Genomic DNA, 254,280 nt, shown 5'->3' on the forward strand with positions numbered 1-254,280 from the left:
CTACCGTGTGATTGTAATACAGTTGTTATTATTATAAACTCTCTCTGTTATAAATTGTATTAAACATATATCACCATAGGACATTTAATACAGTATAGCAAAATGGCAACATGTGCCAAAATGATAAGTCTCATAGAATAATTTCAGAATTATGGTGTTCCTGCCTGTATTATGCTTGTAATAAACTTTATGCAGAAAGACGACGCCAAACGCGCAGGGGTCTGGACACTGGGTCAGTTGTGTCCCTGTGCCTTTAAGGGTGTTGTCCATGCAAGGGAGAGGAGGAGTGTAGATGGCATTGCAGAGTGCCGGGGATACCTTGAACAAACAATTCACCCGGAGTCGACTGCAGGACCTGGTGTTGAACTGCTACTAGAGGCAGAAAGACCTTTTCGTGTATACAGAATGTTGTGAAGGAAACGCACGAAGGGTCGAAATGTTCAGAACCATGTAGGCCTATTTGGCGAAACTGACATAATTCGAAAATATCGACTGTATGAAGACTCAGAAAAATCCTGCGCGTTTCTAAAAATGCAGCACAATTTCCCAAAGACTCCTATCGGTCTCCATCTAAACAGGTACGTGACCAACTGGATGTAGCCTACTTCACCACAAGCCGTCGCATGACATGACGAGGACACGGCAGCAGTATTGTTCGTGTGAACTAGCATGCAATATCAGTGTGTTTCGAATACATTCTCTGTTTGTCGAAGGAAGAGCAGAATAAGGTACGATACAATGAAATTCTGCTTTAGGAACGAGATTGGGTTTGTGTCACCGACTGATGTGTCGGTAACGTAGCATTAGTTTCCATTTTGTTTCATTTGCGAACGATGTAGCCAGCATCATTAAGGGTTACGTTATGTCTACAGTGGATGCCGTCTGGTTAATGGATAGAGTTTCTTTCACTTGTCACATTCAGTTAATTAAACACGGTTGGAGTTTATTTGTAGGAAGCGATACCAAATGGCTGTAACGGCTATTCGTATGATTCTTCATTTTTGTCCTAGAAAGTATTTTGCATAACGGATATTGTGAAGAGTAAGATGGACTTATTTGATCATTTATTTAACGAGAATCCAATTTTCCATTATTATTATTATTATTAGTATTATTATTAGCGTATTATTATTATTATTATTATTATTATTATAGGCTATCTGTCTTACCCATTTAACTTTTTTCCCCCTTGCTTGAGAACTTTGTGTTTTTGATGTAATATCCTATCTACAAAACTGGTATGTTAACTGTTGAATGTGGGTTTTGCCTTTGGTCTGTTAGGAGATGAAGTCGTTTCTGTTGAAACTGTTCAAAATGCTGCTGTGGAGTAATAATTTGGTTTTCCTCCGTTGCTCATTCATCTGATGTGGTTCAGGGATGACTTGTAACTGTAAAAATGGCCTCACTGGCCATCCACTGTCTTTTAATGTGGTCTCAGACAGTAGAGTGATGAAGATATCTATGGCATTAGTGGCAAAGGTTAGTGGGTGGTGGAAGGAGTGAAAGGGACACTTTCTAGTCTTGGTTAGCCCAAGCGTTCTTTTGAATGCCTCTGCTTCAGCATTTCTTCTAAGCAAGCTAAGAAGCTTCTAAACTGCGTGGCTCATTGCAGGGATGGATTACTGCACGGGCCTACCGGGCCCAGGCCCAGGGGCCCAAGGGGTCAGGGGGCCCTGAAGCCCAAGCCTTTGCATGGAATCATTGCCTCAATATCAACAAATCAGGATGTAGGCTATGAATCTGATTGAATTTAGTATTGGCCATCCCCAAAATGCACCAGAATACAGGAAATCACATCAAACAAATTAAAAAAATTCTGGGGGAGGACCCCCAAACCCCCCCTCCCACATATATACGACAATAAGTAAGGGGGCCCTTAATACATCTGGGCCCAGGGGCCCGAAAGTTCATAATCCGCCCATGGCTCATTGAGATAGTCTTTCCTTGCTTGACACACCTCTGTAGGTCGTTGAACTCTGTATGCTGTATGTGTGAAGGTTTATCATATTTTTATACAACAGTAGAACTGAACTGAACTGAGCTTGTTATAACAGGTCCTTTGCCATTATAGTAGACTTCTGTTGTTCTGGTGTTCTATATAAGCTGGTTCTTCTTGTCACTATAGAAATAACATGGCACTGAAAACACAGTGGTTGTGGATAGAAGCCTGTTTAGATCCATGCTGAGTGTGTCCTACTCTGAAGAGTGTTTACTGAATACTTTTGAAACCTGGTCAACACTAGGTTGCGAGTAACCTCAGGTCAGGTCAGCCTCTGCAGTTCCGTGGCCTCTTTCTCCAAGGACTCCTGTTTATCTCCAGTCTACTTTTTGAGTCAGACAAGGGCAGATACTCAACAACAGGCCTTGCCTCTCAGTTATTACAGCCACAGTATGCTAAAGCATTGCTGTGAATGTATTTGTTGCTTGGTGTTTATCTAAGAGACAGCCTTGTAGACGTACAAGAAAATGTCAACAGGGAACAATACCCTAGATGGACTTTGTTCTGGAAAGGGCAACAGTAGCTATAAGGTCACATTGTTCCCAAAGCACCTAAACACAAGGCTAATGCCCAAGTGTATGACAACTGCAGGAGACATTTATTAAGCTGTGTTCGTGACCCAAAACACCTAATACAGCATGCCACTAATAAGCTCTGGTGACTCATTGAGCACTGAGAGACAACAGGCAGACATAAGCTTTGGCAGAGAGGACAGGGGTGTTTTGCTCTTTGTATTGGTCACTGCATGAGTATAGCCACAGCCAGATACAGTCTTCTATTTGTTCAGTGAAATTGTCTGTCCAGTTTATCACAAGTGGCAAGCCCCAGGCACTGGACTTTAACCCCGGTACCAACACACATCAACATGTAAAGGGATAAAATGGCACTGAGTGAGTGCCAGTGTGTCAGGGCAGGGCAAACATAACATGTTGGTGTGGAAAAGGATGACATGAAAAGATTGGAAGTGGAGGATGGGAGTTTTGGGGGTGTGGGTGGTGAGTGGGCGGAGAGTGTCTTTGTTCACGAGATAATTATAGGCTCATTTAACGTACAGCGGGTCACGAAACCTCCCAGCGTCCCTGGTTTAATCACTTGTGATTGAGTTTTAACTACATTATTCATACTTTGCTGAAAGACAGGAAGAAAAGAAGGCTGAAATATATAGAGACGGAAAGAAAGAATGAGGGTAAAGGGAGGAAGAAAGAGTACCAAGCAAACCCACACTGAGATCGAGGTCAGATAAATCAAGCGGAGGGCCCACGCCAACAGCCGTCTTGTTGAAAAGACAACTGGCTAGATGAAATCTTGTAAACACCACCAGATCAATGAGCACACGCCAACAGGAAAACTTAGCACTGCACCAGCTTGTGTGTGAGAGGGTGAGAGATAGAGAGAGAGAGAGAGAGAGAGAGAGAGAAGAGAGAGAGGGAGGGAGGGTAGAGACGTTTATTGTGCTGCTTAAATTGGCTTGGTTCGTGGTTTGTGAACACAAAGAAGAAAGGAAGAAGGAAAAAGACAAATGTAAGCAAAGGATCCAGTATTAAACTAATAGCGTAAGCAAAAGTGGAGGGCAAAAGGAAAGGGAGCATCTTAAATCATGTCTTACTGTGCCAGCTCATCTATCAGCAGTGCAGCGCAGAAATGATTTTTCCATCTGTAGAATAGAAATGTCACCCCGAGGCAGCCGAGGTGTATCAGTGACATTTTTATAGAGTGGGCCTATATTACGCCTGCGGATTTATGATGTGCATGCCCCCTCCATAACGCGCATGAATAAATATATGCATTGAATTTGAAAGGTAAAGACAGACCCCCCCCCCTAAAAATATCAATACTCTCAAGAATCCTGCTCAGTGTATGAATATATATACATAGGCCTTTAAAAATAATTGGAATATCTACATAATTGCACTTCACACTTGGATTGCTTTTATTTGCAGGGTTATGGAAGTGGGGGTCAGAAATCCCAGTTCAGAGATGTAGAGGGTGGCAGATGTAGATTATTGGCTGGCACATGCCATCTATCTCTTTTCGGGGAAGGACCAGAATCAGACCTACCTAGCACTTGTTCTGTGAGAGGCTGCTGCTAGTCACCTTAACCATTTACACTTAAGAGGCAGTCAGAGCACATAAGACACTGCTCATCCTATGCATGCAGGGCACTGACACTGAGTATTGAGCATTTCTCCAGTCAATTTGCTAAAAATGGGAAAGTACAAAACAGAAGCAACGGTATTTAAAAATGAACGAGCTGTCATTTAGTCTGTTATAATTTTCTGTTGGGTCGAGAGAGAAAGACTTCCACAAACACATATGTTGTATTACGTGTCATATATGTTGGTCATATAGCATTACCATTACCTAATATAGACATTTTCACACACAGTAACAATCTTGTGAAGCAAATACATTATTCACAACTCTGTCAGAGTGCCAACATTGTTCTGGGTCCGTCTGTATTTTGAGGTGTGTTTGTATTCTAACAGTAATATTATGAGGGTGGCCTGGTGTTGTGGAGCTGAAATAGTAAAGTTGGGTTATTTTGAATGCTCCTGATTAGTCTTGGCTGTGCCTTTGTTTGTACAGCCCTGCTAGATTTTTGTAGGCCATGCTAATGTAGGATAGGGAGAGGTTTGAGAGGCTCAAGATGAAACAAAGCTCTGGAAGGGCTCAGCATAATTGAAGGCATAAGAGGACGTGGCAGACTGATGGTTAAATTGGACTTAGGAGTGTTATTCAACTGTGTCTTAATTTAACAGTCAAGGGAGCCCCAGTGATAAGAGAGAAAAAAAGACCACAATGTTAGTCATTCTCAGCCAATCCTAAGACCTGTGTCTTTTTTCACCTCTCTGAAGGTTACGAGACCTTGTCTCTGGCTCGCTGACGGATTGATGCATGTTCCTGTCGAGAGAGAGAGAGAGGGGAAAAAAACGGATTCCAAGTCCAAGGCCGCCGCAGAGCCGCTGTCCTATTAGTAGAGGGGGATTGTCCTTCACAACTTCTTAGCCAGCTGCCCTTTCTAGAGTCTTCCGAGCTCAGCCAAGGGCATTGTGTCTCGCTCGGTATCGGGGAGCGGAGGAGCCTCATGCTTACATAATCATCTGATTCTAATGCAAGCATCTGACACTGCACACATGCACCCTCATTGACTTCAGCAGGTATGGGAGAAGAATGGAAGATAAAAAGAGAAAGGATAAAAGGACAAGAGTATGGTGTTAGAGGAGAGATAGGCACAGTACCGGAACTTGATTGTGTCTTTTGCTTTTGAAAGCTTTTCTAAGAAATTAAATTTGACCAGCAATTAACTAAAAGGGGAATTTGAGAATTTATGAATGACAGGTAAAGATTGATATACAGTTCAAGGGGACATGTGTGGCATGGAGGCGAAGGCAGGGCTGACAGAGTGTGGCTCTGTGGATTTACTGCTGAGTAGTTCTTTTCATCCAAGATGCAGAGGTCCAGGCCAGCCGCTTGCACCAGTCAGGTCCCTGCTGGATCCCATTGGTCCCCTTTTAATACACAGCAGCTGCTGACATCTTACATGTTGCATGATGTACCGAACTGCTGCCGTGTCATCACGGGCCAAAATTGGGTTATAAGGACATGAGCTATTTAGTCCTTGATGACAATTTTGCTATTGATACTAGTGTGGGGGCAATATTTTTATCAATAGAATTATTGTCAATAGAATTGTTTTTGTTTGTTTGTTGGTTTGGCCAGACCACCAGAAGTCAAGCCAAATGTATCTAAAAGAATCCTTTAAGCTACTCTATATTTATGACTAAGCCTAATAATTAAGCCGTATATTTCACCTCTGGGCCTTATATAAGTGGCGAGCCAATGGCATCTCCTTACCACGCTTAGTTAGTGTTGGTAATGGGAGACTGGATGCCTGGCCTGCAGCTTGTTTATATTTATGCTTCCCAGGTAGCGAGCAAGGCGCTCGAGCCCAGACTGGCTAAGGGGAAACCCAACGCTTGACAGTATGCACCTCTAATTAGGACAGAGCTCAGCCAAAGCCTGATGGCCTGAGGGCAAATCCATCGCTATGCCTGGAGAACTGGAGGAGGCTGCCGTGCTGCAGCTCACACATTCATGTCTGATGGCATTCTCAGCACTGGGGTGGATTTTTCCACACCGGTCAATTCTGTGCCTCCGAAAGGGCAGATGGGCTCACGACTGTGGCATCTGTCATGTCTGATGGGCTAGTCCCTAGTCAAAGACTGAGCTAGGAGCAGTGTAGGATTCTCTCTGGGAGCTCGATGTGTTGAAGGGAATGAGGCTTTATTTGTGAACACGTGTGAGCAGGTCTGCTTTTCAGGAGAGCTCATAGCAAGAGGGGTTTCGTCACGTCTGAATCAGTAGTACATATGCACAGAGTGGAATAAGCCAAAGGTATGTGTTCAGAGAGATGAGCAGGAGTGAGTGACAATTTGAGTGCCTTACAGTCAGGCGTCAAAAGTTCAGAGATGGTAAGTGAAGACAAAGAGAAAGAGAGACAGAAACAGACAGACAGACAGACAAACAGACTGAGATATTGTGTATGTCTGTGTGTGTGTGTGTGTGTGTGTGTGTGTGTGTGTGAGTGTCTGTGTCTGTGTGTGTTTTTTTTGTCGAGCTGAATCACTGAACTCAAGAGGTGGCGGTGATCTGTTGCTGGGCAACAGAGGACAACCCCCATCCCCCACACCAGCGTAGATGGATATGCAGTTTAGTCTTCCTGCCCAGGGGGTTTCAGTGTTTTTAAGTTCAGGTCATGGCACTCTATGGCCATGTATTCTCTGTTTGTCCTCCATGTTTGAATTGTTGAAGGAATTTGTGCAGGGCAGTGATGGGGATCCTGGGGACAGCTGGATAAACATTACACTCCTGTGTGTTTCACATGTCTCTTTGATATGCCAACACTTGTGTCTAGAGTGCTGCCCGCCTTCCTGCTGTTTGCTTTAGGTTGTAAATTCTTGATTTGATTTGTTTGTTTTTCCTCAGCATAATCACTGATGTTAATCACAGGATATTTCAATATGTTTTGGAAAAGGTATGTGTGTGTGTGTGTGTGTGTGTGTGTGTGTCTTGTATGAGTATATGAATGAATGAAAGAATCAGGAATAATCATAATCATCACACACATTCATCAGAACTCCCAGACATAGGTGATGCTGCTAGGTGATGGGTCTGCTTTATTAAAACAGGCTAAAGTGTATGTGTGTGTGTGTGTGTGTGTGTGTGTGTGTGTGTGTGTGTGTGTGTGTGTGTGTGTGTGTGTGTGTGGTGCGAGAGCATTGTGGCCCTGACGCCTTTCAGTGAGTGTGTAGAGTGACCATGGTGCGCAGGGCAGGCCATCTCCCCTTGACTTCATCACATAATTACAGCTGATGGGCTCATCCACTCTGGAACTGCTCTTGACTGTTGTATTTTTAGTGGGCATGTCCAGTAATGGGTCCCTGAAACCTGATGCCACTCCTACTGCTGAGTGCAGAAAGGGTGTCTTTTTTACCGAGTCTCACCCACAGTTCAAGGTTGTTATCCAATCTGAATGTCACACCAAGGTCAAACAGGATTTGATAAGCTGCTGTCAGGTCTGGAGACATGAGACCTTTTAAAGGGCAGTCATATGGGTTCATTTTGAGCCGTGGCGACAGCTGTGGCAGTAGTTGAATTTGCTATGCATCATTTCATAATGCAAACAAACTGAATTGCACAATGTCTGAAAAGAGCCTCAGTCTTGCTCCACATTGAAGTGTGGTTACATAACCTTTAGATTATGTTTGGAAGTTCAGTAAAGTGTGAGGATCGGTTGAGCTATTTGCTGACATTGTTTCTACTATTGCTTTGCAGTGTCTATTTTCTCTTTTCCCATATTGGAGTATAAGTCATTCTTCTCTTACTAGTTCAGAAAAAGAAAATCGAGAACTTGCAGACAGATGAAACGGCATTGTGTTTGTGTCTTGTGTAATCATATCAAAGGACAGGCTTGAATACTATTTTTGCAACAAAATTGCAGGACACAGAAGACAGTAGTCAACACTTTGAAAAATTAGATGGAAATTGTGTGATTAGTACCACTGTATGAGAGACCTGCCAAAATGTCAACATCTAACTCACATGCCTTTTCTTAATTCTGTAATGGAGACTTGTCAGGCGTTTGCCAGAGGCTAAATGGATTTTGGTCTCAGTGCTGGCAGAGCTGAGTCACTCGCTCTGACACAGAGGCAAACCTGGGTGGCTGGTCTGCACCATTCACAGCTGAAACAAGCCTGGTGATCTGCAGAGCTGAACCGGAAAACGGGGGAAAATGTCACTGCCCCTCCAACATGATATGGGCCAACCTGAAGCAAACACATAGCCGCTTGTTCAACTTGTATTCAGATCACTGGCTTAACATGGGACCTGTGAGATTGGGTAGCAGTGACTGTTTTTGAACAGAGACAGTTAGCAGTGACTGACCCTTGGGCTACTGTTTCAGTGCCAGAGCGCTCTTCTGAATCTACTTCAGTTGTAGTTTTAAGGAAGAGGAAGGCATCCTCTTAAATGTGTGAGCTGTGATGAAGTGGAGATACAAGTATATAATGCCGAATACTAATGTAATATCTTTTCACTCCTCTACATCTCTGTGCTTATTGTTGTCAGTTTCTGAAACACGCCAGCTTTAGATGCTTATTAATTCAGTCATCCCTTCTCACACTACAAAATACAAAAAAAAAATTCCCTTCTAATGCAACTGCCACCACTTCAGAGAGTTGTCAGAGAGCTGTTGGACGCATGGCACACATGTATCAGCGCCTAGCTTTGTGCTGATCAACAGAAAGCTTTTATGTGCCATTGCTCTGTTTATGTAACACGGTTCAGCAGTTTGAGGTTGACACAGAAGCCAGACAGCTCCGATTTAGCTGGCCCTTTTTCCTTTCTAAGCTATCTGCATGCACTTTTTTGTGGCTTGACCTTACTGATTAGGACGAGATTAGGGTTGACCTGAAAACATTCTGTAAATAAGGGCAATGATCTAATTGGACAGGGCTCTGCCGCTCTAGTCGCGCTCTGGCAGCGCGCTGCTGCTTGTGTGGGTGGGAGCAGGAGCAGGAGCAGGAGCCAGCAAGGAGAGGTGAAGGGGAGGAGAAGCAGCCATTCTGCCCATAAATGTGCTGAAGACGACACACGGCAGGACCAGGTTCAGCCATTAAAGAGACTTTATGGCAGCCATGATCAGTGTTCCCCTGGGGTGTAAACACACACAGATACCCACACATGCAGACAGACAGACAGACACACACACACACACACAACCACACACACAACCACACACACACACACACACACACACACACACACACAAACACACACACACACATACACGCACACACACACACACACACACACACACACACACACACACACACACACACACACACACACCTATATCTGTCAAAGGGAATTGACCCGGCCATGAGTGATAAGTTCATGGAAAAAGCTGCTATTGTGCAACCTTCTTTTGTTCTCCCTCCTCAAATGATTCCAGTCATTGTGAATGAGAGAGAAGAAAGCTAGTCTGTACAGTAGCGTTTGGAGAGATAAACTGCTGTTTGTCCAGCGTTGTCCACATGGCCCTACCTCTGTCTCCCCCCTACAGCAGCCGCTCTCTGATCCCCTGTGACTCTGACACAGAGCAGGAAATAAAAGTTGCTGGCTGCACTCTTGCTGCAGTGTGCGTGGCTTTTAAAATTCCCATCCACTTTCAGCTCGGAGCCTCCGCCGCCCACACCACCCCCAGCCCCCACCTCCCCCTGTCCAGCCCTCCGCCCCCGGTAACCTTCAGAGAGCACTGACTTCATCCTGGAACAATGTCAGATCCATGTAGATGAATATAATTAAACAAGTGCTTATCATCCAGTGGGGGAAAGTTTAGCGACGGGTCAACCTTGTTTGCCTCGCCGCTGAAGGTCAACTGGAGGTCAGGGCCACAGCTAGCAGGCAGGGGCAGTGTGCAGGGAGATGGAGAGCGGAGAGCAGCGGAGAGCCGAGCAGACCGTGGCTCAGAGCCCAAATGCAGGCCAGCATTTTTCCAGTTCACAAAAAGTGTTTTCACACAGAAGGGCTACGGCCATAAAGTTAGTGTTTACCCCGCTGCCTTTCTGCAACCACCGCTTCAGGTATTCCTCTTCATGATTAAGTGTGTGTGCTAGTCTGCTGTATGCAATGCCCCTCCTCCACACACACACACACACACACAAAATGAGAAAGATACAAAGGCAGCGCAGCAGGAGAAGAGAATAAGGGGAATCGATATTGGGCTATTTATTTGTTTATAGCAGTACAAAACAAATCATCACACGGGAGGAATTTGTACTGAGAGATAGTCGACAGCAGTAGCAGCAGCTGTTTATGGTTTGCACGTACATACCATGGAAGCAGGAAATGGCAGCAAGCACCTGCAGCCGGAAGCAGCCCCTGCTGTCAACACTGGCTGACGTGACCCAGGCACGTGCAAGGAACTCGGCTCGCTAGAGGATGGAATTTGCCATCGTAAGGTCATGGTTCAAAGAAAGGAAGCTGCTTTGGACAAAAGCATGCGGGCAATGACGAGACGGAAAACTAGTTTCATATGTTTTCAGAGTAGACAAACAAAACAAACAAAAGGCTCTTTCATCACGTGACAGTGAGCCCTACAGGACTGTTGATTACCACAAGAGTCTTCATTGCCAGTGGCAATATTGGGTTTATTTTTTTGAGGGAAAGGCCAAGCATATGGCATATGCAATCTTCACACGCAATGTGCATGCACCATCAGTAAATGTGTTGAACAGCCTGACCGACGCATGACCCGTGGCTCTGAATGGTATTTAATAAAGACGGCTGTGTGTCACATACATGACCCCTGATAAGGGTTGAATGCATATCTGACCATACGAGCATTTGCTCTCATGGCGCTAGAGGTTAATAATGGCTTGTCTCTGTGGACAGGCTCGGTGGAAGTCTGGAACTTTTCTTTGTAGGCCGTGTGTGCATGACCTATTTTTTGGGTCACAGAACCCAGCACTGTTTGGATGAGAAGCCACAGTAAATAAGAAAAAAAGTAATCTGGTATGAATTTCCTGGGGTTGCTTGTGCCTGTGGCTCGGCCCATATTTGGAATTAGGTTGGTCAAATATAATTCACATTTATTCTTACATTTACATCACATTTATTCATTTTGATGATGCTTTTGTTCAGAGTGACTTACAAAAATAGAGAATAATCAAAGAACAGGTACAATTCACCCATGAGTTTGAATGCTTTGAGTAAAGAGAGGCACCTGTATTTAACAGCAGTCAGCTGTATTCACAGCATACAGAGGCCGTATGTGTTTTTTATAGAGCTAGCCATCTTTAAGTGTGTGCTTATATTTAGACACAATCCAGGTTTTATCCAAAGCAATTCACACTGAGGGCATAGTGTTATCTGTGCTTACAGACAGAGAGATCTGAAATAGCACCTCAGTCCTCAAATGCCATCAACAGTGAATCAAGAATGGTTCCTATATACTTACTTTATACTATACACTATATTCGATATACTATGCACAAGAACAGTTTTTCCCCTTAAAGGGTTTATGTGTTCTAAGAGATTATATAACATATGCACTCATTGAATTACATCACATTTTCAGATAAGTATGTTTTTAGTTTTCCTTTCACAAGTTCCAAATATCTTGTTGTTGCCAGGCTGTGTTTGGTAATAGTCTGTGTCTAAAGGGTTTTTAGTGGCGTAATGTCATGAGTCTGCCCTGCCTGTCTCTGAGGATCCTGTTTCTGCAGTGTTATTGCCTTGACCTTGTGTAGTCTCTGTGTGCTGTCACTGCTGTGAAGGTTTTGCTCTTGCCCCTGGTCCTTCTCAAGGTCCCTGGCAGGTGTCCGTGGCATTGCCGTATGCAAATACCTCCCCCTAACTGGCATGACTTGGCACTAGGAGAGCTTCACCTATTTTGATTTCACTAAGCTAAATTAAGAGTGATGGCCATGGCAGAGAGTGTGCTGCTTTTTCTCAGATGTACCTGTGACGCAAAGCCCAGGACATTGGTCAGACCCCCAAGAAGAGGAGAGGCCGCTCTGAGAAATGACACACGTGCTTGCCATACAATTTGAGCATTCTCAGAGCTAAACGCTTCTGAGACCACAACACTTATGCGGCTGTGACCTCTTAGAATCATGTCAAATAGAAGAAATGCGGTCAAAAAAGTTGTTGGGTGATGGTGATGGGCATTTAAAAAAAAAAAAAAACATTTAAGAAACAAGCCAAAGGCATAGAGCATGTGTCACCAGTGTGTATGTACGAAAGGGCTGGTCGGAAAATTCAGTGCAGGTCTCCTTCTTCTTGATGGCTCTCCCGGGGCGGAACCTGAGATGGTTCTGCGGAGAGAGGAGCACACCCAAGTACAGGACAAGAACAGCTGGGTACAAGTGTGGCAGCACTCCGGCAGGAGATAAAGTTACATCCAATGAAGGGTAGGGCCCCACGCTTCCTCGGAACGGGGCCCGGGCCTCTGGGAAGCTGTCATCATTCACATCGTAAAAAAAAAACGTTGTTTACTCCAAGGCAGTTAGGTACCCTCCTAGTCTCCACCCTCTCCGCAACGTGTCCCTACCCCTGTGTGTTGATTTGCAGTATGTGTTTAGATTATTTAGTCCACCGGATGAAGGAAACTCAAGTCTGGATGGAGTGCTGGTCTCTGCTCCACTCTTTTCGACTCTTCCAAAGGTGTGATCTGAGGTGTTCACTCAATCTGAGATTTGTCTTTTATGGTGACCGGAACCTTTTTGCCACAGCGCTGTCCACCCCACATTTCATTCGTTAAGTTGCATAACCTCTAAAATACCATCCCGTAATGGGAAACATTCTCTCTCTCTCTCTGAAATGCTGCCAAATATAGCAGGTAAAACTCAATTCCAGATATATCATTTCACTCTCAATTGCAAGCAAGCAAATGGCAGCTTAATGACTACGTAGACGACCTGACCTTTTAGAGAACTGTTACGTTTCATCTTAAGCATCCACCCCTCACCAGGACATTTTTTTCCCCTCGCCCTCCATCGTGCAAGATAAAAGAAGCAGCTGGGGGAGAGAGGCTGCTGGAGATCTCTATCTGGGCGCAGGGGAAGCTTTTCTTTTCCCCCATTTCCTTTTTTGTCTTGCACATGCAGTTCAAGGACGGCTGCAGGCAGCTCAACCCTCGCTGAGGCACAGCAGCGCCTCAAGGTCGCGTACATTCACCCCGTGACATTCTGCAACAACTCGAAAGGGAGTGTGTGTGTGTGTGTGTGTGTGTTGATATGGGTGTGTGTGTGTGTGTGTGTGGAGTAGAGCGGAGGTAGGGTTGCAGTTGAAGTTATGTCTCCCCCTGAGAGTTGGGTAAACAGCCTCTCTGTTGCACTGTGTGCTCCTCTCCTGCTGGAGAACTTCTGCCGCGTGGCGGGGGCCGCTGGGCTGCTGCTTCTCCAGCCATCACGGGGCAGGACAGGGCAGGGCACGCTGGGGCTTCACCCATCGTCACTCCACAGGACACGCCGTGGCAGCAGATGACATGGTCATCTGTCAGTTAGGGCACACGGAGTTGGTGGCACTGAGTGAGCTTTGGAAACAGCTTTGTTGTTGACACATAGGCTGAGAGGGAGAGGGCAGCCGCCATGAAAACGACGAGAGAGGAGACACACACACACACACTCCCTTAAAGGGACAGGCCCTCTCTGAAGTCCACAGCAAGGCCTCCGCTCGATGGCTCATGCTGTTTTCATCCTCCCCATTAACTTTTTAATCCGGCTTCATTTCTGCTAATTAGCGACAGGGAAGACTGAGCCCTGCCACTGGTGACAGGCCCGCGCCCCTCCTGCCCATCCGTCTGTGGCAGGCGGCTCGACTGCTACCTTCCCCCAGAGTTGCTGTCATTACTTTTGTCTTTTTCAAGTCCTTCAAAAGTGCTTATTATTATTTCGGTTGAAGCGAAAGGGAAAGAGTGTCGTCAGCTCTTCCGAGACCACGCCACGGCGCAGTCCAGCCCAACCTGAGCTGGAAGAACAAGAGAAGAGACAGCCAGCAGGGAATGTGATGAGAGAGAGGAAACTGTCTTAACAGCCACTAGCCCTCGTTTTCAGCTAGCCCAGAAGAGCGCTAACCAGGAAGGATAAAGCAGAGGTGGACAGGAGTACAATAAGCCACGAAACAGATGAGCAGATATCATCCTTAAAACATCTGTAGCTTGACTAGGAGAGAATAGAGAACCATTGTTTTAACACCAAGGTCATTTGGTTCAGTTCCAAAGCAATACAAATAGCATTGCCTTGTCTGGCTTCACTGTACCGAGTTTCTTCTTGGATGAAACAGATGAACCATCTTGTAAATGGCTAAATGGGTGGCGGCGTTGACTATCTAAAGGTGCGCTCCAGTGATCATTTTTACTGCAGAGGACTCCAAAGATGCAGATGTAGCAGGGAGGGCCCCTTCCTGCTCGCCGGATGAGAAATAGGGCACACTCAGCCCTCAGAGGTTGGCATGGGGAAGTGTGAGAACATAATTGCAAATTAAGGGGGGCCTTATGAGATCCAATTGGGACGCGGCCCTTGTCAGAAGCGGAGAAAACACAAACAGCCATCTTATTTTAATATTATTTGTAAACAATAATGCATGGCTCATGGGGAAATAAAAGTTCTTGGTCTCTTTTTTGAGAGCACAGTCCAATTTAGGACAGCTGTGCCTTACAACTATTGTGCCATCCCAGTCTTACTTATGTTGTTTTATTAAGCTTAAGGCGCCACAGAGTTTCCTATGACATCCCACACTGTGGCACAATCCAGTGAGATCCCAGGGCTAGAGCACAGCAATTGGAATGGTACACATGGGGACCATTTACAAACTGAATGCCTGCCTGACTCTCTCATCTGGAAACAAGCATTATCTTTGTACACGCCACGTCAATAAAGAGGCGAGGCTGTGATTGGCCAGGAAAACAAGCCATTTGCGAGCGAATCGGCTTTTAAACTGGGCCGGCGGTTTTGGCTCTCGCCATGTATTATTCATGATGCTCCACTCAGCGTCTGAAGAGCAAAAACGGGCCGCAGAGAGAAGACGAACACGCAAGCCCTGCTCCCCTCCTCCGCGCGTTGTCAACACATCTATTTCAAGTTCTCAGCTCAACTTTCCGCTTGCAGAAGTTCTTGTGAAACAAAGGTCACCTCGACTCCCTCCGCTCTGTGACTTTGATTGACCTCCATCAGAATCTTATGCGTAAAATATTCAACACACCCTTTGTCTGCAGAGCACACTGACACATACATTCATGAGGTCATCAGTGTGATGAGGGGGGTTTGATTGAGTCCTAATGAGACTGATCTTAGACCAGTCCCCTTGAATTATTCTATCTTTTGAGTTAGTTCTTAGTGAACATGCATTGGACGTGAGTTATATTGTATACTGTTGGTAAATGTAAATATACATCCCAGTGAAAATAAAGTGAAATGAGTGTCTTGAGCAGTAATGCCTTGATTTTATATACAAACTTCCTAGCCAGGCCTCTCAGTGAAACAGTGAATTCTGCTGATGAGCTCACTTTGTAGTGAGTCTCCAAGATGTACACCATCAGCATTTAAGCATGAGCATGTACAGCTGTTCAAGCACGTAAACCGCAGAGCCCCTTGTTCTGTCAGAGCCCGCTTGTATCCTTGAGATAGTCCTCACATTCTCCCCGAGCTTGTGCTGTTGGCTTGGATGGCTGTTAGTGAGACTTCACTTTCTTCTGAACCCTCTCCCTCCCCCAACACCTACCTCTCCACCTGCCCCCTCTCTCCATCCGCCCCCATCCAGGGAAAAGGCAGAGGACCCAGGCGCACTCTTCCTTTTAATGTGCTGGCTTTTCTTCAATCATTTAATTAAGCAGAGGAGAGATTATTCAGCCCGGAGTCAGCTCCGTCTCCCTTCCAGCACCCTCATCTATCTCTGATTAAACTTGTAACATTCTGTAGCTGCGCTGCTCCTCTCTTTCTGGGGCATGTGGCGAGAGATGGATAGATAGAGACAGGGAATGTGCGAGAGGTGAGAGAGGGAGGGAGAGAGGGGGAGAATGGTATTGTGACATTAGTGGAGAGGTGGAGAGGGGAGCTGCTGGAGAGGTCCAGGGGCCAAGGTGAGATCAGCTCTCCAGTTGTCTCCCTCTTTCACACTCCGTGTGTGTCGCCGTCCTGGGTGCTGCGTCAGCTCCGTGGGTGTGAAGTTCCACGACTGGAACAGTCTGATACTGTTGGAGGGAATGTGTGTGTGTGTGTGTGTTTGTGTGTGTGAGAGAGAGAGAGAGTTTGGGGAGGGGTTTGTCAGAGATGGGTAGTTTCTAACACACCGTTTATTGTAACCTTTCATAACTGTGTAGCTTTTCCTTTCTTCTCTGCCAGATAAAATATTGTCTTGCATGCACACCAGTGCGCATACAACAGATTGAGATGAGAAATCTGCCATCAGCCAGCGAGAAGAATTATCTTTGAGCTGCTTCTAAAAATAGCTCCAGTCAAAGCCAAGTATTTTTTTAAGTCAAGACAGCTCTCCTCAGCGATCATGACTGCCTAGTGGTGTGAGGAAGAAGGGATGGGGGTGTGGGGGGTGGAGGGCGTAAACGCCTTGGCGTTGTGCCTCAGAGACCCCACAAAAGCGGCCCCTAGAGAGGCCAGAGCAGTCCCAGGCTTGGGGGGAGGAAGGAGGGAGACTCCTCCCTTACTGAAGGGAAATGGTTAACATGTCGCTGTAATTGGCACCCACAGCTGCGTGTCCCCTTTGACAGACAGTCAGCATCGGGGGTGCGGCGGGGGAGAGGGAGGGGTGTGTGTGTGTGTGTGTGTGTGTGTGTGTGTGTGTGTGTGATTTCTTCCCTTTTTTCAGTTGCAGCCTCTGCTTTGCTTTGTGTGACAGCTGCCTAATTGGGCATTCTCTGCTTGTAGCGAGGCTGGCTCCTCTGGCCCCGGCTGCTGACGAATGGCAGCGGATTACAGATGAGGACACAGTGACCTGTTCGACCTTCCCACAGTCAGAGCAGAGGGGGGGGGGGCACCCCCTCTGACTCCACCCCCCACCCCCACCCCCCCTCCGCCGCACCCAGACGAGCAGCGCTGCAGGTCACTGGAGGATGAGGTCGTGAGAAGGTGGAGGATCTGCCAGGTGGCCAATGACAAGAGTGTCACATGACAGCTTTGCCCCCCCCCTCCACCCTCTTCATGTCACTAAGTCAAGGGCATTGCTATTGGCACTGCCAGCCCTCCCGCCTGCTTTGCCCCCACCTTTGTGAAAAAGTGTTTTGCTGCTGTTTGTCTCCCCCTTGCTCCCTAATGCGACACAGCCAGTGCAGGCTCCAAGCAGCCGATTGTTATGAGGGCTTTGATTTTGCTCATTTTCCTCCACCTTTATTCTCTCCATTTCCTCATTTGAATTTATTTTCCTCTCTCTGTGTCACTCCTGCACCGCCTCCCTCCCATCATTCTCCCTCTTTTTCCTCGTTTTCGCCCGTTGCACACTCTCTTGCGGCTGGGGGAGACAGCCACGGGGAGGTTGAGTCCTCTCGTTTAAAACTGATAATCACGCTCGTTATGTACATGATGGAGCTCCTCTAGTTCTGCAAAGGCAAGCAGTCCTGGCATCCATCTCCCCCTTCTCCCGCCCCTGCCCTCCCACCCCCACAATCTCCTCCAGCACGGCATGATGGATAATACGCTATATTAACTCTCTCCCCACACAGCCTGACAGGCTCTCCCCTTCACTCACAGCCACCCAAAACGCCTCCTCGTGTGCACTTTCCCTCTCCTCTCAGCTCGGGGTAATTAAAGTGCTGATTCACCAGAAAGTGACTGACAAACTGACAAACAGATAAATGAATTTGGCATTCAATCAACATAATTTAGATGGAATTAGATTAGACCCAAACAGAGAGAAACTAATTATTTAGCAAGGTTGTGGATTTGCAGTTTGGTTGCGTTTGCCGTGCAGGCCCTGAAAACATGTTTATTTACCATGCGGAGAGATAGGAGAAAGGAAACTCTGCTGCCTGAATGCAATGACTTGTCATTCTCAATGCAATGACTTAACTTCTCAATGTCTTTGCTCTCGGTGCAGTTTTTGCTAAATATTGATCTGCTTAATTGCAACACTAATTATGTACATTAGTTAGTCAATGCTCAGCTTTTATAATCTTTAGTCAATAAATGTTTAAACATGTACAGAAACACATGGTTTAGATGACTCCGACCTGATGCCTGAAAGGCCTTTCATATATGAATCCCACATGTATTTGTTCAGCTGTAATGGTTTAAAAAAAGCTTTGCTGTCCAAATAATTAGTAGCACATGCTGTGATTTGTCAGGGAATGTCCTTATCTTCCCTGGCAAATTAAAAAAGACTTTAAATGCCATTCTCTGTGAGAGCTCAGAGCTGTGGGGCATGCTGAAGCAATCGAGGTCTTACCCATTCAAGCATTTCGGTCTGGCTTAGCTTTTTTCCTTGGCTTTTTTGTTTGTGTGTGTGTGTGTGTGTGTGAGAGAGAGAGAGAGAGAGAGAGAGAGAGAGAGAGAGAGAGAGAGAGAAAGAGAGAGAGAGAGAGAGGTGTGCCACAACGGGGGGGTGGGGGGGGCTAGGGGGCTGTGTTGGAGTGCATGTCAAGAAAGAAAGAACTGACCATGGCCGTGTCCACTCGTCTGGGGTTAAAACCCACCTCTGTGGAGTTGGAGCAGCTCTTGCAGCCACTGAGGCAGAGAGGGGAGGGGGGGGGGGGTGAGGGGGGAGACTGCAAGTGTCCTTAGGATGTAGGAGCCTGGCCATGTGTCTTGCTGTTGTCACTTCGCCAGGATGCAATATCGCTCAGCCGAGGTAAAAAGCCGTCAGTAGTAAAATATGATGAATTATCTCATGCCGATGGAGGCGTGTGTGTGTGTGTGTGTGTGTGTGTGTGTGTGTGTGTGTGTGTGTGTGTGTGTGTGTGTGTGTGTGAGTGTGAGTGTGAGTGTGAGTGTGTGTGTGTGTGTGTGTGTGTGTGTGTGTGTGTGAAGGATGCAAGTTCTCGTGACTGTGGGTGGCTGTGTGTATTGGTTTGAGGTGAATAGAAATGGCATCCTTGTGTGTGTGTGTTATTTTGTGTGTGTGTGTGTGTGAGAGAGAGAGAGGGATAGAGTGAATAAGAGAAAGTGAGAGAGAGAGTGTGTGTGTGTGTGTGTATGTAGGGAATAAGTGCAGATGAGATAAAAAAGTGAGCCTGGGGAGGGAGGGGGAAGAGAGAGGGAGATGGAGAGAGAGAGAGAGAGAGAGAGAGAGAGAGAGAGGTGGCCGGGTGACCACAGGTTTAATGTTGACCTTGTTGTGCGTGCATTTAGCTGCTTTTCACTGCTGAGTTGTGCTGACAGAGTCCTCTAATCCTGGTGCTCACACAGTTTATTAGTGCTGGTAGTTATCTGTGCACAGAGACAAGGCTGCTGCCCCCTACCCTGCTTAGGAGCGGAACACATAGGGGAAGTGTCAATGAGGGAGAGACAGAGGGGGTGTAGAGAGACAGAGGTGGTGGTGGTGGTGGTGGGGAGCAAAGGCACATTAGTATTCAGACACAGTCTCCCTGCCTGCAGTGCAAATTGATTACTACACTGTACCTGTGCTTGGCATCTCAGTCCCGGAAAAGAAAAAAAAGGCAGGACTATACACTGTGTGTCTGGGCTGGCATCGCCGAGTGAAGCCACGCCAGGCTCGCCTAACCTCTGGTTTGAGGGGAAACACAACACTCCCGTATCGCTGGGGCCTCGGCGTTCTAATGTGCTGGTCAAAGTTAGAGAACAAGCAGCGTCAGAAGCAAGTCTGAGTGGAGGTGGACGAGGCTCATTGAGAAGCAGAAGGATAAAGACCGTGTCTAATTTGATTGAACGATTAAAATGACTCATAACCTTATAACTCATCAAAAGACAGCGGGCTTAAATGACAAGTCAGCTTTTTTGATGCATATCATTTGCTAGCATCATGAGGTGCTCTTGTTTGACACACTGGCAAACTTTTGGCTTTTTTGTAGTTTTAGTTCACTGTACTACCCATGCGTTTGTCACTCTTACCTTGGTCATAATCCCTGGTCAAGAATCAATGTCATTGATTTTGCACATGAATTATTAACATCTGTGGAGCTCATCAAATATGTTGCAGCTGTTTCAGCACCCTGCTATCTTTGAGCATCAGACTCCCACTAACCCTCCATGGCTACTGAGTGTTTTGGTGAGGAGATCCTCTCATTTATGTCCTGAAGTCGACAAATCAGGGCCAGACACGGACAGGTCAGATGGCTTGACATGCATAAGACCCATTCTGGTGTGTAGGCATTGGAAGGAGTGAAGGGAGGACAGTAGGTGAAGGCACATGAATAGGAGAAGAACAGAACACAGATGTCTGGGTTGTTTTTCAGACCACACAAAGTATTAGCCGCCAATAGTGAGTCATAACACAGGGCAATCCACAGGGCTTTGACATCCCTTTAAGTGAATTTGAGGGGGGGGGGGGGGGGGGATCAAGACCTTGGAAGATAGAAAATAGACTTGGGTCATTGAAAGTGTTATATACATTTTGTGTAAGAAAAGCCAAGATACCACATAGTCTGTCATGAAGGTAACGCAAGAGCACAATTGAGTTGAGAAGTGCCCACACATTCAAGACTCTCTATTTTTAAGTACTGTTTGTGAGGTTTTGTAAAGCCTGCCAGTTCTTATTATAACAAATCTCAGTGTTGTAATAGTAATTAACTTTGATCTACCATGAGGTGTTGGTTCTTTGAACTTGAGGTAATTGGACCTAGAAAGTTCTTGAAATGTCCTTGAGTTTGATGTTGAAGAAGCTGTGGAAACCCTGAGTGCAGTATATTTACAAGTCTTTGACAAGATACTAAATGCTAAGGCACATAAGCTTAATGGTTTTGATCAAGTGGGATGAAGGAGGTTCAGTATGTGCCTGCAGAAGATATAGGCCACAGTGACCAGGCTAGTAAGGTTGAGTAGTGACCTGGCCACCTGCATGTCTGGATAACAAGCCAAGAAAGCTTGGTTACATCATCCCAGCCAACAGGAATGGCTGCTGATGCCACTAAGCCGTTCATGACTGGCACACGTAGACCTGAACTGCAGAGTGGTCATGTGATTTATCTCCTCAGAGGAATACTTACTGTAGCTTTCATGCATGAATTATGAAAAGAATTATCTAAGTTTTTAATTTTAGTTTTTATATTTAATATTGTTTTTCTTACTCAAAGTTGACCTTGACCATTTTCTTTTCTTTTTAGATAATTTATTTTATTTAAAAGTTATTTAACTACCCACACATGTAGACACTGTGCAACAAAGGTGTAAGATGGGATGAAAGGCCACATCTTGGATTGATGATGCTATCAAACAATTAATATTTGGAAGAGAGAAGAGAATTTAAAAGATAGCAACTATTCTAAAATATTGCTATGCATCTACTGACACCGCCCATTAGATGTTGGGAGACAATAATCATTATAAACTAAGCCCAAATGGAATTAAATTAACTGTCCACATAATATGTGGACACCATGCATGATGAACAGTGCAGTCACGTTGCTAATTTTTGATTATTTATCTGGTGGATCAATGGACTGCTTTGCAGCATAACAAAATATTGTGTGATTCTGGACATTGAGGCAATTATCAAATTTGTAAACAATCCAGCCTAAGGCTTTCCTATATGGCGTTCTATCTGATCTTTACAGTGGATTTGAGAAGGCGATGATCCAAGGAAGCTATGGGATGAAAGCAATGCAGTGTTCTATGCCACCACAAACTGGCCGCGTCCCTGATGTGGTCTCTGTTAAGGCTCTCACTCCCACCGTGTGTTGTGATGCCAGACCTAATGAAGCTACTAGTGCCTGTCTGACCCTCCTAAAGCTTGATGTGGACATGTAAAAGCATAGGTTTGCTCTTGTTTCAGCGCTACATCTTTGATTGCTGTAAGATATGGATAAACCCCTTAGGTTATTATGTAAGTCAAATGCCTTAATGAAGTTATTTGATGTACAGTGCATTGCCTTGAAGAGTGGTAAGATATTGCTGGGAAAATGTATATCTTTACGCATCCTGTTCAATCACGTAGACCTTAGTTAATTTAGGTCAGAATGGTCACTCTTTCCTGAGAGGGTGTGTCCTTCATAATGAGGCCCTCCAATGCTGTTGAGCACATGCAGCATGGCAGGCACCTCCATTAAGTTATGTGAAGGAACACGGAGTGCTATCGTGGGATATCACAGACAAACAGTTCCTGCACTATTTCCCATGCCCACCTACATTTTCCCCTCAGGAAACACAAGTGTTCCTCATCTAGGCTAGAAAACACACATATTTATTCTGCCTTCCTAACTGTCAGAGCTGGACACATTTCTCAGCCAAGGCACCGTGTGGTGAATTGGTCGCAAGGCTTCCTGTGGTGTGACTTTGGGGTTTATTCACTATCCATTCCATTCTCCCCCATTTACCCACATGGATGGGACAGAGCGGTCACATATGTGTGCAGTACAGTACAGTGCAATGAAGAGCTGTGGTTCCTGATGTTAAAAACACACACACACTCATGCTAAATCTGTCCGAGGGGTAAGTAACCTCTCTGGCTTCAATATTTAGATTCCAGTGAATAGAGTGTGTGCTTAGTTTTACTCCTCACAACTGACTTATGAGGGGGAGGGTAGTCCTTTTCAAAGGACCAGGAGACATGTTTAGGTTGTGTGTATGTAGGTCAAGCTCAGGCCTTTCTTCTTTTTCTTTTCAACACTGCCAACCCCCCCCCCCCTCCCACCCAACTTGCTCAAGTCTTGCTTTGTAATTGGTGAATCCACAAAGAGGGGCGTGCTCCATCAGTGAAAACATTGATGCGTGATGCCCGTCATGCTCCTTTGGAAGTAGGTCACAGTGACCTAGTTTGCGTGGTGCGTGGCCCTGATTGACTGAGTCACTGAACGCTATCTCAGGAATGCGCTTGTTGCAGTTACGCCAGTTGATTTTGCGTCTCGGTCTAACAAGCCAGTCTTATTGTTGGTTTTTACGGAGGCAGCTGTGGCTGTCTTCTCCGAGTCCTAGCTGGGGATCTGTCTGCTTTGTAAATCAAATCTAACCTTGAGACATCTCTAATACCCGGGCCACATATGCTAAGCAAGAGTTGTCAGGTATTAAATGTGATCCACACCAACAAGGGCAGGTTTGTCACTTTTTATTATAACCTAATGCCTTGTATGGGCGCCAGCTGTTGCATCAACTAGAGAGACTCAGCAGTGAGGAGGAATGACCTTGAATTGAAATGGGGGATCTTGCAGGTTTTTTTTGCTTCATCATGCATTTTAAATAGCACAAATGGATTACAATTTCTGGATGAGGGGGATGTCATTTATTATCTGCTACATTTTTGGGGCTCAATTCATCTTAACACCTCTGGCCTACAAAGTGCGACTTTCAAACCAGATATCAAAATAATTTTTACCATTTTGTTTAATCAGGTCACTCATCTAACAAAAAATCTCTGAGTTCTCTTTTAGAGTTGACTACAGTTAAGCACTCATCATGATGGCATACTGTAGTGATGACAGAAATATGAGCTGAATAGTAGGCATTGGCATATCTAACAGATATGGCATTTTTGATCACCATTAAAATATTATGAAATATATTACTATTATTATAAAGTAAAATTGATGGTTTAATGGTTACATTTAATTTAATGAAGAAATTGAGAGTATATGAGGGTGGTTTGAGACTATAATTCTATACAGAACACTGTATGACCAAGACAGTTCAGTGTGTATTTAAAACCCTCTAATCCCATTTAAACTGGCTAGGAGACAAGCTGATTTCTCGTAACTCTAAAAACACGACAACAACAGAAGGATGTGTGTTCATGATTGGCCTCAGTTGGTCTTTCTGCAGTGGGCAGGTTTGTTTTGGGACTTCTTTAGCCTTTTCGTTAAAGGGAATGGGGTTGTTGTCAAGTACCTCTGTCATGCAGGGCGGCAGCTTGACAAGGCCTTAAGGTCTCCCCTCCACTCAGATGCTCTCTGTCGAACCTGCAAGTTCAGGTGCAAATTAGTGGTAGAGCCCACCCAATGGGCTGCTCTGAAGATGGGCTGACCATTAAGCAGTGTCAGAGTTGGCCTAGTTTGTCACAGGGAGCCACAGGCTTATTATTCCACCTTAACAGATCACCCTTGGTTTCTGGCGAAGTCTCCCAAGCCTTTAATTACTGGCCGAAATGCTGTCATTTAACTCCCTCGTGAGTGGTTTTAATTGCTTACTTCTGTGATGTGTGGGTTAATTGCCAGGGTCAGTGGTAAAGGACAAAGATATCCAATTTACTGGGCTAAACCATGGGCTGCAAAATCAGTGTAATGATAGTTCAAATGGCTGCCGTTCCCCACAGAGTTGTCAGGAGGTTAGTTATTGCTATGAACTCAAATCAACTGCCACAGTCTTCTTCCTAATTTCAGGCTCACGTGCTTCCCTACCTCATTGTGTATCGCCTCCTCATTTGATTTTGAGGTAGATGCTAGATTCAGTGGCATGATCATCAACAACAACAACAAGGATTGTTACAGTTTGAAAATGTAGAGCATTTTTTGGAGTAAACAAAACCACTTTTAGGGCAGAGTACACCCACACACACACACACACACACACAGAGAGAGAGAGGGAGTACAATGCTGGTGTTTGCGTGTGGGCTACAGCTGGTGGTGGGTTATCAGGGAGGCAGCAGGTAGGCGCTGACACAGCTCTGGGGGGAGTGGAGGGGGTGGGGGTGACCGCAGAGGAGGGAATGGGAGCATGAGGGGGCGTGACCTCAAGCACACTGATCTGCTTCCTCTCCATAAACGTCCACACACATAGACCCAGGCATGCACACACAGCATCAACACAGGGTCACAGCACACAGGCTCACCCTCTAATAGCCTGGTCTGTGACTCAGACCTAAATGGTATTATAAGTGGCACACTGGCACTCGTACACAAGGGCCTCTGCTTGCTGTGGTTTCATGGTCTCTTTTTCGTAATAACTTTGAAACATTGAAAACTTGGACCTTCTCCAATCATGTTTGGTTCAATGAGTCGGACATCAGTCTTGGCCTATATGGGCTTTTTTTTCTGCTTTTAACGTGCATATGGAGGAGTAGTCTTATTCTTGGCATTCAAGTGGGTTATCTTGGCACCAGTTCTGTCAAAACATCTCATCTTTGCAAGGATTACACTGTCTTGTTGTTTCACTTAATACCTGGCCAATCAATCAAGTCTCTTTGTCTTTCACTGTTGTCTATATTTGTAGCCATTATGAGCCTCTAGTCTCTAAGTCTCTAATTCCTATACCTCATTGCCAGTGGTCACAATAAGCAGTGGGCTAATTGTAGGTTATGAACTTGCTCCTGTAGCCATGACCTTTTTTACCCTACCCTAGAGTCCTCGGCAGACCTTGGTCTCATGCGTGTGGCAGCTGGGGAAGGAAAGGGCGAGTGAGTGAGTGCAGTGACAGTGTGCACGTAAGTGCGTGCTCAGGACTAATCCCTGGCCAAGATCTTTCGCATGAGAGGGGAAACGAGCTCTTGGAAGGCCCAGCGCATGCATGCTAGAACAGACCCACATTTAATGTACTGCTTTAGGGCTAGATCCCAACTGCCTGCCTCTCTGTCCTCACTCACACATACCCTCCAGAGCAGTGAGGGGGAAAGGCATTTCTTATTTCTTTGGAAGAAAACCTGTTTATAAATCTGCATAGTATTATTTGTCAGTTTTATTTTTTAAATATCAATTTCAGTATTTTGTTCATTGTGGGAAAAGGTTTGAGACAGCCTAAAAGACCAAACATGATTAGCTAATGTGGGCACACAATTTATTTTGTTATCAAATTGAATTAATCAAATTGCAAGGGAGAAAAGAGTGCCTAGCAATAAAGTGAAATAATGCAATCGTTGCAGGAATGTTTGGCAGCTTGATCCTTTGTGCTACTCTGTCATTGCCCAGGGTTTCTCATGCTCAATTGTTTTTGTCTTGTAGGTTCTTCTGTGGGTGAGCCAGTGGTCAGGAGGTTAGGCTGTGGATGAGGATCTTCACAGGCATCCCTGAAGCCTTGGGGCAGACTGACCGCATGGCGGCTGCCATGGAATTTCACAGGGGAGGCTCTGACATGCCCCTGTTCAATCCTTTCCGGGGGCTGTAACAAATCCACATGAACTTCCCTCGTCAGTGGACAGTCATGACGCAAACAAGGTCATCTGGTTAATCTGTGAAAAAATCTGATGCATGCTCCTTTTGTTCTTCTTCAAGATTGGATCAAAAAACATCCCTATCATTACATTTTGTACCTTTTGTAACTTTTAAAATCACCGATTCCTAGCTTAAAAAGGACAAAGAAGAGGAAAATATTTTTATTTATTTTTTTATTTCTCTGTCGTGGTGGCGAACCATATTAGAGACTATAGTGTTGAACATGACTCATGGGGAGGAACCTGGCCCTGAGACGCACCAAGATTCTGCTGTTCTAACTTATCTCGAAGGCCTACTCATGCATCAGGTCACCGGAGGCCAGGCTGCCACAGCTACACAGAGATGCCAGGCTGGGCACGGCAACCAGGAGCAAGGCAACAGCAAAGCACCTGCACCAGGCCAAGGGCAGCCTAACCATGCCCCTCCACCACAAGGCACTGAGCCGGAGAGGACCGCACCCCACACTGGGGTCACCCAGCACCTTAAGAAGGCCCGGCTGCTGAGGTCCGAGGCCTGGATGGAGCACGAGAGCAGGAAGAGGCCGACGCCCCCGGCAGAGTTGAATGGCCAGAGACACAGAGAGTTGGAGGAGCACGCCGCTGCCCTTAACGGCTCGGCGAAGTGCAAAGGTGAGAGCACGCTGCTGGCGTCCCTGCTGCAGTCCTTCAGCTCAAGGCTCCAGAATGTGGCCCTGTCACAGCAGCTCGTGCAGAGTCTGAAGCATCAGCAGGTGCAGCAGCAGGAGGCCAGCGGCCACATAAACAAGGGCCCAGCAGAGGACGGGAAAGAGGCCGGACCGTGCCGTGAGTCGGCCTCCAGTCGCCTCAAGGGCCTGATGAAGAAGAACAAAGTCCAGAACCACAGCAACAGTGTGCCTTACCAGCGCAGGCGGGCCAGCCAAGAGAGGCAAAGTGAGTCGCCAAAGGTGCTGCAGAAAAACGCCCAGTCCTCCTCCACGGAGTCACTCTCCTGTGCAGAACGGCTGAAAGCGGTGGCGAACCTGGTGAACATTAGGTCCAGTCCGGCCCCATCCCCCAGACCCAGTGTGGCCTGCAGTCAGCTGGCTCTTCTGCTGTCCAGCGAAGCTCACTTGCAACAGTACTCTCGTGAGCAAGCCCTCAAAGCACAGCTCGCTGGGCGGTCAGCAAGCGAGAGGCTGGCAGCCATGGCCACGCATAAAACGCAGGACACAAAACAGACGACCACATCAGACACTGTAAGCTCCTTACAAGCCAAAAACGGATTGGCCCCCATGGCATCAGCGTCCAGCAGGCAGAGTACAAGTGTGACTCCTCCAGGGCCTGGCAGGACAGCGGGCTCCCCTCGGCCACTGCTTCCGTTCCGAGAGCGGCGGCCCTTTGAGAGACCTTTCGCCAGCAGGCCGTCTCAAAACTGCAGCAGTTTACTTTTGCAGCTGCTCAACAACCACAACACACAGCATCAGCTCAACAGCCAGGGCCACCTGCGCAGTGACTTGAGCGCCACATCTCACCGGGGCTCGCCTGTGCTCTCTGAAGGGGGGCACTCCAGTCCAGACAGCAGCTTCCTCAAAGACAGCAGTGACGCCGAGAGCAGCAGCTCCAGCTGCTCCCCAATAGACCTCTCTCTAAAGGGCAGGAGGGTCAGTGCCCCACCGGCCACCTCCTCGGCCTCCTCCTCCACCTCCTCCTCCCCAGCTTTAGACAGAATAACTGAGGGTCTGATAAACAAGTGGAAGCCTGAACCCCCTCCACCCTCTGCAGTTTGCAGCAAAGACAGAGAGCTTGAAAGTAACCCTGAAATGAAGCCCCATCACAAGGTTACACTTTTGCAGTTGCTGCTAGATCATAAAAATAACGGGAATGTAAACAAAAGTCTGGATAATCCAGATTTGCACCCAGTCATAATCCCCAAGGTTAGCAGGGCGCCAGTGGCCAGACAGACTGTAGTTAATAGGTGTGAGGAAATAAGGACTCTCAGTCCTCAATGTGGACTTGTTAGCAAAAGTCCCCTGATCTTACCCACTTTGTCATATGGCAAAGACACCAGCAGTACATCCTCCCCTTACAGTTTATACGACTCTTCTCATTCACAGTCCATTCCCTTAGATCTGTGTAAAAACAAATCCTTCCCAAGTGAGCCAAGTGTCACCGAGCCCGCTTTCAGTGCCAGTAAATTACTGCAGAATTTAGCCCAGTCTGGAAAACAAAGTGCAAGCTCATCCCCACCACTCAAAACCTCCATGCCCTCTGTCCAGAGGCACCCTCAGGAAATGAAGCTTGATCACAGTGTGACTTTACTGGATAGACTCACGGCACCAGTTCAGCAGAGCCCCTCACCTAGATCTGAAGGGGCCTACTTAATACCCCCACGACGGCCCGAGTCCTCGCAGTCCACTTCTGAAATTGAGAATCTTCTGGAAAGACGGACAGTACTCCAGCTTCTCCTGGGAAATGCCACCAACAAAGACAAAGTGGGAGGTAAGAGGAAACGAGAGGCAGGCCGGGGCAACTGCCAAGAGCTGCAGTCGAGCCTCTGCGAGAGCTTGGGTGCCTCCAAAAGCCCTGTGAGAGATGTTACAGTGAAGACTGAACCCAGAAGGGAGCATCACACCAGTGACCATGACAGGGAGGTCAAACAGAGCCAGAGTATGATGTCAGACTCCAGCAGAAGCAGTCCTCTTAGTCTTCCTCATGTGACAGTCATTAAGCAGGAACCCATATCCCCAGAGATGATCCCTAGAGATGGTCTTCTCAGCCATCTTTTAAAGCAGCCAAGGGCTGTCCTCTTCAGCACCCCAGACAACTCCCACAAGGTGTCCGTCAAGGAGGAACAGCAGGAGCACCAAGGGCCAACTATCCCTAAGAAGCGGAAATATTCCATGGAGCCAAAAGCACAACCCACAGGGAGTGAGACTTGTGCGCTTCCTGACAGCCTTGACACCCAAAAGGTCAACAACAATGGCTCTGCCTCTGGCTTGCCTGGCAGCCCGGAGGTCAGAGGTCCACGGAGCCCTCCCGTTGCAGACAGCCCACCAGTGAGGTGCCCTGTCAGTGAGTCTCCTCCAAGTGACAGCCGTGGATTTAATGTGCTGAAGCAGCTCCTGCTCTCTAACAACTGTCTGAGGGAGCTCTCTCAGCCGGGAGGACCCACAGGCTCTCCCAAGCACAGCTACACTTTCAATGGCAGCAGGGTCCATCAGCCCTCTGGGCACAGCACTGAAGCCGGTGTCCAGAGCCGTAGTCCTGTCCCACTGCATGGTCCAGCTGACCCGAGGTCTCTGCATGCTGGGCACATGAGCCATAGTGCTCCTGGATCACCTTGGGGGGTTCAGGGCACACCACAGTCTCCAAAACCAAAACCTACACCCACTGGTGGGGACGAGGACATCTCCCAACCAGACTCGCCTCGACTGATGAGGTCCAACCCCATTTTGTACTACATGCTACAGAAGGGCAATGCAGACTTGTTGAAAGAGCGTGAGCGGGGTCGGACAGCATGTCAGGTGCAGGTGAAGGTAAAAGAGGAACCACCTGCAGACATGCAGGGCTTTGAACACATCCTGACCCCTAGACACAGTGAGGAGGATCATACAGAGAGACCTCAGAGTGAAACTCAGAGGCTCAACGGTTCACTCAAGAAATGCCAGTGATAAAATCAACAGTCATGTCAATCTGTGGATGTATATTGACTAGACATTTCTTTGTGGCTGTTTGGCTTTCCTCCCCTTTTTTAATCTGCAATTATTTCTAATGGAGGAAACAATTCCCAGACATTTGCAAAACATTGCTTTTCCTTTTGCTTTGCTTTTTGTTTACATGTATAATGTAAAACTGTTTCACAGAAGAGATAAAATGTTGCTGAGTTGAGAAACAACCATCTCCATTTATCTATGACTGTGCTTCATCCACTTGATGACCTTGTTTGTTTTGTTCTTGTGTTCTATACATACTTAAAGCTGATTGTAGCATTTTAATCTATGTTACACTTTTTTACTTGCAGAATACATTTAATATGATCCCTTTCTGTGGGAAGTGCAACCAAACAGTACTTTTAAATATTTTCGACAATATTTCACTAAAAGTAATAAATAATAAGAAAAATAATTTGTTTATAATTGTGAGACTGTGTCTCACTCTCAGAAACTAGCATTTTTTATTTTGAAGAATGATCATTTAAAATTTGCAGCTGAGGTTTGTAATATTATAGATGCCCCTATTACTGAGCCAAATGGGAATCTATTATCAATTTCATTTAGTCAGGGATGGTGCAATGCCGATGGATTAATGTTCTGATGCTGTGACATTGTCTCCACATTTCATGGTACGTGATGTGGGCTGAATACAATTTGTATTTTTTTTTTTCTGAAGCCTCTTTAATTTATTCATTTAGTCAACTATTTGGTGAACTGCTTGGTGTAAGTTGTTGTAGCATTTGAACTGTGCCAACATGTCAATTTTTACTTTAAAAAACAAAAACAAAATCATTGGCTAAAAGGGGCATACTGTAACAACAACAGCTTCTTCAGTCAGCTTTGGCCAATAAACATACACTGGACAAGTGCAGTCTCTTTGGTGTAAACATTGGTTGAGTGAGTTAGATCCACGTGAGGTGGCCGGTCCAGGTGGACTATGAGGTATACCTAAAGTCGGCTCAAAGTCAAAGCTATTTTGTGGGTCATGGATGTCAAAGGGTGGTCAAAGATGCAAAAGGGTTTTTTGTGTCCCACAGAAAGTTTGCTGAAATGTTACATTTTGAAGTCTTACATTTTCCTAGGTATTAGTTTCATTGCTTTTCTTTTCCTTAAAAGACTTGTCATAGACTCATTACAATCTATATTTCTGTAAATAGCCAAAACTTTATGAAAGATGAGCTATTTTGTATGGATGAAAGAGAGCTGTTTTAAATTCCCAGAGGAAATATTAACACTGTTGTGTGACACTGTACATAACTTTAAAGAAAATGTTCTTTTTGTTTCCAGTCCCTCTTTTGCATGTGTCTCTACATGGTAATATTACAGTAATCTGTTCTGCAACATGTTGTGTTATGTCTGATATTGACTGCCTGTTGCATGATGATGCATGGGATGGTCCCTGTGTAACGCTGGACATGGGGATCTTCTGAGTCTTAAAGCATAGGTATTTTGTCATGAAGCCCATAGCATTAAACAATGTGATTTGTCTGTCAGTCATAAGAAGTAGACTGCTGAACAAAAGATAAAAGAAGAAAAAAGAGAAACCGTTTAAAATTTTGGAAACAGATGTGCATTATACTTGTTTTTTTGTTTGTTTTGTTTTTGTTTCTTTATGTTGTTCTTTTACAAGTAGAAAACCAACAATCAAGCTCTACACAGTACAAGTGCTAAAAATCATTTTTGGAGCTTCAGAATGAATGCTTGTTTAAAGAAGTATATAAATATATATAAATATATGTATTGTTTTCTTGCAGGTGAACTGCTATATTATGATTATGGTTATTAATATTATCATTTTTTTAATGTTTTCATTTTTGGTGTTTACTTGCACAGATTTTAAATAAAGTACTAAAATGCACAACTGGAATAAAATGGATTTATTCTTGGAAAATCCTGTTCCTGACATATGAAGTACTTATCCTGAGAAAATATGCTGTATATTGCTGAGCATGCGCTGCTGTTTATCAGTGCATTTTCAGGTCAGCACACATACCGGTACTAATGGTATACTGTACTGTATGTGCATAGAGTACATACATACAGAGAGATTGCTAATATACATATGCTGCATACTGTGTAGCCTATACAGGAGCAGAGTTGTAGCAAGCCAATTGGCTACAGGCAATGCACCTTGCAAACAGCACAGCAGGCACTAATAAAAGCTAGCTGGTCTGCTAAGGAGATTTTTTTTTTGCTAATATACTTGACACTGTTAAGATATGTTTACATCTTCTTGCGATTTGGGACCCAGAAATTCCTCATACACTGCAATTTAGTATGTACAGCCTATTATGCACAGCAGTTTGAATTGATAGATCCAATACACACTAAATAAATACTTATTTTATAGTAATATTATTTAAACCCCACTTTTCCTTGGTTGTTAATGTAGAGAGATACATTTGCAAATGAATATAGATATGTTTGAGGTACATCCATACATACAATTTACCATTCCATAAAATAAATAGCATGCACTGCTTCTGATGAATGACAGAGCAGAGAAGAAAGTTTTGACTATATTCAGACTCCCAACCTTGTAGCTGGCCTACATACTATGCTGAGCCCTCACTTGTGACCTTAATTCCTGTTGGTCACTGTGACATAAATGTGTAAGGAAGTGATCGAGTGGGTGTGACCCCGAGCTTCAGCTGGGTCACCATCAAGAGAGATCAGTGGCCTGTGAAGAGAATTATTCCAGAAAGAGACACTCTGTGAAGAAAAGCAGCCTCCCTCAGGCTCACGGTTTGCATCTCGAGAAATAGAAGAGAACTCATGCACACAGAGATCCATCGGCCTCAGAGAAAGAGACTCTCTCTCCCTTAGCTATACAAACACAATGCTAATGTCTCTCTCTCCCTTAGCCATACACACACAGTGCTAATGTCTCTCTCTCCCTTAGCCATACACACACAGTGCTAATGTCTCTTCTCCATCACTTTCTCTCACACACAGTAATTACCTCTCTTTCTGACAAACCCTTTCTTTAAAAACACAAACAATCATGTTGCAGTTTGAAGCAGAGTTCTTTGTGGTCTGTCAGACTAAAAAGCGTGTCTTTCGGGTTGCCTGGTAGGAGTTCTGGAAGCTGCCTTCCCTATCGGAGGGCCGTGCCATGCAGACAATGGCAGGAAAAGCGACGCAAGGTCAGAGGAGTGAATCAGCAGCATGCTGGAGGTGCGAGATAAATGACACCAACAAGCAGAGGGGAGTTACGGCTCTTGGCATCACAAGAAGCAAGGTCACCGGGCTGCACAGTCCTGATTCAATAGATTTTCCGTTGAACTGAAAGATATGACAAACGTCTACTGCTCACAGCAGTGCTGGAGAGACGCCTCACACCTGCAGCTGACAGACCATTGTTTTGTTTTCAGGCAAGACTGTGCACAAATGTCCAGTTCATGCCAGTTCAGGTCATTATGAGATGTGCACAATGCAAAATCTCCACGTTGATCACAAAATAAATCTGTGAAATACCTCAATACATCTTTGATGCCAACATAAGACGAAGGTGCCATTTTTAACATCCAGAGTGGGCTAACCATCTAAAAGCCTGAGCTTAGCTTTCAGGTCCCCTATTCAACTAATGCACTGAAATTTCCCTCCAAAAAAGTCTCCTGTCAGTGATCCATTCGGCCCTGAGCTTTGATGGATGGAGAGAGGGAGTAGAGCCGCGTTAGCACTCGGTATAAGTGGATGACACACTTCATGTCCCTGCTGAAGGTTTTACAGATCCTCGCCCGGGTAATTGGATGAGAGCTTGCGTGCATTTTTGTTGGGTTAAAGAAAGTTGCACAGTTGGCATGAATCTGCTGATGTGGAACAATACACATAAAGCATGCCCTGCTGCGCAGATGAGAGCTAATGACCCCTGTGCTTAAGTGGGAGAATGGAAATCTTATATTTGATTTATATTATTCAGAGGTCCACAGCTGCTGTATATGTTGGTATGTTACACACACACACACACACACACACACACATCTGTCATAGATGAACTCAATGTACAAGACATTACATGCACCTTGAAAAAGTCACCATAACCTCCACAGTCTTTCCTACCAAAGAGCAGACTAATCTGGAAGTGAAACATTTTGTTCTTGTTTTTTCTACTTCCCATCAACCTGCAAAGTCAGTCTGTACTGCCATGGGGAACTTCGAATGAAAAGGGGAGGGGAGGATGAATGAAGTGTCCTCCTCATATAGGCTACATATGTTTCAATATCAATTATATGTTTCAATTATTATTACTTTTCCTGAGAGATATATAACATTATGCCACTTTTAAAATCATGCTCTAATTATCTGACGTTTCAGTTTAATGTTCCTGTATTTATGTCTGGGAAATGAGTGAGTGTTGTAATGTCTCACTTTAACTGGAAAGGCTGAAAGTTCAAAGGCAGAGCAGAGGTTAAGTGAGATCTCAGTTTGTGCAAGACTATGACCCTGGATTTGTGTACAGTATGTCTGCATATGTGCCTGGGACATTGTGTGTGTGTGTGTGTGTGTGTGTGTGTGTGTGTGTGTGTGTGAGAGAGGGAGAGAAAGAGAACTTAGCTCAGCGGATGTGAACAGTAAGATTTTGTCTCCTGAGCAGAAGGGCGCCTGAGTCACACTGTACACATCCCCTGATGTTGACTTCCACTTTATTTGATCTTCCAATGATTACCCTTTGCTTAAACTTCATGTAACCTTTAGTCTAGCAGTGAACCTACCCTCTGCGGACATGTTTGTCAGGCTTGAACTAACAATAACCCCTCGCCTGCCTTGACAACAAAAAGGGAAAAGAAATTAAACAAATAAGAAAGCCATTCAAACAGAGGCCAGGTTATGGAGTTTGACAGCTATCTGTTTTTCAGAGACTTCTGTAAGAAGAGAAGACTGGGAGTCTTTTCTAAATGCTGGCTTTGATGTTCAAGGCTAAGTCAGTGGTCAGAGCTTTCTGGATGTGGTACAAAGGGTCAGAGAGGAGCAGAGGAGATTTGATTAAGGTCAGCTCTTTAACATCAAACCGAAATTGTATCTTTTTTCCATCACAAGAAAACAATTTTCCAAACAAAGCATTGGCTATCAAACTGATAACAAGCCCTTACATGAACATCCACTGGCCCATTCAAGCGCATGACACAGACAGCAGTACCATGTCTGATGATGAAACAATCTTATTGCTTAAAAATTGAATGGATAATTTTTGCATTTGCTTAACTTAATTGCACCCTACAGCTGGTAAGGTACAGTAGCCTACTTCAATTTCATTATGAATTTACCATCAAATGCAATACTGCAGATTCCTATAAAAGCCCAGTCATTTAACTCCCATTTTGTGTTTTTTTCCATCCTGCATACACCCTATTGTTGACAGCTGCCTCAGACATTAAACCTCTATCCTCTATAAGGGTTCAGAGTCATGCCCTTTTGACCTCTGCAGTTCAAGGATTTTATTTTAGTCCCTGACCTGTTTTTCACCTTTCCAGATAATTAACACAGTAAGATGAGTAAAATAGGCAGACTTAGAGAGTATCTCTAACAAATATTCCTTTAGGGAAAAATGTCTTTCAGCTTATCCCACAGATATTTGCTTACAACAAGGTAAAAACTGACATACTTAGCCTGCCCTTTGGAAGGCAGCCGTGCGCTCTTTTGTGAGAGACCCAGGACACAGAGGGCAAAAAGAGGTCACAGCTGACTGATTCTGCTTAATGTCAGACAGCGTGCTGTGGGAAGAGTTCTCGAGCATGGCGCAGGCATAGAAACAACAATGTCTGCATTCATTGTAGTACATCAGCCTTCTTCCTCCAGCAAGAAGCTTTATTTATCTGTTCTTATTGCTGCCAAGACTCCCTCCACCAACTGCCAACTGGTATGTCAAATGGTGGTCACTGAGGTGTAAAATGTTGAAGGTAGACTAGCATGCATAGGTCAAGACCTTCTAATCGGGCTAGCGCTAACCACAGATTTAAAACAAACTCTCCCTGTCCTCTAGCCAGGGAACACCCAGACACTCACAAGAGCAAATCCCAAATTTCCTGAATGTTTGTATGGGTATTCCCAGGCTACTTCTCCTCAGCTCCCTCTCCTTCTGTTTTACCCAGACCATCACCTGGGTTCTTCTGTTTGTCTAGAAGCCTCCCAGAGCTGCTGAAGGCTGAGGCAGTCACAACAGACAACATAAATACATATTTGTGTTATGGCCTAATTTACCAATTAAGTCAATAATATAGTATTTTTTTAATATCGGTTGTATTATTATTAATAATATTATTATTATTATATAACTTCCATACTACCATTTCTATGGAGTATTTATTTTTAGATCACTGAACTACGGCCTATCAGTAAAATGTATAGAATAAGGCGTTTGATTTGACTGATATGTCCTTCTTCATTTTCTGTATTGGCCTTGGTGCGCAACCAAAGCCTGCATCTTTGTTTAACATCCCTTGTCAAGATAATGTTGGAGAGGATGGGAATAAATGAATATTCAGTGCAATTTGGGATAGACCTATCAGTTTGACATAAAGGAACTCTGACTGCTATGTTTATGGTTTTGCATTGACTATTTAGATAAGAACGAGTCGTTCATCCTCAGACTACAGTGATAAGGATAGATATCAATGACTTTGAGAAAATAATACAAACAAGAAAGTCAACTGTGTCATTAATAACCAATGACTGGATCCTTTTAGAAATGTGGCGCGTCGTATTCCAAATATCTATCTTATACCCACTTTAGAGAATCTGACGGCCAGCCGCCTTGCTCTCTTGAATTGGCAGTGGCGCCAGGGTGTTTGGTGTTATTGCGCCACTGTGTGGTCAGTCAAGAAGGAAAATGCCGTTTGGAATTTATGAAAACGAGAAGAAGGCCTAGACTTCAATTAAAATATCATCAGGATCATTCAGGATTTAGATTCCGCATTTCACCGGCGATAAACAAGAATAAGCGATAGCCTAAATCAATTCCATGGGCCTATTTTACTGCTGTTATTACTACTACTCTTTTACTGATTTGTGATTGAGCAAAGCTCCTTTTAATTCGTTGGTGGATAAATTTAGTTATTCCTTGCGCAACGCAATAAAAAATGCATCTAGCTTATCATTGTAAATAGCGGAAAGTAGGCTAGACTAGGCTACAACAATGGGAGGAATTATTTAGAATCACTTTGAACGAACGAAGGTAATGAGGTAATGTGGCTGATGTATCCTATTTAAATACCCCTGCAGCAACAACAACAACAAGAAAACACATCATGGAAGGTAAACAATGAGATGAGAGTAGAGTAGGTTACCAGCCCTCACCAACAAAAAAAAAATGCAGTTATGAGACAAAAAACCCCTACAGGCCTAATGCTTTACAATAACATCTCCATGTGCAAAATATTGGATTTCTGCAGTTAAGTGCAGTTTTCACATAGATCTCCACTTCTCGAGGTCACCAAGTACTGTCAGTATGAAAAAAAACCCAAACCAATCCGTTTTACCTAGCTCAAGCAAAGTCCTTTTAGGCAAGTGCCTCCACTTGGTGGCCATATTGTAACGTTTTTTGGGCACTTATCGGCCATCTATTTCGGCAAAAATGCGCGTGCGCAAGGCTTCACTACACCAACTTTGCTCCAGCAGTGAGATCACAACACATGATTGGCACGATGTATTCACAACACACCACATGATTGGCACAATGTATTCACATGTTGACTTTTTTTGCTGTGGAAGGAGCGGGATATGTGTAGACAACTGCCATATTGGCATTACAAACTAACCCCATGCATTTCTATGGCGGATTTTTGAGTGTTGTGTCTCTTTATTAGAAAGTCTCTGGCTTGAGTTGCTACCGCCAGCAGCTAATGCAGTCAGGCAGCTACAGCACTACACTTTGTGGGCATGTAAATGGGAGCTCACGGGCATGCACTCTAGCTGCCTGGCTGTAGCAACTCGAGCTAGGTAAAACCGATTGTTTTTTGTTTTTCTACTGACTGAACTCGGTGACCTCGAGAAACGGAGATCTATGTGAAAACTTGCCAGATTTCTCCTTTAAAGTAGTATAATTTTCTGTAAGGGAGAGACATCAAGTCCTTTTATGCAAGTGCCTCCACTCTGCGGCCATATTGCAACGTATTTTGGGCACTTGTCGGGCATTTCGAGCAAAACAGTGCATGCCCAAGTCTTCACAACACCAACCTCCAGCAACGAGATCACAACACATAATTGGTACAATGTATTAACAACACATCACATGATTTGCACAATGTATTCACATGTTGACATTTGGCAGCCGAAGGGGCGGGATATGTGTAGTAACTAACCCCATGCATTTCTATAGAGGATTTTTGGAGTGCTGTGTCTCCTCATTATAAAGTCTCTCGAGACATCTACAGTACTAAACAAAATCCCTCACACTTTTATAAGCTAAAGGTTAAGTAAATGCATAAGAGAACATTCAGAGATGAGGGACGTGAGGCCCAGAGATAGGATACATCTTAATGTTGAGAAGCTGTTATACTCTACTAGTCTAGGCCCAAGCAGAGGTGGGCACAAATACATCAAAAACTATTTTGTTACAAATTACAAATACTGGCTCATGAAATGTAACTAAATAAAATACAAAATACTGATGTGAAAAATGTATTTAATTAAAATACAAGTAATCAGTAATTTGGAAATACAAAAGTACCCACACAATAATCATGGTACTAACAAGGCATATTATTGAAATGTACCCCAAGAGACAAGAAATACTATTTTTGATTGGCTGGCAGGGGTTATTAATTCTGTACACTGGGGCACCTATGAAGTAGATCTGGTAAAAAATGTAATCACCATCCCATATCAATGTAAACAATGATTGAACTGACAAGCAGGCTTCGCAACAGTGGAATCAACTGTAACAAAGCACCCACCATAATTTTCCGTAACCAATGTAAGTAGTACAACAAATTGAACAGGTTGGCCTCTTTTTAAACTGAACTACATTTCCCTTGTTGTGCTATTGTGCTATAAATGCATGCCTACTGGCAACATGGGGGATAAACAGAATAACAACCTATAAGGTGTCCCAATATACGGAATGAATTAACTTGGGAGATAATTCCACTCCGGGAGGTCTTTGTCTCCGTCTCCTCCATTATTATGACCGCCGCTAGCGAAGCTAGCGAAGTGGTCATAGCCTATAGGGATTGTCAAAGTTTTTTTTTTTTTTCCCTGTCATGTACTTCCTGAATTTTTGGTCAACGATACCCGGGACACCGAACCACCGGGACACATGAAATTTGGTGGGTATGTAGCCCCACTAGACTTTTACGGAAAAAATTTGTTTCGTCCCCGGGGTCCACTCCCCCCCCCCGTGCTGGGCACCCCCGAACCGCAAAAAAAACAGTTTTTCCTAAATAACTACCTGAACCGTGGCACCGAGGATGAAGAATCTTTTATGGTATGTTGGTCTCAAGGGCCCACATCAATCTGGCCCATAATCACTCATTTGTGATTTGCACCCCCCCGGTAAAAAATGAAAATGCAATATTATTCTGCTTTAATCGCCCCTATCTTCAGTTAAGATGTTCAGAACTGCACCAAACTGCACACACAGGCACCCATTTCTTCTTGAAGCCGAAATAAATCTGAGGATGTTTATCGGACATGCTTGGTTTTTACTGCAGGTACGTTAATCTTATAATATCAATAAGGACCTAGGTAATGTTACCGTTAGCGTTGGTTGAGTGATGGAGGCCAATTTGATTGATTGCATTTGTAGAAAACTATAAATGCGGTTATACCAAGCAAATTGATAGCAGCACTGTAATTGTATCTTTCGACTGTCATTTGTTGCATGTGCTACAAAAATCATTCTGTGCAATGGAAGATTTACCAACGTTACACCGGTCTGATACAGTTTTGCCTATACATGCGTGAGACTGAGACGCCTGTTTATTTTGTTTTAAGTGCGTGCAGGGTGTGAGAGGGGAATCGATGTGCTTTGATTCCAGCTTGGTAGTTGTAGTCTGTGAAATTAAAAAGCACGTGTGTGTGAATCCAAACAATGACACTTTCATTTCATTATGGCTGCTTTAGCAACACACCTTAAGCTACTGTGTAGTGGGTCCCATTTAGAAGTGGCTACTTCATTTGCGCTTTCCTTGACTCATGGAGCTGCGTGAATGTTATTACAACTTTTCGCCACGATATGGCAGTTTAAGTCCGCTTGATACTGTAAGGCGTAAGCCATTGGTTTCCAAAGGAGATTTTATTTGTGTCGCCAGCATAGCCTATTGACAATTTATGTTGTAAATAGGCCTATATAAGCCTACCTGTAGCTTAGGGAAGCTAACAGCTTTCTATTAGGATAGTGTGTTAGTTACAGTTTTGTCATAACTCCCTGATGCATTTTTGCATTTAGAATAGCCAGAGCGTGAACAATATCGGGTGCCTATGACTAGGCTTGGTGAACCCAGCCTGATCTGCCCGCTATTTATTTTTTGATTTCTTAAAAGATTGAGGTTGGTCTGGTGAAAGCCAGACTAGCCATGGACCTCAGTTACACAATGCAAGGGAACATGAATAAGCCTATATTTGCACGAACAATAACGGACAACAGCTCTTCAACTTTGGCCCGTTAAAATGTGTATGAACAGTCTAGCGACGCATTTCATCAAGGCACATTTGGACATGTCAGTTATTTGCACCACTAGATGTAAAACAGCATTTCGTTTCAGACTACTGTTACTTAATTTGTGCATTAACAATAACGTTTCAGACTACTGTTACTTAATTTGTGCAGACAATAAAGTATTACATGAACTAAAGATGACTAAAATCTTATGTAGAAGAAGAAACATTCACAAAAAATCCATCCATCCAAAAATGACCTTTGTTTTTGATAGCTGTTGAAAACAGCACGGAACTGACAGAGATGTTTTTGTTTATAAATAAATAAATAAATAACATTATGCTGATACCTTTTGCTTTTCCCAAATACAATGTAGCCTACAGGTGTAAGTGACCTTTCATCAATCCAGTTGCAATGGATGAACTGTGATGAACTGCCCTACTTGTGATTGTTTAGAGATGTTAAAGGTTTTATAACAATGCTACATCTTCTTTGGCTATTCTACAATCTATTCACCTTTTCAGCACCAGTAGGCTACTCTCTGTGCAGCCGCATACACACACTCAGGCATGCCAAACAAGCATACACAAACGTTTCAAGAGTGGGGGATGGAGTAAAATATGGAGACAAATTGAAGTGTGATTTATTTTCGCGGAACGGATGTACAGGACTGAGCGGCGGTCATATTTTGTACCACTATGCGGTACATCTAGTTTCTGCATATCAGGGCACCTTAGCGGATGTTACTCCTTACATAAATCCTTATGTCAAATCCAAGTTTTAATACTGTCCTGTAGTGAGAATGAACATCACCTATTAGGTACTCAAGGTCATGGGGTAAAAGGCCATGGTCCTAATATTCTTCCTCAGCATATTAGCTGTATCGTTTTCAAATTGTAGCCTTGTAGCACTTAACACACCTGACAATTCAAGCTCCTAGTTACTTTTTAGATTCTGTCAACTTCCTTACATGTTCTAAGCCTAAGAGGTTCTAAGGGGCTTTTAGGTTGTCTACAGGGTGACAAAAATTGACATAAACAAACAAATTGGGTTTACACCCCATGTTGTCCTTACAGAAGGGTGATAAAGTTGACCATTTTGGCTCCCACAATTGACTTTTCTTTTCATTTTTTCAACTTTACACATGTTCAAAGGGGATCGTAATAGAAGAAAGTTGGATCTAACACTTTTAAGTTGGTCACAATGTGGCATACCACAGCAAGAAAAATGAAAAATGGAAAATGGGTAAACATTTCATGCTTTTCTTCCAAAAAGGTAATGAAATGTTTAGGTCAACTTTACAGTTGAATATAGGGAATTGCCCAAATGATATCTCCAGGCACCCAGCCTATTCTTAAAACCAGATTCACCAATCATTGTCTATTGCATGGTTATAGCAGGTAGTATATTTAATCGAGGAACAGATCTTAAAAGAGAACATTTGCCAGCACATAGACAGCCCTCTGGTAAGAACAGGACATGGAATGTAATATCTATTTCAGTGATTGAGGAAATGAAGTTATAGGTCTAGCCTACATGTAAAAAAGTGAAAGTTTTGTCCACTGTGATATTTTTTTGTTCTGTATAGCTACGGTAATTGTGTACTTTAAAAGAGACATAAGCATTACACTAGTCACATAATTTGAATGATATGTTTGTTATGTTTCAATGACACACAAACAAAGGGAAACGGATCAATTTTGATTGATTCTTAGTTTAACCACAATTCAAGATCAAGATCAAACAAATATAGACTACCTACCCTTGGGCTACCTGTCCTACCTACTTGTTAAGTGCCCATTATAGGATTAAGTCCTGTTTGGACATCCATTATGAAGAACTTAAATTGCATAAATTGTATGACCATCTTCGTTATACATGCACGGTCATGCTAACTTGTCACTATCAGCGTGCTTTTTTTTTTTTTACTTATTATCATGAGTCACAGTGATTTGATCCTATCACTGCTGAAGTTCAGGGTTCAGGCCAGAGGCTAACATAAATTGTCTGCTTTTGGTGACCGAGTCATTTTGAGGAGGACTGATACTTTAAGGTGAGTATGGTGTTACCCTAAAACCTGACCAGGAATGCTCAACATTTGTAAGCATGTTATTTGCTTTATCTTTATTTGCTTTATAGTTATTTGTCAGCATTTGCACTATCAGGTACTCCCAGGCCAGTCCATAACAAAACAGGAACTTAGTGTCTTTGATATTTCATTGTCTCTTCAGGCTACATGAGACCCTGCAGTGCATTAATCATGTTTAGATAATAAATCCTGCATTTATTAGCGTTGGGTTTATATAAATTAATTGAAGAAAAAATCTATTGTTTGTTCATTATTGGTGATGAGTAGCCTAAATTCCCAGTCTTCCAAATGCGGTTCTGGGGCTATACTTTATCCGATCACCGATTATGTAGTCAGAAAATTAGAGGAAAAAAGTGAATAGCCTACTGAATCCTTGACTGGAGCATAACATACACAAGGAAATGTACTCCAAGATTGCTCCACAGCACCGGAAATGATCATGCCCGGCGTGAATCGAGTTTAGAGAACTAACTCAGAGCGCCTACCCCGGTAATTCTGTAAGGACTGGACTAATTATTGATTAGACTATAACACCTTTTTTTGATGGAAACTATATTGGTCGAATGTCACTGTGTTTGACCCTGTTGTTGTAAGATTACATGTTTGCAGTGTTGTTTTGCAGCGGCAGCAGTAACTAGCATAGCCCAATACAGTTACATAAAGGACGCAATGGCGTCGCAAGTTCACGAAAGTGTCAAGGTGCTACATTGCATGTTTTTACATTTTACAAATGTAGATATTTAACATTGCAGGCTAACTCATAGCGCCATACAAAGCAAAATACCGCAAAACTCTAAAGTTCACGTGAAGTTTATGCATGCAACCGACTTCCCACAGAATTACTATGGCTCGCGATTGGAAACTTCTGCAGATCTGCAGACGAGTGCTACGTCGTGCTCCAGGCCTCCACCTTTAATGCGGAAAAGCGCCCGGGATGCCTTAAAAGTAGTTCACCCTGATGTGTGCAAAAGGTAACCCTCACTCCTTGAGAGTTCTACTAGCCTACTAGTCCTGCTGCTTGTGTAAGATTGGTCAGATACCCGTAAATGTTACAATGGAGATTTGTAGCCCCTACATGCCTGTCATGTTTTTCCAGAATGGTCCTTAGAGATTTTAATATGAAGGTCTGTCCTTTAACTCTGGCATATAGGCCTAAACAGACGTTAATGAATATAATATGGGTGGATGGATGCTGATGTTGTTGCTGCAGGTTCTTTGGCTGTGGTCTTGTGATCCCAGAGAAACTGGAGGGATGTAAAGTGTTGGATCTGGGCAGTGGTTCGGGACGAGATTGCTACGTCATCGGCAAAATGGTTGGGGAGCATGGCCAAGTGACTGGCATCGACATGACAGAATCACTGGTGTGTATTTAGAATAAGCTTTTAATGAAGTACTTGCATGGGCCTTATGGTGTCTGTGACCTTCCTGTCTCTCTCATCTCATAGGTCTCTGCCGCGCAGAAGTTTGTTCAGTACCACCAGGAGACGTTTGGTTACAAAAAACCCAACACTGTGTTTGTGCAGGGTTATATGGAGAAGCTTGATGAAGCTGGGATACAAAGTAACTCTTTAGATGTGGTGGTGTAGGTTTGAACTATATTTCATTTTCCATTTATGTTTCAACAAAGTCAAAGCTGAGTGTGGTAGCTCACAAAAAGATAAGATGATATATGTCTGTGGCTTGCGGTAATGCAGACTCTGGCTTTGTGCAGGTCTAACTGTGTGATATGCTTGTGCCCTGACAAGCGGGCCGTGCTAATGGAAGCCTACAGAGTGCTCAAGGTGAGCCTCTCGTCTCCCTCGGCTATGTGTCAAGGGGAAATATGGAGACAGTGCTTCAGTTCCCACCTGAGGACACACAGTAAAGAGAAAAGTGTCCCTTTAAAATTTTACAGCCTTGCATATATTACCATTAGCCATGTTTGACCTTCAGCAAGACTGCCAAGCCATAAGTAAATCTAGCCATGTGTGCGGAATACCATATAAAGCATACATTTGGTCATGATTAAATACATAACAAATCAGACAATAAAAAAAACCTTAAAGGGGTATACACTGATGTCACATGGGTGGGACTGTGCTGTTGTGCATGTATCATATCAAATGTGCCAGCTGATGCAACCCTGGTGTGTGTGTGTGTGTGTGTGTGTGTGTAATCATGGAATTCTAAGGAAGGGAAGGTCAAGCACAACATCTGTTGTATTTCACCACGATAAATAAATAACAAAAGCTGAAGCACTAACCTTTTGCAGTACTGTAGAAGAGTGAAACCACAGCACCAATGCAGTCGCATATGTAGACATGCAATAGCCTACAGTGTGTCTATGACTATGCTGTGTCATTTTTATGTGACATAATTTATCTCGTAGGAAGGAGGGGAGCTCTACTTCAGCGATATGTATGCCAGTGAAGTTGTGCCAGAATCCTTCAAGGAAGATCCTGTCTTGTGGGGTAAATGTTTTTTTAGGCACTAATATTAGCACTGATGTACATTTACACTTCATTCTCTTTTCTAAACCTCAGGATGTCTTGCCAGAGTCCTTCAATTGTCATATAAATAGGTGTTTGATGTACCAAATCTTATCAGTATCACGTTAGAATGTCTTTATTTATTTTTTTGTTTTGAATGGATGGATGGATGGTAGGTGAAGGAATGGCTGGCTCCCTCTACTGGCAAGATTTAATTTCAATGGTGAAGGAGATTGGTTTCAGCATTCCCTACCTTGTGGCTGCAACTCATATTGTGGTCCACAACTGTGAACTCTTAAAAAAAACAGGTAATTATGTGTATATTTATAAAACAGGTGCTGCCATGTAATACGTCCCTTTTCCTACTCTTTGTTTTTGTAATTAGTTGTAGGTTATGGAAATGGTTTGCTCATATACTCTTATTGATTATGTAATACTTTTTGAAACTAATAAACTACTTTCTACAGAGAACTGTCTGAGTCTGTGACACAGGTTGTTTATTTAATTTCAGTTCTCATCAGTTGTTGCATCCTCGTCAGATGTATAATTTCAATTGAGTTGGCATAATCTTGCCATTTATTTGTTACTCTATTAGAGTAAAATGTTCAAACATTTCAGTTGTTTTCCTTAGGTGGTGTTAAATATGCCTCCGGAACATACCGTTTCTTTAAATTACCCAAGACCACTTTGGAGAAGAAGGCGCTGGTGACGTACAAAGGAACGGTGTTGGACTGCGCAGAACAGCTGGATTTTGATGCCTCACATTCCTTTAAAGTATAGTACCCTGAAGGTCCATCATCAGCAGGGCTCAAATTAGGGGGCAGCATCATACCATTCTTGACTACTGCTGATACCTGAGATTCTAGTCAAACAAATGTATCTTTTAATTTCAGGAAAAAGTGTGTCATAAAATAAGTCACAAAATAATAATACATGTGAAGGAACATAAAGAGTGAGGTTTTGTGTTCTCAACACCAGTGTCAACTAGGGATGTAACGATATTAAATTTAACCTCACGGTTATAGTGACCAAAATTATCACAGTTTTCGGTATTATCGCGATATTTTTAAAAGTGTGTTCGATATGTTCTGAAAGGTCTAATAGGCCTACACAAGCTGAAATAGTTTCAAAAAGTGTGACAGCATTTACAAAATATAGGCAAAACCTTGTCAAAAGTGCAACATTTAACCAGGGACGCTGGACCTCATTTTCATCTGGGGGTCCTCATAGAGGGGGTGCTGAGGGAGGGTAAAAAAATTGTTACTGAGTAGATGTGATTCTATTATTCTGGTGCATTTTAAGGTGGCCTATTGCTACTGGAGAAGGGCATATTTTCATTCACATTCATAGGTTGACTGCACAAACGAACCTGGCTGAGCTGAGCATTCTTAATTCATAGCATAACGTTACCGTATCATTGTGTGTTGTCCCATTCACTTTTTCCTTGGTCATGTTTAATTGACTTTGTGCCTCAATTAAATCCATCAAGTAGGTAACAGAATCAGTAGGGTACCAGTTTTGTTTCATTATACCAGGCCTACTGTATGTCAAAAGCAGGCTTGGATGAAGCTGGGAAGGATTAAACACACAGTTTCCACACCGTGGTAATCATCCGTGATAATCATGATATTTGAAATTAAAACGGTAATTGTTATCGTCAACATTTTTATCGCGGTTTACCATTATACCGGTAATCGTTACATCCCTAGTGTCAACACTCTTCTTGTGTCATGGCAGACGAACGTTGCTGTGGAGGTTGATGGTGAGATGGCCACTGTACTGCAGTGCACACGCTTTTCTGCAGACTTCAGCATCCAGATGTTGGACACCCCTCATCAGAAGCCATCAAAGGTGCTGAAAAATGTCTTCAACTGGAATATTCTGTCTGTGTATTTAAGAAATGTGAAATAGATTAAAGGTACACTATGCAGGTTTAGGTATTTTTGGCGACTGTAGAGCTCCCTCTAGTCACGATATATTTATATTTTACTCTGCTGTTGTAAATAGCAAACGTCTCGTGACTTATCCCCCTGTACACAATGAAAATGCTTTTGTTGTGGAGGTGAAGGATTAACAACAGGCAAAAACTATCTCCAAAGAGCTGTATCTACTGTCAAGGTAATGTTTCAGGAATCTCGCAAGATTTGTCGGGCCGCCGTTCTTTTAGTTGCATGGCTGGTTTCTCGGTAGCAACTCGCAATGTGTATGCTGTATAGCTATGCTAGGTGAACGATTCTCCTCCTACAAGTTTGTTCACTATCAATTTGGCTTTGTAAAGGTGAACATCTTGCATAGTGTTCCTTTAAAGTCTACAATCATGGTCTCACCAAGATATTCAGTTGTACTTTTCCTGTGATACTGATGGTTTAGTTAACTGTGTGTGTGTGTGTGTGTGTGTCGGTCTGTCTGCCTGGTGGTGTGTGTACGTGTGCAGTACTGCCACCTCAGCCCTTTCCTACTCGCCGATAAACTTGGAGCCTCTGTAAAGCAGTGCTCTAAAACAGAAGTCGGCGGAGGAGCAGATGGACTGTCCGACGGAGCATGTGGCGGAGGTGGGACCACTGGGGGCTGTGGTCAGTGAGGAAGATCACAGATGATGCTGTCAGTGCCACCTGAACCATAGATATCTATATCTATGACTTGAACGCTTATGATTAAGTGGTAGAACATGCCAGAGATCACATGGCCTTTAGATGGACTCAGATTACGAAGGTGTGTTTAACAGAAGAAACACCTCATGTATGATCATAAATAACAGTTTATGTGTTATGCTATTGAGTTATTACATTCAAGTGTATTCATTTGATAATGGTGAGGCGTTTTGAGTGGCTGACTTTCAGAGCTATTTAGTAAAGGAGCATGGTGATTTGGAAATAATCATGATCCAGTTAGGCATTCTGCTCATTATCAGTGACCCTTTCCAAGCCATCTTCCCTAAAGACCTGAATCTGTCCAGAATGTGTTTTGTAATGTTTAAAACTAAAGTATATCTCTTTGGTTAGCTGTCTCTCTAACCTAATTATTTTGTACGTTTTACAGAATGATTTTCTAGTATTCTCCTTTCATTGGAGCCTCTTAATGATGTGTCTATTTGTCTGACTGTCTGTAGAAACCACATAAAGAAGCATATTATCACAAAAAATGTCTAAAATGATTGCCATTAAACACAGCAATAATGATTTTACTGATTAAAGTGACAACAGGATGAAATCACTGAAATGTGAATTTTATTTTGTATTAACTTGAGGACCATGTGAAATTTCCTCTCCATACAGATGAGTTGACTCAGCTGTAGATTAGGGGTGATCCCAGAGACACAGAAAGCAGCTTAAGGCAGGTGAGCTTGACATTTAGGTTGGTGAGGTCATTGAGGCTTTGGTAACACTTTTACTTGGATAGTCTGCCCACAGATCATCTGTTAATAGATTCAGGATATAAAACTTGTTGAACAATTGCTGAACATCACCTTACCCAACGCTGAGCCCTAATAGTGTAGTTGACACAGTCTCAACAGTGTGTTGATAGTCTGTGCATGTGTAGATAGTCTGTGGGCAGACTACCCACTGTTGACATGATCATGTTGACATGATTGTTTTTTGTCTTGATAGTAGTAAATTGTTTTCATTCATGTCAGCAAACTGCATCGGCAAAATTCTCACTCAGGTGCAGCCTGTACATGGGTATGATTGTTTTGTTTTACTTTACCCATCCACCTCCATACCACACCGCAAACATGAAAATACTTTTCTGCATTTGTTTAAATCACATTGATATGAGACATGGACATCCACCATAAACTTTTGTTGATAATGAACACATTGGTTTTTATTACCAGAATTCACATTTTATGTGAACATCATGCTGTCTTTATATCACAAACACCAGCTACCCTTTGTCTGGTAAGCCAAGATTACACAGTACAGAGGGCTATAAGGACACTGGGAGATTTGAAAGTTGACTCTAAGCAGTTCTCATTATTTAATTCCCTATTACTTTAATTCCCTAATGCCCAAACAGAAGAGAATGATGTAAAATCACCTACAGGTAAGAAAGTGCAAGTCAACTAATATATGGTTCAAATTAGCTAAGTTACTGATACTTATTGCACTATTGTGCATTCAGACTCATTAACCCATCCCCTGGTCAGATACATCGCAAAGTTAAACTTTTTAACATATTTCCATTTTCACTGTCAAACTTCTGTCAGTCTGAGAAAATAAGATATTTAAAATATTGCCAGTCCAACCGTGTAAACAGTGTGGCTTTCACTGAATACATTCTACACTCATGTTTGTTGGATGGCCAAAAAAAGATCCACAAAAGTATCATTCATTCAGAACCAAGCCTGTGCTGCTCTCAGCAGTTTGCAAAGACTAAGACAGCAGCTAAAGAGGAACTACTTTGACAAGCTGGTGTTTTGCTTCTGGCTGGAGGGTGAGTGGGTGGGACACAGACCTTCCACAGGTCCTTGACCTGTCAGTCCCCATTATAGGGCCGTGGCTACTTTAATGCTGCTGGCAAGGACAACGCAAGCAGCTCTGCCAATGCTGACCCCCTGCCCCTTCTGCCAGAGACTGGGTTAAATACACACCACTTTGCAGGAGTTCCATAAAGCCCTGGAAAAATCTTGACAGCGCTGTGTTGGTGCCCATTAACTTTGATGGCATTCTCTCTGTCTTAGCAGCTTGACATGGGGAAATGACAGCATTTGTCAGATGTCCTCAGTGCCCTCCTCTGCTAGGTCATTTGGAATGCTCCACAGTACTCATGTCTAAAAGGTCAGTGACTATTTCTGAAATCTATTTGTTGAGGGAATGAGAAGTTTATATGAGATGATATAGAATTAGAATTTGAGTTATTAGATAGATTGTACTATTCACAATGTATGTTTGTGCTCTGAGCTTTTACAGCATGGCATTGCCATTCAACACTTTAGCTAGCTTTTATAACAGCTGTGTTGACTCTTGCTTTTGAAAAGGCAAGTCTGTCAGCTTTTAGCTTGTTAGCTTTAACAGGTTTGCGTGGTTTATGTGTTGGTGAGTCTGATCTCTTCTATAACTGTTGCTGACCTGATATAGGCTGTATACAGTATGCTTGTTACAGGTGTTTCTCATAGTAGGTAATTAGTGTTCTGGGTACATACTGGCCACATTTCAAAGCCATTTCTTAATGGTGATTTGTTTGCTCAACTTCATAATGAAGCATCCAGCTCAAGAAGTTTTTTCTTGGAGGCAAACATATTTTAAGGAACACAGGGCCTACACATAACTAGGTAGACAAATTATGGCCAAACTAACAAAGATGCCAAACATTATATATCACTTTTGCCACTAGATGGCAGCAAGACCAAACAATGGCCTACAAATGGCTTTGTTGGGTTTTGAAAAGAATGCCCTTATTAAAGAGTTGTTCCGTATGGTAATAGGTAATAAAAGAGTCTATGCAGACAGCATCAGTGCTGACAGAATCAATGCATGATACTGTGGTAGATTTATAAATTATAAAACTAGTTAAGACACTGGCTTACAGTAAACATGATACATATTTCATTGATTGAGTAATTAATATAATCATAATTGCTTACTGTTTATTTTTGAGGCCTTGCAAATTGTTGCATTATGGGCTTTTATAAATGAGCAGTAATCAATGTGATCTGACATTTGCTATAAGCTGGATAATGTTGATAATGTGAGTTTCGTAGAGGATCAATGCTGTGGTGTGTGAAGACATCATCCATTCGTGTCATGTCTTATCGCTCATGTTCATTACACTTGCTGAGTTTTTAAACACTGAAAAGTGTTGTGTTACAATGTAAAGCTGCTGCACTAATTTGCCAAGGGATGTTCTTTTCTCCGAGACATCTACAAAGGTTGAAGTTGGAAGCATGACAAGCCACTACAAAATAAGCCAGTACATACAGTACAGTGCACTGTTCAATCGGACACCCTTTTCATGATGTGCAGAAACTTCCTGTGTTTTTCCCTCCTTGTCTGGTGGCTGGTGTTGTGACATCTGATTGGCAGAGCTCGCACAGGAAGCAGGTGTGGTGGGGAAGCAAACAGTGCACAGGGGTACATGAATGGCTCAGCAATGTCCTCTCTTCACCCTCAGCAAGCCTGCCCAGAATGGATCCCATTTCCCCTTAAGCTGCTCCATTTGCTCTCTGTATCGTTTGGGCGAGCAGCGTGTAACATCAAGAAAAAGTACCCCCCCCCCCCCCTCCCACCCACATGCACACACACACACACACACACACACACAAACACACACACACACACACCCTATCCCCTTTTGCTATGCTTCAGGGTGCTGGCTTACAGCAGAAAGGCGGATTGGTTCCAATTAAGCGGGGAGTCTTTGTGAAAGTGGCTAGTTGTGTGTAGTTTCTCAAACACCCTCTGATGGTGCTGGTTTGTATTGGAGATAGAATCTGAGCTCTATGTTCTGACCTCTCCATACAGCTTCTCCACGCTGGATTCTGATTCTGTGTGTGATGGAGACAGGAGGAATGACTTGACAGCATAGCTTACAGACATACTGATGGGCTATATGAGGTGCCTAGACCATTCTATGCATTATTTTGCTTTCATCCAATAATTGTTGTTTACAGTTCAGAAAGCAGAATAAATATTTTGGCACATCTCATTTTTTTTTTTTAAACATCTCGGAATATGCTAGGATGGGTATAATGAGAGATAATGAGGCCAGCTGGAGAGGTTAGAGGGGTGAGGGGCTTGGCAGACCTGTGGAAAGACCTTTGCGGAGGCCCAGTGGTGCGCCTCCACCGTTAACAATGTAGCCAGACCCCATGTGTCCCAGAGGCAATCACAGACGGAGAGGGGGAGGAGGGAGGGCAGGGGGAAACTGGCCAGAGGAGTAAAATAAGCAGTGCTCTTGACCTGCCCTTTGACCTTCAGCGACCCCTTCCCCCTCCTCCTTTAAGCCTCCTCCCTCCTCTTTCCCTCTCCCACCCACTGGCCCAAGAGAGGCAGCAGAACGTGGGGAGGGCGGTCCCAGATAGCTGCTCCACAGTGAGCGCGCTTGGTTACCCGTGCAAGATCAAAAAGCCTCTCTGAGTGGCCAGCACCAGCAGCTTAGCCATGACTGGGCCGCTGCGCGACCCCTGTGTTGCCAGGTCATGGCTAATGAGAGATGAGCAGCTCGCCACGGTCTGCCCCCCTTCCTCCCCCACCAGCCAGGGGCCCATCACACAATACAAATGAATATATGGAGCTCGTCAGCGGCCAGACGCAGGTGCTTGTCTGGGCTGCACCGTCATTTGTCCTGTATGGCACTTTTAGACTCATGTCTAGAGGATGGCTCACAGATTGTCTCTTGTCTTCTTTCCAATCTTCTTTTTAGGTATTTTAAACCTTTATGTTTTTTGTTTAATACTAATGGCAGTCTGGATATCTGGGAGGGAAAATGTTGGTATTTATGGTATGATATATCTCTTTGGGATATGTATGGACTGTAGATTTGAGATGGGAAATTGTTGTGGTGTTTGTGAAAGAGTGTTTTTTTTTGTGTCACCGTCATGGTAAGACCCCCCACCCCCCTCCATACACACACACACACACACACACACACACACACATGCAAACATCTCCTATATTTAACACAGTTTTCTTTTGTTGTTTTCCCATATTTTGAAAGATGTACCAATTGTCAAGTTAATGGGTACAAAAAGTAAAGACTTAACCTGTGCAAGCACAGCCCAGAATTGCCCAGCAGGTCTTCATGTTGGTCAACATCAGAAAAAGCAATCACTCAAGCAAACTTTAGTCCATTAGAGCCCTGCAGTTGCCCCACTCTCATGTAGATAAGTGCTGCGTACATAGCATTGTGTACATTGGTGCAGTTATTACCTTAATGTATGCTATGGTCGTCTGGGGTAAGACTTGAGGTTTCATCCCTCCCTCATCACTGTGACTCTAGTTTCTTGGTAATGGCCTCTATTGATTCTGATGGTAGATCCTGGCGTGGACCAATTCAGCCTTTGTCCACAGTTGCTCTTGGTTTTAATTAAAAGGTCATTAATATGGTATCAGGCAAGAAGATTAGCTCCATGGCTGTTGAAAACGGGGAGGGGGTGGCTTTGTGGAATCACCATTCTCCTGAGTCTCACCATGTTTATCAGGTTCACAGTGAACAATAGGTATTAGAATATCAGCCAACGAATCCCTGAGACCTTTTGTTGGTGAAGGGGAGTGATCTGAATTGTTCAGAATAGCTGTTTGTCCAAAGGCTTATCCATGGTAAAGCAATGAAAAAATCCTCACTTTGATCTCTCAACGACAAATAGACAATATTGGTTGTTTTTTTGTCAAGCCCTCAGAATGAAGCCCATTTACTCCCCCTGGTCACCCCTGACAGATTTAGTGGAACGTTTTTCAGGAACAAAGATGGTAGTTCTGTTCAAGTGCAGACGCCAAATAAAATATAGCGAGGGAAGTGTTGACGTTTGCTCCATCATCAGGCCTGGGTAATGAAACGTTTAATAGCCGAACATATGAAAGACAGAAGCAATATTTTGGAGGATTACATTTCAAGTAACAATTAGTGAAAAGCAAGCTTGATATTTGAAATGTATTTGTTATTTATTGTTTTTGAGGTTCTCTGTGGCATTGCTCTGAACCCCGGCAGACAGAATATATTCTCAGAATCTTTGCTAGCAGACTGGGCACTATCCCACTGTCTAAGATTGGTCTTCATTTTTTTGGAATCACTGAACATTATCACTGGTAAATCAGTAGTACATGCACCAACAGCTATCGCAGGGAAAACGTTTGCATCCTTTGACTGGATGAAATATAACAAGACAGATTTTATTTTCACCTGTTCCATTGTATTTTGTTCACTGTCATGTGGACATCACAGATAGATATGGACAAATTTACCAGCCAGAGTCTTGATGTAATTGGTGAACCAGACATTCATTTTATTTATTTATTTATCTTTCATTTGTTTGAGGACAATTACACCCTAAATGAAGGGTGTAATTGTTCACAAATTAGCCCAAGAAAAATAGACCAATATCTGTACTGCTACTCAAGGTCCAAGTGCAGGTCCTCTGTATTGATGTTATAAATATTTAGAATAATTTCTAAATGGCATAGAACACTAGAGTTTAGGTAGCAAACGAAAAAATGTCTATGTTGTAAATAGGAATAAAAGAAGAGAGAGGATTCATATAACTCAACTCACAGAGCTACAACTACTAAACTGAATGTATGTCAATGTTAGTTCCATTGCCTGGTTGTGTTTTTACATTATACTCTCTAGTCCAAGGAGTATTCTCATCAATTTCCCTGATCTGGGCATATATTTATCTCAGATCTGACTGTCTTACTGACTGTTGTTTCGTTGTCATTCCCAGGGAATAGAGATAATGTGTAACAATTACATTTAGAACTAACTAGAATGTAATTTATTGCCTCTTAGCAGTTTAAGTTTAAAATACAAACCAATAGGGAAAAAAACAGAATCAGAGAGTGAATTATGTGTAGAAAATAATACAATTCATGCTAAAATTGTGTTTTTTAAAATTTGTTAAAATTTGTATTATTTTTATGTGATTTTGTATGATGTAGGCATGCATGAGTATTGTTTTGTATTTACTGCTTTATTGATGCTTTTGTAGCTTGATAGTGTTTTATGGTGAGATGGAAGTTGCACGGGTGGGTGTGGTGGTGGTGGGTGGATGGGGTTGTATGGGTTGAAGAGCTTTCTGGGCTCGCTGCCAACGTCTGGTGTTTCACAGCGGCTACTTCCTCACGCAAAGGCTGCTGGGAGATCAGGGGGAGACTCTCGTAAGGTGGCCATTCCATGGAGAGACTGCAGCTCAGCGGTGGGGTAGCAGATTCACTTTCAGTCACCAGACAAGGAGCAAGCACCAGTCTCTGCCTCTGTCTAGGCTGCTATGGTTACTGGAAGCCCAGGCAGCCAATCCAGCATTCCTACACTGTGCGTCCATTGGGCACAACTCCAGTTCCCAGCCAATCACAGACAACAATGGTGAGAAACTAATTTCAGTCCATGTGCCTAATGAAGTGTGTGTGTGTGTGTGTGTGTGTGTGTGTGTGTGTGTGAGAGAGAGAGAGAGAGAGAGAGAGAAAGAAAGAGCTTGCATGCTGTTACTGTTAGCTGCTGAAAAATGATTGCAGATGACTGCATATGTTCTTTGTCATTACCTAGTGCTTCATTTCAGTCTCTCTCCTTACCTTTGTTTTGGTTCCTCTCCCTCTTCCCCCTCTTGCTCACCCTGTGTCTCTCACTCAATGGCCATGTGATGATGGGAAATAATCACTTTTCTGCCTGGTTGTATGTAAATTTCTTCCAATATCAAGTCATCAGAAAAGCATCATTATAATACAAATTATAGAGCAAATTGCCTTCCCTCCCTCATACACTAAATTGGAGTTCCTTAGGGCTAGATGATATCCTTAAAGTATGCCTTAATGAAAATGATAATTAACTTTTGTAAACAGCAACCATTGTTTGGGTGAATTTGGCTCTAGTCATTAAAATATGCATTCCCATGTTTTTCCTCAATATTTCTTTCAAAATATAGTTTTGTCTTTTGAGTTCTTCTTAATGAATCTTGGGTCAGATGAGGAAATCAACCAACTCAGTTGAAGTTTTTGTCTATCCATTTTTTCAGTACCTCCTAAACTTAACCTTAACCAACATTGTTGACCTGCTCAGTCCAACTTTAAAGTTGTTAATGAAAATGAGATTGGAGAAGACAACTCAAACCCTGCCCATGTCACCTTACATCTCTCCTCAACTCTTCTGAAGGAAAGAGCCAAAAAGGCAAGAAAGCCTAATCTTAGTTTCATCATAGTATCGTCTCATATTTGTGAGACTCAGGGCTGATTTAGCACAGGGTTTACTCCTTTCTGCCGTTCAAATTGTAATTTGAATAATCTGTAATGATATATGAACCCTCAAGGGCAGCCTCACCAGTCTCAGGCTGCCTCTACCACTGAAAGTCCCAGCCCTTCCACTGGCACGCCGCCTGCTCAGGCTATCATTCACACAGGCAAACTGGCCAGCCGCCTTTCAACAATAACATCTGGGAGGCCAGATCGGGCCTCCCAGTGTCAGCAGCCGCTCCCCAACTCCCATAAATTAAGATAGAGGAGAACACAAACTTAGATAATAGCAATGACTCATCTGGAGAAAGATGCTAAAAAAATATATACTTTTTTAATCAAGGAAGAGGGTTTTTAGTTGTTATGGGTTTCTGAAGTCATCATAAAATTAACGGGACTGTTGAGGCGAATTGCTACCATGGATCAGTCCTGCAATCGGTAATAATTTGTAATAATTTGTAATAATTTTGCATGTCTTTTATGTGAACATGACAAAAAGCCATGGCTCATAAAAAAAAAAAAACACTCAGACAGATTCACCCAGTACGTTAATTATGTTCATTTGGAAGTCATCAGATCAAAATCACTTGGTCAAGATAAACCGTGGCAGCAAATTGCACAGTAAATTCAATTACAATTACTTTGTTAAAGTTGTTTAGTTCACCCTGTGTTGAATTTTGTCTTACCTAGGAGGTAGGTTTAGGAGACTGTAATGAAGGCTTAGATAGAAGAACCCACTCCTTAACTACCCTGGTGAATACAAGCATCTCTATTGCTATTTAATGACCACCTTATTATAGAGGTATTTCTCTGTAATTAGAGAACAACTATAAAGGAAAGTGCTAGCAGCCATGGCATGTTAGTTCCATTGGAGCCCAGTAATTGCAGGCACCAGAAGGGCTGAGACGCTATTTGGAGTGGGGTTTAATATAGGTATGCAGACTGAAGCACCGGCATTCTGACCCACTGGCCTGTGGGATCCATGGTGCTTCAACCCATGGACAAAACCAATGCTACTTCACCGAGAGGTGGATTGTAAGGGGCAGGAACAACCACTTGTCCTGCTGGCAATAATTCCCAGTGCTGTTGGCTGGCATAGACCCAAGTGAACATCTAATAGAGCCCCTATTCTAAGCCCACGGCTGCTGAGGTGCTTTTCCCCAGGGCGTGATTAGTCTCCAAAATAATTCTGGAAAAGGCCACGGTGAAGACAAGGTTGACGACTGCTTAACTGCCCTTGCATTTGAGACTTGTGTGGTCTTGGTGCTGATACCTTGCCTGAACAGCGAACAATGGATGATGCTGTTGGATAAAGTTGATGGTGTTCCAATCACATTGCAGAAAAAATCTTTTGCATTGTTTGTTTTAGAAAAAGGCAAGCACTTTATTTGTTTATTTTGCTTGACTCAAGTGTATGATGGCCCACCATGACTGTCAGAACTCTGAGGTCTTGTTTGAAGAGAGAGCAGAAGGAACGTAGAAGATGAGACTTGAAAGAGTCATGGAACTAGTGGAAACTTTGCAAGATTTTAGCGGTTGCTGATGACATCAGAGTATCTGGGAGAGAGAAAGATTGAGAGAGAAATCTTAAAGCAGCAGTAATTGATAATAATCAAATGCACATTTTCTCAAATTCAGGCAATTTCTCCTTATGATGCTTTAGTTGCTCTGTTGTGTTTGTGTATTCAAAAACGCTTGTGCTTGGTCCTGGCTACATGAATGGGAAACAAATATGGTGACTCAGACTGAGCAAACACTGATCCAGGCAATCAACAGTATTGCTACAGTGGTTCAGATACACGTATAAACCATCTTTCACCAGGGTTAGGGACTGGCGTTGCATTTTAACTCTTCAGAAGCAAAAACTAGCTAACAGTAAGGCAGCAGATATCTATATTACTGTGCCTGGAAATACAAGAGGACCACTCATTAGGCCATAACGAAAGGGAGCTTTACAACCATATAAAGGCTTTTATAAAAGGCCAATAAAAGCTGAGGTACATCAGACATGTTGAGAGAGAGGTGCGAGAAACAGTCAGTGATTAATGCTATGAAAGGATCAAGGGCTGTGTGCATGGTACTGACTGCAATTCACAAGGAGAGTAGTGTGTATTGCAGTGTCAGGGTTAGAGGCAAAACATAAGACTGAACATCATTATAAGGGACCATGACAAGAAGTCAGCATGAGGTCATGGTTGTCTCTGTATTAGAATTATTTTCTTTTCCCTCTCTGGAGTTTAATAGTTTGGTTTGGACATTTTTCATTCAGTGACGTCGTGGATATTTTAAAACATTGGAGCTCCCATTGAAATATAATGTGTTAATGGTCTCGCTTGACTTAAATGTAAATGATAGTATGTTTATTCTCAGCAAACAACATACTCAGATCTTCAAAACCTGAGGCTTTTGTATACATATCACACTGGATAATGCTTGAGCGTGCTTCTGATTTATCTCGGATGGGGTGATGTTTGCGCTTAGGGTCAAGTACTGGAGTGCTGGCCAGGGAGGCTAAAGGCTCGGTCTGCTGAGCCCCTCAGCCACAGCAGCAGCTTCATGTCTTGTGATGGTCTTAAGACAGGCTGTCAGCTTCATTATCGTTTGAGGAAGTGCACTCCAACTCATGTGGGCCATGCTGGTGCGGCCTCTCTGCTGCTTAACATTTGGATTAGTTTCATTCGCACACTTTCAGTTACTTCAAAGCCCATCTCAATGCCTGGTTGAATATTTATGGATATATAGCAACTTCACTTGAGGTCAAAACTAATACATCCTTTTCAGTTTGTCACTTAAACAGAAAAGTATGCACAACATGAGTGTTGAAATCAAAGTGTAGCGCTGTCCATATGGGTAGTTCCTCCCTGCAGAGTTCTGATCTGGCAGCTCTTTTCTTTCTCAGGTATATAGCTGCATTCTGAGTGCATGTGGGAAAGCGAACGAGAGAGCAAGAGAGAGCAGGTTTATGTCATTCAGCAGGATGACAGCTGTTATCTGATACTGCTGGCCCCACTGTAGTTAATAATGGAACTGTTTCTGTCTGTTTAAAACACAAGCCAGTCTTTATTTAGGGGCACAGACTAGGGGAGTCTGCTGTGTTTTCTTTATCTTTGATCAGAGCGCAAGGGACAGTGTTTGAGTTACATGGTGCGGTTCATTTATATTCAGATTTAGAAAACAGTTTAGTCACAGTGAGAGACTATGGTTGGATGAAGACATAGTGTGCAAGAAGATATTGGGTTCGTGTAGAAGATTAGAAAAGAGGGGAGGAAATATTTTCTGAACTCATTTCTTCCATTTACCTGTGAGTTCAGTTAAGTCCTGTAATGTAGTGGAACATGTGAATTAACAAGCATGCTCACCCACACACAAGTGCAAGCTCTCTCTGTCTCTCTCACACACTCTCTCTCTCTCTCTCACACACACACACACACACACACATAACACACACACACACACACACACATAACACACACACACACACACATACACACATACACACACACACACTTGCTCCGTCTGACCTCAGGACTATGGTGAAATGACTTAGAGGGTTTGTCTAGCTGGGCCCCTTGAAGCCCTGCCTCAACATTCCTGGCCAAGGGGGTAGCTGCACTTATTAGAAAATGAGAGGGAGGAAGTTTCTACAGGCAGGGATTATGCACTGTTTCCTTAGCCGCCAGCTCTCCTCCCCCTCAATAGCAGCCTTTTCAGTCCTCTGTGTCGCTGAGCCGATCCTCAGCCCCTCGGAGGAAGAGTAGCGAGCCTGTCCCTGGCCCAGGTGGCAGCTCCTCTCCCTCTGATCACCCAACTCAGGTTGCAGCTGTGCATACTTTTCTCTGCCCTCTTTTTCACTTTCTTTCTGTCTGTTTGCTTCAGGCCAGATCTTATGCACCCCCCCCCCCCCCTCTCTCTTTTTTTTCCTCCTTTTTTTTCTTCTTTGCTTTCGTGCTGCAAAGGATTAGGGGACCTTACTGGAGAGAAAGAAAACTGGACAAGGGTACAGCTGCACCATGCTAAAGCCGGCTCGCAGTCTGATGGGCACTCGAAAATGATTCCCTCGTGGATGGGGGGCGGGGGACAGCACGGCAGGGAGAGAGGGAGGGGGTTCGTTTTCAGCTTGGGCTGAAGAGAGAGAGAGAGAGAGAGGGAGGGAGAGAGGGAGGGAGAGAGGGAGGGGGTTCGCTTTCAGCTTGGGCTGGAGAGAGAGGGAGTTGTCTGAAACGCGCAAAACTGGAATGGCACAGGGGGTTCGCTGAAATGGATTCTGTGCTTCCTGCACATGGTTCAACTGTTGCTCAACTACGGTGAGTTTAACTCTATTCTTGCTCTCCCTTTTCCTCGTTCTCTCTCTCTTTCTTTCTCTCTCTCTGTGTCTGTGCGATCACAGTCCTTAACCCAGAAAGAAAGTGTCTCATAAGGTTTGGTTGTTCTCTTATGTTTGCATTTGGATATATGTGGCAGAGCAGATGCTGTGTGAATAGCCTCCGTGCTTGCTTCTTTACATTGGACCGCTTGACTGTGGCGCCTGGATTGTCTTTCTCCCTCTGTAAACAAAGTGTGGTTGCCTTATCTTTGTGACTGAGCTGTGTTCATGGTAAAAAGAAAGCTTTGTGTTAGAAATTCCAGACCAAGCTGAGGTTCACGGCCTATCACTAGACAGCCTCTATGTGAAGCATAATTGATAGAGGGAAAGATTCGTTCATACAGGCCATTTTGTCAGGATTTTTGTAAACTAACAAAGCTTATATATGTCCATTTCCTATCACTTGTCCTCATGTAGTGGAATAGGTAGAACTTTGGCAATGTGTTTGTCCAGTCCTCTAAGAAATGTGTGAATCTTTCGAACTTGACCCAAAATCCTGCATTGATTTTCAATATTTAGAGAATCACATTAGTTTTATTAAATTGTGATGAAATAGGCAAGACTGCCAAAACATAAATGGAAAAAGTAAGCATTAAATACGTTGCAACAATTACACAAATCTAAATCAGCAGTAGTGATCATTATATTTTATGAACAGGCTACTTAAGCTCTACTAAACCAGTGTTAAAAAAATATAGGATGAACATAACATCACAGGACCTATGTTGCCGATAGAGCATAAATATATATATATATATTTTGTTTGTTTTAAACAGAAAAAAATGTAGCTCTGCAGGTGGAAGTATATATGTGAAGAAAATCACAGACAGCTTAGAACCAGTATCAGTGAGTTACCTAACTATATTCAGATGTGGGAAGTGGCCATAAATAGTTAGCTATGTTTTCCTCTTAAAGTCTTTGCATTAATTATTTACCAGACTTTAGTTCCTGTACATTCATGTACGGGTGGCGAATTATGCATATTCTGACTTGTGACATATTCTGAACTTTGATACTTTTTCATAGTCAGAGGGACGTCCTGAGGTCCAAGCCTCAGGGGAATAAAATAAAACCATTGTTTTTATGTAAAATCAGTATGGCAGGTCTACAGCCCCCTTTTAGTTGTCAGATTAAATTTTTATCCACTGTCTCTTTTGATAACACATATTTCACCTGTGAGCAGTAGAGTTTTTCTCACAGTGGCAATAGATAGATAAATAAACAAACTAACTTAACTAATGAACTAACAAACAATTAGTAAAAAGATTTTGATCTTCAGAATATTTCTCTTTCTCCCCTCTTTTAAGTTCCCAGTAAAGATAAAAGAATACCAGGCTACTTTATTGTTCCACTGTAGAACTTTAGAGCCAGATTCCCGACCACCACCACCCAACTCCACCTCCCACCACCATCTTTGGTGAAAGAGTGTTCAGTGCAGGACCTGCTCTATTAAGATGGATGCCACACAGAAACCTCCCGCTTCACTTCCATTGTAGCAATATTACTCATGACCTCACTTCAGAATAATGATGCCACTGGCCCTCTCTCTCTTTTCTCCCATTAGTCCCTTCAGTCACGTCTCCCTTCTCTCTCCTATTGGACTTGCAGACAGATGAGGAGTGTGTGTCTCAACTCCCATTCATCCATGTTGTAGCTTTAGAAATTCAAAATTATTATGCATTTAGGGAGGGGGCTTATTGGAGCACTACAGTATTTGAGTTGTGTTGAATGTTTCAAGGTGATTTTGATAAGAATAACTTGATTTTTTATTAAATCTCAAGTCTATGTGGAAATCTTGAATTTAAAGGTGAACTTGAAAGTTGTGGTCCTTGATCCTGTGAAAGATTGTTGATATTTTAAATAGATTCAATCGAATCAAACACACCCATCCCTTCAATTCCTCTGAAGCAATAGCGTACAGTACAGCGGGACCCACGGGTCCCAAGCAGAAGAGTTCGGATGCAGGGCTAATTTGGAGTGCAGACTGCGGGTGTGACTGAGGAGAAACTGATTTGTGTGTGGGAGTAGACATGACTCGTGGGACTCTAAAATAGAATATAAAGGTATAAAATGAAAGAGTTGTTTTATTCTGGAGTGTTATTTGTGTTTGCACAAAAACAGCATGCATTGAAAGCACATAATGTTCTGAAACACCATGATCCGGTTGAAACAAAGAAAATGAGACAAACAGAGTGTTTCAGTTCAATTTAGATGTACAATTGCTAGTTATTATAGTGCCAGTAAGCCATCACCTGTATTAGCTCACCGCTTGCTTTAAGCACTGCTTGCTTTAATCCACGTGCCATAAAAGTTCAAGTACCCAGTAAACATACCCGGATTTATTTCAAAAGCGAAGCCATTTGGATCTGGCGCTCAAAATAAAACAGACGTCACCAAGATTGGTATTTTTTATAATCCATCCGTGTCCACCTGCAGGACTTCATGGATGGAGCAGGACAATGTGAACAACGTGAACAACGTGAACGATGCAAGTGGAACAGGACAGTATTTTTGTAGTTATGTGGGAGTGGGACAGGACAGGATCTGGTGGGTGCAGGTGAACTGAAAAATTCAGTGAGGTTGATTATAGCTGGAATAGTATGTTGCGCTGTCCTACAGGACTGAAAATGTAATCAGTTCAATTCAATTGAGAACTGTACCTTTGAAGCTAGTATTCGTTTTCTTCATTTCAAAAACCTTTGTGGGGTATCCCCTCTGTCTGACTGATAAGATCATTAATGCGATACCCAGGGCAACTTTTTTAGCAGTGTTGCTGGGCAACGGCCTGAGCGATATTGTTCAGGCACATTTTTATCTGGAGAATAAATCATTAGTAGGCAATTGGTTGTGATTGTCCAATCAGAACACTTGAAATGGATCATGTTATTCCCTTACATCACTGCTCAATAGGTTGCCCTGTGTATTATCAATTTTAGACTTTATGGTGCTTCGTCCATTGTAAGTGGAGAAATAACTATTTATCATTATCTGAAACATATACATTTGATATGTCTCATCTCGTTCAGTGTCTCTATGTTCTGAGGAATGGTGGCAGATTTCATACTCATCACAGTTCCCACCATGCAGTGTAAGTGGAAATTAGAAATCACTCTGTCCCTTAACCAATGTGGCCTGAGGCATCGTTCGTCACTAAGTTCTCAAGGAAAGTGACATTTCTATCAGAAAACATGGCCAACTTTGCCTTGGTCCTGAGAATTACAGGGCACCCGACACCAACATCGTAATGATCTTTGATGGGTAACAATCTAATGATATCCTCCCTCACCACAGATTGCAGCACTGTCCCTCTGTGAACCCTATGATTTGTTGAGGGTTTGGCCTGCTAGCCTCTCGCTTTTCATAAATTGTCTATGCTGCAGTTTAAGTCAAGACCAGTTACTGTACAGAGTATGTTGCCCAGTCATTTGGGGGAGGAACTTGCATGCCTAAATACTTTCACATCTCAACCTTGCAATTTTAACAAATCCTGCTGCATAAGGGTTATTTTCCACTGGACCAATTTGGTGGTGACCACCACCACCACTGCCTCTAACACCATTATAGGAATAGAGGCCGAGTTTGAGACTGCCACTGAGGTTGTGTGCCTTACCTCAACTTGTGTGGAGATATATCGAGAGGAGCATTGAAAAATGTAGATAGTTGCTAATATTAAGCCCAGATTGTCCTGAACTTAAACAGCATTTTAATAAGTCTGATGAGGCAGCAAAAATGCTGAACAAAGATAAAAAACAAACTGAAGAAAATATTGGCACAGTTGGATGTAATGTATTTAGATTTATTGTGCATTTTTCTAGTTCAGATATTGAAGCTTTGGAGGAGCAACATGTGGCACAAACTGTTTGAGTTGGTGGAATGGTAATTTTTCTCTGTGGTTAGCCGCACACAATCAAACTGCCTAAGCTTGGGTTTGCCTCAGGCAAATTCAAACTCATGCATACTCAAGCATGTTGGTCTCCTTGGTAAAGACTTGTGTTTCAAAATGCTTTGCAATGCTGATAAATCAGGGGTGATTGGCTTTAATGTCTGCCTTGAAACATCTCAGAACACTGCAGAGGACTGTGGTGCTGTTGCAGGCCTCAATAAAAATGTTAACTCACAGGATCTGGTCATATTTTGGAGAGAATTGAGGAAACAACTGAGGAGTCCAAAAGTATACTTAGTGAACTCAGCCTTTGTCCATTTTTTGCTACATTGAAGAGTAGTTATAGTAGTTGCCGTTAGTGCTATGCTGTTACTTTTACATTTATTGAAACGTGTGAAGACTCAAACCCGTGTGGTACTGAACCGTGAAGTTATACCATTAAACATGACATCATCATTTCCAGTATTCCATTTTATTGGTCGGTGGGTGCAGTGGTGATGTCATAATTTCAACCGGCAATACAGAGAAATCTCAGGAGATTCAATCTGTTTACTAACGAAATGTGTGTAACTGACTCATGCTGATCCTATGTACGTTATCAACCTAATTCACTTCCAATACCCCAGCATCAAGGACAAATTTGCCTTAGCTAACATTTACAGTTAGGCTGTTGTAGCCAGACTCGAATTCATCAGAATTCAATTTAATTTTGGGGCGTGTTTCAACCGATACAGGGGGGGGAAATGCCTTCTCGACAAATGCCTTAATTGCAGTTATCTGTTCTTCTTTTAGAATTATTGTGCTGTCAATATCTTGTATTACAGTAGAATTTATAGACCCCGTTCACACTGCAAGGTGCTGCAAGGACCCCGTTCACACTGCAAGGTGCTCTAAGCAATGCCACGCGTTTTTTAGGCTAAAACATTTCATGTCACTTACTGCAAACATCACCTAAACAACCGCTAGCTGTCTGTGTCCTGAATACACTGTAAAAAAATGCGATCTCTGTGGACAGCCCAGGCTCCAAAAACAGCAACAAAAACAACCTGGGCAAACCTAGCTCATAAAAACATAACAAACTGTTCCAGCAAATCACAGACAAGATGCGCGTTTAGGAGAGTTTCAATTGCACGGGAGCAGCACGGGATGGAGGGGGAAGAAGTAGCGAGCTGCTCTCTGTTTTGTTTGAAAGTCAACAGAAGTGACGTTACCCAGCATCGCTTAGAGCACCTTTCAGTGGTCTCTGTCCACACGGAATCTGTTAAACATGCTGTTCTATTGTCATATTTTTGGTTCTAAATAGCATAACAACGGGAGCGACAGAAATAACATAAAAAGGGGTTATTTGACAAAAGTTCTGCTGAAAGTGACATTCTGCACCACACTTGTGCCCAATTAGGACATTCCGATTGAAACCAATGTAGCCTACTCAAGTTTGACGCTAACGCTTGCTTGCAATGCATGCAGTTAAGACACAGTGTAGCTCTCATATGCTTATCTTGTTCCTTTTATTCATAATTACTCAAAGATTTCATATTTATTAGCTTTTTTCTCTCCCTATGCCATTGCAAAACTATTTCTATTAGAGCTATAGAAAGAGAGAGTTGCAACACTCTTTGATGTTGCCGCCACACAATCAGCAGTTCCATAAAACTGTTCCATAAAACTAAATGGCTGATGGCTGTATGGAGGGAGGTATGTATTTGATGATGGAGGGCGTAATATAGTAGCTCACTGGCTATTGACCAAGTGATCGGTAGTTTTCAGTTCCAAACTGTCTCCATAACCTGGAATCAGGCATAGAAAACCACTGCCAACTTTTTCCACAGTCTCTTATGTGAGTATCGCCATTCTGTTTTCTCTACCGCTCTGGGCCACATTTCCCAAAACCATAGTTGCTAACTAAGTTAGCAACTTTGTTGGTTGCAATGCAATTTCCCATTGCCAACCAACTAAGTTGCTAACAGGTTAGCGACTATGGTTTTGGGAAATGCACCCGTGGTTTCTATTCAATCCAAGCTGTCTGCTTTCCTCTGAAAGGGGGTAGGGACAAGGTATTTAGCATAATCACTCCCCTCTTAAGAGTTGAGTGAACAGGGACAAACCCCAAAAAGGTAAAGTGCCATAAAGTCCTTCTGCTTTTTCACTTAACATGATATCACTAATTAGCTGATTTACTGGCTCAAGACTCAAGAGTTACCTGAGAGTGTCCTGAGTATTTGCTATGTTTTTGCCATGTTTTCATATTTTAGATGTATCTTTTTTAGACAAAGGGGGGAGGGGGTTCTAAGCATTGTGGAAAATCTGCTTTCTGCAGTAGATTAACACAAGATGCATTTTGTGCACTTAACACAGGTGTTTTCACTGATTATGTCATCTATCTGACTGTAGAGTTGTGCTAATTAGAATCAGGTGGTTTAGAGTATGGTTGGAACTATGTGGTAGAGCAGTTGAGAGGGGCAGCTGCTTTTATCCGACTGGGTGTGGCTTCAGCATAGTCAGTGGACCTGCCCACACAGTTTGAGAGCAGAATATACCCCTCAAATTTTCATGATTGCAAAGCCTAACTTAACATATTGTTTTTATTTAATAATATTTTTTTTCTGAGTGGTTAATAACATCCTTTTCTGTAATGTGACAAAACACTTATTTATCTTTACAGGGACTTTAAGGTTTTTGTTACATTTTCATGGGGTGTTGCTAACCAAACAGCTACATAGCACATAACCTTGATGGCTAGTGTGGTAATGATACCGTCGTTTTGTTGATCTGTCCTATAGATGACAGATGTATTTTAAAATGTTGCTAAAAGCAGTTAAGGTGATAGCATAGTGTTGCAAAGTAAAACTGCATAGTGTTGCTTTAATATTTTTTATTTGCAGTTATTTTTCAATTCAGATAATAGTTAGTGACATACAATGAAACCAGATTTCCAACTCAATTAAGTTAATAATGTTCCATAGGAGTTTTGCATTTATTAACAATTACAAATTACAGTCCTCGTTGGATCCCAAATATATGAGAAATCTTTATTCTGACATTTGGTAGATGAGGTGGTATGGTTAAATGATGTGTATATGATATGTAGTTTGTAAGCATTGCTGACTAAGAATGGTTTTCTAGCTCATATTGTATTAGCTTCACTCTCCAGTCTCAGTGTTTACCTCAAAGGCCCACTGTTACTGTCTTTTAGCATCTCACTCAGTTAACCTCAACTATGTGAGGACTGCAGCTGGCATACGATTTACAGAGTTGGCAAAGTCTGGGAAGCTCTGCTAAATAAAAGTAATGTTTTAGTTAACAAAAAGACACTTATTTAGACTGCAGTGATGAATACTCTCTCAGACACACAGACATGCACACGTTCACAATCTTTTTAAAATATTCTGAAAGGAGGCTTCAAAATGCTGCTAGGGACCCTGGCTTGCTACGATAATTGTGTCTCTTTGGCACACAAAATGAAGCAAAAGAAGTGACAAAGTAGTTGGTGGGTGTTGAGAGATGTACATAGAACGAGACGTTAAATACAGGAACTTGGCCTTTTCAGATCAGACAAAGAGGAAACCCTGTAAAGTGTTGGGAGGGTGTCAAAGAGGCCTTTGGAAATAGGTTTAAAAGCAATAAAGAAAGCAGGGAAGAGGAAACTTAATATTGTCTTCTGCCATTGTGCTCATCAAGCCTAGCCTATAGCCGTGGGAGTTAGCCTCAGTGTGAAGTAATTCGTTGTCTGGTTTCATATTGACCAATCTGCTGCTGCTAAGAGTGTAAGACCCTATTAATCCTGCCAGTGCATAGACATGGGGCTTGCCTCATAGAGCGAATTCAAAATAAGTAAATGAAACAACAACATAACGCCTTGTCAATGTGGTCAGTTGGTGAAGTTTAATTAGCCTTCACTTTGTGAGAAAGACAACGCTTTCTGCCTTCACAAAAGAGGGAAGAAGAGAAATGCTGGACATGGCCCTGGCAGAGTAGCCCTTGCAGAGTAGCCCTTTCATGCTCTTTGCATGGGTGACTTTTGTTGGGAGTTTCATAATGTGTTGTTTGAGTGTTCAGGGACTTTCCAAAGACCAGAACACCAATATTTCATTGTACTGAAACGCAATGACAATAAAGGCATTCTATTCTATTTGACAAATCACAGTCTTATTTCTCTGATGTGTCAGGACAAACCTCAGCATTATCAAATGCGCTCCATGGTAATTCAGCATTTTCGTATGGTTAAGCCGTTGATCAGATAGGTCTGTAGGTCAGCGCTCTAGGGATGGAACATCACTCTCCATTTTGGATCAGGAGCCAAACTGAGATGACACACCCATCAAATGCTAGAGGGTATTGTGTGTGTAGTGTGTTTCTTAGGAGTAATAAAGTGGCATGCCTGTCTGTATAAGACTATAGTTATGGTAAATATATGGTATATTTTATGGTAGAGAATATGTGTGTGTGCGTGTGTGTGTGTGTGCATGTGCATGTACATGCATGTGTGCATGCGTGCGTGTGTGTGCAAGAGAGAAAGAGTGTGCACACACAGCTAGAGTTGCAGTGGAATAAGCCTGCTGGAGGCTGGAGCTCAGCCTCAGTCTGTAATCCTTGAATAGATCTTCCAAATGACAGAGTGCTGATGTCATGCTCTCCTTCTGTGTTTGTCTAGCTGACAGAAATGTCCACAGGCCAGTACCCCTCCTCAAGGCCAGGCACCCAGCTGCTCGCAATAACTTCAGATGTTAAGTCAAGTTGACTTGTGAAAATGAGAGTGTGCTGCTGGGAGTTGCTACTCTTATCATTGTACCATACCTTTTTTCTAGAATATACCTCCTATAATGTGTAAATGTATATCCCAAGTGTGGGTTTATATGAGGAGAGAGTTGCATTGACGTGTTGATGGATAAGGGATGTTTAAGAAGACTCTTGGCTATGAGTGTGGGTGTGGGTGCCTTCTGCTCTACGCAAGGCTCTGCCATGCGGATACTGTGCATTGAGTTTTAAGGAATTCATTTTCTTCCTCTCATGGAATAAACAGCTCTGTCTGCAGACGTCTGGATGAGATTTACTGTGGGCTCACAGTGGTCCAAATCCAGCCGCTGGCTTCGGCAGTGCTGTGTGACTCAGGGCGGGGGTCCAACTTGCTGAGGGGTGAGCAGATGAGGAGTGTTTCTGCTGGGGTTAGCGGAGGACTTGCACAGACTCTTAATGCAGCACAACTCTGTGTGGCATGAGGGCGGGAACAGTGTCAGAAAAATCAGCACATTTGAGATGCTATTCTAGCTTTGAAAAAGCTAAATATATATATATATATTTACTAGATTCCATTGCTACAGAGTAACCTTTGCACAGGAAAGCTTGTTGCTTTGGCACCCCAAGTCTTCCTATTCTGTAAAGCCAGCACAGACTTTCATTTAGGTGGGAGTGCTTTATGCTATACAGATCTGAAGTGACCGTTAGGGTTGGAAGAGTTTGGAAGAAGACTTTTATTTCAAAATGGTGCTCATCCCTCAAGTTACAGGACCAGATGACTTCTGTTAGAAAAAAAAACAACAACGTTAGAATACAGTCATAAGGGTCATGCAGTGCAGTCTCTTCTGGGAAGAAGCCTGTGTGTGTGTGTGTGTGTGTGTGTGTGTGTGTGTGTGTGTGTGTGTGTGTGTGTGTGTTGGATTAGAACATCACATGATGTGACATGATGGAACAGAGTGTGTCTTACGAAATCAAAGCAAGGAATTTAAATCTAACTTGGTTGGTAGTTAGCTAGTGAGCAACTGAACTGACTGACCTTTCATATGAAAGTTGCCTGTGTATGTATGCATGTATGTGTTGGGCCATGTGCAAAAAAGAGTTGAATGTACACAGTATGTTGCAAAATTGAAGCAAATCAAAGCAGTGATGATGAGGGAGACATTCTCACTTTACATATCTTTTAATCTCCCTCTCTGTCTGTCTGCAGTAATGAATATTTCCTCTCTGTCTCCACAAACATGCCTGAAGTGCTCTAAGCCCGCTGTAGCTACCGCCCATGCCACTTCACAAGGCATTCAGGCCAGTTCAGTGTGCCTGCAAATCATGGACTCCAAAAAATGCAGGCTGCAGCCAGATGACTTCAGTGTGTGCGGACCTTATTGCTGCTGAGGAGTGGGGCGGGCGAGCTTAGCTAGTTTAATTTACAGCAGGGGCAGATTTACACGTATGGTGATTAGACTGGAGCCTTGTTTGCAGTCTCCCCCTTGGTGGTGCAGTTCATTTGAAGCAGAATATTTATGTCCCTCACTCTTGTCAGAGATCGCCAGGGAGTCTGTCTCTCCTTTAACTTGTGTTTAGATTAGGTTTATGGTCTTGTGGCAGCAACTCAAAACAAATGCCCGTAGGTGCAGAATGTGGAAAATGGGGTGCAGCAAGGCAGGTATCATCTGAGATGGAGATGCCTTGTGAAAAAGTATGTGTGCATCAGCTCACGATATTTGCACTGCAACTGGCAGTTTGTATATGCCAGTAGCTTGTCAAGTTGCACATTTAGGTGGCATGGACATATACAGTATGTTCTGCTATATATGTTATATAGCATGTGTTATGAACACTGTCTATAAACTAGAAATATGTTACTAATGATAAAATAGCAACATTTCTTTATTTCCACAAAGCTTGTAATATGATCTGCTGTGTACGTGGGGTCGTGGGCACATATGATAAAGATTGCTCCTTTATGGATGGAGAGGAGCACAGAGGGGGCCATTTACTAAAACCTAGCAGTAGCCAGGTAGTCCTTTACTACGGATGACGACAAACTCCTACAAACACATCTGATTGGAGAATTGAGACAGTGAGAGGATTCTCTCCGTCCAATCCCATGTCCCCTTCTCCTCCACCAGCCCCTCCCTGTTCTCACCTCTGTGCTGATCAGCTGATGTCTTTGGGCTCGTTTGAAACGCTGCTGCTGCTGTGGCTGTTGTTATGGGTGTCAGGGAGAGACAGACGGTGTCAGGCGTCAGGTTAAGGCTGGAGGTTGGGGAGGGTGACGTAGAGAGAACCCGAGGGTGGGGGTTGGGATCAATGGTTGGCGGTCGGCAGAGCCCTGGGAAAGTGTGGCGGGGTCAGAAGACACGTGCGTGTGGGCCCGCTCAGGGTCAGCTCTCTGGCCTGTCCCAATCTGACAGGGTGAGTCGGCGGGGTGGGGGTCAGGGCGCTGGTAATTAGAGTCAAGGCGCTTGGCTTCCTCGCTCCGGGTCCCTCTGCTCTTTGTCGCTGTCTCTCTGTCGGGATCATTGTCTTCCTCCGCACTGTGTTTTTCCACTGCTCCTCTGTCTCCTCATTCTCCAGTGATTTTTATTTTTTTGCCATGGTCGTGTTTGGCAGAGGTGGGGGTGAGAAGGAAACATGACTGGAAAAGAAAGCAAAGCATCGCTCTGAGAGCGGCAGCTTCCAGCCTTTCCTCTTCCTCTCCTCTTCCTCTCCTCTTCCTCTCTTCTTCCTCAGATGGGGTGTGGGGCAGGAAGCGTTTTGTGAGTGAGGGCAGTTCTATTTGCATCCAATCATCCTCTCTCAACCATTACTTCAGAGGCACCACTACTTCTATTTGATTGATATTATGCATGGCTATGTGTGTTTATGTGTGTGTTTGGGGGAGGTTATGAGGCACAGCTTTGTGTGAGCCGATTCTGAATTGTATTCCCTGGGCATGTCTGCCTTCTCTGCAGCCAAAAGGAGAATTCATTTGACAATTTAGATTGGCGGTGAGAGTGCCAATGGAACAATTAGCGTTTTGCACATGTTTCACCGTGCCCTGCGCCATGTGGTCCATGGCGCCCCAACCCCCCCCCCCTCAACAGACCCACTGCCGTGTTTTGAGATCGGGCAGCTTTGCATAGTGCTCCTTTCAAAAGCAGAGCTGTCGGCGGGGGTTTAGGTGAGGGAGAGGTTACATGTCTGTGCCATGTAAAAGATGACAGTGGCTAGTCTGCTTGTGCTAGGGCTGCATGAGCTGCTGATCCTATTCAACCCAAGGATGAGCCCAATCCCACCCCCCCCCCCCCCCGCCCCTTTCTTTCTTTTTCTCTTTTATCATTTTTTTTTCTCAACCAAGGTTTCCTCTGCTTGACTTCACTCACTGATGGGAGAGCACACTTGTGGTGGTTTGCGATTTTATTAACAATTCATATGGAAATGAAGGGAGGGGGGAGCACAGGAGGAGTGGATTCTCCCATAAACTTGATCTGCTCATGAATGTGCTTCTGTGTTCCGCCTGACCCCGCAGTGGCTTAAGACTGTGCCAGCCAGGGCCTGAGTGCCAGACACAAAGGCAGAAATGAAAAGCAAGCACATTCCTGTGCTGCACACAAAGAGAGAGGGAGAGAAATTTGCTCTTCTCTTTCTGGGAGAAAGCGACAGATCGCTCTCTCCCTCTCGGTTTCTCTCGATATCCCTTAATTTCTCTCCATCTTTATATTTCTTTCTCTCTCCTCTCTCCATGCCATCTTTGAAGGTCTATCTTCACCCCTTCTACTTTAGCTTCTTTTTACTTTTGGGCTGTTGAGCCTAATCCACCTTCCACATCCTCCTCTTTCTCTCGTTAATGAAGACTGTTTAGAATTCTGGTGAAAAGGGTGGTTATTCAAATGGTTATTCAAAAAGGCTTACTTTTACCAGAAAATCTAATAAAATGCATCCTTGTCTGTCCAGCTAGTAGAAAAATGTTCTTAGCTCCTTAATGATATAGACATTATCCCTCAATTCTTCTTTTAATATTGCCCCAGGATAAGCTTATCTCAGGTTTTGATTTCATGTTGAATAAAGATAAAAATCAAATGTATTTGTTTATATTTTTAAATTGATCTGAGGCCAGTGAGAGATCTGAGCTGTCCAAAATGAATGTGTTGTTAGTGCTGCTCTCTTCTTTTCTCTCGGGAGATATTTTATTCTTAGTCCAAATCATTTGGCCATCAGAGTTCACATGTGAACATCATTGTGTTTTTATGAGGTATGTTAAGTTAGATGCACAATTTCATTGTGTATTTGTGTGTGCTGGCATTAAGACGTGTTCCATTCTTAACCCATCTTTGGCTGCTTCGTCACTGTTCAGCTGTTTGTCCTCTCATTTGAGAGCATGTGTGTTATTGGAAATGTTATTTCCCCCCACATTTGAACAATAGTAAGCCATTTATGGTCTTCTTAAATAACAAAGCAGATGGACTGATCTCCCATTTACGTGAGTTCTGTCTGGGTGTGTGTGTGTGTGTATGGGGAGATGGAGGAGAGGGGGGTGGCTCTATGGGTTGTTCGTGACGACACTCAGACTACAAGCCCATCAGCTTTTGTCTGATCTCTTGTCCATGCCACACTTCACAACAAGCGGCATCTTGTCATGTAAATGTTGGGCCTTTAACTGCTTTTCACACTGTTAAGCGAGTGGCTTAATGTAGCTTAATGTGAGACAATGATGAGGAAGACTCCCTGTGTGTAGGTTAAGCCCTCAGGATGGGCTCTGTCTGTCTGTGTGTGTGTGTGTGTGTGTGTGTGTGTGTGTGTGTGTGTGTGTGTGTGTGTGTGTGTGTGTGTGTGTGTGTGTGTCTGTGTGTGTGTGTGTGTGTGTGTGTTTGTGTATGTGTGTGTGTGTTTGTTTGTTGTTTGTTTGTCTCCTCCAGAGACCATGGTGGTGGAGGCATGATAAAAGAGAGCAAGCATGAAGGGTCCTTAATGTGAGATAATAAATCAGGAAACCCCCTTTAACTCAAATAAGGTTTACTTGCACACTGTATGTTATTGTAAAACAACAAACATAAACAGAATTGATGTGTTTTTTTAATTATTTAAATCGAGTGATTGGTCTAGGTTTTTGTTTTAAATTGTGATAACGTAGTGGACTTTAAAATGGCATTCTTAAGGGTGGCTATATTATTTTATACTTTACTGAAGATAACAAGAGCAGGGTTATGAAATAATGTTGTCAAACATTAAAGTTGAGTCATTAAAATATTATTGAAAATTAAAAATCATTTTAATTGAGAAATCTTGGGAGAAATTAATAATCTCAGAATTTCATTTTCTGTGTGTTTGTGTGTTTGTGAGTGCCGTATGGCTTTCGTGAATTGAGAAGCTTGTAGAGTGACCCATCACAGAGCTGTGTGTGTGTGTGTGTGTGTGTGTATCTATCTTTTTTTATGCCTGTGTCTGTGGGTGCATCAGTCCGTCCGTGTGTGTGTGTGAGAGAGAGAAAGAGAGTTGGCGCAGGACTTGTGGAGTCAGTGGCGGCTGTGGGCTTGCTTGGCAAACACTGGTGGGCCTGAGAGTGGGCAGGCTAGGGGAGAGTGGTGTTTGGCAGGGTCAGACTACGCTACTGATGGGGGCTATTAATAATGCATTGAGCAATCTCAACCCTGCACTCCAACAATAAAGACGAAAAGAGAAAGAAAATCACAGCTGGCCCTGGCTGTATCGGTCATGGTGAGTCACTCGGGGAAGCGGTAACTTATCTGTCTGGTGAAGAGGAAGGAAATATAAGTTAATCAGAATAATAGTTTGTAATGTATGGGTTGAAGTTGTTCTCAGCTGGTGTTTGTAAGTGGTATAAAGCAAGACACTTTGCAGCTGATTTTAATGTGGAGATTTTATTTTGTATTTCTTTTAGACAGAGATAACAAATAGACACACTTGAAGCAGTTTAGAAAGTGTCTCTGTAGTAATTCCTTCTTTATAAGTGATACTCAACTCAGGCAATCTATTCACATAATCCCTGATATTATAAAATGACAAACATAGCAACCAACACAAGGTACAGAGGCAGGTCATAACTTATTCCAAAACTTCAGTTCTATTTCTTCAAAGTAATTTTACAAATAAAAACAGGCCCCTTAAATTACCAATTTAAGTGTGTTTTTCAAATATGAATTTTGGAAGATATTAAGGGCTTTTTTGTGTACTTTTTTCTCTTCCCCAATCAGTGCCACAGTTTTCCCCCAAACAATTGATGCATTTTTTACCTTTAACAATTTCAGCACATTTTATTTGGATTACTATTTATTACAATTCATTTCTTATTAGTATTGGACTAAGTTAATAGCCCAATAGCTTTGTGTTAATTCTGATAAATCTGTTGTAAGGATTATTAGAAATGTATTGTTTTGTGATTTGAATAATTTACACTGTGAAGTTCAATAAGAATCCCATTTGTGATTTTTTTAAGAAATATGTAAATATATCCTGTGTCTTTTAATCCTAGTCCCACAAAATTGGTTGAAATCAGACATAAGCGTGCTGTATTATGGCCTGTGGGTAGTGGAACAATCGTGTGGACAGGCGCAGGCTCCGTGGCTGCAGGGCTGTCGGCTCCCGCTGCCCTGGCCGTGTCTCCCCTCCCGCTGCTCCTGGGTGGCACTCAGCGGTTGGTGGCTCTGTGGACCCCCATATCACCCCTCCACTCGCCTCACACACTCCACTGGCCCAGCTTCTCATCACACTAGCATAGCCACCTCTTCACATAAACAACATCTTTTTTGACATTTTTAACAGTTCTGGCTAACAAGGAGAAACTTCTCTGCCTGTCCTGTCTGTCATATTTAATCTATTGCAGTTTCTGCCTACCTGTTGCACATTTATTGGCAGCATGAGTAAAATATGCTATATATGGTAGTGCATCAACATAATACTAATTACTCAGATATTTTCAAATTCTCAGTGGCACATTAAACTGAATAGGAACATTTAGCTTAAATACTTGAGAGTCGGCCCCTCTTCATGTCAGGTTAGGACACACACACACACACACACACACACACACACACACACACACACAGAGAGAGAGAGGGAGACGATGCCATCGTCAAGCCATGGTGCTTGGAGCTCATTTTCATTTGTGTGAACAATGTACCAAGCCCTAAATAAGTTGACAAAAGTGGAACATAAAGTTTTATTATCCTATTGACCTTAGAGTCATGACAGCTTTGCCGTGGGCTCGTTGCTCTTTTGCGTCTCCTATTGAATTGTTTGTTTTTCTCTCTATGCTCGGGCAATTAGTGCCAATAGCCATTTTCAGGCTTCAAACGTTAGGGTTGTGCACATCTGTGGTTGGTGTTAATTACTGGACAATTAGTTCTTGGAGGATCATCATTTGTATTGTATTATACTGTTTGAAGTATCTCATTCATTCTAATTGAGAAGCCAATATAGCTACGCAAAGTCTAACAAGCTGTCTTTGAAATGTGTATTCAAACTGAGTTTAATACAATTGTACATTATGTTTCTCTAAGGTAATACTGAATTTAAATATTTTGCAGATTTTTTTAGATTTTGCAGAATATCCATCAACCATATGTAGAATTATTTTCTCTATGAAATAATTCAGCTCTTTTATAATTATTTAATCAAGGTATTTAGCCTTGTCTTATGTTTCTTAGTCCCTAATATGAAAAATAGATAACAGCAAAAACATTTATTTCTTTTTCATTTTCATTTTTCTTTCAATCTTTATGCCTTGAGTAGTGTAAACTCAGGCCAAGGACAGTCATCAAAAATGCTGCAGCTGATAGAGAAAATTTGTTCTAAAATTATTCAGTTTCATACCATCTATTTACTCTTTACTAAGTAAGGGGGAAAAAACAGTTTTTCTCTTCCATGAGTAATATGTGGCCAAAATCCACTTTTATTAAAGCCAGCTTTAGTGTCAAAATCTTGTAACTGTTGCTCCAAACACTTTAATATGGTTTATATAATTTATTTCATTACTACACTGTAATACTATATGAAGTTCAAGACATTGCATTTTTCTTCATGCAGTTGAATTGCATCACAGTTGTGAGGAAAAGAAAATGCTCATTTTCTGACTTAATTGTTTAAGGGAACTAATAGTGGGTTGGTTGTCTTTAAAATAGCACAACCCAATAACATTTTATATATTATGCCTATAACTAGCAATAACAGCACATGCAGCAATATGAGTGTGCTCTACAGAGTGACACAATGTCTGAAGTAACTCACCTTCTCTATGAATTCATTTGTAAAGTGTCTCAAAAAGGAAACAAATGTTATACACTCAGAAAATATAATTATATAGTAATGTTAATGTTTATCAAGACAAACCAGTCATCTTTCTCAGTCTTTAAATTCTGTAATTCAGGACTCTTTCATTGAACATTTATCTTGAATGAGGAAGTTCCCTCCAAAATCTCACGATGATTGCCACTATGAGAAGAAAAGGACTAAATCTAATTGTCATTAATTCAAAGAACAAAAAAGCACTGTGAAGGATCCCTGCTTTTCAACTTCAAACAAAAAAGAAGATTAAGAAGAGAAGTCAGCGTGAGAGCAAAGACAGAGCGTGAGACAGAGTCTGAGACAGAGGGAGAGAGAGGGAGCAAGAGAGGTTTGGCCCATAGCACAGGTTTGAACAGAAAAATGCTTGCTAAGCTATCAGTTTCACACACATGCACTGACAGAAGGTTCGATACTCATTCGATCGATGAGTTGAAAAGGCACAATGGCAAAATCGGATGGGAGCTCCTTTTCAAATCCACATCTCTGCTGCCCCCCCCCCCCCCTTCCATCGCTCCCCACCCCTCCCGTCCACCCCAGCCTCGTCCCCCTGTCCCCCCTAGTCCCTACCCCCCTGCAGTCTGCGCTAGTACGGCATGCAGAGAGCAAGGGTTACCTCAAGGCTGCTCCGCGGACCTTGCAAACAAGTCTAGACCAGTGACCCTGCAGAAGCGCTGCCTTTCAGTGCGAGGCAAGTTGGGTCAGGAGGAGGAGAAAGGCGAGGCGTGCCCTCTTCTTTTTTCAGCGCAGGGAGCAGCCCACTGCCACCGGGAGGTAAGGAGCTTCGGTGCGAGCAGGCATCTGCTTCCATGGTTACCAGCCAAGTATGAGGAGCTCACCATTTAAGAGGGTTGGTTCTCAGGCTCCGAAACAACGCTGTCAGACGAGCAATAATCTCGTGGGGTGCTTTAAAAAAATGTTTTCTGAAGTACGAAGGCAGCACGCTCTGGGGTTCGGATGTTCAGCGGTTCGGACGACAACATTCTTTGGGAGCGAAATGAAACCTTACAGCACATGGCTGTTCTCAAGAAGGGAAAGAAAAATGTGGGGGGGGAGATGATCGAGGAGAGTGTGTGTGTGTGTGTGCATGTGTGTGTGTGTGTGTGTCCATCCATGTGTCACATGATCACAAATCTCAACTCAGTTTTTTCAAAACTGCAAATATTCTTTTTGCCCCTCCTTGGGCAGGCGTAGCAGCTTTTGGTTGTGTTTTCCGATAAATCAGTCTGTATTCTCCTGTCCTTATTCAGATATTCATTTCAGTAGAAAGCTATTGTTGTCTATTATAGGCATTAGTGTATTTGTTTATTTGTGTATTTCTACTAAATCTCCAAATTTCACCACTGCACAGATACTTTAATCCATCCGTTCAATTTTCATCACATTTTACAATCCATAAAATGAAACTATTTTTAAAAAAAAAAATTGTTAGGTAAATTAGACTTACATAAAGATAAAAATATAGCCTACATTTGATATAGAACCAATCATTTCAAGTTTAATACAGCAAAAGTTCCTCAACAGTGATCATCATCAAACACATGTACAGCAGTATTATTCATATTGATTATATGGATTAAAAAAAGAGTTGGGAAAATAGAGGATTTTTGATTAGCACTGTTTAGGAATGTTAAGCTGGTGTGAGTGTGTGTGTGTCTGTGTGTGTGGCGCAGCTGACGCTGTCTCCTCCCAACACACATACACATTCCCCTCTGTCTCCTCCTCACACAGACAGATGGCCGTCACGCAGGAAGGGTCAGTGTTGGAGGTTTAGCTTAGGAGCGTGGGAAAGTCTTCAGCTCAGTTCACCTGCTACCAGAGAGGCCAGAATTGAAGCAGCGTTTGACAAGCAGTGACCCGTGCTGAATAGAGAAGTTTAGAATGACCAGAGCAAAGCAGAGGACTAAAAAAAAGAAATGAAAGAAAATGGGAACAAGTCTCACTCACAGTAGGAGCTCTTGCTTCTGAAGAAAAATTACCATCCCACAGCAGAGCTAACATTTTCACAACATTCATTAGAATTAGACCGCAAAGAACTTTAAATGTAGCTTTGTCTATAAATGTGCTAGTGTCTTTTTGCAGTGACAGTGAATCTGTGGTTATTATTAACTCAGTTATTTGTGTGTGTGTGTGTGTGGGGGGGGGGGTTCATACATTAAACCATCCTCTGTTTAGTTCCATTTGCATTTAGCTAGGACATCACATTTTCTTGATTTTATAACAATTCAGAGATTTTAGTGGCAGGGGACTATTATTTTTACTGTTTGACCACCACATAAGCCCCATATACATTTTATCTTGACCTGTGGAGCTTAAACAAATTGTCTTACCTATTTTTGTTGACATTAAGAATACAGAAATGCATGCACCCTGTTGTGTCATTTTTATTTTCCTCAGGTTTTATTTTCCTAATCACCTGTAGATTCAGTGCCTCCCTGCAAAGGTTCAAAGGAGAATAAGAAAACAATGCAGGAAGACTGAAGCAGGAAAATGTTATTATACATATATTATAGCGCTGTAAATATCATTTCAGGCTTCATTTAACAGCTTATTTTTTATTTCTAATTCTCCACCATATTTTGGCGTTTTCCTTTAACATTTCCTGCCTTTTTAGGGAGGAGGTTGCTTACAATTTAAAGTCGCTGAAGTTGCTTTCAGTGTTGGTGGAAACTTCCATTGATATGACTAAGCAGGCTAGATATAGAGAACGTCATTAAAAGAAACAACAGGGCGCTGCCTTGTCATGACAAGGTGAAATAACAGCAGATAGCCAGCTCTCTTGGACAATGGGCAACTCTCAAATACAGATGGGTGGTGGGCTGTGTGTCCAAACAAGTTCCTCTCATCTCCAGCATGAGGTCAGTACTGAAGGAAACTGAAGGACACAGCTGAACGTGCCTCACCTCCAAGTTCCATTCACTGTCCATGAGCCTCAGAGCTCTGATGAGCTTTCTAGGTTTATATTGCCTCCATGATGGACTCAGAGAGATGCTTCTGCAGCCGCTTCCAAGGTGGTGCAGAGCACCGAGCTCCACCTCTTTGTTAAAACCCGCATGGCCAAGAGTGGGGGAACCAAGAGGAAGCCTGGAGGTGCTGGGAAGTGCTATTGATGTCTAACCCCTTTAGGACTATTATTCCAAACAAAGCACAGTCACAATACCCCCTGGGGTAGATGACACTACACTGAATGGCCACTTAGGTGGGATTTAATGGGTTAACAGCACACAAAAGGAGCTCTGGGGATGCAGCCCAGCAGGAGCAGCCCACTGGAAACCCTGTCTGTCTGCACTCGCCCTCCACTCTCCTGCCCCACGCCTTCCACTGGGCCCCACCAACCAGTGCTCATTTGATACATTTGAAATATATAAGGATGTAGTAGTAGTGTGTGTGAGTGTTGTGTTGTGTTGTGTTAATTATATTAATTCCGTCAGGACCAACCAATTTATTTGTTACTTGTTTATTGTTAAATTGTTGTGTAGCTGTTTAAAGATAAATGTAGTTGAGGCCATCCTTTTGTTGTCATGCTGGGCGAGCTCTTAAATAGGCTGAATTGTCCTTGTTGTGTTATCACTGTTTGAAGTTGCCTTGACAGAGCTCTGGCCTTGAACTGTGGTGTGTTAAAACAAATAACACACTTGAAGTGTATACATTGCACTTATTGCCACCTAAAAAATATTGAGTAGGTCACTAGGATGTTACATTTTTGATTCCATCCACAAAACTATGTGGCTGATTTGCATGAAACTGGTGTAAGGACAGTGCATGAGCAAAGGAAGAACATGTTCTATTTTAGAACTGGTGTGCATCTAGGGGAGGATGGAGGATTTTCTTTTTTGTTTCACTTTTTAACATTGCGAGAGGACATATGGCAATGGCAGAGGTCTGCAGTCTGAGTGTCTCTCTAGTTTGATTTTCTCTCGGATAAAATTCAGGACAAAAAGGAATGCAATTTGAACAGCAACTTGTGCAGTTGGTTTGACAGAAGGGGATCCTGATCATTTTCAATACACACTGGAGAATTGCAGCTTTCAGTGTTGGTCTATATTTTGTATTCATGATGGAGATTTGCTTGCTTGCTCTCAGACGGAGCTGGATACGCAGGTTTAGTCCCCTGTCAAGTATGCCTATGCAAATAGTATACTTTCAAATGGCTGCTAGATGCAAAGTAAATCATTGATGGTAACTTTTTATGATCAAGATCCTTTGTCCTCAAATTAAAACCTCATTTTGATGTAGTTTACCCCAAAGTATTCCCCTGTATTAATACAATTGTTTTATTATTCAGATACTGCTCTTGGAAGGGTCTTTTGATGATATTTTGATGTTTGCTTTCATTCACTAATATAACTGCATTTTGAGTTATTAATGCCCTATCAGAGTGTTTTCAGTTGTGCAGACAACAGACAACCATAAACACATTATTAATGATCTCCTTTGACCTTTTGTGAATAATCTCAAGATGATGGAAATCTCTGCTATGATTTTATACAGCTCTGCATTTGCACCAATTGTGTAGCCAAGCTTATCACAGCAATTCACCAAAGAATAACAATAAGATTAGCTGCCTCTCTAATGAGGGGATAGTCCAGAATATAGGCAGAATAGATGGACTTTTTCAGTGCTTCCGAAATATAAATTGAATTACTTCTGCATTGCCTCATATATGAAATTACAGAGATAAATTAACAGTTTTATGCTAGATGCAAATGTTGCTTAGGATTCAAGTATGCTAGTTTCTATCAGACAATATCTGTCTGCCTGTCTTTATACATAACCACTTGAAATGGGCCATCAGACCCAAACATTAGCACTAAGATTTCATGATATTGTACTCGGGACATTTTTATGGGCAAAATAGGTCTTCTGTCAGTATATTTTTTATTATATAATTATGCTGTTGCTAGACCTTTATGTTGTCTGCAGAGCAAAAATTAATAAATCATATTAGATGAAGTATGTATTTACTTCAAGAAATGTTGAACTTTAGCCATAGACTGAGGTCTTTCTACGTTGTTTGTATTCTTATTGTCTGCCATGTCATCCTTATCTAAGCTATTCTTTCTTGTATTTATGATGATTAGTTTTATGGACAGTCTACTGTGAAAATGCCTCGTCACAGCAGTCTGCTCATTCTTTCGTCAGTTTATGAGTCTGTCCCCAGACTGTCTGCACTGTCAGACATTTCATAGTTGCTTTGTATTATTTAACTGCCACCGTGAGTGCCCCTCTGTGGGATTTATTTGCCAGAACATCTAGTTTTGGATCTCTCAGATTTATTCTGTGAGAGTCATTCAGTCTGGAGTCTGTGTCTTACACTCTGCATGACATGTTATGAATATTATATTATTGAATATAATAGTCAATATATTATTAATTGCAGTTATAATATTGTAGTTTATTGCAACACGTTTACATTTAATTTACACATAAATTTAATTTAAATAATTGTTAAATTTAGAATTGATTTCATTATGCAAAGGCCATTCTCATACAGCTCTGGAAAAAAATTGCACATTTTTCTGATGTCATCCTATGGTTGCTGAGTGACATTGGAATGAATTAACAGTCATATTCAAATTTGCAGTGGTCTCTTAATCTTGAATATGACTCATCGAAAGTCACTCAGCAACCGTAGGATGACATCAGAAAAATGTGCAGTGGTCTCTTAATTTTTCCCAGAGCTGTATTTCATGTCAATTCTATGTAAGACAACCTTGAGTTTGAATTACACTATATACGGTTTGTGCATATGAAATCAGATCCTGAAATAAATAGTAAATTAAGGATTCTTTAAATTAAAAAAGAGATCTTTAAATCTCTTGTAAAAGGTGGTAATGGCATTCACTTTCTCTTGCTTCCCCCATTTAAAAACACAAAATTGCCTTCACCAGTAATAGGACTTGTGGTAATGGCAGTGAATGGTGGCCTCAGCCATCCAGATTGGGTTATCAGTTTCATGCTGCCTTTTGTGTCGCTCTGTCCTCGGGGAGTCCGTCAACTCGTCTGGCATCTGCTGCTCCCGGGACTGGCTTTTCCTTTTCTTTCACTGTTTTTTGTTGTGTCGTTGGAGGACCGCCCCGTTTCTATTCTGTTTATTATCAGGCAATTCTTGGTAAAATTGTCCCATGACCTCTGTGCTTGGCTCTGTTGCCGTATAGCAGGGCTTGTAAGCCTAGCACCGTTTTAAATGACAGTCAGGTCAGGAAACAACTGTTACTTGGCAAACACTGTAGAGACTTGGGCTTGGTTTGGAAACAACCACAATGCAACATTTTAAATTTGTAATCATTCGCTAAATATATGACCTAAACCCAATATGTTCTAAACCCAACACCGCACCATTGTCCACTGTATAAAATGCAATCTGTTAGCAGTAAGTCATGCCTGCAATTCTATTTTTCAAAACGAATGACTTCTGTAGGAGGCATAATGATGTTTGATAGCAGCATTTATACACAGGTTGCTAATATATCTAGGACATTAAGAATTCATTAGTGTAATTTGAAGTGTTTCTCTGATTGTGCAACCATGTGAATAAGTATTGAATGAGAATAGTGACAAGCTTCTCAAACATACTGTTTTTCTTTTCTTTTTTTAATTCCCTCCAGTTTTCAGATGAATATAGGTTTAGATGACCCATTTTTTGTGTGTTCACAGAAGAGTCAATTTCAGTTCACAGGGCTCTTACCAACCATTCCTAGACATAGATCAACACACTGGGTAGATGATTAGAAATTGTAATGGACAGTTTTGACCATCTCCATGCTGTGACGAAACACCTAGCTCTAATTCATTACATACTGAAATGTTGAAGGACCTTTGTGAATGATTTGTCATTCTCTACGATATTGGCTGCATGGTCAGAAACAAGAAAAGTAATTAAGCTAAAATGTCATTTGAATTCATGTGAAATGCTTTCAGAAAGCCAATCAAGAGAATGTGTTCACTCGCCTTGTGAAATGCCATAAGCATCGATCCTGGCATAATGCCTTATTTAGTCACATGGAGGGTTATGTTTATTTTGTAGACTTGATCTTTTGAAATTCATAAAATATTGATTTTTTTTCTTTCTCTCTAAATCCAAACTAGCACACTAGGTAGCAGTCTCTCCTTTGGCGGTTATGGCAGTTCATCAATACATGCTCCTCAAAGATTACTGCATTGCTGGTAGACTTCAGTTTCCATTGAAATCTGCCATTATGAGTGTGCTGTCCCTTATTTGTGACTATACAAGTGTGACATGTAGTGTAGACAGAGGGTAATAGTCCGATGTTGTGAATCTCACTGAAGATTTAGTCATTTTCAAACCAACTTGTAAGTCTAAAGAAAGGGAATCACTCAAAAACCAACAATAGTGCACCTGTGTGCTTTGCAGGCATATTAAGAAAGAAGACAACATGGAGATATGACAAATATTTTAACCTACAGTATTTCATATTTTCTCACATTATTGCTTACATAGTGAGATTGGGGTAGACTCGTTCTTGGTTCTGACTCTTTCGTGTGTGTGTGTGTGTGTGTGTGTTTGTGAGAGTCAAAAAAGGAAAAATACCAGCCCATGCCTCAGCATTGCACATACTCTGTTGCCTGGGCCTGTTTCTGGATGGTCATTCTGCTATTTATTTTCACTTCAAAGCTGAAAAGAAGCCACATATACACAAGGTGAAAAAAAAGAAAAACTAAAAGAAATATACATTTGTTGGACACCAAAAGGGATTGTGTAAATGGGATTGTATTCTTCTGCTGTTCTCTATTTACTCATCGAAAAGCTACAATGTTGACAGGATAATTATGTTTTGTCTAGAATAATGTAGTCAAAGCTGTTGTCTTGTGGTAAACTGTGGTCCAAGTAAGTTTGGTCAGTAAATAGCCACCACACAGCTGATGGGAATTGCCGCAGTGCACCTGGAATTTCCACTTCACAAGAAATAACACACTTCAGTTTGTATATTGTATATTTACATTCTAGTTATGCATATGTGGAGTATCCAGGTCCTACACATACTATTTGCCACGCATTAACACAATCTATAGAGCTGATGGAGTCACACACAGGGTGGGGTTGTCTGACTCTCAGCTGTACTTTGTGAACTTGAAGTAGTTCAGTCCTCTGGGCAGTTCCTCCATCTAGAGGAGCGCAGTGCCTTTAAGCCACAGACCCAGTATACTGATCGCGTGAAGGTTTCTTCTCCACTATAGAAAAACTTGGTCTCAGCAGGCATGCCAGTCAAGAGCAATTACTATTTGCCTGGCTCTCATTTAGCTGCACATTTGTTTTAGTTCAATCTGTCAGAGGAGGTTTATCTTGGCAAATGGGACATATTTTTGTGCAATTTTCTTTTTCATCATCACAGTATTTTCTTTGTCACTTCTCAGATAGCAAATGTATCTGTATGTGGACTTGAAGGCTTCGATAAAAGAAGGGCCAGCACTAACTATTTATCCTGGAGACTCTTAACCTAAAACATGGAGTGGCTTGGATCCTTACTAAATATCCATCATATTGAGGTTTTTGGTGAGCATTTGCTTGTGCTGATTGACTTTTAGTGACCTCGGCGCCAACCATAATTTTCTCTGTTCTAGTCCACCAACAGAATGAGGAGATGTCTTTAGGGGAGAATCAGGAAACAATGATACAGTGTGTGTGTGTGTGTGTGTGTGTGTGTGTGTGTGTGTGTGTGTGTGTGTGTGTGTGTGTGTGTGCATGCGCTTTTGATTCAAATGCGATGTTTTTCAGGGTTTGTTTGAGATGGCTCTGAGTGAGTTAGCTTTTGTCTCCAGCAGTTCCCCTGGTCTTTGCTCTCCACCTTCCCGTTTGCGGCTGCAGATCCTGCAGCTGCCGCCAATAAGTCCCACTAAAATGGTGTCCGTGTTTAGTCTGGCACTGAGCGCTGCCAGTGATTGGCAGATGGGTCAAACAAAGTCATTTCATTGGCCCATTTCCCAGCAAATCTTCATGTGCATTTTACTGGTGGTATCAAGCAAAGCCCCCTTCCTCCACCGAAGCCCTGACTAGAACCAAAACAAAACAGAACTGAACCCTCCGCCCTCCACACAGACACACACACACACACACACACACACACACACACACACACACACAACCTTAGCTACAGGGTTTCCCCCCTGGAGTTCAGAGCCACATACATCAATGTAATAACTGCTAAAACTCAGCGCATGGGGATAAACTGAGAGAAGACAGAGAGACAGAAATATACAGCTATTGCGCTGAATTCTGAACTATGGAATATGAGTGTCCCTAAGAGTGGGGGAGTAGAAGCCTCCTGTTGCTGTGAGCATGACGTTAGCAGCAGAGATTTAGCTATTTATCAAGCGCCAGAGGGGCTTTGGCCTCTGACAGGTTTACATCTGGAAAAGTGAGGAGAAGCCAATTGGTTGTGTGTGTGCTCTGCATGGCACAGGATCCCACTCTCTCCAGCGCCTGCAACACACACAGAGGTGGCTTACACTCCTCAAACAGCTCCAAATGAAACCACCACTGTGTCCAAATGTCTCAAGACTTCCGCAGGCTAAAGGCTTGTGTGTGTTAGCAGTTAACTGTTACACTGATACAATTTTTGTGATACACTGTTTTTTGAAGACTTTTTGGCATACAGTACGTATGTGTTGTTGAAGGCATTCTGCAATGTGTTTGAAGTTATTGTCATTACCACGCAGATGGCTGATCCAGCAGCCCCATCAGTAAGCAACGCTCCCTTTCCATTTGTTCAGTCTCGGTCAAGCTCTTGTGAACTTTGACCTCAGTCTGCTGGCTCCTTAGATATGAAACCCATGGGGAAAAGGGGGCTGGGATTTGGTGGCTGGAAGGGCAAGTGTGATCGATCTAATAACTTCAGCCTTCTGATGCTGATTCTCAGCTCAGAGCATTTTGTATTGTGGTCTAGCTTATTAGATTGTGCTCTTAGTCTTCAATAACATTAGATAAAAGCATCAGAAATAAATAAATAAATAAATAAATAAATAAAATCCTCTATTATTCCATTATTCCTGTTAATACAAATGTTGCTATACCTTTTAGCTCATGATAAGGCATACTGTGAGTAAGGGATAATTCCTTCATGGCATTGTAGAATTCTGTTGAAAGCGATCAACGGCACAGTTGACTCAGTTCATTTTTTTCCTCCTACAAAAAGACAGTGAAATCTTGCAAATGTTTTGGAGACAGGATATGGTAGATGGAATAAATGTTGATGGCTGTGATCCGCACTGCTGTTTTTGTTATTATTGTTATTCTGATCTTGTTTTATTATTCTTGGAGGGGAAGGATCTGAGGCGAGGAATTTTGCAGGTTTGGTTACATAAACATGGCTCTGCAGAGCTGGGAGCAGAAAGCTGGGAGGAGGGGAAGCACATCTGTCAGAAGGAGTAGGGTTTTGTGTGTGTGTGTGTGTGTGTGTGTGTGTGTGTGTGTGTGTGTGTGTGTGTGTGTGTGTGTGTGTGTGTGTGTGTGTGTGTGTGTGTGTGTGTGTGTGTGTGTGCGCCTTTAATAGAATTCAGACTAGGAGTCTTATTTTGGCAGGGCAAAATGCAGCCCTGTGCGTGAGTCATGAGTTCTGTCATATGTTTGAGTAATTGCTATGAACCGACTGACTCCCCCATGCATGTAATGCTGCCTTGTGGCCAAGTGGCACGTGAGTACTGCTGCTCTCTCTCTCTCTCTCTCTCTCTCTCTCTCTCTTTCACATTGTCTCCCTCCCTCACCTATGTATTTGAGTGTCTTATTCTCACTCCCTTGTAAATACACACAAACACATATGCAGACAGACAAACACATTGAACACCCCCCCCCCCCCCCACCCCAACCTCTACTGTTTGTTCCTGTCCATTCAGCTTGAGTTATGGGAACTGTCCTGTCGGTGCTTTTTTACATGTAAACAATACACATCCATAGTCATGCTGTAATCTGATTTTCTCTATCCTCCGCTGGCTCTGTGTGTTGTGGTGTCTCAGCTCTGTGTACATTTACTGTATGATTGAGTTTCTGTTGACTATCACATGTGTGTGAAATGTGAGGAGACTGTTTACATGGTTCGCCTCAGCTTTGCAGTCTGTCAAAAGCCCCCTCATGTCAAATGGTGACGCAGCATGAAAAGTTTGGCTCTCTGCTGCTGATATGGTCGACTAGCTGGCACTGTCTGAATATCCCATAATTCAGTCTCGGTAAAGGCTTCAGAAAAAAAAATCCAGAACCAAAAATATGACGGAGGTTGTTTTCTTGACTGTTGACTAACACATACCAAGTCAAAGCCTGGCTTTCTTGATCGCAAAGTTGCAGGTGACTCTTGTTTAGAATTTACCTGGAAATTGCTGTGAACATGTTTAGACTACATCTGTTTTTTTATCAGATGAACTGAGGCAGACTTACATTTTAGAGAGTCAATAATATGACACCTTTTTACCAAGCTGTAGCATGACCTGTTTTAGTGCATTTGTTTTACAAGCCTTTACATTTGCAACTTGGGCAAATGGAATAATAGTGCCAAAAGCCATGATTCACAAATAATGCGGTTGCTGTGTAGTTGTAGAAAAAATTAGGTGCATTTGTAAAATCGACGAGACATGCAAATTATCTTTTAATTATTTCCATTTTTCTTTAATGTTCTGGGACCTGTCCTTTATTTATTTGCAAGTATAATTTTTATTTGAAATATTTTGTATTTGTAAAATTAAAAAATTAGGGTATTTCTAAAACAACTTTGTGGTGTTATGGCAGTCCTATAATTCCATATACTTGAACATTTGAGCTAGCTGACAGACTAGCCACTCCTGTTATCTGACACTACACTACACTAGTAACTACAGGATGGTGGTTTTCTGCAAAAACTGACTGTGAAAAACTGTAATTTTCTACAGTTTCTTTACATTCGCTGAGGTAAACAGACACAGGTATATCTGAACTTTTGTCAGACATTTAACATTTATGAGCCAAAACAAGCAGCTTACTTTGACGTGCACATTTTTGCTCTATTTTTTCTTAAAAATGGACCTATGAAGGTTCAAAAATGTAAACAATCCCTCCAAAACTGTCAGTTTGAACTGCAGCTGCTAAGAGTTTATGAAGCCCAGCATTAGTATTCTGAAGCTAAAGCACGTAATGTGTGGATGTATCTGTAATGATGAAGTCTGACTCATTCAGCCCAACCTGTAGATCTCAAGCTTCTACTGACACTTGTTTTGATTGACTGATATAGTGCACCCTTATTGCCACGACCGCTGTTTTCATTCCTTTATAAGCATGTTGATTTTTTTTCTCGTGTGTTTTTACTGGCAGTGTTTGTCATGATTACTGATGAGGATAATAAGTCATTTCTAGTTTGGTAATGAATACGTTGTATGACGTGACCACCCATTCACCTTCTTATGTATATGTGCGGCATGCACAAACATAAGCTGATATGTGGAGCTGAGATATGCTTTGTGGGTTTTGTAAGCAAAACCACTGATCCATCTCCTGATTTACCTCTGTACGCTGCCCAGTCCCTTCTGGAATGTCTGAGGCTCCCTCGGGCAAACATTTAACCTTAGCCTGGCTATGCTCTCAGAAATCTGGCATGACTTCAGTCACAATTTGCTGGTCATTAGAGTTAATGGAAGTGAGTACTCAGAGGGAGAGAGAGCCCAACAAATATGTCAGCAATGCCCAATGCCTCTCCATTCGGCCCTCACTGCAAGTGTTCAAATTTGTCCTCGCCCAAAGATCCTTGGTGCATTACTGGCATTGCTGCATTGTGTGAGGACAATTTTACTTTTACAATGCCCCCCTAAGGAGCACACCAATTCCAAAACAGAAAGAGATGGAGAGGGAGCGAGAGAGAGAGAGAGAGAAGAGAGAGAGAGAGAGAGAGAGAGAGAGAGAGAACAGTTTTGCTGATAGCCCTTGGTCTGGTTGAGACCCACGCTGGGTAAGGGTCAGCTGCTCTCGGAGTATGTGCTCAGCCTGCCCCTGATGACCCCTACATGAAAGGGAGCTCTGTCTCCGAGGCAAGTGGAGGCATGCAACATGAGCATCGTATTTACTTTGGATACAGTAGGCATTCCTGATCATCACCACATTAGCCAGTGCAATTTCATCTGTCCTGATGGCCAGGGGAAACAGGCGGCCGGCCAGATGGACGTTTCCATGGCTCCCATAACGTACGACCCCCAGCCACCTGAGGTGCTATGCTTGCTTGATTTAATTAATTATTTTACTTCTTTTCACCATGCCAAGCAAGCTGAAGGCAGGCCTGGGGTCTTCTGGAGAGCTCTTGTGGGGGCATGCATGTGACCTTGTGGCTGCATGTTGTATGATACTACTCATAGAGAGAAAGAAAGAGAAACTGAACTCTCTCGTTCAACTATGGACCTGTGCATCTGTTATCTATTGTAATTTATGTGCTTCATTTATCTATTGTGTATCTTTTTTACCTTTCAGTAGTGCTCAGTGAATGGTCTCCTTTGAACTTTCTTTACTTAAAACGATGGATGGGGTCTAATTGTACTTTTGGAAGCGTGACCAGATTGCATACATGTAACTATGGCACAACAAGCTATTGTGCCTTTTCAAAAAAGAAAAAGAAAAACAGAAAATATGACTTGTGCATGTTTTTGGCACTGTACTGTTTAACATTATTCACTTGATTGATTGTGCTGTTTGTTTTCTTTTTATCATTCCAGTTCTATCAAGTCCATACATGAAACCAAAAGCGACAAGACATTTCTAGGTAAGGTGTTTTCTCTTTACTTCTAAGACAATGCTTGGACCAGTAGAAGAGTGTGTTTCAACTGAAGCAGAAGCACTGCGGTGTAGTTTTTTTGCTAGTCCTGCCAACGTCATGGATGAGCCACTTGTCATAAACCCGTAGATCCGAACTTGTGGTAATTTCCACAGCACAAGCTCGTGTCTCTGGGTCTCTGTCTCTGTGGTGTGTCATACATCCTTGATGGCAATGAAAGCTCCTCTGATTCTGTCAGGCCACCGCTAATTCATTCAAACCTTTGCAGTTTTCCAGGTAATGTGATATCATCTAGGCAGAGTCATGAGTGAGTCTGTTTTTGGCATATTTGTAAGAGTATTAGGGAGGATTTTCCAGCATCTCTCAGGAACACTGTTTTAAGAGGCATTTAAATGAAGAGTATGGGTCAAGGAATTCTTCTGCTCGTAGAGCAGATACCATCTCAACCCATTGAGCCAGATGTTTTGTGGATGTGTTTGCTTTTGTCATTTCTCATTGATGCGATTCCAGTGGGACTGAGTGATGCAGGGTTTAGACTTTTGGCTGTATTTCTTTTGCAAAACCTCACATATTTGAAAACCCATTGAATGGAAATGTGGCCCGGTTGTTACTTCAAATGTAATGAGACAAGCAGAGTTCTAATGAAACCGTTTCATTTGTATTTATTATATTTCAACAGCAAGACAAACCACAATCTTAATGAGAAATTGTGTGTATCCGGGTTGAGGTAGTAGGTTGTATGGTTTAGAATTACACCCTGGGAGTTAACTGTACAACCTTCTAGCTTTCCCTGGAACTCACCTAACTCATCCAGCAACGGTCAAACCAGGATAAGATCTCAGCTAATCAATACAACTGGGAATTCAAAAGGATTTCGGCCTTGGGGTTCAGTTTAGTCAAGTTCACATTTTTTTCTTTTGTGTTCTTTTTACTGAAATGAACACTAACCCCTAAGTAATACAATTTGGTCCCAGGAATTACTGTTATGTAAACATGGGATGCAAATGAAGTGCATAAGTACAGCATATTCAAGGGTTGTTTCATTTGTCAGCTCCAGACATGATCACAACCAAACAGGATGCCTACAGAGGTCCTCTAGCTCTTTGTCAGGAGTCTGTGGGTCCAGTTTTCTCAAGGCACACACTGTCCACTGATTTACCACTTCCTTTGCATCTAATCAATTCATTAACGCTGTTAATTAGGACGAGGGGCATTCTCGTGTTCTGAGCCAGCTTCTGATTGAGGTGCTGTCCAATTACCATCTCATTCACACCACAAAACACACAACCCTCAACCCAAGTAATGGCTTAAATGAATCAACCCCAAGGATCAATTAAACACAGCATACACCCTACAGGCATTAGTCTCTCATTGGCCTTGACCACGATGCAGGGACGTGCCATCCGCAGGCAGAGCAGGCAATCATTGGCAAAGAAAAGGGCACTTGAAAAGTCCATTCCACGTGAATATACCTGGGCTCCTTCAGGGGAGACACTAGGAGTACCACTTCAGCAACTGAATCCATACATATGACTCTCTGTCTTCGTTTTAGTTTGTCGGAGTCAGTAGAGGATTGTATCAAAAGAATGCGAAGTAGTTGCTGACTCTAGAACAGATCTGTCCCTGAGCTGGATGTCCAGATTCACACACATTGGTCACAATAGACCAGGGAGAGAACTGATGCAGGGTCAGCTGCTGTGGAGAGATGTTGTGTAGCTTCTCTGGCTAATCTGGTAAGACCATGGTAGATTTAGTCTTTGAATTTAACATGAGCCTTTTTAAGAAATTGTTATGTGTTTGCATAGTTTTCCTCTTTGGCATAGGACTATGGATACTGGGGCTTAGCAGGAGGTGTTAGAACTGTGTCATGGTGTTGGATTCTTACAAGCAAGCTGAACGATTAAAGGCCCCCATTGAGTTCTCAGAGATAGTATGATGTAGCATGACTTGGATTTCCATCCCTTCTATAATCTCTGCTCTGGTATTGTTAACTTGGTCATGCAGTGTCAAGTTCATTCTCTTTGTAAGTTTGAACATTTTCAATGCTTCAATACTACAAGGTGCTTTGTGTTGTATTCATGGAGGCGGTTGCTATTTTAGCTCTCTGTTAGGATAAAAGTCTTTTTCAGACTTTTTCAATTGAATAAAGTTCAATACATTTTATTCATTTGGATACACTTCATATTTTATTGAATTATTCAATAACGATATTTTATTTAACTTCACTGCCCTGTCAGAATCGATCATAGAACCTCTACTTTATGTTACATCTAATCTGTGACACTATTCAAGTCTTATCCGTCAGTTTTGTGGATGTTGCTGGATTTGTCTGCAAGGTCCACCGCATTCAAACTGTGTCCAGTTCTTTATCAGCTCATTTATCTTCTCGAAGCTGTGTGGACGTCATTGACCTTCACCCCTCCCAGACACATCTCTCATGCAGCCTGACACATTCCCTGTGAGCTCGGGCCAGAGTGGACATAGAGGAAAGGGCACATGTAGACGACCTGCTAGTGGTGCATACCTTCAACTTCCTGCAGCTTTATCTTTGCTATGGGGAGAGAAAGTAACAAACTGCCTAACAGCATGCTGTTTTATACCCAATAAATAACGATAATATATACATGCTGGACTGAGGTGACATTGATTTGTCTGGATCTGGTCCTCCCTGCGCTGTGTCAAGCACTTTCTCCAATCAATGCAGCCATGACCTCTGACCCCCCTGGAGAAATCGATGACATTGAACGGCGGGCCAGCATCAACAAAATGGCCCTTGACCGTTGTCTGGTGTGACAAAACATGATGGTTATTAATACTCTCACACACAGACACCGTCTGGATGGTGCTTCTAATGACCTATAAAAGTGCTCCAGTGGTATTATATGTAGAGCTCTAATCATCTGCACTGCAGTTTCTACATTCAGAGCCTTTAGAAGCTCATTTTGGGGCTAGGCGAGACACTGGAACAAAATTATATTTTAATTCATTTTTTTTCTTAATTTCAGCTTTACCTACTCAGCTTTGTCCATTGTTTTTGTAGATTCGTTGTCAGTGCTGCCATAAGGGTAATAGGCACACTGGGTTTGACAAAATGTTCTTCTAACATGCGGACCATACTCTAGATGAGAAAATATGGTGAAATTCATACTGTCCCGTCCCTATCCAATTTCTTGTACTCACTCCAGCTGTGTACCTGAAGCACACTGATGACATATAAGGAGAACAAGGACAAATATTTACATATATATATATATATATATATATATAAAAGAAAAGAAAAAAGCAGCAGCATATAAATGTGTGGAGGTGAAAGGGGATCACAGTTGGAGCCTATACTCTGCGGTGGTGGTAATAGAGTTGATTGATTACAGCCGCCAGTTTAAGGCCTCTATTGATTTCATTTGCTTTAATATTCCTGTGCTCCCCGAGCCTCTCGCCGCACACATGGACTTGGACTTGAAACACAAGCTCATGCAGAAATGACTCCTCCTTATTTGGCTTCGCAAAATAAACGTCTCAGAAAGGGTTTCAGATATATTAAACTGCACAACACAACACAGCACAGAGCAGATGGACTTGAACATGCATTCACGAGTATTGTATGTATTGATTTACTGTGGGCTGAGCTTGTTTACATTATTTGGTAATGTTTAAAACTGAATTGCATTTGTGAAATAGTTAGTACGGCTCAACAATGAGTAATTACAAGTTTTGTTACAATGTAATTACACAGCTAAATAAATACAAATCAGCCTTCTGTCATACTGATATTACATTTTCATCATTGCTCCACATCCTTCCTTCTCTCTACTAAATCTTTTGCATTGTTTGTGTAGAATGTCGGGGATGGGAGTAAACAAAGGATATCCAGTCAAGCTGTGCTCCTGTGACATGTGACTATCCCTGCCTTCCGTCAAGTGAGGCAAAGGAGCTTTGTTCTCCTCGTGAGACGAAACCATTGATTGTTGAAGGGTCAGTGGGAGCTGTGTGGACACAAAAAGAGAGAGCTAAAGGAAAAGAGAGGTGCGGAGAGATTGAGAGAAGGACAGAGAGAGAGAGAGAGACAGAGAGAGAGAGAGAGCAGCAAAGTGAGGTGAGGTTAGGGAGGAGTGGAAAGTGGAGGGCTGGTGCCGCAGTGCCGTCTTCCACTGTCTGAAACTCCGCTCACTACAGCAGCATTGGGTCGCTCACAGCACCCAGTCTGGAAGTGGCTAGCCAGAACTACCCCCTTCCGCGGTAGGATCATTCTTTCTTCTCTTGCTTTCGGCAATTTGGTCTATTACACTCATTTATGTCTTACCGTCATTGTTTGTGTCAGTGGCAGCACTTCTGTCTCTGGCGCGACGCAGTGTCGCCAACTCCCTCCCCACCCCCAGACTCCCCTGTTTGGCTACCATGGAGATAAGATGATGGACGTGACCAGCAATCCAATCACGGGCGGAGAGCGAATGAGGGAGCACCTGCATTCACCCCACCTGCCCCCTCATTCCCTTAATTTGCCTCCGCCCCGCCCCATCCCTCCTCCTCCATCTCAGTCTCCCTCTGGTTCAGCGGCCGCCACTTCCTTCCCCTCTAAGATGGCTACTGATGGTGGTAAACGATGGCGGCGGCTGGGCTGATTGCAGAGTTGTAGGCTTTTGGAATAGTCGGAGGTAAATGACGAAGTCCTGATTATCATCTGATTATCATCTGATTATCATCTGGTCTGGGATTCTATCAAATCATTTGCATCCCTCTTTCCTCCCTTTCCTCAACCTCCGTCACCTTTCACCCCCTCAGTCCACCACCCTCATGGGAGCAGGGAGGGCCTGAGGAGGTCTGGACATGGTGATGTGGGGGGGGGAGGGGTGCGGAGGGGGAGAGGCTGATGGACCAATATCATTTATATTCTTGCCTGATGACAAGTGACTTGTTTTCCATCAGAGGGGGCTCAATAATACAAATATAATAGTAGGAGTACAAATAATCTGGTGAATTGTCAAGTGGTTGGTTGTAGGTGATTTCTCAGGGGGTTTTCACTCGTCTGATATGTGTATTAAGGAGACAAATAAAAGCAGATGGCATTCTCTATACTAGCAGTCTCATCCACCTAGAATTGACAACTCACTCTGTCCCACTGTGTGGGTGTTTGGCGTGTCGGCGTGTCTGTGTTGTCAGTAGGAGGGAGATGGGGAGTTTGGTGTGTAAGGGGTGGAGTCCTCATGGTAGTGCATTCCAGCAAAATTAAGTCAAAATGTGTCTGGTTGAATTATTGTCTAAGTAGTTTCTTTTTTCACCGTCAACCCTGTTTGCCTGCAGTACAACACAGGGAACTAACTGCTGTAGTGTAATATCATATACAAATTGCGTAGCGACATGGCTTTTCCAATCCTGTAGTGTGTAGACTGATCATTGTGTTAGGGTTGGAGGGACAGCACTGCCCTCTGCAATCCCAACATCAGCGTGCTGGGGGGTCCGATGGCGTTAGGGGGAGGTGTGGGTCAGCAAGTGTGTGAGAGATGTGGACTGATGACCTGCATTTTGCAGTGCGGACAAAGAGGAAGGAATGACTGTCTGGCTTGTGGGCGAGGGGGTGGTGGGGAGGGCTGGATTGTTCCTCCAGGCACACAAAGCCTTATTACAGTCGAGCAAGATGCCGTCTCTGCTCCAGACTCCATCCTCTCTAGCGCCATTTGAAAAGAAGAGAAGAGAAATCAAAAGTCGTGCGAGACTCCGCTATTAAGCCTTGTCATCACCATGCCGTCTCGTCTCCCTTCCTCTTCCCTCCCTCCTACCACGCTCTCTTTTTTTCTGGGGTTCCTTTCTCTTTTTTGCATCATTGTGCGCAGTGATTTGAAGCAGCGCTGCATCTCCGATGTGGGCTCTCTGGCTCTCTGTGACTGGCCACTGAGCCGCTCTGTCTGCCGGGACCAACATCAGCCACCTCACGCCGGACTCCGCACCGCGTCTGGCCCCAGCCTGGCACGGAATCAGTCGGGACGCTACCTTGGCCGTTTCTGAGTGAAAGGAGGGAAACGAAACCAGAGACTTGCTGCTCTTCTGTTTCTCTCTTTCTCTTGCGTTCGCTCTCTTTCCCCTCCCTACCTTTCTCCCTCCCTCCCTCCCTCCCTCCCTCCCTCGCTTGCTCTCTGCACAGGGTGAGAGGTAGGACAGGGACAGGGAGATGGAGCCGATGCGTGGCCCATGTGAAGCAGACAGGCATCCTGCTTCAGCATCCTCCTGTGCCAGGCAGACACAAGCGCAGGCTACTGGGCGAGCCGCACTGCTGTGGGTTCCAGGAGAAGGAGCACGAGCCGCTGATCTCCATTGTGCCGCTTCGACAGGGCAGGGCGAGTTAGTCTTGTCTCGAATGTGTCGCCGGTTCAGTTCTGCAGGAATTGGACCGTTTGTGTGAGTGTGTGTGTGTGTGTATGTGTGTGTGTGTGTGTGTGTGTGTGTGTGTGTGTGTGTGTGTGCGTGTGCATGTGTGTGTGTGTGTCTGGACGTCTGCCGGCAGCCGCACTCCTCCCGTTCCCTGAGACCCTAACTCGTGAGGTTGTTGGCTACAAAAGATCACGGGTCAGGCTCTTGGGACCTGGGTGGAGGGCACAAGCAGCTCTGGACACATCCAGCCCCCCTGAGCAGAGAGGAGTCGGCGGCTCAGCTCCTAAGATCAACAGCACGGGCGTGTGTGGCTTGGCTGATGTTGTTGAGAGACTTGTTTTGCGTTCCTTGTGTTTTGGCCCGGCAGATTGGCCCTATGTCCCACAGAAGTTTTTTTTTTATTCCACAAATGTGGAGTCCACTGAGTTACTCAGAGGAGACATTTACGATACATTCTACTCTTAGCTGGACTAAACATTTGGAAGACGAATAGTCTCTAGGCTCCAAAGGAAAATGAGAATTCTATTATAGTATTTGGAAGAACAAAGAAACAAAGTTCTGACTTTGAAAGATCAGTTAATCAGTCTATTAGATATTAAATGTGATTATACTGTAAGCTATACCCTTCTTAGAAGTCACACACACACACACACACACACACACACACACACACACACACACATACACACATGCACACACACAAACCTAATGAACATGTTTATAGAAAATACTATTCCTTTTTTCAATTCAAGTAGTGCCCTCTAGGCTTGTCACAAGCGTGGTGAATGCATTATAAAGTGTATCAACAGAAGAATTTATAGCAAATGTAATATGAATGTAATACATTGACTTTGCTAGCTGCCAAGGCATCTGGTTGCTATTAGTGTTGTATTGCCAGACTGTGAATGCAGAAGAGATACTTTTGTAGGAAATGTCAGCAGCATAGTAATTAAAGTAGCGTTGGACTCTTTTTCTTTTAGCACACAATTAGTGAATTATGAGCAGAACCTAATCAATATTTAAATGTTAACCTTTATGCAATCAGAATTTATTCTTTCAAATTCAAATCCAATTTTATTCCTGTCTGACGTTTCATGTGCGCCAAGAATGAGAAGTCATGGTCTGGCATATTAGTAAATATTTGTATATTTTACAAAGAGGTCTTATAGCCTCTCTGACGCTGCTTGAATGAAATTGATCTGATACCCCCACATTGTGTTAAAAGACTTTTTTTAAATAAAAACTCTTTCTACAGATCACATTAGGTCAAGTATATTATGTATTTTTCAAACAGAAATTCCTTAGCTGTGAGACCATTGCTAACTAATTAAAATAAATTGTTTTATTTTAAATATGTAAATCCTGTGTGGGAAACAAGTTAAGTTATTTTTTATATTATATTTAAACTGTACAACATACTTATAATGAAATGGAATAGACTGTGAAATGCTCTAAAATGAACAAGATTTTTAGATCATCGAGAACATCCAATATGAATCAGGTCTGTCAGCCAGATGTTTGCCTAAAGGTTTGTTAATCAAAAGAGTCCAAACATTTGAGACAGAGCTTTCTAAACTTCATATTGCTTTTGTGAAATTAAACAACTTTGAAGTCCATGCTCCATCTATTACAGTTGGAATATTTCCTGATTTCCTTTCCTGACATTTCTTTTTTTTTTCTCTTCAAGAGAGGGTATGTTCCCATGCATTTGTGCTTCTGGATTCATTCAGTAAACACAATTCATCTCAAGAATTGATGAGCTGACTGAAATATGATTGTTCTGGAGTCTTTTTTCTGTCCCAAACTGATTGTTTTTTTTAATCTGTGCTAAAAAAGGAACTGTGGCATAAAATGCAGCCTCAACAAAATACCCCCCCCCCCCCCCCCCCGCATTGGCTCACACTGTCTCACACTGTCTCATTATGCATTGCACGTAGATATTTATTTATTTTTAATCTTCACTCTCAGTGGTGGTTTTCAGCTAATAGTGGGTTGTTCCTCAAAGCCCCCAGCAACAGTAAAGCAATAGGCATCCTCCATGAATACCAAAGAGCCAGGCAGAGCAGAGTGAGTGAGTGAGTGATGAGACAATGGTGGGCTACGCATGCCATGTGAGCAACTTATCAGGTCTGCCTCCCAACGCTCGCCACTAAGCAAAGAATGACAGCTAATCCAGCACTGGGCTTGGATCTCACGTCCACCGACTCAGGGTGACCTGTGATTGCGGTTTACTGTTACAAACGGGACCAGGGTTTGAAGTACCTGTGGAAAGTGCTAAGCCAGTTGCAGACATGCCTGTACAATTACATGTGGCATCCCTCTTATTTTCTTCTCATCACAAAAAGAGCACTTTGTTTTATCAAGTAGTACAACAAAGAGAATTCCATATCTCTATTCATACCAATACATCAATGTAGAAATTGAACTTGTGGGCAATATTTCCACATCTTGTGCATCACCTGATGAATCATAGCATTGCATAGAAATGTGTATAATCCATGTAATATAATGCACCATTCTAAAACAGGCACACCGATGCTAACATGGTCCATAGCACAGCCGTTTCCATTTCCACATGTTTGGGTTTAATCTGTGGCAGCGTACTTTCATGTGTTTAACCATCAAGGCCAATGGAACAAAAGCTGCCTATCTGTTTAATATCTAGACAGATGACTCTGCCAGCATGCCTGGTGTAGTGCAAAAGAAAAGAACTCATTATCTCACATTTGTAATTGAATGTGCTGTCAATAAGGGATTTGGCAGCTTTCTTATTGAGAAAGATAAGGGAACAGAGGGAGCTTTGCTAATAGAAAATGTATGCACATGCACGTGAACACACACACACACACACACACACACACACACACAGAAAGAGAAGTGGCTGATGTCTGGGTTTTCAGACACTGCGGCAGGGGACCAGACAGTCACCTGAGCACTTTCTCCCCTTTGCCATTTGCATCAGTCTCTCACTCCCTCTTTCTCTCCCCTCTTTCTCCTCCAACTCAAATCAAATTGCTTTCTTTGGGGATTGCCAGAGCCTTGTAAATACATGGAACAGCAGACAAAACACTCTGTTAAGAACAGGCACAACACTCGGTTTGACCAATTCATTTTCTCTCCTTGTGATGAAATAGTATTAAATATTAAGTATTGAATAGTATTGAAATAGATTAAATCATTATGTAATTAATCGATACTCTGTATGTATTTATTTGCATGTATGTACTGTATTATTGTATGTCTGGATGTTTGTAAGTATGCACATGTATGCATGGGCTTTCACATGCTGGACAGCACCTAATGAGGAGATTGAGGAGATGTCTGTGCTAACGAAGCGGTGGTGGCAGGCTCTGACCCTGCTAGTGTGCTCACTGCTCTTCCTGGGTGGCAGCAGACACGCCCCCCTCTCACCCAGGTAGACCACTGCCTCCCCAGCGCCCTCTGCAGCATGGCTGCCAACCAATCTCCATGGCAACAGTTTCTTTTTTTCCTCCTTCATGACATTGAGCTACGTCTAGGATTTTTCCCCTCCCCAGAACCCAGTCTTAACAGATCATTTGAAGGAGTGTTGCAGATTTATTTTGATGGTAACTGGATAGGACTCTTATCTTACAACTTTGCCACCAAAAGGACCATATGTCCTGCCATTTAAGTGCACCTCTTTGTTGCTCTCACATTTGTTGAGTTACTTGAGCTATAAATGGTCTCATTCTGAAATTGTCCCAAAGCTTCTTGATGGTAACACCATTACTTATTCAATTGAAGAATGTCCAGGGTATGCTTTTGCTGGGGATCAGACTTGTTTTAAAGTTGTGTGTTTCCTTTACAGACTGGGGCGGTATCATCACTGCTTAACTGGTTTCCACCATGAACAGGGAGGAACATGCCGCCCTATTGGTTGTTAAAACTGAAACGTGCCAGGTACCATCCAATAGAAATGACTTGGACTGTCTGTTGCCATAGCCATTTTATAGAATCCACAGAAAGTGACGAATGTAAATCTCTGTTTGGAACTTAGTGTTAATATGTTTTCCTTCATTATCATGCTTAGAAAAAAAACATACAGTCACAGGTAATTGGATTGATTTTGTTCTCTTAATAAAGACAATGGATGCTGAATCTTAATTATTTCCAAGTGTTCTCTTTTCATTCACACACACACACACACACACACACACACACACACACACACACACACACACACACACACACACACAGGAGGCATACACGCACACACACCAGTCCAGTGTCTATTGTCAAAGGCTTGTGTGTTTTCTTGTTAGTTTTTATGAGCTAGTCAGTATATTCGGTGTATATGTGTTTTCTATGTCGGTCCATGCATATACGTTTATGTATTATGCGCAGACAGAGGTGTGTGTGTGTGTGTGTGCGTGTGTGTGTGTGTGTGTGTGTGTGTGTGTGTGTGTATAGGTGTGTGCTGTTGTGTGCTGTTGTGATCGTGCGTGCATGCTGCGACACATGCAGCAGTTAGAGCAGGAGGCCAACAGCATGCGGACAGTGTTTTGCCTCGCCGCTTCATCCTCCGGGGAGAAGATCATCCATCTCACTGTCACAGCCCCCCGCTCACACACACACACTCCCCTCCCCCCAACGCCTCTCTCTGTCCGGCCGTCCCTAACTCTCCTGAAGAGCCCCGCTCCAGAGCCAGGCAGCGCAAGGAGACGACACGAGCTGAATTATAATGTGCTGCAATGGGTCACTCCACTCTGCCACCATCACCCTACCCCCCCCCTACTCCCCCTCCTTCCCCAACACACACACAAACACACACACACACACAGCGGCACACACATGTACACACACTCCCTCACAAATCCCCATCAGCCACCCCATCTCCACCACCACCTCCCCCCACCCTTCCCTGAACCCAAGGGACTGACAGGAAGGAGGAGAGGGGAGGGGGAGGGGATCCAGACAGAACCCAGACACCATAACAAAAGCACCATTCTTACCTGCAGCGAAGATACCTATTAACCAGATTTATACCTTTCCCTGTGAGCAGCCCACAGCCTGCTCCCTTCCTCACCACCAGGCTGGATGGGGGGAGAGTAATGGGCACGCAATGTCTACCACATGGCATTTTTGACCTTGCCACGAGAGTGGATCTTCATTAGGGTGTAATGCATTTATTTACAATACACAGACCAACATTAAATCAAGTATATAATCATGGGCCACCAGATCCAAGAACAAAATGGCTTGGAATGCAGGCGAGGCGCTTTGCAGCTGGCAGCTGTGTGTGTGTGTGTGTGTGCATGCGTGCGTGTGTGTGTGTGCATGCGTGCGTGTGTGTGTGTGCGTGTGTGTGTGTGTGTGTGTGTGTGTGTGTGCGCGTGTGTGTGTGTGTGCGTGTGTGTGCGTGCATGTGTATGTGTGTGTTTCATTTCATTTGTTTTTGTGCTCCAGTTTCAGCGCGTCCCCTCTCAGCGCCAGGTCAGGTTTTGTGTTTGGATAGCCCTCCAAAATTCCCTTGGATTCAGAGCTGAGGACCAATGAACATGGCACCAGCCCCCCTGGCAGCCCACTTTAACAGGCATCTAATTCCCCCTTGTCCAGTGTTGTGCAATCAAGAGTTTCCATTCGGCTGCTTTGTTTTCTCAGAGACTTGTCTACGTAGATGTGACAGAGACAGCTGTCTGCTCCCAGGCTTGCACCACATGGAAGATTCGGAAGTCTGCAGAAGTTACAGAATGAGATCTCAATTAAACCCTCTCATAGAGTTCACAGCACAGCAGAGGTAGCCTATATTACACACAATAAATAAGTGAATAGCACACTATTTCCTAACACACTAAAGGCCATCAGGGGCCTCATTTATAAAAGTGTTGCGTAGAAACCATCCTTCATTTGATCTTAGATCATTTCTGAAATGATCGTACGTGTGATTCAGAGAAAACGAACGTACGCACAAAAAAACGTGCGTACGCCACCCTTCCAGATGTGCCCATTATAAATCACAAATGAATGTCAACTTGTGCGCAGCCGGATGGTTTTAGGTCCTTGTAAACACCCCCTCATCAATATCATTAGCATATGTTTTAATGAAATCACTGGCTTAAAAGCGGTAACCTATGTAAAATTATATATTGAAAACATTGTATAGGCCTAGCCTATGCCATCTGATGTTGACTATATGCGTCAGTTCGAATAGCTTAACTAATTATGTTTTTTCCAAGCAAGGCTTTCTGGAAAGAGATCGTATTCATCCATGTCCATTGTCCTCTACTCGCTTTCATTCCTTTTGCTTGCAGTAATGTGAATAATCAACATTTAGGCCTACAGTACTTTGTAGAAAAAAAATGGTAGGCCTACCTTATGTAGGAAAGACCTCTAGGCCTACAGCATAATAGCTAATATGCTGATTTAGCCTACAAAACAGAGGACTAAATTATAAGCGTGATATGTCATGTAGGCTTAACGTTTCTTTTAGGATAGGCTATCTTTTTGCTGAAAAAGTAGCCTAGTTCGCCGGTCATTATTCATTCATTCTGCATATCTTTGCGATCGTTTTCTTTCAATAATGTCCAATGGCTTAAACATTGTCCTTTATTGTTTGCTTTAGGCCTACCTTTATATTTTAGCCTACATTATTCAACTCACGTATTGTCATCTGATCTTGGGCGCTGCCAGTCAAAAAAAGCAAACAGGTGCGCGCTCTGCACCTCTTTACGCAGCTCCGCCGCAACACTAAATATGAAGATGCACTGCTTTCAAAGGATAACTTCGGTCCCTTGGTTGTGTAGGCTATTTATGATATAAAATACGGAGTGTCTATTTACACCCCTGGTACGAATAGCCTTGACCACACAGCTGAGCTATTCACACCCTGTGACATAACAACAAAAAGACGTTGCTCACGTGCACAAAAAACATGGCGGACATTCGTTTTTTCGTCAGCAGAAAGTGAAGAATTCTGAAAGGTTTCGGCACTAATATCTGTTCAGATTAAGTTTTAGATTAAAAAGTTGTGTTTTATTTTATGTTGCTTGTTTTTTTTTAAATATTATTATTACATTGTGTGATCAATATGCCAGAATAAATGCACAGGGGTGTAAATAGCATACACTGATATTTGTACCAGACGGGGTATTAATAGAACACATTGCTGTGTGCACCGGGGTACGAATAGCATACATTGATATTTGTACCAGACGGGGTACTAATAGGACACATTGCTGTGTGCACCGGGGTACGAATAAAATTCACTTCTTATTGCACCAGGGTACGAATAGCATACACTGCTAATTGTACCAGGGGTGCAAATAGCCTTACCCTATAAAATATCTATAGCCTACATGATATCTAGCTTACATTCAAATATTACCTTTGTGGAGGCTAAACGCGAGTAAACGCAGTTTCCACCTCTGAAATTTCAGATATAGAGTTTAGGCCTACCCACCTCTTATTAGAGTTTATCCACCTTTCAAAAGAGTTTATTCACTTTTAATATTCAAAACTGCATTATCCAATACTATCCTATAGGCCTATTCCTATGCATAATAACCTCCACCATTATCAAACATGTTCGAATGCCTTTTTAAAAAATCCGATACCGCATGGCGTAGTCCACCTCACCGAGATTGCAGAATTCATAGTTCACCCACCTCTTATTTTACCACTACATCCCTGGCACGAATGTACTTGTCCTCTCCTAAACGAAGGCAATTGGACATATTATGATCAATATTAGATTGGTGAGAACACTAAATATACTAGATCACCTGTAAGAATGTTTCAATCATTCTATCGTATGTCTTGGTGTTTTTTTTTATAGATATTATGAAATAAGAAAGCTATACGTTTTTTCACTTTCTTAAGTGCTATACTTCTCATTAGCAGTTTTATGCCAAACCATGAAACATTAAGCTGCGTCCAAAAACGTCTTTAAAAATCTTCTGATACTGATCATGCATAGGGCAAAGAAAGACATGAGATCGTTGGTCTTGGAATTTTGAAAATGCATTGCACTTAGAACCTCAGATTACTTGCAGTACCCCGGCATTACCACAAGGAAATGGTCGTACGTCAAGTTTGAACCTGACGTGGAGATAAGCACTTTTCCACGTCAAAGACGTTTTTTTATAAATCTGAGCGTTGGCATGGATTTGAGCGTACGCACGGTCTAAGATCAAATCTGTGCGTAAGAACGCTTTATAAATGAGGCCCCAGATCTGATGAAGTACTCTATGACTATATGTGTAGTTATCCCTCCAGCCAAACACTATTCATCTTGAGATCAAGAACATCATTCCAACACTAACTGATGCAAAAGAACACGTCTTCTAAAAAACACAAATCCGCTCGTTATTTGAAACCTGACGACCCTGAAAGGCGATAGGGCTCACAGCTGGATGGAGTGGGTGCGTCATGAGTTCCAGGTGTGTGAGGAGGGTCTCACCTACACAAGGGTCTGGACCAGTGGAGAAGACCACTGCACTGTGGGAGGGGACACAGGGGACACTCCGGTCAAATAGCACATAGCCATCAGGAGGGGCTCTGTGGCAGTGCGGCACGCTCCTTCTGCTGTGCCCTAGGAGGGGTGAAGAGCGTCTACCTGCCCCCTTGTGCCAGATCAGATCAGCGCTGGAGTAAGAGCATGGACACACGCCCTCTGAGCTACAGCTCCAAAAGAGGTCAAGAATTTAGTTGCTGCTGCTCTGTACTATGTATATCTAGGAAATAGTTTTAACTTTAAGGAGTGGTTGACTCCAGGAAAGATGGAATGTATTACAAACACACACACACACACACACACACACACACACACACACACACACACACACACACACACACACACACAAACAGAGGCCAATCTCTGAACTCAGTCAACCTGCTCCAAACCTGCAAATGGGGCCCCAAACTCCCAACCTGCCCAGCACAAAGAGCACTTTGATTTGCAGGCAGTAAAAGAACCGCCCTGTTCTTCCTGCCCTCTCCAACCTGCTGACGTCTAACCTGACATTTCTAGGCCTGCTGGATGTTTTGCACACAAAGCACATCGTTCTTTCTCTTCCATGAAAAAAAATGTTTATGATAACATTCTGAACTTCATTTTGAATGTGTACTAGGGTCATGAAAAGCATTGTAAACATCCTTCTTTCCTGCATTGTGTTACACTGCTGATGTCAAATTTCCTGAAGTTCAAAACATATGAATACAGACTTAGCTGATGACGAAATATTCCAAGAAATTCAGTGTGTCAGTTTCATCCTAAGTTGTGCGTGGGGGAAAAAGATGACAAAGATTTCTGGGAAGACCAGCCCTTGCTCCAACCTCTCATACAGGAGGCAGTGCGCAGAGGTGTCCTCTGTCCCGCACCCCGCCAAAGCCTTGTGAGTTGCCATGGCAGCATGTCCAGTCCAGCCTGCTTGACTGGAATACTGAGTGTGATCCTGACTGCAGTAACAGAGAACCATTTCTAGATGGCACTCATGAGTTATCTAGGTAACATCACACTAAGAATTTTAACTTATCATTAACAAATGTCATGGACAAATCTTCTTTATATCTGAGAATGAATTTCATTCAATAACAACTTTTGTTTTTGTGTGTATGAATTATTAGTAATAAAAAAGAACATTACACATGTTCACTGAAGTGCTTCCATATGTGTAGTCATGCTGCCCTCTAGCGGTGTCTTGAGTGAGCGCCCCTCGGCTGAGAACACTTGAACTGATCAATGGCTAACTCTTTGATGGGAAAGCCACTGAAACAACCACAAACAAATGAGAGCATTTAAACATTATTACCTCACACTCCACTATGAATTATTATAGTTTGCATCTTTGATTAAGAACCATATGAGCTAATTGTTCCTTTAACTTTTAGAAGAATTTAAATTAACTATTTGTAGGATTTTGAATTTAGTGGCCTAAATAATATCATACAAGCCACATATTTCTATATTGTAGTACATAGTTCAGTCAGACTAATGACTAAATTAAAACTGAACATTTCCAAATAATTTGGACTTTTTTAGAGGTGGCACCTGAGCTCTTATTATGCAGGTGCCCGAGGAACCTGAATTTGTCACATTGGGATAACACCTCACTAACAGTCAGACTGTTGCAGTATCCAGTGCATATGCAATTCCCATCCAATAATTATAATATTTAATATTCATAGTGCTGAAATAACAGGTGAAAATATATTTTAGGAAAGACAGGAAATGCAGAAAGAAATGTTGATATTTTGCTCCTTCTGCTTTATGTCATAAGCTCTACGCTTTGAACCCAAAATGGTGGTGAGTAAATATATATAACGAAATGTAAAACGTTTTTGACAAACACATTATATACATTGCTTTATTACCTATATGCATCTGAGCTTAAGAGAAATAATTTCTCACATCAGCAGATACAGAAGAGATGGGGTGTGAGTTGGACAGAATGCGCACTGTTAGCCTGGCTCCGGCCCGACCACCTAAATCTTCTTTCAGAGAGATTAAGTCTGGAACATCATAGTTCATAACCGTTCAAAGTTATTGTGGCCAGAACAAAGTCAAGGGGGCAGAGTCAGGCCGAAGTTAATAACAGTTTTTCACAATTGCTTCCACATATAAAACACAATGTGTAGACTCTTCTTGCAAAGCTCTAAACACATGCAATAAAACACATTTTGCATTGTAATGCACTTGTGATGCATAATGGTACCACACGTGGCAAAGGACAAAGAAATCACAAGTGCATGTCATACAACCACTCAAATATGATCACACTTGTATCAAATGATGTGACACAACCAATAAGCTAGTTCAGAGTGCAAACAGGTTGTTGAACAGTGCACAACATATCAACATCAACATCATCAGTAAGGCATTCAGAGTACATTGTAGCCATTTACAGTCCTGAAATGCCTGTCTCTTCAGGCAATTCACAGTTGTTCAGTTTTGAGAAAAGGGTGGAATGTTTCAAAAAATGTATTTTAGCGATTGTGGAAAAACTGTAATAAAGATAGATAGATCAGAATGTAACACTGGTTGCATGTGATTGGTTTATTCCATTTCACTTCACCGGAGAGGCCTCGCCCATTTCAGAATCCCCTCCTTGACGTAGCATCTCACTACCTGCATATCACCACCAAACTCGGGCCCATGGACTCCTGTGCATTGCTTCTTTCAGTGCAGGATGAAGGGGAACTGGACCTGTACTGCCATCTAGTGTCCAGGTGCTCAGCCTATCTGGGAGAGCACTTGCCCTTCTATGAGAACAGTAGTAAAGCAATGCTGCAATAATAATAATAATGCTGAATTCATATCATTTTATATTCCCAGAGACACTCATATTTGAAAGACATGGTTTGTATATGTGCAAAGCACATTGAGCTTGCGTTTTGTAATTCCTATACATGGTGTATATGTTTGCAAAAAGTGGGATGTTTGTTTGAAAATCATGGGCCAAATGTAAGATGTTCTGTCATTCTTCTAATCCCACAACTAAACTGGATATAGGCCTATAGCTAAAAGAAATATGTTTCTAGACTGGTTTGTGCTGATTTGCAGTGTAGGTTACAGCCACAGGATGGCAGTAGACACTCAAAATTGCACCAGAGAAAAAAAGGATGAAACAGCAAAAATTGAGCAACACAATCAATGCTTATCTATTCACCACACATCTTCCATTTGGGAACATAAATGAATTGTGGATTGGATAAAGAGTCACAGGAGGGAACTTCATCTAAAAATGCTACAACAGATCTATCTACTAGATGAAACTTACAGCTTTTCCCATTTGTGCATTATGTTGACAGTTGAATTTTGAGAATTTATGTCAGAAGCAATACCACCAAAAGCAAAAACAAAAAAGATGATGGAACTCTCTTAGCCTCATCTAAAAAAAGTAATGAAAGCCTTATATGGCACTGCATGTGGCAGAAGAGACAGATAGACAAACAGGGAGATAGGGGTGTACAAAGAAGTCAGAGCACACACACACCAAACACACACACACACACACACACACACACACACACGGACACACACACACACACACACACACACACACACACACACACACACACACACACACACACACACACACATACAAAATACATAAAGCAAACAGAGGGAGAGAGACAGAGGAGAGAGAGAGAGAGAGAGAGAGAGATTTCTCTTTCTTTACCCCAGCTTTGGCTGGCATCGCTCTGGCTCTGACTAGAGGTGAAAACAAACAGACAAGATAATCAAAACAATTAATTTTCCACTTCTCATTTCCATATTTCAGTTTCCGCAAATATTTCTGAAGCTGTCAACTGGTCATGCATCACTGTCTTCCTGCGATCACAGCTGGAGAGGAAATGAATTGCCAAAGACAGGAATGAGAACAGGGAATGAGATAAGGCATACTGTCCTCTCCCCCTCCCTCTGTCCTCACAGACAGACTGGACACCATCATACAACAGTCAGGTCAGTTGAGTTTGGAGCTATAACATTGGAAAATGGCATCGAAAAATGGCATCGACAAAAAAATATTAATTCCAATGACTCTTATTTCAGTGTCAAACAGTAAAAGTGTATTTTTCAGTTCAATGTATCAATGACAACACTGCCTGACCCAACAGCAGGTTATAGCAATGCCTGTTGGTACATGTGCTGGACTGGTGTATTGGATATGACATGATACGTAGCAAATCACTGTTTCTCTGCCCCCAACACCAACATTGAAATTCCTAATCAACTCAGTGTATAGCCATGCCTCTAGCCAGCCTCTTAACTGACATCTCAGTCAGACACTTGTGGGGCCTTGGGCCATGCAGAGTTATGGATGCAGGAAGCGCACACAGACCTCCACTCTATTTAAAGAACATCAGAGTACATTATTCAGCAGGCACAGTAGGGAAGGGAAGGAGAGGGAGAGGAGAGAGAGGAGGAGAATGAGAGGGAAGGGCCCAGTGAACAATTTATTGATGGAATGGGAAACATGAGGCGCCGGGGTGAGAGGTAAGGGGACCACACTGGACATACGTTCTTCGTTCTTCAGTGTCATCTGCAGGGGTCTGACAGCCAAACAGAGGGATGACACAGACGGGGGGGGGGGGGGGGGGGGGGAAAGAGAAGGATGAGAGAGTCCTCCTTTTTCCCTTGCCTTCCTTCGGGACTCCTCAAGGACAAACGTCGGCGGCTATTTACAGGTTCAGCTCATTTCAGAGCTCAATTTAGAGGCTCCCAGATCATTTCAAGATGCAATCTCACCCCCAATATGTCTCCACCTGCCATCGATATCATATTTGATGGAGTGCCACTAGTAGCTCTTCAAGCTCGCTCTCTTTTCTCATTCTCCCTCCCCTGTCTCTCTTCCACTCAGTTGTTCATACAATGTCTTTTTCTTTTTGGTCATTGTGTCTTTCTCCAATTCATTCTGTCTCCACTAAAGAATGGCGGTTTGCTGCTGGTACTCAGCACTAAGGCTGCTGCACTCCATTTTAAAGCAAAGGCCACTAAGGGGACTAATGGCTTTTAAGGCTTGTTCACTCCTCCTCTCCCTTTCATTTATTTAGCTGTGGAAGCCCGGTCCGGCCGAATTCCTGAATTATAAATGAGAGCCATTGCGCGGCCATCTCTTCTTTTTAAAGCTGCTCTCCTCGGCGCCTCTGCCCACCCAGGGCCCATAAACACCTCTCCAGGTTCCTACTTTCATGCGCTACATGCCAAAGATCCCATCCTTCCCCTGGAATAATGGAGCAGCACATCTCCCCCCAGCGCTCTTGAACGCGGCCCTCCTATGCCCATCCTGGACCTAGCCTCCTCTTCTCAGCTCACGTTTGGCAAGGCAAGCCCAGATTCATATTCTAAACACACAGACGCATCCTGAATATGATTGATTAAATAATACTTCAATAGAATAGTGGGGCAGTACTCATATGATCACAATCGACATTCGACACAGTGTCGACACTGCTATTAGCTTGGAGCTGCTCCTGATTGTGATCATATGGTAGTAATAGTAGTGGGAGTGAAGGAAATAAATCTTCTCTGATTATTTGGACTGGCGTGTCAGTGTTTGTGGGTAAGGGTGCTTTATGGCTTTTTCGTCCTGCTGGGAGGGCGACCGCTGGATCACCTTTCGGCGCTGACAAATGGAGCGGCAAGAGGGAGGAGGAGGAGGAGGAGGAGGAGGAGGGAGGAGGAGGAGGAGGAGGAGGCCAGAAGAGGATGAGTGGACCCAATTAGCACCCCTCTGACATGTGTCCACACACACACATCTCTTCACACAGACAGACAATGAGAGAAAACATCAGCTGTTGGCATGAGCCTACTTGGTACTTCAGTAGCCTACTCCACCAGTTCAGTTGGGTTCCAATGGCACCTACTGATCAAATCTCCAAGTTCCAAGAAGAAGAATGATGTTTGGGTGAGTTTATGGTGATGTGACATATTGTAATTAAGACTCTTTAACATATATAATAGGCAGTTTAGAGTGTAGGATTTTTAGCAGGGTTGTGCAAAATTCCAGAATTGAATTGAAACTGGCTCTTAAATTCCAATTCAATTCTTGAATTTCACTTGCATTTCAATTGAGGTAGCAAACAGGAAGCAGAATTGCAATTCGAATTTTGCACAACCCTGATTTTTAGCAGACTTTTTTTAGAATGGGCTACTTACATATATTGTCACCCAGAAACCCAGAAACAATTCTCTCAAAAGCAAGCCTACGGCAACAGAAGAAAACCTCCTTCAAAGAATGAGCTTCACAGTAAAAAACCCCACACAGAGAGTTCAAACCCTTGGTTCATAAGTTATGCCATACTGAGTTGTGCAGAACCATCAACATGCATGCTGGTCATGTGCCCACAGTCTATGCTATTCTGTGTTATGTCCATCGCAAGACAAAACTCAGCTAAGCAAATAGCAATGCTGCTGACACATCCTGTAAACATTTATATAGTCATTTTCTTCAGGCCTCATCCAGAATAATTTTACATTAAAAAAAATACATATTTTGTATGTCATAATATGACAGGCAGGTCACAATGATTTAAGGTCTGAGCCATTGGCTAACGGTGACCAATTGTGACCGTGAGACACAGCCCAGTGTCCTTTCCCAATTTGCCTTAGCTTCTCCCTGCTATTACTCGCCGCAGCATAGCCCTGTCAGTCAACATCACTGTCTGCCCTCCAACAGATTTCCATTTAAGCCCCCTCCAGGATTTAAGCTAAAGCACTCAATGTAATTCACCTCCAACCCCAGGACTATGGCCTTTGCTGGTTTTTCAATTTATTGCTTTTCACTCTGACTTTTGCTGGTTTTCACTTACTTGGAAAGGCTATGTGCCATGCTTCAGTAAAGGGAGAGCTATTCTTTGTCTGGAGAAAGGCCTTTACATTTCAAAAGAGACCATAAAAATGTTTTATTTCCTATAGTTGTTGGTCTGACCATGCTGAGTTTACAGGCTCACTGCAGCTGTACAGAACTCATCTTCATCTCACTTGGCCGAAGGACTTAAAGATTCAGTGGAAGTGAAAGACTGTTTCTCCCCTCACATTTCTTCTGCCTCTCAATAATTGATATCTCGTAAGAACCATGGATAAAGTCGTCAACCGGCTCCACAGATCCCAGCCCCCACCCGGCTAGGGTTGGTCCAGCATAGGAGGAAATAGATTGCCTCCTCACTGACTGTAACCTTGTGTGGTATTAAGGAAAAGACATCAAATACAGGAGGACTGCAGGGAAGAGGCTCTGAGAGGCTGTGTGCACATATGTCTAAAGGAAGTCTTTAATGACCTGTCCATCACTGGCTTAAGGGGAAGGTTCTGCATGCCGCCCACACCTGCCAAAGGGGAAAAGGTTAGAGCTGTGGAGCCTGGGCAGTAGCATCAGCAGCAGAGCAGAGAGCATGTCGCCGGGGCATGCTATGTCATTCAATGTCACAGACCTTTTTCCCTTCTTATTTTACCCTGAGTGCAAAGGAAACAGGATAATGTGTATATAGCAGAGACTCGCTGTAGAGACAATATTATGTAAAAATCTCATTCATCTCTATCTGCATACACTGTGTGTTTTAGCCAAAGTTCTGTGCCAACGTTGAATTGCTGACAATTCATTTGTTGTTTATTTTGAAAATGTCCTTTGTTTCAAGCTAAATTTGATACAGAAACACTGTATGTTTTGCTTCACAATAGATTCTCTTCAAAGATTAAGTAGTGGTAATATTTCCTGTCATTTCTAATTCTCCATCCTTTGCAAAGCATTTCAGATAAGATCAAAAGAGCTGGAGGATTAGAGCACGTCAGTCAGTGCTGTTCTTATTTGATCTGGGGCAATTATTTTGAGCTAGAGTTCATGACAACACATTGAGTGATTGGAGGAGAAGATTATAAAGCCTTCCTTAAAATGCAAATGCCATACAGTATCTGGGTTACAGAACATAGGTATACAAGGTGTGTTCTGCCTCTGAATGGCTGACTTCAGTCGAAACAAATTCTATTGTTTGGTCTGTAAAGAACCAGACAGCCCAATTTTCTGAAATTCTTATGATATCAGAATATCTAATGTCAAAGCCATTAAACATATGACTATATTGTAGCAATTCTTACATTTCTTACAGCCCATCACACTTATTTGAATCTGTTCATTTGAAGCCATTTATCTGTCATTTTATTTTTCTACTAATAGTGTCTCATGTCAACAATAGTGTCACCTCAAAATCAGATCCATACTTCACCCTCTGTGAATGGGATGGAAATCAATTTAAGATGTCCATATTGAATATTTGAATTTTGAATTAGATTTGGAGAAAGCACACTGTAATTAGGGCCTAAAGCTGATCTAATTCTCCTCACAGTGAGGAGGAGATGGGGTGAGCCAGAGGACAGGAGACCTTTGGTCAGATTTAGGAATGTTTCAATTGATGTGTAATGAAAATAAAAGCTTAAATATTTGTGCGCTGGCCCACTTGCTCAGTGTGTGTTTCTGCCTGAAAGGCCACTGAGCTCTCATCTGTGCTCTAAGCTCAGCCTGCCCTAGACCAAATCTCCACTGCAGATCTAGCTGGGATATTGGTCCAATTTCAATGACTAATGCATATTTCTATGTGGAAACATTTTTGGAAAATAACCATTTAAAATGGAAAGAGATTTCACATGGCAGAGAGAGGAAAAATGAAAAGTCTCACGAACAAAATTATATTTGTAACAACAGTCGATTAGCAGTATCTAATGTGCTGCAGTTGGACAATGTTTCTAATTGAAGAAGAATAACTTGTCTAATTGATAAGAAATTTAGTCAAGCGCTACAGGCTTTTTGAAGTTAAAATATTTGATTGACCACCCTCCCCCTACCTCCAACCCCCTTGTGGATATACAGTTTACCAGGAAGTGTTATTTTTATTAAGAGAAAAGGACGTCAGGGAATTGAATTCTGGCACATTGTGTCAGACTCTGGCATACCAAGAGAGTCTGACTACACAAGTGCTCATATAAATGGAAATACTCACTTGGGCTCTTTCATGTTGTCAAGCTGTTTATCCCCACAGTGAAAGAATGATTCTTTAAAACTATATCTAAATATATTCATGACAGTACTGCTACTGCCTTTTATCTGGAAAAAAACTTGCAATGCAGATGAATGTGGAGTGGCCTTTTTACTTGTTACTTTGGGGGAACAATCCTGGATTTGTTTAAGAACCAGATTCTCAGAAAGATCAAAGAAAGGATTTGCAGACATCCCTGGAATTTTGAGTCTAAAATTACACTTGCCACATTAAATCTGAAGCTATTTATGACGCATCGACGAGCTGTGATCCAGTCAGCACACACAACTTACCCAGTATGTTTGGCTTGAGTCTTGGCACACTTGACCACAGAGGACTGTGAGCCAGTGAGATGAAAAAACAAAGGTGTCCATATACAGACTGTGGTCTCCGAACATGGATCTGACTGTTGCGATGTCATACCCTTTCCACAGGTTCTGTGTCTTAAAGCAAGCAGCCTGAGTTGCTCATAGAAATAGGTCTCAGAAATGAGCCCCATACCGGGATGAGAGTGACATTTAAGAGCACCAACGGCTCTTCTTTGTGCTGCTCTAAGCACCGCCTGCTATGTTGTCAATATGTTTTCCAACCATGCTGTACGCCTTGTGCTACACTTTCCAACCATGCTGTACGCCTTGTGCTACACTTTTCAACCATGCTGTATGCCTTGTGCTACACTTTTCATCAGCCATTTGTGGGAGAAAAACATCAGAAACAGCAACTATGGGTGTGTTCACAGGATTTCAGCCAGTACAATGAACACTGGTGTGGTTCATTTCAGGTGATAAGTAAATAACTATTAGGTCTACGTGAAAACAAGCATAATTCACCCTTGATCACCCAGCTCCAGTTGGGTTATGAATAGCCATGCATTGATATGCACACCTGTTTTGTTTTAGCAGGAAACAGCAGTGTAGAATGAATGCTACAGCTTAGATCGCCTGCTGAGGTAACACAAAATGTGGAAATAGCTGATGAAAGCTAATGGAAATCTACATTAAATAACAAAACTATTTATTTGGCCAAACTATTTATTAAGAGGGATTCTATGAGAGTCAATATCTCAGGACATCCCAACTGGGACTTCTCATCAGTAGTAATCACTCTGCTTTTTGCATTGAATCATCTGATCTGAATGATCCATTTATTCAGAGTAAAACAGCCACAATTTAATTCTGTCAATTTGAGTGAGAAATGGTGTAAATGGAGTAGGGTGAATGTTCAATTTATCATGTGATGTATAAAGGCAAGAAAGTAGGCTATACAAATGATTGTGTGTACAAGCACTTATAGCCTCCTTCACTCTTGAGGTAAGAGTTGCGTTGCTTAGCAACAGGAGATACCAAAACCAATACTATTTTTTGTTCGGACAACTTTGAACACAATTAGTTTGTAGTAGAACTGTTGTGTAAAAGTGCCGGCCTCGTGCCTACGGCCGTGGTGATATCTGCCACCGAGGCCACTCTCACTCATGTCATATGGCTTAACTGATGCTTTGGAGTCAGGCAGGTGTCTAGGCCTACTCTGTTGATCTGGATGAAAACCCTGCTTCATATCCCTAAGCAGATCTTGTTTCTTCTCAGTCTAAATACATGTGTTCAGAAATCAAATAAAAAAGAAGCAAAACTCTTAATTTCACTGACATCCATGCAGGTGAGCATTAATTTACCATGCTGGGTGACTGAACTAAGTACATTGTGAGTACTCTACTTAGTTCAGTCACTCTGAGTACTTGTGTGCATTCTTGTGTGTGCAGTGGCTGGAACAATTTAATTTGCCGCTGAACACACACACACACACACACACACACACACACACACACACACACACATACATACACATATCCATGTACACACATGTACACTGTACACACATATACACACACACACCAGCACAGAGAGAGAGAGAGATTGCCCTATAATGCCCTATAAGATATATAATAGTGTTCGAGCTGTGTTCTATTTATGTAAATGAATATTCACTCGTAAAATATGCTATATTTTTGTAAACAATTTGAATAGTTGCATACACAAGTGCATAACTAGCAGTGCATACACAAGTGCATAACTAGCAGTAACCAACACTACTTTGCCAAAGGGCTATTTGGCAGCATCATACTTGTTAGTAATAGGCCTACACAGGCCCAAGGGCAAATTACAGTAAGCTACACTAAAAATCTGTCTAAACTCAAGGGAAGCAGTCTACAGTGATATCATTTTTGTGGCGTTCTTTAAATAATAAATAATACCTGCTAGTGTGCTGGAGGCGGTGGTAGTGTAGTGGTTAAGGAGCTGGGCTAGCATAGCCTGACGAGCCAGGCCCACATTAAAATGTAGGGTCTGGGCACTCACTGTTCGCAGTGCTCAGTCCGAGGGGCGGGATAATCAGTTGTCTTTCAAATTCCCACTGCACGCAATAGGACAGCGGCAGCGCTATGAGTCCCATGTGTTTCCCACCAGCGGAGCTGGTTGGCTAGTTCAAACGTTTGCCAACTTAATAAAAGCTTAACTCGTGTCACACTGTTCGCCAACAGCAACATCCATCTTATTTGTTTTCAAGTAGCAGGGAATTCAAGCCAAACCGTTGCAACTCTGCCATCAATCATTATGTTAAGCCCACCTAACGACTCTATACACAATTTCATTGGCCTGACTGAGTTTCAATTTCTGGAGCTCACAAGCCAACGGAGAGTTGCTAGACTAGCCCTGGCAGCAAATGTAATTGCCGCTAGGGGCGCGTCTAGATTTCTAGGCTAGGGCTAGCGTGCAATAGCCTGAAAGTTGTCAGTTCAATTCCCGGCTTCCACCGTTGTGCCCTTGAGCAAGGCACTTAACCCCAAGTTGCTCTGGGGACAATGTGATCCCTTGTAATATAGCTGACATATGTAAGTCACTTTGGTCAAGAAGTGTCTGATAAATGTAATGTAATGTAATGTAATGTAATGTAATGTAATGATATACTGCATGGAAAAAAATAATTTCACAATGAGGTGTCAAGAGAAGCTTCCTCCACCTTAAGATGACATCATGCCAATTACAGTATACCATTACCATATAGCTTTTGGTTCATCTCCCTTTTTTAGTCTGTTTGGTGCTTTATCTCAGAGTAAAATATGCCACTTCATGGGTGATGGGTATGGGTTGTACTGTTTTACAGTTTTTTCCAATTGCTAAAGCACAATTTTGCAAACTAGGCTGGTTTTTTATCAAAATTCACACACGATTCACAAAACCACACACCCAAACTGCAAAATACCTTATATATCCTGCAAAATGAAGCACTGCAACTAAAACTACATATAGTAATATCAAAATCAAACTTTTGTACCAGATTTTTGTCTAACCAACTGCACACTGTTGGGCATAATGAAAAGCATTCTCATCTTTAGTATGCCTTGCCATAATACTAAAATAGTTCAAATTGTAGAAAGTTCTTCACATGCACAGAAATATTTGCAGATACACGCGTATGCTGTTACAGTAAAACATTTTTTTTTTCCACCAAACAAGTTAGTGCAACATATATTAGCCACTTAGCTCATGTAGTGTCATTTTGAATGGCAGTATTTTGAAATGGCAAACATTGTTGTGTCCAGAGAACCGTGTTCAGTGCATTTAAAAGTGGCATTTTGAATTGCAAGATGTGTGTAAAGCAGAAAATGTGTTTAGACTTTTAGACACTTGAGAGGAGGTTTTGCTCTCTGTGTGTCAGTTTAAATGATGTTTTATAAACAAAGTTCGGGTGGAGCCTTCGGGATGATTGACAGCAATTAACTCACCCACTGCCACCGCAGGGTAGGCCTATTTAAGCCGACCTCCTTTTCCATACGTCACACGCTCCGACGTTCGCGAAATCAACCAGTCCGCGTATCGTTTGCCAAAGACAAACATGGAACTAGAAATCCACGCCTCTTCCAGCGATCTGGAGGACAACTTCGTCCCGCCAACACCCGACACCCAGGGCCCTCCGCCGGGCGAAAATAATCCTTATCGTTCCCCTCGCCGCCAGCGTAGGGAACCCAGGACACAGGGTCGCAGAAGGTGCTCCTCTCCTGCCCCCGTGCGGGGCAGTATTTCCCGCTCAGCAGCCTCAACTCGCGGCAGCACCAGGACCCAGCGCCAGCAAGGCGACGACCCTACCCACTGGACAGTGGCTCGCATCCGCAGCACCCTCCATTCCCGCGGCATCGCGTTCCGTAGGTCGGATAGGAAGTTCCATCTCCTCCGCCTGCTAACGCAGTCGGATAGCCCGGTCTTTTCGCCCTCCCGCTCCCTCACTTTGTTTTCCTCCCCGGACCAGGAAGCAGGCTGCTCTTTCTGGCATCCCGGCGCGGTTCTTTCCGCCGGCCATTCAGCTGGACGAAGCACACACCACCAGCCACCTCGCGAACCGGGCACGCCGACAGCACTTTCCGGCACCACACGCTTCAGAGCGTATCATTCCGCTGCTTCAGCCACAGCCACTGCCACGTCAGCGGCTCAGGCCCATTCCCGCCGACTTTCTTCCCGCCGCATCTCCGCCGTATTTCCGGGTCCAACCCCACTTCTCCAGACGGCCCCGGTAGGACAGCGTCGCTACTCCCCCCACCCCTTCTTTCCCTCCCCCATCCACCTCCCCTAGCCAGGACTCGGTCCAGGGCTGCCCACCTCCAGTCGTTCCGACGACTGCTCCCTCCCTCCCCCCTTTTCCCCCTCCCCTTTCCATTCCGGGAGCCACGTCTGTACTGCACGCCCCAACTCACCAAGCGTCAGTTAGAAGATTCACCTCGCTAGCTCCCCATCTCCCTTACGAGTTAGCGAGCACCTGGTCTCAGCCGGCGCCGATAGCGACAGCGTCGCTATTCCCCCCTAACCCTCTCTCCCTCCCCGTCCCTCTTCCCGCGACCCTGTCACAGGTTGCTCCACTTCCGGTCGCGTCAGCGACCGCTCCCTCCCTCCCTCCTTTTCTCCCTTCCCATTTCTTCCCCGGCCCCGCGCTAGACCAGCCCGCAGCAGCGGGTCATCATCAGCACTCAGCGAGTGCTTCGGACCACGACGTCCCGTTCCAGCTGCATAACTATTCTTTAGCCACAGCACAGGCCCTGCCACCGCCTCCCCACGCTGCAGCATTCGAACCACCACCCGTCACAGCGTCCACCAGGAACCTCATCTTGTCAGGTGCAGACGTAGACCTTTCTACCATTCTTCCCTCCCTTCCTATTCCCTCTCATAACCGGGATCTAGTCTGCGGCGAACTGGTTTTTTCTCTTAAAAATTCTGGCCCAGCATCAAAAACCCTGTCATTTCCCGAGTTCACCGTAGCGTTTACTTACTACACGGAAGTCATCTGTTTCGCGTTCCCCAGCCGACGCAAAGAGCTGAACGACTACCTGGCCATCATCGCCGGTCTAGCTGTATCCTACGGGGGAGCTCATTTCTACACTTATCACCGCCTGTTTTCAGCTAAATGCGCTGCCAGAGTCGGCCTCTGGAACCAAAACCCCTACTGGGGCGCGCTCGATATGGAGCTCCATAACCGCGTTTTTCTAGGACTTAAGCCATCTTGTCCCCTCTGCAATAGCCCCAGTCACGGCGCGGCCGAGTGTCCACTAGTCAACCCCGACCATCAACTCCCCAGCACCAGCTCCACAGCCCCTAAATCCTCATCCTATGTTCCCCGCATCCCCGATGCTACGGCAGGAGAAGCCAGGGAAGAGGACGAGCGTTCCTGGAAAGGTCGAGAAATCTGCCGAAAATTTAACTTCGCTCAGTGTCGCCAATCCTCCTGCCGTTACCTCCACGTTTGCAGCTACTGCGCAGGCGCCCATGCCAAGTCAGTCTGTTCCGCACTCAAGAACATAAATAAAAAGTTTAAAAAGTATCTCTCTACTCCAATCATTGTTTCTGCTCTCCATTCAGAACTTCAGTCCAATCCAAATAGGGAATTTTGCGACTATTTGACTTTGGGGTTGAAGCATGGGTTCCATCCAGGTGTTTTAGCAAGACCGTCTTTCGTTTGTAAAAACCTACAATCTGCCGTCAAAGATCCGGAGGTAGTCACCTCACTCCTAAGCAAAGAGGTCGAATCTGGTTTTATGATCGGTCCGTTCACCAAGCCTCCATTCCCAGTCTACAGGATCAACCCCATAGGCGTAGCTACGCGCAAATACTCAGGGAAAAAGAGACTTATCATCGACCTCTCAGCTCCGCACAATAGTACCACTCCCAGCATTAACAGTCTGATTCCACTAGAAGAGTTCTCGCTGCACTACCACTCTGTCGACGACGCTATCGCTCTGATCAAAAAGGCAGGTAGACGTTGCTGGCTAGCTAAAGCGGACATCACCTCAGCCTTCAAAGTCATGCCCATTGATCTCGAATTCTGGCACCTCTTCGGAGTCAAATGGCATAGGAGATACTATTTTGCAGTTCGCCTCACATTCGGCTGCCGCAGCAGTCCCAAAATTTTCGATACGCTATCAGAAGCCCTGTGCTGGATTCTCCTAAATAACTATAAGCTCCCATTTCTCGTTCATCTTCTGGACGACTTTCTAGTAGTTATCCCCCATTCCTACCCACCGGCCCTAGGCATCTCTACGCTAATTGACGTATTCAACAAACTGGGAGTCCCACTCTCAGAAGAGAAGATGTGCGGTCCCTTATCCAGACTCGAATTCCTCGGCATCATTTTAGATACCGAAGAATTCTCTTCATCTCTCCCCAAAGAGAAAAAAGACAGAATCTCTTTACTGTTGAACGAGTTTATAACCTCACCATCTCACACCAAACAAGAAGTTCTCTCCCTTCTAGGCCACCTCAATTTCGCCATGCGAATCATTCCCCAGGGCCGCCCTTTCATCTCGCATCTCCTAAACTGCGCCTCAGCAACCCCATCTCTCGAAGACGTAGTATATCTAGATGCCCAGTGCCTGGCCGATCTCAAACTCTGGAGGATGTTTTTAGACGAATGGAATGGTCTGTGCATGTTCTACGACGACTGCCAATCATCTCCAGAAGACCTCCAGTTGTACACAGACGCAGCCCCCTCAATAGGCTTCGGAGGCTTTTTCAAAGGGCGCTGGTTTGCATCCCCTTGGCCACTAGAGTTCAGAGAGCTAATAACGGAAAACGAATCGTCAGCCGTGTTCGAACTCTACCCCGTAGTCATTGCGGCCCTACTCTGGGGGAAGGAGTGGACCTCCAAGAGCGTGCTAATCCACAGCGACAACGAAGCCGTAGTGCACGTCATAAATAACTCGCGCTCAAAATCGCCTGCGCTTTCCCCTCTTATTAGGCGTCTAATCTGGATAGCAGCCAGCTACCAGTTCATTATAAGAGCCGCGCACGTCCCCGGCTGCCACAATGAAATTGCTGACTCTCTTTCTCGTCTTAATTTCCAAAGATTCAGAAGCTTGGCTCCAGAGGCGGACCCGTACCCTACTCCACTCCCCAGCTTTTCGGAGACCATCTTCCTATAAACCACCCCCTCAGTTATCTTCAGCCCATCACGGCCGACCTAGCCCTCCAAGCCCTCGCACCCAGGACCATGCAGTCCTACTGGACTGCTTGGTCGTGCTTCAAACAGTTCCATGCAAAGCACTCACTACCATTTCCCAGTTTCGATGCAGTCACCATATCATAATTTATCACCTACGCCCACACTTCACTCGGGATCAAAGTCTCTTCCATTAGAGTCTACCTAGCTAGCATTCATTTCTTCTACAAACTCCTCCACGGCTCCGAATGCCCTTCCTTCTCCGACACCAGGATAGGCTTGTTAATCAAAGGTATCCGTAGGCAACAGCCAGTCCCCCAAGACTCCCGCCTTCCCATTACCTCAAGCATTCTCGCCACCTGCCTTGCTACCCTTTGCAAAGGGTTCATATCACCACATTCCGATTTCACCATCTCCGTTATGTTTATACTGGCCTTTTTTGGGCTGCTGAGATGTAGCGAGTTTACATGCCCTTCGTCTCTCTTCATTCCCGATGTCCACCCGTGCATCGCAGATCTAGAGCAGCTAGACCAAGACACCATTCGATTTACCATCAAACAGAGTAAAACCGATCAGTTCCGAAAAGGACACTCCATATTAATTTTTAACTCCACCTCAGATCTTCAGCCTTTCCAATACCTGTCTCACTACATCTCATACCGGTCAGCTCAAGCTTCGTCTACTAGCCCGCTCTTCGTGTCAGACGAAGGGCTACCCATCACTCGCCACAGATTCCAGACTCTCTTAAAAAACATTCTAGTCGAATCTGGTTTTCCCGCGGATCGCTACTCCGCACACTCCTTCAGGATAGGAGCTGCCACAACAGCTGCGCTCAACGGCTTATCGGAGCAACAAATTAAAATACTGGGCCGTTGGTCCTCGGATGCCTACCAGTCTTACATCCGCTCCAATCTAGCGGATTTACGACTCGCTCAGCAAGCACTTATGTAGTTGGTAGCGGCCTTTCTCTGTGATCTTTTGGGGTGCAAGCGGTCATCGCTCTATCGCGATGTCCGCTCCAGGCACTCCAGGACCACGGACAGCTACCTTGCCAAACACGCACTTCTCCCATACATTCTAGTCTAGCTGAAGCAATCATATAGAAGGGCGAACTAGTGAAATGATGTTTTATAAACAAAGTTCGGGTGGAGCCTTCGGGATGATTGACAGCAATTAACTCACCCACTGCCGCCGCAGGGTAGGCCTATTTAAGCCGACCTCCTTTTCCATACGTCACACGCTCCGACGTTAGCGAAATCATCCCCCCTCCTCCCCCTACTCCTCCATTTCACCAATTGCCCTGTTACTCATCCTCCTTACACAGGGGGGTGCAAGCGGTCATCGCTCTATCGCGATGTCCGCTCCAGGCACTCCAGGACCACGGACAGCTACCTTGCCAAACACGCACTTCTCCCATACATTCTAGTCTAGCTGAAACAATCATATAGAAGGGCGAACTAGTGAAATAAGTGCTATGCATGTCATTTTAGTGTGTTAGCAATTGGAAAAAACTGTAGCTCATGTAGTGTCATTTTGAATGGCAGTGTTTTGAAATGGCAAACATGTGAATTTATGAAAAAAAACTGTAAATACCAAATGTTGTGGTCTAGAATATGGAAAACTTGAGTTTAGATATAATAAGATCAGCAGTGATCCATTCCTTTGTAAAAGGCAGGCTAAACCAGGCACGTAACATTCCGTTTTTGGAGCATATAAAAAATATAAAAAAAACAGTTAGTTTACACCATAATCAACAGGCACGTGCTATGGGTGCCATGTTCTCATTCAGGTGAAGCACTGCTACTTGGGCAGTGTGATTTGCACGCAGCACCTGAAAAACTCCAGTTTTGCTTCTGCAAATCCCAAGTAGCAGTGTGTTGCCTGAATGAGAACATTATTTCCAAGTATATTTGCTAAGAAAATCACTGTCTCATTTTACATGGGTATTTGGACACATTGGAATTATACTAGTCACAAGAAACAATAGAAAAATGTTGGAGTTTTTTTGTCACTTTTGGGAGTTGATTCTGACCACCACAATGAACTATGCTAAGCTAGGTTAATGGTGGGTGCGTCAGACTGAGTTACAGCATGCACAGAGATGAGAAGGGCATGTATCATCTTATATAACTCTGGGGGAGATGGTGAATAAGCTAATTTCCCCAAATGTTGGTGTATTCCTTTAATCAGTCGTGATATAAACCCATGCACCTTCTATTGTCCCTGCCTGGAAACACACAGTGCACATATGTGAGCATCATACCATACAGACAAGTATGAGAGCTACTTCTGTGTAACTATTCAAAGTGACCTGCTTATGAAAAATACATAAAACCACATACTGGGATGTCTGACATAATTCTGTTTTGCACTCTCTCTCATCATGATGATGTATGCTTCTGTAGTGGAAAGCTTTCATGCTCCTCCAGCATCAGCACCAATTTGGCACCACCATAGTCTCCTCAGTAAATTAGGGTTACCGGTGCACCCATAACACAATAACTCAACATGCACAGTGCAACTGTCTGTGCTGAGAAGAAAAATGGACAATTAATAGGTTCTTTGCAGCAAGGAGAGCCAAGTTAAAAGGGAGCATTTAAGGTGACCGTTGCTGTAGACCACACAAGTCTATCAGAATGGCTGGATTGTTCCTTGTACAGAGACAGTATTTTTACAAAATTTCCAGACTTTGTGTGAAAGACAGTGTTGACAGGGGATCTACTTTGATTACTGTCCAAGAACTGGCATTTGTTTTAAAGTCCGAGGATCCATTTGAAATTCAATATACAGAGCTTAAGTCACTGTTCCTCCTGCTATCATGGTAATAAATCAATGTTGTAATGCAACAAGATAGGGAAGCTGCAATTGCCTAGTCCTATGTCTTTTTATTATGACCGCCGCGCAGTGAAGCGGCGGTCATATAGGTTTAGTCAGATTTTTTTTTTTTTTTTCTTTTTCGCATGCCCAAATTTCCGTCAACGATTCCTGTGACACTGAAAGACTGGGGTACACGAAACTTGGTGGGCATGTAACCCTACATGGATAGCATGGAACCATCATTTTTCGTTTTGATCTGTAGCCCCCCCCCGCTGGACTGGACCCCCCGAAAGGAGGGTAGGGCAGACACAGTTTTCTGTGAATATCTCGAGAACCGTAGGGTTTAGGAGGACCATTTTTTTTTGTATGTTGATCTCAAGGGGCCATGTCAACCCATTCCATAACTACTCATTTCATGTATAGCGCCACCTAGTTAAACACAAAAAAGTAAAAATGAGGTGTTGTAATCGCAGGTATCTGTGACCTAACATGGTCAAAACTGCACGAAATTGGAAGTGTAGGAGGATCATTATGACACCCTCTGAATGCACGCCAAGTTTCGTGGAATTCCGTTCATGGGGGGGCCACACAATAAATTAATTTATGTTACTATACACCAACTGGCCTGTAGGTGGCCGGAGACAGTTTTCTGTGAATATCTCGAGAACCATAGGGCCTAGGAGGTCCACCTTTTTTATGTATGTTGGTCTTAAGGGGGCATGTCAACCCATCCCATTACCACTTATTTCATGTATAGCGCCACCTAGTTAAAAATGAAAAAGCAAAACATTAGGTGTTTTCTTCACAATATCTCTGGCTGACAAGGTCAAAACTGCACGAAATTAAAAGTGTAGGATCATTATGACACCCTCCGAATGCATGCCAAGTTTTGTGTACTTTCGTTCATGGGGGGCCTTACAATAAAATAATTTATGTGTACATTTAGTGATGTACACCAATAAGGATTCCCAGGACAATGAAAGACCGGGGTACACAAAACTTGGTGGGCATGGAACATATAGCATGGAACCATCGTTTTTCGTTTTGATCTGTAGCCCCCCCGCTGGACTGGACCCCCTGAAAGGAGGGTAGGGCAGACACAGTTCTCTGTGAATATCTTGAGAAATGTAGGGCCTAGGATGACCAATTTTTTCCGTATGTTTGCCTCCTGGGGTCATGTTAACCCATTTCATGTGCACACATGTGCACAAACAGATACACACGTACACACATACATTCACAGTAATCATACGTATGACACATACTCACACAGTAGACATATGTACGCATGCATGCACAGGCACATACGCAGGCACACACACAAGCACGCACACACACACACACACACACACACACACACACACACACACACACACACACACACACACACACACACACACATAACATAAACATGTACATGCACACATGCACACAATTCAAGAATTTCTCAGAATTATGAACAGGCAAGATGGAGGTGGGGTTGTATAAAATGAATTTTACATGTGAAATCTATGAACTAATCATGTTTTGGTACTTGTTGTCTAGCAGATACCAGTGAGAATTGAGTGTGGATAATGCAATTTAGTGAGACAGTTAGAATCATATAGGCCTTTCAGCGTGATTTATTTTTGTGGAAAAAATGTGCTGGACTGGGCGGCGGTCATATTTTGTATGCGGTACATCTAGTTGTATACATTGCTATGCTCTCCCTAATGTGCTTCAGTTTAAGATGCTTAAGTTAGAGGAATGACAGAATTGCAATGCAGTCCTCAAGTCATGCAGTCCTCCTAACAGTAAAGCCCTGCAGTAAAGTGTCCAATAGTCTCCGTTTCCCCCATATTTCAAGGTGATGTATTATTTTATCACTTTAGATGAATTCTCTTCTTTCCAGAACATAACCAGAGATGTGTAGTCATTAGAGCCAATACCTCATCTCTCGTAGCGATAGTTCTAAAAGCCAAATGGGAATGGAAAAAATGTATAGTGCACATATCACAAATCAAAGCTACTGCTTAGGTTCATTGGGCCTATTTATTTTCTCATTCTTGTTCTCTTATTCTCTGTGGATAACAGCATGCTCTAGCCATACTTCCTTTGTCTTTGCTGTATGATATTTTCCTGACTTTCAAGATACACCAACTTTTGGGGGAATTAGCTCATTTCCTGTGTAGGAGTTGGATAAGAGGGTTGTGAGGCAAGAGGACACAGGAGTTTTTTTTTTTTTTAAAGTGCGGTTTTATTACCCAAAAATATTGAAAAAATTAAATAAAGACCAAAATTGATAACTAGGCCTTTAAAAATAGACCAACAAAATGTAACTGAATATAAGGATAAATACATAGATGTGTAACACAATGTTAACTGAACAAAAAACTGACTTCCCACAAAGACACAGAGGGGAACATATGGCCAAACCAAATAACATAGAAGGGAAGGGGTAAACAAAACTAACACTTAATGACACATTCAAAGCAGAACCCCCCAATTAATACTAATTAATTATAAACTCTGGACAATTATCATATTTGGTTTATAATTCATGACATTGTCTCTTAAAACTAGGATAGCAATTCTACAGATATTAGCTTTTTGTTTCACAGTAATATCACATATTCCTTAAGGGGGGCGTTTTCCCCCATTCTACCCCTATATGTACTGTAATCTACCGCTATCAACGTCCTTTTATGTAAGTCCCTCCACTCGGCGGCCATATTGTAACTCTTTTTGGGCACTTATCGGTCATATATTTTGGCAGAAATGCATGTGCGCAAGGCTTCACGACACTTGCTCCAGCGGTGAGAACACAACACATGATTGGCGCGATGTATTTACAACACACCACATGATTGCCACAATGTACTCACATGCCGACTTTTTTGCCGTGGAAGTGTAGACAGCTGCCATATTGGCGTTACAGACTAACCCCGTGCATTTCTATGGGGGATTTTTTGAGTGCTGTGTCTCCTCATTAGAAAGTATCAGCTGCCGTCAAAATAACCTACAATTAATGACACCTTCATTTGGGAGACACAATTAGCTAGACATATGCTATACATCTTGATGGTAGGTTAAGATTTTTACCATTTGTACCTGTCCTGTCCATATTTCAGTCATGTTTTTCTTCCTTCTCACATCTAGTGGGAACTCTGTGTGTAGGAATTGAATGCAATTCATATTTACTGTTAATAGGCAGACCTTAAATTGGCATAAGACCATAAGGGATATTCCACCATTAAAATGAAACGTGGCAATTAAAGTTAAAAGTGGTATCGCCAGACTCACAGAATGGCTGGATGAACTGGAGAAAGGTAGAAATCAATTGTTTAACTCGAGGGGTGGTGGAAAATAATTCCCCAAATGATGGAATATCTCTTTAAACAGTCCAAAACAGATACCTTCAACATTTTCAAACTGTAATGTGACAGGTGCAACATCTGGTAATTTGAGTAAAGAACTGTGAATTGTGAGCAGCTGGACAGGGTCACCAAATTACAGTTCAGTTGATGGAGAATCCACAATAAGCACATAGACAAATGGTGTGTGAGCTGTGTTCTGATAAGTTGCCTGCAATGCATGTGAGTTTAATTAGTATTAGCATATGAAATTAATGTATCACTTCTTTTTACATGTTTGACATTAGGCTTATTTCTTTTAATCCTGCCTCTTTTGTTAAATTTGCAATGTGATATTTGTTTTTTTTATTTTATTTAAGGTAGCATTTTTTGTCATGCAAATATGAAGGGGTATGAAAACAAGTTGGACATGATTCACTTATGCTCTCTCTCTTCCTCACTAACACTCTCCTTCTCTCACACACTTCCTTCTCTCTCTCTCTGTCATGGGTAAAGTATGAGATTACTGAATCATAAAGCAACATCCCATTAGAAGCAAACACTGACAATGGAACAAAATCCCCTCAGGTAAAAAAAAAAGATGACAAAAAATGATTCATTTGTGGTGATTCATATTTACAAACGACATGTTTTTCAATCTCTCCTCTGTTGTTTTAATGCAGATAGGCTGTGATCAAATGTATCTGACCCTTTCAAAATTGCCATGTCATTCTAACTGAAGATGAAGGCTTTGGAATTGAAATAGGCTGGCAAGACCTGAGTTCTGCCCTACAGCAATGCAATGTGTTGTAATATTCATGAATGAAATGTCATGTCAGAATGCTAAATAATTATGACCCCCGAAGCAGGACGCTGCAGACCAAACCCATCTATTCTCCTTGGTTTTATTGTTTTGTTTTATTTTCATTTTTCACCATTTTTATTTATTAATTCACAAACTGGAGTGAATAATTCAAGAGGCTGAAAAGGACAACCTCAGGTATGGAATGGCTACCAAATGCAACTCCAGCATCCTTTGGAATTTGCTCATGTGAATACATGTCCTAATTTATGTGAACTGCATTACTCCTGCAGGGTTTCTAGCATTATGATGCACCTTGTCATATTTGAGTGGTCACATTTTTCAGCCTTTAGGGCATTTCCCTCTCACTCTCACTCTGGGAAATATTAAAGCCATGAAAATGCAGACAGACTACCATTTTGCATAGTACATGCATCCTAGGTTTTTTACCCAGTAGGCAATGTGCACAGTGAGCTTTCCATCACTCTTCCAACAGCCAATCAAATTGCAGGATCCCCACAGCCAATCAGATTGCAAGATTCCAACTGCCAACCAGAATGCAGGATTCTGGGAGCCAATCAGATTGCCAGATTCTGGGAGCCAATCAGATTGCAGGATTCCCACTGCCAATCAGATTTCAGGATTCTGGGAGCCAATCAGACTGCAGGGTTCTGGTAGCCAATGAGATTGCAGGATTCCAACAGCCAGTCAGATTGCTGGTTTCCCACAGCTAATCAGATTGCAGGATTCTGGAAACCAATCAGGGAGCCAATCAGATTGCTGGATCCCAACAGCCAACCAGATTGCAGGATTCCCACAACCAATCAAATTGCAGGTTTCCAACAGTCAATCAGATTGCAGGTTCTGGGAGCCAAACAGATTGCTAAATTATGTGAGCCAATCAGATTGCAGGATTCCAACAATTCAGGAAATTTAGTAGAGTTCTACAGGAGTTATTTGCCAACAGATCTTCATCAATACATGATACAGACAGACTTCCAGTATATGTGAAAAGGGAGAATGTGTAATAGCTACCGCCCACTGCGGTCTTCTGATGAGCGTCTGTTGTGACTACCATACATAAACATTAGGTCTAATTCAAGACTCTTTTCCTCAGTGGTTCCATGTTGGTGGAATGAGTTGCCCAGTGCTCTCCGTTCCTGTGATAGTTTTGGTTAGTTTAAGAGGGGTCTAAAGGCATATCTGTTCAACGTGCACTTAGTTCTTTAAGTGCTTCTTATGCATTATGGTTTGTATAATATTGTTTTATTTCCATTAGGCTGTTGATTAATTTGACATTATTGTTTTATTATTGATATTCTCCTTAATGTAGTTTTACCATGTTATTGTTTTTATATTATTGATTGAATGGACATTATTGTTTATTATTGCTTTTTTCCCTCATGTTCATTGTTTATTTCATTAGGCTATTGATTGAATTGCTATTTTCCTTATTATAGTCTGACCAACATTTTAATTTGTTCCCTGTTAAATTTAAGTATTATATTGTTTTGTATTTGTGTGACAAAAGCGTATCCATAACCATAACCATAACTAATTAAGACCGTTGTGTCTCTGAACAAATTGTTCGTTGAAGTTTTTTGAGCATTAAACATTTTCATGGGTGTGAGGGTTTCTGAATAGCCTAAATCAGTAAGTCAGAGATTTGTGACTATATTGTCCACTTGTTGTAATGCATTTTTTATTTAAAAAATATGGGAAGAGCCCTTTTTTCACTTGAGCCCCTGCCCTTCCAAATGTTCACATCCTTGTTTCAATACCATCATGTATATAAGATAAACACACCAATGTGTATGGACAAGTGCACTTATAGACAAGTGCACGTCAGTTCTATGACATTCCATGTGCTGTATCCTGTAATATTCAGTCAGCTGTTAGACCTACAGTGCATCTTGAATCCTGCCAATCACTCTATGTCAAACACAGCCAAGTATCCCCTAAGCAATCTACAAAAAAAGGTCCCATTTTTTATTCTTCACTAAGTGCTCATGGCGCTTCCATAGATTGACATTTGACACACATCAACTGAGTCATCCGTCACGTCATAATTTAAACTGGTAAGCATGGTTACTGGAACAGAGAGGAATGTTATATTTACAGTGGCTCCGAATCTGCTCGAATCTGTACGATGTGGCAAATTATATCTTGCTCCAAATGCTGGCTAAATTCTACAACCCCTTTTCCAAAAAACTCGGGACGTTGTATAAAATGTAAATAAAAACAGAATGTGATAATCTGCAAATCTGTCAATTTCATGGAAAATATAAGATCATTTTGAATTTGATGCCTTGGGACAGAGCTGCAAAAGGCTGGAAATGTTGTGTAATGGTACCCAAAGAAGAACAGTTGACAGCTAATTAGGTTAACTGGTACCATGATTGTGTATTAAAAAAAAGAGTATCGCAAAACTCCAGCAACGGGTCTGAAACTGGGTCTCAAACTGTTGTTAGTAGACGAGGTGAAGAAACACAGTGATAATATGCCCCAGTACTAACCCTGCTGGCATCAAATTCAAAATGACCATATATTTTCCAAAAAAAAAAAAACGTTTCTCTGTTTCAACAATTAATATTTTGTCTTTGCACTATACTCAATTAATATACAGAGCCACTAAAAAAGGTCTACAGAGGATGCCATCTCAAACCTCATGCACACCACCTTAACTCACCTGGAGGAGGGGAATGGGAATTATGTGAGGATGCTGTTCATTGACTTTAGTTCAGCATTCAACACGATAGTACCTCTCACCTTGGTCACAAAGATGAAGGCCTTAGGATAATCCCACACCACCCTGTGTCACTGGATATTTGACTTCCTCACCAGCCGTTCACAAGTGGTTAGAGTGGGGGGTCTGACATCTGACTCATTAACCATCAGCACTGGTGCTCCCCAAGGATGTGTTTTGAGTCCACTGCTGTACAACATATACACACATGACTGCAAAGCCAACAGTAGTCATACCTCCATCATCAAGTTTGCAGATGACACAGTGATCTTGGGCCTGATTGGTAACAACAATGAACAGCTGTACTTGGATCAGGTTGATGAGGTGGCACAGTGGTGTCAATCTAACAGCTTGACACTGAATATCAATAAAACCAAGGAAATGGTAGTGGATTACAGAAGGCAGCAGCAGAACTACAGTTACACCCCACTAATGATCAGCGGGCAACCTGTAGAGAGAGTCACAAGTTTTAAATACCTTGGTGTCCACATTACTGAAGACTTAACATGGACTGTTAACACTCAATATGTTCTGAAAAAGTCCAGACAACGACTCTACTTCCTTCGTCAGCTAAGGAAATTCAAAGTTTCTACATCCATCATGAAGGCCTTCTACACTTCAGCGGTTGAGAGTGTTCTAACTGGTAGCATCATCACCTGGTATGGGAACTCCACAGTTAGAGATTGTAGTACTCTGCAGAGAGTAGTGCGCTCAGCTGAACGTACTATAAGAACTCAACTCCCTGCTCTACAAGATATCTATTCCAGAAGAGTACTCCTAAGAGCCCAAAAGATTCTGAAGGACTCTTCATCACTCATCCTAACAATGGATTATTCCTACCGCTGAAATCAAGAAGACGCCTATGTAGTCACAAAGCCAGAACTGAGAGACTCAGGAGAAGTTTTTATCCCCAGGCCATCCGAACTCTGAACTCACACTATACTGACTTTGCACACATTCACTCCTCAGCACTCTCAAACATTTCCCAACTCTGAACTCACACTATACTGACTTTGCACTCATTCACTACTCAGCACTCATGACCCCCCCCCCCCCCCACACACACACACACACACACACACACACACACACACCTACAAGACTTTTAGCACTTTTACATCCCTCTCCCTATGCTACAGACCTTTTATTTATTTTCTTATTTCATCACACGTCAAAACACACACACACACACACACACACACACACACACACACACACACACACACACACACACACATATCTGACTTTCTCCAACTTTTGCACATCTCCATAGAACTTTTTATTTATTATTTTTGATTTCTCCTCCATCTACCCATGTCCTTGATTGCCTAGCCTTTCTGCCCCCCCCCACCCCCCCCCCCACCCCAACACACACACTTACATCATCACTGTCATCACCTCACATACATACACCACACTGCTTGCTACAGTAAGCCTCCTCTACATACTTGCTGCACACTGCCCCCCCCCCCCCCTACATACACAGCACATTGTCTTCAGGATCTTCTCCAACACACATCCTCTACATACTTACAGCACACTGCCCCCACCTACACACTACACACACACACACACACAGTCACTGCTCCACTCCCCTCCCGCCCACACACACATCTTCACTGTCATCACTCACATACATCATACATACAGTACTCTGCTTGCAATAGTAAGTCCCTGCCCCCCCCCCCCCTACATACACAGCACATTATTTCATCAGGAAGCTTCTCCAACACACATCCCCAACATACTTACAGCACACTGCCCCCCCCCCCCAATACACAGCACATTGTCTCATGAGGAAGCTTCCCCAACACACATATTGCACACTGCCCTCTCCCCACATACACAGCACACTATCCCATCTCCCCTGTCATCCCCCCAACACACACACCAAGACCCCTGGCAGTTGGGTTAGCCCCTTGAGCCGTGGATCTGCCCAAGGTTTCTTCCTTGGTAAGGGAGTTTTTCCTTGCCCCTGTTGCTCTTGGGTGCTCCTTGTTGGTGCCCCCCCCCCCATTAATGCACAAATAGGCTGACACCAGACATAATTTCACTGCATTTCTTACTTCCAGTAACTATATGCATGTGACAATAAACTTCCTTGTATCCTTGTATCCTTGTATATGGAAAGTATTCACAGCACTTCACTTTTTCCACATTTTGTTATGTTTCAGACTCAATTCATTTTTTTCGCATACAAATTCTCTACACACAATACTCCATCACCCTCTAAACCTTTAAACTCTTGCTCCTTCCAAGCTTGTGAGAAACTTCAGTGTCATGATTGAGGACCAGCTGACCTACTTCTGACCATGCTGCTCCTGTTGTTGTTGTTGCTTCACACTATTCAATATAAGAACAATCAGGCCGTACCTAACACGCCACTCAGCTCTTGACTACTCTTACGGGCCCCTCGGCTTGCGCAGTGAAACCGCTACAGATGATCCAGAATGCGGCAACACGTTTTCAATCAACCAAAAAGGGCACACATTACCCCACAGTTCATTGACCTCCACTGACTATCTTTAGCCATGACTAGCACTTACTCCTCGGACTGCAGTTTAATTCATATCTTAACTTCTGCATTCTCATTCCCTGGTAGTCGTATATATTGCTACCTAACTTCTCACATTTAAATGTGATGTGATAGCAATAATTTTACGGTTAAAATTATTAATAATTTAATTGCCATGTGGCCCTTCTTGGTTTAAAACAAAGACACCCTCCCCTCCCCCAATCAAATGCTAATGTAGTGGTACAGGTACACAGGACAAAGGATGTTACCTTGATATAATGTATCCATGTGTCATGAAATGTAAATGTATTCATGTTCGGTATCATTGTGATAGTCTCAGTACAATGATTGTAATGATTTGATTGTGAGAATGTTTGGAACATTCTATAAGTGATATTTCTGATATATAAGATATCTCTCCTCATGCTATTCTGATAAGAATGGATAGGTGTGTGAGTAGGTGTGTCTGATGCCAACTGGAGAACCAATCATGTGGGCTTGTTTTGGCGCCATTTTCTTCTTTGTTTAAAGCATTTAAAAGTAACTAAACTGCAATGTTTGTCAGATTTGGATTTAGACTTGGACTTAGACTATGGAGAACTGAGAGAGAGAGGGTGATCCAACAGAGGCCATGGCCTGGGCTAGGCCTACATAGACCATAGACCTTTTTTTTGTACCCTCTCTGCTTATAACAGAATAAACTTGATTCCTGAGTTTTTCCTGAAGTTTGCCAGTCTAAGATTAATATTAAGTAATTATTCACCACAATTACTTTCAGATGTCACCCTGATTCTCCCTTTCATCACCTCTAAACGTTTTCTTTACCCCCTATTTTGCACGTCTCCTAATTTAAGAGACTCTCTGTTTGACTCAATGTGTGAACCTCAGTATGTCTCAAAGGGGCACCCTCGTCTAGCTGTTTTATAAATGACTGTTGCTGTTACCATGTGGCCCTGGCTGACTACCAGATAGCCATGCTGTTTCTTGATCATGCTGCCACCCTGACAGTTGGCTCTGATGAACCGAAAGCACTGCTTAACTCAAGCACATGCTCCTAGTCCCAGAAACACAAAAGTATTTTTTACAGTGCAACTGTTATGCTACTACAAATACATAAATGAAAAACATTGTATTTTGTTGTTTCAGAGGGCAGATACCTTATCATACATTCATTTGCTTACAGTTTTTTTTACACTAAAGTTTGGCATTTCAAACAATTTTTGGGGGTGTCTTTCAAACACCATAACCCCACACCAAATCTGCAAAACCATACATTAATTCTCAGTGTTTGAAGTGGTTTTCAATTTCCTAAAACAATTTTTTGCAAAACACCACACACAATATTCTTCCTAACACACACAAATCTAACAGGAAGTAACTTGAGTTGGTTTTTCAAACAACCTATCAAAGCAATTTTCAGATTGTGCCTTTGGAACGTTGGATGAATGGTTGCTGATAATGGGCAATGTAGATATTGCATTAAAGATCAGCCATTTATTTCTACAACAGTCGAGAACCCTTTTGCAATTCTGTAAGCGCGTAATGTAATCTGAAAACTGCTTCCCTGATAAAAAAAACAAACAAAAAAAAAAACAATGCAACTGATCTCAGCTGGTATTCTGTCTATAATGGAGTGGAATGGGAATTTGGGTGGCCTGTAGTGTAGGCCTATGTATATACACGCCCAACCAAGCACCCTCCCAAAACACACACACACACACACACACACACACACACACACACACACACACACACACACACACACACACACACACAACACACACACACACACACACACAAAAAGCAAAGCAATTTGATAGCTGTCTTTGGCAGAATCAGCTTTTTCAAAACTCCATGTTCATCTGGTGGTCATTGTATTTTGCTTCCTTTTCCCTATTGGCTGTAAAATACTGTATTCACAACAGCAAATTATTTGGGAAAGATCACTATTTTTGGTTTCAATATTGCTTACATTTTTACTGTGGATATCAACTTCTCTCTGTAGATGACCTTCACTCTTGTATGGAAATATACATAGAAGCCCATGAAAGACAGAAGAACGTTTGGAACTTAAGGTTTTGAGCAACAGTTTGTACATCATGTATCCAAAATGTCATATTATGACAAAAGTGTTTATAATGTGAGACAAATGTTTGCTTTGGAGATGTGTTTATGGCATTTTGAATGCTGTGTGTCATTTTGATGGAGATTTAAGGCATTTTGCATTAAATTGCATTTTGAAAAATAGACATAAATAGACATAAGAGTTTTGTGTGTAAACAGTTGTAAAAAACTGTAATCTGAGGCATATATTTTGTCTGAGGTTCTGCCCTTTTATACATTTACCTATACAACATTGTTTAGAGAACCAGTTACAGATCACTCAAAGTTACGGAGGTTGTTAGGATGTTAAAGTCTCCTTTCACACAACTTCCATCTACTCTTCTAGAACAGAAGAATCGTCCCGTAAAGCATAGAATTTCCGTGGGAATGATAACATGCCTGTCAACATTCTTGACAGCGTCTTTGTTATAGAGGTCATCGTGAGATCATAGATAATAGGATCATTGTTAGATGCTCCTCTGTGAATGACTGATGATGGAAAATCCACCCATTAATGACTATTATCTGCACAATTTTAGCAATTCTATTCAATTTGTACAGGTGATCATCATGAAGCTTAGAAAGTAGGTATCCTATAATTGTAAGCATCACTTGCAATTACCTTGATGACTGTCAGCCTTGCATCTTGTGACAAAGAGGCTATTTACACTTAGTAACAAAGTACCCGCCCTTGATTGTCTGCTGTCCTTTAGCGATAAGATTTCAAATGATTTTTAGAGGGGCCAATTGTGAAGAAAATTAATTTCCGTCATCCAGCCATAAGGACACTGAAAGGAAATGTGAAATTAGCTGAACTAATTATTGTAACTGCAAAATGAGAAAAAACCCTTTTAAGACAGAGGCTAGCACCTCAAACATTGTCATGCCAATGCATTTACTTTAGAGATCATGATATGCTTTTCAAAGGACGTGATTTATTTTTTTTCCCGCTGGTTGTATTTTCTCTTGTAATTGCCAGAGACGGAATAATGGAGGCAATAAGTACAGGTTAATGAACTGTGAGAATGCTGTTGGTGAGGAAACATTTTTTCAGTGCAGTCGCTGATAGCACATGGTATTGCATGTTTAATATTCTCATTCCATTTTCTTAGCTTTGAAGAGGCTCTATTTTTAAAGTAGTATCATTGTGAATTCTATATGCAAGGATGGCAATTGGCTCTGAAGGATTTCATGATTAATTCAAGTCCAATTGTGTAAGAAGGACCTATGTGTGTCCTTAACCTAGTCATGTACTGTGCCTCACAGATGGTAGGGAAAGGGGAAATGGTTTAAACTATCAAATTTCTTGTAGAAGTTCATGACAGCAGCAAAGCAGCAAAGATATTGTCGTAGTCCATGACAGTACCATTACAGCAGAAATTTTGATTAGTTAGACGGAAACAGTTTACCTACCCTTGACCCTCGTGTCATATTTATGCTGTAACAGCTGGGCTGGGCAACTGAAGCTTTTTGTTCGCTGAGTGTAAAAATAGAGGATGGGTCTAATAGTTTTGAATGTGTGCACTGCTATCACGTCTGTCAGTTCTACTGGTTATAGTTTAATTTAATTGTTGCCGCATATATGCTTCAATTACATAATCTGCTCGTAAGATTTTAGCTTAGGTTAGATATTCTTCTCAGATGTTATCCTGGAGAAGTCCAACACCATGTGAGGACCTATTTTCACATGTTTCAGCCAGTCACAAAAGTGAAATTTATGTCAGAAGATATGGTGGGATATGGTTTCTGAAAGAAACTGAAAGTGTTGCTAGGTATTTCCCCCAATGCATTGAGATCCCTAAAGATAGCCAGAGTCAGAGAATAATGACTTTTGTAACCTCTCCAACATCTTTATTCCAAATGCGTTGTTGGAGTGCCCAGTCTTGTCATGCGTACGTACATGTTTGCTTCTTCTTCTGTCTTCTTTTTTCCCATTTCCATAATTTATGTGGGTTCCACACTCTTTCTATAAACTGAAATACCCTCAAGGAATCTCTTGAATTTTTATTTCTAATGACTCATTTCTTGTGAGCCCTGGAGACTTGAGAAAGAAATCTAATTGCAGGCATGGATTTATTAACTGTCAATTTCAGTAAATATTATTGCATCAATTAGAAAAACATGGGAAAACAATGGGAAGAAACAAAGAATCAACATTTTTGTCGTAGGAGAGCTTGATCCTGTTGTGCATGCTAAAGTAGCCTACATAAGTGGTCATTTCTTTCCCTCCTCCCTGCACCGCGCTCCCATAACTCCTCATTTAATGATTTTGCGGCCCTGGAGATGCAATCTAGTGGGAGACTCTCTCCTAATGATCGATTAGTGCAAACATTCCCAATGACTAAGATGTATGTTGAGTTAACATCACAACATTAAAATGAACTACACCTTCACTTGGACTGTAGCACCCACAGCTGAGAAGTTCACTGCTATGAGAGAGGGAGAGAGAGAGGGAGAGAGAGAGAGAGAATAGTGGTTGACCTCAGTTTATACTCAGAAAAATTGTATATGGAAATCCAGGAAAACAATCATGCAAACACAAAAACATGCTTTTTAATCAAATTACCGTTTTGTTTTATTCCTTTTATTAAATGATATCTTTATCACAGTGTCTCTACTCTTTCTTGAAATTGTTTTAAGATAAGAACTATATATATATATTTTCCGGCTGTATAAAATAATACATTTCTTTACATTCAATTAATAAAAAAATATGGGGATTCATTGCGGCAAATAAGTTGAGCTAGAATTAGATCAAGCTATTTCTGATAAAAGGCCATTCATTTTTATAATTGAATCTTGCAGATATAGTGTCTAATTAATTTTGTATCATCGGATTGCATCAGCCTACATGTTGTGCTTCTATCTTGTATCCATTGCCATCATTGATCGTTTGGCTTTTTACTAATTGCTATTGTTTAATGGTGAATACAACATGTCTTTTTATTGACAGGAATGCCGAGATTTGAAGCAGCATAAAGTTGAACGGATTGCTTACAGGAATGGTGTTGGCTCAATAACACAAGATTCTGTGGAAGTCATTTGGGGGTTTTGTTTTCCACATTATCATACATATGTAGGTGCTCTTTGACACGTGTAAGAAGTGTTTACTCTGTGCAGAGCCACACAGCTTGTCAGATCTATCTGGAAAAAAAGAAACTGACATCAGTCCCTGCTTGGATCAGCAGAGCTATTTTGGCATGGCTCTGAGACACTATCTTGGCTATTTTCTGGCCTATATGCTTTTGAATGGGAAAAGAAAACCACAGAATGGTTGAGATGATGGGAGAGTAGTGAAATCATCTCTTACATAACAGAGGGTCTTCTGTCACAAGAATATGCAGTGTGGTGGGCAGCACAAAGGACACAGCAGAGAGGATTTCTCATTTCTCATTTTTGTCATGTTTCTCTTTGCACATGAGCTTACTTTGTTCTTGGAAAACACATGCCATACAAAAGCTTCACAATGAATCAGTTCCAGTTAATGCATATCACACCTCCTTTATTGTGTGTAGTAAAGTATCTTTCCCAGGGGCCGAGAAGCAGTGGTTTTGTAATAGGGGCCTTGTCTCCTGTGAATGAGGCTTTGAATGATTTATTTTATTTACACATTACATGTGCTATAAAAGTAGAATCTGACCCCTTTACGATGGGGATTATGTTGTCAAAATGTTGTAAAACACAGCATTGATGATATTCCTTCAATACAAAAAGGAGCAAGAGGGAGGTCTACATTGCATGAAGAGAGGATGGGAGAAAATTAATTCATGTCCGCTGTGAGGCAGCCATAATCTATAAGCATGGCTTTTCATCCACTACTATGCCTGAAATATACAACCTGCTGGGCAGCAGAGTGCTACAGACATTTTGGTGAAGGTGTTTGGAAGGCAGACACAGAATTGATCTTTTCAGCCGAGTGAATAGAGACTGATCTATTGGCTGGCTAAAGTAGAGATGGAAGCCCTCTGCTTTCACACCCCAGTGTCCAAAGCTGGGGGAAAGCATCTGATTCCCATTATAAAAGTCTTGCCTCCACAGCATGTGGGGGTTTGCTGAGACAAATTCACCATGACCTGCAATACTGGGAAAGTGGAAGACTTAGTTTCATGTGTTTGCTCATGTTTGATGTTATACTGGGAAATTTAAGCATGTTAAGCAACTATAGCGATATAGACAGTTTAAGTTCATTAGTTTCCCCTCCAATAATACACTAATGTGTTAATTAAAGTGTATTCTGTAGGAGTGGTAGTAGCAGTATTTTGTTATTCTTTGTGTAGTTCTTTTACCTTCAAACTCCTGTTGATGCTATGACTTGCAGTAAGGAAAATGGAGCTGACTTGTTGCCATTGTTGTCATAGGAGCATGACCCCTTTTTGTCTGTTTTATATGAATTGAGTACCTCATGGATACTACATTGAAAATTGATGAAAAGGGGAATTGTTACATTGTATTACTTTAAGGGCTCTTGCTTTTAGGTTTTGCTGTGGTTTAATAACACACAATTTTCAGGTTACTGAAATGATTGGCTACCATGTTTCTATTCAAGGAACTGGAGAATATGTTGTGCTGATTATGGCAGGCCAAACAGCATGAATTCTGCATTCAATCAGACTGTATAGCTTGACCTCCATCTTGCTATTCAGTTACTGTCAGCAGGGAACAGGAGTGTACTATGGATTGTGGAGAGAAGACAGGTGCACAGGTGAAACACTCTGTGATTGCCTGAACCCGTTTGTGTATTTCTTTTTTCAGCCAGAGACCTGTGCTACATCGATTTCACCTTTGGCTTGTCTGTGCCCAGCGCTCACCTGAGAGAACAATGAGCCAATGTGGCAGAGGTTATTGAAGACTATTGAAATGGGGCCAGAGACACAGCTGCTTGGTGGCCTCCGAGGTAATCCTGAGCGGAATTGTCTTCCTAGAAAAAAAACAGCAGCTGCATCTCATTGGAAGACAGGGATCTGTGAGGTCACTCGCCTCCCACGTACAAACTAAGATGGGAGGAAGAGCAAAAGGACAGCAAATCTCCACAAGATCGTCCCCAAACCACCATCTGCCCACTCACTCACAGCTTTCATGGTCAGGGAGAGTACAAATGTACAATACAAATATGTGTAAGCTTTCTCTGTGTGTAAAATTGTACCAGTTTAATGTGACTGCACTGGAATCTCACTGACTCATGTTTGGGGTCGCGCCTTCACCACAGCAGGGTCCCAGTTTGTTGCTTTTTAGAGACAAAATGTGTTCCTTCATCTCAGCACCAGGGGTTTTCTAGGGCAAAAGGCATGCCAATGCAGAGGCCTCCATAGTGGTAAAAGTAGTCAGAGTCTGTTCTGTGTTACATTGTATTTGGATACAGCAAATATGGTTTCTGCTCGATACTTTAACATCAAGACGTGTTACCATCATACAAAAGTGCAATACACTTTGTTAGTAAGTAACTCAACTTGCAAGAAACATACTGTACCACGAGGCTATATTAGCAAATGTGGTGGTTGTAAACAAGTGTTGTGGTGTGAAGGTCTTTTTCATTCAGTTAATTAAATGGGTTGTGAACGTTATACCATTGACATGCATGACAAACGATTGGTGTTCAGAATTATATGTAGCAGACCAGTGGTCTTCAGGAGGATTTGACATTTCATAATTCATTTATTTATGTAAGTGGTCCCTGTTTTTATTTAATTCTACTATGCCCGTTTATTGAATCCATAGCTTTATTGATGGCATCTAACCAAGTGAGCTTACCACACGTACGTTGCCTGCTTGTAAAAGTGCATTGGGGTGATTTAGTGATCTGGTTTCAGGTGGAATTTCACCCTGTGCAGCAGTTCACTGTGACGATGTTAAATCAAATTTATCCACACGTCAGAGACGTGCCTCCTGACACTCACCACACCAGAGCTGAACATTGAGATTCATGTGGCAAATCACATGGGCTTGGAGCTCAAGCTACTATCTCCTCTATTTGTTAATAAGCACAAAGCACATACTGCATTTGATTAGCATAATCTAAACATTGTGAATCTGTATACATTCTTACTGGATAGCAGATAAAACAGCATTCACACATTAGTATGTGTTTTCAAAACAAAACCACTTTTGTTCAAATACCTTAATGCATTTTAATGCATTTTGCATTATGAAATGTAGAAAGCAAGGGATGATTGTGCCCTTAGATTTTAGATGCCACTTTGCTGAGGCAATTATGTAAATCTGCAAGAACCGTATTATAAAACACGCTTGTCTATACAAATTGGCACAAGGGCACCCATACTTTTTGTGGCTAAGACATTGATTATGATGCTGGCACGTAATGCCAGCCATGGCATCAACATGACCAAACAGTAAATCATTGTAGCACCATGATACATGGGGAAAGAACAGCATCAACAGAGTAGCTGAAAAATGGAAAATGAAGGACTATATGTCGATATAAATGACATAATGATATAATGACATAAATGAACGAGTCTTATGTCAATATATCCCCGTCACCTAACAGTAACTCAATAGCAAAGTCATATCTTTGCAAGCTCCTTAAGAAGCAACACACAAGCCTTCAACAGACAACATGAAAATGTTCACATTTTTCAGGACTTGACTAGATTTTGAAATATCTGTCTTGCAGAACAGGGAATTTATTTGTACTTATATGACAAGCAAACAGCCACTGGCCAGTATACTGCCTGCATTGGTTCAGAATACTAATGAGCCCCATCCTCCTCATATTAATCACACACACACACACACACACACACTCAAGCACATGCACACACACACACACACACACTCACATTCAGACACACACTCATGGACACGGAATATTCCTTTAATAAATTATTATTGCTTTAAATCGGGTCTCTCCTTATGTCATCTCTATTTTGAGCCAAGTGGTCGTGACACACACACACACACACACACACTCACACACATACACACACACACACTCACACACTTACACACACACACACACACACACACACACACACACACACACACACACAATATAAAATCAAGCTTCCAAATGCATCTTCCATTCATTTTGGGTTGGTAATTTCACTTCACACAGGAACTTTACTTTATTCTTGAAAAATACATACTATGTAAAAGCTTTACAATTAATCCGTTCCAGTTAATGCGTATGACACCTCCGTTATTGCATGGGGTAAAATATATTTCCCAGGGGTCCGGAAAGTGGTTTTGTCATTGGAAAGTGGTTTTGTTATAAGGGCCTTGTCTCCTGTGAATGAGGCTTTGAATGATGTATTTTATTTACACTTCTCATGTGCTGTAAAAGCAGAATCTGACCCCTCTGACCTGATCATCACGCCTCTAATCTGATTTTGCTTCCAACTCTGCAAGTGTGAATATGTGCATCCTTATACTTTCAGTTCTGGTGTTCTCAGTCAGATTCTCCAAGCAGTTAAACACTGGGAAAACAGCCAATAACCTTTCACTGACAGAGTGTCTCTGTTGGTTAAGAAAGCACAGCCTCTATTTAATTCAGCTCTCCCATGGCTGTCTAAGAGAAGCAGCTAATCAATTAGGAGCTAGTGAATATCTGTCAGGGGACTTCAAGATTTGTTTGTCTTTGACAACACTGGCAGAATGACCGTAAACATGATTTCAGTGTTTGTCTTGTTGTCACGTTGATCCCTGTTGAACACAGATCCTAGACCCTTTCAAGTGTCTGAGTGTGGATGTTGTTTACCTTAGAGTATGTGACAAAATGCAGTTTCTCAGAAAGAAAAAAGGAGTTCTGCCTTGATAACGTTTGTATCTATCATTCAATTTACTCAGCCCATTCTGCCCAAAACAACTGCAGGAGCAGTCATATTATGCCTTCCATATGGGTGGCAGTTTTCCTTTTATAAATACATTCCTTCCTCCCAACCTAAAATGTGGCTCCAGCTCCATTTCTGCCTTCTCTTTGTATACTGTATATAACGTAACTCCTCCATTGGCAGTACCAGGCTAACCTTCTCAGGCTTCTATGCATGCATGTAATTCCGTCATTGTTCCTTTTGATGGTTTTGATTGATGAACCAAGGCAAACCCAACACACAGAAAATTGTATGTCTGACTTTGTGTTAACAAGCAAACTGGTATTAGTACCTGACATACCGTAAATAAATCATAACAATGCTCTGGTGTTTCCTAGGGATAGGGGGCCGAATTTGCTCAGCTTGATATCCTTGAACCAAACAGAAGCACGTCATTGTTTTTCCCAATAAAATGTGAGTCAGTGTTATTTACAAGTGCCATCTATCCACTGGGCCTCAAGCAAAGCCTTTGTGCATCAGACAGAGATGACAATTTCATTAGGTTCTGTAGATTTATCTCTCACAGTTAATTTAATCTGAGTGCTTTTGTCTTCATGCCTCAAATGGTAAGCACAGTTTTAATGAAGCACTCGACCCTCATTACCGATTCTGAACCATCAATTGACATGAGCAAGCAATATGCATTTATTAGTCCATCAGTTGCGCAGTTAAGGATGTGCACTCTATGGTTCTTGGACATGTAATTACAAAAATGAGACACACACACCTCCTCTGCTGCACAAGAAAACCACAACACAAGTTACCCCCATCCCAATTTCTCCACAGATTCACCAGGCCGTGTCCCGTAGAGCTCTCTAAATATCCTCTTCATTAGCCTTCATCAGGCTAATGGCTCCGCTGGAGACAGCTGTGGAGACCAACACAGCTGAAAGCAAGAAAAGAAGAAGAAAATAAATAAATATTTGGCACTAAACCATAGTTGTCATGGAAAAACTCCAAACCCACCACCGGCCAATGGTTTTCTGGCTGCTTTTAAGAACTAAAGTAAAAACTGGGAGTGCTTTGGTGTTGAGGTGCAGGTCAAAGTCTCAGTTACTTACTGACAGGCACTTTGGTCCAGCAGGGGATGTTGGCCGGCTGAGTGATCTCCCCCTGCAGAACTCACTGTCAGCTACTGGTGCACAAAGATACCCCGCTCCCCTTCCCAATCCCAGTATGGCCCTGTTTCACAGGCTGCAGCAGTGAGTTCTGCCACCACTGCACAGGAGAAGTGGATGTGAGGACCTGGTGGCCTAATTGATTCAGGAAGGGACTGCTAATGGGGCACCAGGGTAGCTGGAACATGCCCAGCAGCTTGCCATGCATGACCATAGCCAGGGACCTTGTTCTGCAAAGAGTTATGGCTGCTTTAAAGTCACTGCACAACCTCAGGTTGGGATTGACTCGATTGACTTCTCTGTGGTGTAGCTGATCACTCACTCTCTTCCTCTCTCAGATGTAGTCTTATGCACATTTGTCCTCTCTCACTGTGTCTGTATGGTACTACATGCTGTAAGGGTCTAATGTCCTGCTGGATGGCTTCTGAATAAAGTCTCAGAAAAGTCATATAAAAGTCAGTCCGCTGGTGGGAAACGCATGGGACTCATAGCTGTCCTATTGCGTGCAGAGGGAATTTCAAAGACAACCGATTATCCCGCCCCTCGGACTGAGCACTGCGAACGGTGAGTGCCCAGACCCTACATTTTAATGTGGGTCTGGCTCGTCAGGCTATAGTACTCACAGAATATTGCATAAATATTCTCTTGTGGTTGTGACAGTATCTTTTCATTAATTCTGCATCTGTATTCCATAGGGGTGGAACAGTACACAGAAGTCACTGTTCAATTCACACCATGATTTGGACATCACAGTTCAGAACACGTTCATTACAGTGGGGAAAAATCAACTAAAACCTCCAAATTTGGTTCCGCATTATGTTCATCCATCTTTTCCCCTAAGTTGTATACATTTTTATACTGTGTATTCTCAATATGACTGTCTGCACCAAACCTGAATGTCCATACCATTATGGTTCGGTACAAATACATGCCCACCTCTAGTATTCCAGTTGTACCACTTACCACTAAAGTTAGGATTGATAAACCATTATTTAGGAGTTTCTCCAATATTGGCCATTTAAAGGGACTGGGACTGTTGCCGAGTTCTTTTGAAAAAGGAGTTCTATATTTCTTGTTTTGCCTGCATTAGCTTATCCATTTAATCAGACAGACAATCATATTTTTTACAAATAGTTTCCTTATTAAAATACAATAAAATTCAGATTATGTCAGCCCAAATGGTACACTAGCCCACCAGGAAATATATAGTAATATAAGTACTAGGTATAAAGATACTTGCTTATTGGAGTCATGACAGATCAGTTTGAAATCATAGCTCATTCGATCTTAACATTTTAGTAAAACAGTTTTAGTTGTTCTCCAGCCATAGTGACAGTAGCCAATCCAGATACGATGAATGATTCAGCTTTTCATAGACTTCCTCCATCCATCTTCTTTGTGCCCCTCCTCTCTGATTGGTGTCAATCAGGAGCTCCCATAATAGGGCAAGTGCAAGCTATGAATTCTTGAGGAATTTGTTTTACAGCCAAAATGGTGACAGAAAATGCTGTTGTCTACAGTGTTACAAGGGACCTAAAAGTTGTTGATAGATTTGTTTGATTAATTTTAGTATGGTCTTTTTAAACTTTTTAACAGAAAATATTATGGCGGTTGAGGATATGCATTTTTGACTTAGGCCTACTACACGCATGATGTTCAAAGTGATGTTCATTCCCATTCATCATTTTTATCCAGACAGATACAGTATGTCTCATCCAGATAGGCATAGTCCTCGTCCAGAGTCTGAACAATTTATAATTTATCATGAAAATGAACATAAATGGTGGGAAACTCAGCCCAAGATGATTAATGCCATTGGAAAGACACGTTTGTGTGCTTTTATGACATTATATAATTTAATTTGCATATAATATATTTCTAAATAAAGTGAGTTATTTCTGTGCAAATGTGGTTAATGTGGCTATATAAATGAATTATGGGATACTATGATTTATACACTGCAAATAAACACTACTGGCCACATTCATCATGTCACCCAGCTCAGAAATGAAGCAAGCAGGCACATCTCCATTTGGTCTCGCCCACTCATTTAGCATCATTAGCCACGGCCATTGAGAAGTGCTTCCCCACATTAGCCTTAGGGCACACGGATGGTGCTGCCGACGTCTGCAGCACACTGGTGTCATGGTGATGGCTGAGGGGCAAGCGGGTGTGGCGAGATGGTGGCATCCTGCTGCAATGAGCCCCGACTCCCCTCGGGCTCTGGGGCTCCAGCCATCCAAGCCAGCTCCACAATGAAGTTACTATAGCTGCCATTAGGCAGAGATGAACTCCAAACTCCAAATGAAATTGGCAGAGATATTGAAAAAAAAAGTGTGGGAAAAAGGAGGCTAGAAAAGGAAAAATACATGAGTCTGTGTGTGCGTGTGTGTGTGTGTGTGTGTGTGTGTGTGTGTGTGTGTGTGTGTGTGTGTGTGCGTTTGTGTGGGTGTATGTGGGTGTGTGTGAGAGAGAGAGTGAGAGAGAGACAGAGAGAGAGTGTGTGTATGTGTGTGTGTGTGTGTGTGTGTGTGTGTGTGTGTGTGTGTGTCTGAGTGAGATTAAATGCATGCAAGTGATAGACTGATGATGAGAGAGAGAAAGAGAGAGAGGCAGAATGAGTGTGCGTCTCAAGGTCATCCCTCAACTGCACTACAGTGGGCTGATGAAAGGGAAGGCATCCGGAGTGAGTCAAGATTTTCTCCCTCAGACAGAATAGAAAATTGCATTGAATCTGAACCCAGCTCAGTCCTCCTCAGGGTGACTCATATCATCACTGATTTGCTCCCCACATCATGACTAAATAAATAAAGAAATAAAAGTAGTGGGGACACAATGATGGTACACATGTGCTGTAGAAGTTTAAATTCTTCAATTCATTTTTCAATTTTGATTATATTCTATTATTTATGGTTGTAACTATATGGTTAAATATAGTTACATATATTCAGATCGAACATCATGCTGACATTCATTCATTCATACATGGGTTCAAGTTAGATCAAGACTAATTAACATACAAGGTGCTACGCTAGGGGAGTGCCTGAGATGCATTCTGGGTGTCATGTCTCATACTGCTCTAAGGCCTTTTGGAACAGATGACTGAATTTTCACACTTGTTTGGTTGACAACCTCCATTACAGGAAAATATTGTCCTCTTCCCCTCTGAAGCAGTGAAGGACTGGTGGAAGGGAGAAGCTGGAGCATGGTGACCGTAGAATGACTCTCTAACGGACTGCCCACCACTGTAGCCACTCGAGTGACAGAGGCGCTCATCACATCATTTCCTGCTCACTGGCCTCTCATATACTGTTCAGCTGAAGAAAGGCTGTACGGCTCTTACTGCTCACCCAGAGAAGACAGAGAGGACAGAGACTGGTTGAATGAGAGAGTGAAAAAAGGAGGGGTGGAATAAGAGAAGGAGGAGAGTGATGGGGAGACCAGCGAGAGATAGAGGAGAGCAGAAAGACAAGAGCCAACACGGAACGAGATGAATGATGAGGAATGCATGCTGGCCTGTCTCGGCTTTGTGCTCTCATCTGTCACAATTCGCTATGTGGAGGATTTCAATGTTCTTGAGTGCACCATTATGTTAGCAAGTGCCTCTCTGCACAGCGCTAGCTGTTTGCATGCTAACTTTTTACACTTAGTTTATTAAGCGTTTCTTATGCATGGTTTGTATATTATAGTATTTGTTTATTTTCATTAGGCTATTGATTGAATTGACATTGTTGTTTATTATTGCTATTCTCCATAATGTAGTCTTACCAACTTTATAAATTGTTTACTGTTCAACTTAACTATTGTATTATTTGTATGTCACTTTGGACAAAAGTGTCTGCCAAATCCCATAACCATAACCATAACCATAACTTTAGTGGATATCTGGGCAACACAATTTCTGAATGTTTTAGAGTTAATAAAAATAGAATTATGCAAAACACATGATAAGACCCATATGTCCCTTGTTGGTCCAAAATACATTTACAAAAAAACTCATACATATTCTCTGGTTCACCCATTTCATTAAAGTGGCTGTTTTGAAAAGGATCCAGGTGGCGTGTGGAGTGCTAAGCGAGGGCTAATGACATCATGGAGATGCCATGGTTAGCTAGGTTATTAACCACTCATGAGAGGCAGCAGATGGCCCTGTGGCATGTGCCCCAGCACTTGTGACACCTCTGAGTCCTGGGGGCGAAGGGCCAGGCCTGTCATCCCACCTGAGACCCATACATCTGGATAAGACAGGGAGGGGGATTAGGAGAGACCCACACATCTGGATGAGACAGGGAGGGGGATTAGGAGAGACCCACACATCTGGATAAGACAGGAAGGGGGATTAGGAGAGACCCACACATCTGGATGAGACAGGGAGGGGGATTAGGAGAGACCCACACATCTGGATGAGACAGGGAGGGGGATTAGGAGAGACCCACACATCTGGATAAAACAGGGAGGGGGATTAGGAGAGACCCACACATCTGGACGAGACAGGGAGGGAGATTAGGAGGCCATTATGCAGCGTGAGGACTGGGTCTTAGAGGGACTTTGCACATATGAAAATCCTTCCAATAACTATGGGATGATTTTTTACCCTGAGGGTTGATAAGAGAATGGGAATGAATCTCACACACATTTAAAAAAACACATACACACACACTCAGACTTTCACACACATATACATACATATACATACATATATATACATACATAACATATACATACACATAGACACACATAACACATACAACACCACAATTTCATCCCATGTATACTCTTTCGGTAACACTTTACGGTAAGGGTACATGAATTATCATGAATTCATGCATGAATTAATTCATGATTTACGTATTGATTCCTTCCTTAATATCTCATGAATCATCAGGAATTTACATGAGTTCAAATTCTGTCATTTATGACCTCATACATGAACAACACATCAACTAAAGCATTAAGTATGGTGAGCACATCATTATGATTTATGATTTATTAAGAATGATCATGATGATTTCTTTTTCTGCCAAAAATGTAGTCATCACTACTCAAATTCTGATTTGAACACAACTTGTGCAGTTCTCTAAACACATGCCATTGTTCACACTTTAGTTGAGGGGCCACAAACATGATGAACTCATGAGTAATTAACCTGACATACATGTAATCATGATGATCATGCTTAAGAAATCATAATGATGGACCCACCGTACCTAATGCTTTAGTTGATGTGTTGTTCAGGCATGAGGTCATTAATGAGAGACTATGAACTCATGTAAATTCCTGATGATTCATAAGATATAAAGGAATGAAGTAATGCATAAATCATGAATTAATTCATGCATGAATTCATGATAATTCATGTACCCTTACCAAAAAGTGTTACCATTCTTTCAAACTAGTTTGACATTTTTTGTTCATACATTTGCATTTTCTCGCTCATACGTTCATAGATTCACACGGAAATCAGAGGCCAAAAGCCGGGAGCAAGGGAGCGCAAGCGGCATGGAATGAGCAAGCCTCTTATCCCCCTCCACCTGTCAATCAGGAGGCCCTCGCCCACACCTGTGCATACCTGGGCACCATTCACTGGCCACAGACAGAGAGGGAGAGAAAGGACACAGGCACTGCACACACGCAAACAGTGTGGGCGGGGAAGACCCAACCAGGTCATTAGGAAAAGCTTTGGTTTTAGTGCTTACATTTGTAGTAGAAATAGCATAACAAGCAAGGTAGGCTAAATGAGTCAAAGCATTATGTAAGAAAATAACATTCCATTAGTGTTTCATATTATTCAAAATAAAAATCACTTGTTAAAAGCAAATAAAGCCCTGAAGACCTCTGATGTTTTAGCATGTAACCTTGTTTTCCCAGAATGCTTCTAATGATAACAGCTTCAAAGCTCACACATCCATATTAAGTGGTTATCTACATTTACTTTCTCCATAACTTACTCATTTCGATTGTCTCTTCCTCCTCTTACCCTTACTAATTACTCCGATTGTCATGTATGAATAATAAAATACTTTTTCCCCTCCAAATTCTGCCTCTACAGCACGATCACACCTGCTCTGGTTGTTGTTAGTTATAGAAGTAAGCTTCCTAGTTCACAGGGAGGCAGAGTATCTATAGAGAAAACATAATTTCACATTGACACAAATACACATTTTTCACATTGCGCTTAGTCTGTCCTAATGTTTGTGGTGTTATTGGCCACGCTGAACAGCCAAGCATGAGGTGCTGTGTAACTGTCTCAATCCCTCCTCTCTGAAATGAGACAATCTAATCCTTTGCTCCTGTCACCAGTGGCCTTCCTTTCCCAGACTACTTTTCCTGTAGACTCAGACTCGTCAACACCTTATAGTGGAACAGGACAGGTTTATCACTGCACGCCAGCCAGGACGTGTGATGTGGCCTCTAACAGAGGCTGAGAGATGGCTGAGTGTGCGATGCTTGCAGTGGTACATGGTGACTCCAGCTATTGGAGGCTTTTTTGTGGGAGGTTTGGAAAGGTGGATCCGACTGTGATACTCATCCTCTGTAAACTCCTCTCATGCTGTAACAATATATGTGTACATTGACATTGTGTTATTGTGTAGATATATGAAAAAACGGATGGTCGTCAAACATACCATTATGTGATTTACCCAGCATGGCAAGTGGATCAATTATAGATTATCTCCTGTATGTGCAAAGTTTTTCTTGTAGTACAGCAAATGAAAGGAGAATTATTTGGCCTTGCTTTTAGCCGATCTCAAATGCTTTCAAATTCTCTTTTTCTGCTCTCTCTGTTTCAAATTCTTTTTAGCACATTACTAATTAATAGACTTAGTTTTCCCATCGACATCTGAAAATCATCTGCTCCTCCATGGTTAACCCCAGTTGAAAGACTAGGAGCATTTACATAATTCAGACAGGCCTTGTACTGTACGTCTCGATGGCTGCTTGAAGTGTAGCTCTGCCCTGGCCTATTGCTCCAAGGCAATCTTGAAACACTTAACTAACAACCACAACCTGACTTAACACACATACTGTATGCCACTTCACTCTCTGTACTGTGGGGCAGTGCCCCTGAGTGTCAGGTCTGTCCCTATGTTAGTTAAATGCAGCTTTATCAGAGCACTTTTTATTTGTTGTTCAGAGAAATAGCACAGACCACAATGGTACTCATACAGGAAGCCTTAGGGTACTGAGCCAGCACTGCACTATGCCTGCTTATGACTATGTGCATACAGTATGCATCAACCATTTTAGAGCACTGCCTCAGCATTAGCAAAAGAATCTCATATCTGTGAGAACCAGTATTCATTCTTTTTCTAAACCTTTTTGATAGGCAAGTTGCACCGACATTGAAATCAGCCATCAGTATGGTTAAAACGATCTAGGCAAATTAGCACAGTGGAGCTCAAAATCCTGGGCTCAAACCCTTAGTCATAATTATCTGGATTGTTGGTGTAGGCTATACCGTGCAAGGCCAGCACTAAATCCTAACATATACCCAGAAGTTGTTCAGCAGAGAGTAATCATTGAGGAGATTTATTTTCAAAACAGCTGGAAGATATTCATCCCAACTCTTTTTAATTTCCCATCTGGATACTTCTCCTGAACATGAGCACAAGCTCTGTTTTACCAGACTAGAAATGGAACACCAGCACCATACATTTAGAGGGGGCGTATAATTGAACTCACTGCACACTGTATACATTTCACATATTTACAGTTTGAAAGAACTGTAGTGATTTGGGCAGTGTAGTGAAGTGTTTGAAAGGAGTACAGAATAGTGCACACGCCCGTACAGTCAGCCATCCAGTTAAATCCATTTTTAGATTATTAATTCATATTGGTTATTTTTAGATTTTTTTCTATGAATTGGTATTCTATTCATTTTAAACTGACTTCATAACTTACGTGAAGAGCTTACATATAGCTTCCCTATGGAGTAAGCTAAATTAGCTTTAGATCACCAAGAAACTGAAACTGAACCATCACTAATTTCGGATGTTCAGGTGGAAACCACTGTTCTATGTCTCTGTTTGATTTACGGCAGGTACATCTTGACACACCTTCAGTTGAAGCTTCATGTTCCTACTGAAAGCTGCTCCTGTAAATGTTTTGGAGAGGAAAAGTCTTCAACGTCCCACAGGAGTCATCTCTCTTCGATGCTCGCTAGTTTTTTTCCAACTCAAAATGTAGTCATGTTCCCATTTAGGGCATTGCAAAGTGTGTTTGAGTGCATCTTACCCCACAAAAAGTAATTTGCTGTGCTTTCAAGGCGATTTCTGTCTGTAACAGAGGGAAGACTGTTCCCCCCACAGCGTAAACAACAAGCACAGAGACGATCAACAGGGACTGCTCAACTCCCTGCTGGATCTCATCCAGTGCGCACCCCAGGCCTGGTTTGTGATGCTTCTCTCGTGTTGAGATGGTTTCATTTTCATGCCTTGTTGAATGCCCTGTGGGTCTACTTGCTTACAGTATTCTGGCATGCATGCCACAGGGCTTTCAGTAAATGTTGAGACCAAAGTAGCAGCTTTACTCATACATTCAGTTACGTGTCTCTTTCCCCTCGGAGAGAGAGGCAGCCCTGTGGAAGATGCTGGTTCAGGATAAAGTCTTCCCTCTCTTCTGCTAAATTAGACTTTCAAAGATGGTCTGGACTTTTTAAATACCTGTCTCTCGCAGCCCTTTTCAGTATTCAGAATTTCAATGATGATTTAAGGTAATTATTATTCAGGGTCCCCCAAGCCTTTTTAAAACGCATTATCATGTGCATAATTATGGGGATTTGCAGAAGAATGGTGTTATCACTTTCGTCCCAATGTTCACTGGTGGTCAGTGTAATCGGCTTGTCATATTTAGGTATCAAAATGTCCCCCGTGCATGTTTGGCAGCTACATTATGCAACTGCTACTTCGCTACTATGCTACTCTGATTCTGTTAGGCCATCTGTCTTTGCACAAGTACACAAAACCACATACTGTATTGAACTCATATCATTCTGCCCACTTCAGAAGCAATTACAACTGATCATATGTGCCATTAGAGTCAAAGGAACACAACTGTGGAGGACTTCAGAAGAGAGAGTGTATGAGGAGCTTCTGGTGGCCAAGGGTGATTCATTCAGATGCTTCAAGGGTTCTTAAAGTAATTTCACGTCTTTGCGTCAATGTGGATAATGGCTCCATGAAAAGGCCATGAAAATGTTGAGAAGCTATACAATTATTTATGATAATGTATTGAAAATGTCATTTACAATGATTCAGCACATACAATGTACTGTTAAAACAAACAATGCCACTAGTGTTGTACTCAGTATTCAAATGTGTTTTCTTTGTGGCAAAAACTGGTGGTCATCTGGGTGAACCAGATATCCTCCATGACCCCCTCCCCCATCTCTTTGAAGAGGGAAAACAGACTCAACACCCATCTGTTCCACCAGTCAGCAGCAGCTCACTGTGACGGCGGTCCTGTAGTTGGGCCTGACACTGGAACTGGCTTTGCTGGAGCTCCACACTGCTGGCCAAGCTACCATTAGGCTTCATACGCTGATTCTGCCACTCTGACAAGCTAGACCTGGCATGGTAAAACTCTTCTTAAGCTCTCTCCATTTCTCTCACACACACTCACACACCTTTTTAGGAGTCACAAGTTTGAAACACATCATGAAGTAATACCCTCTCTTTGCTGTGCACATCAGAGGAAGACCATGCCTGTATTATTCAGGCTCCTGCCTTGCAGGAATATGGGCCTTCTTTTAAATCACAAAAGCTCCATCACACAAACACATAGCAGCACGTAGCCTTCGGCTTTTTCAAAGCTGCAACCACTCCACTGAATGGACATGAATGTGAAGCTAGAAGTAGAGTGCATTCAAATGAGCATGCGCTCACAGCATGTGCAAGACTAACCCAGCCTGCTGTGTCTCTCAGAGAAGCACGCCGCTGAGACCAAACGCAGCGCGGGAGACCCCGAGGTCAGCGTGCCCTCAGAACAGCTCAAGGCCCGTTTGTGGACAGTTCCATTTACGCGGGTCATGGACCGAAGCCACACCGCAAAGTAAAGGACGAAGAACAAGAAGAGAAGAGGAAGAGAATGAAAGGATGAGAGGCCCATTTCGCCTTCATGAGCAGGATCTGTGCACACCCCCAGGCGTTTGGATTCACAAGGGAGGAGAGAAGAAAAGAGAGGAGAGGAATGATTGCGCTGTGTTTACAGTGCTCTGAGGGCTTGGGCCGAGCAAGAGACGATTAAGGAGCTCTAACTTGTCTGGAGGCACTGGCTGTCCCATGACAGCACTCGACTTCACCCAAAGGACACTGATGCATATTCAATCAATTTCTATTCTAATTAAACAAAAGGGATTGTCGTCTCTATGTATGTGTTTGTGGGTGTGTACTGTATGTGTCTGTTGGATCATTTGACATTTTGAATTCAAAACCTAGGTCTCTGTAGGGCTATAAAGCATGCAATAAAAAGGAGTCTACATTTTTGTGAGTTCTTGTGAGATTAACTTGTTTATTTTAAGTTCCTGGGAATACTTTGTGTTATACAACACTCAAACTTCAAAAACCTTTACTTTGGTTGACATGATTAAACAGACTCAGACACTTGAGTGTGCTTCATGAATTTTTATTAAAGCAACACTCACAATCAAAACCTTTTTGGGGACCTGCCCCTTTCCAAAAACTGATTTTTTTTTTCATGACAGTTTTACATTTTTGAAGCCTGTAAGACAGTCAGCCTCCCGCTGTGTTCCTTTAAAAATGCAAGAAGAATGTACACCCAGCATCAGCAATCTGCTCGTAAGCAATGTGTCTGTTACAGTCCTCACAGCTCATGAAGTCCCAGGTGGCCAAACACATTCACAGGCGCACGGATGCAGGTATTTGCACACAGTATTTACGGAGGTGTGATCTGCTACACAGACAGAGCAATGACATCCATTTCATTTAGCCAGTAATCTATCATAGGAGTCACAGGCTTGAAGCAGCGTGACCCCTGGGAGGAGGTTGTCTACTCTCTGAGGGACCCCATTACCGCCCATTCAACTCCCACAGAAGAGTGCAGCCTTCCTCCTCCTCAAGCGTCTCTGCAGACAGCCATGATCATCTTTCTTCCCGTCCTGTGACTAAATACTGCTCCATGGCTGCTTCTTCACCAGGGCAAACAAATACTAATTCAGTGGTTTGGAGAATGGATTGGATGAATGGATTTTGTTTCCATGGGAATGAAGCTTGTAGCGTACAATCTGTTGACTATTGGACATACCAAAGGATAACACTGAAGAATCAGTGTTCTGATGCGCAGTCCACTGTGATAACGCCAGATCCTGGCGTCCATTCAAACTATTTCAATAAATACATGACTAAACCATACGCGGTGCAGAGACACTCATGTGATGAGCGCCACCAGAGAAGAGAGGAGCAGAGCAGAGGGGAATGTGGCAGCAGCGCTGTCAAAGCCAGTCACATCTGGGCCTCTGTGCAGCACAATAATCAGCTCAGGAGAGATTAGAGACTGCAGGAGGGGGGGGGCGGAGGGGGAGGCAGCGGCACACCACTGGGTACACTGGGAGTGTGTGTGTGTGTGTGTGTGTGTGTGTGTGTGTGTGTGTGCCCATGCTGGCCCTTTCCCCACGTGCTGTGGGAAGCATGTCTAGCTGGCCAGGTCTGGCGGCTGTTATCCCCTCTTCCTCTGGGCTACTTCCCATGGTCATGGTGGCGACTCTACTCTGCCTCTTTGTCCTTCTCCTTCCTCTGCCATCATTTCCTCTCTGTCTGCTCGCAGCATGGGCCCAGAGAGGCTTATTGTATGAGATTACGCTGCAGGAGATCCCTCTCCCTCATCATGTCTCGGCCCCTTCCCCTGCCCCTCCGTCCCGCTCTCTCCCTCCCTCTCTGTCCTCCTCCATCAGGCGTCACCAGCATGGTGGGAGAGGACTGCTGCAGCGTCCAGCCCAGCCTCCTCCAGCCTCCCATTCCCAGGGACAGTCAGTCAGTGTGAAGGCGGCTCTACAGCCCTGATGGGCCCAGTGCACTCCCGGTGGTGTGATGCCTGTGCGTCGGAATCAGTGGCAACCACGCAGCACTAATGTAGCAAGTTGTGGCAGGATTTTCATTGTACGGTGTTGGTTTATGTAAGAACAATAACAAAGATGAAGCCTCTGATTTTATGGTTGAGGCGATTGGGAAGAAGGCTTTCAAATGAATTTTCTGCTCTGTCTCAAACAATGACTAAAAAAGACACTATCTGTGATTTCATCAAAGTCAGTTTGCTCGGTTTAATCTGTCGTAAATCTTAAAGCACCATCCTAAGTGTCAAGCAGTGGCACACGGCCCTCCTCCAGAGTCCTACCCCTGCCCTCATCCAAAACATGTGGCACACAAATAAACTGAAGCGGCAGTGATGGGAAAACCCTCCAAGTGCTGCATTACAGGAGGGCCCGGCCACAATATGCAATGAGTGAAGCAGTACACTGCTCATCTGATACAGACAGAGGGGATCAGATTCCTCTTGGTCGTAATGGTGAAGTAGAAAGGGTTGGGGAAAGGCCAGTTTGGTCCTCTGGGGACGCTGATCAGACTTGTGGACGTTTCCTCTGATCACCTGGGCAGGTAGTCCGGCGGCAGGCCCGTCTGGTTGCTCTCCCTCAGCGCCTGGTCCACGGCGCCGATGTAGCCGTCAATCAGCTGCCGCATGTCTGGCGTGAAGGGGTCAAAGGTGGGCCGGCGGGCACCTGAGCGCTTGAAGTGGCCGTCTTTGTTGCTCTCGGCGCACAGCAGCCGCTCCTCGGTGACGCTGGCGTTGAGGAAGTTGGCGATGACGCGCAGCTGGGGCACCAGTGAGTCCTGGAGCTCCTCGTAGTGGACCACGAGGACATGGCGCCCGTACCGCAGCCAGTCCAGCACGTGGGACGCCCACCAGGATGCATAGCTGCCCACAAACTCTGGCCACTCTGGAGGAGGGGAGAGGACAGACACAGGAATCACACTCACATCTCTCACACACTGGTGGCACCACAGAAAGCCCTGTGGGTGGGATGGGTGGCAGAAGACAGGAGCTATGAAGTCCAAGCTAACTGTTTTAGCTCATGCCTCATCCAACCATACTTCAATGAAAATAAATAAATGTATGCTATATTAATGCATTAATGCGATATCCCATGCAAAAGGAATGTTAAACAATAAGAAACAGGAACAACAGGAAATGGTCATAACAAGTATAATTATCTACACATTACTCACTACTCACACACTCAGTTCTGCAGACATTCTATTATTGGACACCAATTACTGTGATGCACGGACAAGGTCAGGGACGATTCTCAAAAGAGCACATAAAACAGAGATATTCCATCAGAACGTTAGCGCCCCCTGGAAAAAAGCTCCGCTTTTACAATTATAGTATGTGACGGTAAACATTAATGCAGACCGGCGCACTGGGAGATTATCACCCTGTATTATGGTAGACACTTCCAGCCCCACCAGATTATTTATTAGTCACCCAGCACAGGCCTCATGAAAGACATGATCTTCATGTGACAGCCACAAGGACAATTTCATAAAATCAATTGAGCGTGGCAGAGATTGACAGTAAGGCGCTGACGAGAGGAGGTGTCTGTGGGCTTTCTACCTTTGCTCTTCCAGTGCTGGTCTGACGCGTAACCCAGGTGTCCGGCACACTTGCGGTTGAACTCGGCCATGAGGGAGCGGTACGGGTTTCGGATCAGCAGGATGGAGGAGTCATACATTTCAATATCCCGCTTGCCGCTCTCATGGGTCTTCACACAGATGGTGCGTCCACTCTTCCAGTAGTCCTTCTCGCCCTTGAAACCTCCAAACCGCCGGAAACATCATCAAACACACACACACACACACACACACACACAAAACAGAACAGTTCATTTTTGAATGTCTAAAGCCAGCTTTGTAGCATTTTACAATAGTCACAATGACAATTAGTTCTACATTTATCACTTTCTACCTAGCTAGCCAACCCCCCAAAAAAGCTCTGTCTTCTTCTCAGGGCAAGATAATGAATGGAGCCAATTCAAGTGATTGATTTGCTGCCTCCACTAAAGTGGCTCTTGGCTTTAAGGCAGTTAAAGAATTACCTCGGTTGTAAAGAGTGCCGTCAAAATAGTAGCTCCCTGTGTAGTAGCCGGTGGCCAGCTCGATCAGGTGCCGCACCCAGGTGTTGCCCGCACCAGGGAAGCTGGACAATGCAACTAGTGAGCTGGATTTCTCTGGCAGGAACTTCCTCTCAGTGCACCTGGAGTCTGGTGGAAGGGGAGAAGTGGATGTTTCAACTCAGACTGTGCTGATGTCAGTCACAGGTACATCATCCCAACACCAGTCCCTGTCAGTCCCTTTATATCAATAAAATCAAGATATGTAGCAATATCAGTAAGAGAATCTAAGAACGTTGAGCCAATTTAAAAAAAAACAGTCTTCCCATGTTTTTACTTTTATCATCTGAGGGTAGTGGTGGATTTTCTTTAGTTTAAAACACTAACGATATTAACATAGCAGTGGTCTCGAGAGGGAACTACTAAAGTTCTCCATTTCAAGCTAAACATTTTCATCTGCAGTATGCTCTTCCCACATAATATGCAGCGCAGCAGCAACAGACTCAGAGGGAAAGGCGCGTTAACATTTCATTTGGACATCATTTACATATAGATGACTTATTATCGCTAATCTATACACACTGTTGACCTTACCCTGCACGGGCGTTTGGTAGACCTGGCAATGGAGATGATTGGTTGCCGCCGTGGGGATAGTGGTGTTAGCCTGGGCACAGAGCTCCTCCCCCACGGGCTCATGGAGGCTGAAGACAGGAGTCGCATAACCACAGAAGCACTGGAGCTTGTGTAGGATGGCAAGTGGATACTCCTGATCAGAACACAAGGAGAGACAATCACAGATCATTTCATGCTACATTTTAAATGATCAAGCACAACCAAAGTGAACTGTATACTGATGTAATTCACAGTTCAGTGATTGTTAGGTTATTAAACAATCACAGGTAGGTATTGCACTAAATCCTACCACTATCTGATTAAACCTAATGTTCATGTCCATTATCATCAGTTTTTAATCAAAGGTAGTGTCTGTGCCCCCAAATTTAAATGTCCATCACCATTCCAATTAGCAGCAGTAGCAGCAGTCTTGGAGAAAATTCACCAAATCAGCCTGAACAAAAACTTTCTTTGCAAAAGCTAATACTGGCAGATTTCCTTAGCAAATTTCCCAAAAGATATGGAAATCAATACACCGATCAACACATGATGACATGGCCCAGTGGCAATGCATTCCCATGTCAATAATTTATTTTTGGATCTCATTATCTGAAAGCATTTTGAGAAGAGGTGCGTGACTTGCTTGTTTCTGCACCATGCTTCGTGGCAATTGAGATAGAGCCCATTAAAGAAAACAGCGCAGCTGCAATCTCAGACGGTGTGGGGTGGTTGAGGGGCGTTGGGGGAATGCCAGCACCGGCTGCGAAGCAGCAATCACCACAAGCAAAGTAGCGAAGAGGATTGATTATGGAATCAATTGATTCTCTTTAGGGACACATTAAAGTTTAAACAGCCAGATTGTTTTCAGGCGCAGTAAGAAAAGCTTCATCGGGAGTCTGCATAGCAAGCCATTGCACAAAGGAGCTCATGACAATCAATGAAAATCCCTTTGCATGAGTGCAGCTTTGGATGAGTGGAATGGAGCGATCTGAGGTGGGCTAGATGTGTGGGGCAGAAAGGCTGATTGGTTGGAGGGGGGGGTGAGGTTTGATGAAGGACAGGGGGGCTAAGAAGTGTGAGGGACAGTGGTGAGTGAGGGGAGGCAGAGGGGCAGACCTGGTCCATGCAGACCTCGATGCAGGCCTGAGAGGTGACGTTGCGCTTCACGGCACGCACAAACGCGGCGGCCGTCATGTTCTCAGGAGTTCTGAAGCAGCCACGGTAGCGCACGTTCCTGTCTGGAAACACAGGAGGAAGGGGGGCAAGAAAGAGCCACAGAGAAAGAGCCATGGAGAAAGTAAGTGACAGGGAGAGAGAGAGGAACAAGGAGAAAAAAGAGAGATAGAGAGAGCAAAGGAGAGGAAGAGAGGGAGAGAGAGAGAGAGAGACAGAGACATCTTAGTGACAGCATGTGGGATTTAATATGCTCAAAGGAAAGCGTAGTTCACTCACATTTCATTATACATTATTCCTATGCAGTTTCCACCCAAACAAGCCTGGTATATTTGGAGGCAAATGCCTTTATCAAATTGCAAGGAAATTGGGTGAAGAGAATATTATATTTACCTATTTATTTCTTTATCAAAGTAACACCACTCCCACATATTATCTATAATATCAGACCTCCAAAATTCACCCTTCAACCCTTCATAAGCCACTTCATGTTGTAGACAACAGTATGAATGACCATAAACAACCTCCCTACATCCATCCATTGTTTCACACAAGTAGTGGAGAGGCAAATCCTGTAGTGTGTGTGTGTGTGTGTGTGTGTGTGTGTGTGTGTGTCTGTCTGTGTGTCTCTGTCTGTCTGTCTGTGTGTGTGTGTGTGTGTGTGTGTGTGTGTGTGTGTGTGTGTGTGTGTGTGTGTGTGTGTGTGTGTGTGTGTGTGTGTGTGTGTGTGTGTGTGTGTGTGTGTTTGTTGTGTATGCGAATCGACTCATTGACCGATGCCTCTCTCAGCTCTGCTGTGCATGTGTGATTAGGCGTAATTACAGCCACATCAAGCCTGTTTGTGTTAGCACTTCATTCTCTCACACGCACACACGCGCGCGCACACACACACACACACACACACACACACACTCTCTCTCTCTCCGTCGCTCACTCATCATGCTCCTTGCTCCTCCCTCACCCCCCACTTCACAACAGCCGTCATTAAAGCAAGAAACCCTTTGTTTGCTGCTCCAAACACAATGCGCTAAGCCCTGTTGACTCCAGTGGACCAAAACAAAGCTCTTGCATTCTCCTTCTATCCACTGACAAAGAAAGGCGGACACACATACGGAACAGCTCCACTCTAGTCAAGGCATCATGACAAATTGTGCTGTGCTTTGCTCTGGCAGAAGCCCTGCTGTGGTGGTATCTCAGCGTAGCATAAGGGGCTTCAGCCAGGAAACACAGCAGTGGCAATGAGAGGAGGACCTCAGGACAGGTGTTTGCTAAGCTGATGCCTGGACAAGTGTGTGTGAGCAGGTGATATAAGAGAAGGTGTGTGTCGATTGGTGAGTGTCAAACCAGCAAAGGCTGGAGGGTGGCCTCCAGGGGCCCAGAGGACTTGTGTGGGAGCGGGGGGTGGGGGGGGGGGGGGGCATATGGAGGATGCAGACAGCAGACAGTTTCTGAGACGACCTGAAGGTGAAGGAGCACATGTGTTTTTGTTTGTATTTATGTGTAGGTGTGTATATATGTGCATATATGTGCATATATGTGGTCAATGTGAGTGAATGGGTCTGGGTGTGTTTGTATATTCCTACAGTGTGTGTCATAGAGCTACAAAAGGATCAGCTATCCATGGCAGCTTTAAAACCAACTCTCATCATCATCTTAATACTCACATCTCCTCTGACCAGGAAGTAGTTCCTCCACCTTGTAGATAGTCAGACGGGCCACACCCCCGCAGATGGAGCCCTTCTCGCCCTTGCAGTCCAGGTTGCACTCCTCCTCCCTCATGCGTGGGCCTGCGATGCGGTTGCCACAGTAACACTCCGAGCCATACTCCAGTCCGGCAAACTGGTATCCACTAGTTGAGAAATGTGGCACTCTTAAACATTGCTCTTAAGAAGATCCTCATTTGACACAACACAACATGATTCTCATTATTATTTCATTATTATTATTATTTGTATAATTATAATTATTATTATTATTATTATTATTATTATTGTCAATTATGGAATGTTGAATGAATGTCAGCTATAAGCTATCAAATATCCAAACACACCAACTCTGTTGGAAGAGAAACACAAGTACATAGGCATTGCCAGAGTCCTGTACATCTTCCAAGGCCATCTGTTCAGTGGCAGTGCTATTAGGTGTGTGTGATGGGAGCCTCACTCTGGCCTAGCTGGGCTGGAGGTCAGCTAGAGGTGAGCCCCTCTTCTCTCTGTATCTGACCCTGCTCTCCCTCACTATCCAACTGCAAACCCCCTCCCACCACCAACTGCCTTTCTTTGCCTGGGGCTGAACTCACACCCACAGAGGTCACCATGTGCCGAGCTCAAGGGGGAAACGCATATCTGTCTGGATGACAGGCCACGCTAGGCTAGCAGTGCTGGGCCATCAAATGAATGAGCAGAGTGTCCTTCCAGCCAAGCCACCTGGAGGGCTGGTGACAGCGAAAGAGAGGAAAAAAGAGAGAGGGGGAGGGGTGGACTCGGACACCTGCGCGGTGAGTGAAAGAGACAGTTTTATCTTCCGCGGCTGCCAGCCTGGTGAGCGGCTGCATGGACACAGCTGCAGCCTCAGAAGCGGCGGCCATGGTGATGGCGCACGGGCCACATTCCAGCCAAGTGTTCCAACAGTGCGGAGTGAAAGTGAGCATCCAAACGTTCCCACTCTCTCCTGGGCGCCTGATCTGGGCTTCCTCATGTGAACCCAACTGGACTGAACCGAGCCACCGCTCTGGTGCACACACTTCCCTCTCTGTCCATGTGACAACACACACACACACACACACACACACACGTGTCAGTAAGGGACTCACAGTTCCACCCCTCCGTACCCATATCCCTCTCAGTGCTGGAGTAGGATTTTAGTGTTCAGGACAGTGCCCCCAATAAAGACCACAGAATGACTAGGTTGGCTGACATCACCTCTATTTCTTTTTTATGTCAGACCTTTTGAGGAAGTCAATATATGCTCATCTGTTACTTCGATGTCATTGCTGTAGACTGGAATAAGATTTTGTGTTCCTGCTTTTGTTGTTCATCAAAACACATGTGTTGTTCTCTCACTCTATTAACAGCCTCACAGCCCCAGATCTTCAGAAGGATAAAGATGTAGTATCTGAATGTTTCCATGGCAACCATGCAAGTAAGGCCATTTTCCCTTCCTTCATGCAAATCTATGATGTCGCCTGCATTGCATTCACGGAAGGGGGGGGGGGGGGGGGGGGGTCATTACACTAAACTCCCTCAGCCCCTCACTACCAAGCATCCAAAGCAGAATAACTCGCTATCATGATTCTGAGTCATTTGGCAGCAGAGCACATTAGTGAAAGCCAGGACCTTGGAACTGGCAGAAACCAGGGTGGCTTTGTAGATATGACTGGTGCTGAATGACTAGCCCTGCTGTCTGGGTCGCATTCCTCTTTTCAGATGTTATTAGAATAATAGAATAATAGAATAAATATCAGCTCATGCTTCTGCATGGTGATCATTTTAGAGAAAAACTATTTCATTGCCTTAAAGAGATGGCTATAGTTTTAACTGGATCCATGCCATCTGATGCCTACCGGTAGGGTGAGTTGTCATGGTGGTAACTGTTTTAGAGAATGACACACTAATTAATAAAAGACAGAGCATCAGGGGTTAATTAAAGGGGTAGTTGTTTAACCTCCTTTTTCAAACGGTGGTCAATTAGCACAGAAGAAATAGCCTGAACAGGTGTATCACACACACACACACACAAACAGTAGTCACAGTTAGTCAGAGAGCCACACATCTGCTTTTAAAGAAAGAAGACTTGGCTGTGGTGATTTGGCAAATCCCCAAGTCACCAACCTTGGATCTTGCCAGCTGGCACTCAGCATTACACTGCAAACACACACCACATTCTCTCCCCCATCCTAACCGGCTCTGTCTCATTATTCTCTGATTTAAGTCAACAATGGACTAGATGTCTATTGAAACTGAAGCCCGTCTGCCTATGGCGGCCATCTCGGTTCACGGCCACAGCGTGAGGAGTGTGGAAGGCAGACAGCAGAAGCAGTCACAGGAAGCCTCACCTCTCAGAGCAGGTGTCCTGGCACAAGCTTGTGGTCATTCTGCGGAAATCATAAAAAACAGTCCCTTTCAAGGCCCGGTCCTTGGCATCATCTAGGAAGCAGCCAATGTATGTACCTGTTTCAAATTAGAGACAAACAAACAAAATGGAGTAGTGTAAATTCCCAACTATTAGCCGAGGTTTATACTTTGATTTTGCAACATTTCTTCAGCTATGAGGTTAATACACGGGGGCAATTAATATGGTATTAATATGTTTTACCTTTTTTTAACTTGTATAGAACACTGTCCTGCAGTTTATACACAATGCGGCTAATACACAGAAAATTACTGTTTTCACCTGCTGTGGCAAAGTGGAGCAGAGAGAGGAGTGAGGGGTGGCAAACAGTGATTTTTTCTTTTAATATACAATATGGAGGGAAAGATTATTTCCATCACCTATTAACTGCCCCCTACTAGCCACATGACAGTATCTTATGTCATTTTACAAAACACATGTTTTAACAACATTTTACATGTTTCAATGAAACATCATCCTGTTGCTGGCCATTTGGGCAAGAGTGTGATAAAAGTAAATGAAATTATGTAAATTGTTTAGCCTCAACCTTTTTATATTGCCTTTAAATCAATTCAGCAAACAAAATCTGACAGTGTTTAAATGGTATAATGATGCCAATTCTATCCATAAAAACCTGGAAATGTCTTTATCAACAGTTTGCAGGCAACCTGTGGTGATGTCCCCATTCCCCATGACTAAAGATCAATTCAAGATCAATGTACATTGCTGTCGGGATATTAAAGTGGATTAAACAGTTCTTACAGCACCTTTGTGTGGAGCCTTCCTCCTGGCTGTAACCGGGTCTGCTCTGGTCATATCCTGTTCAGACATGAGGCTGTGGAACCACCGGCGCCGCAGCTGTCGGATCTCCTGGTTCCTGGACAGCAGCCACTGAGGGCCTGCTCGGTCATCTGACTGGCTTGCCCGATAGCGGCCTGGACTCCCTGGCAGTCTGGCGCCCACTGGGCCTACTCGCACCACTGGCGTGCCACTCAGCGCCCGCGGTGGGGCTGGCAGAGAGGGCAGGGGCAGGAAGCTGGAGGTGAGGGACAGCCCCCGCTGGGAGACCACCAGGGCTGCCCGCTGCAGCAGCAGCACGCTGCCGGCCATTATGTAGGCCACGCCCAGGAACAGGAAGAGCAGCTGAGTCCGTCGCAAGAAGCGCTGTAGGCGGTAGAATGGCTTCGCCATGACCAACACCCCTCTCTGCTCAGTTTCCTTAACAACTGGAGGTAAATGTCTCCCTAACAACCAAAACGGGGAACGGAGAGATGGAGGATATGATTTGCTGCATCACGTTCTGGCTGTCTTTCAGCACTTCTTTCCCAAACCAGTGTCACTAAAATAAAATGAACAGCAGGACCATTGTGTTTTTAGATGCCTTGTCCACTGTGATTACAGCTTGAGAGATGGACAGTCCACCACTCTATGGCACCCTGCAGTGCCTGTCCTCAGACGTCTTGACCAGTGAGGGGATCCAAGGCCAGGCAGCTCATCAGCATCCCTTTGTTGTCTGCACAATCTCCACTGCCTGTGTCCTAGGGTTCCAGACGGAGGGAGCCCTAAGTGAACCTGCAGAGAGCAGAGCCATAAAAGTGTGATTCAAGTCAAGGCTAATCCTTCTTTTTAATCCACTTTATCTATGGTGATAAAACAAAAAAAGCACAAGTACAAGAGAGAAATATGACGGGTCTCCTTTTTTGCTGTATGTCTCCCTTAGTGTGTGTGTGTGTGTGTAGAAAGAGAGAGAGAGCAAAAGGAGGAAACATGAACAAAGGTAGAGGTTGAATAAGAGAATGGGTCAGTGAGAGAAAGAGTGAGAGGAATTTGAAGAGCCGAAGAGTCAGGGAGATCCAAAGTGAGAGGAACAAGGAATGTGTGTATGTGTTTGTGTGTGTGTGTGTGTATGTGTGAATGTGTGTGTGAATGTGTGTGTGTGTGAATGTGTGTGTGTGTGTGTGTGAGAGAGAGAGTGAGTGAGTGAGTGAGCAAGAGAGAGAGCGAAAGAGAGATGGTGCCTTTGTGAGCTATTGCCTCAGCTGCTCATCTCTGGAGTGAGAGCGAAGCAAGGAACAGAAAGGTTCTTATTTATGGCAGCTACCCCTCCCTTATCTTCCCACACAGGGTTAAGATCACACAGGCTTGCATCATCAAGCATTACAACGCACAGAAATGCCTGTCCTGATTTCACATCAAACCATAAAGCATAGCCTGATAACATCTCCCGCCATAAATCACCTTCTAAATGCCTGACGCAGTTCCCCAATATCAGCGCCATCATTTCCAATAAACCTCAGCGTGGCTGTCAGCACAGACCATATGGCGATGACAGCACAAAAGCATCGTGCACATCAGGACTGAAACAGAAATGTCTAGTTTGTCCTTTTTTCTTGCTAATTGGGTAAGCTTACACTAGGTGCAACTCAGCTTGTTTCAATTTCTAATTGTGCTGAGGAAAAAAAGAAAAAGATCCATCATTAGTTTGGCTCTGATGAGAATTCTGATGTGAGGCCTGGAAAAGAGTAAAAAAAAAAAACCCTGTAAAGAGCCTAATTAAACCTGGGAGGGAGGTGGGCGGGACGTCTCCTGCTGCCAATCAAGCGGCGTTACGCTCAGATGAAGCATGTTTGCCTGCCCCAAATTCCCTCTTTTTATCATCTGAAAAACACTGTGGGCTTAGGAGCCCTCACCAGAGGAACAGGATCAGACCATAGAGGGCTACTGATTTTCCTTTTTAAGTGCTAACTGCCTGCCTGGCCCCTTGAATACGAATATGAACTCAATTTGGTACACCTTTAAAGCCTGCAAATGATACACATCCTCTACCTCAAGAATACTGTTAGTTGTGGTTAGATAACAGAGTACAGCAACATTTAACTTCTCACGATGAAAACAAACAGTTTCTTTTGCCAGTGCTAGAAGGAATATCTCCATGGGACACATTCTTTACTGCTGTGGCTCCTGCTAATAGCGCTGCCCCCGTAGGCATGGCACTTTCCCCCAGTGAAAACCCCTTTCTCACTCTCCACACCCCTCACACAAGCATTTGGCTGAAGGCCCAGAACAGCACACAAAAGACTGAGCATGTATGGACATTCTTGTCAAAACCATGGGCAACTACCAAACAGCTGAGCATCTGCTGAGAATGTCAATCAGATTGGAAGCTTCACCCGTGATTGATGGAGAGCATCGTACACGCTTTTCAGTGGAGGACACACGTGAAGCTGCTCCACTAGTGTGACTGAATAAATCAACAGTGATATAACAGTGAAACAAAAACCCTCACCTTGGGTAACCACACTAGATGAAGAGCAATGATAGCAACAGTGGCAGAGGGCAAATAACCACTCAAACAAAACAAGCACTTGTAAAAAAAACACACACACTATGGCTTAATTTACTAGCTGTAAGAATAACAAAAATGTCATGTTAAAAATCCTGAATGTTAATCATGGTGAAAGATGAGTGAAGACAAGGATTTGTGCTCCAGCAGCACTCTTGTGAATGCTACAACTGGGTGGAAACACCAACTGAAGAATGCTATTAAAATTGTCTCCTTAATTCCAAATGGAGACACAGTTGACCGAGTAGATTCCAGTGTAATTAAGAGCAGGTAAAACTTGAGGCTGGCTTGCGAAAGAATAGTTCTTTATTCTGGATGTAACAACAGAGTTCTGGTAACCCTGTTGTACGCACAGCACAGCACAATGTTGCAAGGTGAAGCCAAGGTAAGAAACTGAAGCCAAGATCTGGGAAACTCCTGGCTAATTATAATACCAGAATATACATTCACGTCTGGGGTCAAATTGGAGGGGGAAAACAGACAGTGATATAGCCTTATTGAATTAAGACGTCTTGTGGGGGAACAATTAGTTAGGTACACCATTTGCTATTGTAAGGTGACAACATTCTGTCTGCTTACAAATAACATCCTGTCCTCGCAGTTTCTGCAGTATTAAACAAAGAACCAAAAGAATGACATACAGAAAACCACTAAAATCTAACAGTGAGGATGTGTCAGGGCTGTGCCCAGCATGGGCTCCTTTTCAACAGCGCATCCTCTCGGTCAAGGAAAACACGTAATGAATAGATAAAGGAGGAGAATTGTGTCTTTCACCAGCTGTCCTTGCTTCTGAAGAGAGCCCACACTTGTGAAATCGAAGGTACAATCTCCAGTCTCTCAGCAATATTTACCCCATTTACTAACATACAGTTCTTGCTGATAAGAAAAAGTAAAACATGCAAATTGTGCAATTGAAGATGCAGACAAATGTAAAGATCAAAGGAACAGCATTCTCAAGTGTTATTACAGTTATTATTATTATTATTATTAGTGTTATTACATAATATATCAGTGTTACATACATCAGTTACATTTGTGAGTGTCAGATAAGCTTTATTATGGTATTTGATTATGGTATCTGAGTCAGACCAAAAGAGTCTTGTAGACTTAATTTATAAACCAAAACCTACGACCTATGTCTGGTTCTAGTGTATGCGGTTGATTTCACTGATATTCTCACTGCAAGCTATCAACACATCTTTTTCTGTGAGGAGCTGGCTCCCCATCAGCATGCATGCTCCAGCGCATGCAGCCCACTAGGTTATTCCCTCTCTTGTGCCTGGAGCAAGTCTTCACTCTCCTCAACCTATTCCTTCCTTAATTTTTACAGTTTTTAATCTACATTTATTTAGTAGCGATCAACATACAGTATGTGTCCCTTAGGCTTAGATCAGTGGTTCTCAAATCGGGGTACGCGTACCCCCGGGGTTACGTGAAGGCACTCCAGGGGGTACGTGAGATTTTAACTCTTAGAACCCGATTGACGCAAAGTGCGTCAAAAAACACACCCTTTCTTCTTTGTTACATTGCTCCGCAACTGTTCGTCGCAGCGAGATGAAAGTAACCTTTATTGCGTGACAGAGCAGAAGTGGGGCTTTCCAACGAGACAACGCACTTGTCTGTACGTTAAAGTATGAAAATAAAAATCATGAAATTAAATCAAGTTGCACCATATTTAGTCTTTACTTCTCTGCGTTCACCTGCGCACCCATTACTCTCGTTTGAATTACTCGCGAACCCGTGAACACACAGATATGGCAACTAGCCTATATCAGATGAAAGAGGAGACACAGGGCTATCCATTGATAGCAAGTATGTTGATCCTTCTGGCTTATGAAATCAGATGAAGTGACTACAAAATAATAACGTCATGTAGAAAAACCAATGCTGCACACCCATTACTCTCATTTGAATTACTCGCGGATCGGATAGATATGCCACGTATGTCAAATGAAAGAGGAGACACGGAGCTATCATTTGATACCAAGTACATCCTTCTGGGTTATAAAACAGACGAAGTGACAGCAAAATAATAACTTCATATAGCTCGACTTACCTCAAGTTTTTGTCTGTTTTTGTAGCAAAGCATGTTTATAATCCAACTCTATTGTGTGTTTCTCTATGGCAAAGAATGTTCATAATCCGGTTTTGAGATCCTATCAAATTCCTGCATGGCATCCAATTCAAGGCTCATATTGCATCCCAATTTGTTTGGCAAAGAAACACCTTTTTTGCCTTTACTTTGTTCATAGAGAATCATGAGTGCAGACACCATAGGGACACACAGGCTATATAACACGTAGACTCTGGTCAAGTCAGGTCAGATCAGTTCGTGTCACAGATATGGAGCGCAGAAAGGTCATTAAATCACTAAATAAAAAAAATAAAAAAATTATTTCTGTAAGGCACACACCACATAATTGCTCAGCCCACAGATAATTCCTCCACCATGGCAATGATATTGCCATATTCAGGACCTGCCCTATGCACGAAATGCATGTAGAGCTATGAGCTTGCTGTGGTGAGATACATATCAAAATATAAGATTTTTTATAATACTCGTTTTATATTTTAATCCTTTAAAAATCAAAATAAAATCAATGCTAGTACTAATACATGACATGATGGCAGATCTGGATAGCCTAGATTCTGCTGAAAAAAAAACCCAATATATAATATGTGTGTGTGGCACTTACAATGACCAGAATAAATCCTTATGAATAAAGGTAGTGAAAATGCCCTAAAAAACAGCTTAGGGTTGAAATATACATCGATTAAGTAGAATCCATGCAAAAATACTTTAAAAACAATGATTTAATAAATATGTCAGGAAAATATAAGTTCATAAAAATAATTTTATATTTCAGTTGGCTATTCAATTTCATTATCCTAAAAACCCAGAGTCCCCCCCATACCAGGATGGTTCGACCCAACCTGTGTCACATGCCACCCGCCATCACCTGTCAATCACTGTCAAAACTCAAACGATGGAGTCGTGGTTGAAGTTTATGGATGGAGTCGTGGTTCCAAAGTTTAAATTAGGCACTGACGTCACAACGCTCTGTTTTAAGTCTTTTTTTTCTCAACTAAAAATGCTTTGCGCTGGTTAGGGGGTACTTGGCTGAAAAAATATTTCACAGGGGGTATATCACTGAAAAAAGGTTGAGAACCACTGCCTTAGATCTTGTTCAGTGATTTTTTTTTGCATGCCATTTCAAAATGTTTTGTAGAGTGGGTTGGTGAATTGGTCTGACAGGCATTCTATCTCTAAGCAAAGTAATATGATGATGTATTTTCAGAGTTCACTCTCTTTCAAAGTCGCAATGATTCAGTTTTCACATTTTGTAAGGTCAAGAGATATCAATCCATAATTTCTTGGATATCTTGAATGCTTTTTAACTCTGAATAAAAAAATAGTTGATGATGGTACTGAACGTCCATGTTTTATTTGTATTATAGTAACTGGACTAACTGGTTACTGATGAGCACACACATTTGCACAATATTCACAGTCTTGTTTCAGGGTGAGATGCTGAGCTGTAGTCTGTCTTCTCTACTGGAGATTCACTCTGCCTCTCAGCTGTGCCAGGAGTGAGAAACAAAAGCTTGTGCTACATTCACAATATGAATGTGCCATTAGGTTTCCTTGTCAACTTCCACCTGATTTAGATGATGCCCTACCTCCCTTTCAATGTGAGGTGCACATCTAAAATAATAATCAGATATGAATCAATTTGTAAGGAAAGACAGACGTTCTTCTCACAATAGACCCAGTTTATCTTTATTATACTCTACTTAACTGAAGAGTACAGTAAGCCATTTAAACTGCGACATGCCCCGAGGGCAAACATTTATCCACGTTCTAATGCAGGAAAGCATTCTACTGTTAAGGATACTTCATGCGTGACAAGCAGTAGTCACTTTCCAAAGTCAATGCTTACCACTGCACAGAAATGGAAAAGGGGGTCAGGCTAAGTGCTACATTAAATTTTTGTTGGGGGAAATGGACAGTCCATGGTAATTTAAGCTCTGTGTTGCTTTAAGGCACATTTACATTTGCAGATTTACAGTAACACCATAAACAAAGCCACTATAACTACAAAATGTTCAATAAAGGTCTAGCAAAATGATTGCAGTCTGAGGATACTATTGACCACTAAAATAAAATGTAAGTGTGCATCAGAAAGAGGAAGGATAAAAAAGGAGGAGAGGAAACATCACCAAGCTGTACCGCTGACATTTGATACCTCCTGGAAATGCATGTTTGAGTAATTGTGTGTGTGTGTGTGTGTGTGTGTGTGTGTGTGTGTGTGTGTGTCTGTCTGTTGAGAAAACCTTAGGCGATTATAGATTTCCTTGCAAACTGCTATAGTAAATACACACTGTATGGAAAAAAAGTGTTGGGACAACTTTCCAACTTAAAAGAGGAAATGGGTGAGGAGGCAGAACATCTCATCACAATTATTTTAAAAGCCCTGGACTTGACACATGGTGGAGATTACAATGATGTAGGAGATACATATAAACTACAATGGGACTCAGTAGAGCACCCCTGCTAAATAAATCTATAACAGATCCTCCACCAAGGAGGTTATGTTTTCACCTGTGTCAATTTGTTTGTTTGTTTGTTAACTAGACTGCATAAAACAACATGTGCACAATTTTCATTACATTTTGTGAAAAGATATAACATGGGCCAAGGAAGAACCCAAAACATTTTGTAAGATGAATAATTGTTTTATTTGTGCAGAGCTGTTGTGCACAACTATTAATGCTGTGCTTAGAGTAAACAAGCTGCCTGTTCCAAGAGGTATTCTAGAAAGTAAATTTAGCTTCTTTCCAAAATATATGGACTAATATATTTGGTGGAATTTTCTGTGGGAGCAAACTTGCATGTTAGGTTTATGAGGTAAACTATAGAGGAGTCTAGAGGAGTGAGAAGTAGTGACCAGTCTTGAGTGTGACTGAGGTTCTGTAATTCTGTCAACATTGGCATGCAAAGGCTATAATAGTAGGGTTGGGTGTCCTTGTATTCTCACAAAGAATAGAGAAGAGAAAGCTCAAGGTCATTACATTGCTATTGGAACGGCTACCTAATTCTTCAGAAAAATATGTATAATTCAAATCAAGCTAACTTCATGCACTTCAATGCACAATGCACTTATTATTATTATTTTCTGTGTGTTATTTGCACTTGTAGGTGACATTTCTACTGGTTTCCATGGCATCAACTGACTGAGTTCAACACTGGCACTGGCAGTGATATTTCAAAAGAGAATGCTGCCAGGCTTTCCTCCCTTTAGGCAGACTAGCCAGTTGCTTACATCAGAGTAGAAGCATAACCCTTCTCCATTGATTTGTCCTCTGACAAGTCATGTTAAATGATGTCCACTGGATTAAACTGCCTCCTGTCTCACTCAGAGACACTATGGAAATCCACCATTTTTGCCATCAGGAAATACTGTGGGTTTCCTACTTTGTTCATTCAGAAGCCTTAAGGACTGAACACACTCTCCCCTGAACACACTCCTCACTCGCACAACACTTTCAGTAGAACATTTCTTAATCATCGATAATGGTTTGCAATGGAAGTGATAATTGTAGGCCATCAATCATATCAATATCTGTCTGCATGTTGAGTCTTACTTTAACAGCCCTAAAGCCTTTTCATTGATTTTATTCAAATGTAAATCATTTACATACAACAATAAAAATACTAACTCATTCAATCAAAGATTACAATCTGTTATCCAAAAGGCATTTGTTGGCACACCCACAGAGCAACATTTTCTTGTGCATATTTCTACTGTAGTATTTCAAGAAACTATTAACTATTAACACTAGTAATCTCTGTTATGTGATGCAGTGTTAAGTGTGAGGCACATAATCATATTATGTAATAATATATTATAGAATGGGGTAAGCAGTATATAAACCTGCAAATTGGTGGCATGTTCGTTGTTGGTGTAATGTTCAGAAAATATTTATTGATGTGGGTGCAATGCACCATCCAAAGATTTTAATTGAAATTAACACAATTAGAAAACTATAATATTTTGATTATTTGGGCATTTGTATCTTAATTAACATTGTAAAGATTTTCACAAGTTCACCTTTCCACACAGTTAATGTGTGTGTGTGTGAGTGAGTGAGTGAGTGAGTGAGAGAGAGAGAGAGAGAGAGAGTGTGTGTGTGTGTGTGTGCGCACACACGTTTGTGTTCTAGGCACCACAGTAATAGGAACTGTAGTATACTTAACAACCATGTTTTGTGTTGAATTAGTTATAAAATGCAAGAGGGGAATCAAACATACAGTATAAATGAAGAAACAACATAACTCAGCCTCTTTTTTGTTAATTATTCATTTGATAATGTCTCCAAGGCAAACAAAGTGCAAGGCTAAGATTTCAGTCAAAAACTGTGGATTCACGTAATAACACACTGACTGAACCGAGTGTGAACTGATTGTTGCAAATAAATATTTCATCCCAAATATTTGTGGCGCCATTAGCAACAAGGTGTCAAAACAACCCACGGACAAGCACACTCCTCCGCTTCCGTAACATTAATCAACACTGACTTGTTAATGCCCCCTTCTGCTACAGCCTCATCTCATCTGAGGAACAGTGGAGCTGAGGGGGTCTGTTTTCGAAAGCCTTTGACCTGCAGTGAGATCCACTCATTCTAAACGGAGTGCTAAAGCTGGCCAGCGTCATCCCCATTGCTCTCTGCAGCGTTGACCCAGTGTGCTAGATGTTAAGTTATCATCAACAAGTGACTCAAAAGACAGTACACAGTGATTACTGCGAAGACAGCATCACACATACAGCTACTGGACCGATTTTCCCATTTTTAAATTCTACAAACTACTGTGAAAACAGGCATATTTAATCTCAAACTGTTACTACTTGAATGCTACAGAGATGTTTGATTTCACAACTATTCTACTGGCAATGGTACCATACAGAATCTATTGGCTATAGGATGTTTGTTGAAAAACAACCTGAAGAACTGCTGCTCTGGTTCTGTTCCCGACTCCCCTGTAACCTTCCTAATACTACACAGCTACGGGCAACATACAGTAGCCTATGTGTCAGAAAATGACTGAATAAAGTAGGCTATAGGACATAGGCCTACCATCACACCAGAAAAGACCAAAAATGTGGGATATACAAGGGGAACAGATGGAACACAAACAAAGGGTGCAACAACAAAAAAAACAATCAAATGTAAAGCAAACTGATCAATTTGGTCTCAACCAGCAGTTCAATTCGATAGTAGAAGTAGAAACTACCCTCTTGGAGAAGCATTTTCGACAAGTATCATCTGAGGCAGTGATGACTCCCATTACTAACATTTGGGAACTGTATTAGAATTTATTAAATTCCTTAATATAATACCCCCCTCCTCTCTAATGCGATTGTGAACAGACCTTGCATGCCATTTTCAGCCAGTTTTAGCCCATACATTCCCTGTAGTGCTACATTTCCAATAGACTAATCCAAATGGAAAAGAAAGTGAAGAGCTAAGTTACAGCCAGTGGTGGGATATCTTGCAATTTCAATCAAGACATCTGAATGCTGCCTTAGCTTGATGTGACATTTTTCCTCAGATTATTTTTCAATAAAATAACGTTTTACCAGTTCTGAACGAAACCCTTAATCTAAAATTGAACTGAAACAGATTATCCCTGAGGTTACTTTGAAGACGACTGTAATTAAAGGGTGGGCTATGTTCACTGCTTAATAGCACTGCGCGTAGGCTATCCTTACCTTCACGGGAACATTCCATGCCAGTGTAAAGAAGAAGAGGTGACAAGTATTGTGGATGCAGACTAAACAGTAGCGTATACAGTCGTATCTATTCGTCTGTTTCCACTGTGCTCTTATTGCATCCCTGCCAAGCTAGCGGGCTATCTCTCTTTCTCTCTCGCCGATCTCTCTCAGACTCTCTTGATGTATGCCATAAATCCTCTTTCATTTCTTATTTCGCATAGCAGTGAAGCCATTAGATGAGCCTTAATCCGTACGTCTAAATCCGCACTGTGCCCCCCTTCATTTAGCAGTCCCACGTTGCTCTCTCGTTAGAATCCTACGAACCCAGCTGTTTTTAAGTCGGAGAGCAGGACGTAACTGCGCATGCTTCCTGGTCAGGAAACACTCGAAGCAGGCAGTGTAGTATTGACCCACGGCTCTTCACACAGACGACTGGCTTGAGTAAGAATACGTTGTATTGTTTTGTTCCAGGTTGTATCCTATTAAACATTTTATTAACACATTTTTACATGGCATTTAGGTTGGCTATATCCTACATTAGTTGTAACCTCATGAACATCAACAAGGGGCATGAGACGAGGTTTCATTTGTGTCCTGTTCGCTTTTTACCTTTGGCTCGAGTCAGAAGATATTGAGTTTGCATGCTTTGAGTTCCTGTAACTGCAGCGATGAAGCTTTGAATTTCGGCAGGTTAACCAGTCTGTTCACTCCACACCCGTCTCAGCCAAACAGATTTGGGATAGCCATACAATTTCCATGTGACAATAAAAGAGGAGTTTGAAGATAGACCATTGCATGCATTTTAGAATAGGCCTACTTTACACTAGGGGACTGTTCGTTATTTATTAAAGGGGCCACCGGAGGGATTTTGAGTGCTTCAATCTAGAGTTGCAAGACCCTCCCAGCCTGCAAGATTTTTTTCAATGACCCTAGCAAAATTGTCAGAAAAGACCAAAAAATTACTCTCCCTGGCCAATTACGATGTTTTCCGCCCAAGTTCTTGAGCTATGAAGACCCACTGACTTAAGCTACAGATCTAAAAAAAAACCCTCTGCTTTCTGATCTTACACATCACATTTCACCAAGATGGTGGCCATTTCAGTAGATTTAGGCATACTCACTAACATTGTTGTGGAAACACAATAAGCATAGAAACTAAATGCACACTTCGTGCAACTGCATTAGCCTACTTGAAATACGTTACTCCTCTAGTAAGTATTCACATGAAATAAAACAATAAAAGACCATTCAACAAAGCACACTGGGTAATAACAAATTCAACACATGAACTGGTTGCTATGGACTCGTCTCTAGGCTTCCTCAGTCATAGAGCATCACAGTCCCGCCCACAGCCGATACCGGAAGTAAAAATTCAATGCAATTTCTCCATTGACAATTGACCTGTCGCTAAGCGCCACCCTTAGAACGCTGATGAGCCAATGACAGTCCAGCCTCAACGGGACTCGGACATCAGCTCGGACAACTCCATAGGAAACAACAGGGAGGAGGCATAAAATGACAAATTAATGGTTATTTATGGAGTTTATTAACTCAAAAAACCCTGACGGATAACCATGGTCAAACGTTTTGCATGGGGGACGTGTAATACTGATAGACGGTACCCCGAGAGGCTAGAAAACGGGGTATATTTTCATCAACAGTAGCCTACAGGACGTCTCGCGTTTGCAACAGCTCGACGTAGGCTACTAAGCCAACAACGTGGGCACAGGTTTCCTGTTAAATCCCAAGATGAAAATGCTCATTAACCAACTACTATATTCTTACTACATCAAATATTAACGTAACCTAACATATCTTAGTATCAATCTTCCGCTAGCTAGCTAGCTAGCATTAACGTCGTCAGTGGTTTTTGCACAGTGATTTGCACGGCTACTCGCCACAACTGCTTGTCACCTTGTATGTACCGGTATTCTAAAGTTTTGAATACACCCCTCCATAGCATAATTAAGTCCCTTTTGATAGCTTCTGGAGGAAAGTAAATCCTTTATCGACCAAAACGTCCTCAAAGCCTGCTTTCATATACTGTCAGTTGCCATTGTCCACAATGTATTTCTAATCAAGTCTGGTTTGTTTGTCCGAGTTTTCACACGGTAACAATGGGGGGCGGGGCTTAGCGACAGGTCAATTGCGGTATAAGCCATAAAAACTTAACTGGTAGACTTAAAACCAGCTACGGCTGTACTAAGCGATTGTATATGCTCATATAGACGACAAGAGTTCATGGGGTACTAACCTTGTTTTAAGATAAATGCCTTTTATTCGCGATCTCTTGGATAAGTACTTCATTACCCACAATCCTGAACAATCCCACAGAGATGCCTCTGATTGGTGGAAAGGCCGGTTTGAAACTCTCTCAGCGAAAATTATTGACAAAGATGGCGGAATATTTTACTGCCTATGGCGAAAATCTTAATGTGATTAAAAACTTTCTTGACGAATATTGGTACTTGTATCAACAAGGATTGTGGTTTATACATCACACAAACTTAGTCAGGGCCAATACACTATCAAATAGACCAGGGTAAATGTTAGTTCAAATACTCAAACTTTTCAGGTAGCCGACAGGCTAACCTTTCGCATTTCCGACATTGTATGTCATTACATAATGCAGCTAACATTAGCCTACATGCTGCAACACAGGTATGAAATATATTATGTTTTAGTCAGTGTCCAAAGGGGTGAAAGCCACTTTAAATCGGGTCACATTATTGAGAGTCAGCTTGTAGGTTTTGTAAGGGACAGCATGAGGGACAAGACCTACAAAGTTGTGGTGAGTTAAGCAGGGAGGTTGGTAACGTTAATGCTGCTAGTTAACATAGCTACTGTAGCCTTCATACTGTATGATTCATATCAATCATTAACCTAGGAATACTTCTTCGTGAAGTACTGAATATGGTGGTCCAAGAGCAGACCATGCACCGGTCCATGCATCAGCCCGACTGAGCAGTGATGACAGCATAGGATGACAGTCAGGTAGGAAGCACTGCACCATGTTGCTAATGTTAACGTAACCGCTTTCACACACAAAAAATATAAAATACACGATGATAAATATAAAATTCAATATCAAAACACTATTATTTACACGATTACTCCTGAAATAACTGCTATTAACTGCACATTCACTATATAAAAATCACACATGCAGTTGCTACGTCAAAACCTGCATGAGCTATATAACCCTTGAATGCAAGCATGGTAAAAGATGGAAATCGGCCCTTGCCAGCCAATCAGCCTTAATTTGAGTTGAGTGCTCAGACCCTGCACCTCTCAGGCAGCCCCAGAAACAATATTTTTTCAGATTTTTCAATTAGGCTATCCATTTTTCTTTCCAACGTTACACAAATTCAAAATCAAGATTAGAGTTCTCAACGGGTCGGGTCGGCCCGACAAACCTGACAGGACCCGCAGGTTCGGTCCGGGTTCGGGTCGAAAATATAAGCAAATGACTCGGGTCGGGTCGGACCTCGGGCTTAATCTTTTCCGCTCAGTAAAAGAAAAAAACATTTAGGTCTATTTAGGTCTATTAATCATTGCAGCTGTTCACCATAAAGAAAGTGTTTGGAGTGGTGCTGGATTCTGATGGAAATTCTACAGGTTATGTGCAATGCTCAAAATGCAAGGTGTTGATGAAATATGTGACCCTGCAAGGTGAAACCAGTTGCTTTGGTAAAATTTACAAAATTAAGTTATTGTTCTCACATGAACGGCCATAAACTAAGCTTCCCAACGATATGAGGGTAGCAAAAAGTATCGCTAAGATAACCGCATCCAAAAGTTGGCATGGTTCTTCCGTCACGATAAGCCAGAAGAGGAGAAAATCACCATTTTAAGTAGTCTAAATTGTCACGCTAATGTGTTGAATCTTCACCTAAATAAAGTCAGGGTTTAACAGTCAAAACGTATGTTTTTCGTCGGGCCGCGGGCCGGGTTCGGGCAGATAATTCATGTTGATGTGTCGGGTTACATCGGGTCCGGGCTTTAAAAGCCACGGGCCGGGTCGGGTCAGGTCGTAATTGAGTTGAGAGCCAGTTGAGAACTCTAATCAGGATACAACTCCAAAATCCTAAATATGCAAAAAAAAAAAACACGATTTTAGACAATTGAATCCATTTTTCCAAATGTTAATTTTCAATAAAAACACAGACCGAACACTTCTACGTACGGTAAACTTCCTCTCCAAACAAATTGAGCCTTTGGGCCCTATCGCTACCTTAGAATAATAAGGTTCTATCTGCGTTTTGAGTAGTTCTGAGATATTGAGCTTCAAAGTTTTAGAATTCCATAGAGTTACATGGTAAATGGAACAAGTTCTTTTTGATATAAAGTCCAAATATGTACACAACTTTAAAAAACACCTCATCTGAACTTAAGAAACTTTCAAAGAATAAAAATATGTAAATAACTCCATTTTGACAAAAATGTCAGATAGAACCTTATTATAGTAGCGCTATCTTAGTGATCTAAAATGCAGCGCATAGCGTATTCTTCTCACGAAGCAAAGCATATTCCTATCTTACACTGAATTTATTTGCCATGCATTTCTCTTTTATTAAACAATACGCCCAAGGGTGTGGCCATTAGCGACCTAAGGTGTGGTCTAGCATATTATCTAAAAATCGCTATCTTACACCATCTAAAAAGAGATGTAAACAGAAACCCGTTGCCAGTCAATAAATTACCTGTGTACAGTATAACTGTTTTATCGTTGATTATGACACCACAGTGAAGTTAGTTTCACTTTGCCTATAAGTTCAAATAATAGACGAGTGCAGATGTGTGTAGGCTATAGGTTTTTTTAAGCATGATTTAGTTGAATTCCATACAGTCTCATGTGCAAGCAGATTCCTTCAAATGCACCGCTGACAATCAAAACACACCGTGAAATAAAGTTTTCACCTTACAACTTTGCTGATAACATTTCAATGTCAGTTAGCGCATTAGCAAGGATATTGTGTAACGTAGGCTAGCCTACTGTTGATGTTGTTTTTATAGCCTTTTGCTTGTGTGTAGTTAGGCCCACTGCTAGATTTTGACAGGAGCTCGCGATATCGCTTTAAAGTAAGCTACTTGGGCTCACGCAAGCTGTCAAACACTGTCCACTCGCCTATGTGGTACCCCTCTGGTTTATACATCCAGTGTTCATGTTAGCTAACTGTATCTGGATGTGTTGCTATCAGAGCAAGACGTTAGAGATGCAGCATGACATGCAGTATGCCTCGTATAAAAAAAATAAATAAAAAAAACGCTATTTAAGCACCGAAATGAGGCACCGAAATCCACGTTGTTATTCGATGCAATTACTACCGTTTGCGTCGGCACCGGTGCCATATTAGAACCGTGTTTCGGTGCCCAACCCTACATGCCACTTATGCAAAGTGTTGGTTCTGGGATAGGCCCCATGTTTGCATTATCATGGGCTCCTTCCAACTAAAATGTCATTCTCACTGTATCAACCAGGTAACAATGAGTCTGCCTGTCAGTTATTTTTTTATGTGTGCCACAGGTCAGAGGTAACAACAGTGTGTGTGTGTGTGTGTGTGTGTGTGTGTGTGTGCGTGCATGTCCCTTTCCATTATTCTTATTCTGAAAGCAAAATTGTTGTAGTCACATTATGGATTAAAACATGACTCTGGCACTAGAAAAGGAATGATATCATCTTGATGCATTAGCAGATAATAGAGTACATATTTTCCTTTCAAAGCATGACATTTTGAGGCTAAAGAAGAACTGATAGCTAAGGACACTCATCAAAAGCTTCTTAGATGAATGAAGGGTGAATATGGTATCTTTTCATTTATTTCTCTCATGTAAATGAGCAATTCAGCAGCCATCACAAAAGGCCTAATGAAGGTGCAGACATTGTACATCATTTGTTAGAGGATTTTTTGTTCTTTGGTCATAAGTCTTTCTATGCAGATCTTTTATATTGAGCAACATTTGACTGTGCTTTCATAATTTCCTTTTAAACGTTTCTTATATTAAAAAGGAGATACATAATGGCAAGCCAGCTGGAATCTGCCACTCTCTTTGTCTCTCTCTTGTGCGTGCAAGGTGCGTTCCCAATTAAGTGGAGTAAGTAAAGTTAGATATGCTACGTGGTGGAGAGGACCCAAAAAGTAGCATCCTTCCATGTACAATGGCGTACATTTTGACATTGTAAACATTCTCGAGGAAGAATGAAATGAAGTTTGCATTAAAGCTACTAAATTACTAAATGGCTACATTTTTGGTGCCCCCTCTGTCATTTGGTGCCCTATGCACAATGCGTGATGCGCGTGGTGGGAGCAGGCGGCACTGTGCTGAAGAGTAGACAAATTCTTAGACAAAACTGAGACAAAAAATTGGTTTCTTCTACAGAAACAAAGCCAACCTCCCTATGGAATGTAGGAAACAAGTTGTTGAAGCAGTTTTATGTCAGTTTTAGACTATGGTGATGCGATTCATAGAAATGCTACTGCTTGCTCACTTAAAGCCCTGGACTCAGTCTACCACTCTGCCCTGAGATTCATTACTTGTGATAGCTATAGCACTCATCATTGTGTCCTCTATGGTAAAGTGGGTTGGTCATCTTTGACTGAAAGGATACATAATCATTGGTATCTCTTTATTTACAAAGGTATTGTTGGAAAATTATCAGGTTATATTTCAAACATGCTTGTTTGGAATTCTGGTCCCTAATTTATTTCCCTTCCTCCTTTATAATGGTATAGCTTATCTTATTATTTGTTTTATTTTGTTTTATTTTCCACAATTATTATACTATATCTCTTGTTATTCCATTATTACTGTGTAATCTCGGCTTCACTGAAAATGAGGACTACCCTCAATGAACCTCCAAGAATAAATAAAAGATTGAATGAATGAATGAATGAATTGTATGCAAATTGGTTGGGACAGAGATAAATTGACCTTAATCAGTCTACCTTGGCATGGTGTGACACGACACCTCAACTGCACATATGTTCTTGGAATACAGGTTTTAAAAATCTTCCAGCCTTACTTAATGGCTGTGATATTTCCATTAGAAAGAAGCACATCTTTCTTTAGAATGTTGTAATCTTTTTACATTTACATGTATTAATTTGGCAGATGTGTTTATACAAAGGGACATAAGCAAAGCAATAGAGCTGTAGACATTTAGAGAATAGAGCTGTAGACACTAAAGAGCTACAGTTGTAGCATTAGAATAACATTTAAAGGTCCCATATTATACTTCTTTTTCAACAAGTCAAAATAGACCTACAGTACGGGTTGCACAAAACATGTCCCTGAAGCTGTTGGCAAAAAAATCCCTCAGATTATATACATTATCAGCAGCTCCATTCTTGCCAGTTTCAGTCCCTTTCAGAATAGGCTGCAAATGAGCTGTTGTTGACCACGACAACCAGGTGCGTAAAAGACGTTAGGCTACGACCAAAATGAAGGATCTTCGACAGGAAGTTCCTAACCTAGTGGGTGGGAATTTTCAGATGGGGGTGGGTAGTCAGCACAAGCTGAGGAGTGCTTTGCAGAGATAACCATGGTCTCTACCAGGAGCTGAGTGGCGTGTTGGGTTAGGTACGGTCTGATTGTTCTTATATTGAATAGTGCGAAGTGGCACGATCGTGCGACAGAGGCAACATGGTCAAAGAAGGTTAGCTGGTCATCAGTCATGACACCAACGTTTCTTGTCACCTTGGTAGGTGCAAGAGTGAGGCTGTCAGTTTTGATGTTTATGTTGTAATGTATGTTTTGTTTGGCTGGGAAAACCAGTAGTTCAGTCTCAGAGAGAGTTAGGTGGAGGTGATGGTCTTTCATCCACACGAATATGTCAGGGAGACAGTCCAAGATCCGCGCCGAGACTGTGGTATTATCAGGCGGGAAGGACAGATAAAGTTGTGTCATCTGCGTAGCAGTGAAATGGGAAGCCATGTGAGTGGATGAATAGGCCCAATGAGGTAGTGTACACAGCAAAGAGAAGGGGCCCCAACACAGAGCCTTGGGGCACCCCTGTGGAAAGGCAGTGAGATGCAGATTTGAGGTTGGATTCAAACCAGGAGTGCACTTTGCATTAAATGCCCATGTTTGAGAGTATGGGCAGTAGAATGTGGTGGTTGACTGTGTCAAAAGCAGCTGATTGGTCAAGCAAGATGAGAACTGGATTTCTCTGGCAGATTTTCAAGCTTCTGTCACAGATAACCAGTGATGCCAGTAACGCGTTACTTAGTAATGCATTAGTCTTTTTTGACCACTTTTTTGTCAAGAGTAATCTAACGCGCTACTATTTACAAAACCAGTTATCAGATTAAAGTTACTTATCTAAATCACTGTGCGTTACTATTTTTGTCATTTTTCTTAGTAAAAAGATATATTCTTTGCTTTCTTCTTGTCTCGGGGATTAACGTCATGTAGGCTATGCCAACCTTTTCAGCATGAGGACAACTCACGTGTAAAACCATGCAGCGACACAAACGTAAACAACAATGGAGGGAGGAGAGAGATGCACGTTTTATCTATAAAGTCATTATTTTGAGTTTGTGTCAGCTAAACATGACATCATTAAGGTAGGCTACGTTGTACATTCTGTGCTGGTGACAAAGTGCTGTCTAGCTAGACATCCCAAGTCTCCCGAAGTTTTGGGAGTCTCCCATTTATTGATATCCTGACGCCCACAAATCACATAAAATCTCCCGGAACCTAGAGCGAACAAGAGCACGCAAGCCAGACCGGACTTCGCGTGTGCACAGTTTAACGCGCACACAACGGAGAGGAAGAGAGAGACAGGAGTGGTGCGTGTGTGCCTGCAAGCGCATCCAAGACATAGAGCATCCTGGTCTGTTTTGCTAAATCAACCAATCAGTTTTCAGTGTAGGTGGGCTATCTCTTTTCTCCCGAACTTAATTAATCAGTTCAGTTAGTGTATCTAGGAACAGGAGCGTCATGGCAGAGTCAGTGCCCCTCATAAAGGAACATTTAAGACCCATTTCACATCAGACTACACAAAAGTGTACACAATTGTCTCATAAGAGTAAAACATAATGATAGTATTGCACACTGCACTGTTTGTAACAGTGACTTTAGCATTGCTCATGGCGGATTAAATGATTGCAAAAGACTTGTTGAGGTGAGTTTAACAAGTGCAATTTAATTTGCATATTACTCAGGCCTATACTAGATGGCTAGTTGCCAAGGCTACATGAAGGCCAAACTACCAAAATCTACATATTTTACTATCACAATTTCTATCAATAGGCCTTCCTTATTTGGTGTACTGACTAGACATTATTGAACAAACATCTGCATTTCAGTATCTAAGTAGGTTAGGTTGGGATGTCTGCTATACATTGTTAAAATGCACTTCCAGTATAGTGAGTATTGGCAAAACCGGTTATCATTTTTATGTTGAGGCGGTGGGGGTGTTGTCTGCAGCGGCTGAAAGTAACTAATAAAGTAACTTGTAATCTAACTTAGTTACTTTTAAAACCAAGTAATCAGTAAAGTAACTAAATTACTTTTTAAAGGAGTTATCAGTAATCAGTAATCAGATTACTTTTTCAAGGTAACTGTGGCAACACTGCAGATAACAGAGCCATATCGGTAGAGTGCCCTATTTTTGAACCCAGACTGGTTAGGATCAAGGAGGTCAGTCAGTGAGAGAAATTCTGTGATTTGTTTGCAAGCTTTTGTTACCCTTTTTGCCCTTTTAATCTTCCAGAATAATTATTAGAATGAATAATTGTGTTTTCGTTAAAAAAAAAAAATTCTTTATGAGATCTTCCTTTTATTTTAAATAAATAAAAAAATGATTCCCTTCCAGGTTGGATTTTTCCTCATTGTTTTCATTGTGTGATTATAATTCACCAAAAGATTATTTTATTTTTTATACCTGTTTTAATCAACTTTAACTTTAACTTTAATTCTGGAGGGTACTGTAAATGAACTATAGATTAGTCAGATAAGTTAATTTCTTTTCGAAAGGTCATTTCTGTGTTGTTACCTCTTTTTTCTAATATTTTGAGATACATTTGTGATTTCCATGAGTAAGCAATCAATATTAAAACAAAAATGGCTTGACATATGTCAATTAATATCTAATGAATCTAGAATATGAAATATTCACTTTTTGAAATAAATTAGGGAGGGGGGGGGGGGGGACTTTTCCACAATATTCTAATTTTTTAAGACCCACCGAAAGATTTTTGTCAACATCCATATAATAATTTGGATAATGTATAGCCCATCGGCCAGTATAGGGAAATAAGCAAGCAAGTCCTGTTTGTCTTTTCAGGATTTATTTTCCTAGATTGACTAAAGGACTATACATTATAAAATATTATATGTTATATATATTAGGGGTGGAATGATACACAGAAGTCACAGTTTAGTTCACACCAAGCACTGGACATCACGATTCGGTATGTGTTAAAAAGCAACAAAAAACCCAAATGCATAAGGCTATTTTTATTGTGCAAACTACAGTTCTTTCCGCAAAGTGTCATATAGTCTCTCCTGAGGTAGCTGGTACAACCTGTAGTGTATTAAGTTTTAAAATGTAAACAGTGAACATACACTTACTGGTCATATTTGTACATAGATAATATAATAGATATAATGGAAATAAATAAGTCACAAGCCGCTACAAAACTGAAAAATCATCTCCTATGTTATGCCATATCTCTTATGTAGGCTACAAAATGAATGGAAAAATTCCACTTTGTTCCACTATATTTAAACGTTCTTAAAGGGAAAGTTTGGTCTAACAACAACCAAAGATCTATTTTTAGATGATAAGTGTAAACCGTCATTGGCGATGTTAACTGTGGAGAGTGTCCCTGCAGACAAACTGAAGTATTTTTAACTTTGTAAGTGTACAGAAAGGGTATAAAAAAGGACTGTATATCACAGTATCAACAGTGTCAAATTATGCATTAATCTGCATATTTGCTTTTCACACAGGGAAGAGCCTATAAGCAGTTGCACTTTTGTTTAATAGAACAACAGTAGTATAGGCACTCAAAATTACAGACAAGGTCATTTTGTAGATGACAGTAAAATTAGCATATTTCCCTTCGTTTTTTTTTGCCTGTCTTTTTTTGCCAACACACTATTGGCATCTGCTGTATATTTGCTCAGGATCAAAGGGAAATGGTGGCGTATATTCCTGATTTATGTCTGCAAATGCTGCCTTAGTTCTGTTTCTTCTTCCTGTGCTTTTCCTCATGGCATTGTCAGACGGTGCTCTCGCATCCATAGAGCTCCATATCAGTGCAGCGCACATTTGCACCACAATCAAGCTGAGGGAAGATTTGGACTGGAGGGATCTGGGGCTGTAGAGGCAGATGACAGTCACCACCAACTTCAGTATAGCCACCACACAGCTGGTCTTATGATACATGTCATCATCAGTTGCTCATCCAGCATGCTTTTGTTTTTGCACATAAGATAGAGGAGGGACACGTACTGTAGTGTACACACACACAGTGGCGCTGCTAGATCATTTGGGCCCTATGACCGACAATAATTCTGGGCCCTGGGTAAGACATACACACACCCTCACAGTGGCAAAACCATTAAGGTCCGTGGGGCCATAACCTGCAACACCACGTTTGATGTATATTTGATCAAATGCCCTTGTGGTCTTGCTTATGTTGGGAAGACATGTAGAGCTTTGAACACCGGAGTAATATCAGGTGTGGGGATGTGAGGAACCCTGTAGCGGCACATTTTAAAGAAGCTGGGCACAATATCAGCACCCTTCGCTATATGGACATTAAAAAAAGTGGAACGGCCACCTAGGGGTGGTAACCTTGAACGACTGCTTTTACAGCGTGAAACGTATTATATACATGCCCTCAATACCATGGCTCCATTTGGACTGAACGAGGAGTTTGATATAAAACCCTTTTGGTGTTTTTCAAAACGTTTATAATTATTTTCTAAAAATCTGTCATTTGTTTCATTACAGTGTGTGAGATTGACCACACTGCACAATTACTCTTCTTTCATCTGCCACAAGACATTGGACACTTGGAAATATCAACTTTCCCTTTTTTTTCTTATGTTTTTTTCTTATGTTTTTCTCTTTTTTTCTTGTAATGTGTGGCACTTGTACAGATGTGAGGGATTGGGTGTGTTTTTCAGTATAATGACCTATACAAAGGATTGAATTGATGCAACTGTAACACTTGGTAGGCTGATGTAGGCCAAATAGGCCATTTGCTTACAATTGTCTGATGCATTAATGGATAGGACAGACTGATTGGTGGACATGGGGCATTACCCACTACTTTGTCTATATATATCTCCACCCACCCGCTCATCTTCTTGATACCTGACGAAGACCTCTGGTCGAAACGTTGTACTAATAAACCACTCTGGGAGCTTATAGAAACAGTGTGCGGGTATCTTTTTATTTTTCAATTGTTGGCTAAGTCTTATACCCAGCACCTGTTTAAACTTTGCAGATGTGCGTGACAATAATTCTGGGCCCCCCGATATTACATATTATTACTGGGGGTACTCCAGGGGCCCCCTGTCAGTGCTGGGCCCTTAGAATCGTCTTAACTCTCTCCCCCCACCGCCCCCCCCCCCCCACCCCACCCCCAGCAGCACCCTGGCACACACACACAGACCAAGAGTGCTCATGGAGAAAGCACACATCTTGCTCTCCTGACTGTACTTATACTCAACCTTAATCTGCAACACTGAGATCCATCCAGCGTCCACTCGGTTGCTGTCGGGACTCTGTTATGGCCCCATGGTTTTTCTGTCTACTGTTTGACTAGTGATAAGGTCAGCTCTTTAATAGCTTTAGGCTGTTGGGAAATGTGCCCAAGTGTTAAGTGTAAAGCAGTAAGGAGACATGTTCCAGGATCGATACACTTTGAGTTTGCCTTGGGAGGGGCTTTTGGGATGTTTCTTTTTGAGTATAGCCTAGGATGCAAAAAAGACACAACAGAACAAACATAAAATAGACACCATTCTGGTTACAATGGATGATATGAGGTTTTTATGGTATGATATTTCTCAGAAAATATCATGGCTTCACAGTATATGTTTTTTGTCTAAAGTGTATGTTCGTAAGTTAGATGTTACCAAATAGCCAGACAATTTGACTATCACACGGTACTGCATTCACTATCTGAAGCAAATAAATGGCGCTTCTCAACTTCTATCCATCCTCTCTGCAACTCCTTGTAAACCATGTCTGAATGCTATGGTTGCTCAATGATTGTTAAAATCCAATGTTTCCACCTTTAGCTGCCACTTTAACAATCAGGTGCATTTTTTTACTGGTATAAAAGCAATATACATGGTATACGCTGATTTTCATACTATAAGACCACAATATCGGTATCCGACTCCAACTATATTCTAGGTCAACAAATAAGATTGTTGGTTAACAGATTCAGGTGTCAGATTCCGCTGCGCGTCGGGGTCCGGTTCGCCCTGTCGGGACTTATTTTCCCAAAAATGACCGGCGTTCTATACATTATCCCTTACATATATTCCATTTTGTCAGTACCAGGGATAGAAACGGTTCAAAGAGCGAAAAAGGAAACCAGAAACAAACAACATTTTTAGATGAACGCAAACGAAAACGGGAACAAAACCAATTTCACTTGTTCCAGAGTAAAAACACTATTTTCAATTTTAGATAACCAGTTAATAATGGTATTTATCGTTCAGATTAACTTTCTTTGATATTATTCAAAAGTCCATAGGCTTGGAAAGTAACCTGCCCACACAGTGTTGCCCAGATCCCTTATAGGATGACTTTAGTCAGAGTTTATGAATCAGTGCCCCCCCTGTATAATGGGCTAGGCCTATATGAGTTGATAAAAGGGATTTCCATATCCAACACTACCCAACTGCCTTTTCCAAGTATGTAGCCTAAATGAATTACATTGTGTGAAATAACATAAGCTACCAGAGACACTAGGAAAATATCTGAACCTAGTGGCATGCAGTTTGTAGCACCATGCATAGGTTAGGCTATTACAGGGCTTAAAGGCCCCCTATGCAACATTTTCAACTTAATAAAACAGTTTAGAAATCATTGTGATGGTTAAATGACCTGTTGTGGCGAGAATGGCGGCTTTCCCTGCTCCCCCTGCCGTCTCCTAGCGGAAAACCAGCCTTGCAAGATCTGCACTAGCGTCCCGGCAGTGTCTGAATCAGGAAGTCCTGTGAGAAGCGAGAACGAGCGAGAAACACAAAATACTTAAAATTCTCTGGACATATACACGCCCCTCTCAAGCATCGATTAGCCATGCCGGCTAGCTATTAGATGGTTTCAATTTTTAGATGTTCATCATGGCAGAGCCAGTGAAAAGACCAAAAACGCAACAAAAATCGGCGAAGAAATGACTGGAGTTACAGAAGGACCCTTTAAAGAAAGGACATTTTCTGTGCCTGAAGTTTTGAACATTTTTGAAGATCTAATATTATATAGGATAATTGCCTTTTTTACTTTCAAATCTCGCCCCACGCCTGAATTCAGGCACAGTGTTTTTAACAGTTAGCCTTGATATCTAATGTGCTTTGATTTAAGCTTTAAGGGTGTTGGGCAGAAAAAAAAAGCTATAGTATTGTGCCACCAGCCATAAATCAATTTGTAAAGGCAAGGTACTTTTTAAAGGAACGCTATTAACAGTTCTTCTATAACGTTCTAACCTGTTACCATTTAGAGGAGTGGCTTTGGATCACTGGAACGGAAACGAAAACGTTTTTGCTCAGAATGAACCGAAATGAAAATCATTCTGTTTTCAGTCCCTGGTCAGTGCTAAGTATCGCCAACCATGACATAATTGTTTAAAAGTCTGTGACTCTCTGCAGAGCAAAAATATGTTAGCAATGTCAGAGGATTCAGGTACTGTAGGCTATACGGGACACAACAGTATAAATACAATAATACTTTATTGTTGTACATTCAAAGCTAATCTTGAATAACAATCAATGCAATATATTATAATAATACAAAATATTTACAATAATCTTGTAAAATACTAAAATAGCTGGTTTTTGCAACAGTCCGTAGACATGCTTATTTTCTCTGCATGCCTAACTATCAGTGTGCCAAGGGTAAACACAGCTGAGTGAAGCCTTTTCTCATGTGGAGGCCTTCCTCGAATGAGAGGCTGAGCCAAAATTGGACTAATGATCGGCTCTACCTCTCTGTCTTCCAGGACTCCCTGAGGTGTTTTCTTTTCATTTGCTCCTCCGATATTTATTACAGCTGCTCCTCTTCGTCTTAATCTTCCCTCGCTCTTTCCCTCCATCTCTCTTTTACTCCGGCTCTTTTCACACTTGTTCACACTCTGTCTGTGGATTGCTGTGATGTTTTCTTGGAATCAGCGGTGGTAGTGAAATGCTTTCTCCGAGTGGCGTGTAACAGCAGAACAAAGCCTTTTCCCTACAAAGGAGTCTGTGCTCTCAGCACATCAGAGACGAGAAAACACACCCACACTCATACACTCAAGAGGGTGGGATCCATCAGTATGGAAAACAACACAAGTCCACAAAATTGGCATCCTCCGGATTAATCATGTAATACTGTATATGATTACTGTAGTGTATTCATTCAACTGTGCAGAAGAGGTATTCCTAAATTATGTCATTGTTTACACAATCCTTAACTGCCACCTTAATGCTAACCTTAAGGTGAAACATCAGTACAGTACCTCACTCTGTTCTCTGTGCTGGTACTACGGACATATTAAAGTAACATGACATAGGAATTCCCCTTTTTGTCCATCTTTAATGTAATGGGTACCCATTTAGCACTTAAGGGGGCACCCAATTTGTTTAAAACCGACAAAAAGGGTCATGTTCCTACCCACGACAACAAACATAGGGCTATACCAGGCGTGCCACTCAGCTTATTGGAAATTAGCGGGCCATCAAAATGAGTTTGACACCATTAAGTTAAAAGTTGTGTTGTTTTGATTCTTTACAAATCTAAAGAAATGTTCATGTATTATTCCTCTAAGCTTTGACAATTGTGCTTTACATGATACGATGGTCAAGTCCATTTTCCCTGCATAATAATGAAACAATGACACTGTATAATTTCCCAGCAAGCTATCTGACAGTCAATAAACTTTTTCTGATGAGGATTTTCTGATTTTTTTAACCCCAATTGTAACAACTGTTCAAATCCACAAATGCTCCATCCCTTTAGTATGACATGTTTATCAACATGTGGTCAGCCTATTCTATATCTGGCTCTTTAACATTGAAACATCAAAGTTCACAATTAGCCTACTTTTCAAGCTCTTTTTTAAGATCAGATTGACAGTCCGCTTTTATATGTACCTGGAGAAGTGACAAAGAGAAAACAATTTCAACTTTAAACAACCATATTTAGTTAATCTGTTCTTTTTGCCCGCAGTTCTTTGAAGAACCACAAATAGCCATCCCAGCATGGCTGGTGATATCACGCCAAGTGACTTGACTATAATCAGTGGACCTAAGCTGTGATTACTGGTGAAACTGCAGCTAATGAATGCTAAGCATTTGACTGCATGACTGCCGCAGGGAGGGTGAGTGTGTGTGTGTGTGTGTGTGTGTGTGTGTGTGTGTGTGTGTGTGTGTGTCTATGTTTATGTGTGTGTGGACAGTGGCTATCTACAGCTTTCAATGGTGTTTTAATGGAAACATAATCCTCACAATTTCTCAACCAGTTTGGAAATGATTGAAATATTTGCATCTTATGTGACTCATGACATGATGATTGTATTCCAAAGACTTCTTGTGTAAAATACTCAAATGTATTATTCCAGCTCAGATATGGCAGCATCTGTATTTTAAAAATTACAAAATCTCGCGGTTTTTCATTTTGCATCTCACCTCATTTGATACTGTAGTTTCACATTTACAAGTCCTGTTTTGTGAGGGAATCGTGTCTCATATCCATTTAAGGAATGAGGTCTTCCTGGAACAAAACATTGACCTTCACAGTTTGGTTTCCTCTGTAATACATGATCATATCCAACGATCATTATGACCACTGCTGGCACAGCAATTTTCAGTCAATGATGAAACTTAGTGGGCATGTAGCCCCACTAGGCTGATAAGGAATAGAAGCCAATCAAAATTTTAGCTGCCAAAACAATTTTGAGCCAATATATTGTGAAGGTTCAAACTTTACACTGCAAAAAGTGATATCTTATTAAGTGTTATAATCTTATATTAAGATAAAAAATGTATCTGCCAATGGATTAAGAAAATGTATCTTAAAATTTAGGATTTAAAGAAACCGTATGTAAGAAATGTATTTCAATTAATCATAAAATGGCCCTGATATGTCACTAGACATTAAGAAATCATGTTACTTTCAAATACTTATATCACTGTCAACAGTAGTCCGGCCAGGATATTGTCATTTAAAAAGTGAAGTTGCAGCCCTCAACTGATGTTGATGTTGTATTTTGTCATGTCATGTTGTGTTTTGGCCTGATTTGAAAGTGATTGCAGTACCAGTTTTGGCCACAATCTTACATATGGTTCCTTTAAGACAATTTGTATTAAATCTTAAATCTCATCTTAAATTAATCCTTTCTTAATCCATTGGGAAATACATTTGCTTGTTTTTTTTATTTTAGACTTATTTTAAGTCAAATAATCTTACAAGAAAGTTCAAAGTAAGTATCCTTATACTAAAAACAATACTAACTAGATTTTTTTATCTTAATATAAGATTATAACAGTGAAGTTCACGTGCTGAATCATCGCCACAGTCTTTGCATACACCGTGATTTTTGTGCAATTGTGTCCATCAGGGACAGACACATTTCAGTAGCTGCTTGCAGTACATGCAGACGACTATGGTCATTGCATGTGGATGTGCATATGTGGATATGTGCATTAAATCAGTTTGGTAGCAGCATTTAGTATGCAGTAGTAGTATGCGGACATACACACATACACATATACACACACGCACGCACACACACACACCCCTACACACACACAGTGTGCATAGGTTTTTACAGACACACACGTACACACAGACACACATGCTACTATACATGCACACAGGCGAACATACACACATACACGCATGCAAATAACATACAGACACATACTGTAGATACTGACATGTATCCTTTCTCTCTTGTTAGCACTTGCCTTATGGAAGAAGTGCATACATCTCTCTCTCTCTCTCTCTCTCTTTCTCACACACACACACACACACACACACACACAACTGTGTGCATAAGTTTGTGGTTTGTGCACACAGACACACATGCTACATGCACACAGGTGAACACACACAAATATATGCATACAGACTCATACTGTAGATACTGACATGCATAAGTATCCTTTCTCTCTTGTTATCACTTGTCTTATGGAAGAAGTGCATACATGTTTCTCTCTCTCTCTTGCTCTTACAAACACACACACACACACACGCTTCAAGCAGTTCAGACCGTGTATTGTGTTGTCTTGAATTGTTGATCACTAATTGAGTAACCAAGAGGAGAACACTTGATGGTCCTGATCCAGAACAGGGAACAATTGATTCTAAAGTCCCATCAAATTAATACATTGGATTGTTCTGCAGTGCTTGGTTATAGCTATAGAGTGTTAGAGAACAAGATGCTATGTGAGATGGGAAATGGGGATTTATTTGGGATTTTTAGTAAGTATGTTTATATAAAAAATTTATAGTTCATTTTGTGATTGTTACTTCATTTGTTACTGTGGCAATACATCACCAGGAGTTCTATTACTTGAAATACATGTGTGGATTTGCCTCTACCAGTGCTGTTATAAATACATACTGTACTGCAATGCAATGTAGATCTGAGGACAGTGGATCATCCCATTTGAATAGTTTATGATGACCATAACATTTATATCACCTCCGCCTCCTTCTGTCTGTCCTAAGAGTATGACTACCCTCCCAGGCACTTTGTGAGTTTCCAGCATTAAAGCAGGCTTAAAAAATGTCACGGTCAGGGCAAGGGCAGATGATGCATTACAGTCCAGTCGGATCCAGAACGCAGACGAGCCCTGCAGTAAGGAAGAGCTGTGTGTATGTTTGGTGTGGCACAGTGAAAATCAGGCTCTGTGTGAATCACAAAGGCCTGTCATGCCACTTGTAGTAGAGCAACCAGGTTGTACACTCTCTCTCCTTGCTCACAAGAGTTCCAGTGGCTTTTTAAAACAGCAGAATTTTATAACAACAGAGATTCCTTAAAAATACCTCTTTGGATATGTATGTGCCAAACCATCCTTATGCTCTGGAGCTCTGTTTAAGTTGTAGAAAATGGCATTTAGATAAGTAAAAAGTCAATGTTTGTGGAGTTGAGATATGTCAGAACCTTTATAGAGGATGCTACCTAATATTTCACCATGATTGATTACTGAGGTTCACCTTAAGGCATCCAAATCCGTTCAAGGGCAGACCAACTCCCTACTGTGAATTCAAATACTGAAGTTGACAGTGCACAGGGTAACTTACACAGTCTCTGTGAAACCCTAGCTGTTTTTAACGAGCGAGGCCAAACACCAATCAAAAAGAAAGCGAAGTGTGGAAAATAGGATAGGATAGGACACACTTTCCATTTCTCATTCACTGACGGCACCACCACTTTCTGTGCCAAGCACAAGCGTTCCAAATGAGTTTCAACAGATCATTGCCTTCCTTTTTAAATGCTACAATTTACACTCTCTAAAAACAATGTTTTGGTTGAATTGAATTCCACTCCTAAACACTCCGAGTTAAGAACTGGATTATTTGTGTAATTAAAGAAATGTCACACAGACACGTTTTGTCCTTTTAACCATGAAATAACAGTTTATTGCAGGAAACCTCAATCAAACTCCTCAGTGCTCCGATTCTTATTGTCTGTTTGTTACACTGCCAGGAACCAGTGAGAGCGCCACTGAGCCTCACTCACTTTGTGCCCTAAGCGCCCAGCCGACCATGTGACACTGGTTTTAATCACAATCATAGAAAAGCAGTGTGTCCTCTTGGAGTTGGGTTTGAGATGACTGCAGTTAAAGTCCACAACAAGGAGGGTAGCGCCTTAAGAGTCAGCAGTCTAGTTTTGTGGTATAGCCACTCAGACAACTACATATTACTTAAAGCTGCGATTTGTAAGATTGTTACCGAACGTTCTGTAGGCCAAAATCAAAACATTGGCGAACGTTCTCAAGACTACCAGACGCGAGCCTCTTCTGGGTTGCCAGATGTAATGAAGACTTAGCTAACATTAGTGACCTGCAGCTGCTTTAACGTTTCTCCAACCATGACCCAGCTACACATTACGGAAACAGTGAAAACAAAAAATACCTCTCTAACCAACGTAACATATTTAGCTGAAGTTAGTGATGCAGATAAAGTTTAGCCTAGGCTACCTGTTGTGGAGAAATATGGCCAGCTGCGTCAGACTTGATATTCTTTGTTTGACGAAGACGTCACCATCTCAGGAAGCTCCTCCGATGTCCACTTAATTTGTTTCTTGTTTTAATTTTGGAAATTTGCCTGCCTCTCGTAGGCGTTCATGACTACAACTGACAGATGTTGACAGTTGGCCTTTGCTAATTTGGCAACCCAAATAGGAGGACGCGTTAGCCCATTATTATTATAATTCATCAATATACAGTATAATTATCAATTCATCGTGTTTCCTTACTCTCTGACAACATATGGTGATCATTTTTGTAATGGTTACAGTTTATTTTCCATTATTTCCTACATACTGGTCCTTTAAGTACAATGAAGATTTGGTGCAAAAATAATGGTGCGTACATAAAAAGCTTGAGAACTGGCAAAAGGAACTATGACTCTGGTCATGCACAAATTTCAAGAGGTTTTTTCTTTTTTTTTATCTTTGCCAAAGTACTCAGAGAGAAAAAAGACTATTGAATGATAGATAAGATCATAGTTTAAGGAAATTACATTTCTGCTGCCTTTCCTTTCAGATGTTAATAAAAGCCTCTAATAAGGAGTTGGCCTTTTTGAAATAGATTTGTAAATGTCACCATACGGTCCCTCCTTGTGAAGTTGGCACCTTAAACACTGAGGTTGGGAGAAGTTGAAGGGCAAGGAGGCTGTGTGCTGATCCCTCTCCAGTATGCTGTCAAATGGCTATAATTTGCCTCTGCTATCCTTCAATGGGGCCCAGGTGCGTCCAGGTTTAGCTATCAGAAGAAAGTGCCTAAATATCCTGTAAAATATCCTGTCCCACAGCCAATAAAAAGTACTGTTGATGTTTATGACATGCAATGGACTAGGTCTACATTAGAGTGTACATGACTGCATGTGCTATATTGTTGCACCGTGTTATTTTGGAATATTGTAAACGATCTATCCTGCAAATGTCTCTTTTTTAAGAATTTACATGATAAAAGAGAAATAAGGAAATGCTGGGCTTGTAGAACTTTATGAAACTAATATTGTGATGAATAGGTTTAGGTTTCTGGATTTAAATACAAAAAATAGCCCACATTGGAAACCACCAACTACACGATTTTGCATGACTATTTCTGGCTGTGTAGGGAAAGCAGTGCATTTCCTCTCAAGCTGAGATGCTTATCTCTGCAAATCCCCATGCCACCCATTGTGTGAGTAGGCCTAATACATAAGGGTCTGACCATGAAGATCTTCCCAGAGCCAGTGAGGAGTACAGCCAAACAAAGGTTAGGGGATTGCTATTGTACTTGCCTGGAAGTTTGCCAACCACCAAGATTTAGATGACATTTCTTCTTCATGTTGGGGTTTCTCTATGGACTGATTTAAATGTTGAAACAAATCTGAATACCTCTAAGCACTTTTGTATTGTGTTTGTGTTGTGTTCCTGCTTCGTGGATTGAACTATAATGTGCTTCTGAGATCTGTCTTATAAAACAGCCACAGTTTAAGAATTTGAGAAAATTGTACTGGATCCACCTTAACATGCCTGTCCATACCCTTATAGGAATTTCAGGTTTCTGGCGAACAGTTGCCGCAGATTTGCGGCAAGGTCATATTTTCACATGCAAATTAGGTTTCTGGCAAACAGTAACCTAATTTACCTAACAGTTAACTTTTGGCAATGTTGCAGCAAATTTGCAGCAATGTCATATGCAAATTAGGTTTGTCACCAGAAGTTCACTGGAAGTTTACCATTATTGGCTTAGTGTGGTGGCAAATCACTGGCCAACACATTTGCCACTAGTGGCAAATTTCTCATTGTTGCCAGAACTTTGCTGGAAGTTTTTCTCTAGCGGCCAACACTAGCAAACTTCTGGAAATTATTTTCTAGTGAACTCATTTGTTTCCCACACATCACCCACAAGGGTGCTGCAAATCTGCCACAAACATTTCATTTTTGTAATGGTAAGATGAATTTACTTCAACTTGGACGGACTTAACAAGTGTTAATAGTATTTAAAATGTCATACCTATGGGCTATATCAACATATTATAGGTATGCTTTTCTGAAGCATGTTTTATTACCTGAAATCCTGTTTACATCCTGATAGCAACCAATTAATTAAATAGTCACAATAAAAAATATCAGTCATGTGTGGAAGCCACAGGGCTGTAAAAATCTCATCCAATCACTTTGTGCTGGCCACAAAAAATGTAATTGCTTGCTAATCTGTCTATCAACTCAACTTGCCTATATACACACACTCAGCGTTGCATGAGAGTGACTAGAAGAGCCTCCTGATGTACAAGGTCGCACTAAAAAGACAAATAAAAAGTGTTTCCGTAGTGTAGTGAGTATACAAAATGATTGTAATGCTGGAAGTCATTGGTTCAAATCTTATTTTATGTGGCCATAGGCGTACAGTAGCACAAGATCCTGGGCCCTATGCATAGGCAGTCCTGATGGGCCCCCATGTCCCCCCCTCATGCATATATTCCAGACTTGTTAAGGGCCCTCTCCCACCTTGGGGCCCTGGTAATCAGTCCCACTTTTACCCCCCGTTCGACGGCCTTACAGTATGTGGCTAATATGAAATTGTAGCCCAAGATGATCTTTTGTTAAACATTGGCCATGCAGTGTAATCGCCATGTTCAAGAATAGTTTAGAGTAACATTATTTTAAAATGTCAGTGTGTATTGTAGACAGCACTGGATGGGTTTATAGTGGCACACAGGAACTGCTTTTGACTAATACATCAGAAAAAAGAAATGTGCCAGGCTTAAGTAGTGTTCTTACCCTGTTCCTCTTCCCTGAGGTACTCTTGCTCTGAGATGAGCCAATGAAAACATTCTTATCAGATTAAAATAGAGTGACTATTGATGTCTATCAGCATGAATTATTACATTAAATATGATGTTGTTTTAGAGCAATTACTTTACCTCATTTAAACTTTTAGACTGTCTGCATTATGCATCTGGCTTTCAGAGACTTTTCTAGGGATTCAGTCAGCTCTTGAACAGAAAACAAGAGAAAAGCACTGAGTGCATTTTGTTCACAGCAAACTAACACCAGTATTGATGCCCTCCTATTTTTCAAACATGTTAAATATACAATGAGAAAGATGGTATTAAAATAAAAGATAAAAATAGGCTACTTTTGAAATAGCCATGTAGAACCCAATAATGTCATTAAAATATCATCTCATTTTTTCAGAACCCAATAATGTAATCAATTTCCAATGTTGTAACAATGTGGCCCATCAATATTGCCACCAATAAATAGGGGCCAAGCAAAGACCTAAGTAGATTATCATTGTGTTTCCACCTCAATCATCGACGAGATGCACATTTAGACCTTGTCCACACGGAGACGCTTTTTAGGTTAAACGCAGAGGTTTTGCTTCGTCTTGGCCGAGCGTCCAAACTAATCCTGTAAACGCACTGCCCGAAACCGCACTTTTCTGAAACCTGGTCCCAGAGTGGAGAAATCCGAAACCGTAGCCCGTTCGAGTTCGTTTAGACAGCGAAAACCGCACATCCTGCTTGCGTATCGATGATGCCTAATAATACTAGTTTTCATACATGACATTACCTATGATTACACTCTGTTAAGATAAATATCACAACTAATGCTGCGCAGCGCCGATAGCTTATGACTTGGTGGACTGAACACTGTTTTTCCCGGTGTTTTTTTATGCATTCTAGCGACTGTCAGTGACGCGAGAGAACTTAAGTTATTAGGAAAGTGCGGTGTAAGTTTAGGCTACATTAATTTGTGCGTAGTGCCAGTGTCATTCATTTATTTTACATGTCTTACAACATATATACATGCATTCACAGTCGAGTGAAATATAAGCATACAAAAACGCTTAGAACTCACGTTAAGCCGATGGTAGCACACTGAATGCGAATGCACGATTTGATGCAGGCAAAAGTATTGACTGTTACTAACGAAGGTTTTATAGCAATATTATAAATGTGGCGACAGAACAGCCTAGAACTTGGGTAAGCCTTGCGTTTAGTAGCCTAATTGCGGTGATAGCCTACAGTGCGGTGATTGCGGTGATAGCCTAGTTGACTAAAGTTGACAGTTCACCATCAGTCCACACAAACAATTCTGGTTTCCTTGCACTAGCCATTTCGCCGTAGCCTATTCTGTCTGTTTTTAAAGCGCAAGTTTTGCAAGTTTTGGTGAATTTCTGTAAAGACACAGTGCCACCTATAGGCCTGGGGTATGAAGTAACGTGTTGAGTCATGTTGAGATGGATCCGTTTGGACGCAAATATTCTTGATACGGTTCCAGAGAAGACGGAGGAAAAAAAGATCGGTTTGGTACGTGTGGACTAGGCCTCAGGAGAGTTTCAATTGCACAGGAGGGAGGGGGAGGGAGTTGCGAGCTAGCTCTCCGTTTTGTTTGAACGTCAACAGAAGTGACGTTACCCAACATCGCTTAGAGCACCTTTAAGTAGTGACTCATAAGATGGTGATGTAATTTCTGAGTGTATTCCCTTGACCTTTGTCATACATTAAATCTCACTCCATCTCTTATAATATTAAGCAAAGCAATTGAAGACCCCATATGAAACAATATTTTAATTATGAAATTTTATGAATATGAAATTATGAAATTGGTGTGGATAGTAAATTATATTTTGTCTCACTTGAAATGAATGAATGTATCAAGGGGATTTTATTGCAGCCTCCAAATGCTTTTGTAATGAATTCCAACAGATAGGATAGATTTTCAAGAGGATGTGAGGCATAAACAGATTTTATTCAGTGCTACTGCCCTTACGGATGTCCATATGGAGACTGCAGTGCTGGAATTTCTGCCTGGCAAGAGATCTACCACACCTGATGCCAGGATCATTGCATGACAACTCAATGAGAAGTTTTTTTTTAATCCAATCCATGTCAATAAACACATCAAAAGGGATGCTATTACAGTAAGTGCAATGGTTTACAGGATTCACAAAGCACAGCACAGCACAGCAGATTACTATTTCCCTCAACTGATTATATATGCACTTCTTGGAGTATTGGATGTCAATATTATGGGCAAATACACTGGTGTATGCATCAGGCCACTAATGATATAGGGTTTGTCTCCCATCTATGACGTACATGTGCTTCCCATGAGATTCAATATCCAAATTAATTCCCAATCGTTAACATATCCCAACCCTGCTGGACAGATGATGTGTTTTATCTAAGATGATGGCAGCTATCTTTTATATTTATTAGAGCAGGTAGAGTTGGCACTTAACCAATACAATTCTAAATTAAAAGTGTCTATCAAGCAATCATCCCTATCAGCGTCCGGTGGCTGGGTGTCAGCATAAATCTGGCATCTTGACATGAAACACTATATACTGAAAAAGGAAGTATTTTGGCAATATGATAAGCTTGATATAGCCAGAACATACCATGCTATAATGTATTATTAAGTCCACAGTTGGTAAAATGTAATTTCCCCATAGAAGACAGAACAGATGCTTAAGCAATACACATTACTGATTATGGCTATTTTTCCTGCATCACTCGTTTTTTCCCTTGCATCTCCATGGGTCTGTTTTTACCTTTTTAACTTGTATGTAGTATCATGTCAGCGTTAAATTGAAACATACAATAAAATGAGGTTGAAAAGCCATGACCCAATGTACACATCTGCATACAGTATGTTTTTAAAGTGTATTACTCAAACCAACATGCCCCTCAGTGTGTATGTGTGTGTGTGTGCTTGCATTTGATTGAAAACATGTAATTTCTCCCATGTTCCAACTCCATCTTTCCTTGGCTCTCCATTAGTGCAGAAGTCTATGCATTACCCAACCCTGAGGTATATGTCGAAGCGCATTAGACCAGCCAAGTGTGACAAAGAGGCACTGTGATCATTATCCAGTCTCAGGAGGGGTGTGTGTGTTGGGATGGAGAGTCGGGGGGTGGCAGGGCGTACTCATCGTGACTCATTTCTTTGCTGCCAGTGGTCCCCATGGGCAGCGCTGATTAAGACTGTTCCCTGTTCCCACAACCCCCCAGTTGGCTTGGGTAATTGGAACAGTAAGGTAGGTTTGGCTGCTGAGCAGACTCTAGAGTGAAAAGATAAATAGAGTAAGAGTAGACAGGAAAGGACAATTCCAATAGGTGTTGTCTGGCAGTGGAATGAGAATGTCAAATGCTCGTGTTTGGGTGTCTTTTATTAAGGAATTGTCATCCAGAAATTGGCCTTGTGACACTCTTTAAGAATTTGAGAAAATGAAAATGGGTTGTCCTAAAAGAGTTGCTCCTACAGTGTATTAAAAAGTACAGTTAGCCAACAACAAGGAAATGTCTGCCTGACAAAACAAGAAAATGCCTGTCTGATAAAATGCTGCAAACAGTGAAATGTATACATGTGTAATATGTGTAAATGTGTACTGTACTGATACAGTAAATCTGTATCAGTGAAAACCTCTAGGGTGCGGTATGGCTGCAGACCCAGTGCTGCACGTCAGTGGTTACTTTGTATGTTTCTAATGTTGTTTAACCCCTCCATGTGACTAATTTCTTGACAATAACAGAACAAGCAGTCTACAAATATGGAACTATTTAATGCTTGGATTACGAGCTACATTGTGCGGCTGCTGTTTTCAGCGAACAGTGTCAGGAAACAGCAGACATGATGCTGATGCCATTCTAACCTATAACAGAGATCTAGAGAGAGCTGTTGACACTTCAGGCCCTTGCCAGCAATTTCAAACATCATATTCCCATGGATTGTACAAAGATCCCACAGATAACCATAGCGATGGATATATCCTTTACCAGTGTCATATTGCTGTTATACAACAGTTCTACAAACTAATCGAATTTAAAGACATGAAATTGTGTTTTCTATCATCCAATTTTTGTTCATTCATCCCCACCTAAAAAAAATAGTTCCAATCTTAGTCTTGGCGTCTCCTGTTGTCAAGCAATGCAACATATCACTCGAGAACCAAGTTCAATGAGAGAGGCTATATGTGCTTGAGCAAACAACAATTTGTATAGTCTATTTGCTTGCCTAAATGTCATGCTAAATTGAACATTCTCCCTACTCCATTTTCTCACTCAATAACTGTCAAATATGACGTTATGAAATCGCTGCTCTCCCGTTTCGAATTAATTAAATGTTCACATAGGAGTGATTACGAGCAGTAAAGCGTCCGAGTGGGGATGTCCCCACTGGAATGCCTCTCGTCCAATCAGAAATTAAAAATGCTGTGACTGGACCTAACTGTTCTAATATCAGTATCTGCCTTGCTCATCCCAAAACAAAACTAGCGTCCTGTCACAGCAGCTTTACATCACAGGACCCAGAATGTCTGTTTGAATAATTGGTCCAGAAGACACAAATTTACACCCTTGAATTATATGCTGTGTCAACCATCCCACTCAGACTTTTCTTACTCTAATGTCTCCTGAGCGCATAAATGGAAATAACAAATCTCCTCATCCCCTTCCTCAGACATTGTGGTGCTGTGGCATGCATGCTTTTGCCTCTGTGTGCCCTGAGTTCAAATTAAGGTCCACACTATCCTTAGTGGGTGGCAAGCTGCTTCAGGAAACTACCTAGGGACAGACAGGAAACTCTTACAGTGACTGACATGTTCTCGAGTGTTAGCTCAAGCCATTGCCCTCTGTTTAATCTTTCATACTCACTTCAGCTGCAGTTTCTCATTAATTTTTTGATACACGACTTGTCAAAGCATTCTTGCAAAGGTAGCAAAAGCTCAGAGCAATTCCGGTCCATCAAGGTCACCCATATCACCACTTTATATCGCTGAGTAACATATTCCAAGATTTTTCAGGGTAAAATCTTCCAATAGCATTTCACAGCCTGGTCAATACATCTGACCAAGAGGTACCCTGTGGATTTTTACACTGATTTGGACAGTATTTTTACTGTATGCGATGCTCTGACATTCTTTAGCAATGACTTTTACATACCCTTTCAACTCTCCCTGAACTATTTCCCTCGGATACTCTGCCGCCTCCACACTCTGTGGCTTAATAACACAATGCAGGCGCTCCAACTGAAGTCACCTTCATGTGAATGCCAGATGGGCAATGCAGTTTTAAATGCCATGACCGAGAGAGTCACTCAGCCTGTGCTCCTTGGGACCACTACGGGCTCCATTTATCACATATCTCTACTAGACAGAGCTCAAGGCAGCATCACAGTGACAACACTGAGAATCATGCCCAAAAGTCTGTAAATTAAATTAAGTAAATTAAGCCATGCCACAGTGCTCTCTCTCTCTCTCTCTCTCTCTCTCTCTCTCTCTCTCTCTCTCTCTCTCAAAAGCAATGCAAAGCATCTAAAACAAAGCAGGAAGAAAACTGATTCTCCTCCTTCTGTTTCCTAATGTATTTATATTTAATAAAAAGATGCCAGGAGATGGCAAATACTTGCAGACAATGAGCCACCTCTCTGCTGGAGGGACTAATGAGAACTGCATTGGAACACAGTGATCTCATAGCTCATCAAGTGCATACTCTGGAGTTGGCATGGCAACCGTATCTCAAGAGAGAGAGATGCTGCGGCTGAGCCATGGCCAAACAGTCATGTGATGTTTTTGGATGTGAAAATGCAAATATTGGCTCATGATACAGCCATAGGACAGTTCCTTCTGTTTGACCTCAAGTATGTGTGTGTGTGTGTGAGTGTGTGTGTGTGTGTGTGTGTGTGTGTGTGTGTGTGTGTGTGTGTGTGTGTGTGAGAGAGAGAGATTGTGTGTGTGTGTGTGTGTGAGAGAGAGAGAGAGAGAAAATGAGAGACAGAGTTGTGGAAAGGGCTGGGGATATGAGGATAGAATAAGAGAATGAGAGTATTGGAAGTTGTGGGGGAAGGGGATTGAGTTGGACTCGTGGATAGGAATGTACTGCACTCAGATGTCCCAGTTCACTACAGTGGCACTGTGCAATCTTGAGTAGGAAAAGGGGGATTTACAGATGTAAAGGAGACAGGACCGTTGGTGATTGGAGGCAAGACCCAATTATGTGAATCATTAGAAAAGATAAAGTGTCCCCAGTGGAGGGATCACCTCTGGACATTTCTGTCACTCCTCCATACCGTCATGTGGAATTAGTAACCTGTACATTTCCATTACTACTTGATCCTGGACCACAGCATACCATATACATAACATTCACAGTTTGACCTTTCAGTAATAAAAGGATGACTTAAATATAAGGGTAAGTGTTTCACGTTATCATCCTATTTCTTATAAGAGAACTCACCTTTGATATAAGGACAGCAGACAGGTGTCTCGTCATAAAAATGCAGCTTTGTTGACCCATAGAATACCTCTCAGGTATCTTATTATTTTAGGTGTAAGTCCACTTCCCTGATTAAATTACAGTAGATCATTCAATCAGACATTATGTCAGCCATAACAAAGTGATAAGCTACAGTATTTCCCCAGCAGGCTCACCTTGCTAAATTAATACATTTTAGAGCACTTTTGACCATTGTCACTGGACCTTTTGACCCTTTGATCTTTCCGCCAACCAGATAGAGCTGATCTGGCTGCCCCAGTTCTCCTGCATTTCCTCTAGGCCAGGGTCAAATAATGAATCTTCTCAACATTTCACACAAGAGAACACCATTCCGAGATGAATATGAGTGTCCAACTGAAACAATTTGAGATGGCTCCCTTAGATTAGGAAAGAAAACCATGTTACATCATCCAAGGACATTTGAAACCTAGTCAGGTCAACAGGGCTCACAAATTCATTCAAACTCCTCTGGGGACTCAGTTTCTAAGAAAAGGTGAATGTGACCATTTCTTGCCTTTAAGGACTAAGACCCTCAGATAAAGGAATAATTCACCACACATCTTATTACTCTTTGATCTGACTGAACTAGGACTTGTGCATTTTTACTGAGACCTGTTAGTGCCTTGTTAGTAATTAGAGCCCTGTTCATTAATTTAAGAATGTAGTTGGCAGTTAATTGCACTAATTGGCTTAAATTAATTGTACTGGCACATGCAAACAGTGGAAATAATCTTTTCATCCCTCTGTGGAGGAATGTATTATTTACATATTCATTGCACTACCTTTCAAGTTGTTCCTTGAATTTCAAAGTGATCATTTGAGAATATGGTGACGACGAAAGTAATTACTATACACTTGTCCTCTGAATAAAACAAATTAAGATACCACAGGCCTTTCAGTGCTCCCAAAGGATATATATGCACATCTCTCTCTCTGTGTGTGTGTGTGTGTGTGTGTGTGTGTGTGTGTGTGTGTGTGTGTGTGTGTGTGTGTGTGTGTGTGTGTGTCAGAGAAAGAGGGGTGGGATGGTGGGGGTGGAAAGAAAGCCTATATTTACCACCATAATTATACTGTACTTGCATTACATTTAAAGATTTGTCTGACTTTATGTTGTGAAAATGATATTCTTGTCCTTGTATAATAACCTTGTACAATGTTGAACCAAACAGTATGCAAAACATTGTTTAACAGTGTTCATATCTTTCCTTGTAAAATGAGTGAATCGTCAAACTTGATCAATGATCACATTTGGGGTTATATGGAAATTTAGGAGATAGGTCAGGACTGGTGGAGATGTAGTTGAGAATTAGAACTACTAGAATTGAGAACTATTTGAAAGTAATAGTTGAATGTTTGTTAAAAAGCTAGGACTACTTTGCTTATAACAGTTAATTGAATGACTATGGGAGCTACAGTTAACTCTTTGCTTATAATGACATCTACTTTTATTGTATGCAGGGATTAAAGCAAGGCAAATTGCTGTGCCTGAAGTTATCAGAAACGTTTGAAGCCATTATATAATCATCTGTTTTCAAATGTCCTGGCCCACACCTGATTCAGGCACAGTGCCTGAACACTTTAAGCCCTGCTGTATGTCATGTGACAAGCAGAATGAGACTTTTAAGGTCTTTTGTTCATTCAGAAGATCTAATAATCAGCTATGCACTGGTCATGTCTGACGTATAAACTGTGACAGCTGAGCTATGGGGACGGGGCTACAATCCCAAACTGTGATCAGAGACAGTTGCTTCTGAGGAAGCTAGAAAACACTGTAAAGATGAACATAATCACAGGTCATATGCACAGCACTCTGTAGGCTGATTTCTCTTTCCTTTTCTCCTGTTCCTGATGCAGTCTGGTAGTATCTGGTAGTTTTTCCTAGAAAGTACTGGTGGCCATTCTTCAGCTGTTCATTTTTGTGTAATCTAAATATATTTTACATTTTACTCTCTTCATTATGCAAATAATCAGCCAAGCTCCCTGCCTGTATTGTCTAAGCATTATGATTTTGCAATGAAGCATATGGATTCGTGACAGCACAAACACCTGTTTCACTTCTTCCATTTACTAATGTGCTTGATATCCTTCTTTCTCAGACTGTTCATATACATGTTTGGAGGGATGTATGTTTAAAATGGAGAAATACAGAGTAATCCATTTTACTGCATGAATGATATGTTTCACTCCACCTCTGAATCTCAGCATAACAAGACCACTGTGACTAGCCAGATTAGGTGTATTGTAGTTGTGGCTGTCCTCCCGTGTGCATTTGTATGTAAGCAGATTTGGTCAGCTTCAACACAGTCTGCAGAGGACCACTGGAGGATGAAAAGTGAAAGAAAAGCTACATTTCCACAGGGCACAGTCTGCCTCTCAGAGTGTAAGAGAGAGATAGAGAAAAAATGAACAAAGAGAATTGGAAAGAAAGAGGGGAAGACATGGTAACACAGAGTTAGAGTGAGTGAGTGAGTGAGTGAGTGTGTGTGTGTATGTGTGTGTGTGTGTGTGTGTGTGTGTGTGTGTGTGTGCGTGTGTGTGTGTGTGTGTGTGTGTGTGTGTGTGTGTGCGTGTGTGTGTGTGTGTGTGTGTGTGTGTGTGTGTGCGTGTGTGTGTGTGTGTGTGTGTGTGTGTTTTCCCCTGAAGGTACCTGTGCGAGGAGAGAGGAGCAGAGTTTGTCTAGTTGGTTGAGTGTGTGATTGACAAGTGGGTTCATTTCCATAATCTGATCCTCATTGTTCGCTCTCTATCTGTATGTCCCTCTCTCACACACTCTCCACGTATTCTTTTCTTTCTTCCTCTTCCATAGCAATCTAGCTAAAGTAATTACAGGCAGTGCTTCTTCACAGCACATGCTCATCTGGAGCAGCTGAGGCTTCTGCACGGGTGCATCTCGGCTTGATTTGTTCCTCATGCATGCTTCCAAAACAGCTGGAGTGTGAAGAGAAGAGATGCTAGAGATCCAGGCACCGTGCTGACGCAAACAGGGTGCAATTATTTAATCAAAAGCTTTTGCCTCTTCATGTGAGATGCAGTGCAAGACGACAACACTCCCTGTGGAAAGTGCCGTTAGAAGGTCTACAAATTGAAGTCAAGTGCAGCAGGCCTTTCCCACATGAACTTCACTCATTAATTATCTCTAATTTATTATTAAAGAGTTGGGACATTATCCCAGATTAATTTTAAAGAAAGTGTTTAAATTAACTGTGCATTAATCTCAGAAAATATGTGTGAGTCATCATTATGCTTTATATTGGAAAAAAGTGGTTGACAAAGGAAAAATGCCATGTGAGTTTTTCCTGAGAATTTAACTATGAGCTGTTGAGTTGTTATGGATGATATGTAGTACAATGACTACACATAATTTCAAGTACTGATAGTGCTGTTCTTTTATTGCACATTTTTAAAAAATATGCACAGATGGGCATGATTTTTTGGGATTTGGAATTCAGATAAACTTTACTTATTCCTATTCCAGTATCTTGCCTATACAATTTACGATGCTATAAAAATATAATTTTTATCTAATTTTGTCTATTATTAATAGTTGATGTGCAGTGCTAAGATTTTTTGTCCCATAGGGAGCATAATGTAGATGGCGAAAACATGCACTTGTTGGAATTGTAACCTGTCACATCTCTCTGTAGGTGCATTATTTTTCAACAAAAATGTGTGACCTCTGTTCATAACCTCAATATGACAGCTTCTTCCAAATATTAGCCCAACATGGATCCCATGTGTGTCCATAGTGACTCAAACCCACATCCCCTTTTGTACATAAAAGCATTCGCCAGTGGGACTTAATAAAGTGCTTCCAAGAATAGCTTGGCATAAACAACCAGGTTTATGCAAATATCTAGGAGCAGTCATAAAAAAAATCAAAAGTGTTAAAAGGCTGATGAATGCCAAACAGTGCCTAATCCAGTCCAAGAGCCACACCACACATCTTCCTTTTTGTCTTTGATGAAGAGTACACAGATGTGAGGCTTCTTTCAGTGCCCTTAGCCAAAACAAAACAGAGTGTTGTGTTGACTTTACTTGCAGTACAACACGCAGTACACCATGGCAGTTCTTGGTCACAGTCGACATGGCCTAGATTTTTACTTGCAGTCCTTTGGGCTATTACACTAGCAAATGAGTCACACGGCCTTATATACAGCAACTAGTAAAGCTGTTTTTGTTAATCTGACATTGTGACTTTTGAGGTGTCAGGAGACTTGAGCTCTTTCGGCACAGGATTCATTTTATATATTTCCTCCACTCTCTCTTTTGCTCATTTCTCTCTCTCCCTCTCTTCCCCCAAGCATTCCTCTATTTCTTTGTCTCTCCAGCACACACACACATACCCTGTCTGTCTTCCTCGCGCATACAATTTTTGCCCTGCACAAGAAAGGAATAATGGAGCTTTTCTCAGCTGGGGGCTGGTCTAGCTTCTGCCATTCCAGTTTGTTTATTTCTTTGTTGTGTCTTTTATGTAATTTGCACATCAATCACAGACCTTATTTCCAGACTTTGTTGGCAAACCCCAAGTTGCTGGGTGTTGCAGGCTGATAGCTGATGAATGTCCTATATTAAGAGAGAGAGGCTATGTTAATGGATACGGCAGAGCTTGTCAGCTTGAGATGGAGTCTGTTGGAAAATGCATGGCCACCATTAATTCTCTGAGATGGAACATCCAGAGCTATGCTGATGGATCGAGACAGTTTGGGAGCAGTCTTGGCTTGAATGATTCTGACAGCCATTAATGAAACTGTCTCTGACTCTGATTCTGAGGTGTTAACTCCAACAAGGGAAGAATTTCAGTCATAAGTGACAAGAAGGAATGATCTGTGGGAAAGAAATAGTGAAATAGTCAAAGGAGGTAATGGCCAGTGTTTCAGTTTAATTGTCCAACCTCTATCTCCGCAAATAGGTCTACCTGACTACAAACACAGGCACACAGCAACATGTAGGTGAAGGTGTTACTGTAACTGAAAAACTCAAAAGGTACTACAGGTACAATTGTAGCTGTTGAAAAAAAATCAGAGGTCAGACTCTTTTGATAATCTATACTGAGTCATCATCCCTGTCTCTGTGTCCACTATACACACTGTGACAAATAACTGACCATGCATTTAATATATCACCAAAATAGTAAATCCCTCTAGTGAGCACAATGAGTCAATGATTCTTGGAAATGAAATATGTGTTCCCTTCTCTATCAGATATCCTATTACAATGATTAGTGGCACACTGCAGTGCATAATAAGCGGAAAACATGAAATATCACTGAACTAACATTATACTGCTGTGGTGTGCATCCTCAGATTCTCACATTAACTCACATGTATCACATCCCTACAGCATGATAACACCTCAGACAGTGTGAAACACAATGCAATCACAATCAAGCTCCACAGAGAAGTGTGAAGTAATTCAGCAGACTACATGTAGATAACATGTCAGTAAAGCTGGGGTGGAAAACAACACTGTTGAAGACTGGATTAAAATAAGTAAGGCATGATGTATTATATCTGAAAAGAAGTCCCAACAGGACAAACAGGACCCCAACGCATAATGGACGGCTCTTGCTTCGTCCTGTAGGGACTTATTTTCTGATATTATTCAGCAGACAATATTATCCTGCTTATTATGGCAACTTTCTAAAACGAGAAAATAAACTTTACACAATACATCTTTTTAAATTAATTTGTTACCGTTTTGTGGCTTTTGCTGAGAAACAAATAGTTTGCCACACAAACCAGAAAACATACAAAATATGTGTCCGCCCTACCCTCTTTTCGGGGGGTCCAGTCGGGCGGGGGGCAACAGATCAAAAAGAAAGTCAATGCTTCTGTGGCATCCTTGTGGGACTACATGCCCAAGTTTCGTGCAGCCCGGTCTTTCAGTGTCCCAAAATGACTTGAATGGTTTTTTTTAAATCCAGAAGATTGCTGATTGCTGACTTTTACTCTCAATGAAGTTTTTGATTGCAATAAGTGAACAAACTGCATGCAGAGTTATTTGAAAGACGTGAATCAGAAGCACATAACCCATTGCCATTGATAATGGTCTTTCATTTTTTGCAGCAGAATTATTGGACCTCTGAATGTTGGTAAGGCCCGTTCATGTTAATATAACTTTCTGCAGTATTCTGAAGAGCAGTATAATAAATGTATGTATAACAGGATTATACCATAACGTGACGGGCGGGAGAGGGATAAGCCGGTGATGCACCTGGTTTCATTGCGCATGATCAGTTTTAGTGAGTCACCTTTTCATCTCAGGTGACCAGATGTAATGCAGGTAGAATAGTAGGCCTATCTCGCAGTCACTTTTTTGTGACTACGACGACTAACACAGTGGTGAGAGCACTGTTTATCACGTTTGAATTCTGCCGGTGGTGATCCAACACGAAGCGGTGTTTCAGTCGTCTGGTGCCTGGTCGTCATCATTGGCTGTAGTACATACTGTACATGGTGCGTCAATACTCAGCTACCAATGCTGAAATGTTGGTTCCAGTCTACATGGTATGAAATCAGTACAGACATTATCAGGTATTAACTGATTAGATTCTTAACCAGATATCATGTTACTTCAGTCGGTTGAATGGGCATGGGATTAACTTTCTACTACAATTCTACTACAAACAAGATCAGCAGTTAAAGTGCATTTTTTGGTACACTGTCTCCTCCCTCATTCACTCAATTGAATACCCGATAGTGGGGCATACTGGGTTTACATATTGGTCTATTAACTCTGGTCCCTAGTGGTAGTGCTAGTGTGGCTAGGTTACATTATAATCAAGTGTGATTGAGAGTTTTTCCATAGAGGACTTTCTGCTAACAATATCATAGAAATAGAATAAGCAATAGAAAAAAGATAAAGTATACATTCTGCATGTTTATTTAGGTCAAAACACACTGTGGAAAGAAGGTAACAAGGTACACCAAACAAAGTTGCCTAAGCTAATAAAAACATAATGTGTTGAATATGTGTTGTTTATTCAAATCACTTGTTCCCTTCTCCTTGATCTATATGAAGCTTGAAAAGCATTTTAATTGAAAGTGTGAGAAATTCTCTAATGTAAGTAAATAGTGAAAAGAAATACATCAGCTAATGAATTATTCAGATATTTTGAATGCAATGGCACATGGCTTAAAACAGCAACAGACACAACTTATTTTTATTTTTTCCAATATGAATAAAAGATGATGTGCAGTACTCAGGGGGAAATGGGTTTCGTACCATGGGTTTGAACCCTGGGATCTTTGAGCTTGTGCTTCACTCTGTGCTGAAATGCTTGCACTGTTGTCTGCCAAAGATTTAAAGAATGCAGGATTCAGCATAAACATAGGGGGGCAGGAGGTGGAAGATAACAGCCAGACATTTTTTCTCGACACATAAGGGATTCACAGTTCTCTGGTGAGGTAACATGGAAATTAACTACCATGTACTGACCTGTAGCAAACACTCAGGGTCCAATGGAAGCACATGTCTTTATCCTACGGATTTACATTCACCAGTCTGGTATTCAGTGTATGTCAATGTACGTAAGTACAGTGATAAAGACAGCCTTACACGGTGTACAGGCCAGGCTGAATCATAATAGGTTGTCCTTCACAAACACAAGGCTGCCCTGTCTTGTTTTTTACAGCTACGTGGAGAATGTTGATGCAGGGGTGAAAAAAATAAATTTAACACTAAAAATGTAATTTAGCCCCATGAAGAAATTCTAAATTAGTGATGGTGATGCCATTAATTATCCCTGTTACTTAGAGGGGTTTTTTTTGTTTGGCTTTAATTAAAAGAGAGAGGAAGGAAGATAAGACGGTGCCAGCAGCTTCTCTAACACAAATGCAGATCAGATAAATGATAACCAAAATGAATATGGAACTCATAATTACATTAATGGCCAATTACAGACATCTCTAGCGGTTGTAACTGAGACAGATCCTGTGGCAGAATAATGTATTTCCACAGACTGGTCTCCTCCTGCTTTGATGGCAGGAGTTGAGAGGGAGAGACCCTCTTTGTTATTGTTTTAGTCAATTCTCCCAGTCTAATTAATTAATAACTAATTAATAACTATAAAAACATGTCTACAACATCCAAAGATACTCAAAGTACACATATTCACTCACAGTGACAGATTTGCCCCCAACCTTCATGTTAATGAGATGTTTGGACAGATATTTTTATACACTTTAAGTAAAGTATACATGCAGACCTTCTCAAATCTTGGATTGATGTTTACATCATTAATGCCTCCTGACTAAACCTATATGACCCCTGCTTCGCTTCCTTTGCAAACATTTGCATTTCTTTGTCCTTGCGTATGTAGAAAGTGAGCACAACCACATTATCATTGTATATCTCAGTTGAACAGTATGGTTAATATGTTGAAAGTTCATATTTCTGTCTGTGTGAACAGTACCTAAATATAACACATAGTCTTGTACCCAAATCATACAAATAAAATCACAAAAACACTTACCACAGGTAAATCTAACAAGAAATTGATACTCAAGTTCATGTAAAGGGTTTCATGTAGATATATTCTTAGTAAGTGTGCGTCACATCCACACTATTCTTCACATGAAGGAAAGGTCATGTGTCACATTCTGACATTGTCATTTGTTGAGCAGACAGACTTAACCACGACTGAAGACTGGAAACCAGTGAGCCTTAAAACCTTGGAGCCCCTAATTTGTACTCTGGCTAACACCAAGACCCTCTTCGCAGAAGCACTAATTAGACAGGATGAAAGGCTGCATTAGCAATTTTAATGAAGTGTGCCTTTGAAATTGCATGCGCTGAAAGTCTTGCTTTCTGTCAGACAAGCCTTCACAGAAGCCAGGCAAATTCTACCCATGCTTTTGTAAGGCTAGAAGAACAAATACGTTCTGCAAGCTTTAGTTTGTGTATTACTGACCCAGGAATGTGGAGGGCAGATTTGTATGTTGATGAGAATTATTAGAACTGTGGTTGGATTTCAGATATACAGTACTGTGCAAAAGTATCAGGCACCTTAGATACAGCTACAATGGGGTCTCGAGATCAGCTGCTGACTTGACCATGGCTCACCCTAAAACTGACGCTGCGGTGTTGAGAGCATTTTGGCAGGGCGCAAAGTGGAGGAGCCACCTGAAAGGCACTGTACATCTCCGGTGACCCTCTTCATTGAATTCCCAGGTGGTAATACAGTGTCAGCTTGCCTCATCAAGGTTCTTTGAATAGATACCTTTGTGTAAAAGACACATTCATTTAATGCTAATGGTCATCTTTCATTATATCCTTTTTTGTTTTTTTGCCTGTAATGATACTGCAAACAGGTACAAGTTTCATTGTTTGTTTTCTATATTATTGTCTGTCATAGGGCCCACATTTTCTAACAGTGCCCCTGCCTCTATCTTCTGGTTGCATTCTAATAAAGACAATGAGAAATAAACATATATAGTCATAACACTTTTCCACAGTACTGTATCTCATAATGATAGGCCACCCTTGATATGCTATAGCCCATAACACTGTGTAAAAGACACATTCATGTAATTCTAATGGTCATCTTTCATTATATCTTTTTTGTTTTTTTGCCTGTGATGATACTGCAAACAGGTACAAGTTTAATTTGACCTTGACCTTTCAGTTGTGGAGAAGTGCAAGCCATACCTGCCAACACTCCCGTTTTTCCAAAGTTTCTCCCGTATTTCAAGGTCGTCTCCCGGCACCCTCCCGTTTTGTTATTTCTCCCTGAAAACTCACGTAATTTGCATGACCATCAAACTTAAAGTCATTGATCCATACATTTTTTCTGTTAGTCTTGACATCTCCCAGGTTGCCAGATTGTGTATGAAATACACAGTACACATACACGATCACTTACTTTCAATTTCAACCCTTTTGTCATAGGCTAAAACCTGGCAACTCAAAACCCAAATAAGGAAGCGGGTGCAGAATGTGCAGCCACTTGCAAGCAAACAGGCTAGTTGAATAGCCTACTCCAGAACTACAGGCTAGCTGTTGTCAAATGGTTGGGAATTGAATAGATTAACACATCACATAAACTGTTATTGAGTGTTGTTGATACACAATAGGCAACTTGTGTGTTTGGACCAGACAGCAGCTTTGGAGTTTTGGAAGTAGCCTATGCTGCAGGCAGCAGCTGGATACATAACTGGCCTGCGTAGGCTTTCGGTAAAGTAGCCTTAAAGCAACAACCGAATTGCCAGATATGTCCACGGCTGAAGTGCCCTTGAGCAAGGCACCTAACCCCTCACTGCTCCCCGAGCGCCGTTGTAGCAAGGCAGTTCACTGCTCTGGGTTAGTGTGTGCTTCACCTCACTGTGTGTTCACTGTGTGCTCTTTGTGTTCACTAATTCACGGATGGGATAAATGCAGAGACCAAATTCCTTGTATAGGCAAGTATACTTGGCCTATAAACCTGAAACCTGATTTACATTAAACTTTTACATGTTTACTGTCTACCTGACTCAGAATTATTTCTTTACAAAGACATTTTGCTTCTGTATTCGAAAACTTTGTGATGTTGAATGACAAAAACTGTATTTATCGTTTTATTTGTATTGTGCAATCACTCAACTATATCGCTCTCCCTTGCTTATATGCTAAATGTAAGCTGGTATGTTCAAAACTGGCCTCTCTGTAGGCTACTGTTGTATAATCAAGCTGCCAGTTGAATATTTCAAGGTCTCTGAAGAAACAGCATGGTTCTGTTCACTGTAGACCAGCAGACATGGAAGGAGCACCTAAGGTGATATGAAGGTTGCTGCCCTGCTTAGTTATCCAAGTATGAAATCAGGCCTAACAGATGGAAGAGAAAGAGAGAGCAACAGAGAGAGGTGTCCTTCACATACAGAGAGAGAGAGAGAGAGAGAGAGAGAAATAGAGAGAGAGAGAGAGAGAGAGAGATGAGGGAGCAACATTTTCAGCAGGAAAAATAAATGGTCCAATGGCACACCGAGTCTTAATAGATAAACAACTTAATAATAAACAACTGTGAACCATAGTCATCCTTATCAGAGACTTTTTGTCATGATATACAGTAGAATGAGAGTTTTACTTTTCCTTTTCCTAGTGCTTTTATTTAAATTACAGACAGAGGTTTGCTTCACTTCAACCGTAAGCCTACATTGCATTAGCCTGACATTGTCATATTCAATTCTAGTCAGAATTAGCCTAGAAATCTAGACGCGCCCCTAGCGGCTGCCAGGGCTAGTCTAGCAACTCTCCGTTTGCTTGTGAGCTCCAGAAATCGAAACTTAATCAGGCCATTGGAATCGTGTATAGAGTCGTTTGGTGGGCTTAACATAATGATTGATGGCAGAGTTGCAACGGTTTGGCTTGAATTTCCTGCTACTTGAAAACAAATATCCTATTGCGTCCTATTGCGTGCAGAGGGAATTTGAAAGACAACTGATTATCCCGCCCCTCGGACTGAGCACTGCGAACGGTGAGTGCCCAGACCCTACATTTTAATGTGGGTCTGGCTCGCCAGGCTAAGTCAGAATGGTCTACTGGTCCATTGGGACGTGATTATGGGACGTTTTTCAACCGATACGATACAAATGCCTTAACGTTGTTTAGGCCTACTGGTCGTTTTTTAAACTTAGGCTATTGCTGTCAATATCTTGTACAACACCAAATCGAAGAGCACAAAATGTATAGCAGGGTAAGCTACAGTATTCTGGAAAATGGTTTTCCCTTGATTGCATGCAGAAGTGAAACCAGGGTTTTCCCACATATCCACTTTGGCTGGAGTTTTCAGAAATAATAATTTTCAGACAGTGATTTCTCCTATGTGTAAACAGGGTCTTATCTACAGCGTTTTTTGTTGCAAACAAAATCAACCAAAGCGTGCTCAGATGATGTGATAGATGAGGCACTGTTGCTCATCTGTCCATCATCGTACAAAGCCTAATTTGATTGGTCCAAACAGCTCTGGTTCGGGCACAGTTCCACAACGGAACAAGTCCAGACCGAACTTCCCGACCTCAAATGTTGTCAAATGTATGTTAAGTAATTTCATTACTTAATTCTTATATCACACGGGTGGCGGTGGTAGTGTAGTGATCCCTTGTAATATAATTGACACATGTAAGTCACTTTGGATGAAAAGTGTCAGCTAAATGAATAAATGTCAATGTAAATCGCATGGTTGTTCAATTGGTGTCTTATAACAAAGTAGTAGATTTGTCTAAATTCTTTGAATTTTAGTGTAGGGCAAAGCCCAGCTTCTAGACCCTTAAATAAAGTTTGCTTTTGGCAGCCTATCTTTTTCCATCAGAGTACCATGTAAGTTTTTATGCTGCAGATGTCATGGTTCAACCATAATCCAATTTCTCATAGAGGATTTGAGGCAGTCAGGTCACTCGTGTCCTGTAGAATCTCCCCATGAATCCATTCAATCTTAAAGATTTTGCCGCTGGTTCACAACCAGGGTGCTCTCACATTGCAAGCTGTACCATTTCCTCACAATAAAATGTTCCAGGAGTTGACAGCTGGCACTGTTCAGAACATTTTCTGGTTCTGTTGTCCAAGTTATAAGGTCACACAGACTCAACAGTTACCAAAAGAGAACAAAGATTTTGTTAGCTAAAGAACCACAACACTTCACCCTCTGCTGGATTCCAAGCAATCAAAATAAAAGGAATGCTTCATACCAACTGTTCTTAATTTAGTTGGAACAAATTACCCTTCAATTCTCTCGTTTTATTCCAAACATAGACTCCATACAAGCTTATGGGTGTTCTCATTAATTGATGTTTATGGGTTTTCTTAACTCTGATAATAATTTTGTTCAAATAACTGTCAATTAATAGCCTGGGTTTTCCCATGTTGCCTTACGCACGCGATTTTATTCACGCTGCTAGGCAGCCTGGATTCTATGGACTTCGTTTTCACTTCAACGAAGGAACCAATCACAGAACGGAGGGAGGGCAGCAAGACGATGACGACACACCGAAGCCATTACGAGCTACGTACAGGCGCATTTGATAGACATTCGTAGCGGCCAATAAATGGCTCTGGGCATTCGTAAACCATGTTTCAAATACGAGAAAATGAATGTCTAGTTCCCAGACCCCATCTCAATGAGATGAGGTCTGACGTTAGCCAGGCTAGTCAATTAATGTAAATATTTGCAAACTTTGTAGACTTGGGTTGAATCCTCTGATTCAGTATCTTTTCTGTGTCTTGTGTACATTTAGGGACTGTCCAAATCCATTGCTGCACAAGGTGACTGCTTCAAAGGAAAGAGGGACAAAATTAAATCACAAACACACCTCATCCACAAGGGGGCACCAGCTTGCTTCTTTGACCTGGTAGCTGCTGAGTAGCTAAAAGCCATGAAGTAGCTTTAATGGAGGACATTCACTATGTCTCAAATGGCATACTTCTGTAATAACTCTTTGGGCCCTATTATGACATTCTAAAGCGCATCGTCACTCGTCAAAAGCTTATTCAAATTTAGTAGGATGTCCAGTCCACATTGGGAGGGGTTTCGTTATCAAACGTTGAGTGCATGGCGCAACAAGGTGTTCCTAGGTTTTTTAATCAGTCATATGGGTGTGTTTGGGGCGTAACATCATTTAAACCAATGAGAATGACATCTGTCATTCCCTTTAACGGCGCAAAGCGCGATATGTCAAATAAATGTATCGGTATTTTGGCACTCAACGGCGCATTTTGGCGCATTTGAAGGAGGCTGCTTGTGAGACCGTATGGAATAGTCATTCCACTAAACCATGCTTTACTAAAACCTAGCATAGCCTTCACGCATTTGCACTCGTCTATTATTTGAACTCATTGGCAAAGTGAAACTAACTTCACCAAGGTGTCAGTCAACGACAAGACAGTTATGCAGTTACTTTCACTATTGACTGACAATGGGTTACCATCGAAAACATAGGCTGAATAAAGCAACACTTACCCAAATATTGCTCAAATGACTGAACAAAACAACATTTATCCTGCAGAGGAGTTGCTTATATCTCGTGACAGTGCGTCTTCAGCTGTGCTCCATACGTGTCTCTCGCCTCTGCGCTCTTAAAATAACATACAAACAACTCGCCATAGACTTCTGACCAGGTGTACAGTACCGGAAGGGGAGGGAGCATTTTTAAACTTGTGATAATTGTGGTTAAGGAAGCTGGAGCAGCAGCAGTGGAAAACACACTACAGAGGTACAAAGTTACTGTTCATATTTTAACACAGTTCGTTCCGCCTAGCTCCACTCATCCATCTGGAACCGATCCATTGGAATGGTGCTTCAGAAGGCAGGGCCTAATCAAAAAATGCTTGCATATGCTTGAATAAGCCACTTGTCCATCATCTATTGACGTGCTACTTCAACCACTCACATCGAAGCCAACCTGTGACGCTGATAACAGTCTCACAGTCGCTTCTACGCTATGTCACATCTATGAAACTCCCGCCCTGCGTCCTGATTGGCTGTACCATAAAATCGGTTGCAGAAATCACTCTCAATGGAAGAGGTCCCAGATGGATGTGAGTGAAGCTAGGCGGAGCTAAGCGGAACAAAGTCAGGTTACCATGTCACCGCCACAGTAATAAAGTTACATTTAAATGTTCTGACTGTTATTTCTGTTACATATATCGTTATTCCGTTACACATATTAAGGTAAAAAAAACTTGCATAGTGCTGCTTTAATCTCAAATGCTGAGACTGCAAATACCTGATCCACTAGTTATGGAACATTATCTATGCAGCATCTTTTCTAATTATTTTGTCTTTTTTCACTTCCATCAAGTATTCATTCAACATGTTCCTTTCTATTACTTGTTCCCTGACTATAATCCCCATGAAAACTGAGCTGTGGTCTGTGGATAGCCCAATTTCAGCCAGGTTAGCAATACTGACCAATAAAAAGGCACATTGATTGTGTCCTGTAATATAATATCTGATTGGATGAGAGGCATTCTAAAATCCCATTCCAGAATTACATTTGTTCAAAGCAGAGAGCAACAATTTCAAAAGATCACATTTGACAGTTATTGGGTAAGAAAATGGATTAAATGGAATAGGATGAATGTTCCGATTAACATGGGAAGGCAAGTTATAAAGCACATAGCTTCTCTCACTTAACTTCTTCTTAGCCACAGAGTCAAATTTAGCACTGCTAGTAATGGCTGATCCCAATAATAAGATTGGAACTATTTATTTGTGGTGGAGAATGATCAACCAAACATGAAATAAAGAATGGAAAACAGAATTTGATGTATTTTAATGTTAATTGATTAGTTATTAGTAGAACTGTTGTATAGAAGCAATATGGCGCTCATGATTGTGGGGGTAAAGATATACTTAAGGCTGTGATTGCCTACAGTCATATCACAGCCATGGCTATCCCTTTAACCTGGGAAATCCAGACCCTGATAATCTAGAAAGATTAAGGGTCTGGCCACGAACAAAGTAATGGCCCAACTCGAGAGGCGGCACCAAGCATGCATTTGAAAATCTCACTGCACGCAATTGGATAGACCAATGTTTACTCTGAATGATTCCCGACTTTGACGCAATTGGATAACACTACAATCAATGTTTCCAACGTTGCAGCGCAGTCGTCATCAGTTTAGCTCGCCTCTGGCCTGCCTATGTCAGATACAATTTGATTGGTTCCACGGGATGAAAGGGGAAAAAGTAACATGCATCATTGCTCATTGCCAGAGTGTCTCGCAGAGACAATTCCATTGTGCTCTTGCGAGAACTCTGGATTTCCAGGGTAATATCCCTTACCATCCCCTCTCTGACTTATGAATCTTGCTTAATTCTCTGGAACATGATATAGTGTGGCATATATCACTAGAGATGGGTAAATATTTCTCACAAAGATGAAACTGCTTGTGATGTCTGGCTTGCGGACTGTGCTGCATGCCAGATGGCCTTATTCCATAGTGGCAGGATTCTAATTGAATGGTTTTTGCCATTAAATTATAAATGTGATCTAACAAGCCAATCTTGTGAGATGGGACTAATTACTGTCTCAACACAAGTTCATTCTGGGCAATATGGGCTGCATTATCCACCTGATTGTGCCTTCCGTTGGGGACTATACAACTGAAATACAGATCACCTTAAGGAGCACTTTGCTTTATTGTTTTCACAAATAATCTTTTCTCTTCCTTTCCATTGGAATGTTTAGCAGAAATCTTCACATAAAGAAATATACAAACATATAGACAGGTCATCTTCTGGACACATTAGGCCTAGTTTTTGGTCAAAGTTTTCTCCGTGGATTCCTGGTCAGAACCCCTATTAAAACAGATTAAAACTTGGGGCATGTTGAATTTTGTCCAAAAATCCAATATGGCCGCCGTATTCCAAAATGGCACATTTTTACACACTTTTTACTATGCTATGGGGACATTTCCGGTAAAAACAGTGTAATTTTAGCAAAAAACTATTATTTTCTATCAAATACATATTTACAGAGGTTAACTGATGATTTTAGTATTTAGTATTTTTCTATCAATTTTTAAATCATTAAAAAATTATAATTTTGTCAGATATTAAGTCAGATATCATCAAATTTCCTTCAAACATAAACCTCTTACAGGTTAAATACAGTTCAAATAAATTGGGTACCTTAACTTAAGCAGATTAAAACATATGGCATTTAGACATTTTCCCAAAAACTCGATATAAATTCAATAATATGGCCCCAGCCATGGCGCAACTGACTGTTCGATTCCCACCCCGTGGTCCTTTCTGGATCCCACCCCGACTCTCTCTCCCACTCACTTCCTGTCACTCTCCACTATCCTGTCGCATTAAAGGCATAAAAAAGCCCCAAAAAATAAATAAATTCAATAATATCCCCAAAATGTGTGATTTTGGGCCTAAATTATCACAGGAAGGAGAGCACTGGGCTACTCATTCCACCAACGAGTTACCACTGAGGAAAAGAGTCTTGAATTTGATCTAGCGTATGGCTGGTGGACACAACAGATGCTCATCAGATGACCCCAGTGAGTGGTTGGGGATGTACAGCTGGATCATAGAATTGAGATAGCCGTAAGCAGATCCAGGAGTTACATGTGTCCTCTTTGGCTGATTGAAGACCCGGTGTGTTGCAGCATTCTGAATCATTTGCAATTCTTGCAACAATCTTACTACACAATCAGGCAGGCCAGCTAACAATGAAATACAATAGTCCAGGTTGGATATAACCATGGCCTGCACAAGAAGTTGTGTGGAATTTTGTATCTAGATAAGGTCTGATCTTCCTAATGTTGTAAAGGACATGCCAACACGATTTTGCAGTTCAGCTTACATGCTCAAAGAAATTAAGTCGGTCATCAATTATGACGCCAAAGTTACGTGGCAATCTAGTTGGGGTCAGTGAAGAGGAGTCAAGCTGGATGTTAATCTGTTGGGGAATAGCTGTTTTAGCTGAAAACACCAAAATCTCATTTTTTGAGAGATGAAGTTGAAGGTGTCGGTCTGTCATCCAGACTGAAATATCAGGCATGCAGAAATCTGATGGGAAACAGTCCTCAGGTGGTAAAGACAGGTAAAGCCGTCCGCATAGCAGTGAGTCAAATCCATGGGAGTGAATGGTCTCACCCAAGGAAGTGGTGTAAATAGTGCCCTAATACTGATCCTTAAGGCACACCTGTGGTGAGGTCATGATACTTTGATACAAGACACACTAAAAGAACGCCCTTTAAGGTGGGATTCAAACCAAGATCTTTCCCAGAAATTCCCTGTTCAGACAGTATAGAAAGGAGAATGTCATGGTTTACAGTATCAAAGGCTGCAGGTAAGTCTAGTAGAATTAATACTGATGACTGAGCAGACTCCTGATTTGAGGTGCTGCTGTTTATGGGTTTGAGTCCGGGCGTGTGCAGGGCTGAACCACGCAGGTTAAACAGTTACAGTAAATGTAAATAGGTTACATTACTCTCAATGCTTCAGTCACAGACAGAGCAATTTCAGTAGAATGACCACTCTTGAAACTAGACTGCATACGGTCTAGCAGTTTGTTCTGATACAAGAAGTCATAGACTTACTTGAAGAACACTTCCTCCAAAGCCAACAAGAAAGGAAGAAGGGAGACAGGTCTGTAGATCTTCATCAATTGAATGAAGTGTACTTTTTTTGTTTAGCAAAGACATAACCCTTGCTAGCCTAGAAATCTAGACGCGCCCCTAGCGGCAAATTACATTTGCTGCCAGGGCTAGTCTAGCAACTCTCCGTTGGCTTGTGAGCTCCAGAAATCGAAACTCAATCAGGCCAATGAAATCGTGTATAGAGTCGTTAGGTGGGCTTAATATAAAGATTGATGGCAGAGTTGCAACGGTTTGGCTTAAATTTCCTGCTACTTGAAAACAAATAAGATGGATGTTGCTGTTGGCGAACAGTGTGAAACGAGTTAAGCTTTTATTAAGTTGGCAAACGTTTGAACTAGCCAACTAGCTCCGCTGGTGGGAAACGCATGGGACTCATAGCGCTGCCGCTGTCCTATTGCGTGCAGAGGGAATTTGAAAGACAACTGATTATCCCGCCCCTCGGACTGAGCACTGCGAACGGTGAGTGCCCAGACCCTACATTTTAATGTGGGTCTGGCTCGTCAGGCTAAACCCTTGCCTGTTTAAATGACTTTGCTGAAGCAGTAGAGAAACCTCTTCAAGAGGAGAGAAAGAGTCCAACAATTCACAGGCAAAACTCTCCTAAAGGGCTCATCAAACTGAGCACTTATCCTGTTGTGTTTGCAGTCAAATAGGACTGATTGACAATTCTTCTCTCTAAAAAATATTGTTAACTTATTCTCACTACCATGAGGCTTCTTGGCTTTGTTAACACAGGGCATCTGAACACACAAAACAAATGTTGATATTTTGTATAACAATTTGAGTGTTTTATTTAACTTTTTTAACTGTTTTATAGAACACCCATGTGTATTTTCCAGGGTTGTGCACAATTCGAATTGCAATTCTGCTTCCTGTTTGCTAATTAATATTAAAATTAATAATTGAATTGGAATTTAAGAGCCAGTTTCAATTCAATTCTGGAATTTTACACAAGCCTGGTATTTTCGGTCAAAAATGACTGGCCATTAGAAATTAATGGGTTAAAAAATGGTCAGTGTATAAAATTGAGTCCAGGCACATACTTATTGATCAGATGGACTGTATATGCACTTCTGTACATAAAACACATACACAAACACACCCTCACTCCCCCTCTTTGCTTCTATGCCAGCCCCCATTGGAACCTTTCGCCAATGGAATCTTCCCCTTTCTGACTTCAATGAGCTCAGGTCAGTGAGGCCTGCAGGCCATAAATACCAAATGGAAGTTTAAAACTGGTTATATCCAATAGAACACAACTTGATACAAAGGTGTATCACAACATTAGATGACAATATGTGTGTTACTGTGTATTTGTAACAAGTTATAATGCAGCTGTCATTTTTGACCGGGAACACAAAACTAGTAACATAAAACGAACACAGGAGGGTGAAGCAACTTTCAGTGAAAATGTTGCAAAGTCATCTGCTGACAGTGAAGTATGATGCAACAAGATGTTTTAAGCACTCCTGTGTAATGTTTTTGAATTTTTCTTCCAAAACCCCCCCCCTCACCCCCAAAATTACTTTTTTAACCCTGAAAATGCGTGTTTTTTGCCATATTTCACAACTTTTCCACTTTTGGCCTATTACAACCGACAAATATTATCATGTTGGACCATTTAATGATCTCACATGTGTCATGTTATATCGTAAGAGTACTTTGCACAATGAAAAGTCTAATGTCAAGGTCATATTGTAGGTGAAAGGTCACCGAAATGCCTTTTTCCCCCACAATAACATTCCCACACTTTATCAAATCATGATTCTCGTCGAAATGTGTCACAGTACTGGCAGAAAAAGTTAAGTGTCATACAACTTAAGATATTTTGTTTCTAAAAAACAGTCTCATGTGATGTGGCTTTTATTCAGTAACAAAACCCACATTCACCATAATTGAAGTTTGGCATGTCCAGTACTGACGAACAAATTAACAATGGCGATTTGTATTCATGGAACAAGGTCAAAATCCAAGAAGGAACTTGAAGATGTGGCCTATATGGAAGAATCTAACCTCCCTCATGGTGTCTTGCCCCGTAAGAAGGATATCATTGAATGCATGATGTATCTTCTTCGCCCTGCAAGGGCCGGTAAAGTCCTGCGAACCAGGTGTATGGCGGCAAAGATTCTCGCCTCTGTTTTAAAAGACCACTGGTTGTTCTGCAACATATACACCATTGGGGAGCAATACATTGCCAGCAGAATTGAAGCCCTTTACGGCTCCTACACACAGTTGCGTGTGTTGCAGTGCTGGAGACGCATCCCATTCACTTTACATGGGCTTACGTCATCCGTTGCCGAACTGAATTGTGGGTCCGTTGCGTCGCGTTTCTCCCGTCGCTCGCATTGAGAAGTTCAGCTGTTGCTGCACCGACAGACGGCACCGGCCAATCAAGCCAATCGACGGACGGCACCAACCAATCAAATTACGGTTATACTTCAAGTAATTTGCATAGCTACCGTCGGGAACACCCACTTGATGGAACGCAACTGTGTGTAGAAGCCGTTATACCCGCTTCCTCGCCAATATGAATTGGCCACAGTCCAAACAAAGTGAGAAATGGAAAACTGACATGAAGGAGTACAATGGGGATATGGAAAATCTGTTGACATTTTTTGTGAGAACAAATCGGCACGAGTGTCCCAAGAAAACCTTTTTGGGATCAAGATGGGGGTGAGAAATGACAGTTCTTGCATTCCATGCGTAATGGTCGCAAAGGTTACTGTGAGGAGCAGGTTGATAGAAAGTGGGAGCGAAGAATGGAACGAAAGAATGCGAGGGAAAAGGCCCTGCAGGCCATGCAGAACAAGGAAGAGGAACGGAAGAGGGCTGATACAGCATTGGTTGGGTCAACATACGAAGAAGCGATGGGGGAGGCAACCATAGAGACCACCACTGAATCTACTGATAGTATCTCAGAGCAGGTAAATACAGCAGATGATACCAGAGACTTTCTAATGAGGAGACACAGCACTCAAAAAATCCTCCATAGAAATGCATGGGGCTAGTTTGTAACGCCAACATGGCCGTTGTCTACACATATCCCACCCCTTCCTCGGCAAAACGTCGACATGTGAATACATTGAGCCAATCATGTGGTGTGATGTGAATACATTGAGCCAATCATATGGTGTGTTGTGAAGACATCGTGCCAATCATGTGTTGTGAACTCGCCGCTGGAGCAAGGTTGGTGTCGTGAAGCCTTGCGCACGCACATTTCTGCTGAATAGGATGCCCAATGAGTGCCCAAAAAGCGTTGCAATATGGCCGCCGAGTGGAGGGACTTGACTAAAAGGACTTTGATGATCCATACAACCCTGCAACTGAGCAACTCCAGTCCAAAAGGAGAAAAGTACACGTTGCCACGGACACTGACAGCAATGACAGTGATAGAGAAGTTATCAGCATTTGCGTAAATCTGCTCGTAAAACATCTCCACTGCTCAAGCTGAAGTGAACCATGCAGAACATTATGACTGAGGTCAACTTTGTTTTACATTGTGCATTGTAATGATCTCTGCTTAATGTTTCTAATTGAATGTAATTCTGGATCATTTTGGGTGACCTTTGACCTTTAATATGACCTTGAAATAGGATATTTTATAATGCAAACTATTCTCATGGCATGACATACCACATGAAAGACCATCAAAGGGCCCATAATGAACATTTCTCTACATTGAACTTAACAAAATGTTAGAATATTGTGTTTTTTTTGCAAAAAATAGGCATTTTGAGCCATTTTTGTGACCTTTGACCTAAAATATGACCTTGACACTATACCCTTTGTAGTGCAAAGTGCTCTTACGGCATTGCATGCCACATGAAATACCTTTAAAGGACCCAGCATGAACATAAATCCACTATGTACTTTGAAAGTTGGCAAAAAACACACATTTTCAGGGTTGAAAAAGTAATTTTCAGGGTAGGGGGGGGGGGGGGGGTTTTCGGGCTTGATTTGAAATTTTTTCACATCAATGTATTCCCAAGACATGGGAGCATTAGAAAATCTGGGCTAAAGTTGAATCTGAACATTTTCATGAAATAACACCCCCCCCCTATGAAGAGACTTGAAAGTTGAAAAAGTTTTCTACTGTCAGTTGCGCTCTCAATCTTGCTCTGATATAATGTCTTTTTTGCAAGTGTAACAGTGAATGAAAAAGATGATAGCAAAGACTGGTAGTTAATAAGACCATTTCCATCTCTGGATTTACGTCATTTTCTCTCAGCAGCTCTAAGTATTACTATCATTATGACCGCAGCTAGCGAAGCGGTCATATAATGATTGTCAAAGTTTTTTTTTCCCCCGTCATCTACTTCCTGAATTTTTGGTCAACGATACCTGGGACACCGAAACACCGGTGCACATGAAATTTGGTGGGTATGTAGCCCCACTAGACTTACGGAAAATTTTTGTTTCGTCCCCGGGGGCCACTCCCCCCCCCCCCCCCCCCTGTGCTGGGCCACCCGAACCGCAAAAAAAAGCAGTTTTTCCTAATTAACTACCTGAACCGTGGCACTGAGGATGAAGAATCTTTTATGGTATGTTGGTCTCAAGGGCCCACATCAACCTGGCCCATAATCACTCATTTGTGATTTGCACCCCCCCCCCCCGGTAAAAAATGAAAATGCAATATTATTCTGCTTTAATCGCCCCTATCTTCAGTTAAGATGTTCAGAACTGCACCAAATGATTGTGTATGATTGACCTGGCATTCTCTGGGGGTATGCCAAGTTTCGTAGAATTTCATCCATGGGGGGTCTAAAAAAATTAGGTTATGTGTACATTTAGTGACATTGGCCTGTAGATGGCGGTGCACACATATACACATGCACACACACACAGGCACCCACATACTATCGGTATTAGAACGGCCGATACATAATTACAAATTCAGTAGGATTAAAAGAAAGCCAAAATAAATATTCATCATCATCATCATCGTGGCTGCATTTCCAGTATTGGCGATAAGTAGTCGTTTGTCCACTAGATGGCGCATCGTTGCAGTGAGACGTAATTTTGTTGGAAGTTAAAAGTGGGTTGGAAAAACAATGGACGCTTCCTACAAGGACAGTAATTTACCGCAGAGAACATCTAATAAGGATAGGACGATGTTCACATGAAATGTAATTCCCATTTCTTCTTGAAGCCAAAATAAATCTGAGGATGTTTATCGGACATGCTTGGTTTTTACTGCAGGTACGTTAATCTTATAATATTGTAGTGAACTGAGCCTAGCTGGTTCATGACTGAACTCCCATAATGCTGTGCAGTGTATGTGTGTGTGTGTAATGTTGATGTTGGTTTTAGTATGAGTAATTGCGTTTACCTTGTCATGTATGTGTTAGCTGGTATAGTCTTTCTTTATGTTGTACCTCCTGTGTTTACCCCGTGTATTGTATGTGACTACCCTGTTTGTGTATCGTGCTTGTTTAATTGACCTCCTTTGTGTTGCCTGTGTAATGACGTTCATGTGTTTTGGTGCGTAACCTATAAAAACATTCTGAGACAACTTTGTAGTTTGTTACAAAATCAATAAGGATCTAGTTAATGTTACCGTTAGCGTTGGTTGAGTGATGGGAGGCCAATTTGATTGATTGCATTTGTAGAAAACTATAAATGCGGTTATACCAAGCAAATTAATAGCAGCACTGTAATTGTATCTTTCGACTGTCATTTGTTGCACGTGCTACAAAAATCATTCCGTGCAATGGAAAATTTACCAACGTTACACTGGTCTGATACAGTTTTGCCTATACATGCGTGAGACTGAGACGCCTGTTTATTTTGTTTTAAGTGCGTGCAGGGTGTGAGAGGGGAATCGATGTGCTTTGATTCCAGCTTGGTAGTTGTAGTCTGTGAAATTAAAAAGCACGTGTGTGTGAAGTATCCAAACAATGACACCTTAATTTCATTATGGCTGCTTTAGCAACACACCTTAAGCTACTGTGTAGTGGGTGCCATTTAGAAGTGGCTACTTCATTCGCGCTTTCTTTTGTTAGAAAAATACTTAGGGTTTTAAAATCATCAGTTAACCTCTGTAAATATGTATTTGATGGAAAAGGACAGTTTTTTACTAAAATGACACTGTTTTCACTGGAAATGTCCCCATAGCATAGGAAAAGGTGTGTATAAATGGGCCATTTTGGAATACTGCGGCCATATTGGATTTTTGGACAAAATTCAACATGCCCCAAGTTTTAATCTGTTCCAATAGGGGTTCTAACCAGGAATCCATGGAGAAAACTTTGACCAAAAACTAGGCCTAATGTTTCTAGCAGATGACCTGTCTAATACATGCACATAATAATAATAATAATAATAATAAGCTTTATTTGTATAGCACCTTTCATACACAGAATGCAGCTCAAAGTGCTTTACATTTGAAGCAAGTGATGAAATCAAGGAAAAGTATTTGGTATTTTTTTCTAGGGAGGAAAAACAAGTGAGTGTAGATTTGAAAATGTTGGTCTAAACTGAGAGACACTGCAAATACAGTTGTATTTACAATATTTGTTTCTAATATAAAAAGCAAGGTTAAACTGGCCAAAGAGATCTATACTAGAAATCTTTTGAACATCCAGAGAAATGGAACCTTCAGCAAGGTGAGAGGAACATCTTCAAAAAAGGCCACACCAGATCAATTTATTGACAACCGCTTGATCAATAAACCCTGCAGTGAGGCCACATTTCTTTCAGTGCAGGCATTTTGTGTAATTTGCTGTTTGGAGCAACGCCTAATTCAACCTCAATTAAATAAGTAGTATTCATGCTGAAGAGAGAAGCATGGCCTGGGTATGAATCACAGCACACTCCAGTTTATTACTTTTCCACTTTCCAATTAATTTATTGTGTGTTAAGAGTGACACAAGTTACACAGAGATTACCATGTTTTTGCTACTGTATCTACAGTAGCTTTGTTGGGCTTCCATGTAGTCCAAAGGGACTTTGCTATGCTCAGTGGTCTAAACACACAGGCTGCACAGATAGAGAGAAATAACAGTAGGCTATCAACACCAATACTCAGCTACAACAGTCCACTCACATCTAATATGTAGTCTTGAATTAATACATTCTGAGTTCAATGTGCATACAGCAAGTACCACTGCTGTGCTAATATGAGACATTTCTTGCACTCCCATTGAAACTCTGACTGAGTGGTTAATATCACCATTATCCTCTGGGTGGCTGTCATTTAGACAGATATTGCGAAGCAATATTTCCATGTTGGGTCCTAAATATAATTTTATATAAACAGTACTTGCACATATAAAAATGTGTTAACATTTGCAGTTGTCTGTAGTGTTTGTAGTTTTTTAGTCTTTTTTCATCCTCTTTTCAATGAAGGAAGTAAATCTGTGATACACTACACAGACTTGGTAATATTTTCTGATATTTCATAAAAGCTGGCGAATATCTATCTTTGACTTATATTTTCTTCTGTCCCTTGTGTACATTTTGGTGATGTACTTGGTACAAAATAATAATGAACTGTAGACTGGGTTTGATGGGGGTTATTTTTTATGTGGCAAGGGCAGACAGTGGGGATGTGTCCTTGCCAGGCATGTGTGATAGCATAATAGCCTGTTCTCCCCCTCCTGCCTCTCCTACTCTGCAACCAAGGGGCATCCACTGTACTCCATTACTGATGACATCCTTCCCCACTCTGTGTAATTCACTGCATTCCCCTAGTCTCTCAGCATGTCTGCCTTGGTCTCAGCCACTGAGAGCATGGCGTGAATTATACATCCATGTTGCCGCTGCACTTCACCGATGATGGCGCTACCCCAGCACGGAGCCCAAAATATGAATCTTGCTCTTCTGTCTCCATTTTGCTCATCCTTTACTGTTCCCCACCTCACAACGAACCACCGGTCTTCCCAGCCAACCATGTGAATACAAATCATAGGTCATTAAAGCATGCAGAAGTGTGGACTGCTAGATTTTCATTAAAGACAGGTTACGATCTATCTGCTTCACTGGTGACATGGAATGCCACCAGTGAATGCCATGACAATGGAATGGAACATGGAGGGGTTTATGGAGCCATGCAGGGCTATACTGTAACATCAACACCACCTGTGTATGAAAATCAGTGGAAAATAAATCACCTGTAGGTACCAACCCTTTGCTAATGGTATTTGTCTAAAAGGAAATGTGCCTATATATAATCTGATCCAATCTGAATCCCAGACGCTGTTCTGTCATCTTTTTCTGAATTGGTTTTTGGCTCATCATCGCAAGGGCACATACTCTAATTAGCACCCTATTCCATCTCCTTGAGTCAGGTAGAATGCAAGGTAGTAATTAAGTTGAAATATTAGTGACAGGCTGAAATCCCAAAGTGCCTGTCCTCTGCCTCTACACACACACACACACACACACACACACACACACACACACACACACACACACACACACACACACAGCCATTAAGGCCAAACAAGGAGCTGGATAATAACCCCAGCAACAGTTGTGAGGAATTCTGCCTATTCTCCAGGGAGTGAGTAGAAGAAGATTGGGGGTGAAATAGCAACTTCCACTGAGCAGGGGCCATATGGCTGTGCATATTTCAGGGGTGAATCTCAAATCACAGACGTGCTCACATATTCCTGCTTTTATTCCTCTCTGCTCTGCCATACTAATATCAAACTCGCATTGCATTGCATTTGCAAACCAAGTATCTGACTTGTGTATCCTTGCTGCTTTGTGAATGTAAATTCTATTATATATTTCCATACACATTCTCTCACACACAATGCAGTAAAAATAATAATCAAAACTGTGTATGTGAGTCAAACAAAAGTAAATGTATTCCTACGGAAACCTTGGTAATCTCTGCTGTGTGCAAAACTCCTGCCTTGGTTTTGTTCAGTCTGGTTCTCTGCAGTGGATTAGACTACCGTAGACTGTGTACCACCAAGTTAATGAGCTATAAATGTGCTAACAGATTCTTTTCCTTCACTTACTTCACCATGCTGATAGTGAAATTGACTCAAATAAGCTCATATAACATAATAGGCTCAAATAAGCATATTGCGGATTTGAAGAATGTTATTTTGCTACACCACCTGGATCGAAGGTGGAAAATATATTGAGGAAAGATTGTACATAATCAGGCAACTGTTTGCAATTATAAGTGTCTCTTGGCTTTCACTGCTGACATAAACAGTGACCAATAATCTTAAATACAGATCATCCCATTCTACCTCTGTGATTTCCGGTATGAATACAGGTTGCACCACTTTTGCATTAATTCCCGGTCATGATGTCACAGGCAGCATAGATATTACACACCCTGCTGTGTCTAGACACATGACAAATCTGATCCAATATCAGTATCGGGTGCCGATAAGGATTAGCCTGGGGATACCCATACGAACCCTTGGCACATATGGGCTTGGCTCTGCAGGTCCGTCTAGCCAAGAGGCCATTAACACCCATTTCCATACAGATACAATTCCTAATCTGGCATGGACGTGTGTTTCTTTGGAATTGAGTAAACAACTGCATTTAAAACCTTCGTTTACAAGATTGCTGCACTTCTGAAACCATTTGGTAAAAGTTGAATGCACCAATCTAAGTTTCATTTCACTGCTAGCTTCGCCCCTGCTGGAAGTCGGAAGTCAATGAACCTTTTCCAGACTCACTATCAATTGAGAAGAGTCTGGTGTCAACGAGGCTAGATAAGGATATCAGTCGTTGTACACTGGGTTGACATTACCCATCTATTTTCCTGTTGGAGTAGGACCCAAAACCAAAATGTGGATGCAGTGCAAGCGAAAGCCATTCTACTGCTCTGGAACTAGACATAAATATGCAGTCCTACTCTTGGGCCGGTGGATTACCTACACTTCGAGCCTTATAGTAGGGCTGGTATCCTGCCGACTATGCCAAGTGCTTGCAACATGCATTTATGCAGCTATGGCCTAGATGTTAGAGAAGTGGACTTAGAACTGAAGGCTGTTTGGTCAATTCCCTGGACCTGCATAAAAAATGTAGGCAAGGGGAGTGAATGAACGGCGCTTTCCCATCTATCAACTTTCAATGAATTGCCTTTGAGCAAGTGATGCAACTGCTCCCCAGGTGCTGCTATGGCTGCCTATTGCTCCAGGTGTGTGAGTGCGCTCATTGCTCACTGCCCCTAGTGTGTGGATGGTTTAAAGCAATCCAATGCAGTTCCTGTTTTTTTTGTTGTTTTACTTTGTCATTGAAGTGATTGTAATTGTGTCATCATCCGCTTGTTTGACAATTGGTGATACAGACTTATCACATACACATATCAGAGTCCATATCAGATAATGTTATACTGCACTCAAATCTCAAATGCACAAAATAGTGTGTGCCTTTCTGCCCTATAATCTCAGGCTTACAATTTAGGAGTTATGGAAAGCATTCAAATGAGGTTCATGGGAATGGCAATTAAATACCCCTGCATGTAAACGCAAGTTTTTTTTCTCTATATATGCGTAGGTGGGTTAATATGAATTCAGGCATTCTTGTTGTTAGGACAGGGCAATCTATAACTCATTATATTACAGTGGAAGTGTATGCTAATTACCAAAGAAATCTTAATCGCATCTTCTAACACTATTCTTTCACACCTCCACAATATTCAGCTCAGTGCATTTATTATGAGACACTTAATGCAAGTAAAGTGTTCTCCCAAGAGTGAGAGCTGTGGTATGGGACATTTCTTGAAATACTATTATTTATTATGAGAAAGCCCCATTTCAAATTCCTGTGTTGATATTCCTCACACATTCACTCAGTGGGGTTCATTACTTGCCTTATGATAGGGTCTTTGTCGACATCAAATTCTCTCTCTGCCTGCCTGTGTGTGTGTGTGTGTGTGTTTGTGTGTCTTGTCAGTATGCTTTAGGCTAGAGTTTTCAATTCATAACTGCCATTTTTTTTTTATTAGGATAGACAAGTTTGTTTATTTTTGGCATGTCTCCATACACTGTTTTCTTGGTTTCCATGACTTAATACTGACTAAGGGACCTATTTTTGTGAAGCAAAACCTGGTGCAAAGCGGATTATTATCCGACGCAAAGTTTATTCCTACCTTACTCTCGGATTTTTCGGCATGTGCTGTACTTTTATTAAGCTTTGCGCCCAGGGGTGTGGCAGGAGGTGTGTTCTGGTGCACAATCCAAAATTGCTATCTTACACCCTCTAAAAATCATTACGCCACTGACCAAGAGAAACCTGGTCAGAAATTCTTGGCGAGTTGTTTCTATGTCATTTTAAGAGCGCATTCTCAACAGTGATATGGGCGGTGCCGGGTGCACAACTACACCCTGCTTCTCTCATCCACAGGAACACTTACCAGCGCACCTCCATTCAAATTGTTACAAATTACACGATTACAATGGGAAACATAATTATAATAAAGATATTGCGAAATACATCTCACAATGAATAGTTATTCACCATAATTTGCAAATTGGTAATGACAGATAAAAGTGATAAGGCAAGAAGCAAGAGACACATATGAAGCACAGCTGGGGCTGACTCACCATCACAAGATGTAAGCAACTCCTCTGCAGGATAAATGTCCTTAGGTCATTTGAACATTATTGGGGTAAGTTGCTTTTTCCAGGCTATGTTTTCGATGGTAACCCATTCTCAGTCAATAGTGAAAGTAATTAACTGTGTATAACTGTTTTTCCCTCACTGGATCAAAAGAGTATATATACTTACTTATACTTGTGCCGCTGACTATCGCTGTTTGAAGTTGCACTGCTTGCTGTTAAAGGGAATGACATGTCATTGTCATTGGTTTTGCCCAAAACACACCCATGACTGATTAAGAAACATAGTTGCGCCTTGTTGCGCCATCCGCCCGACGTTTTTCAGAGGTGGATAAACTGGGTTTACTTGTGTTTAGCCTCCACTACATCCCTGCTAGTGACCATGCTTTTTAGATATCTAAATTATCCATTTAATTGCAGATACTAAATAGAACAAATGTTTTAGGGGAACCAAAATTGTGCAGAGAACTACAAGCAATATCAAAGCATCACCTCTGTTACCAATTCACATCACAGAGCTCATAACCAGGCAGTCTCATGACCTCAAATGAATCCTGATGCTGAAACTGTTCAGAACTCATTGCCAATGGCCATGCCACAAGCTCACATAGAAAGTGAATGATTTCCAGATTGCCATTTTCTGCTGGGATATGTTTAGATATTTTAAACACACGTCACCCTCTGTATTCAAGTCAGTGGCACAGATGATTTAGAAAGATGCTCATTAGCTCAGTAAGCTGCAAAAATGTGCAGCTCCCTTGAATATGTAATGTTTCTCCTACCTCAGTATAAGAGCATCATAGCATTCTTGCAGCATTGTTTATGTCTTACTGTGTTTTTATTCACTTAGACTGTCAAAAATCAGGAGTGTATACAACTGTACTTCACTGCAGTTTTGCAACAGGGAGTCATCTATGGCTGTTTGTCTGCTTTCAAGCACCAGTCTGGGTTGGTTTTGCTTATTTTCAATCTCAGCTGTTAGTTTAAGGAAGGCAAAGGTGCTAGTCAATTGGCAATTGTGATACTATGGACTATGGCATTTGAAAAAAATACTGTTTGGAATATCCTATTAATATTAAGATGTGACCTGCTCCAGGGTAGATATGGATCTTGGACTGGGAAATAAAAATTATGATTCACAAATATGTATGAGGCAATAGACAGGATCTATTTGGGGCTGTGGGAAAATGGCTGGTTGATTTGAGGCACTGATTTTGTCTATCCCCACACTGACAGCAACAGAGATAAGTTGGCTCAGGGGCACCTCTGTGCCCAGTGACCCTCAACAAGGAGGGCTTATGTTATCTCCCTGCCTGTCTGTCTGGCACGGAGGTCTTTATCGATTGGCACTATGTGGGAAATCCAATGCCTGTCTTTCTCACAGGAGGTGAGTGAGCTGAGCCCTAAGGCCTTAGGATCATCTCAGAGCCTCCCCCACAACTATTACACCTACATCTCAGATAGAGAGAACAAGGCAAAAAAATGACAGAGAAGAGACAGACAAGAGAGATGACAAGAATTAGAGACAAAGAGAAAAACAGAAAGAGCAGTTGTGCCTGATTCACAGTCAGTATTTACTTTCGTAGAATTAAGTGGGAACTAAATGCAGCAAAAAGGGAAAGGAATGAGATAATCGAGGGTAAGTGTTTATGAATAAAGTGTAGGGTCCCTGCAGAGAATGAAGTATTTTATGTGTAATGAAAGGAAAAAGGACTGTTTGTGCAGTCATCTAAGACTCCTCACAAAATGGCAGCGACTGGAAAAGTGATAAGGTAATCCATCCCTAGGCTTGCCTGGTGTCCCTTTAACAGGTTGTAAGTCGCTTTGACAAAAAATGGCAATTGTAATGTAATGTAGATATCCAGCATGGCTAATGAGGAGTGGGATGTGTAAATTGCAACTACAGGATTGGATATATACAGTAGCTCCTAGAAAAAATACCAGCTAGCCTAGTTGAGGTGGTGTGATAAGAATGTCATAGTGCTAGTTGCCATGGCATGAAGTTCAATTTAACTACAATGCTCAAATCAGAGCTTGACTCATTCTTGCAGACACAAATGCTGGAAACATATGAGAGACACTTAAGGAGGTAATAGCCTTGCAGTTTTTTGTTGTTGTTATGACCAAGGACATGGGCTAGCTTCTTGTCCATGGCCTAGCACAGTGGTCCCCAAACTTTTTCTTCCGAGGGCCAGCTCGCTATGCCTGGCTCTAAGAGAGGGCCAGAGACTCTGAGTATATCAGTAACCATAAATACAAGGATACAAGGATACAAGGAAGTTTATTGTCACATGCATATAGTTACTGAAAGTAAGAAATGCAGTGAAATTATGTCTGGTGTCAGCCTATTTGTGCATTTATGGGGGGAGGGGGGGGGGGGGGGGATTGGGGGCAGGGGGGCACCAACAAGGAGCACCCAAGAGCAACAGGGGCAAGGAAAAACTCCCTTGAAGAAACCTTGGGCAGATCCACGGCTCAAGGGGCTAACCCAACTGCCAGGGGTCTTGGTGTGTGTGTAGGGGGGATGACAGGGGAGATGGGCTAGAAAGGGGGAGACAGGGGAGATAGGCAATCAAGGACATGGGTAGATAGATGGAGGAGAAATCAAAAATAATAAATAAAAAGTTCTATGGAGATGTGCAAGAGTTGGAGAAAGTCAGATGTGTGTGTGTGTGTGTGTTTTGATGTGTGATGAAATAAGAAAATAAATAAAAGGTCTGTAGCATAGGGAGAGGGATGTAAAAGTGCTAAAAGTCATGTAGGTGTGTGTGTGTGTGTGGGGGGGGGGGGGGGGGGTCATGAGTGCTGAGAACTGAATGAGTGCAAAGTCAGTATAGTGTGAATTCAGAGTTGGGAAATGTTTGAGAGTGCTGAGGAGTGAATGTGTGCAAAGTCTGTATAGTGTGAGTTCAGAGTTCGGATGGCCTGGGGATAAAAACTTCTCCTGAGTCTCAGTTCTGGCTTTGTGACTACATAGGCGTCTTCTTGATTTCAGCGGTAGGAATAATCCATTGTTAGGATGAGAAGAGTCCTTCAGAATCTTTTGGGCTCTTAGGAGTACTCTTCTGGAATATATATCTTGTAGAGCAGGGAGTTGAGTTCTTATAGTACGTTCAGCTGAGCGCACTACTCTCTGCAGAGTACTACAATCTCTAACTGTGGAGTTCCCATACCAGGTGATGATGCTACCAGTTAGAACACTCTCAACCGCTGAAGTGTAGAAGGCCTTCATGATGGATGTAGAAACTTTGAATTTCCTTAGCTGACGAAGGAAGTAGAGTCGTTGTCTGGATTAATAAAATAGATAGATAAAATAGCTTAGTGCTGTGAACAACAGCAGTCTACCTTAGTTGAATATTCCATTACATTTAATCATACTGCATATAATACCATTGTTAGCTGTGTTTATGTTGCCATCATGCCATATCAGTGTAAAATGTAGCTCAAATGAAATAATATTAATAAACATGGGCGTAGATTTAGGGTGGGACGCTAAGGACTAGTCCTAATCAAAATTTTAAGATGATAAAATTGTCCCCACCAATATTTTAGCGAACTTATTTGTGCTGCTGATCATTCCAACAGCCAGCACGACAGTACAAGATCGTTATTTGATTGGCTGAAAAACCGAGGGGGAGGGGGAAGGGTTATCTGACACGCAGGCTACACGCACGGAGAGTGCCAAAGCACTATGGAGCTAAATTTGTCTCAATAATATTTGTATATGCGCAGAGGGGGAACCACAAATATTTCTTGATTTGCATGTGTGTTTTTATATCTACAAATAAAAAAAATCATATTTGTACCTCGTATATTGATTTTTACAAATATAGATGTGCATTTGTAAATAAAATGCCATTTGTAAAACCAAAAATTTCATTTGTGAAATGTGAGTCTGCATTTGTGGATCACCAGCACACGCATTCTTCGCTTTCCAAAGTTACGTGTTTTTGAGACGTTCTTCACATGAAAGTCACACAAATCCACACGTAAATAGGCCTACTTTAATTCACCGGCACACAGAAATCGCAATCCAGTAGATGGCGACATCCACAAATATTTCTTGACTTGCATTCATGTTTTGACATCCACAAATAAAAAAACCATAAAGCACAGGCTTGCACTGGCAGTCAAGCGAGCAGGTGTGTCAACGACAACGGTTATTTACCAGGGCTGTCTGCCAATACATACCCCATCAAAGGCCAAAGTAAAACATTTTGATATTCCCTTTGCCCTTCAGCATGTACATGTTTGCCCCTTTTTGTGGTTTGTAGCTATGTCACCCAAGAAGAAGAAAGGGGACATACAAAGCTTTTTCATTATGCAGAGTCTAAGTAGGCAAACTAGCCATACAAACTGGCAACTGGTGACCAGGCTTTCAAATGCGGATTTTACTGTGTAAAATAACATTAGCCGTTAGGATTACCCAGGTACCCATTAGCTGTTAGGATTACTCCCAAAAACTCCACAATACTCATTTTGTAATCAAACACAGAGAAGTTAATTACAGTAAAAAAATATTGTGTCTGTATGACAAATTGCAATGATAATACTCTGATGAGAGTACAAATGACAACATACTGCAATGTCATGAAGAATGGCCATGAAGATTATTTTTCCCTAACAGGAATCTTGATTGCACTTTGTTTCAGTCACCTCAAAACAGTCATTGATCTTGAATTTTAGAACTCCGACTAATGTTGAATACATGCAAAAAACCTTTATGTCAATCATGTCACAAATTCTATGCAAGTTCTGCAAAACACCAATGCACTGGGTGATCAAATAGGCTGACACCAGACATAATTTCACTGCATTTCTTACTTCCAGTAACTATATGCATGTGACAATAAACTTCCTTGTATCCTTGTATGCTGTTGTGAGGGTTTTCCATTTCAGATGACAGCTACTGGCCACTCAACAACCCCACACAGAGGGCAAAATAAAAAAGTTTCTATTTTACAAAGGACCAAGACCTAGCCTGACGAGCCAGACCCACATTAAAATGTAGGGTCTGGGCACTCACCGTTCGCAGTGCTCAGTCCGAGGGGCGGGATAATCGGTTGTCTTTCAAATTCCCTCTGCACGCAATAGGACAGCGCTATGAGTCCCATGTTTCCCCACCAGCGGAGCTAGTTGGCTAGTTCCAACTTTTGCCAACTTAATAAAAGCTTAACTCGTCACACTGTTCGCCAACAGCAACATTACCTTATTTGTTTTCAAGTAGCAGGGAATTCAAGCCAAACCTTTGCAACTCTGCCATCAATCATTATGTTAAGCCCGCCTAACGACTCTATACACGATTTGATTGGCCTGATAGAAGTTAAATTTTTCGAGCTCACAAGCCAACGGAGAGTTGCTAGACTAGCCCTGGCTGCCGCTAGGGTGCGTCTAGATTTCTAGGCTAACCAAGACCACCAAAAAAAGATGACTACACAGCATAAACTCACTTGCACACCCTAAAACTCGTCATGGTCCAAGGTCAAGCTAAGCCTTATAAACACAATTTTCCACAGACCTTCCAACAAAACACACAAAGTAGCACACAGAGTACTACTACATATAAAGTAAGTTAACCCATCAAATGCTTCCACTTGAACAGGTAGACTAGGAATAATGGCCTGACAAGAAATGCGTTGAACAAGCTGGTGGCTGTATGGACAAGGCTTGAGGTGCAGCACAAATGTAATGCAGCCATGGGTATATCATTTACTAATCACACTCTCACGCAGGACATTTTGCCCAATATAACTATATAAGAGGCTATTTCAAAATACTATCGGAAGCAACAAACAAAGACTGTGGTCGGCATCTCCCATTTAAAACAGTGATTCACAAGGCATATAAGGGACAGGGAAACACTAGACCCAAAAGGTAACTGCCCCCCATTTTTCTATCAAGCTGAAGTTGTCCTTAAGCCGCAGAGGGGCTGGTTCTGCTGTTGCAGCTGAGTTAGGGTTGTCAAGATGTCCTTTTGCCTCCAGTCGTTCCCAGCATCTTTAGTTCGGTTCCTGGAAAAGAAAAAAAAAAGGTAAAAATGTCTTACTTTCTGTTCACATACATACATTATGCTGAGAAACAGTTGAATAAAATATCCAGCGAAATGAAAAAAGTGTGCGAGGGCAGCTATAAAAGAACAATTGTGTCTAGCTAGCTGGGTTTGACAAATTGGACAAACAGATGAGTGTGACCAAGTAGCCTAATCTCGATGCTTGGTCACAACTGAATGGTTTAAAATAGAATAATAAACAGACTAAATTAACATACAAATTAATATATAGCAATAAATATATAATAAATTTCTTAACAAATACACTTGTTACCAAAAGCCTTCAACTTTAATAATTTGTATGATCACCACTTTTAAATTAATGTTACTGCCCCTTTAAGACGCCTTCCTAGCCATGAGCTAGTATGAGTTAGACGCGAGCAAGTTCACCTAACGAAAAAAACGAAAAGATGCAAAATCATTCATCATGGGACAACATGCAGCACCGAACTATATAGGAATTAAACACCTTTCACGTCTTTTCTATCACCTGTTCTATCACATCTAAGCGACAATTTCGTGGTGCTTTCATTATTGAAGACTGTTTTGGTGAGTTTCACTTTATTTCCTAAAGTGTAGGCTATCTGTAATACTGAGTTCAATGAAGATAACAGAACATGCTAGCTGCTAATTGTATAAAACCATCACCATTACCCAAATACAGCTCAGTTCTGTAAGTGTTTTTATTGTTTTCTGATGTTTTTTATGTTAGAAAGGGAAATGTGTTTAAGATTATTCCCTATTTGTGTAAATGTGTTTAAGATTATTCCCTAATCCATTTCGTGGATTATTTTACGTTAAAGGGGAACTTGGCAACTATTTTAACGTAATAAACCCGTTTAGAAATCATTTGGATGGTTAAATGACCTGTTCCGGTGAAAATGGTGACTTTTCCCGCTGCCCCTAGCGTCCCCAGGCGGAAAACCAACCTTGCAACATTGCAACTACCGTCCCGGAAAGAGAAGTGAGAAACAAGAAACTCGTTTTAAATCGTGTTTCTTACCTTGTAACATCCACATTGTCTGCCAAACTTATGCTAACCGTTTTGCTAGCTTGTAAACAAATCCATGTGCTTTATCGTTAACCTTTTTCCACAGTTTGAAATAGCATAATGCACAATTTCTCCAGCAGAGGCGGAAATCCTGCCAAGTTTCCCTTTAAATAACGTTACGTTAACGTTAAGCGTTTTGTGAGACCGTTTGGTGTTACCATGGCGATACAGTCAGTGGTGAGGGAAATTACATGTACCATTTACTAACGGTAAGTGTTTTATTTACTTTTATGGCCTGTTGTGCAGGTGAGTTTATCAGTTTTCTTTCTATGATAGCAGCTAACGTTACAGACATAGTCAGGGGGCCTATGTGGTTTCTGTGGGATTGAAATGTTAATTTTTGGAGAGTGGTTGGACTGTCTTTAGAGGTCATTGAACATGGAGAAAAATTATGTCTCCATTTTTTTTTACCTGTTTTAACCCTATTTTTGTGAAATTGTATATTTCACTATAATTAACACCATAAATTTCACCTAAATCACTGGCTATGTTGAATAAAGTTCACAAAACAGTAATTTTCTTATTTTCAACAGTATGATTGTATGTCAGTATTATGATTGTATGTCAAACAATTATAGATAAGATCAATAACCAATCAGTTTCACCAAATACACATACTCCATTGCTGAAAGATAGCAAAATCACAGAATCACAGATGAGACCTCAAACAACATTTAATTCATTTACTTATACACAACATATTAGATCTCACCTCCACAATTTCCTCATCAAAATCTACAACTAGTCTACTAAACCCTATTTGTACTCACCTTCTTAAGACTGGTCTCCCCTTCCTGGATAATGTTTTGCTCTAGATTATAATTCTATCAGGGCATACCGCAGTACCGCATGTACTGCATGTACCGCTGTCGTTTAACTCTTTAACTGCCACGGAATTCTAGAACACTGTACCCCCTCACTGCCAGAACAACATTCTAAATCCCCCAAAAATCTGCTGGATATTGTCAAACTGTGTATAAAGTACCTGTTTTCTGGTTTTACACTACTTTTTGATAGCTACAGTCAAATAGCAAAGGATGTTACACCACTGCCTCTATTTAGGGCTCATTGTGAATGTGATTGTGGTTATTACAAACAGCAGTTGTACAATACAATTTGTAATATGTACTAATGAATTATCACCTCAAAAACACACACAATAGATAATATTCATAGGAAGATATGTAATTTAATCAATTAATAATATATTATTACATCTAAATATTCACACATCTCATTACATTATTACAAAATGATTGAGTAGCAAACTTATAACATACAACGTGACAAACGGTAGGCGGTTTCAATTCAGATAAATCAGGTAGTCTAACAAACAGTGACATGTTAATCATGTAGTACCATGCATGTCATTATTTATGCTGTTCCTTTGCAATTAAATTCAGGTCCAGAAAGGTTTAGAATGACTAAACATAAACACCCCTGTAGTAAAATTGAACAATAAATATGAATAATAAGTTCTTTTTGCTAATTGAGGGGCAGCCGTGGCCTACTGGTTAGCGCTTCGAACTAACCGGAGGGTTGCCGGTTCGAATCCCGACCAGTAGGAACGGATGAAGTGCCCTTGAGCAAGGTGTGCTTCACCTCACTGTATGTTCACTGTGTGCTGAGTGTGTTTCACTAATTCACGGATTGGGATAAATGCAGAGACCAAATTTCCCTCACGGGATCAAAAGAGTATATATACTATTGGTGGTATTGGTGACAAACCAAGATACTTTGCTTTGCACATGACAATTTGCAGATCATAAAAGAAAAAATGTCCACCTGCTGGGGTGTTTTTTTAACATCTGCAAAACAGTAAAGGACTGACATAGGTTAAGTTCTTGTGAGCACACTAACAGCAGAGACCAGTGTTGTGCCCGGGGAGCAACCTATATGTGGCTCATGTTCTCTGTGATTAATTTCCTATTTTGGCTTTGAAAACACATTGGATTAGATCCATGTTTCATTTGAGTATACAGCTATAGCTAGCCAGCTATTATAGCCAGTTCAAGTTTTGTATAGATTTCTAAAAATGAACAGTAAAACCTCTACACTGGTAGAGATTTGAACAAACAATAAATATCAGTTCAAGTTTTGTATGAATTTCTAAAAATGAACAGTAAAACCTCTACACTGGTAGAGATTTGAACAAATAAACAATATCAGTTCAAGTTTTGTATAGATTTCTAAAAATGAACAGTAAAACCTCTGCACTGGTAGAGATTTGAACAAACAATATCAGTTCAAGTTTTGTATAGATTTCTAAAAACGAACAGCAGGACCTCTACACTGGTAGAGATTTGAACAAACAAACAATAAATATCAGTTCAAGTTTTGTATAGATTTCTAAAAATGAACAGTAAAACCTCCACACTGGTAGAGATTTGAACAAACAAACAGTAAATATCAGTTCAAGTTTTGTATAGATTTCTAAAAATGAACAGTAAAACCTCCACACTGGTAGAGATTTTAACAAACAAACAGTAAATATCAGTTCAAGTTTTGTATAGATTTCTAAAAATGAACAGTAACAGTAAATCATTTGAACTGATTGAAAGAACTGATCATCTGAACTGATTGAAAGAACTGATCCTTTGAACTGATTGAAAGAAGGCTGATTTAACTGATTGCAAGTGCTCCTAGACGACCTAGGCTGGTAGTGGTGGATGCCTAAGATGGAAGATTCTGTAAAAGAAAAAAAAAACTATATTTAGAGAAGAAAATTCAAACAAAATGGAACATTTTGGCAAATGTCTACATTTATAGTTATTAGCAGTATAATTTAACGTGCATAAATAACTATTAGAAATTATAAGAAATAAAGTTTATTTAATTATTTTATATAATCAATAGTAGTAATTATTACATTGTATGAAACAAGGAAAATGCTTCAACATGTGCATATTAAAATTAATGTAATTTACCAGATACTAGCACGCATCCTAGATAGCCTACTATAATAAGCAAACAACATCTCACCAGTGTTTGTACACAAGCTTTGTATGGTACCTCAAAGCAGTCAGTGGGGCACAGTGCAGGGTGGTCTGGACAGGTCTTGCAGAAGAAAGGTGTCTGCTTCCTCCCTCTTCGTGCGTCATCTGGACTGCGCTTCCGCGTGGAACAGACTTTGCAGTCCGGACGCGATTTCTCGTGTTGTCCGAGAAAGTGTCGACCAGTGAGACGCACGGGCACTAACGGTGTGCTGATTGGCCTGGGAGGTGGAGTGAGCTCAATTTGCCTCCGTCTCAGTAGCCCCTTCACCACAAGCTCGCGGAATCCAGCAGACTGCATTGTATTGCCACTTTCTTTGTGCAAGGGCGAAATTTGGTGTCAAGCCCAGTGAATTTTGGGTGCTCCAGTAATCTGAGATTTGAGGCTTTCTAGTCAGACCCATGCTGATCTGAATGGCCAAAAACGCCTCCATCCCAGAGCGATCAGTGGGTTTATAGTCACGTAAACGAGAGTGACTCGCTAGCTCGGTGGAAGCTAACGCCTCAGCATAGCGGTTTGTCTCAGCCACCATGAGATCAATAGCACAATCGCTAAAAAAGGCTTTAAAAAAAAGGTATGGATCACTACAATCCCAAACTCTCTGCGGACCTGGGGTGCGTTTCCCGTACAACTACAGAGGTTAGCTTTTTACTAACGTGGTAAGATGCATCGTTCAACTAACCAACATGTAAGTTACGACTGTTTCCCAAAACCGTCGTACTTACATAGTACTTTGTTAGTTTGAACCATGTTGGTTTCAACCAACATAGTTCAGACTACAATGGTTGCAGATGTGTTCGGAGAATGTCGGGCTCTGTCGGTTAGAGCCGAACACATGAAGTCACGTAAATGTAATGAAATTTGACATTGCATGACGTTTCCTGGGCCCAGCAGTTATAATATCATTAATAATAATAATTATAATAATAATAATAATGATAATACTTATTACAACAATAGGCAGTAATTTCAATAGGCTATGTATGCTTTTTAAAAATATATATATTAGGCTATTAATAATAATAATAGGCATAATAATGATAATTTTAATAATAACGTCACAGTCTATTGAACGTAGCCTACTAATTAGCCTAATCAGTGAAGCATAAATCGCCAACCGAGCAAATGTGAACAAATTAGTTACACATTTAATGAAACACACCGAATAGCCTACTGTACATATAGGCTAAATACTGGCCAATATTTTCATTTGTTGTAGCGTGACAAGGTGGCGTGAAAGGATAGACCTCTGCATTTCGGATCTTGTAGTCGTAGGTTCGGGCCTGGATAATTATCAATTAACAATGTTGGAATCTTGGATAGGCTCAATCACTAAATATTCCTATGATCGTTTAGAACCTGTAGTCCTAGTTTTAACTACTGATTGGAGACCATATGCTTACTAGCCTAGGCTTAGGATACATGTATATTTTATGTTCTATGAAAATTGGCATGGTTAGATTAGATTAAACTTTATTGTCATTGTGCAGAGCACAAGTACAAATACAACCAAATACAGTTTGCATCTAACCAGAAGTGCCAAAAAGGCAGAAAAGTGCAATGTGATATATAAAGTATAGACAGGTGGTGCATAGACAGGACAAGACATATAGTGCAGTGTAGACAGTAGTATACAGTTGGTTTGCAGAAGGTGATTTAGAGTAATATAAATGAAATATAAATATGTGCAGTATCTTAGCAGTTACCTTACAGTAAGAACAGAATAAATATGGATATGTAATATGAACAATGATGAACAACATGTTGTTGTGTAAGTGCTTTGGGTTTCACTCTTTCACTCTAAAAGCGCTATATAAATGAATACTTTACTGTATGATTGCCCTTCATGTCAATGGGATTTTGTCATGCCTTTATGCAGCATTTTTCCCATGTTGCCCTTGTTATGTGTTTTCATTGTGACACTGAAAACTGAATACTGTTACCACACACAAGTATTTCATGATATTTTAAATGCACAGATACAGTTTTTTTACCATTACTTTTTATCCATTGTAGTTATGAAGCTGTGTGTTGAATCACAACCACAAAATGACAGTTCACATAGCACAAATGTTTCAATGCTCAAATGGTTGAAGGATCTGCACCAGCTGTACCAACACACACACACAAACACACACACACACACACACACACACACACACACACACACACACACACAGTGTTACTGTAGGTGCTGCTCATGTTGTTGCCTTCTGCTGCTGAGATAGTAGCAAAGTCTATACTGTTGTTTTCAAATGCATGTCTATATTCCCTGAGTGCACTGACATTTCAAGACCTACTTTATTCCATCAACCCCCTATGATAATACAAGCATGTCAACTGCTCCATCTAGGAGCCCAATAGCGAGGCAGAGGCGCGGTACAACAACGCCCATAGTCAGTCCGCGTTGTTGTGGAGAGGGCCCTGGGCATGTGGAAAGGTGTGTGAGCAAATCCGCTGGTGGCCTGAAGCTCCACCCTGCAAAGGCGTGCAGTGTAGTTTTGTGGTTTGTAAGGGTGACGTCGCTTCTGCAACATGGCCCTTCAGGGTCACATCCCACTGCCGGCTGATGAGGAGATGTTAGTGGAGGAGGTGGAAGAGGTCATTCCAGTGGCTGCTGGACACCTTCCTGCTGGCCTGGAAGCACACTGGGAATTAGTTGCACATATGTTTGGCCCCTAAACACCCAAACCCAACAATTCCCTGCCACATTCCCTGTTTTTTCCCCTTTTGTTTATGTTTTTTACATTTCTTTTAGTTTGGTGGGGGTGAGGGGGTAAATGTACTTAACTTTCCCACCATCACTTTCTCCCCATGATCCCTCCCACACACACACATGTTCCCTATGAGCCATGACATCAAAATACACAGATTGAAAGGTCACAAAGCAAAGGCAACTTACCATTTTTCCGCCTCCCATGACAGGCCTACCCATACCTGGGCCATGAAGGACAAGTTAAATCAGTGAAAATCATGTCACATTTTGACACTGACCACAGCACTCTGCATGCTCACTTAAGTCCCAGAGGTCTTAAAGTTCTCCAAGCGAGAGGCTACTCAACTTCACAGCAGCATTCTCCAATGTCATTGTACCAACATAATTCAGCTATGTGTTCAAATATCAAGATCATATAATAACTGAGAGTAGCCTAACTTATACACCCGCTAAACATAGCTTGTGATCAGACAAGATACAACACAAACCCCACTCCACAGGCATACTCACCTCACACCCATCGACTCAGTCTTGAACCCCTGACCTCTCTCATGTAAAGCACACACGCTATACAGCACAGTCACTTCACCACATCATAATGGGCTGTAGAGTCCATACCGTTAGCTATGTGTATGATTAGCAGATGCTTCATCCAAACACACTTAACATACGACTACAATGTAACGTTATCCTTTTATAACAATTACGATGCTAGCCTCACATAACAATACCGTTGGCATTCAAAAGCTTTATCACCAGATAACTTAACGGGCGTTCGAAAGAATCTGTGCTGACACATTAGCATTAGGCTACATGTAAATTCACGAATAATAACAACACAGATGATTGCGGTCACCATAACACTAAACAACAGGCCGCTCTGTTGTAGGCTAACTCCACAACACGTCACTTTCCACTGTACCACATAACGTTGTCCAGTAATGTGCAATTGTAGCCTCCAGCAATGCTATGGTATGGTATCCCACAGCAATGTTATGGGATCGTTTAATGGCTACCTCTCATCCATCTGTCAGCTGCGTGTTCCGTCATCAGGGTTACGTCGTCTCCAGCAACTATGCTTCTTACTACATTCTACAGGTCGAGAGGTGTAGCTGTAACTACACAACTTTACGATAGTGGTTGCGAACGTTAGTTGCTACTATGGTTTTGGGAAACACTGACGCAGTGTCACGATGCATCGTCAGGGCTTTTTTTGCAAGTAGCACTGGTGCTACAGGGGTTAAAAGTTTTGTAGCACCAGCCACAAATTCTGTAGCATCGATATAAAACCTAAAATCTCTAAAAACAATCACAAGTAGGGCAGTTCATCACAGTTCATCAATTGTGGTTGGGATCTAGGCCTCTAGGCAGTTCCATGCAGTTAGACTTTTCAATGGGTATCAGGAAGACAGGTCATGCCATTGATTTTTTTGTTATTTTTTCATGCATTGGAAGTCAGTTCATTTATTTTTGAATAAGTAGAAGATATGCTGAAGATTTTATTCCACTAAGATTTAATTCACGTTTAGTTCATATTTCTAAGATTTTAGATTAGAGTAACCCTACATTCATTGTCATTGTCATTGCACGAGTGAAATACCATAATTACATCTAACCAGTGGTGCAAATGAGTAGGCTAACTGACATGTCAAACAGTGCACCCATGAAATGCATCCCTAGACTGTTCCATACACATATGCTACAGTATGTAGCTTACTAAAGATAGCTGAAGGTCTGTGGCTAACGCAGTTGTAATTAAAGTGTCGTGAAGGTTTTTTTTGGAACCGATCTTGTATAGGTTATCAAGCACTACTAAGCGAGACTGTTGCGCATGAAGTGGGCTCATATTTGACAGATAGAAGCGAACATCCCGGTGGACTTTTTTCTTCTAAGTTTTAGATTGGATGTGGATTATTGGATTGGGTGTTGTTTGGATACTAAGTTGTTCGTTTAAAACTGAACTAAAAATGCAAAGGCGATTGCCACAAACTTCTACCTCTGCTTGCCTAATCTAATCCCCTCAGCCCGGCCCGGTCGGAAGATACTTTCGCTTTAGGCTAAACATAGCTATCACTTGTTCGATTCGCGAGGATAATTTGCAAGGTGTTGCTTGATTTGGAGTTGGATTGTTACTAGGCCTACAAACAAGTAGACATACTTTTTAATCGCGTAGACTGCAACTAAGTTGAAATCAAAGTAGCTAGCCTACATCAATTCCCCGCTCACAGAAGTAGTCTATACACACTTCAAACAAACAAACAAGCGTTTCACCGGGAGCCTACACCGGGCACGTAACGAAGAGCTCCGTTCGCGACGCGCAAAAAGAGAAGACGGTCTATTTTTTTTTTTAACGTAGCCTATGCGCCTCTATCACATCTGGTGTAGCCAATTGGTAATTGATGTAGCCTCCCTGTCAGTCTCACACGCATGCATTGTATTGCCATAAGCAAAACTGTATACTGTAGCAGCAGTGCTACGTTGGTAAATCATCCATCGCACAAACTATTTTTTTTGTAGCATGTGCGACATATATGTCACACTGTACAGCCCTGATCGTACTATGTAAGTTCCACCACCATAGTTCACACTAGCATTTTGGGGAACAGTTGTGTCGTTCTTACATAGTTGCAACCATGTTAGTTGCTACCGTAGTTAGCAACGATGCTTTTGGGAAACGCACTACAGGTCGTGGGTTGGTGTGTACAAAAGGGATCCTCCCATCAGATCGCTTCCTCTCCCCCTCGGTGGCCACCGTCTTGCCTGTCACATCTAGCCACTCCCGCGGGGCGTCTCCCTCACCACAGCCAGTGAAGTCGGCCTCAGTGAAGTCGCCGGCCGCTCCTCCTTCTTCGACTCCCTCCTTGTCCTCCCCTGGACCACACAGGACCCCCTCCAAGTCCTCCTCTCCAAATCCGAAAAACTCATCGCTGTCACTGTCCCAGTTGAAATGAAAACTCTCCTCCATGGTCGTAAATTCACGGTACCGCAATCGCAAACTCTCTCTGTGTGCTAGCTAGATAGCTTGATATTTAGCTGATGCTAATTTGTTTCTTGAAGTTTGTGAATGACGTAATTAGCATATTTGTGAAATATTAACCAATCGTGATCTGTCTAGAACATGTTTACTATCATATAGCAACATAGCAACAGCACAGTAACGATGTTTTAATTGGCTACATGTTAGCGCGGCAATGATGATGCTCCTTGGGCGCACATATGCACCCTTGGCATTCTAGAACACACTCATTGTGGGCGCATATATGCACCGTTGGCAGTAAACGGGTTAAGCCCTCTCTCAAAAAACCTAGCCTTGTATCGATACTGGTCCTCCTGGACCTCAGCGCTGCCTTTGACACCATAGACCATGACATACTACTTAGGCTTGAAAATTTGAAAGGCATCAAAGACTCAGCACTCGCTTAGTTTAGATCATACCTTCCTAACCGTCAACAATTTGTACAGGTCCATAATAAACCATCTACCCAGATTATGGTAAAATATGGAGTGCCTCAAGGCTCAGTACTGGGGCCCCTGTTGTTTAGCAGATGATACATAACTATACCTCTCCATAAAACCTGATGAATTAACCCCGTTAGCCAAACTTGACACATGTATAAGAGATACACAGACATGGATGACGAATAATTTCCCGCTTTTGAACTCAGATAAAACAGAAGTCATGGTTTTAGGTTCTAAAAAAGATGAGGGATATCCTATCCACATCACAGGCTACATATAGTGATCTTCCACTGACCTCATCCACAAGTGTTAAAAACCATGAGATTGCTGCTACTGGAAGAAACTGGAATCCATGCATTTCCACTGAATTATTTTTGGAATCTGATCCCTTATCATACCTGTTCATTCTTACTCGTTGCTCGACTTATCGTGACTAAATTCAAGATGGATGCAAACGCTAAACTTCGTGAAGGTACTGTCTGTATAAATCGTCTTGTAAGTAAACTACCAGTGCTTTTTCAAAGTTCTCAATGTCTCGTTTTAAATGTCAGGGCCCTCGGAAGTCTACCAATGAAGTGTGGAGATACATTGAGCCTCGTAAATGGGTGTAAAACAGTGATTTATTTGCATGGCTAGCCCGATGCCGAAGCACCACTATTGAAAAAGCTGTTGTTAGCATCGGCTAACTAGCGCCAGATTTTGGAGTGCAGGGGACAAGCCGAGATGGGCTATGAGACATACGTTCACACTCGGTATCATGTTTCAATACACTTTAGGTCAATATCACACCGGAATTCTCCTTTAAGGAACATTTCAAAGATAAGGAAGTCCTTATCCTTACCAGATGCCGAGCAATTAATGTTTTGTCATCTCAAGGATAGACTATTGCAATGCTATTGCAATGCTATTATGCTGGCTGTAATAATACCTGTCTAAAGAGCTTACAGCTTATTCAAAATGCAGCTGCTCACACACACAAAAAATATGAACATATTTCCCCATCCTAGCACTGGCTACCTGTTAAAAGTCATTGACTTCAAAATATTACTTATAGTTCTTGGTTGGTTGCCTGCATTGAAAGAGGACACCTCATGAAGACGCTCTATTGTCTGCTTCTGACAGAAGAAGCACTTATCTATGCTGCCAGCAGCTGCTGCTGAACAAGTGTACAAAGTCCCTCTAGATGGACTTGATGCAGTTGCAGGTGTTGCTGCAGGTTCAGAAGATGGTCTACCATGTCTTTTCTGAAGACACTGAGTCCTGCCTGCTTCACATGATTTCTAGTAGGGAATCTTGCATGCTGCAGATGCTCATTGTTACAGGTGGATTTGTAGCAGTTCCTGTGCCAAACTACTTTGTTCTGTTGTAAAATAACTGCACTGTAACAATGTAATCGTTGGCTGATCTGTGATCCCCATCTCCATACTCTCTCATGGACAAAAACAAGAAATTTGGCATGTCTCTAGTGATGGGTCATTCACCAGTCCACATATATCTGCCACTGAATACATAGCCCAAAATCGGTTTCTTTTAGAATATGTGTGCCATCACCTGACTAACAGAAAGACACACCTCAGAATATAACCTAACTAGACTGTGCCACCATGAACTATGAAAATGTGCTTGCTCAAATGTAGAAGGCTAGAAGGTCACTAATATCACCAACCATGAAGAACAGAGCACGATGTGCTTCAGATTATTCGATATTCTAAATTCTATCACTGCCTATCATCAGCCAACTGTCACTGGTAGTCGGGGATGGATTACTGCACGGGCCTACCGGGCCTAAGCCCAGGGGCCCAAGGAGTCAGGGGGCCCAAGCCATTGCATGGAATCATTGCCTCAATATCAACACATCATATCAACACATAGGCTATGAATCTGATTGAATTGAAGTATTGGCCATCCCCAAAATGCACCAGAATACAGGAAATCACATCAAATAAATTTAAAAAAATGTCCCCGGCAACAATTAGTGGGGGGCCCTTAATACATCTGGGCCCAGGGGCCTGAAAGTTCATAATCCTTCCAGGCTGGT

General features: G+C 42.0%; 4 protein-coding genes and 3 long non-coding RNA genes across 13 annotated transcripts; 5 read left to right on the forward strand and 2 right to left on the reverse strand.

Annotated features, from left to right (window-relative positions):
* The first annotated feature begins 315 nt into the window (after nt 1–315).
* Nucleotides 316–31,459, forward strand: nrip1a (nuclear receptor interacting protein 1a). Of its 4 annotated transcripts, none has more exons than XM_042063711.1 (2): nt 316–578; nt 26,049–31,459. In XM_042063711.1, exon 2 carries the CDS (start codon nt 26,482–26,484, stop codon nt 29,887–29,889), a length of 3,408 nt encoding a protein of 1,135 aa, XP_041919645.1. In that variant the 5' UTR covers nt 316–578; nt 26,049–26,481; the 3' UTR covers nt 29,890–31,459. The 4 variants fall into 4 exon arrangements, with proteins under 4 accessions (XP_041919645.1, XP_041919646.1, XP_041919647.1 ...); XM_042063712.1 differs by lacking the exon at nt 316–578 and adding an exon at nt 605–728; XM_042063713.1 differs by lacking the exon at nt 316–578 and adding an exon at nt 4,867–5,157.
* LOC121683868 lies at nt 24,531–41,706 on the forward strand. The gene is made up of 3 exons (XR_006022933.1): nt 24,531–24,546; nt 39,842–39,847; nt 41,517–41,706. It is a non-coding gene; the product is annotated as an uncharacterized LOC121683868 (long non-coding RNA).
* Nucleotides 41,707–43,018: 1,312 nt separating this feature from the next.
* zgc:153372 (uncharacterized protein LOC767695 homolog) lies at nt 43,019–48,298 on the forward strand. 4 transcript variants are annotated; one of them, XR_006023144.1, is made up of 11 exons: nt 43,019–43,114; nt 43,240–43,316; nt 43,455–43,588; nt 43,828–43,978; nt 44,063–44,199; nt 44,329–44,398; nt 44,986–45,067; nt 45,262–45,393; nt 45,717–45,859; nt 46,795–46,936; nt 47,520–47,655. XR_006023144.1 is itself a non-coding variant. In XM_042064536.1 (11 exons), the coding sequence occupies exons 2-11, from the start codon at nt 43,287–43,289 to the stop codon at nt 47,664–47,666; spliced, it is 1,140 nt and encodes a 379-aa protein (XP_041920470.1). In that variant the 5' UTR covers nt 43,019–43,114; nt 43,240–43,286; the 3' UTR covers nt 47,667–48,298. The 4 variants fall into 4 exon arrangements, 3 of the variants coding, with proteins under 3 accessions (XP_041920470.1, XP_041920472.1, XP_041920471.1); XM_042064536.1 differs by having other exon boundaries at nt 46,823–46,936; nt 47,520–48,298; XM_042064538.1 differs by having other exon boundaries at nt 43,035–43,106; nt 46,823–46,936; nt 47,520–48,298.
* An 11,880-nt stretch (nt 48,299–60,178) lies between these two features.
* Nucleotides 60,179–101,461, forward strand: LOC121684458. Its single transcript, XR_006023137.1, has 3 exons — nt 60,179–60,266; nt 90,897–90,943; nt 101,148–101,461. It is a non-coding gene; the product is annotated as an uncharacterized LOC121684458 (long non-coding RNA).
* A 17,232-nt stretch (nt 101,462–118,693) lies between these two features.
* LOC121684535 lies at nt 118,694–122,261 on the forward strand. Its single transcript, XM_042064596.1, has 4 exons — nt 118,694–118,931; nt 120,070–120,197; nt 120,484–120,616; nt 120,829–122,261. The coding sequence occupies exons 1-4, from the start codon at nt 118,694–118,696 to the stop codon at nt 122,259–122,261; spliced, it is 1,932 nt and encodes a 643-aa protein (XP_041920530.1).
* A 33,864-nt stretch (nt 122,262–156,125) lies between these two features.
* LOC121684439 (WSC domain-containing protein 1) lies at nt 156,126–177,012 on the reverse strand. Its single transcript, XM_042064491.1, has 9 exons — nt 176,670–177,012; nt 166,322–167,126; nt 165,499–165,613; nt 163,109–163,293; nt 161,388–161,509; nt 160,254–160,425; nt 159,645–159,809; nt 159,164–159,364; nt 156,126–158,486 (listed from the first exon to the last, which is right to left on the reverse strand). The coding sequence occupies exons 2-9, from the start codon at nt 166,743–166,745 to the stop codon at nt 158,134–158,136; spliced, it is 1,737 nt and encodes a 578-aa protein (XP_041920425.1). The 5' UTR covers nt 166,746–167,126; nt 176,670–177,012; the 3' UTR covers nt 156,126–158,133.
* A 63,309-nt stretch (nt 177,013–240,321) lies between these two features.
* Nucleotides 240,322–243,083, reverse strand: LOC121684093. Its single transcript, XR_006023027.1, has 3 exons — nt 243,026–243,083; nt 241,389–241,984; nt 240,322–240,949 (listed from the first exon to the last, which is right to left on the reverse strand). It is a non-coding gene; the product is annotated as an uncharacterized LOC121684093 (long non-coding RNA).
* Nucleotides 243,084–254,280: the final 11,197 nt, after the last annotated feature.

The sequence above is a fragment of the Alosa sapidissima genome, chromosome 15 (genome assembly GCF_018492685.1).
Source record: "Alosa sapidissima isolate fAloSap1 chromosome 15, fAloSap1.pri, whole genome shotgun sequence".
Lineage (NCBI taxonomy): Eukaryota > Metazoa > Chordata > Actinopteri > Clupeiformes > Clupeidae > Alosa > Alosa sapidissima.

Bases quoted from the DNA above. Each gene is read 5' to 3' on its own strand.
- LOC121684439 (XM_042064491.1), bottom strand. From the start codon at position 166,745: ATGGCGAAGCCATTCTACCGCCTACAGCGCTTCTTGCGACGGACTCAG. The intron at 159,365-159,644 runs GTAATTCTTTAA...GGCGGTTTGGAG, and splicing joins CGGCACTCTTTACAACCGAG to GTTTCAAGGGCGAGAAGGAC. The intron at 158,487-159,163 runs GTAGAAAGCCCA...CCCCTCCTCCAG, and splicing joins CCAGCACTGGAAGAGCAAAG to AGTGGCCAGAGTTTGTGGGC.
- zgc:153372 (XM_042064536.1), top strand. From the start codon at position 43,287: ATGGCGTCGCAAGTTCACGAAAGTGTCAAG. The intron at 43,317-43,454 runs GTGCTACATTGC...GACTTCCCACAG, and splicing joins AAGTTCACGAAAGTGTCAAG to AATTACTATGGCTCGCGATT. The intron at 46,937-47,519 runs GTGCTGAAAAAT...GTACGTGTGCAG, and splicing joins CTCATCAGAAGCCATCAAAG to TACTGCCACCTCAGCCCTTT.
- LOC121684535 (XM_042064596.1), top strand. From the start codon at position 118,694: ATGGAACTAGAAATCCACGCCTCTTCCAGCGATCTGGAGGACAACTTC. The intron at 120,198-120,483 runs GTATCCTACGGG...ATGCTACGGCAG, and splicing joins CCATCATCGCCGGTCTAGCT to GAGAAGCCAGGGAAGAGGAC. The intron at 120,617-120,828 runs GTCAGTCTGTTC...CTGCCGTCAAAG, and splicing joins TGCGCAGGCGCCCATGCCAA to ATCCGGAGGTAGTCACCTCA.
- nrip1a (XM_042063711.1), top strand. From the start codon at position 26,482: ATGACTCATGGGGAGGAACCTGGCCCTGAGACGCACCAAGATTCTGCT.